This window comes from Mangifera indica, chromosome 9 (assembly GCF_011075055.1).
Source record: "Mangifera indica cultivar Alphonso chromosome 9, CATAS_Mindica_2.1, whole genome shotgun sequence".
In the NCBI taxonomy this organism is placed as follows: Eukaryota; Viridiplantae; Streptophyta; class Magnoliopsida; order Sapindales; family Anacardiaceae; genus Mangifera; species Mangifera indica.
This window is the reverse complement of record NC_058145.1, coordinates 1852166-2078760: the sequence shown is the minus strand read 5'-3', so window position 1 is coordinate 2078760 and position 226595 is coordinate 1852166. Positions and strand designations below refer to the sequence as shown.

General features: G+C 31.0%; 24 protein-coding genes, 2 long non-coding RNA genes, 1 other non-coding gene and 2 pseudogenes across 37 annotated transcripts; 15 read left to right on the top strand and 14 right to left on the bottom strand.

Annotated features, from left to right (window-relative positions):
- Positions 1–6154: 6154 nt before the first annotated feature.
- Positions 6155–8009, top strand: LOC123225154 (protein DETOXIFICATION 49-like). The gene has a single exon (XM_044649025.1). It carries the CDS (start codon positions 6200–6202, stop codon positions 7832–7834), a length of 1635 nt encoding a protein of 544 aa, XP_044504960.1. The 5' UTR covers positions 6155–6199; the 3' UTR covers positions 7835–8009.
- A 22847-nt stretch (positions 8010–30856) lies between these two features.
- On the bottom strand, positions 30857–33115 carry LOC123226197 (BAG family molecular chaperone regulator 1). The gene is made up of 5 exons (XM_044650721.1): positions 32774–33115; positions 32300–32655; positions 31956–32212; positions 31719–31865; positions 30857–31643 (listed from the first exon to the last, which is right to left on the bottom strand). Exons 2-5 carry the CDS (start codon positions 32541–32543, stop codon positions 31251–31253), a joined length of 1041 nt encoding a protein of 346 aa, XP_044506656.1. The 5' UTR covers positions 32544–32655; positions 32774–33115; the 3' UTR covers positions 30857–31250.
- Positions 33116–38650: 5535 nt separating this feature from the next.
- LOC123225367 lies at positions 38651–43198 on the top strand. The gene is made up of 2 exons (XR_006504122.1): positions 38651–38766; positions 42149–43198. It is a non-coding gene; the product is annotated as an uncharacterized LOC123225367 (long non-coding RNA).
- Positions 43199–43649: 451 nt separating this feature from the next.
- LOC123225659 lies at positions 43650–46301 on the bottom strand (annotated as a pseudogene).
- A 3806-nt stretch (positions 46302–50107) lies between these two features.
- On the top strand, positions 50108–57575 carry LOC123225540 (probable transcriptional regulator SLK2). 2 transcript variants are annotated; one of them, XM_044649543.1, is made up of 10 exons: positions 50108–50249; positions 50908–52188; positions 52430–52561; positions 52855–52903; positions 53341–53555; positions 53641–53709; positions 55125–55225; positions 55571–55664; positions 55771–55840; positions 56528–57575. In XM_044649543.1, the coding sequence occupies exons 2-10, from the start codon at positions 51250–51252 to the stop codon at positions 57451–57453; spliced, it is 2595 nt and encodes an 864-aa protein (XP_044505478.1). In that variant the 5' UTR covers positions 50108–50249; positions 50908–51249; the 3' UTR covers positions 57454–57575. The 2 variants fall into 2 exon arrangements, with proteins under 2 accessions (XP_044505478.1, XP_044505479.1); XM_044649544.1 differs by lacking the exon at positions 50108–50249 and having other exon boundaries at positions 50294–52188.
- A 1574-nt stretch (positions 57576–59149) lies between these two features.
- LOC123226590 (F-box protein PP2-A13-like) lies at positions 59150–63296 on the bottom strand. Its single transcript, XM_044651136.1, has 3 exons — positions 62738–63296; positions 62479–62597; positions 59150–59874 (listed from the first exon to the last, which is right to left on the bottom strand). Exons 1-3 carry the CDS (start codon positions 63044–63046, stop codon positions 59454–59456), a joined length of 849 nt encoding a protein of 282 aa, XP_044507071.1. The 5' UTR covers positions 63047–63296; the 3' UTR covers positions 59150–59453.
- Positions 63297–72810: 9514 nt separating this feature from the next.
- On the bottom strand, positions 72811–74964 carry LOC123225281 (probable (S)-N-methylcoclaurine 3'-hydroxylase isozyme 2). The gene is made up of 2 exons (XM_044649205.1): positions 74037–74964; positions 72811–73520 (listed from the first exon to the last, which is right to left on the bottom strand). The coding sequence occupies exons 1-2, from the start codon at positions 74919–74921 to the stop codon at positions 72915–72917; spliced, it is 1491 nt and encodes a 496-aa protein (XP_044505140.1). The 5' UTR covers positions 74922–74964; the 3' UTR covers positions 72811–72914.
- A 3097-nt stretch (positions 74965–78061) lies between these two features.
- Positions 78062–81951, top strand: LOC123225658 (probable methyltransferase PMT16). The gene is made up of 6 exons (XM_044649766.1): positions 78062–78775; positions 79793–80003; positions 80092–80389; positions 80482–80874; positions 81425–81502; positions 81585–81951. The coding sequence occupies exons 1-6, from the start codon at positions 78062–78064 to the stop codon at positions 81826–81828; spliced, it is 1938 nt and encodes a 645-aa protein (XP_044505701.1). The 3' UTR covers positions 81829–81951.
- An 831-nt stretch (positions 81952–82782) lies between these two features.
- On the top strand, positions 82783–83281 carry LOC123226196 (stamen-specific protein FIL1-like). Its single transcript, XM_044650720.1, has 2 exons — positions 82783–83113; positions 83214–83281. The coding sequence occupies exon 1, from the start codon at positions 82818–82820 to the stop codon at positions 83109–83111; it is 294 nt and encodes a 97-aa protein (XP_044506655.1). The 5' UTR covers positions 82783–82817; the 3' UTR covers positions 83112–83113; positions 83214–83281.
- Positions 83282–88676: 5395 nt separating this feature from the next.
- On the top strand, positions 88677–93462 carry LOC123224910 (protein IQ-DOMAIN 23). The gene is made up of 4 exons (XM_044648678.1): positions 88677–89162; positions 91162–91362; positions 92092–92169; positions 92541–93462. Exons 1-4 carry the CDS (start codon positions 88794–88796, stop codon positions 93288–93290), a joined length of 1398 nt encoding a protein of 465 aa, XP_044504613.1. The 5' UTR covers positions 88677–88793; the 3' UTR covers positions 93291–93462.
- An 889-nt stretch (positions 93463–94351) lies between these two features.
- LOC123226493 (putative non-specific lipid-transfer protein 14) lies at positions 94352–95296 on the bottom strand. The gene is made up of 2 exons (XM_044651021.1): positions 94834–95296; positions 94352–94573 (listed from the first exon to the last, which is right to left on the bottom strand). Exons 1-2 carry the CDS (start codon positions 95229–95231, stop codon positions 94564–94566), a joined length of 408 nt encoding a protein of 135 aa, XP_044506956.1. The 5' UTR covers positions 95232–95296; the 3' UTR covers positions 94352–94563.
- A 964-nt stretch (positions 95297–96260) lies between these two features.
- TRNAV-AAC lies at positions 96261–96334 on the top strand. The gene has a single exon. It is a non-coding gene; the product is annotated as a tRNA-Val (tRNA).
- Positions 96335–96378: 44 nt separating this feature from the next.
- On the bottom strand, positions 96379–98376 carry LOC123225060 (RHOMBOID-like protein 2). Its single transcript, XM_044648906.1, has 5 exons — positions 97949–98376; positions 97431–97594; positions 97111–97274; positions 96737–96987; positions 96379–96622 (listed from the first exon to the last, which is right to left on the bottom strand). The coding sequence occupies exons 1-5, from the start codon at positions 98239–98241 to the stop codon at positions 96508–96510; spliced, it is 987 nt and encodes a 328-aa protein (XP_044504841.1). The 5' UTR covers positions 98242–98376; the 3' UTR covers positions 96379–96507.
- A 3809-nt stretch (positions 98377–102185) lies between these two features.
- Positions 102186–102957, bottom strand: LOC123226494. The gene is made up of 2 exons (XR_006504334.1): positions 102591–102957; positions 102186–102502 (listed from the first exon to the last, which is right to left on the bottom strand). It is a non-coding gene; the product is annotated as an uncharacterized LOC123226494 (long non-coding RNA).
- Positions 102958–113562: 10605 nt separating this feature from the next.
- Positions 113563–119921, top strand: LOC123225089 (homeobox-leucine zipper protein ANTHOCYANINLESS 2-like). 3 transcript variants are annotated; one of them, XM_044648949.1, is made up of 9 exons: positions 113563–113661; positions 114898–115121; positions 115224–115341; positions 115437–116108; positions 116220–116321; positions 116401–116613; positions 118488–118662; positions 118746–119113; positions 119213–119921. In XM_044648949.1, exons 2-9 carry the CDS (start codon positions 114907–114909, stop codon positions 119540–119542), a joined length of 2193 nt encoding a protein of 730 aa, XP_044504884.1. In that variant the 5' UTR covers positions 113563–113661; positions 114898–114906; the 3' UTR covers positions 119543–119921. The 3 variants fall into 3 exon arrangements, with proteins under 3 accessions (XP_044504884.1, XP_044504883.1, XP_044504885.1); XM_044648948.1 differs by lacking the exon at positions 113563–113661 and adding an exon at positions 113942–114807; XM_044648950.1 differs by lacking the exon at positions 113563–113661 and adding an exon at positions 113943–114750.
- A 605-nt stretch (positions 119922–120526) lies between these two features.
- LOC123225657 lies at positions 120527–122105 on the top strand (annotated as a pseudogene).
- A 9479-nt stretch (positions 122106–131584) lies between these two features.
- On the top strand, positions 131585–137011 carry LOC123225829 (E3 ubiquitin-protein ligase XBAT33-like). 2 transcript variants are annotated; one of them, XM_044650109.1, is made up of 11 exons: positions 131585–131752; positions 131911–132148; positions 132241–132300; positions 132667–132738; positions 132893–133077; positions 133456–133616; positions 133706–133764; positions 133853–133899; positions 134011–134154; positions 134729–134820; positions 136145–137011. In XM_044650109.1, exons 2-11 carry the CDS (start codon positions 131972–131974, stop codon positions 136684–136686), a joined length of 1539 nt encoding a protein of 512 aa, XP_044506044.1. In that variant the 5' UTR covers positions 131585–131752; positions 131911–131971; the 3' UTR covers positions 136687–137011. The 2 variants fall into 2 exon arrangements, with proteins under 2 accessions (XP_044506044.1, XP_044506043.1); XM_044650108.1 differs by lacking the exon at positions 131585–131752 and having other exon boundaries at positions 131783–132148.
- A 90-nt stretch (positions 137012–137101) lies between these two features.
- Positions 137102–138808, bottom strand: LOC123225830 (CEN-like protein 1). Of its 2 annotated transcripts, none has more exons than XM_044650110.1 (4): positions 138407–138808; positions 138066–138127; positions 137609–137649; positions 137102–137510 (listed from the first exon to the last, which is right to left on the bottom strand). In XM_044650110.1, exons 1-4 carry the CDS (start codon positions 138596–138598, stop codon positions 137290–137292), a joined length of 516 nt encoding a protein of 171 aa, XP_044506045.1. In that variant the 5' UTR covers positions 138599–138808; the 3' UTR covers positions 137102–137289. The 2 variants fall into 2 exon arrangements, with proteins under 2 accessions (XP_044506045.1, XP_044506047.1); XM_044650112.1 differs by having other exon boundaries at positions 137102–137507; positions 138407–138740.
- Positions 138809–148774: 9966 nt separating this feature from the next.
- Positions 148775–153188, top strand: LOC123225240 (leucine-rich repeat receptor protein kinase EMS1). Its single transcript, XM_044649152.1, has one exon. The coding sequence runs from the start codon at positions 148983–148985 to the stop codon at positions 152868–152870; it is 3888 nt and encodes a 1295-aa protein (XP_044505087.1). The 5' UTR covers positions 148775–148982; the 3' UTR covers positions 152871–153188.
- Positions 153189–156041: 2853 nt separating this feature from the next.
- Positions 156042–157496, bottom strand: LOC123226383 (heat stress transcription factor B-2a). Its single transcript, XM_044650894.1, has 2 exons — positions 157045–157496; positions 156042–156944 (listed from the first exon to the last, which is right to left on the bottom strand). The coding sequence occupies exons 1-2, from the start codon at positions 157297–157299 to the stop codon at positions 156276–156278; spliced, it is 924 nt and encodes a 307-aa protein (XP_044506829.1). The 5' UTR covers positions 157300–157496; the 3' UTR covers positions 156042–156275.
- Positions 157497–164386: 6890 nt separating this feature from the next.
- LOC123226406 lies at positions 164387–166094 on the bottom strand. Its single transcript, XM_044650923.1, has one exon. It carries the CDS (start codon positions 165919–165921, stop codon positions 164512–164514), a length of 1410 nt encoding a protein of 469 aa, XP_044506858.1. The 5' UTR covers positions 165922–166094; the 3' UTR covers positions 164387–164511.
- Positions 166095–172086: 5992 nt separating this feature from the next.
- On the bottom strand, positions 172087–173789 carry LOC123225174. Its single transcript, XM_044649056.1, has 3 exons — positions 173460–173789; positions 172455–172543; positions 172087–172305 (listed from the first exon to the last, which is right to left on the bottom strand). Exons 1-3 carry the CDS (start codon positions 173671–173673, stop codon positions 172204–172206), a joined length of 405 nt encoding a protein of 134 aa, XP_044504991.1. The 5' UTR covers positions 173674–173789; the 3' UTR covers positions 172087–172203.
- A 2889-nt stretch (positions 173790–176678) lies between these two features.
- On the bottom strand, positions 176679–180554 carry LOC123226016 (protein phosphatase inhibitor 2-like). Of its 2 annotated transcripts, none has more exons than XM_044650449.1 (5): positions 180406–180554; positions 179209–179272; positions 178084–178199; positions 177563–177745; positions 176679–177042 (listed from the first exon to the last, which is right to left on the bottom strand). In XM_044650449.1, the coding sequence occupies exons 2-5, from the start codon at positions 179211–179213 to the stop codon at positions 176786–176788; spliced, it is 561 nt and encodes a 186-aa protein (XP_044506384.1). In that variant the 5' UTR covers positions 179214–179272; positions 180406–180554; the 3' UTR covers positions 176679–176785. The 2 variants fall into 2 exon arrangements, with proteins under 2 accessions (XP_044506384.1, XP_044506385.1); XM_044650450.1 differs by lacking the exon at positions 180406–180554 and adding an exon at positions 180253–180387.
- A 1065-nt stretch (positions 180555–181619) lies between these two features.
- Positions 181620–184361, top strand: LOC123226599 (ADP-ribosylation factor-related protein 1-like). 2 transcript variants are annotated; one of them, XM_044651150.1, is made up of 8 exons: positions 181620–181752; positions 182417–182615; positions 182778–182918; positions 183133–183195; positions 183323–183431; positions 183539–183600; positions 183712–183815; positions 184016–184361. In XM_044651150.1, the coding sequence occupies exons 2-8, from the start codon at positions 182523–182525 to the stop codon at positions 184119–184121; spliced, it is 678 nt and encodes a 225-aa protein (XP_044507085.1). In that variant the 5' UTR covers positions 181620–181752; positions 182417–182522; the 3' UTR covers positions 184122–184361. The 2 variants fall into 2 exon arrangements, with proteins under 2 accessions (XP_044507085.1, XP_044507086.1); XM_044651151.1 differs by lacking the exons at positions 181620–181752; positions 183133–183195.
- Positions 184362–184428: 67 nt separating this feature from the next.
- Positions 184429–186399, bottom strand: LOC123226600 (chromosome transmission fidelity protein 8 homolog). Its single transcript, XM_044651152.1, has 3 exons — positions 186022–186399; positions 185712–185916; positions 184429–184626 (listed from the first exon to the last, which is right to left on the bottom strand). Exons 1-3 carry the CDS (start codon positions 186169–186171, stop codon positions 184568–184570), a joined length of 414 nt encoding a protein of 137 aa, XP_044507087.1. The 5' UTR covers positions 186172–186399; the 3' UTR covers positions 184429–184567.
- Positions 186400–187284: 885 nt separating this feature from the next.
- LOC123225902 (methyl-CpG-binding domain-containing protein 13-like) lies at positions 187285–194568 on the bottom strand. Of its 4 annotated transcripts, none has more exons than XM_044650257.1 (5): positions 194229–194567; positions 192954–193049; positions 192597–192755; positions 189386–189728; positions 187285–188865 (listed from the first exon to the last, which is right to left on the bottom strand). In XM_044650257.1, exons 1-5 carry the CDS (start codon positions 194307–194309, stop codon positions 187775–187777), a joined length of 1770 nt encoding a protein of 589 aa, XP_044506192.1. In that variant the 5' UTR covers positions 194310–194567; the 3' UTR covers positions 187285–187774. The 4 variants fall into 4 exon arrangements, with proteins under 4 accessions (XP_044506192.1, XP_044506194.1, XP_044506193.1 ...); XM_044650259.1 differs by having other exon boundaries at positions 194212–194566; XM_044650258.1 differs by lacking the exon at positions 192954–193049 and having other exon boundaries at positions 194229–194568.
- A 12574-nt stretch (positions 194569–207142) lies between these two features.
- LOC123226123 (membrane steroid-binding protein 2-like) lies at positions 207143–208725 on the top strand. The gene is made up of 2 exons (XM_044650608.1): positions 207143–207604; positions 207947–208725. Exons 1-2 carry the CDS (start codon positions 207294–207296, stop codon positions 208290–208292), a joined length of 657 nt encoding a protein of 218 aa, XP_044506543.1. The 5' UTR covers positions 207143–207293; the 3' UTR covers positions 208293–208725.
- A 5747-nt stretch (positions 208726–214472) lies between these two features.
- Positions 214473–215943, top strand: LOC123225434 (WD repeat-containing protein RUP2-like). Its single transcript, XM_044649377.1, has one exon. The coding sequence runs from the start codon at positions 214566–214568 to the stop codon at positions 215757–215759; it is 1194 nt and encodes a 397-aa protein (XP_044505312.1). The 5' UTR covers positions 214473–214565; the 3' UTR covers positions 215760–215943.
- A 4559-nt stretch (positions 215944–220502) lies between these two features.
- LOC123224857 (pre-mRNA cleavage factor Im 25 kDa subunit 2-like) lies at positions 220503–224973 on the top strand. Its single transcript, XM_044648594.1, has 7 exons — positions 220503–220702; positions 221179–221224; positions 223004–223097; positions 223227–223300; positions 223569–223655; positions 223783–223893; positions 224298–224973. Exons 1-7 carry the CDS (start codon positions 220584–220586, stop codon positions 224367–224369), a joined length of 603 nt encoding a protein of 200 aa, XP_044504529.1. The 5' UTR covers positions 220503–220583; the 3' UTR covers positions 224370–224973.
- Positions 224974–226595: the final 1622 nt, after the last annotated feature.

The following is a 226595-nucleotide window of genomic DNA, read 5'->3' as shown; positions in this document are numbered from 1 at the left end:
TTAATTAAATATTAATATTTAAGTAAATAATAATATATTATTTATATATTTTATTAAATAATTATTTTTATTTAATAAAATATACAGAGAGTGGATACAAATAATAGATAATTAAATATTTTGACTAGTATTTTTTTTTTAATACTTACTACCTATCCACTAAAAAAAGAATACCAATTAAAATATTTAATTATCCATTGTCTATATCGACTATCAATCTATTTTGATAATATTAGAGGGTTTTTTTTTTTCAAGGGAAACTTTAATGAAGTCAAACTACTATTTCAATGTTGAACCGAACATATTAAATATGTAAAACTTTGAGTCTAATAACTAATCGTTCATAATTATTGTATCAAATAAATTAAAGAGTTTGATCTTGAAACTTTAAGATAATTCTATCAAGATAATATCCTCAAACTTTTACCTAATTTGGAGATAAAGATGAATCCCTGTCTTGACTGCAACAAGATTAAGATGGGATCTTTCTTCGTTTTTATATGTAAAGTAATATGAAGAAAGATTATGATATGACTCATGATCCATGCTTGCTTCCTTAAGCTTATCAATGGAGAAATCAACTGATAGTTAAAAGCAGTTTAAACATTAACTTCCTTTGTAGACCACTAAGCAATTCAAAGCTCTGTGCTTGTGGGGTTGCCTTTCTTTTGCAATCTTTCGGCTATCTGGTCTGGATTGAGATCTTCACATTAATTATTCTTTGCTTTTTGTTGTATCAATCTTCACTTCGTTCTTCTGGTTATTCATCAACCTCCAGAAGTAAAAAAATAAAATAAAATAAATTTTGTTAAGTTGAATTTGAATCCACCATAGTGTAAACACATAAATAAGATTATGGAAATATAAACACAGCTTTTTTGTCTTTAGACCTTGACAATCATGATAATCAAGTGTGAGTGAAACTGATAAACTCATTTTTTCTTTGTTGAGAGATGAATCAAAATGATCAAAATTTATTGCGTAAAGGATCTTCAATGACGCTGCTTTGATTTGTCGAAGAAGAAAAGGGAAGGAATGAAACCTTGGGGAGTGGGTAAATAACTTTTCAATTTTTTTGGATGGAAAAAATTATTAGTTTTTAAACTAAAGAGAGAAATGAGATAAAATTTTAATTTTTTAATATTATTATTTAAATAATTGTTTTATCCTTATAATTAACAAGAAGTTGGCAAGTGAATTTTTAAAATTTCATTAATGAAAATTTTGAAATAGACCAAACCTTAGTAGGAATGAGTCTTTCATCCTAAAATAAAATAAATGTTTGTAAAGTTGAATTTGAATTCAACGTAATGTAAACACATAAAGGAAGATTATGGAAGTATAAACATAGCCGTTTTGTCTTTAGACCTTGACAATCACGATAATCAGGTATGAGTGAACTTGATAAAGTCATTTTTCCCTTGTTGAAAAATGAATTAAAGTGGTCAAAATATGTTGTGTGAAGAATATTTGACAACGCTGCTTTGAGTTGTCACCTTCATGACTATGTCTTCATCCTAGAGGTGGATGGAATGTCGACAAATGAGAGGTGGGGTGGAAAACGATTGTCAAAGAAGAAAAGGAAAGGAATGAAACCTTTGGGGGGGGGGGGGGGGGAGTAATTTTTCAAACTTTTTGAATGAGAAAATTACTAATTTTTTAAACTAAAAATAGAAATAAGATAAAATTTCAGTTTTTTTAATATTATTAGTTAGATAATGTTTTTGTTCTTATAATTAACAACAAGTTGACGAGTAAATTTTTAAAATTTCATTGATAAAAATTTAGAAATAGACCAAACCTTAGCGAAAATAATCTTTTGGCCTAAAATAAAATAAATGTTTGTTAAGTTGAATTTGAATCCACCGTAATGTAAACACAAAGAAGATTATGAAAGTATAAACACAACCTTTTTGTTTTTAGACTTTGATAATCACAATAATCATGTGTGAATGAGTTTGATAAAATGATTTTTCCCTTGTTGAGAAACAAATTAAAGTGGTCAAAATCTGTTGTGTGAAGGATCTTTGACGACACCACTTCGAGTTGTTGTCTTCATTCTAGAAGCAAGAGGGAATGTTGACAAATGAGAGGTTGATTAGAAAATTGTTGTAGAAGAAGAAAACAGAAGGAATAAAACCTTAGGGGGGAAATGTAACTTTTTAAAACTTTTTGGGTAGAGAAAAATATTAATTTTTTAAACTATAAACAGAAATGAGATAAAATTTTAGTTTTTTAATATTATCAGTTAGATAACATTTTTATCATTATAATTAATAACAAACTAATGAGTGAATTTTTTAAATTTTATTGATAAAAATTTAGAAATAGACCGAAACCTTAATGGAAATAACTTTTGGCCTAGAAAAAATAAATCTTTGTTAAATTGAATTCGGATCCACCCTAATGTAAACATATAAAAGAAGGTTACGAAAGTATAAACACATACGTTTTATTTTTAGACCTTAATTAATAATCAGGATAATTTGAACTCTCTTTTTTAGGTGTCATGGTGCTATCAATATCTTCTTTAATTGTCCCGCAAACAGCGGTAATATACATACATCACTATGACAACGAGGAGCTTTTTGATCCACTCATTGGAGACCCATCGCATGTGAAACTTTGAATCCCGTGGCTAGCTGTACAATTATAACCCAATCCAAATTAAGCCGGTTTAGGTTTAATTCAAATTAAGATATTGGGTTCATTTTAAAACTTAATCAAACTCAAGTTAAAGATAGTTTGATTTGGTTTAAGTTGTAAGTTAGATAAATGGCTTTAATTAACTTATATTTTAAAACCATAAATTCGAGTCTTAGATTTGAATAATAAATTTGAACCAAACTATTTTTTATTTGAACTGAACTCTAACTAAAGAATGTTCATATTCAATTCGATTCATATTTACTCTATTTACAACTATTATATCAAATAAATTACCTATAAATTTGATCACAAAGGAGTTTCAAACACATGTCCTATTGTGTAAACACCTATTACATGTGCTACTCAAACTATCCCTTTGAGCACGGGTGACACTGCTTGGCCGACCCAAACCATTAATTTTCCATTGGCTTCATTGGGGCGACAGTGATGCTTTGGACACGTAGTCTTCCCTTTGACCTTAGATTGCACTGTCAATTATTGAGAACTGTACACAAGTGTCAAGAGGGGTGAAAAGCGTGGCTTACATTTGTATTTGCAACAACAATATCTCCATTCTTGATTTCAAACAGGACAAGACATTCAAATCTAATTTCATGCTTCAGATTCAGTCGGCCAGTCATCACCATCATTGCTTTTGCTTCCTTTGGTTTTTCTTACAAAGCTTGTTTTATATATGAAAATAATTGTTTCATCACATTCATGATTCCCTCAATAGAAAAATGAAAACCAAAGTCATTTTAAACGAGCCTATGGGCATTGACGCAGCCATTACGTCCACCGTTTTTGTCTTCCTTCTAATTATTCTCGATCGCTTATAAATAATACAATTAAATAAAAATATATAATTAATATTTTTTATTAATAATTTAAATTGTTTAATCATATAATAATATATCATCTATATATTTAATTATATATTTAAAATTATTTTTACATAATTTTGTTGTTTAATACCCTGTTTTGTATCGAAGGAATCACCGAAAGTTGGATTATAATAAGCATTCAAGCAAATCCTTATAAGTACTACAAAATATGGTGGTGGGACTAGTCTTGTTTGGCATCTCTTACAACTTGTTTTGCAAGAAAATTTTATTCCAAAAAGATTAAATGGGAACTCATATTTTTAGTGTCAAGCAAATAAATTAGAATTAGGTGCCTTAATCAAGCAAACTTTTATTCCCCTTAGATTGTGTTTTCTTTTTTGTGCAAAAAGTTTCCCAAAAGATTTTTTTTTTTTTTTTTAACAATGGTATGCTTAAAAAGATAGTAAAATGCTTTTGAAAAAGGTCAAATGACTATTTCTCAGTCAAACTTTACTGAAACAAGATCTTCCCACCGTTAAAGCTTAAAAAATCTATTTTCCATCTGTGTTGAAATTAAAAATTATTTTTAACAATTAAAGGGTATTTTTGTTATTTTGTATAATATATAATAAAATTAATATTGCTTACTCTTTTGACGGAATAAAAAATTATTTTTTTATTTTAATTATTTTTTTTTTTATTTTAACCTTTTTTTTCATTTTTCTGTTATCAATAAACACGGATGAGGAAGCTAGTGGATGTGACAGTTGACCAGTTATCATATGATCTAAACTCAACCTAAAAATGAATGGAGAATTGGTTTCTTTTATGATTAAGAGTTGAATTTTTTTTGTATTTGCATTTTGTGAGGAGAGAATGTCGATACTAATTTCGATCATAGTATGTCAAAACAGAAATAATAATAAAGCAATACTATTTATACAATTTTTTTTACATAATTTAAATATACGGATCAAATATTATAATATAATTAAATATTATTTAATAATATATTATTTATATATTTAAATTATATATAAAAAATATAATCTTTCTTGAACAAGAAACAAATTGCCCATGTGCATGTATCTAACCTCGGTTAAACCAGGCAGCCTGTAGGGGACTGTTGGTAAAATTTTCTACACGTAGTTCTTATGGAAGCCAATGCTGTGGGCTGAAGAACATCCCACTTAAAGCTTTGTCTGCAAGCACCACCGCCACCCATTTGTCGTTGTTTCAGTTGATAATAAACTACTCAATTACACTAGTAATGTAACACTAGGGACCTTCCATTTTGAAGTCTCCAAAGGCCACTGAGTCTTACTTTGCTTTTTGAGAGCCATCCAAATGTATCCTGTAATTGACCCAACCTTCAATTTTTTTCCCCTTGCCGTCAAAAACTACTGCCTCCTAGTTAACAACCTTGTTGAGTTAGTATTCAATCGAATATTTAGATAACATTATATTATTTAAATGTTATATTAAATATTTAAAATTAGATATACATAGTTTTATTGAATATAAATAAATATATGTAGATTCCCGTATCATAACATTCACATCTCAAGATAATGGGATGATAAACGAAAATGGGTATGAAAATTGAGGCTCTTGTGGAGGTATTCTTGGACTAAAGGATGTCATGTTATGACCCCTATAGACTTTGTAAAAATTTATAAGTTTTTAAATAAATCTTAGTAAATCAGGTACAAAAAGACTAAATTAGCCCCTACACCTTCAACCATAACTTTTAAACTTTGGATAAAAATGTCATTTTACAATTCCCACAAACATGATAAAAGTAAAAATTTTGCATGAGTTCCCAACTCTTCTTTACTGTAATTGTTTCTACTTATAAATTGTATAGTCAAACTCTTAGCTCCGTCTTTGCTTGTGATGAAACAGAAGGTGTCACGACCTAAGACAGATTCTTTGGAGCAATCATACTTTATATACAAGAGTGTACTAATGTTAACAAAAAAAAAAAATTCCCAGGTGCTGCAGCTCTTAGTTCTCTAGCCACACAGAAGACAATTTTAGGGTGGCAATGGCTGTATTTTGATCTCTATTTAATCATATGCATCTAAAATTCCAAGAGCCATGGCAGCTTTCATGGGTCCTAAATATGGGCTTCTTGGTTCATAGTAACCAAGTCCAAATACAGTTTTTTTGTCATTGCTTGTAGTTTTTTTCTCAAGCCCTTTAAACACCACTTTGACTAGCTTTATCATAATGCAAACAGTTTCTCTAGGTCTATACGGAGAATTTGTTCAAGTCTGAAGATAAAATTTCTGTTGAAAAGAAATAGTGGTTGTTGAATCTCCAATCTTAGTGAACAAAGTTTGATTTTTCGTTTTCATTTTCTGTTGCTCTGTGGCTGGTACAAAAGAAGGATAAAGTGCTTCTGATAAATATAGAGAGAAAAAGTTTTTAACGTGTCTTACCTCATCAAAATAGTTTAAGTGACAAAAATGAGATAATATAAATTCGAAATCTAAATATCTGAATCAAACTTTTAACTTATATTTGATATAATGAGTATAAAATCGATTATTGTATTTAAAATTCTATTTACTTAATACGGTAAATTAAACCTAAAAAGACAAAAAAACTTAAATAAGATTTTTTAAATTTACCAAAAAAGGTCCGCCGACCTTGTAGAACCTCTATAAAACCCCTGCACTAGCACTTTCAAAATTCCCCCTTCAAGGCCACAACAAGAAAGAATGTGCCAACTTCCATCGTCGTCTCCTGTCTCTCCCAAGGCCAAATGTTCTTCAAATCATCATCCTTTCCTCCACTCTATCAAAGACTCCATGGAGCCTAACATGTCTGCTTCGCTGATCGAGAAAAGCCCACAACAAGTATACCCTAAACCACAGAAGAGCCACCTTTCCCTTGCTATACTAGAAGCCATTTCCATTGCTAAAATAGCTTTGCCCATGATATTAACTAGCCTTTTGCTTTACTCTCGATCAATGATCTCCATGGTTTTCCTCGGTCGGCTCGGTGAACTTGCCTTAGCTGGTGGTTCACTTGCAGTTGGCTTTGCAAACATTACTGGTTACTCTATTCTTTCTGGTCTTGCTATGGGAATGGAACCCATTTGTGGCCAAGCTTTTGGAGCCAAAAAACACACCCTTCTCGGCCTCACCTTGCAAAGAACTGTACTTTTGCTTATATTAACTTCACTGCCCATATCACTTCTATGGCTAAACATGAAGCGGATTCTACTCTTTTGTGGCCAAGATGTTGATATAGCCACAGAAGCTCAAGCATATCTTCTTTATTCTATCCCTGATCTCTTAGCTCAGTCTCTTTTGCACCCTTTAAGAACATACCTTAGAACTCAATCAATAAATTTACCTCTAACGTTTTGTGCTACAATAGCAATTCTTTTACACATCCCCATAAATTACCTTCTTGTTGTTCACCTTAAATTAGGCATCAAAGGCGTTGCTCTTAGTGGGATATGGACAAATTTCAACCTTGTAGGCGCTTTAATCATCTATATACTTATCTCCGGTGTCCATAAGAAAACATGGGGAGGATTTTCCATGGATTGCTTCAGAGAATGGAAATCTCTCTTGAATTTAGCCATCCCCAGCTGCATTTCAGTGTGCCTTGAATGGTGGTGGTATGAGATCATGATTTTACTATGTGGCCTATTGCTAAATCCAAAAGCAACAGTTGCTTCCATGGGGATTCTGATACAAACCACATCACTAATCTACATCTTCCCATCATCTCTAAGCTTCAGTGTATCAACAAGAGTTGGCAACGAATTAGGTGCAAACCAGCCATCCAAAGCACGATTAGCCGCAATCGTTGGCCTTTGCGGCAGCTTCATGCTCGGCTTTTCAGCCCTAGTTTTTGCCGTAACAGTGAGGAACATCTGGGCTAGCATGTTCACTCAAGATAAACAGATCATCGCATTAACAAAACTTGTTTTGCCCATAATTGGCCTCTGCGAACTGGGAAACTGCCCACAAACGACAGGTTGTGGGGTTTTAAGAGGAACAGCTCGGCCGAAAGTTGGAGCAAACATAAACTTGGGCTGTTTTTACCTTGTTGGAACCCCGGTGGCAGTGTGGTTAGCATTTTTTGCAGGGTTCGATTTTGAGGGGCTATGGTTAGGTCTATTGTTTGCACAGGGCTCATGTGTGGTGACCATGTTGATGGTTTTGACTAGAACCGACTGGGATTATGAGGCACAAAGAGCCAAAGAGCTGACCGGAGCTGTGATGGTTGATGACAGCAAGGAGGTTGAAGAACAGAAGCCAACCAAAACTGAAAACAAGGAAGATTCTTTACATTTGTTTGGTGATTTAGATGAATCCAATCATGATTGCCCTGTTTAATTTTTTTCCCCCTTTGTATAGGTTAAAAAATTGCATACCTTATTAGATTCATACACAACAAAAAGAAGCAGAGGATTTTTGTGTCATAGTCTAAAATGTCTTGATTTGTATGACCAAGAGGCAGTGGAACATTTTATTAGCATGTGTATTTAGTTTGAGTATCTCATTCAGTATATACATGATGTATAATTATTATATAATTAATTAATTTTAAATTAAGAATAAATTAATACGTAGTCATATGATAACATATTATTTAAATACTTAATTAGAAACTTAAAATTATATGCAGATTGCACAATTCTTTTATTATCAATGGCATTGAGTACAATTTAAATTCCAAATTCCCAAAAATCTTTCAACACTCACAAGTTAATACTTATTTAAGAAAGAATTATATTTTGCACATTCAGTTTTGATCACTCAATTATATAATAAATGATATATCATTATATAATTAAGTGTTACTTACGAGTGTGCATAATCCAGTTTGGTGTGGTTTGAGAGTTTTTTCAAATCAAACTGAAAAAAAACAGTTTTAAAAATTTATAAATCAAACCAAACCATTTTAATTTTCAAATCATACCAAACTGAAAAAATACGGTTTGAACCAATTAAAATCTTCTAAATATATATTATTTAATAAAATTAATTGATTTATTGGTTTTTAAAACATAATATAAATATGTAAAATAAAAATATAAAATATATATATTTAAAAAAGATGATAAAATAAATATAAAAAAATAAACTGTAAACCTAGTTGTATATTGAAATATATATGTATGTATGTATCAAAAAAATTACAGTTTATGATTTAGTTTGGTTTGAAAACCCTCCAAACTGCAACCAAACTATTATTTTTAAGCGGTTTTATCCGATTTTACAGTTTAAACCGAATTATGCACATTCCTATAGTATTTTATCATTAATTTAAAACTATCAAATTATATAAGGACACAACATTTAAATATTTAATTTGATATTTAAAATTAGGTATATATAATTATATTGTTTAAAAAATAAGTGTGTTGGGCGGTTTATTTGAGAAATTAATCATGTAATTATTCAAAATTAAGGCAAATTTAAAATTTCAACTGGGTATTATTAATTCTAAATCCCATTGAAATACCGAAAGTGCCAACTAAACAATCTTTCTTGATAACAAAAAGTACGAGGACATCATAAAATAAAACATAACTTTAAAAATAAGTCAAAGGTAAATCATTTATATTTAAGCTTAAATTTCCCTAATCAAAGGATAAAATTCTATGTCGGCTGTTAATTAAACTCATAATTTTAGTCTGCATGTCGGTTGTTTAGGCCCTAATCAAAGTGACGTGTCACCATGGTCGACCGCCGGCCTGGTAAAACGACCCAGTCTCCGCCGTCTCCTTATTTCACTTTCCAGCTTGAAGCTTCCTCTGTGTTCTCATTACTGCTAGATTTGTGTTCCGATACACTTAATTAATTAAAGTTTGAAATCTGATTTAACCCATTAAACCAACAAATTAAGCACACGTTAAAATCGCCAAGTGGGAATGCAAGTTGGAAAGTCTCCATTAATGGAAGTCAAAAATAAATTAAAATCGTGTAACCTTGAAGACTCCTTAAAGAAAGTGAGAGTCTTCTCACCTTGGAATACGAGGATACGTTGCATTCGATTCTAAGATTTTATGCAATTATACCTTATCAATAAAACTGAGGATGAACACGAACAAGGTTGACTGGGATTTAAAAATTAATTTGATTTAATTTAATTTAACTCAATTTTAAAACTTAAGTTTAAAAAATTTAATTTAACATTATTCATAAGTTGAGTGAACAGCTCAATACAATTTAATTTTGATTCATAATTTAATTTAAATTATATTAAAAAAATTTTAAAGCATTGTCGTTTTGTCCTGTATTCTCTGGCAGTCAACTGGAACTTTTTCTGATTTTGTGCCAACTATACCGTGTCAATCATACTACTCAAATACGTGTCTTGGAAAGTAGTAGTAATTCCATCCTTTTTGATCTTTTCCTCTTTTTCCTTCGCAGCCTGGCAAAAAGTTTTCCCCAGTCTGTTTCGTGCAAAATCTAGATCAAAATGAGATTGTTTTGTTCACAAATTCAAATTATAAATTATATCTATAAATTTAAATTATAAATTTAAATTAAATTCAAATTAAATTGGAGATAAGTTATTTTTTAAATCAAACTCAAATCATTGTTAATTTTCACTCGGTAAATTTAAAATAAATTATTTTTCAATTAAAAAGTATTCAAATTTGACCTGATTCAATTCGTATCCAAACCCTAAATAAAACTATGTTATCTAGCTTTAAATATTTAATTAAATAATCATAGAATATATTATCATTTAGTTAAATAATTTTAAATTAAAAATAAAATAATATATCTTTATTTTATAAGATATTATTTAAATATCTGTTTCAATACTCATAACTAAATGCACGTACCCATTAATCATATTTTAGTTAAATTTCATATGAGAGGAGAATAAAAGTTGACCAAGTTAGATAATGTTAGATAATAGGTTAATGTCAATCACGATTAATGAAATTTTAATTAACTATTTATAACAAATATTTTTTTATCCTGTTTCATTTTTGTTTTATATGTAAGCAATTATAACCCTTTTAGAATTTTTATAATGAATATACTAAAAGAAGAGACTATTAATTAGGATGATATATCATTATATTATTGTAGAATTTTGAATTAAAAATAAAATAATATTAATTATATAATAATGTATTATCTAAATATTAAAATAGATATTCATAACTGAATACACATATCACTGATCATACCTTTATTAAATTTCATGTGAAAAGATAATAAGAGTTGATAGAGGTAGATTATGGTTTAATGTCAACTGCAATTAATGATACTTAGTTAACTACTTATAACAAATTTTCTTTTGTCTTTTTTTATTAGTTGGAATGTTACGTTATTTTGCGATCGTAGGATTTTAAATTAAAAATAAAATAATATTTAATTATATAATGATGTGAAAAGAGAATAAGAGTTGGTAGAGGTAGATTATGGGTTAATGTCAACCACAATTAATGACATTTAGTTAACTACTTATAACAAATTTTCTTTTGTCTTTTTTCATTAGTTGGGATGTTATATTATTTTGCGATCGTAGGGTTTTAAATTAAAAATAAAATAATATTTAATTAGATAATGATGTATCATCTAACTATCAAAATAGATATTCGCAACTGAATGCACGAATCACTAGTCATATCTTTATTAAATTTCATGTGAGAAAAGAATAAGAGTTGGTAGAGGTAGATTATTGTTTAATGTCAACCACAATTAATGAAATTTGAATTAGCTACATATAAAAATTTCCTTTTGCCTTTTTTTTTTTCTTCTATAACGAGAAACCTCGCTCAAACCGGATCACCTCTTCAAAGTGGAATCACCCATACCGAGCAGGTCAAACCCTGAGTTCAGTGATCATGTCTTTCTTCATTTTTGTTCTATACGTAAGCAGCTAGAATCCTTTTACAATTTTTATAATTAATATACAAGGAAGAAGAGAGTACTAGTTAGGATGATACGTAAATATGTGATTGTAAGATTTTAAATTAAAAATAAAATAACACTTAATCATATAATGATACATTATCTAAATACCAAAATAGATATTTGTAATTGAATTCGCGTATCACTAATCATATATTTATTAAATTTCATGTGAGAATAAAATAAGAGTTGGTAGAGGTAGATTACGACTTAATGTCAACCACAATTAATGAAATTTGAATTAGCTACTTATAACAAATTTCCTTTTGTCTTTTTTTTGTAATGAGAAACCCCAACCTAACTGAATCACCTTTTCAAAGTAGAATCGCCTATACCAAGTAGGTCAAACCCTGAGTTTAGTGATTGTGTCCTTTTTCATTTTTGTTTTACATATAAGCAGCTAGAACCCTTTTACAATTTTTATAATTAATATACAAGGAAGAAGAGAATATTAGTTAGGAGGATACGTTAACGTGTGATTGTAGGATTTTAAATTAAAAATAAAATAACATCTAATAATATAATAATGTGTCATTTAAATACCAAAAAAGATATTCGTAACTGAATGCATGTATCACTAATAATATAGTTAATAAATTTCATATGAGAATAGAATAAGTGTTGGTAAAGGTAGATTATGGTTTAATGTCAACCACAATTAATGAAATTTTGATAAATTACTTATAACAAATTTTCTTTTGTCCTTTTTCATTTTTGGTTAATACGTAAGTGGTTATAACCTTTTTACAATTTTTATAATTAAAATACAAGAAGAAGAGGCTATTAGTTAGGACGATACGTTATTTTATAATTGTAGATTTTTGAATTAATTATAAAATAATATTTAATTATATAATGATGTATCATTTAAATACCAAAATAAATATTTGTAATTGATTACATATATTACTAATTATATCTTTATTAAATTTAAATGAGGAAAGAGTAAAAATTGAGTGAGATAGATTATGGTTTAATGTCAACCACAATTAATGAAATTTTAATTGACCACTTACAATAAATTGTCTTCTGTCCTTTTTCATTTTTGTTTTACACTAAAATACCTACAACCCTTCTACAATTTTTTATAATTAATATATGATAAAATTATACATATATATTCTTAGTATACATACATACATACATACATACATACATACATACATACATATATACATACATATATATATATATATATATATATATATATATATATATATATATATATATATATATATATAATGTTGTTGCAAAGAATTATTTTGGATTGATATTTTTATTTCAAAGAGGATGGAGCATGACGTTTTCGTGATGTAATAAGAAAGAAAAACAAAATGTTGGGTAATGTATGTGCCGACCTCCCTTATTCAATGTACAAGTTTTGTATTATTTTATTAATGAGATAAACAAGTTTTGGGGAATCTTAAGATGTTACAAATTACAAAACTAATAGTAAAACTTTATAGTTAAAATATCATATACTATAATAATAAAATTATATATATAAATAAATTATATAAATTTTTATATATACTTTGAGATGAAAGACCCTGATTAAGTAATGCGATTCTTTACTTTTTTTTTTCTTTTTAAAATTACTCAATTAAATATTAACACATTAGATTATAAATAAAAGATTATATAATTTGTTTGTATATATAGTATTACACCGTATAAAAAATAAATTCATGAAAAATATGGCATAAGGTATATGCATGGATTGTTTTGCTTAGTTTGTGTTTGTGTGTGTTGTATTTAATTACAAAGATTTTCTTTAGGGACAAAAAAAAAGGAAAGGTCAAATTACTATTTCTTACCCAGAGTTTGATAAAATTACAATTTTCACCCTTTAAGTTTGGAAAAGTAAAATTTCCACCCATCTTTTTAATTTTTTGTAAAATTGTTGAAAAGATAAAAAGGATAAAACACTCAAACTTACTAATATTTTTCTTCTAAGAGTTTGTTGAATAATTTTACCTTAATTTTTATTAATTTTAATTGAAAATAACTAAAAATTTACTAATACAAAAATAAATAAAGGTGTCAATGATGTATAATTATATGTTTGAGAATAAGCAATTTTAAAAATATTAGAGTGTTAATAAAATTTTTAAGGGTTTTTTAGAATTTAAATAAATAGAGGTGTTTTTGATGTTTTTAAAATTTCAATGTGTCTATCAGTAGTTTCAAAAATAACAATTACACCCCAAATAATTGAATAAAATACAAAAAAATATGAATACAAAATTCACATAACAAAATATTAAGGTTATAGTATATTTCAAAATATCCAAGGATTAATATAATAATTTTTTAAACAAGATAAGAAAAACATCCATTTGCACCAACAAGTTTTAAAAATGACATTAACATATCATAATATTGTTAATAGTTCATTCCAATAAGAATGATAAAGACACATTTTGACCGTTAAAATTATACTTTAACAAATGAATGAAAATTTAACTTTTTAAAACTTACCTGACAAGAATATATGATTTCATCGTAGCTTGGCTTGGAAATAGTCATTTGGGCAAAAAGAAATCCTTAAACCTACCACCATAATGATAATGAATAAAAATATACATTTATAAATTAACATTTTCAAATTCATTAAGTTATAAAGTGTTTGAATTAAAATTTAAAAATCAATAAAAAAATGTGTATACATTTTTAAATATATAATTAAATATATAAATAATATATTATCATATAATTTGATAATATTGAATTAATGATAAAATAATATCCAATTATATAATAACACATCACAAAAAAAATATTTACACATAACATTACTAGAAATTTATAAATATTAAGTTTTAGTATTATATAAAGTTGGCCAAAGGACTTATTCCCACCCAAAGTTCACTCTTTTTCCAATTTCTCACTAATTAATTTTAAAAAACTTAAACACTAACCTATTTGTTAATTTTGGTTATTATTATCAGAGATAAAATCGTTATTTTAAAATTTTATTTAAAAAAAGAATACTTTATCCCTATTTCCCATTATAATTTTGAAAAAATAATAATTTTTCCTTTAATTTAATTTTAAAAAATAATTTTTAAAATTAAGTTTGAGGAAATTTATAAATTTTTAAAATCTATGGTGGGAAATAAAGATAAATTATTTATTTTTTAAATAATATTTTTAAATGATAATTTTATTCTTAATAGTAATAACTAAAATTAATAAATATTTAAAATTTTAAAATTAATAAGTAAAAACTTGGAAAAAGAATAAACTTTATACAGGAATAAATTTTTTGGCCTATAAAGTCTTATATTATACTAATAGACTGCCGCTGCCCCATTGTTCTTAAAGGTCGTGACAGGGACACAAATAATAGTACTGTGCAGTTGACTATAGTTTCCCTTTTATTATTTTATTTTTCACCAACTTAAAATTTTATTTTAAAAAAAAATTGTCAAATAAATAATGAAGGATATAAAATATTCCATAATTTTTTTTTTTGGGTTTCTAATGTTGTCAAATAAATAATGTAGACGAGCCTGCTGGCGCCATTCATGGATCAAGATGGTTGACCTGTTTTTATTTTAAGTGATAAAAATTAAAAATTAAAAATTATTATTAAATAAGTAAATAAAGATATAAATTAAAAAAGTTAGATATTGTAATCTAAACTTTGGCATTTGAGACAGGAACAAAAATTTTCAACTGTTGGCTCCTGACTCTACAGTATAATGATTGGCAAAGAATTGTCTCTTAAAGAGTTTAATATTTGCCAAATCATCAATTCATGATTCGGTGAAAAGGAGATATATGGTTTTTTGGTTTCAATTTCTATCTAAAATTAACTTGTCTGATTAGGTATGTATAATTCGATTTAAATTATAAAATTAGATTAAATTATTTAAAATTACGGTTTAGTTTGTAAAATAGTTTGGTTTAAGGTGATAAATTAAAAAAATAATTTTTAATTTAAGTTATTATTTGAATGATTTTTAAACCGAGCCAAATTTATATAACTATATTTGATAAAATTTTTTAATAAATAATTAGATCTATAACTTATTTATTTCATATTTATTTAGAAGTAAATGAGTTTAATATATTCAAAATATAATATAAACCAGATTAAACCATATTTTTTTTATTTTGGTTTGAAACCTAAAATGGTTTGGTTTAAAAAAATTTCAAACTTTTTTTTTCAGCTTGGTTTAAGAAAGCTCCAAACCATACCAAATCAAATTATGCACACCTATAGGTACTTATTAGGGTTAGATTTGAATTCAGTCAACTCATCCCAATTTGGCATTCAGCTTAATTTGAACTAAATTCAAAACTAGAGTTTCAGTTTGGTAGTCTAATTCAAGTTCGACCCAAATCCTCCTTTGATTGTAATGTACAATCTACTAATGATATAATTCATCATATTGATGACACTAATTAGTCTATTCGTGACCTCTGAAAACACCTCTAATTAGTCAAGCTTGTCATTTATGATGCAAGTTGAATTTGAATAATCTCATATTCAAACTCGGTTAGATTCAAATCTAACCTTAGTTCAAATTCAATGTTTGTGGAACTATATAGTTCTCATTTCAGTTTCATCTCTCTAGGGTTTTGAAACCAATCCAAGATAAAATCGAAAACTAAGTGATGGATATCAAACACCAATTCGATATTCATTTAAAAAAAATATAACAAAACTAAGTCGTTTTGTTTCAATTGTTAAAAAAAAAAAAAAAAAAAAGCTACCAACCTAAAATCCAATTCGATGATTCTCGCTCCATTCTCACCGGTCTACCCTAGTTTGTAATGAATCCATTTCCATATCTTTATAATTCCACACAACCACATTTAACTGTTTGATCATCTTCATTTTATTTCTTAATATGTTGTTTTGTTTGTTGAATGATTTTGTCCGAGATAGAAATGGTTTTAGAAATTTTTTTCTACTTTAAATAAAAATATAATAAGAATAATGAGTGAAAACTGTGAAATGCATTGGACCGGATCCATGGTTTGCAATAATTTTTCTTAGACATTAGGGCTCCTTAGCCTTTACCTCACCTATAATTAATTAATAATAGTTTTTGGGAATAAAAACAGAAGTGGGTGTCATAGTTTCATAGGCCAATAACATTTGTCTGTCTCAAAAATGTTTCTTCAAAGGCCGATAACAAAGGGGCCAAAGGGCTTGTTCCCACCCAAAGTTACTTTTCTTTTTTTTTTTTCTAAATTTTTTTTTACCATCTTTTAAAAATCTAAATGTTTATTTATAAACAGTTAAAATTAATTAAATTTATTGATTTTAAATTTTTATCTCGTTTTCCATTTTAAACTATAAAAACTAACAATTTTTCTCATACTAAAGTTTTGAAAAGTTACGTTTTCCCATAGAATTTTAATTTTTTGGTAAGTTTTTCTGATAAACAACCGACTTATTTGATAATCTCCTAGCAAACTCTCTCCCTCTATAGTGTCGTCTCTCTTTCTCAACCATCCCACGACACATCGCTCACCATCATTTAGAGACAAATCATCTTCGTTTGGACGATTCATCATTGTCCAGACGAACATGAAGCTGTAATTGACTTCATCTTTGTCTGGACGATAGCAAATAGTCCAAACAAAGACGATTCATTAGATGAACGACGATGAGCAATATGTTCAAGGATTGTCAGGAAAGAGAGACAATGCTGGAGAGGGAGAAACTTTGCCAGGAGAGCACCGAAGAAGGTGGTCATTTGCTGGAAAAACTAACTAAAAATTTGAAACCCTAAGGAGAAAATATAATTTTTTAAAACTTTAGCTTGTGAGAAAATTGTTAATTATAAAGGTTTAGAAGGAAAAATAAGATAAAATTTTATTTTTTTAATATAACTGGTTAAACGATAATTTTATTTTTGAAACTAATAAATTTGAATAACTTTAACAACTATAGATGAGTATTTAGGTTTTTAAAAAATAATGAGTGGGAACTTGGAAAATAGCAAATTTTGGGTGGGCATAGGTCCTTTGGCCTAACAAATAATTAATTTTGATTAAGGTCCCATCAAGCAGGGATTTGTATAAGAAAGACAGAGAATTGTATGTTGTTACACACTTAAATTATAAGCATGATTGAAGGGAAATGATCTCTTTTGAAATTGGAAAGAGACAATGAGACCTTAAGAGATAAGATAAGAGCATAAAATTACGGAGATTTTGGCGTATGAAGAGGCAAAAGTAGATGAGCAATATTACGTGTATTTACTTTAACTATACAAATAAGTATATATTTATATGTGTCATCACATGATTAGATATTATTTTATTTTTAATTCACAATCACTCAATCATATGATGATACATATAAGTATATATCTATTTATATAATCAAAACGGAAACGCATCCTTTTATTAAAAGTGAATTATCAGCCATTAGTCTTAAGATTTACTTTATTTAAGTGCAATAAATTCAATAAAGTCATAATATTTCTACTAAACTTCAAAGCTAATCAATCATTGGCAAGGTGGGAATGGTTATCTATTATTTCTCCATTGATCTACAAAGTTTATGGCGGATAATTAATTTGTAATAAAATAAACCCATGCCTTAGATTAAGCTTGATCAGCGGAGCTTTTAGTGCAGCCAATTTGTTGGTGGTAAGACTAAAATATAATGGGAATGCTAAAAGATATGGAATTTCAACCAAGAAAATGAAATGACACAAAAAGATCAAGAAACAATTGAGATTTTTTTTAAGTTGTTCGTCTGAAAGCTAATAATCTTCATCCACGATAGTGATATTAGTTGATTAATTCAAAGAGAAGACTGAAATTATAATGCTTGACATTAGTAAGATGTTAGATTTGTTCCGTTTTTAGAGTTTTCACTTTCCTAAATTCATACTAGTAGAGATTAGAATTATGTATACAATTGATTAAAGAGTAATATTATATGTATAAATAATTATATGTCAGCGGAGCTTTTAGTGCAGCCAATTTGTTGGTGGTGAGACTAAAATATAACGGGGAATGCTAAAAGATATGGAATTTCAACCAAGAAAATGACACGACACAAAAAGATCAAGAAACAATTGAGAATTTTTTTAAGTTGTCCGTCTGAAAGCTAATAATCTTCTTCCACGATAGTGATATTAGTTGATTAATTCAAAGAGAAGACTGAAATTATAATGTTTGACATTAGTAAGACATTAGATTTATTCCGTTTTTAGAGTTTTCATTTTCCTGAATTCAGACTAGTAGAGATTAGAATTATGGATACAATTGATTAAAGATAATATTATATACATAAATAATGATATATCATCATGTGATTAAGTATTAGTATAGTTTTAATTTAAAATATTCAATTATACGACGATATATTATTATTTGTTTTATTATTGTTTAAGTATAGAGTTATGTGACTTAATGGGTATCATTATGATCTTGATATAGTTGAAGAGTGAAAGTACTTTGATTGAAAGTGGTTCCTTAATAATAGGAAATTTGTTATTTAATGTTGGGGAAATCGCAAGAATTATAGTAGATAATGTCTCTTGTTTTTTGATTACTTTGAATGGGGTAATGCATGTGTTCACGCGATTTTCCAACTTATAAGTTAGGGTCTGTTATCTATCCGCTAATTTTTGATCGTTTTTTTAGATGTCATATTCATGAGTTTGACTGAAGAGAAGTTTTAACTGCATAATATTTCTAAACCGTATATTTTTCAATTATATTAATATATATAAATAATATGTATATTATTATTATTCATTGTGCATGCAATTAGATTTTCTATAGGTTAATAATTTATGTACTTGAATAATATTTTATTGATTATAGAATTTGGTTAATTATTTTGCTTAATATATTTTTTTCCAATTTTTTATAAAACAAAATAAAATATAAATGACAAATAAAAAGTCAACCTTATTATTCTTAATTCTTGCCAACTCTGATGGACAAAGCATTACATTATTTTAGTTAGGCCAAAGGATTATTTCCCACCCAAGGTTTAGTAAAATCACAAATTGTCACCAATTAACTTTAAAAAACTCGAATACTCATCTATCTATTAAAATTCATTATTAAGATTAGAGGTAAAAATATTATTCAATAAAAATATCTTAAAAAACTAAAAAATTATCATATTTTTTCATGTTTAAAAACTAATAATTTACCTCATATCCAAGGTTTAAAAAGTGATCGAATCTCCCCTAGATTTTTTTTTCCTTTCTCCAGCAACCATCTTTGATAGCCGACCTTCCCAAACTCTTCTTCTCCCGTTGAAGCATATTGATCTTTAGCCGAAATTGTTAGATAAAGATGAATCGTCTTCATCCGATGAAAATGTTTGTCATCGTCTAATCTCCGATGGGAGAGGAGATATAATGAAAGTAAGTTATCAATTGGGATCGAGGTGGTTGTAGGAGAAGAGAAAAGAAAACCCTATGGGGTATTTGGTCACTTTTCAAACTTTGGATTGAGAAAAATTATTAAAATTTTAAACTTATGGGAAAATATGATAACTTTTAATTTTTTAAATAGTTTTACTAAATAACATTTTTACCTATAATTTTAATTGTGAATTTTAATAGATAGGTGAGTATTTAGATTTTTTAAAATTAATGGATAACAATCATTCCACTAGACCTTGGGTGGGAAATAGTCATTTGGCCATTTAGTTAATTAATTATAAAGGAGATAAAAATCATTTTAAATTATTTTAATGGCGAAAATATATATTTTATTTTTATATTTATTTCTTTATTTAATTTCACATGTATCAGAAGTCAGAAGAACGAATGACGAAACTCAAAAGACGGCACAGATTTAATCAATCAACTAATTTCATAATCAGCTACCCCCGGCATGCAGCATGCATGTATGACTGTTACATTATGAGAACAATTAGGTAATTAAGCATGCATCAGGTAACAGTTGACCTTTTTCTTCGGCTTATCTGTGGCTGTGATGAAGATACAAAGCATGCACATGGGTGCCAATACATACATAAGCTTGCATGCTTTAGTAATACACATTATCCGAAATGACTATTTCCTACCCAAGGTTCAATGAAACGACAATTCTCACCTTCCAAATTTTAAAAAATTAAATTGTCATTTGTCATCTCCGTTTATTAGTTATTATGTTAGTTTTTCTTAAAATAATTGTTTTATTATTTTTTATTACAATTACAAAATTATTTTTAATACTTAATATATATATATATATATATAATTATGAATATATTCTTGTTAATTTAAAATTTTATCATTTAGACTTTTAGAAATATATTAAAACTCTAATTAATTTTGAAATATTATATTTTAGTCAATTTTTTAATAGTGTAATTATCATTTTTGAAACTACTGAGTAACATATTGAAATTTTAATTTTTCAAAAAAACTTTTAATTTTTTGAAATTCCAAGAACCTCTTGAAAATTTCTTAACACCTTTAATAGTTTTAAAAATTTTAGTTTGTCTCTTAAAGTTTAGAAAAGGAAAAATAAATAAATAAATAAATAAGGGGAAAAAAGAAAATAGAAAATTTTATATAAAATGGCATTCTTACCTTTTTATTTAATGAAATTCACTAATAAATGGGAATAATGGATGAAAATTTGGGTTTTGAAGCTTAAAGTGTACGAATTTATCATTTCAACAAATTTTGGATGGAAAATAGTGTTTTGGCCTAAGAATACGTATGCATAGAATAGAAAACTTATCTAATAAAGATTTATGATGTGTACCTATTATAAGTATACAAATAAATATATACTTATATGTATCATAATATGATTGAGTATTACTTTATTCTTAATTTAAAATCATTCGATCATATAATAACACATATCAAATATATATTTATCTATATTTCTAAAATAAATACGCATAACTTTATTATGTATACGATTACTCACACATAATACCTACCTTTTTAGCTAGAATAATATTTTTAATACAATAAAATTATATATATTTACTTTTAACATATAAATAAATATATATTTAATATATATTATTAAATTATTAAATAATTTAAAATTAAAAATAAAATAATTTTTAATTATATGATAGGTGACGTAACAGTAGTCTTCAAAATAACGCATGCAGCTAGCAGGTTGGAAGCGTCATGTTCTGGCAGTCTTCGTACAAGTGTCTCACTTATATTTATCACCATGTCAAACCTTCTCAGCAACAAGATTCACGCTTGCTTACTTCAGCAAGAGAAAAAGAGATATTTTATAATACGGTATAATATAATATAATTTAGATAAAAAATAATATATATTATCAGAAATATTAAATTAATATAATATAATAAATATATTATATAATAAGATATATATTATCGATATGAATTGATATATATTTTTAAAGAAAATAATATTGTTATAGGGATATATATAAAAAATTTTGAATTTCAAGGGTAATTATAATATTTTTTGAAAATAATGATGCATCAATTATAATTTTTAATATTTTATTTTTAAAAAATTATATTATCCATACAATACGATACACGATACAAAAAACTAAATTTTTGATACACGATACAATACTTAATTTGATTATCATGACACAAACACTTTAGTTAAAAGAGGCATAAGTAAGAGTGTTCAAAATTATTCAATAACCGACCTAAACCGATAATCAAAATGAAAAATAAACTATTTAAAAAACTAGTTTAAATATTGATTTAAAATTATAGAAAAATCGATTTTTTAATCAAGTTATCATTTTATCTAATTTTTTAAACTAGTTTTTAAAAAATTAATAAAATATTAAACATATTTTTAAAAAATAAAATAAGATAATTCTTTGAAATTCAATTTAAAACCAATTAATAAAAAATTTAATTTAATTAATTAATATTTTCAATTTAATTCAATATTGGATAATTTTTTAATTGATTGGATTTTAAATTTATAATTTTTCTCAAACAAAAAATTTGATTCCCTGATTCGAATCTGGTTTAAAGACCCTTTGGCACAAAGCAAAAGGCGAAATTTCAACTTTGAATTCAAAAAGGGCCTTCTAGTATGAACGAAAAGACAAGAATCGAATCAGTCAACTTGTTCTAGAAAAGGCCAAAGTGAACCAGGAGCCATAGCCAAGCATCTTGGTAGGTATAATTTCAGAGTGAACATGAGCACAAGCTTTTCGGTCCAATTCCTCAAAAATTTCACAATTACTCTTTAAGATTCTTGTCTAGTTCTTCATATTTCAACTGCGTAATTATTTGGGGAACAAAGTTGGACAGGAATTTTCAAGAAAACGAAGTGTGTGTTGCTCAGGAGAAATGAAAAAGTTACACCCTAACTTCTAAATAGTTGACTTGCTTTTAGATATTTTGATGGATGCATATGTTTGTGGCCTACACTCCACACAAGGCATGTCCGGGAACATGAAGCTTAATCCCTTGTTTGGAAGTCATGATTGTGCTTAATGTTAAAAAATGTGCAGGCGTAACATTAATTATAATTTTTATTTAACAAAATAAAATAATTAAATAATTCAATGACAGTTTATAAATTATTTATCAATAATGATAAATCTAATACATTTAAAAATTATTATTAGAGTATATAATATTAGTACGAGATTTAAAGTTTATTAAAGTTATAATAATAAATTATCAATGTCTTATTATATATTCGTTAGATCTTCTCTTCGAAACCAACATATAAAACCATTTTACTCATTATGAGAAGTTTCAAGGGAGAAAGACATGTTACTCCAATGTAGGTATTTTCAATAGTATTATAGATATAAATTGTATAATGTTCTATGTATTTTTATACCCATAGTAGTTGAATCGCGTATTATATTATGTATTGAGCATTGTATCGTATAATATAACTTTTAAAAAATAAAATAATAAAATAATCTAATTACTACGTTATCATTTTGAAAAATCTCATAAACACTTTTATAAATTTAAGATTTTTCATATACATTCATACTACATAATTATTTATTTTAAAAAGTATATCGATCTATATTGATAATATGTATCGTATTGTAAAATATATATCATATCTTATATTGTTTATACTGTATCATATTAATTCAATATACTTTATGATATATATTATTTTTTATATGTATCATATCATATATGTCAAGATACTGATAATTATACTTATAATTTGATTTTAATTCAGTTTTTTTATAACCTATGCGTATTATTTTATAATAATATTGGGCCCTAACTTGCACGCTTATCCTTACCCATTGGCATGTGGTTATGTGATGTTTGAAGTTTGAACTCACGGGGGTTGGCTTAGTGAAAGTCGCCATCGATCAACTAGACTCTCACATGTTCCAGGCAAAACACCACATGCTATGCAACTGGCTTTGGACCGATTCCACCTTCGTCACTTTCATCCTTTCTGTCCACCTTACCGAAGAATGATCAGCAAAATCAGCTTGCCCCATTAAGCAATCAAAGTCCTTCCTTACAATAAATTTGTAAGAAATTGAATTAAGGTAATTAACATCGGAGCAATGTCATGTGCACGCTGTTTTAGGTATCCAATTAGATATTTAAATGATGTGTTATTATGTGATTAAATATTATTTTATCTTTAATTAAAAATTATTTAATTATATGATAATATATCATTTGAATACTTAATTAGATACTTAAAACTAATATATAATATGTCTGTACTCTATTGTATGCCCAATGAAAAACCTTTGACCTTACTTTTAATCAATAGAATAGGGTAAGAAGTATCCAATATGCCTTACTAATCTTTGATAGCACTCTTGATCATACAATTAGAAGGAATCTTCATTCCAATATTTACTTTTCAGTCGGCTAAAAAAATTTAGTCTTATCCTATAAAAGTTGAAATTTTGCTATGACCAATAAAATTATAGGGAGAAGCCAATTTGATATCCTATATAATGTATTATTTTAAATTAAAAATAAAATAATATCTAATTATATGATAAATATTATTTAAATATTTAAATACTTTTCTTGTGATCTCGAGAGTGTAAAAAAAAAAGCATTTTGCGCTTTGTTTATGATAAAAGGAAGTAGCTAAAGCAGTAGTCAAATGGAGAGACGTGTCAATGTCAAAGGAGTCGGCAGTGAGTAGTAGACAGGAAGAGAAATCACAAATGGTGGCACCCTCTGGAGGAGACAGGCGGCACACGGCACAGAACCCGTAGGCTTGGAGGAATAATAAACACCAAAATAAACGCTTGTTAGGTCTTGGTCGAATCAAAGGACTGCTTTGCTTTTGCCCAGTACATGGCCCCGGCCCCGGCCCCTTAACACAAATTCAACTGAAAATCAATAAAAAAACAAATGATATCTAGTGGGGGTTCTAGCTGGACCGAATTGGCGTAATTGCGTGTCAACTTAGGGCCTCCTGGTGCCACTGAAAAACCAACGTCAAGCTTTATCACAATCCCGTCATCAATTAAATAAAATCATATAAGATATAAAATATTGAAACATCATGCGTTATAAATATATAAAGTTAGCTCACAAAATTATCTGTATTGAAATAATTTGTCTTTCATTTCTGAAACCTCAATAGGTATATCAGTTTTGAAGGGGATATTTAACTAATATATAATAAAGTATTTGATTTCATCAAATATATATTATCGGCTCAGATTATAATTTTTAAATTTATTTTTATTGAGCATTAAGTTTATATATAAATTATCATTTGACTATTCAACTGTATGATTTTATTAAACTAAATTTATACCTTAACCCACAACTGAAAATTTTGGTGACAACTACTCATGCCCAGAGGCAGGCTCTTTATGTCTAAGTTTATATAACATTAATATATATATACACACGTGCATACCGAGAATACGTCATGAGTATATGTATACGAGGTGGAAGAACGTGCATGAATGAGGAGGAGGAGGAGAAAATTCTTTCAATTTTCAAAGTTAGAATTTGAAGAAGTTGGGTTGATAAAGATCGACTTGATCAGCCTCAGCCACCCAGATTTTCTTCAGAACTTTCTGGTTAACGTGCAGACTTTGTATACCATTCAAACTCTATTTGTTTTTTTAATGGTTATGGAGAATCGAATTCTACAATTGTCTGCTCATCGTCATCGCTTGTAGTGGTTCCGTTAAAGACACTTGTTTCAAATAGAAAATTAAGAAAATATTTATATAGATTTTGTAAAGTGGGATATCTTAAATGAAGATAAGGATACTTCCATTATAAAACAAATACATTTTGATGGGGGTATAATTGATGTTTTATTAATAATCATATAAGATTGGTGACATGATTTGGCGTCTCTGAGAGTACGGAAAAAACTTAGATCTTTTATATGAGATCTTGTCAAAGAAGGCTTAAATCTCATATTTTCTTATATATAAAATCTTTTTTTTATTACTTAAATTACGAGTTGCATAAATGGGTACTAAACTACATTATTTGATTTCTCTGTGATTGATTACTTGCCCTAATTTTAATAATATATACTTACAATGAAAAGAGATTATTAAAATCTGTTATGATCTTGATGTTGATCTTAATCTTAGAAGTGATAAGTAGGAATCCTGCAACCAATTTTATGGGTGCTGGCTGCACAGAAGCACAAATTATATTCGGTGGGGAAGTGAAGTCACAATCAAAAGGCAAATAATATTATGGGAATAATGGCAACAGCTGAGTCAGTAGCACCCTGTAATGGAGACATGTCGCCATCCAAAGGCCAGCCAATCAGCCAGATGCCCACTTCCTATGGGGCGACGTCAGCTTTAATTCTCAGCAGCCAGCCAGCCACGGCCGACGATTCCGTGTCAAAGAAAATACAAAGGGCCGAAACTGAAACAAGCACCTTGTTTTTGTTCCAACAAATTCTTCCAACTTTGACCAATTCCTTGTTTGTTGTTGTCAGTTTATGGGAATTTTTATCACAACGTGCCTTGATTCTGTTCATGTGAGAAAATTTTGATGCTACCGAAATTGAGAAAGTGGGTTGTATTCAACTTGAACATGTATGAAGGACACGGGGCATCTTGTTTAGAGGCTCTAATTCATCCCTTTTGAAACATTTTCAAGAGGTGGAAAACCTAATATTCTCAAAGTCTATCCAAGTACACCCGCCCACCCACCTACCCACCCCCTGCTATTACTCAATTCAATTAATTTCACTATTTGCCTTTTCGTATTTGTTTGAATTCAAACGTACTTATCTGACACATATGAAAGTGTTGAATTAACCTTTTTTCACATCGATATGATCGAATCGATTAAATAAATCAAGTTTTTAAATTTTTTTATCGAATATATCAAACTTTGACTATACTTTCATTATTTTTCATTGAAAGTATCAGACTAAATCATATTACTTATAAATAAACAATAATAAATTTACTTGTTCGATATCTTTGATAAGAAAATACTATTAATTTAATTCTTTTCATAAAAAAATATGAACATTCAGCTCTTTTAATAGAAAAATTCGGGCGTTATATCCTTTCTATAAACAAATTTGAGAATTTAATTTATTTGATAAAAAAAATAACTTTGATCTTTTCAATAAAAATTGATAATTCAGTATGCTCCTTGTGTTGATATCCCGTTCAAGTACTCTTTTGTCAATCACATAATCAAGACTTTTGCATGCAATTACAAAGTGGGCTTCCACCTCCAAGTTATAAGCCTTTTTCAAAGATACTTTGGGATCCCACATGAGCCGTGGGTCGTAGTGCACGATTGCCCCAGGAAATACAACCCATGTGGTCCAAAATTTGGGTATTTGATGTCTCTATTTATTTGTTATTGGAAAGTTTCTTATGCCAAATTTAATAATAATAATAATAATAATAACAATAATACACTTAATTAATTAAGTTGTTTGGTACAATTTTAAAAACCACATCTTATCGATCAATCTAATAGGTGTTTGATTTGGTTGGACCGTTATCTATAAGCAAAAATTATTTCAATTCATTTAAAAATTATATTTAAAGTTAGACCTAATTAGATTCAACCATTTGAACAATTAAATCAAGTAAAACTCTAGGAATTTCCTGATCCATATAGAAAAATCAATAATTTTTAAATTTATTATGATAATTTGATCGTAAAATCTTATTTATCAAATTTAATATTTATATCTTTAAATTAAGTTTATTTTAATGTTAAAATAATTTAGATAATATATTTAATAATAAATTATACAAAAAATAACACTAAGTATATAAATAATAATAACATATCACCATTTGATTGGATGTTATTTTATATTTAATTTAAAATTACTCTATTAAATAATGATATATCATCGTTTATACATAGATTTATATTTATTGTTATATACAATTATTTCAATATTATTTTTTAAAGGTAACCCATCTAACCCTCAGTTGGATTAGACCGTTCTCTTTGTCAAATTGACATTTAATCCAATTTGGAAAAATTGGTTTGATAATAAGAAACATGAACAAATTACTGGAAGAAATTACAAGATCTGAAGAGTTACAATGAAGAAGCTCAATTATTCGTAAATTTTGTGGAAGTCCTCCATTATAGAGCCAGGAAAAAAAAAAACACTCACTTTTTCTTGGGGCAAGACAGAGTTTAAGAAGTGGACCTGTTTCACAATTCTTGCCTGCTGTGGCCACAAAAGAACACTGGACTGGACAGGACAGACAGGACAGGACTGGACTGGGTTAGATTCTCATTCAAATTTCAATATTACAAGATAAATTTCTTCATAAAAGTAGTGGGTGGTGGTGGTGGTGGTACCACTACTTTTTGTTATTGCTCTCCAGTCTCTCTGTTTCCTTTTGGAAATCGATTTACATGATAAAAATATTTCAGCAATCTGATTTTCTTCATTTCTCAGTAGCAACAAGAATATGACCACTGTGTTTGATTTTTCTTATTACTTTTATTTAAAGGTTACTAATCATTGATGTCTCAAACACGACATGAAATTTATTAGATTCTGAGTCAAATCTATGTTGACATATTTTAGATAATAAGTGGGTTGTGTTTAAAATGTGTGTATTTTTTTTTCTTTGATTTGTACAGAGCCCTGCCGAAAGTACTAAACTGTTTGATCAAATGCTTCACTCAGCTAACTTTCTCAAATGGAAAAGGAGTCCAAGATCTTTTATTTTTTTTTTTAAGGAAATTGGATCAGTGAGTGGATTTATAACTATTGCACCAGACAAGTTAAGGTTTGATAAACGTGACAGAGACTTGAATTTTAGATTTTCATCTTGAAAGTTATAATAGTTCACCAGTTTTGTTAACTCTTGGATTCTGAGTCCAAAATCTTGTTTCAATATAAATTTATTCTCTCTTTTGACCTTTCAAAGGCAAAACTGTGAGACTAACAAAGTCCAAAGTTGACAATACCTCAGAGTCTTGACCTATTATATGTGGATTGAGACAACATATCAACTGTTCTCCTTAAATCGGTAAAATGACCTACTATACATGAATCGAGCAACATGTGAAGTGCTCGAATTTTACACACAATTGATAGACTAGAGGTTGTTGTTATGCGAAAATCACATATGAAATAGAAGTCAAAAATCTTAAGTCAATATAAACTCATTATTTTGTTTTGCTCGGTGTCTTCTAAAATGTGTGTAATTAATTATTTTATTTTTAAGGAGGCCGGCCAAAAGTACTAAATGATCTATCAAATGCTTCAATCAGCTCGCTTGTGTTTCATCAGTAATGGAAGGTAACTGCCGCAATCTAAAAAGTGGAAAGCAGAAGTTGCCAATGTTAGATAGAGAATATATTGCATCATATGATGCAGCTTCAACTTTTATTAAAACAACACGTTTTCTTACATCAAAATGATGCTTTCTTTGCCCTGAAAGGATAGCTTGAGTAGCAAAAGTAAGGGATTGGAAACCCACCAGTAACATATTAAGATCAAACTCTAGTAAAAAGGAAAAATGATGTTTTCCTTGCTTGTGAGTTCACAAATGTTTTTCAGCTGGTGAATGATAACAGGTTCATCTTACGTTTGCTTGGATCAGATGCCTGCAGACAAATTTGGTGAAGCATTTTAGACCTTTACTTGGCTTCATTATTCCAATTTTCTTTAAAGTTGTGCATAAAATCCAACTGGGTATGGTTGAAATAAAGTTAAATGTTAAATAAAAACCAGTGCTTTTGGCCTTCCATTGATATTCCATATCAGTAAAGTTGCCTGCTGCCTCCAATCAACCTTTTCAAAGTGTTGATTTAGGATGGTTTAACTTAAATTATATGCATTTTTGGGCTATTATTGTTGTTGAGTGCCTCACTATCATTATTGTATCCCAATATTTCTTTTTGGCAACTTTTCCACACTCAGCTCTCATTGGTTTACAAAAAATCAGCAATCTTCTTTTTCACTTTGAAGCTTTTGGCAATTAAGCTGCATGATTTTGGTCCCTAAATGGAAGAATAAGTTTGGAGTACAAGAACAGCAATGTACCATTTTTGTTCATCTAGCCACACCTAATAATATCATTCTAGAATTCTACAACCATGGATGCCTTTACCAACTACTTTGAACGACCGATGAAGTTACCAAAATTTTACAGTTCTTAAAGGGTTTCCTGGAAAAAGAAGCATACTGTCATTTTACTTGCCATCAATCAGAGAGTTTGGTATAGATGAAGAGCTGAGTCATCTAGTCATAACTTGGAAGTCTTGAAGCTTCAAATGAGGGGGAAGTGCCCTGAGGAAGCAGGAACAATTGAATCCTATTTTTTTCTTTTTGTAATAATGAGCCCTTGAGTCAGACTATCCCTTTTATGTCTAATTGGAAGTTACCTTTTCAATGTAATCAAATCTAAATCGATCACACCAAATAGGAAAAAACCAAAGTCTAGTAGTCAATAATTTGATTTTAATATGTTGCCAACAAATTTCAAACTTAGGTGCCCTTCTTATTATTATTATTATTTTTTTGTTATGAAAAACCTTTATTCAAATCGATCATGATTGAACAACTATATCAAACAAATAAAATTCAGATCTAATGATTAATTTCATAATTACTACATCAAATAAATCAAGAATTTGATTTTAAAATATTGTTGATGTAACTTGATTACTTGTTATCGTATTCGAAAACTCTCTTTCTTTGTCACCCAAATCACTTTGAAACCAAAAGCTATTCTTCTCGGTCTCTCAATCGGGTGATATCTATTCTATTTTCTTCACTGAAATAGGCATCATAGCCTCCTACATTTACTAGAAGCTTTAAAAGTGGAAGTTTCCCTTAAATAGAAATTTTGACTGACAAAAAAAAATCATATCAAAGAACACTAATTACAATATTTGACAGGTACTTAAACTAATCCAACTTTTATCATTTCATCTCCTCTACTTTAATCAAAGTATTCAGACTTGTGGATTTATAATTGGATAGGTTACCAACTTGATTACCAAAATCTTCTCCATTTTAAGGCCTTTTTTGTCACTTTGTAGCCCCTGCAGGAAGCAAGGTATTGCAGAATAATAAATTAATAATCACACAACAACCTAAAACCATGATTGAAATTTGTTTATTCAGAGTGACAGAGAAAGAAGATGCTGCATCATTTTACATCTGGGATTACTGGATTCCAAATTACACCTCTCCTTCATCTGAACAAGTTTCAATCCTAACATAAAGATCTTCAGCAAGACAACTGAACCATACAAATGGATCGAAAGACAGACGATGAAGCCGAAAAATAATGGAATAGAGTAATATTTTCATACTAATCACTATTGTAGCAACCCCATTTATTTCTAGTGAACTGAGAAACAGATTAAAGGGGGTGCTAATAGAATCTAGATACAGAAAAGAATGAAGAACAGATGCAAACCAACATGAGTAACAAACCCGAAGCACATCGACACGCAAAAAAACAAATACAAGGCATAGGCCGGCCTTAGTCAAAGAATTCCCAGGGGAATTTAGGTTGGGCTGAATTATTATTGATGACGGGAGTGGCAGATCTGGATGTTGAGGGAACTGGCAGCAATGCGGGGCTAGAATCAAAGGTCTCCCATTTCGTGGTAACGACAACTGATCCTGCTGTTGAATGCCTTGATTGTTGATGTTGTTGTTGCTGATGTTGCTCATGTATTGATAAATGCTCAAAAGAATGCCTAGCTTGCTGCTCTTGAATTGGCTCTAGTCTATGCCCATTGGAAAGCCTTGGTTGGCCATTTAAATGCCTTTGTTGATTCTGCAATGATCTTTGAACTCCATTGCTATTTGGCATAGAGTTTTCCATCTTCAACATATCCAGAGTTTCAACATACTTTTGCACTCTTTTCACCTTCATCCACAAAACTAATTAGACCGTACAATTTTAACAATTCAGAACCAATACATAAATTAAACCCAGAATTACCTGCATTTTCCTCTTCAATTTTACATCTCCATCAGCCATAATTCCATCCAATTTAAGCAGTTGATTCATCAACAACTCAGTTAGACCAAGAACATCTTTTTCTGTCACTTTCCCTCCTCTAGTGATGATAGATTCAAGAGCAGACACCTACCAAATTTCAATGAAACATCAAATTCACTACACAATTCTTCATTTATAAATCTTTCAAAGGCCTGAAATTCAGGTAGAAATATTCACCTGGCCTCCGAGCTGGTCAACTTCCAGGCTAATTTGGGAGATGGATTTCGAAGCCTTCTCCATTTTGGCATTCTTTCTCATCTCAAGTAAACGTTTCTCTTGACTAATTGGGTCCTCAACAAGCACAATTTTTGATCGGTCCTTCACACCCGCCATGTCAAGAAAAGTCTTTGAATCTCTCTCTTTATCTTTATAAATCAGCTTTTGATCCTCATGGTGCAACCCCGTTGGTCCACTCAACATCTTCTTCAACTCCCCTGCAATCAAAGTAAAACAAAACCACACATATTTATAAACAAAATTTCAAAAAACAAAACAGAAATCAAGAAAGATTTCGAATTTACCAAATGTAGCTTGAGAACTGATATGCATTTCATGGTAAACAGACCCGTATTTGACCCGAACTCTAATTGTCGGTGGTGGAGCAGAGGTCCGATCAGTATCCGGGTTTCGTTTCTGTACAAGCATTCCACCTGGTCTTAGTTCCCAATCATAAGCCAGAGGCTCAGGCGGAGCTCCACCAGCTGAGCTACCATTCATCATCGGGGAAGGTGACAGCCCTGTGGTTTTAGTCTTCATCTTCATCATCTTCAAAACTCTTACTTTTTAAAAAATTTTATTTTTCTTGTTCCGTTACAGAAATGAGTTTGACTCGCAGAGAAGAGTCTTTAGATCTTCTACAATAGTGATTCCAGGCGATCTGCAACGAAAATCATAGACACCCAGTTGAGAAAAAGCTCGAAAGAATCGTAAGACCCCAGCAGCATTACACGAGTCCAAGTCCTCAAGCCACGCGTAAACAGAGAGAGAAAAACAACCTGTAAAAACAGAGTCTTCCTTCCCTTGTTCTTTAACCTTCTTCGCGGCACCAAATGGCGTCTTGTGAAAAGAAAAAAACCATCTTTGAATAGTATTCACTAAGAAAACCCAGACAAGATCGCCCACAGAACTTGCTAAAGCCAAAAACCGATCAAAAGAATATTTCAGATCCCTTCAATGAATGCGGTCAACGTAATAAACCCACAAGAAAAATTGAATGAAACAATGTGAACCAGTGATTTTACACAAGAGAATAAAAATCTCCCCCTTTTCTCTCACTTGCTTGCAGTTCTGGAAATCTCCTGGAAGAAGAGAATAAGAGAGGAAAATGAATATAAAACGAGTGGACAGCTAACAGAGTCAGTGGTAGAGAGCTGAAAACGATACATTTACCTGATTTTTCTATCTAAATTTCATTATTTTAATATTATAATTAATTAATTAATTATCAATATTTTATTACAAAAAGAAGGACAAAAGCCGCCAAAGCTTCTGTTCAAAGGTAAAAAACCAAAGGGGAAACTCTGGTCAGGTCCATCACCAAACTGGTGGGCAGATCCAGTACATGCAGTTCTATTTTACGAGTCACTTCTCGGTGAATTGCTGGCTTACACGCTTATGGTTATAGGGTTATTTTTGGTAATAAAAATAATCCAATCATTGTCTCGTTAATGATAAAGGGTTATTTACTTTAAGAATGATCGTAAATTTGAGACGTGTCGTCGCTTAGTGGCTTGTGCGGTGGTGTCTATGTCACGTATAGTTTTAGTCCGCCGGCACCTTCTTTGAGAAACCATAATCCGGTGACGTTTCGTTGTCCGACTCCACACACGCTTCTCTTTCACTCCAGCGCAAAGTTGGCACGTGTGTCACTTTCTTGTTTTAATTAGAAATAAATGCACATGAACTAAATTATTAATTTTGATGTAGCCATAAATTAAAATTTATATTATTCCAACTTCTCAATTTAATGTATAATGCCGTCCAAATTGCTCAAAATCCTTAATTAATACCTTACCTCCAAACTTTCAATCTTGTTCGATAAAGTCTATGTTCAAAATTGAACGTATTAGATTCTCACTGAATTATTGAGAAGAAGAAGTCACATGCAACACAATATAAAATAAGGTCAAACATTAGTCGGGTGTTCAATTTAGATGAGGTTAAAGCTGATTCGAAAATGAGAATACTAATTATCAAAATTTGTTATTTCGATAACAAAATAAAGAAGTTTAAAGTGCACACTTACCTTTCAATCTTTTGATATTGTATTATTTATTTTTTTCAAAATTTGACATTTTTTTTTTAAAGTTTTCACTAATTGATAACAAACAATAGGGGAGCCATAGAGGGGCCCATTTATCAAAAATCAAAGATCCGTCATTGTCAATTGATGTATGTAATTTAAAACTTTTACACAAAATAGGTCATAATAGCGAGAATGAGGATCAAACAATTAATCGTGTTATCCACTACGATGAGATAAATTAAATATAATCAAGATTAGACACAAAAAGGTTTAAACATAATTTATCTTAATAGTTGGATAACTACATCAATGATCATATTATTAATTATCATAGATATAATAAGATATATTTTGTCGTATATACAATAAGATATGTCTTGAGTATACCTTGATTTTAAACAAGGTTCTAAAGATGATAGTTAGCTTTTTACGAGGGTTATCTCATCTATTTAAAGTATAATTATAATGCATAACTCAACTCAATTTTGCTTTCATTAATCATTTATATTTACGTAACGAAGTGAAACAGTTATATTCAAATAATATGTCTAACCAATCATAATTCAAATATAATTTTTAATATATATTTTTATTGTAATTAAACTAAAATAGAATAATTACATTAATAATATAATCATTTTAGATAAAAAATAATAATTTTTTTAATAAACAGAAGAACAATAAAAAAAGACTCTTGTAGTTATCGGAAATATATAATAAAATTATGTATGCTTAATTTTGAATATTTAATTAAATATTTATAATATATATTATTATATAATTATTTTTATTATTTCAAAATAAGAGGTTTTCCGCATTAATTAATAATTGACATATAAAAGACATATTAATTATTATTTTTATGATTTGTTATTAATCATAATCTATTTATTAGATGCCGTATATACAAATTAGGACAAGGAAAAGTTTTACGATATAATAATTTTAAAGTACAATTGTACCCTCAGTTGATTGTGTGGTGTATCAACGAGAAATGCAGAAAGATAAATGAAGATAATGATGTAGATGTAGCGAAGAAGACAAATGTAAAAGTTTTTTAAAGTACGTCTTTTCCAAAAAATTTCAATCAGTGAAGGACAAAATAGTCATTACACTTCATTAAAAAAGTCATAGTAAAATAAATTCCAAAGCGACGTCAAAGTCTCCGTTAAAACCATTTGAAACGCAACACACCGTACGTCATATCAATGTACATAAAGCTGCATCGATAACACCGTCAAAGAAGGAACAGAAAGTCTAGTTCCCGTCCCGTCAGTGTCTTTTCACTTTGTTGGCCTTTCACTTCCCGACTAGGCAGCCACCGACACTTCCACACGTGCTAATCACACGTGAATGTTTTATAACACGTGGCGCACTTCCGGCCGTCCATATCATGATAGAGTTTTGTGGTAGGATTCCGTGCAAGCGCAGTTCGATAAGGACGGTCCAAGTTGTAAGGCCGGCGGTCGTCATATTGACTAATAGACAATTTTATAATAATTGAGATTGTGATTAATTATTAAGTAAAATTAGGGTTTAGAAAAGTTGGGCATTACAATTACAAGTGTATCCAAAATTAATATATATATATATATATATATATATATATATATATATAGAACAATGCTATATGTACCTATTTTTGATACATAATTTATATACACAGTGATGTATCATCATATAATTAGATGATTTTAAAACATATATTACTATATAATAAAGAAATATTTAATCACATGATGATACATCATCTGTGTATACAAATTGTGTACTAAAAATAGGTACACATAATTTTATTTATATATATATATATATATATATATATATATATATATATATATATATATATATATATATAGAGGATGATATAATATATAGATACATCTAAATAATTTTTTTGATGCTAATACGAGAACGAATGAATTTTTAAAATATTAAAACTTTGAAATTGTTTGTAATATTCTTGGAAAATAATTATATAAAAATAAAAAAATAATTATTTTTTAATACACCATAGAAAAATGTTTGAATTTTAAATCAATAAAATGCATTCCTGAAAGATAGTTAGAGATAAAATTAGATTCAAATTTAATTAAACTCAAATAGGATAAAACTCATTTTTGGATTGTTTTCAAAAGAGTTCAGCTTGGGCTCCCTCAACTTGTATTTGACTCATTTCATAAATTAAGAGTTCATAATCTATTGGGGTTTATGTAGACAAACCGAACTTGACTTAAATTTGTCAAACTCGTGTATTTAAATATATTTTACTTTGAATTCGTATATATCAAACTTGAATTCGGATTTATGATTAATTTTCAAATATAATTTAGTTCAGTTTCAAACTCGAATTTACATATATCAAACTTAGATTCAGATTTATTTAAACAAAACTCATATCAAACTTGAACAAATTCGTTTTAAATTCGATCCTAATTTGAAATCCCCAAAAATGAGGTCTTAGTTTCAAGAATCAACAAATGTATATTAACATCAAACTTTAATTTATGTATTATCATTTAATTACGGGTAGTCAAGTCTAAACACATTTATTCAATACTATTCGGCGACATTGTGCCGACCGAATGGGGTGGGATAACAACTTGTGGGTGTGTGATTTGATTGTCTGCCAATCACTGTGAGATCGGCATCTGCAACTCATGTGACCAAATTATATTTAAAAGAATAATGAAAGAAGCAATTGCCTTTCAAATGTTCAATAATGATCAAACTAATCGTGGATAAAGAGAAGTCACCCAAAATATATATATATATATATATATATATATATATATATATATATAGCCACAGCCAGATATGTACTTTCAGTGTAATTAAAATAAATAAATACTTAAAATTTTGAAATATTAATTAAAATAACCCTATATATATATATATAATTATCTTTATTATACAAATATAATCATTTTTAATTTAATTTTATCTCTAAACAAAGATTTTAAGTTTAAATTGATTGGCCGAATAGATTAATTAGTCAGTTATAGTCAGATAAATTGGCCAACCGATCATGATTAGGTAGATTAATCTACAGTCAAATATATTATTTTCTATTTTTATTAAATAAGTTTTGACTAAATAAATAAAAAACTTAATAATATTTTAAATATTTTAGATTATGAGTTATATATATAAAATAAAAAAAATTATTATATATATATAAAAAAATGATTATTTTAATTAATTTTCTCGAAATTTCATTATAATTTTGCATTAAAAGATGGCGCCATCAGAGAGGAATACAACAGTATTAGATCACGTTTAAAGTAGTTGATTAAAAAACAAAAGAGTGATGAAGCATGCTAATTTCCAAAGATTTGTGCTGTTCTCTATATTCCCACCGACAAAACTTTTTTTCTGGAGAAGCCACCAGAGGTAACAGTAAGTAACAGTATGTACATTAACATATGAATAGATTTCTCTCGGCATAAGAACGTAATCTATCAGTTAAGAATTCGTTTTGTGCCGACAATAAAATTTTAGTATCTTACAATATCTAATATATATTTTATAATATAATATAATATAAAATAATATATATCATAAAAGATATTAAATTAATATAATATAATTCATATATCATATAATATATTATATATTATTAATATGAATCAATTTATTTTCAAAAAAAATATGAGAAATTTAACACCTTTAAAAGTGTTTTTAATTTTCTTTTAAATAATAATATGTCGATTAAATTTTTTTTAATATTTTATTTTTAAAAAATCATATCATATGATATATAATTAAACTATTATAGATATTAACTCCGATCACTATCATATCTTTTAGATGTAACAAATCAATAAATTATTTTGTGAATTTAAATATACATATAATTGATAAGATTGTAATCCATTTTTAAGAAGAAAAAAGAAAAAGTGAAAATGCATAGAAACATAGAGTAAATTTTCGAACAACAAACTAAGCGGCATTAAAAAAAACTGCTATGTATATATATAAAATTTTATTTATAAATATCAAAATTAATTATCTAATCTTTGCCGTGACTGCTCTAAGCTATGTTTCGTAAAGACAAAAAATCTCATCACCAATATGAAAAAAGTGATACATCAATTTTGGTAAGCTGTAAGTGATAATGAAAGTAGCAACATGTTCACCAATGTTAGCCATGCATTCTAACTCTGATATTAAAAGTAAAACTTTGTAGATGTAGACTCTGCTAGAAACAAAATGTACGAGATATGAAGATAAGAGTTTCCTTCTCATACGAAAAATAAACCACACAAAAAAAAAAAAAAAACAAAACAAAACAAAAAGCGAGAGGGAGACATATTTCAGTAGCATTTAAAGGCCAAGATAATGATGGAACAGGAAATGAATGCCATTGCTTCATATGTTTTTTTAATTAGATAAGTCGCAACTCACAAGCAAACCTGTATTATTTCCCTGAAAATTCGGCTTCGGCCTGTTCTTTTCACAATTTCACACCTCTCAGCTTCATATTTTTTTTATTTTTTAATTAGACTCATAATTATTAAACTAAAAAATTAAGATTTTATAAACTTAATAAAGACTCAAATTCAAATTTTCTCCCTTTAAATTTTAATGCTATGCTAGTTGTACTAACCTCTAGAGTCAACTTTCAGCTTCATTTTGACACCCACTTCATCTACTATTTCTGTCAACTTAAAACTTGTGCTCTATGATTTAGTTTTATAATGGGTTTTGCGAATAAGCCGAGATGGCAGGAGACGAGATTAGGTATGTAAACTGTATTAATTTGTATTTATCATTGATTATTGTAGATTAGGATATAAATAAATAATGGAAATTTGGGTTGTATGCATCTCACCCACATAACTGTACCACCCATTAAGTTCGGAAAATCCATCTCCCACCCACTTGTCGATTGTGTTAATTAAATCTATTAACCTTAAAATAAAGTTGGTAAAAACATAAAAAGAAAAAAATTGTGCGAAATGTGTTTACTCCCCACAAATTTTATAAAGTTTTTATCTACCTCTATTTAATAACAATAAAATTCTAAAAATTATAAAAAAGTTTTTAGTAGGATCATTCTAGTTTCTTTATCACCACCTTTGCATCGCCACCAACCAGTCATTAATATATCTATCACTTCTTATTAAGATTTATTGTTAACAAATTCTATTTTTATTAGATCTGATTGATTCTATTAACTTCAAGATGTTTTGTTGTCTACACAAACTTAAACACATCTACATTTGTTGGCTCCCCCTTGAGTGTTTTTGGATAGCCAAGAAACGAAAAGAAGGAAAAGCGAAAAAGACCAAGAGAAAAAAGAAAATTAAGCCAAGTATGATTTTGATGGACGAACAGAAAAATAAACTTTTGAAATTTAAAGGATGTACGTATTTCATCAAAGTTGGGGTGGGCTATAGTGATTTGGGTATGTTATAATTACAAGTGGGATTGGTTGTGTGCGCTGTCTCATGTTTTTAACACTTGGTTTTCGCCTACTTCTTTGGCCGTAAGATGGCTATTATTGGTTCCTTCCTTGTATAATTTTCCTCAATTACGTAGCTTGCCAGCTGATCATCAACTGGAATCATTTTAATTTGGGTTGGGTCATCAAGTCAAGTCAATTAATTGGGATGATCTGCACTGCACTGCAGTCTGAAACATCCAGCGTTTTAAAGAGGGTGATAATGACAGGAGTAACCATTCAACCCAATTCTAATGATTGATACAAGATTTACTTTGATTAGTTGGCTATACTTGCCGACTCATAAATTTCTAGATGAAACAGGGCCAACAGGCCATTTCCCCACTGCTCAAATAATAAATTTTCACTGTTTCAATTTTAAAAAAATTAAATTTTTATTCTGACTCTACTTCTATTAATGAATTCTATGCTTTCACTCAATCAGGAGAGAGAGAGGTCGTTTTACGTACTTTTTTCTTTTATAATCTCTCTATTTTTTTTTATTTGTTTTGTTTTTTCTTTTCAAAACATTAGAACATAATGCTTTTTTTTTTATGTTAAAAAAGTTAATGAAAATTTTAAAGGTTTTTGAAAAAAGATATGTTATTAAAAATATTAATATATCTATTAATAATTTAAAAAATAATAATTATACCTATAAAGAATTTATCAAATACAATATTTTAAAATTTATTAAAGTTTTGAAATATTTTAAAGAGTTTAAGTGGTAAATTTTTAAAGGTAAAAGACTTGTTTCTTTTCAAGGTATAATAAAATCTTAAAATTTTACTTTTTAACTATTAAAAACTCATCCATGAGATAATTTCTATTAAAAATTCAGTTAGAATTAAAAGTAAAATCATCGTTTAACAAAAAATATAAAAAATTAAACTTTTATTACATTTTCTTCCCTCAATTTGAAAACCTCACAATTTCCTCCCAAAATTTTCTTTAGAGTTTGAAAAGTATCAATTTTTTCTTTTTTTTCCTCTTTACTAAAAACCATAAGGAAAAATTATCATTTTTCAAATTTTTGAAAAATTATAAGATTTTTAAACCAAGGGAAGGAAAATGTAATAAAATTTAATTTTTAAAATTTTTTTAATTAATAATTATTTTACCTCTAACTTTAACTAAGATTTTTTATATAAATTATCTCATAAATAAATATGTGAGTTTTTAAAAGTTAAAGGGTAAAACTTTAAAATTTCACTAAGAAACAAGTCTTTTAGTCAAATTTTAAACTAGTAATGATATATCGGTAATGACATTTATATTAAGTGTTAATAGAAATTTTATAATTTTAATAAAAAAGTAAAACAATTATTTTCAAAAAATTTAACAGATTCACTAATAAAAATAAATAATGTGTAGAAATTTGACTTTTTGAAACTTAAAGAAAAGAAAAGAAATTTCTCGTTTTATCAAACCTTGAGTGGGAAATAGTCATTTGGCCTCGAAATAATAGTACATTTTCCATTACAAACTATGTTTATTTTTTTGAACATTAGATCTTAAAGTTGCTTTAATTTAATTATTGGACTGCTAGGCATGACAAAAGTTATGAACAAGTAAATTGACAGATCAATCTAAGACTTATTTGGATATTGGCCATGATACTATTTCTATTGATTCTGCCTCCTATTGCACATACTGACACGAAAGTCTCTATCACAAAATTCTCTTCATAGTAATTTATATACTAATAATGACGTGATGGAGAGTATTTAATATGCATATTTTATTTCATCTTTCTAAGTAAGTGTCTTCCATTGAAGAGCCTCTACAGAAATACCTATTATGAATGATCTTACAATGGTATTAGATTCCATATCTCTGGTAGAATCATCACATTCTGATCTACATTTCTCAAACTGTTCTGTAACTCACATTTCTCAGATGAACTGTTCACTGAATTCTAGTAGTCAAAAGCAAGAGGACTGGTTCTCGACTTCACCAATCCTACTACAGTTTATGACAATGGGAAACAAGTTTGATTTCTGCGAAACATATTTTTATTAAGGTTTCTAATTCTATTAACAGACAGATAACTGAGAATTAGTATTCCTAACTTGCAACTTATGAACATTGGCATTTTGTTAGTTTAAGCACTAGTAATCAAAGCTCTCCTCGTGATTTCTATCAATCACTAGGCAACAGCATTTGGCAACATCCCATACAAGAGCTCCCAAGTTTCTAAACCAAAGCTTTAACAGTTTAACGCCTTATAGATTATTCTCAAGCTACAACTGCATACTTGAAATCAATTATTACTTTTCTTGGCAAAGATCATGAAGTTGCCCTCAGGCTCTCCACATAGTCTTCAGGATTTAGAGGGAACATAAATCTTATAATATTAATAAAAGTTATGTTTTTATGACACAAAGATTACAAAAGGAAGAGGAGTTAGCAATTTAATTTAAGGTTCCTGAAGGGATGTCTATTATATGTCAAAATGAGAAAAAGAATGAAAATTTAATCACCTCGTCTAGACTCCCAAGTGTCGCTCTTTATTCCTTTTTCTTTTTCTTTTTTCTATTTACTGTATTTTACTTATCTCTATCACAATCAACACTTAAATGTTCAGCACATTGGACAGACAAATTGCCAAGTTTTCTTGTATCAGAGAAAAGTATTTGATTGTGAAAATTAAGTTTCTGTTTCTCCAATTTTCCGCAGGCCATGATGTAGACATTAAACTCAAGATTTAGAAAACTGACCTTGTGCATGAAGAATTGGAGATGATAAAATTGCTTTTGATGCACAGGATTTTCCATCAACAGATGCCAACCAAATTGCCAACAATCTCTCCAACATAGGTCAATTCTACAACACAAGATATTTCAACAGATGTCAAGGTATTATATTACCACATTAAAACTTCCCAGGTCCAGTGCATCAAATGTCAATCATATATAAAGTTTTTTTCAAAAAAAAAACTTCATATGTACCATTTAAAATATGATAATGTCTCCCTTCATTTCCTTTATTCAATAAATTCTCCTCATACCGCTAAGGTTATCCATTATCCATTCTATCCATAAGGCAAGGGGTCATATCCTAGGAGGAGAAGATGGTGTTCGTGTGTATAGTATGGTCCTTCCAGTACAACTGTGTACTTCTCTCGCCCAGGAGGGGTTGTTTCTTTTCGCTTTTCATCTTTTTCAATTATGTTCCTACGTCTGACAGACATGATGCCGGTTGCAGTTTACTCTGTCAAACATGATATCACAGATGTTCAGCCCCTCATGCCAAGCTTAATTTTGGCTATTAGAGAGGTTGTAAATCTTAAGGTAACCAATCTCACACTATTTCAACTCTTTCTTCAGTCATTCTGTTTCAGTCAGACAAAAAAAAAACCAATTACCTCTTATTTTGGCAGAATCTGGTGTATGGTTTGTTGAATTTTTATAGGTACTAAAATTATTCAATCTCCTGGGTTCATAACTAAATCTCAGTGTTAATTCACTGGACAATCAACATCACCATGCAATCAGCAGAATCAGTTCGTGGCAAGAGGAAATTTTTTGCAGGAACTTAAATGTTCTTTGATCTCCTCAGTGAAGATCCACAGCATCCTGTAGACAGATATATGACCAAATAAGCTTGAGCAAAGTGTGAGAGAAGAGCATAGTTAATCATTTTCATTCACTTGAAATGTAGCTTCATTAATTTTATGAGTTCAATGGTTGGAGTTTTAAAATAAAACCAAAAGCAATCACATGAGGAGGGCTGTTTTCCAGACATTACAGAACCCTTCATATATTCAATAAAATGGTATAAATGTGCCTGCCAATATTAATATATGGTAAGTGGGTTCACAAGATTGTGAAGAACTCATTATATAAGCAGAAATGGAGGAATCTGAAAACTTAGTGCTCCAACCCAGCATACACACCATCATCTTAGCAGTTGCATTTTGGGTCTATGATTTTACGAAAGCTATCACTTGAGCATAATATCATTCACTAGCAGTTTCATATTTAAAACATACACTTAATATTGAAATTTTTTTAGGATCCCACATCTTTTTAGCAATCACTTATTTCTCTTATTCCTTTAGAAAGAAATGATATGAGAAGAAACAAATTGAAAAATATAGAAAAACAATGCCATAAAGATGTGAACTAGTCGGAAGAGGTTTAAATTTAAAAAATAAACACATAACTATAAACTGCATTCACAAAACCTGAGTTGACAATTGTGTATTCAGAGAAATGAAAGAATTGTAGAAGGCTTCAAAGTATGTTTAGTAAAATTAGAAAAACAGGAAAGAAATTGAGTTCCTAAACTCATTTCAAATTTTTACATAGGCTTTACCTCTAATTTTTTGGCAATTGCTCTTATTCAGGCTCTGTCTTTATAACTATTCACATACCAAATGCTAGAACTCAGTAGGACAAAACCCTTCAATCTTTCCCACCTCATTGGCAATAGGATTTGGAGCTTGTATAAATGGTTGTAAGAAGAGAGAACAAGTCTCCTTGGGAAGCATCTCCCAAAGTTCAGAATCTGCAAAATTGGTCAAACTTTCATGTTGCTGCAAAATTAGAATAAATAGATAAATAGCTATACAAGTGACAAACAATCAACTAAAGTACTGAGGCAAAAAGCACCATTATTATGAGAAAATAATGTGCAAATGTAGAAAAGAGATATCCTACTGAAAACATGCCACTTGATCAGAATAAGTCACTTATATGTTGGTTTAAACCAAACAAGCTACAAACTTGCAGTTAATTAATTAGCTTGGCAAGATGGGCACTCATATCTCGAAAACACAAAGAAAGTTAGAGGGCAACAATGAGCCTTATGTGAGCATAATGAAGCTGAGGTTCTTGGCTTATCATTTTCCACAAGAACAGATGCAACCAAAAATAACCACATAAATAAATCACTTTATGAAAGGAATGGTTTAGAGAAAACTAAAGGAGTCATAGGTAGTATCAATTAATTGGCCTTGTGTTGCTAGGGATCACAGGCATAAAGCCATGGCTTCATCCAAGAAATAAACCAAAATAACTGATACATAACCAAGAGACATTATTAAATCTGATAAAGTAATTTTAACGACGAATAACTCTCCTAATAAGAATAGTTGAGACAGAGCACAAAATGCCTCATATCATGACTTCCACATAATTATCAAATATTCATGGCTCTAAGATTGACCAAGAGGTTCTGTTTGCTCGCCTTAAATTGAGTACAAATAGGAGGGAATCCTTTTGATTGATAAATCAACTAATTTTTTAATGTCCTGTTTTTTTAGCTCATACAGGGACAGAATTTATAATATCTCTGCATGTAGTAAGAAGTTACTTTTATGCTATATTTTTTTAATATTCCTATTTATCACTGATGCATGTAATTTAAAAGAATGAGAATACTTCAACTGACAAGGTTACTTGTTTCTAAAGCAAAGGCCAACTTTACCAGCACTTTGAGGAAAATAGAGGCTCTCCTTCAAGTCAGACAAGCCAGCCTTCTCAATTCGTCTCTCAAACCATTCAACTAGTTGAGTTTTTGATACACCATCTGGGGTGTTCCAATAGCCACGAATGGCTTACTCACCTCAAAATGATATCAACTGAAAATTTGCAACAATAAGCATTTAACTAGAGTTTATAATTAATGTTATGAGTAAAAATGGAGCACCAGCATCCATATCCCATGAAAGGTTGCTGCTGAAAATACCACAGATATGGAGTTTGCATTGCGCAATAAAACATGGGTAGCCCAAGCCATATCCACGTTCAAAGCATCCTAGATATTTTGTGACATGACAAAAATTTGCTCAGTATTTTCAGGAAGAATTTTCTGATCCACTGGAGTAGCACCCTGCACGATTTCCCACGATGTTGAAAAGCCAAAGAATGGAAAACCACTAATTATTCTTTATTGGTTTCTACTCAATAGGTTCGGGATTCAATTTCTTGATAAAATTTTTAAAATTAAAAATTGAGTATACTACTACAATCAAAATTGGTTACAATAATTTACCAAAAAAAAAAAAAAAGGTTACAATAGCCAACCTAATTTATCAGTAATTTTACTAGCACATATGTTTTCAAGATTAATAAAAAATCTTGAAATTCATAGTGTATCTAGTGTATGAAACTCATATCAGACCATAAATTTCAGGTTCTAAAGCCAACAAAATGAAAAGAAACAACATTAAAAAGTTCAAATTCATGAAACCAGTGAAAAATTTCAAACATAAACAACAAAATGGAAATATATAAACATAAATATGTAAATTACCTTGATAAATTTACCGAGGTAAGGAAATACAATAGAAAACGCAGCCAAAGAAAGCTCGGACCTCTGTAAACAACGAAAATTTCTGAAAAAAGTAATCCAAATTCAAATTCAAATTAAACCAGCACGAAAATTACAGATTTAGATAACCAGCTGCGCTATGGTGAATGAATTGGAGAATACGAAGTGATTCAAAATCAGGAGCGAGCCGAAGCCGTAGCCGATCCATCTCGGTAGATACGACTCGTTGAATCCTGGTATACCTGTAACCAAACAGAAGCGTTCAAGCTTTCAAAGTATAAATTGAAAAGAAAGTGTGTAAGCAATACATTTGATGTGAATTACCGAATGTAAAGCGAAGAACGGAGAGCCTGAGTCGTTGCTCAGGCTGTTGTGAATAGTTAAGGCGGGCGGAGATTGATATTGATTTAATTTTGGTTTTGGCGCAGGATTTGATTTGAATTTTAAACTGAAATAACGGGTCGGTTAAGAGCATGCTTATTTTTCTATTTTCTCCGCTTGGGATAGAATGTGTGAGAAAAGAGTGGATTTTAGTTTTTTTTTTTTTTTATAAGTAATACTATGTGTATACGTCAGAGAGGAGAATTTCATTCTGATTTTAAGTAGCTTGACCTTTTCTAACTCTAACAAAGTGAGGATTTTCTAATAAAAATAGGGAAAGGAACTAGGACAAAGACGAAAAAAACCCGCAATCAAGAACAAGTCGAGGTTGGAGATATATGTATTTTCTTCTTGCCCAGCCAAACTCTCATCTCTATCTCTTTATATTAGTATATTTGCTTAATTATTAACATATCTTTATAGTTTTAGAATATTTATATTTTTTAAATTTATTTAGGTTTGTGTTATGTATATTAAAGTGGTTAATATATTATATTTGTGATATTTGAAATAGTGAATCGATTTTAATTTTACTTAATTTTATTATTTAATATATTTATATTACGTTTAGAGGGTATAGAGAAGAGTTTTCTCTACAGGTACAAAAAAAGAGTTTTTTTTTTTTTTACAGAAATAGGGAGGAGATTTTTCCTCATGGGGAGGGGATATAGAATCATTTTCATCCTTCGGCTAAGAGCAACATTAATATCTCTTATAGGGATGGTGATTGGGATCGAGATCTTCTCCCCCACTCGTCCCTATTGTTATCCCTATTACTCATTTTGAACACACTTATATGTATCATCACATTATTAAGTAATATTTTTATTATTAATTAAAAATTATTCAATCATATGATAATACATATAAGTATATATATTTATATACCTAAAATAAATACATATAATTTTATTATTATTTTTTTTAGTGAGAGCATATATAAACAGAGAAAATGAGTCTATCAAAGGGCTCGAAAATGCCTAAACTCATCCTGCCTTGTGATTGATGTAATTATACATTCAAAAGTGTTTGCATTTGATCGGGGCACCACCGTAGAACCACTCTATCAGACGCCATAGAGTGTTGTAACTTTATAAGCTAACTGACCGCCCTTACCATGCAGCTTTAATCCCGCAACAAGTGAGGTGGGTCTGCGCAAAGACCCACCTTTAAATTTAAAAAAACAAATAAATAATAAAAATATGCTTTTATCTTCATTTTTAATTATAAACAGGTTTGGAGGAAAGTTTTGAAAATATATTACTAAGCTCACCCTGAAGTAAATAATAAAAATAAATAAATTGAATTGAATTAATTTATCATCAAATATCACATAAAAATAAATTTAGATTTATAAACATATAAATTTAATTTAATTATCTTAAATACCTCAAACTATAATAAATTTAAACTTAAATAAATACGGCAAAAGAGGAAAACTAGACATATCACTCATTTTATTTAAATTACTTATTATAATTTCATATTCTCTATTTTTATTTTACGTTCTCTTTCCCTTACAATTATATTGTTAGTATCATATTTAAGGTTAGATTCGAACTGAACCTGTTCGAACTTAAACTCGATTCGAATAAGCTCAAAACGAGCTAACCCTAATCGAGCTCGAGCTATTCGTCAGATTTTCTAATTAAAAATTTTGATATAAAACGATATCCTTTTAATACATATTAGTCAAAATGATATCTATACGTAAACTGAGCCTCGAACCCAACCCTAATCATATTCTCGAACTTACACTCTCAACACTTCTCTTCTCTTTTTTGCGCTCTCTTTTGATACAAAGTAGGTTTTGTTAAACACATTTCTCTGCATTTCTTTCATATGAGGTGTAATTCCATTAGGGTTTTTTAGTTTTTGATTTTTAATTGTTAGATTGCCTCTATTTATTTGATAAACATGTCCCATTTTCACTAGATCCGGTGGTTTCCTTTGAATTTATTTTACTGTTTCTATAATGTTTTTTTCATCTCTAGTACGATAATCTATTTTTAGTACTAATTTCTATTTCGATTTTGTTGTTTTATTTGTTTTTCTTCCTTCTATGATTTGGTGCTCAATTTGGTGGACTTAGTAACATATCTCCAAATTTTGTGTTTAAGCTATTTACAAATGAGGATGAGTAATATTATATATACATATTTTTAGTATACAAAATAAATATATATATATAATATATCATTATATAATCAAATATTACTTTATACTTTATTCAAAATCATTCAATCATATGATAACACATTATCTGTATATCTATTTTATATAATAAAAATGTGTATATATAATTTTATTTATTAAGTATTAATTTAATAATTTTTTTTAATTTAAGGGTGAGTTTGAGTCCACCATCACAGAAACTCAAGTTTGCCCTCATCGACAATTCACATTTATATTTTCCCTATTTAAACAAGTGTGTTCGCTTCAATTTCGATTTTTTTTAATGGTGGTAAAATCATGAAGTCATCGTAAGTAATAAAATATTCTAGTAATCTTTTATTACTAATAATGATGTGACAAGTAATCTAATTATCACTTTTATCTTAAGTATTAAAAGATTATTAAAGTAATTTTGATTTTATTATGATATATAATTTATTTATTATTTTTTAAAGACAAAATAATTATATTTTTAATTAATATAACAAATAACATAAAAAATATTTTAGAATAATTATATTTAAAGGTATTTAAGTAAAATAATATATTAGTATTTTTTTATTATCTCTAATCAAATACAATAATTATTTATATTTATCTATTTTTATCGTATATAATAATAATAATTTATATCCAATAATTTTTAAAATAATATATCTTTAAAATAATTTTTTAATTTTAATAATAAAATATTCTCATAACTAAATGCCTCCTAAATATATATTGTCGAGTACCGAAGATGTTGTAAGAGCAATACTATGTGTATCCATTTTCGGTACATAATCCATATACACAGTGATGTATTATCATATAATTAGGTAATTTTAAAACATATGTCATTATATGATAACGAAATATTCAATCATATGATAATACCTTATCTGTGTATATAATTTATGTATCAAAAATATATATACATAGTTTTATTGAAGTTGTAAATGTCGTGGGTTGTTTTGCTTCTATTTTCATGCTTAGGAAACATAATTAACCTAAACATTTTTAAGTGTGCGGGTGGAATCTTACTAAACGATGATATTTGTGTTGAATCTATCAGCAAATAACGTTTTTAAAGAGTACAGTTTATTCGAATTTGTGATTACAGCCAGTTAATATCATACTTTAGACAAAAATAATAATATCATTATGATTTATTCATTAATTGTTATACATCTATTAATTTAAAAGGATATTAAATCAGTCCAACGGTATATCAATAAAATAATTGATTTAATTATATGTATTTTTTTAATTATATAAATAAATATATATTATTATATAATTAGATAATCTTAAATTAATAATAAAATAATATTTAATTATATTATAATAAAATTATATATATATAATTATATATATAAATAATAATATATTTTATATTATTAAATATTATCTTATAATTAATTTTTAATTATTTAATTATATAATAATATGTAATTATTCATAAAAAAAAATTATGCTAGTCATATTATTCACCGTATTACAACATACTTGTAACGTGTATTTCACACGTGATTAGTAAATTCTAAGAAATAATCATATACAGTCGCCTTTATTTCAATGCCATAATTACGCCTATTATTTTACAAATGATTCTCTATATCCTGCAAATCGACACGTGTCAATGTTATTAAACAACAGGTCAGTAGTTGTGACTTACCAGATACTATCTCCTGATACCCAACCCATGCAATCTACAGATCAACAAATAATATCACGCCATGTGGATACCAAACCGAGCGTCGCCACCACGTGATTAAACAGAGACCAGAATTTCACTTAATATTGCCGGTTACTTACCAGTGCAGCCGGTCACTCCCTCCCTGCAATTCCCGCTAGGCATATAGCAGGCTTCTGGAACACTCTCTCTCTCTCTCTCTACGAATCTTCAGTTTCTAAATTAAACAAGCTAAAAGTAACGTTTGCTTTTCCAGCTCGCGATTTTCAGGTTAGTGTTTTCTTTAATAATTTGTTTATATTTTTATGAATATATATATTGGTTTATAAATTTTGATTAACTTTATGCAATAGAGTTCATTGTTTTATATGTTGATCGATCTCATGAACTGTAAAAGTTAAGTTTGCTTTCGAAATTAGTGTTTGCAACCTTTATTGCTTAGCTGTTTCGTGATCTCCTTGTTTAAGAGTTCAGTTAAGGCTAATCGGTTAATTTTACCGACCTTTGAAGTTTGAAGGATTTTCTTTATTGTATTCGATTTGAGCTCGATCACATGCGTGGTCCTCGACACTTTTTGATTGGTTCGAGGTCAAAATTCAGTGGGAGTTTAATTTTGTAACTTCCAGGATTAATTTACTAATACGCGTTCTTAATCCTAGTAATTTTTTTAGTCTTGGTCTGTATTGGTTGTATTCTATTAGCTAGCTGAGTAGCAATTAGGGTTTTGGTTATAGTATAAAAAATTTAGCTGTTTTGCTTATTAAGGATTAATTTGGGTATAATTGCTTATCTCTTCATAGCTTGTAGTTTTGTTTAGTTTATCTAGGGGAGATGCTGTCAATTTTTGTAGCTTTTTTTTTTTTTGGTTCAACTTATTTTATTCTATTGCTAACTTTGTTGTTTGCCTTTTCTATTGAACCTTGTTTAGATCCGTACAACAAATTTGTCGAAAGCTCAAAGATATCATAAACATTGCACTTATATGGTCACGCAAGAGGTTGTAGATTTGTGATAACATTGAGTTAGTTGATGTCAGTAGTGAATCAGGGGTTCAGATTTCGTTTCTCCTTGGTTGGTGTTGTGTAAAAACTTATATAATTCTGTTGTAACTGTGATCTGTTTTTTGGGCTTTTTTTCTTTTATTTGCATGGTTTTTATATTTTTTTATGATATTGAGGGAGTTGAGGAACAAAATTATTATTGAGAGTAATAGTCAGGCGTGGCTCTGGAGAGCTATTTTGACTCTAGCCACCGGCAGGTGGTGCCCCCTATGACACCATCTCGGGTGACTGGAGGGTTGACCCAGTCTTCCTCAAGTTCTGGAATTTTCTTCCAAGGAGATGGGAAATCCCAGGCTGTAGCTAACTCTCACTTGAGCACATCATATGGGAACTCATCTAATTCTATTCCTGGGACTGGAAATCCCAATTTGGGTTCGGCTTCTGGGGATATGAATAATGCGGTATTGAACAGTGTGGCAAACTCTGGACCAAGTGTTGGGGCGAGTTCTTTGGTCACAGATGCAAACTCAGCTCTTTCAGGAGGCCCCCATTTGCAGAGAAGTGTGAGCATTAATGGAGAATCCTATATGCGCTTACCTGCATCACCCATGTCGTTTTCGTCTAATAATATTAGTATTTCGGGTTCATCAGTTGTTGATGGGTCCTCTGTAGTGCAGCAGGGCTCTCATCGAGACCTGAGTGCCCAGCAAGTGCTGCAGAGTCAGCAGCAAGGGGCATCAAGTGCTACATCTTTGCCCACATCACAAACTGGCCAAGTTTCTCTTCCCATGGGTTCTTGGGTACCTGGATCCTTCGTTCAGGACCCTAATAACCTATCCCAGGTGCAGAAGAAACCACGATTGGATATCAAGCAAGAGGACAATGTGCAGCAGCAGGTGTTTCAGCAGCTGCTGCAGAGACAGGATTCCATGCAGTTACAAGGTCGTAACCAGCAGTTACAGGCTTTTCTGCAGCAGCAGCAGCAGCAGCAGAGGCTGAGGCAACAGCAGCAGATTCTACAGTCTATGCCACCTTTGCAAAGGGCCCAATTGCAGCAGCAGCAGCAGCAGCAGCAGCAGATGCAGTTTAGGCAGCAAATGCTGCAACAGGGAATGCAATCTTTAAATGCAATGAAGCTCCCTTATGATAGTGGTGTATGTGCTCGTCGGCTAATGCAATACTTATATCATCAGCGACAACGGCCTTCTGTGAGTTCACTTATTAGTTGATTGCTTGTGGTACCACCTATTTATTTAAACCTTTTTATTTTTTACACTTCATGCAATATATTGCAAATATTACCCTCATGCAACTTCTCATTTGCTGAGTTAATATGTGATTTGTGCCCATGCGTTTTCTATCATTGTGTGTTTACATGCATAATATAAAGTATGTCTTGCAATTTACCTAAATTTCTGAAGCTCATTGGTTTTACATCAATCTTTGTAGGAAAATACTATTGCATACTGGAGGAAGTTTGTGACAGAGTACTATTCGCCTCGTGCAAAGAAAAGGTGGTGCTTGTCATTGTATGATAATGTTGGACATCATTCACTTGGTGTCTTTCCCCAAGCAGCTATGGTCAGTTTTTGTGATATTTCTGATTTAGGAACCCTCATATTTTTTCCCGTGCCTTTTTTTTTTTTAAGTTAATAAGTGAAAATTTCATCTAATATATATATATATAGATTTCCCATTATCCTATGATGATCTCTGGAGAAAGCTTCTATCACCGAGGATAGTGAATAGAAAAAAATTTAAAAATGCAGTAATTTTATATTGTGTTGATAGTTATTCGACTTAACAAATCCCTTTATTTTATTATTATTATGATTATTTTATATCTTATGTTTGTGTTTTATTTTCTTTTCCAGGATGCATGGAAGTGCGACATATGTGGATCAAAATCTGGGAGGGGATCTGGTAAGGGATTTGAGAAGTTTTACAGGTTCTACTTGGAATCTTTTACTCTTAAAGTAGGATTTTGGTAATGTTTTTACATGAAAATTCAGCCTTGAAAATTGGTCAAGCTGAGTCTCTGAAAAAATGCATGCCAAATAGAAGAAAGATTTCTCAAATTTCATATGAGTCAGATAATTCTCTATTCAGCTGATTATCTCTTTCTTAATGATCTAGTTGTAAATCATTGTTGAATCTTCTTATCTGGTCACCACTAGAATTGAAGAGGCTGAACATGTGTTTTGCATGATAAACTCTTCTTATTAGTTGTAATAAAGGAGTTAGTTTGCAAAATATTAATGTTCAATGCAAAACTTTCTTATTATATATGTTAGTTTCCGTGTTTTGATATGTTGATTCAAATGAGACCTAACTATAATTTCTATGGCTCTTGCTTGCAGAGGCAACTTTTGAAGTGCTACCTAGGCTGAATGAAATTAAATTTAGCAGTGGTGTCATTGATGAGCTTATGTTTTTGGACTTGCCACGCGAGTGTCGATTTCCTTCTGGAATAATGATGTTGGAGTATGGAAAAGCAGTTCAAGAGAGTGTGTATGAGCAGCTTCGTGTTGTTCGTGAGGGTCAGCTTCGTATTATATTCACCCATGACCTCAAGGTAAAAAGGTGAAAAGATGCTATTTCACTTTCAGAGTTATTGGCTTATGTGGACTGACTAACTGGTGGGTACCTATTTTTTCTAGATATTGTCATGGGAATTTTGTGCTCGCCGGCATGAAGAACTTCTTCCTCGAAGATTGGTTGTGCCACAGGTACAGATTTTTCATACCTTATTATCTATTTTTTTTATTTAGTTTATCTTGAATTTCTATGATGTAGTCATGCAAAAACAACTAAAAAATTTGATGTTGCTGTTAATATTTATTCTTTGCCATTTCCCTTCCTCTCCCTCCCCTTAAAAGAACTGGGAAATTTGTTAGATGGATGGAATATGTACCAGTAAACAATATGGATTTTGCCACTGAAATAGTTGAAGGCTGGTGTGGGAGTGCTAACTTGTAAGTTCACCAGGATTAAAGAATAGTCCAATTATCAACAGAAACAAATGATCTGGATTTCCAAGGTGATGGACAAAAGGAATTAGGGAATCAGAAATTGGTTTTTTAATATATATATATATATATATATATATATATATATATATATATATATATATATATAAATTGTATGGTCATATAAGTTTATACTTTTTGATGTGGGATCCAAGTTCTATACCTTGCAGTTGAGATCCTAACAATCTTCAAGGCAATGGCTAAAAGGATTTAGGGAATCAAACATTTTTTTTTAATATATATTTTACAAGATTAATAGAAATCAGGTGTAACAAAATGATGTTCTCCTTTGTTTTGGAGAGAAATTTTCATTGTTTATTTAAAGGAACTCCCAATAAATGGGCTTTATCTAGGGACTGATATACTGGCAATTGTGGGCACGGGGGAATATATGAAAAGAAGGATAGAGGAAAAGAAAAGAAAAGAGGAGATGCAAGTAGAAAGAAAGAGACAGCATTGCCTGTTGTTTCTCAAGTTGGAATCTGGAAACTGACATGGTGGGGCCAGTGGCTGTTGAGAAACTTGAGGCAATGTCTCAATTGGACTGGCAAGCAGTTCTCATATGTTAATGCTATATATCGAGTGTGCTATACTAAGAAAGCTCCCAATTGTCCTATGTTTGTGTCATGTTTAGCGTCTTTTATATCATTTTAGTGTCCTCTTATTTCAAAGGATGAGCTTTGAGATTCTTGGTCCTGTGATTGAAAATCAGGAGAAGTGACTTTCTACATGGAACAAACATGTTAGGATGAAAAGTCTGCTAAGTAAGAGTTTGAGGTAGGGGTGGGGGTTTTTGTATATTAATTTTTTTCCTGAAATGGCTGATCTCTTTACAAGGAGATTCTTAGTTCAATAGCACATTTATTACTGGGGCAATTGCAATTCATTTCTTGCAATTTTCTCTAACTATTTAAGTTTCTGCCTTGAATATGTGCTTATTTTATTTGATTCTTTTGTCTATAAGTACAATCTCTTGTCTTGGTGAATGTGTGTAACTTTGGACAGTCTTCTTAAAGGTAAACATATTTTATTTCTTTAGATTATGAAGGTCAGGATAGTCATATATTTCTGTATGTATTTGTAACATGTACTCCTTATCATATGTCTTTCTGCAGGTCAGCCAATTGGTTCAAGTTGCCCAAAAATGTCAGAGCACAATTTCTGAAGGTGGAGCTGATGGGATATCTCAGCAGGACTTGCAAACAAACAGCAATATGTGAGTTAATTGAGCCAATAGATGCCATTTGTTCCTTTTTTCTTATGATTCTGTCCTGTATTGTTGAGGGGAATTAGTAATCTGGAAGAGCCTTTACAATGATTAATTGCTTAAATGTATCGCAAGTTCTTAGTGGGGTTGCTGGTGAGCTGATTTTGTGGTAATTAGGACATGTGTTTAGTTGCAATTTGCTATTTAATTCTGCATGTTATTGCTCTAATTTGAGACTGGTTTTATTGTATATAACAAGATATTTTGAATCATGCTTAATTAGGTGTGATTAGGAATGAATGCAAACGCCTAATGTAGAGAATGTACTTACGCTTGTCCTTTGTTCTAATTCAGGGTCCTGACAGCTGGGCGTCAGCTTGCAAAGAGCTTGGAGCTCCAGTCCTTGAATGACTTGGGATTTTCTAAAAGATATGTGAGGTGTTTGCAGGTAAAAATTTAGTTGTTTCAGATTTTCAATTCTAGTATTAAGTAATGTAATGCGTGTTTGTATAGACTTTGAGTTTTCTTATAATAACTGGCATCAATTATTTCAGATCTCTGAGGTTGTCAGCAGCATGAAAGATTTGATAGATTTCTGTCATGAGCAAAAATTTGGGCCAATTGGTAACTTTCTGTTGCTTGTTTTTCATGTCATTCATTCCTCTATGTTGACCTTTGTAGATAGTTATCTTTGTTTAATGTCTCCTAGATTGTATGAAATATGCAAGTTACATTGATAACTCCTCTTAACTGGTGATACTACTATATGTATGCTTGCTGCTGAAATTGTTCATATTTTGATAGAATGTACTTCTGTATGACATGGAGATTATTTCATCTTAAATTAATACTGAATTGGAGCAATCCCTCTTTGAGATTGGGCCTTTCCTTGCTTCTATTCTGCTCTTTTAGCTGCCATTTCCTCTACATACAAATGGATGTTTTATGTTTATTATGTAAGTACTATTGTAAGTGTGGCAGATTTATGTTGTCTTTTCATGTTCAAGTCTTTAAGTTTTTGGTTGAATTTAAGTGTTCAACCCACTGTAAACTCAGTTTCTTTACAATGGGAAGCTTCTTTTATTTTTTTCTCCAATTTGAAAAGTATAATTGTTGTTTGGGAATTGTTATTCCTCCTCCCCACCCCCCAATATTTTTGAACTCTGTTATCCAATTTTGCTTTGTAATTTCAGTTATGTGTTATTTTGTCACGTGGCCTGAGAACATAGTTATCAGCGGTTACTGCTTTTGTTATTTATTTTTCTCTGGATTATATGCTTGCTTTGATCTCATACCAATCCTCAACTGCAGAGGGCTTGAAAAATTATCCTCGGCATGCATCTATGTCTAAGATCCAGATGCAAAAGATGCAGGAAGTGGAGCAACTGGCAAGTGCTCAGGGTTTGCCAGCAGACAGAAACAGCCTCAATAAGTTGTTGGCATTGCAGCCTGGAATAAACAACAGTATGAGCAATAACCATCACATGGTTGGTCGAGGAGCTTTAAGTGGTTCAGCACAGGCTGCTTTGGCACTTACTAAATACCAGAATCTCCTCATCAGGCAGAACTCAATAAATTCAAACTCTAACTTGCATCAACAGGAGCCATCTTCTTCATTTCATATTTCTAACCAGAGTCCGTCTTCAAGCTTCCAAGGGCCTTCTCCATACATGCAGGACTCCCTGCAGAACTTACCTGTTAGTGGCTTTTCTAGTCCCCATCTACCTCCACAACAGCCACATCAGCTGCAGCAACGTTCACTGAGTTCAAATAACATACTGCAACAGAACCATTCACAGCCCTCTCAAGGTAACCCGGCCTTACAGTTACAGCAGCAGCAGCAGATGATCCAGCAATATCTGCAGGAGATGTCTAACAACTGTGGGACCGGACTGCCTCCGCAATCTCATACTGGGCAGGCAAATGGGATAATGGGAAGGAGTGGATTAGGATTCAGAGGCAGCTCTCCAGCAGCAACTGCAGCCACCTCCAATGTGTCAGGAGGTGTTGCAGGGCCTCCAAGCCGGAGCGACAGTTTCAAAGGTGCTTCAAACAGTGAGTCATCAGCAGCCGGTGGCGGTGGTGGGAATAACGGAATTAATCAGAGAGCACAGGATTTGCCTCAGAATCTTCATTTGCAGGATAATATAGTTGATGATATAGCCCGAGAATTCACAGAAAATGAGTTTTTTAATAATGAGCTTGACGAAACTATGGGTTATGGATGGAAGGCATGACTAACCAAAACCCTAGCTCAATTATTGGCTTCTGTGTTGGGCATATATCATTGTAGTTTGTACAGAATATTTGGACATCATGCGCTTGTGCTCCATTAGATTATTTAGTGATTTTTTTTTCATTTTTCCTTCCTTTTAGGTTTCCCTGTCTCTTATTTCAAAGATATTCTAAGCAGAGATCATTATATTAAGAAACTTTGGTATGAGAATTCTTTCGTTGAAACCATACACCAACTAACAGAAGGGTAAGAATCAGGTCTTAATCAGAAATTGCACGCCGATAATGTCTGAAATCTTACATTTGCAGTTAGGGATGGATTTGAAAGTCAGTTTGGTTTGATTCAAAGAAGTTTTAATTTGACAGTTTAATTCTCATTTAATGCCCTGTCATTAACCTTCAATTTCAATCAATTTGAATTCGATTGGAATTCAATTTGAACCAGTTATAATTTATTTGAACCAAACTTACCTTATGTTTGTTTCGGTTTAATTCGAATTTAATTTAATTTACAATTATACCCATATCAAACTAATAAGCTGATGCCAACTTAAAAAATTGGAATTTAAATTGGGCATCACAATCAAAGGTGGTTGCCTTTAGTCCTATCGAATATCAATGATTCAAAACTTGACTCCACAAACAATGAAATAATTAAGCTTTTGTAATTATATTACAAGTTTGGTTCTTTTCTTGGCGTCAAGTCAATGTCACTTCCACCCAAATACTACCAATTAAATTACAAAGGCAGGCCCTATCTCTCCATAATTCTCCTTATATTACAATTTCTTTTTGTTTGCTCTCATCCTCTTGGATAAGGCTTCCAAGCTGGCAACTCACCATTTTTTATTTCAATAAAAAATTACGACCATCCAATACTGAATGCGTAATTAAATATAGGGATAATTTATTATTATATAATTAACTAATTTTAAATTTTAAAAAATAATATTAAATTATGTGATAATATATTATTTAAATAATAAAATTATGTATATCTATTTGAAATACATAATATTTATATATATCATCATATAAATAGATAATTTTAAATTTAAGATAAATAACATTTAATCATATAATAATACATATAAGTATGTATATATTTATATATTAAAAATAAATAAATATAATATTGATAGTATTTAAATATCTAATTAAATATTCAAATTATAAACAGGCAATATTTCTTTTTATTATTTTTAATTTATCTTTTTCATATGCTGTTTTTTAGTAGAAAGAACGAAGCTTTGGTCTTTGACAGAAGCCTAAACATGCCCACCAAGCCTAAACATACCTCAGGTAGTCCCATCTCTACTCATTGTGAAGCAAAGTTCTCCTGAGCCTTCTGATGAGGGGGTTAATTGCTGAACAATTCTAACAAGAACAATAGGAATCGGAGTTTGAGAGGCAGTTAAAAATCATTATTTCTTACATAATAAAATTATGTATAACTATTTTAGATATATAAATAAGTATATATTAATATATGTTATCATATAATTAAATAATTTTAAATTAAAAATAAAATAATATTTAATTATATAATAATACATATTGTATCCGGTCGGTTACCAACCAAACCCCTTAACTTGCTTTTTATAAAGTTATAAAATAAAGTTTATAGATTACGAAAAAACTTTAGCTCTAAGTAATGCTGAGATTCAAGACTTTAGTAATACTCAGTAGACATACACATATCACATGCGGTATCTTTGTTGTAGCATCTCTCAATATGGCTAAAAAAGAGAATCTCAAAATATTGATACAAAAGCAACCAACAAACAACTAAATAATTAAACAATTTACATGTACATTATTCTGCTGCGACTGCAAATCTCAGTGGACCTCTAAAAAACTCCAAATAAAACTATGTATACTTAGTTTTCGATCACTTAATTATATAATAATATATTATTTGAACACCTAATTGGGTTTTCAAAACTGAGTGTATATAAAATTACACAAAAAGTACTACCAAAGAGTTGCCCAAACTTAGAACTTATTTTAATCTTTCCCTAAATTCCTTTGGATATATCAGCACAGAGTCTAAACATAACCCTCCTTTTGTATGTGTACAATCGATCTGCATCATTGAAAATTTGATCCTAGTGAGCAAGCCATGAGAGTTGTTGTCAATGGAAAAGTCACCAACATGGTAGAGAACCCAGTTCCCTTGTTCGTATAAGCAACATTCAGAAATGGCTTGTTGTCCATTTGAAGTTGATAACTGAAACCTCACAGGTTTAATATCCCACCCATGAACTTGTTCCAAGTTACAAACCCTTCTGCCAAATCTTCTTGAAGGTTTTCCGAGCTGCAATCTAAAAAACAAACTGTAGCTCCCTGAAGGAAACTCAAACTCCAATTCTCCTATCACTTCAAACCACCATATTTGTTTAAGATAGGCCACTGTGTGAAACCTGCAAATAAAAAAGGAAACACTTCAGTTATCTTGTAACTTAAATATACATTTCCACAATGCTTTCAAAAAAAAAAAAAAAACTATGTATATCCAGTTTTGAGTATCTAATTGAGTATTACTTTATCCTTAATACAAAATCACTCAATCACATGAGTACACATTATCTAAGTGGCAATCGCAATTTGGTCTTTTAAACCGAGTCTCTAGCCTATTCCTCCTTAAACAGAGATGAAATTCTCCGATAGAAACGGGGATGGGTATATATATATCTCTAATCTATTCTCTTTCGATTCGTTCTTTTCCTATATATCTCCTAAACCTTTTAATATTGAATTATCCTTATAAGTATAAATTATTGTAAGTATATCCTCACTTAATAAATATTATATTATTTTTATAATAGGGATGAAAAAAGAGAGAAATTTCCCACGGGGATGGGAAGGGAAAGAGGTGTGAAATTTTCCCTGCAAGAAGAGGATAAGGATTCTCTGTTATCCCTGTGTAAAAGACAGGAAAAGGTTTTTTCTACGAGGACAAGGATGAGGATTAGAATATTCGTCCTTTATCTAACTCGTTGTTATCCCTACATCTGAATACTTAATTAAAAACTTAAAATTGAGTATACATAACATTACTTAAAAAATTAAGGCATCTCTAAGAATTTGTCAACACTCAGTAATAAGAAAAATCTTCAATTACTTTCAACACGTCTTTCACTTCAATAAAAAATGCTTTCAACTATTCAACAACTTGTCGAAGATTTTAAAGAGAAAGCGATATAAATTATATAACAATTTCAACAACTTGTCAAAGAAAATTTACTAATTGGCCACGATAGATCAGGATGCAGTCTTTACAGGAAGCAACTAGCAATGGAGAAATGGTTTAAAATTAGCTAGCGCTTTGTGAACAAGGCATGTAATCAACTTTAAGCATAATATTGTTTGTCTTCAAAGATTGCCAACTTGACTAATGGCGACAAGTCCTTTTCCTTTGTGACAAGTTGCAAAGGGTTACTGGTGCACCTTTTTCAAATGGGTTACTGGTGAACCTTTTTCAGAATGGCCACTAATATCACTTAATTGAGTATTTAGATGACGTGTTATCATGTAATTAAATATTATTTTACTCTTAATTCAAAATAAATAAATCACATAATAACAAATCCTCATGATACCTAACTAAATACTCAAAACTAGTATATATAATTTTACAATAAAACTACATATACCTATTTTTGATAGATAATTTGTGTACACAGATAATATGTTATCATGTGATTGAATATTTTTTTATCATATGATGACACATGTTTTAAAATCAGCTAATTACGTGATGACACATCACTGTGTACATAAATTGTGTACCAAAAATGGGTACAGATAGCATTGCTCATAATTTTATTGCATATAACATTGTTTAGTTGGGAGCCAGCAATAAGATTTAAATATAAATATTTTGACAACTATTTCCTTAAAAAATAAATACTTTTAGAAATGCTTCCATTGTTTGAATTTTGAAATGCTGATTCCATCACTAAAGTTTGTAAAAAGAGGCTAATTATAAAGTCTTATCCTTTCCATCGGTTGCTTTTGGAAATTAAAGTTTCTAGCTTATTATTAATCAAATATTAGGAATTTTCAAAAAGTGAAATTAGGGTTTGCTACTTAGTATAGTCTGCCAACATCAAAAGTAATTGACTTTAGGGGTGGATTTGATCTAAATCAATTTATGCCTGTAGCTAGTTTGAGATTGGATTGAAATTATTACACTTAATTCGAGCTTAAATTCAAGTTTGTTCAAATTGGTATACAATATGATTAAAGGGTCACTAATGAAATAAATAATATAGTTAGAAAGATAAATAATATTGTTGATTGGATAAATCATATCACTGGATAAAGAAATGAGTTGATCTCAAACCGAACAACCAAACTGAAAACAATTTTTTTCGAAATCGATTCAATCAAACTGAACTAGTTTAAATCAAATCCACCGCCACTGATTTTAAGAGTTATGATCTGCTTTAATGAAACAGAAAAAAAAGATTTATGAATTATAATAGTGAACTACAATAATACAAAGCATACTGGGGGAAAAAAAGACAAAAGTTGAAACAAAGAAGACCAGCCAATTGAGGACAATATCATAGCATATGCCCCTTGCCATAGCCCCACAAGGACGATCATAAACATAATTCCAATATAAATGCCGCAATATTTGTGGTTTTTATTCATTCTCCAATGAAAACGAACCTTTTTCCATCCCATTGAAATCAAAACAATATTATAAAGAAAAATGGAAAAAATCAAATGGGAATGGGGTGAATCCAAACAAGTCAATTTCAAACAAAAAGTTTCAAATTGATAATTTAGTTTAAAATTGATTTATTTATTTATTTATTGATATTATTTATCTTATCTGCGGTATTATTCATAACACAATTTATTTTGTTGAGACTCTCTGATAAAACTATTTACAGTTCAAACAAGATCAAATTAGGCATAACAGGTTCTATCTAAGTTTAAGGTAGCCTCAAATTTAATTCGATTTAGATCATATCCTCCAAAAAATGGGAATATAGTAATAAATCTTTAATTACCTGGATTCCTCTGTTGGAATGTAACTCCAATATCTTCTATCATCGATCCCTGTGATTTTCATTGCCTTTGCAGAAATGGACACACAAATTTTCCCACTACTCTTATTCAACCAAGCTTCCTGCAGATGAAAACAAAACCATTTATGTCCACATTTATTAGGGTTTTCATCTATAAGAACTTTCCTCTTCAAAGAACACGAATTTGAATGAGATTCATTAGAAAATACTTAATTAGGTACTTAAAATTATCTCAACATACCTTAGTGCCATCATCAAAGCGATTAGGAAGGCACAACCTTGCGTAAATTTCTTTCTTGCTGATATTTTCTCGATTCTCATTAAGAATTTTCTCGACAAGAAACTTATAATTGGATGGCAACTTTGTCTCCCACACAAAATCAGCCAAAGAAGCACCGTAAAAAGTCCTGTTCAACAGTGCCAACTTACAAATCTTCGGAGGGTCAAAGTGCATAAGAATAGAAGATATACAGTTTTCAGGTATATCCCCCAGACCAGGAGACCTTGAAAATGGAGTCTCAGCTGCAAGATCAGACACTGCAACCCCCATAAATGAAAACAAAAAGAAATTAAACAACAAGCTAAACCCTTCCAACTAGATGTTTACAGATAAAGGAGAAGGTAATAGAAGAGCTGAGAAATGGCAGGAGAGATTGAAGAAAGCTTCAACATTCTCTGGATCATGTGGGTGTAGGGGATGATAGAGAGAGATATTAAGTGGCCTTTCAGGCAAGAAGAAAGAAAGAAAGAAAGTGTAAGAAAGGGAAATTCTGAAATCTCAAGTCCCCACTTTGAATTTAAGAAAATAAATAGAAAAAATTATGAACATATTCAATTCCAAAAGAGTCGTGCACATAAGTGTGCATGGAATTAATCTTTGTGGGTGAATATACTTGCGTAATTCGAACGATTATATAAATATTATATATATTTAATTTTAAATATTTAAATAATATATTATTATATTAAATATTATTTTATTTTTAATTCAAAATTATTTAATTAAATAATGACCGACAGATTGAGTCTTTCAAATTAAGTGTACGAAAATTTATTACACCTATACACTCTTTGTGGTAGCTTGTTGGAAGAACTGGCGATTTTTCTACTATTTAAAACTGGAATAATGAATATTTAAACTAATTAAGCTAAGAATTAATTCTTGACTTTGCTTTTTTGACATTATGAAATTATTTTATTTTTATTTTAATTGAATATTTGACATCTATTATTTGATATTTATAAAGTTAGAGAATTGAATAAACATTTCTTTGGTGATATTTAATTTTTTTTTTAATCAAATGGTTTTGATTGTTCCACACGCTTTGTTTAAAAACTAGTCAAACCTAAATTTTAATTTTTTTTTCTTTTTCTTTTTCATTAAAAATGAACAATGAACATAGTAATAAAATCATGAGCTTGATAGGAAATTAAAATTAGCTCAATTTGCTTCAATCAGGGGTGGATTCAAGTCTAATTGAATTTGAATAAAGGTTAATTTAAACTTGATCTGAATCTATAATATGTAATTTGAGTTAATGAATAGTGTTATTGAAAAGTTATCGATAGATAAATAATACCATCGATGATATAAATAGTATTATCAGAATAGTAAATCATATATATATATATATATACACTTATATTTTTTATAATAAGGAATTTCATTCAAACTGAACTACAATATTGAATAAGAATCAATCACATCGAATAAAATAAACTTTAAGTCTAATAACTGATTTCATAATTAATGAATCAGATAAGTCGAGAGTTTCATAAAAGTGAATAAGTCAAACTCAAACTAAATTGTCAAATTGAAATTTTAACTTAAATTCGATTAATTTGAACTAAATATAGATTTAAACCTAGCAGACCCAATTGGAAGCTACACTTGGTATCATCTTTCTTTTGGCATTGGTGATTTGTTTTATTGAAAATCTTACTAAATAGATTACTAATAATTAATAGTAACTTAATTAGTAAAACTATTAATTATATCCATTCAAACTGATCTAATATTACAATACAATAATATTTAGGGTAACTGACATTTTCCCACCTAAGGTTTGATGCAAAAACCTCTTACACCCGTAGTTAGTATTAATAACATTTTCCCACCCATGCTTTAACTCCGTTAACGGAAAAATTAAATTAAAAGGGTAATTATGTAATTTTGCTTCAATAAAAAAATTGCATTAACTACGACGTTGGGCTCCGTTAACTACGACGGTTAAAAGGGAAATTGAATGTTTTTAGTCTTTTAACGGGCATGTTTTCCAAATTTTCTCTTCCTTCAAAGCTGTATCTTTCTTTTCCTTTCCAAGCCCCTCATAGGTTTTCTTCTTGCTCAATTTGTGAGAGCAAAATTTAATGTTTTTGTCTTCTAGTGATACTTTTTCAAAGTGATATTCGACCATACACCAACCTTTTAAACATATATATATATATATATATATATATATATCATCAATTTTATACTTTAAATAAAAATATCATAAATATTTTTTTTTCAAAATACTTAAGTTGGCTCTATCCATATAAAGGGGTTCTCTCCTTTTCTCTAAAATTTTAAAAAGAATCTCTGTATCTTGTATTAATAAAAAATAATAAGAAATTTTCAAAAATAATTGAAGCAACATGTCATTATAAAAGATTTTGAGAAATTGAAAATTTGAAACACTAAAGAAAGAGACACTCATGAGCCACGATCACTAGCAATCTTCATCAATCACCGACGACAATGAAACATAATTAAACGAGAGCAGAATACTACATGACAGGATGATATATAATATTTTCTAATTTTAGTTGTTGAATATTAGATGAAATAAAAAAAAAGTTCTGAAAAAAGTATGAAGGCGTTGTTGGAATTGCTTGGTGTTAATGCCAAGCAGTTTTTTTTTTCAAATTATGAATTTGTGTATTTTTTTTAAATTATGTTTATATGTTAATGTAATAACCATTAGACATTTACAATAACCTAATCTTCGATCTTATATGGTAATTTAATAACCATTAGACATTTACAATAACCGTTAGAAATATTTTGATCTTATATGTAAGATCTTATATGGTTAATTCAATACCCATTAATGTATTTTCCAGACATTTGCAATAATTTACATTTATTGGAATTTTTCTCACGGGTTTTATTTTATCAATCATGGGTGTTTGCTTTAATTATTTTTCAGAGTTGAAGAATCGTCTTTCTTCAGATTTTTTTATATTGTAGAAATTTCTTTCCTTGTTAGAAGAGTGACGAAAAAAGACAGAAAATCTCTCTGTATAATTCGCGTAAATGGAGGTATTTTAGATAAATTAATTACTCTTATACTATTTTTGTTTAGAGTTTGAAATGAATTATATATATGTATACACAGTTTAAAATAAGAGAAAAAAGTTGAACATCCCTTTTCCAAACTATCTCTCCTTTCCTATTTTTTTTTTTTTTGTTTTTCATAGATTAAACTTCTTCATTTCATCCTTTCGCTTATTCATACTTATGCGAAATCTGGATGATAAATCAAATCCTGAAGATGAATTGACATTGAGTATTTTTACATCTACACAGTGGAGTCTCCTCTCTCAGTCTCAAACAAATCATCAAAAAGTTTCTTTGCAGGAGTCATTTCGCCAAACTTCGCACACCCAAAAATGAGAGCTATCCATGACACTAAACTTCTCTCAGTCATTTCATCAAATACTTTTCTGGCCCAGCCTATTTTCCCATACTTACATATCAACCAATGCAGAGCAAAATCCAATTTTCAAAACATGATTTCGCCAAATCCCCATTCTCAAACTACAAGATTTTGCCAATGTAGTAACCGTAAAATTTTCGGGAACAAAACCAGCGTACCTCCTAAATTGTTCATAAAGAGTGAAAAATTCAGCGATTTGGCACATAACCACATGTGCTTTGATCATAGAATTGCAAAGTAAAGTGTCGTGTCTATGAAGCCTAAGATCGAACACGTGCCGTGCCTAAAGGATACCAGTGAGTTGAAGATAAAATAGAAAGAATCTTGTTATTACCGTGTCCGGCTCTTAATTTTATCAAACTAACTACACAATTTACAAGGGTATTTAAATAATTTCGTATAAATAAAAATATAAAATCAATTCAACGGGGTATTTTGGTAACTGTGTATATTATTTTACTGTTTCCGTTAATACTATTTGAGGGTGAAAAACTCTAATATTTAATTATCCCTAGAGAGTGCAACTATTTCAAGCAACCCCTAGAGGGTCAGAAAACTTGCACATGCAGCCACCTTAAAATTTGTAGTCAACTCTAACACGTTGTTGACTCAAATATATTTTCTTTTTCTTGCTTTGGTCTGTCTCTCATGTGACTCCTAACATGAGATTAATTAGCAATTTATTCGTCCATGGATTGGCTTAATTATGTAAAGACAAATGATTTCTCCGCCGACGATTTTTTTTTATTAATTGTAGGCCAAAGGACTATTGCCCACCTAAGGTTTGGTGAAAAGGTAAATTTTTATCTATTAATTATAAAAAATTAAATATTTATTTATATATTAAAATTAAAAATAAAATTATTATTTAATAAAAATTTTATCATCTTTTTTTTTGTTTCAAAATTAATAATTTTATTTAACTAAAATTTAAAAAACGATCATTTTTCTCGAGTTTATAATTTTTTTCTTTATTGTTTCTTTGGTGATCAAAGGCAATCAACCGGTGGTCTCTCATCTTATTGTTAATTTAATTATAAATGATATATTATTTAAATATTTAAAATTATATACACATAATTTTATTTAATAAAATTATATATATTTATTTTAAATATATAAATAAATAAATATTTAATATAAATAGTCAAATAATTATATAATTTTAAATTAAAAATAAAATAATATCTTATTATATAATAATATATTTTATATATAGTTATTTTATATTTAAAAATACGTTAATTTCTTTTTTCAAAATCTAGGAGCAAGTAGAGTAGGACAGACAAGTATAAGGTTTCCGAATTTGGAAATAAATTTTATAAGTTTATATTATTTCAACCAAATTTTTGTAACCACATAAATTGAATATAAAATCTACGAGTAGACGTGGGGGTGGGGCTATGTCGGCCAACTTTCAAATGAGCCACCCATTATATTGATATCTATCTCCTCCAATAGTATGCCTTCTGTGAGCAACAGCTCAGACTAAGACGTTTATGTTTAACGTGTAGTGCTTTTTTTTTTTTTTTTTTCAATAATCTTCTGACTAAATTATTAATGCAAATATGAAGGGAATTATATCGTAAAAATTAGTTATTAAAATTAGATATCAGACGAATATTACTATATCACCATTTATATCATATGATTATAATTAAGAGATATAATGATGATTTTGATATTAAATAATATAAATATTAAGAGAATCATATCTTAAAAATTAATTATTAAAATTAGAAAATCTAAGTTATATAAATTTTATATAAAAAAATTTATATTTTTTAATATAAAATATATATTTTATATTTTATATTTAAGATCTTAATTTTTACTGTAAAAAATTGTCGAGAAAATTTGATTGGAGTAGGTTCAGAAGTAATTTCTGTTGAATGGAACCTAAGAAGTTCAACGGGCATAAACTTAATTTATGGCGTGATCTGTGAATAGAAATGGTGGGGATTGACCCTTCATAGCTCCTAGCTAGGTTGGTGACTGAAGTCTGGAAAATGGTTCTCTTTGTAAATTTTACCGGCAGCACCATTGATGTACCTTCCACTGACGCTTGAAGATCTTATTTTGAAATCGGCGTCTATCTGCTCTCATGTTAAGTAATGTTGATTGTCGGTGAGTTGATTCTTCTTGTAAATTAATTGAAATAGTTGACCGGTGGTTGCCGTTGCTTTGCCCCTTTGGTCTTTTTTAAGCCACAAATTAAACTCTACTGGTGCACTCATTGCGAGGTTACGGTTGAATAGATAATTCGGTTCAAACAAAGTTTCTTTATTATAAAAATAATAATACTAATAATAAATAATTTCAAAAATTACTAAAAAATTGTCATCCAATAAGATTATTGAAATTGTCATAAATTTTCTTGCAATTTTGTTGGAGACTCATATGACATAACATGTCCTGCACTCTTGCTCTTAAAGATAACCACAAATAATAAGTGAATAATATTTATTTTTTTTATAAGTTATATATATATATATATATATATATATATATATATAGAGTAAATTACATCTTCACATCTAAAATTAAAATTTGTTAAAAAATTAATGATACGAGGACAAAATAGTATTTGCATTATTCATGAATTTTGAAAGAAAAAAAATTATTTTATAAATTAGATCAAAATATTTTAAACATGACAATTAAGCTCCTTGACAATATTGAAAATATGTTATTCAATCTCTATAAAAATTTAGAAATCCTAACCCTTGTCCCCAGTGACGAAATATCACTATATAGAGTCAACTCCTTATCGTAATGACCCATTATCCACCTCATTGAAAATATGGACTCCTTGTAAGTCTCTAAGCATTGTGATATTCATATACCAAGCAAACTATGGCTTCCATACTAGCCCTGAATGAACACTGTAATATTGGCTTTACCATCTGTATCACACGATTGTAATTGAAAAATGTGGTAATAACTCTTATATTAAATGATATGAACTTTAAGAGAATCACATGTTAAAATCTAATTATTAAAATTGAAGAGTCTAAAATCATATAAACCTCACATTAAAAGTTTATACTTTTCAATATAAAGTCTAAATCTCATATCTTATACTTGGAATCTTAACAACCTTCGTACTAAAAAAAGAGAAGTGTAGTTTTGCTCAAAGGGAAGTAAAGTACTTAGGGCATATAACTTCTAGTAATGGTGTTGTTGTTGATCCAAACAAGTTGCTGCTATCCAAAATTGGCCCAAACCTCACACTATCAAATCAAGCAATTGCAAGGGTTTTTGGGCTTGACCACATAATACTGCAAATTTATTGAGAATTGTGGAAGACTGGCAGCACCACTAACCCGACTTTTGAAAAAGGGAAAATTCCAATGGAATTCAAATGCAGATGAAGCCTTTGAGTTACTCAAGAAGGTCATGATGCAAGCACTAGTATTGGCTCTTCCTAATCTCAGTCAACCATTTGTGGTGGAATGTGATGCATCCAAATCTGGAGTAGATGGAGTCCTTATGCAAAATGAGAGGCCAATTGCTTTCTATAGTCATGCCTTGCACGGAAAAAACTTGCATTTGTTAGACTCTAATCCTTGTAGTAAAAAAATAGAGACCGTATTTGATGGGAAGGCAATTCATAGTGCATACTAACTAGGGTTAGACTCAAACCGAGTCTGTTTGAATTCGAGCTCGAGTTTGATTCGAACAAGCCTAAAATGAGTCAACTCTATATGAGCTCGATCTAGCTAGAGCTACTCGTCAAATTTTTCAATTAAAAATTTTAATGCAAAATGACATCGTTTTGACTAATATATATTAAAATAACGTCGTTTTAATAACGAAAAACGAATCGAGCCAAGTTCGAGCTTAGCTTTTACAAGCTCAATGAGCTCGAACTCGAATTCGAGTTCAGTTATATATAAATTAAACTAAGCTTGAACTTAACCCGATTCGAATCTAACCGTAATACTAACCAAAGAAGTCTAAAGCATTTGTGGGAGCAACAAATCACTACCCTAGCTCAAGAGAAACGGTTAGCTAAATTAATGAGACTTGACTTCATCACTGAGTACCAGAGAGGCAAGGAAACTTGCCCAACTGATGCATTGCCTAAAGCCTTTTTGGGTTATTGGGTATTATTAGCCCAAAAAATAAATGAAAAGAAATTAAATATGTCAAAACATTTGTGTTTTCTATTGCTTTTATGGTTATCAAATTATTTATTGTATCGTATAATAAAAATTTAATTTTTTATATTATATATCATATTATATCATAAGATAATTTCTATAATAATAATAATAATAAATAAAAAATTTCAAATAACATATTGTTATATTTAAAAATATCATAAACACTTTTTAAAATTTTAATATATCTCATAAACGCTTTTATCATATTATCAATTTTTCAAAAAGGTATATTAATTTATATCGATAATATATATTATTTTTTTTTATACATTTATTGTATCAATAAAAGAAAGTTTGAATGACTATTTTCCATCCAAGTTTTGATTTTCCATCCAGACTTTGATGAAATAACAATTTTTTATCTTTAAGTTTGTAGAGTCTGTCAAAGTCAAAGGTTAATTTTAAAGTTTTCTAATTATTTTTTTCAAAAATCAATAATTTTAAAATATTAATCAATAAATGGGAACGTATGATTTAATTTTTTTTCTTGTTTTTCCCTTTTTACTCTAATTTATTCTAATTTTTCATTTTTAATATGTTTTTATAAAAATGGTTGACAAACCCTACTTTCTGGCCAAAATCACCCCCAACTTGGCCATAATCTTACATCTTGGTGCGATTTTGTCATTTTTATATAATATCTTAACTTCCATACTTTTATATAACATAACTCAACCGTCTATTGCAAAATATGAAAGACGAAACATCAAATGGGTTTGAAGAAAACAAATATGCTAACACCATCATCAAAATGATAACCATCTTGATGATTCAAACTCTCTTCAACATTTGATAAAGTGATCTTAACTAAAACAACACAAGACCCATCAGTCCTTTTAGGCATGAGAATCCTTTTGTTTTCCTCTATTTTTTCGAATAAATTTTACATCTACATTTTTACGAACATAGACACAATCGTTGACGTTGTCCACTTCGCCTACTACAATTCCTATTATGTTGTGATGATATTCTTCTTGCTTGGTCATGAACCGGGGAAGATTTAATTCTTTCACCACTACATAGTTAAATTCATTAATAACAACAAAACAGGAAAAAGAGATCTCATAATTAGACTAATTGAGTTACAAATGAAAACGACACCACCACCACCACCACATTTTTTTGCGTGCTTAAAAACCCAACTGCATTTATTTTTGTTAAAGTTATAGACTACTAACAAAATTGGAAAATAGGTAAGAAATTGTCATTTTTATCAAATTTGAATAGAAGAAATTGTCTAAGTTTGTTCAGTGTGTTAGAATAAATAAAAAAATAAATTATTTTTGTTATATATCATTTTCCTCCTATAAATGGAGAGAGTGAGATACCAACCTTTAAGGTAACTTACCTTCAAATCGGTAAACTTCATAATCAGATCAGATTCGGCCTCAGTAAATTGAATAAAGATAATTATTCTTTTTAACATGCATGGAAAAACATATAAAAAGAAATAATACTAATTTATGAATGTTTATTTAGTGTGTGCTAGAAGAAATTAAAAAAATTTGTTAAATATCATTTTCGGATATACCGACATTCACGGTAATTTGCCCCTAAATCCATCAATCAACTACTCTAATAACGTAAGAACGAATGAAATTGATGTAAATTTTACATTATAAAAAAAAAAAAATTAGCATTAACAAGAAAAAAACGAAGGATAATATTAAGATATTATAAGTATTTTTTTTCATAATTTTAGTAATCAATTATTTATACTTTCCTTAAAATTAAATAAATTTATAATTTTAACAAAAAAATAATAGTTATTGAAAAATTTTCTTTAATCATTAAAAAATTTTAACAACCAGAAAAGTCTTATCATGAAATAAAAAATTTCTTCCATTATTAAAGCCTTTTTTTTAGTGTTATTTGTTTCAGACTTTTAATACATGATTATTATATTAAATGTGTGATTTTATAAATTTCAAATATTTAATTAATATTGTTATGATTTCTCACCACTAATTGATATATATTATTTCAAACTTTGTCAAAAATACACTATGATAATGATAATTATAATTGGTTAAATAACTTTGTTATCTATTATAATGAAACTGATGAAAAAGTATACGTGGATCAAATGCGATGAAGATTTTAAAGTAGTTCGGTTGTTATTCCAAAGTCTATGTCCACTATTATGTTAATGAAGACTTTGAAATTTTTTTTCAGCAAGGCCTAAATGAAGTATTATAAAGTTTATGCCCGAAGAAAGACTAGATTTTAAAAATTATCTAAGGAGTATAGGTAGATTTCTTTAATAGGCACCTCATCTATCTTAGATGAAAACTTGTAAAGTTATTATAATCTATTGATGGAAAATTGAATGTTAGAAGTGAAACCTTTGATAACAACAATACCTTATGTAATAATAATTATTATTATATGTTCAGATATGAACTTATATAAATAAATAATTTAAAATTTAAAATAAAATAATATTTAATAATATAATAAGTTAGGATTATACTTTTTTTATTCGGTAACATGAGCAAAGGAAATTATTATCATGGTTATTTTGCACCAGGTTGAGAACCTGGCTGAATCATTTCCTTGCTTTCGGAATTACAACAAGAGGATTCAGCTTTAACAATGTCACACCAAATTTTTCATTCATGTCGATCTCTTCAGGTTTCACTGTATCTGGAAGACACCACTCGAATTTATGAACTAAAGATGCCAAAGTCATTTGAACTTGCCTTATGGCCATCGGCATGCCTGCACAAATCTTCCTTCCACTGCCAAACGGCAGGTACTGAAAATCATTTCCTTTGTAACTTACGTTAGAATTAAGGAACCTCTCTGGTTTAAAGCTCAAAGGCGTTTCCCAAATGGTTGGGTCTCTTGCGATTGCCCATACGTTCACAAAAACTTGAGTGTCTTTTGGGATTGTATACTGCATCACCTTGCAGTCTTCGATGGCTCTATGTGGAAGCAGAAGCGGCGCTGGAGGGTGTAATCTCAGAGTTTCCTTGACGCATGCATACAAGTAAGGAAGCTTCACCAAATCTTCCTCTCTTACGAAGTCTTCAGCGATCTGTTGTTCAAGTTCTTCGCGAATCTTATTCATGGCTCCAGGGTTCTTCAAGAGTTCCGTCATTGCCCATTCCACTGTTGAGGCGGTACCATCAGACACTGCAGCCAAGAGTTCCTGTATGACCCCATCAAAATAAGATCAATTGCCACTCGGTCTGGGAAGTTGGTTTGGTTTAAATTTATTTAATTTAAATTTAAGCTAAAAAATTTCACAAGTTTTTAAAATTGAGTCTAATTTCAGTTAAAAGGTGTTTAGTTTGAATTAGATTAAATTTGGTTTGATTAAATAGTTCAAATTTTTGACTCAGTTTGATTTGAATTTATAATTCAGTTTAACTTAAATTTATAACTCAAATTGGTAATTCAAATTCGTTGTTTGGTTTAACTTCATATTATTTAAATAAAATAATATTATTTTATCTATAAATTACAAACTTAAGTTAAGAATTTAATCTATAAATTTAAACTATTAATTTAAACTATTAATTTAAATCAAATTGAATTATCGATTTGAATTATAAATTTTGAGTTAAAGTCAAATTATCCTTGATTCGAAAAACGCGATAAACTTCGTATCCATCCGGAATGAAAGGTCCCACGTGAACAAAAAAAAAAAGACAGTACAACATACCACGAATAGTAAACTGATTTGCTCATCGGAAAATCCGCTTTCAAGCAAAACGTCCAAGAAATCTCTATGGTTACTCTGATGGCGTCCTCTTCTCTCTTTTATAGCGCTGTCCCAAATGGCACACATTTTCTTAACGCATTCATCGGCCATCTTCCTCAGACCCTGAAGATCCAACCCACTCAATATTGGAAAGAAATCTGAAATATTCGGTGCTGTCCAAAGCTCCATCATGTCCCTTACAAGCCTGCTCATTCTTCTACTTTCTCCTCCTCCGAAAGCTAGAAAATCTTTTGATAAGTGAATGTTTGAAAAGGAGTTAAACGTGGTAACAAACAAGACTTCTCGAATTTGCACCGATTCTCCCAGCTTTGAACCCAGAAACTCCACCAGTTCACCAATCTTTTCTTCTCTTATACGGAACTGGCTATCAACGATTTTCGACCCGAAAAGTTCAGTTCTCATGAGATTTCGGGAATTCTTCCACTGTTCAGTGCACTCGAAGGTCCAAGCAATTGAGTCCCTATTGTACATAGGTTCTCTTGCGAATGAAACATATGGCACGTGCCTGCCTGAGAGTTCCCTGTCGTGGGTTTTGAGTATGGCTTCTGCAGCGGCCGGGGAGGAGCCGACAACGACAAGTTGAGTTCCAAGACGGACAGAAATGAGGGGACCATGAGTTTTGGAAATTTGGGCGAATGAGACGTGAGGGTTGTCGCCAATAAGAGGTAGGTTTCCTATGATAGGCCAGGGTTTAGGACCTGGTGGGAGTCTAATTCTGACTGGATTTTTGGAGAATTTGTGCTTCAAGACGAAGAGAAAGAGAGGAAGTAGGAGCAAGAAAGGAAGAGAATGATAAGTTTCTACTGGTGTGAGTATGGAGGCCATAGCTTGCTTGGTCTATGAATACTGCAGTGCTTAGAGATTTGCAGGGAGTCAATATATATAGAAAATATCTTGCAATGAAAAAATAAAATTAATTTTTTTTTTTTTGGACTAAGAAATAATCAAATAGGCCATGCAGTCTTTCCCCACTATTGTTTTTTTTAAATTAAGAAATTTTATAAGATGAAAATATGGCACAAAAATAGGAGGATACACCCCAAGAAGGTATGCTAAAAATCAACTTGGGAAGATATCATAAAAGATTAAAAAAATAAAATAAATTTTTTTATCATAACTGGCAATATTATTTTATTTTTTTAAATTTTTTATTATTTTATTATTTTTAGCTATATTAGGTTGGCTTGGGCCTTACCCACTCCGCTCTCAGCCGAATACCCCTAACTCGCGAACTTGTGCAGCCCATGAAATAATAATGGATTATGCCAACATGCGTCATGTCATTCCAAAGGGTTCAGACCGACCCAACCCCTTTACGGCTTTAATCATAATCATATAGAGGAAATCTTAAAAAAATCTAAATTCAAATAAAAAAAATTATTTGCTAAATGAATTACTTAAAAACAAATGAAAATGCTATGTGATAACTCCAGCATAAGTTAGGGCTAGATTCAAACCGAGTCAAGCTCGAGTTCGAGCTCGAGCTTGTGAAAGTCAAACTCGAACTCGATTCGAATTCGAATCGATTTATTTTTTGTTATTAAAATGACGTCGTTTTAATACAAATTGATCAAAACGATATCATTTTATATCAAAATTTTTAATTAAAAATCTGACAAATAGCTCGAGCTCAACCGAGCTTGGTTAGGGTTGGTTTGTTTTGGACTCGTTTAAACCGAGTTCGAGCTCAAATTCGAACTAGCTCAGTTCGAGTCTAATCCTAGTATAAGGTATGAAATTTATATCCTATATTAGAAAGAATGAATTTCTGATAAAAAATTTACATTACTTTAAATTCTCAAATCTCATCGTTTTACAGTGTGAAAGCCACATTCTGTCACCAAATTTGCAGTATTAAGGAGCCACTTTACTCAATTAAAAGAGAAACATAAGAAACAAAGTAAGAGCGGAAATACATAAACTTTACAATATGGCATTAATTTGTCACAATTTATAAATTATTAATACTATTTATTGTTAAAATAGATAATAAAAAATAGATAATTTTGTGTATTATAATTACTGATGCAATAAAATACATAAATTAAAGGAAAATAACTTCATCAATTTATCACCTTATTTATATAAATTAAAGGAAAATTTACAACTTAATCCTTGTAAAAATTTAGAAACCCTAACCCTTGTCGCTGATGACCAAAATATCATCACACAATCAACTCACCACTTTCACCACCCATCGTACACCTCACAAGAAGCCAACAAGATGGTGGCAAAGCTTTAAGAGGGGCTTAAGTTGCTGATTTTGTCGTAGCTTCTAGCCAATGTATGTCAAGAAGGTGAATGGGTGGTGGTGGTTGGGTTAAGGAAGAAGGGAGGAAAGTGATTATTGATGAATAATTCAATATTCATTTCTATTAATTGTTTCAATAATCAATAAAAACTAATATAAAAAGACTTTTCAGCATTACCAGTTACCACCACCACGTGAGTTAGAACTGGGATTGTCATTTTCCATCAGTCAACATATAATACACTGTGGAAGAATCCCTCTGTATCGGCAATTACAAGAATCAATCTTGGAGAACTAAGAATAAAACGGTATCATATGTGAAAAAAAAAAAATTAAATAATTTATGTAAAATGAGATGACACCAACTATAACATAATGCAACGACTTATATTTTTTTCTTTCGTGCATGTAGCATTGTCCTTCAATCAAAGACATGTTATCTATCTCTATAATTCAATTATTTTTAGATGTAGTAATCAGTATCCTATAGTATATAATGTGTATTATATAATATAATATAAAAAATAATATATATTATAAGATATATCAAATTAATACGATATGATATATATTATATAATATGATATATATCTTATAATAAATTATATAAAAATTTAAGTTTTTAATACATAATCCGATGCGTTAAGCGGTTCACTTTCCATGCTTTTAAGAGCTTAACTGGACGGGATTAACCAGCCCACACCTTCCAACCAAATCTCACTTTAATTTTCAATATCTTATGACCAACCATGCATATTTTAAACCCTCGATCTCTATCTCCCACTGGCTTTCCCCGGTTCTTTCCATCTTCCTCCTTCATGTTGTCTACTTTCCCTTTTATTATATATTTGTTTCAACTCTACCTGATGTCATGTACTTTTTTTGAGGTTTTATGAAAGGTTAAAGCACTAGTTCCCGCCCAATGTTTGATGAGATGGCCGATTTCCATCCTTTTAATTTTGAAAAACTAAATTCTCATCCATTATTTAATTCTGAAAATAACTAAATGTTTTTGGAAATAACTATTTTAATCTTTTATTGAAATTATAAAATTGTTATTAACACTTAATATATATGTCAAATTGACAATTTATCATTATTGATAATAAAATTTATCTCTAAAACTCTTAAAAAATATAAAAACTCAAACAAATTTTAATTTTGTATTTTGATAAATTCTTTAGAGGGGCAATATTATTTTTTGAAATATTGGGAGGTATATTGAAATTTTAAAAAATTTCAAAAACATCCTTATATTTTTTCCAAAATTTTAAAAACTCCCAACAAATTTTATTAACACCTCTGATGTTTTAAAAAATTATAATTTGCCCTAACTTGTGAAAATACGGAAAATAGATTCAAAATAAGGGAGAAAAGAAGAATGAAAAAGTAAGGAAAAAAGAAAAAATAGAAAGAATAAGAGAATAAATTCTTGAAAAATAATCTTTTTGCCTTTTCACTTAATGGGTTTTAGTAATGGAAGTTGATAATGGGTGAGAATTTAGTTTTTTTAAAACTAGAAGTGCGTGAATTGTAATTGTAGTAAACCCTCGGTGCGACATAGTGTATCGGCCTTTTATGAAATATTATTATATGTCTTTACGCATGCCCCAGATGGCTAACTTCATCGTCAACCTTTGTCTCCACAAACTCAGAACCATAAATACTTCACAGAACCAGCTGCCTTTACTCTTGTTTAACTTAAGCAAAAGCCATGGCAGGTCCTCCAAACCAACCATACAACCCCATCTCTAAACCTTCAAAAAGCTTCTCTATAGTCACAACACGTTACGTCAAGAAGTTTACCAAACTCTTCTACTTTGCACTAGTTTTCCTTCTTTGCCTTCTCTCTTATCTCTTAGGTTACTGGCAACACAGTAATCCTGCTGCATCAACCCTCTCCTATTCTTCTAACTCTATCGATTTTGCTTGCGCCTCCAATAAAAGCAACCCCATCAACGCCAAAGCCCTAGATTTCTCATCTCACCATGTCGCTAAAGATTTTGTTTCCGAGTCAACCAAGGTCAAAGCCTACCCCCCGTGCAACATCTCGTACAGTGAGTATACGCCATGTGAGGACGCGAAAAGATCGCTGAAATTTGACAGAGACAGGTTGATATATAGAGAAAGACACTGTCCTGAGAAGAAAGAGTTATTAAAATGCCGAGTACCTGCACCGTACGGTTACAAGAACCCGTTTTCGTGGCCGGCGAGTAGGGATCTGGTATGGTATGCTAATGTGCCACACAAAGAATTGACAGTGGAGAAGGCGGTGCAAAATTGGATCAGACATGAAGGTGATCGATTCAGATTCCCCGGAGGAGGAACGATGTTCCCTAATGGAGCCAATGCGTATATTGACGATATTGGGAGGCTGATTAATCTGAAAGATGGCTCCATACGTACGGCCATTGACACTGGCTGTGGAGTACGTGCTTCTTCTCTTATTTTAATTTTTTATCATGTACTATTCTAGGACTGGATACGTATTTTAAAAGTAATATGTTGGTAAACGAACCTGTTCGATCATTGTAAAGGCCTTCTTTATTTTAATAGATGCTACTTTCGTTAGTAGAACTAGGTCTTTGACCCTTTTTCTTTTAATTAAAAAAATTTTAATAAAATTATAGGGTTAATTTTAGATATAAATAATAATATATTATTATATGATTATATATTATTTTATTTTTAATTTTTAATTATTTAATATGTGATAACATATCACAATTTTTGCATATAGTACACTCAAAAAAATTCTCATAAAATTGAAGATGAAAACATAGATTAAAATGAATTAAATTTCTATAAAATTAGTAGTACGTATGGATAAAAGAAATATATTTTTATCGAGACCTCTCTCTGAACAGGCTTTATGTTACGTGTTTACTAAATATAAATAGTTATTAAAAGTTTTTGAATTACTGTAAATATGTCTTAAAATTTATAAATTTTTTCTTTTCGGATGCCCGGAGAAAAAGTGATATAGAAGGGGAAGGAGGGAGAAATTTCCCCATGTAATGAAAGAGAAAGAAGAGAGAAATTTTTTTAACGAAAAAGGGATATCGTGAACAGGGTGATGATTGATAAAGTTTTCCAATGCCAAAATGAGATAGGGAACAAGGTATTCGGAGAGCCGAATACCGTCTCTAATTATTTTGATTGATCCGGAGTCTGGAGTTTTCAGTTCTTGTGAAACTTGAGTCTGTTGGCCAGGATTTGTACAGAAAAATTTTACTAATTATTTACATAACTATTCCAGATGAAGAAATCTCCTTAAACTCTCCTTGCATGCTTGGAAAATACACAGTATTCAGGGTCTTGAATCATATTTTGAAGTGATTAACCAAATGTTTTCTAATCGGGAATCGGGATTTTCCTTTTGCATTCTATAATCCAAATGTTTCGCCATGAAAATTTGTTCATCTACTGAAATGTGAGCTCGCAGGTTGCCAGTTGGGGGGCGTATCTTCTGTCACGCAACATTCTAACGATGTCGTTTGCCCCAAGAGACACCCACGAGGCACAAGTTCAATTTGCTCTCGAGCGGGGGGTTCCTGCTTTGATCGGAGTTCTTGCTTCAAAGAGACTTCCTTATCCCTCCAGAGCTTTTGACATGGCTCACTGCTCTCGCTGCCTCATTCCATGGAACCAGTATGGTAATTAATTACTTACCTTAACAAAATTTTGTACCATTACTGTGTTCATATTGGCTTTGATATGAAGATTTTCATGGTGGGTTTACAGGTGGAATTTATTTGATTGAAGTTGATCGAGTTCTACGGCCAGGAGGGTACTGGATTCTGTCTGGTCCGCCAATCAATTGGAAGAAATATTGGAAAGGCTGGGAAAGAACAAAGGAGGATTTGAGTGCTGAACAAACTTCTATTGAAAATGTAGCTAATAGCCTTTGCTGGAAAAAGTTATTTGACAAAGATGATATTGCTATATGGCAAAAACCTGTCAATCATTTGAATTGTAAAGCAAACCGCAAACTTAGCCAGAACCCACCCTTCTGCCCCGCTCAGGATCCTGACAAAGCCTGGTTTGTGCTTTTGCATTTCTAGTCTTTCCATTTTAATAGCCTGTTTCTTCCATAAACTGTTTGATAACCCTCATCTTTATTACATTTCTCAGGTATACAGATATGGAGACTTGTTTGATTCGGTTGCCCGAGGTTTCAAGCAATCAAGAGATTGCTGGTGGGGAGCTTGCGAAATGGCCTGGGAGACTAAACGCAATTCCACCAAGGATTGGTAGAGGAACCCTGAAAGGAGTAACGCCTGAAAGTTTCAGAGAAAATTCAGAACTATGGAAGAGGAGGGTGTCTTATTATAAACAAGTGAACAAACAATTGGCACAAGCGGGGAGATATCGAAATCTGCTAGACATGAATGCCAACTTAGGTGGATTTGCAGCTGCTCTCATTGATCTGCCAGTTTGGGTGATGAATGTGGTTCCTGTTGAGGCCAAGCTCAATGCTCTTGGAGTCATATATGAGAGGGGATTAATAGGAACATATCAGAACTGGTAAAGCTCACAAACTTTTTAGTTTTGATTACATATATTCATGATACCCTCTTTAAATATATAAATAGATATATATTTAGTATGTGTTATCATTTGATTAAATAATTTTTAATTAAAAATAAAGTAATACCTAATCACATAATAATATGCATAAGTTAATATTCATTTGCATTCTCAAAACAGTTACACATAATATTACTTATTTATATTTATATATGCAATATTGAGTGTTTGATATTAAACTTAATTTTGATCAATCATAACTATGTATAACATATAGAATATCAAAATACAAAATCGAAATTAAAGATATAGAAAAACTTGTATGAGTTATAGCTTTAAATAGGCCCTTCTATTGAAGGTTCAAAACTTCAAAAGTCTAACTAAATCTTCTACCCACTATGTGTAGCGTTTTTGTTTATTAATCATATCAGTTTATCTATAAATTAAAATTTGCCTATTAAATCACCTGAATTTATTAAACACAAATTATAATTAATGTCAGCCATATCAGAAAATTTTCTAATATCTTATACATTCTTTGTTGCAGGTGTGAGGCAATGTCTACTTATCCTAGAACTTATGACCTTATTCATGCAGACTCAGTGTTTAGTCTCTACAAAAACAGGTAATTTGTATACTTATAAGGGCAAATCCAGGGATAAATCTATGAACCCTTCAGTGTTTTAATATAAGCTTTTGTGTTTCAGATGTGAAATGGAAGACATTTTGCTAGAGATGGATCGAATTCTAAGACCCGAAGGAAGTGTAATCTTTCGTGATGATGTCGATATTCTAGTGAAGATAAAGAAGATTGCAGATACCATGAATTGGGATAGCCAAATGGTTGATCATGAAGATGGGCCTCGTCAGAGGGAGAAGCTTCTTTTTGCGGTGAAGTTGTACTGGACTGCTGATGCTCCCACTGATCATACTGGACTGAAATCTTCATGAAGTTTTTGTTCTCTTAGTGATTCTTTCAGATTAGTACCTTTCCTGTCAGTGCCACTCCTAAGATCTCCTAGATGAATCTCAACTAGATTGTTTGTTCTTTTTAAAATCCAAAGCAGAATTATTTACGGCCTCGGTCATTACATAAAGGATAGCTTCTATTTATATCCTATATTGTATCTTATAACTCCTTCCCTATAATTCAACACCTTCCATTTTTTAAACACCCTAAAACTGATATGAAATATTTTGAAGGTATTTCAGAAATATAAAAAAAAAAACCTGAAATGTGTTTTCTTTTTACTCATCTAAAAATAAATTTTATGTTTCACTCTTCTTCACAATTTTAAACTCTGATTCTGATTTCATCTCATCACCTTTCTGGCATCTGAAGTTTCTCTCCTCTCCAATGTGTTAAAACTTATCTCCTTTCAATTTTCAATTTCTCTAATCATCGGCGAACACTCAAAAAATCAGTTTCATCAAGTTTGACAAATACTATTTATTTAATTGTCGGTTGATAGACCAAGTTGGTTTAATGTATACATTATTATAGCTAAAAAGTTATATATTTCACCTCTTTCTTAAGAAATATAGGTTGTTATATTTTCTAGCAATCTTATATGCACATCAACCAATCACATGATGACACATTATCATTTATACAAAAAGTTATGTATCTAGTATTATTATATATTTTTTATAAAATTGATATTCATACAAAAAAAATATTTTCCTATTTATGTTTTTCCATGTTTTTATTTCTTAAATTTTTTTAAAAATACATATAAAAAATTTTTGTTTTTGCATTTCCACTATTCCAATTCTGTTCTACATAGTTCAACACCATTGCGATGAGCTCAGAACCTTTAGTCAGTTAACTCATGCAAAAACACTTCTCGTACTATCTCCAAAACCAGTATAAATATAAGTGAAACCTGAGAAACTTAGCCATCAAGATCTCAGAAGAAAAACAGTTTTTGTAGCTAAACATGGCAGGTCTCAAGTCTCTGGTGTATCTGAGCTCGCAAGCTGCATTGCTTGTCTTGCTCATAGCAGTTGCCGCGCAGACCCAGATGGCCACCTCACAGAGCTGCGCCTCCGAGCTCAACAACCTCAACGTGTGCGCCCCGTTTGTGGTGCCTGGTACTAATAGCGCCAGCCCTAGTGCCGAGTGCTGCAATGCTCTCCAGTCTGTGGACCACGGCTGTTTTTGCAACACCATTAGGATTTCAGCTCGCTTGCCTTCACAGTGCAATCTCCCACCTCTGGACTGTGCTAATTGATCGTATGCATACTTGATTAATGCCATTAACTAAGTATATTCCTGCATTTGGAAGCTTGATCTGTAATACAGTACTGATTATTTTTGTCATTTGTATGTGCAGATAAGGAATCAATGCAGCAAGTCCAGGGGAGGGAAGTGAATAATAAAATTATGTCAGAAGTTTACCCCCAAAAAAAAAAAATCCCTTTCTAAATGTGTATTTTGATCTGTGGCCGAGTCCTACAGAAGATGTTGTGAAAGTGAACTTGGCTTTATGAAATAAAATAATAATAATTTCCCTTTTGGAAATTAAGTTTTTCATGGGTTGTTCGCAATATTATTCATTATTCCAACGACATAGTTTTATCTCACTGTTAACCCTTCCATCATTCTGTGCACCAGTTCAAATGAATTCAAAATTGAACTGAGCATTGTAAATTTAATCCCAAGTTGAGTTGGCCTCCGGTTTGGTTTGATTTTGTTTGAATCAATCCCTAATAACCATTACACAAAGACCAAAGGACTATTTCCCACCTAAGTTTAAATATGTTCTCAAAGTCATACTCATGAAGTTTGAAAAACCTGAAGTTTCACCCATAATGTAACTATTGTTAAAATTTTCAATTAGGGTAAAATCATCATTTTATTAATAATATTAAAATATATAAAATTTATTTATTTTTCCTTCTAAATTTTAAAAACTAACAACTTCACCCCTAACTAAAGTTTTCTAACTTTGAAAAGTCACATTTTTCCCCCAAATTTTTTCTTCACCTCTCCAGCCACCATCTCCGGAGTCGATGACCTCCACTCTCTACCCTAAACCGTTGGTCGATGCACATATACAAATCTGGAATGGATCTTTTCGTCAAAGACGAAGAGATCAACAAGATCTGGGCAAAGAGATCTAGATCTTTTTATCAATAAAGGGTCCAGATCTCCTCATCGACAAAGAGATCTAGAATCTCTTCACCCAGATCTCTTCGTTCTTTGCCGACGAAGAGATCCAGATCTCTTCGTTGGTGAACAAGCTTCATTGTCGTCTTTTCCAAATCGTCGGAGAAAGTGGTTGGAGGGAAAGAAAAAAATTCAAAGGTTTTGGGGGGGGGGGGGGGGGAGGAATGTGATTTTTCAAAGTTTAAAAACTTTTGAAGGGGTGAAATGTTAGTTTTTAAAACTTAGAAGAGAAAAATGTAATAAATTTTATATTTTTTTTAATATTATTAGTAAAATGACGATTTTATCTTTATATTTAATTGAAAATTTTAACTTCAATTGATCAATAAGTGGGATTTCAGATTTTTTAAATCTCATAGGTATGACTTTGAAATCGCATCTAAACTTGGGTGGGAAATAGTGTTTTGTCTTTACACAAATTAGAATAAATTATATGTAGGAAACAAATTCAAGGCCATTGGGCTCTACCGGCTGATATTCAGAAGAAGCTAGACAACTCTAAAGGCAAGAATAACATTAGGGATTAGTAAAATTAACAGAGTATTAAAATTTTCATAAAGAAGACTTGGATTCGAGACTTTTGGAAATTAAGTTTTTCATGAGTTATCGACAGTATTACTCATCCTTCCAACAATATAATTTACTCAGCATTAGCCCTTTAATGATACTCTGCACCATTTTAAATGAATTCAAAATTCAATTGAGCATTGAAGATTTAATCTTAAGTCAAAATGGTCTTTAGTTTGATTCGATTTTGTTTAAATTCATCCCTAATACCCATTCCACAAATTAGAATAAATGATACGTAGGAAACAAATTCAAGGCCATTGGGCTTTACAGGCTGATATGTATAAGAAGCCCAAGAAATGACTTAAAAAAATATAAACAACTTTAAAGCCAAGACAAATATTAAAAAATAGTAAAATTAATGGGATATCAAATCTTTCATGAAGGATATTTGGGTTTGAACCTTTAAATGATTAGCAAAAGGACAGCCATTATATAGCGCAGATTTCTCACTAAATTTTCTTAGCATCCAAACACCAATTCTAGAAAACCAAATAACCCCGTCCTTCCTTTGACAATTAAATTTGAAAGTAGTTATAATTATAATGGACTGAGATAAGGTGAAATGGAATCTGATTTATTTACAAACTTAAAATAATAAAAATGATAAATAAAAGACAATTAGCATCATCACATAACCTAATAGAATTTGACTCAGTTAAACAAGCAACCGGCCAAGACCCACCAGTACCAGACAATAAGCGCATCCTCCAGTCCAGTTGATATATGAGGAACGAAAAAAAATAATACCAGAATTATATAAATATAATATAATAAATAGTGAAAACTATATTTATAAAAAAAGTTATAAATTTATATATAGAATATGTATATACGGGTTTAATATAAGACATTGTTAATAATATATTTTTAAAAATACGATAATAGTAATAATAATTTTAACACTTTTTATAAGTTTTTAAGTTAATAATTTAAATATAAATTATTTAATTAATTATTAAATCTAATATAATATAATATATAATTCACATTCAATTATTATAAAAAATTATTGAAAGAAATTCGGAATTTAGATAATAGAAAATTAAGATTTTTGTTTTATATAGTTGTAATATTATGAGAATTAATTAAACATATAAAAGATATTTTTGTATTATAAAAAATTTATAAAATATAAAAAAGTATAATAATATTTATTTAATATTAAAAAATATAAAATATATATTTAATATGTCTTGAATACAAAAATTCGCAAGAGAATATTTAAAATGTGAATTAAAAAAATATAAATTAAACAAAAATAATTTGTGCTTTACCAACTGGGCGTGTGAGTTGTCCCGATCCCGATCCGGTGTGCAAGTGAAGAATGCAAGCGCACTAGATTTTAGGGCAGAAAAAGTGTCCCTGGGGGTCTCAGTCAAGTCACGGGACCGCCCAAAGGGGCTGAATTATTTATTGATAGTTGTTGATATATATGGAAATATAATTTAATTTAATGCTGTGTAGCGTCAGTTGAAGGTTGATTTTATTTTGCTTAGTCAACTTCTGATGTGAGCACGTCGATTAGGTATCAGACTGAAGGCAGGGGAAGCTTTTCTTTTCGAATTTAAATGCGTAGGACCCTTCCTCCCTCCAACTGCACCTAACGGATGCCGTCACCAGGGTGAGAGCTTCTGCTGCTCCTCACACTCCAACTTTAGGGTTACAGTTAGGCTGGACTCAAATCGAGAATTCAGCTTAAATGAGTCAAAAACGAGTAAAAAACGAGTCAATTCTATATGAACTTAATTGAACTCGAATTTAAGCTATTTACTAAATTTTTTGATTAAAAATTTTGATACAAAACAATATTATTCTGATCCATATATATTAAAATGACGTCATTTTAATAATGAAAAATGAGTTGAGCCAAGTTAGAGCTTGACTTTCACGAGCTCGAGCTCAAACTCAAGTTCAACTATATATAAACCGAGCTAAATCCAACCCTAGTTACAATTATTGCATTTCTAACCTTCTTTTTTTTTTTTAATTTGATCACGAGACTTATTCCTATCCAAGATTTAGTATATTCTCAAACTTTTATTCAAAAGATTTTACAAGTTGTAAATATTTACTATTTTATTAAAAAAATTATTATAATTAAAAATAAACTCATCATTTAATAAAAAATTTATCTTATTTTTCTTTTTTAGTTTAAAATTTTTTATTATAATTAAGAAAACTTATCTATTATCTTTTTCTTCATCTTTGTCACTCAAGCAAAAATCGGATTCATCTTTTTCTCCTAAAGCTTTCTTTCCCTCCATATTAACATCTCAAAAAGAGAAGATGTTGAAGTAATAATTGATTTGATCGTTAAGACAACAACATAGTTTTAGTAAGGCTCTAGTTGTCGATGATTTGCTTATAGCTTCCAACCATAGTAACTTCGTGACAGTGAGGAGATGGACAGGCCAAGAAGAGAGTAAAAGTGAAAGAGATATGAAAAGAATATCACGTTGTAAAAATTAAATATTTAAAAAGTTCCTTTTAATTTTTTTTCAATTTTTTAGTGATATAATAATTTTAGAAAATGAAATTATTAAGAATAATATTATAATTTAACTTTATAACATTGTCTTAGAATACATTTAGGGGGTGTTTGGTTTGGGAAATATTTTATTATTAAAATAGAAAGATTACCTTGAAGATAGATTACTTAGAAGATTACTGGATATAAATGATTACTATGTTTGATAAAATTTGATAAGTATAAATAATTATTGTGTTTGGTTAAAGATAATAAAATATTACTAGTAAATTATTTTACTTAAATGCCCTTGAATATAATTATTTTTAAATATTTTTTATATTATTTGTCATATTAATTAAAAATAAATTTATTTTTTTCTCACAAAATTAATAAATAATAATATAATTATAATAAACTCAAGATTACCTCAATAATCTTTAAATACCTAAGGTGAAAGTGGTAATCAGATTACCACCTATATTACCTGTCACGTCAGCATTGGTAATAGAAGATTACTATAATTTTTTATTACTGACAAACCAAACAAGGGAATAAAAGATAGATTACCAAGGTAATCATAAAATTCTTCAACCAAACGCACTCTTATGTTAACAAACTTAGATTTTGGGTGAAAAAATATAATTTTTGTCATTAAAAGGTAAAAATGTTTTCAATGAAACATTAGGTGGAAAAAATGTGATTTACTTTTTTTCAAAGGCCAAACTACTTATTTTCACCCACGATTTAATGAAAATTTCATATCCGTTAATATTCATTGTCAGAGATTAGAAGTAAAAATGTATTTAGTTAAAAATATTAAAGTATCTAAAATTTTATCACATATTCCCCTTCTTAGTTTACAAAACTAATCTTTACCCCTATCCAAAGTTTAAAAAATGATCATTTTTCTCTAGGGTTTTTCTTTCCCTTCTCTAGCGACAACCACGGTTCAGGTCGATGAATGACAGATGCTATAATCTTCCTCTCTCTCTAATCTGCTTGCATCACCATCCATTTTTGTCAGACAAAGATAAATTCATCTTTATCTGAAAAGGAGACGAAGACAAATCATTTTCGTCGATTTGAAGTGATGAAGACTCATCTCCTTATCAAACAAAGATAAATCTGTGTTCGTCCAACGACGTAGGCAAATCAACAGAAGAGGAAAATTATGGCGTCCGTCAATCAGAACCATGGTTGTCACCAAAGAAGAGACTATAAAACCCTAGAGAGAAATTATTATTTTTCTAACTTTAGATTAAAAAAATATTATATTTTTAAATCGACGAGGGAAAATATAATAAATTTTTAATTTTTAATTTTTTATTAAATAATAATTTTATTTTTAATTTTGATTAAAATTTTTAACAAAATTTTATTCGTAAATAAAATTTTGAATTTTTTAAAATTGAGAAGTATGAATTTGGGATTAACCATAACCTTGGGTGAGAACAAGTCTTTCAGCCTAATTGAAAATATTAAGCCATGAAAACGCAAGCATATGTGGCGCGTGTTAAACGAACGCCTCAAGTACGCGTCGACCTGCAATGCAATGCTCCATTATTCTCTACGATATTTCAACATCTTTTCGGTTAGTCACCAGGCAACACTCTTCTTCTTCTTCTCTATTTGTTTCTCCTCTTAAATCCTCTCTCTAACCCTTCCAAAGGCCGCGTTTCGTTGAGCCATTTCCGGCAATGAACCATGGGCTTTTTTCGCCGACTTTTTGGCGCCAAGAAGCCCAGTAACTCTCCCACTCCTAAAGAGAAGAGAAGATGGAGCTTCACTAGATCCTCCAATTCCGTACCCTCACACTCCTCCACCAAGCGGGACGCTTCGCTGACTTCACTCGATGCTAATTTGGATGCTAACAAGCATGCAATAGCTGTTGCCGCCGCCACTGCGGCCGTCGCCGAGGCGGCTCTTGCCGCGGCTCATGCGGCGGCGGAGGTTGTCAGATTGACGGGAGCTGGTGGTCTTAGCGGCGTTTCTGCCTCCCCTCATATTAGCCACCAACGCTGGGCCGCGGAACTCGCCGCCGTCAAAATACAAGCCGCGTTTCGAGGCTATTTGGTAAGTAATTTTCAAAAATCATTTTCTTCCTTTTATATTTTGGTAAATATTTTAATTGGTTAAAATAGAGCATTGTTTGTTATGAATTTGTTTTAAAGTTGGAAGCGAAAATGATCCCAAAAATAGAAAGAAACAGAAGAAGGAACAAGACAATACAAACGACAAGTTTGATAGACAGTCAACAAGGTCTACCCACTCACTGGTGAGTGGCGTGCGAGTCGGGAATTCGCCGTTACTCCAAAAGGAGAAAAAAAAGAGCTGATTCCCTGTTTTCCATGGCGTCTTATTGTGTTTATCTGCACTTCTTTTATTTCAAAATTCTTCACTTTTTGCATCTCACGTGCTCGCACGTGTCTTCTCTTAAATTAAGGAGATCGAGTGTCCTCAAGTATCTCAACACAGGCACTCATACTCCCACTGTCTCTGAGTCTGCGCACTCGCATGCAAAGCTATGTTAGAGGGTGTTTAACTTTTTGTTTATTAGGACTTGGTTATTAGGACCAGTGGGTTATTAGTCAAAAATCAAAGTGACGTGGCTGATATGATGGAGTATCAGTGACGGCATGTTACTCAATACAGAATCCTCTTAGACTGAGTTTGGTTAATAATTTTTAAGAGTACCTTAGTAATCTATTTTTTATTCCCTTATTTAGTTTGTCAGTAATAAAAAGTTACAGTAATCTTCTAATACTAATGTTGACGTGGTAAGTGGTAATCTGATTACCACCTTCACCTTAGGTATTTAAAGATTACTGGAGTAATCTTGAGTTTATTATAGAGAAATTATTATTTATTAATTTTTTGAAATAAAAATAAATTTATTTTTAATTAATATGATAAATAATATAAAAAATATTTAAAAATAATTATATTCAAGCACATTTAAGTAAAATAATTTACTAGTAATCTTTTATTATCTTTAACCAAACACAATAATTATTTATACCTATCAAATTTTATCAAACATAATAATCATTTATACCCAGTAATCTTCTAAGTAATCTATCTTTAAGGGAATATTTCTATTTTAGTAATCGAACATTACCTAAACCAAACGCCCCCTTAGTTTTTTTTCTATTTTAGGTGTTCTCGGGTATTTGGGTTTATATCTGTCTTCAACTCAGTGTCTGTACAAAACAGGAAGAGCACTGTTCACTTGGTATAATTTTTTTATTAATTTAAAAACAAGTTAGATATAAACTTAGTGGACCATGGTGGTAAAAGGTTACATTCAGGCTGATGGACCAACCTCCTTAGTAGTTGAGCTGGCTGATTGGCTTTATCTACAAGAATAACAATAAGCCCTTTTACTGGGTTTGCCTTTTGATGTCTGCTTTGTCAGCTGACTTTCCATTTTTGCCTAAATTAAGCTTTTGTAGCAACTATCAAAGTTCTTCTTGAGATGGATTCTTGTGCCTTTTCTAAGGTCACAAGAAAATCCTGATTTTGATGTTTGAATTGAGTTTTTAGAAGAGTTAAGTTCTTTATGGATTCTCAAAGTTTTAACATTGTGGTTAATGTGCAAAAGAGATAGCTTAACGCTTGTCTTTCTGGTTTGACTTTGTTCTACATTGTATAAGCCCGCTTTCCAACTTACATTTTCAATGATTATTTAAAAGTATGATTAGGCTAGAGTTCATTTTTCACTCTTTTTCCTACACTCGATTTTGTTAGGTATGTCAGAGAGAGAATGATTACACCCATGTTTCTCTCCCTTGTGAATTGCATGCTAGTCTGGCGCAATTTGTTTTTAAATTCTGGGCTACTGTACCACCCCAACTTTTAGAATTAAATATGTTTTTTTTTCTCTATATGAATTAAAAAATTGCAATTTTTGTTGTAAGTTACAGTATAGCACTCAACTACCTAATTAATAATCTTCCTGATATAAACATATACATATATATGTGTGTGTATATGCATACATAAATTGGATGGTTAATTCATCTGAAATGGAGACAAGCATCTGATTTATTTATGTTTGGTGTTAATTCTGAAGGCAAGGAGGGCACTGAAGGCACTAAAAGCATTAGTGAAGCTTCAAGCACTGGTCAGAGGTCACATTGTGAGGAAGCAAACATCAGATATGCTCAAGCGCATGCAAACATTAGTAAAAGTGCAGGCAAGAGCCCGTGCTAGTCGCATTCACGGGTCAGAATCTTTGTGGTCTAGCAGCAAGTCCTCTCGTTCTCATAATCCCGTAAGGAGAACTATTTACTTACTTTATTGTGCTTTCCAGCTGGGCTTAGTTGTTGATATCTCTGCTCATAAACATTTAATAATAATTTGAGTTAGGCTGCAGGTTTGGCTCTTTATATGGTAAACATGTGCATATTAAACTTTTTAAGGACCACATGCTAAATTAACCTAGGTAATTCAAGTTTCAGATATAATTATATAGGATAAATACACTCTCTTCGCAAATTGTATTAAATAAGAGGCATGGGACATGGTAAAAAGTCCATGTCAATTTTAAAAGCATTTGAAGTGCTTCATGCTAAATTAACCTAGTTAAATTCAAGATTCAAAGATTATTGTTTCTGGCATTTGCATTTAGGAAAAGAGTGGACTAAAGAGAATGCTTTCTTTACTATACAAGGGCAACTTTACTTTTAGGCTTATTCTATGGGAATGTCAGACACCCAAATGTTTTATATGCTACTTCAAAGGCAATAAGTGGGATTGGTTAGGTTTTATGTTACCTAGTATTAGTAAAGTTTTGAATTTTATTAACATGTGATTCTAGAACTTAGGGGATAAGTAACTTCTGCAAAATTGGTCAACTCAAATTTGAATGTGCTGTCAATTCCGTAATTTGGCTTCAGCAAAATTCATTATATAATTGTATCATATAACTATGTACTAAAGGGTCATGTTAATTTAACAAAATTTGAGAGAATTCTTGAAGTGAACGGTCTTTCACTTGCAGCCACCACCAAGTCCTGACAAAGCAGAACATCAACGTCGTGCTCATAGTACTAAGTTTGATGGGCCCTCAATCTTGAAGGTACCACTTGATTTTCATATTTCATGCTTTATATGATGCTTTCAGAATTTCTTTTTCCTTTTTTTATATGTTTAAATTCTTTTATAAGATAAAAAGTTGAAAGTGCTTCTTCAAGGCCCCGACCTTTTAACCGGCAGAATGGTTTTAACTATGTATTCTTCATTTTGCATTCAAATGAAGCTTGACTTTGAGAATCTTATAAGAGAGATATATAACAGATATGGATATTGTGCAATGATTAAAAAAAACGGGTCTCACTTATCAAATTTTAGTGATTTCGTAATTTGGTTCTGGATAATTTTCTACTGTCATCAAAATGTTATAATGCACCATGTAACTTTAACTTCATTCTTCTGTTTCATTGAATACAGAGATGTGGTTCTAATTCAAACTTGAGGGATATCATCGACCTAGAGAAAGCACGATTGGGTTCAAACTGGTTAGATCATTGGATGGAAGAAAGTTTAACACACAACCACAGAGTCAATTCACTTAGAAATGGACATGTAGATGATGAGAAGAGTGACAAGATTTTGGAAGTAGATACTTGGAAGCCTCACTTGAGCCCCCAACAACACAGTAGAACCTTAAGGAACACACAGCATGGGTCCACTCGGGATTACAACAATCACAGTTTTATGACAATAGACTCTCCATCCAAATTATCGACAAAAACAGTGAACCCAGTCCCAAGCTTAACTTATGGTGATGTTTTATCAAACTCTGTAAAGTTTCCAGTCGGAAAAAGTGAAGCAACTTTGAGAACTGCTGAGAACAGCCCACATGCATCTTCTGCATCAAATAGACCAGGAAGTAGTGCAAGAAGAGGTCCTTTCACCCCCACTAGGAGTGAATGCTCCTGGGGCTTCTTTGGTGGATACTCAGGTTTCCCTAATTATATGGCTAACACACAATCATCGCGGGCTAAGGTTAGGTCACAGAGTGCCCCAAGGCAGAGGCTTGAATTTGAGAGATATGGTTCCACCAGAAGGCCAGTTCAGGGGTTTTGGGAAGGGGGGGCTAATTCAGAAAGGGATTTTCCTCAACAAGCTGACTTCAGGAATAAAGCTTACTTGTCAACTGATCGCTTGAATAGACTTGGTAATGCATATTTTCGTTGATGATTTATCCCTGTATGTTTTTTATTTGAATTTCCTTTTTATGTTGTTTTTTCATTGCTTTTTGAGTGCATGACTGGCAGGTTGCGTGTGTTGTAATTATAACTCGTGTTTTAGTCCTTACACGACTGAATTTAATGTTATCAATGTTGAAAATAGACATGGTTTTTTGAAATAATGATCTTCAGTAACTCCAATTATGTTGAAATAATAATTAATGACTGTGCTCATGTGTTCATGACATCTTGATGTAATAGGAATAGAGCAAAGTTGTTACCTTAATCAAACTTTAGGAACAAAAGTTTTGCACGGTTAGATGCTTGAAAAGTAAGCCTGTAGGGCAGTGGCTCAATTATGATGGATTAATAAATCATGAACCTCTTGTTTATATATATTAATATACATCAAAGCCCTGTGGATTCACGCAGGGTAGATCCTCGATCTCCCCAGTCCCCAGTGGTGGTGGCCCTGTGTTCCATCAATGTTTTGTCTGAAGTGGCTACAAAACAAAGTGGGATTAAAGAGAATAGTTATTTTTAGCACTAACAAGAAAACAAAACCAACTTTGGATACCCACAACTGTGTTTAAAGAACATTTGATGACAAAATAGGACCAAGAACACTGATCAAGGATGAGAGACAAATTGTGATTTGTAAGATTTGTAAGTGAAAATGAAAATCCAACTGAGATTGGGGAACTTCTATAATGAGAAACATGATATCATGGAGTGATTGCATAATTGTCGTCTTCTTGATTTGGCTAGTTTGGAATCCAATATTGCATTTACATTAACATAGGGAGTTTGCATGCATGGTGGACGGTCCTCCTGGCCCACAAATGTAGTGATTGTAGCATGTGATATCAAATCTCCTGAGAATTTATTAATGAATATGGCATCCAAAGTCCCAACTTGTGTGTATTTGTTTCACCATTTTATGACTTTCCTGCATTTGACATCCGTAAGTTATAGCTCCTTACGAAGGTTAAGCCATTCAAACTGGTTCTATCTTTTATTTTTGTAATCTCTTATCACAGTTCCTACATTTTTACACCTTGAAGAAAGTAGACGGAATTGATAAGCTCATAGATTTAATATGATCAGGTTCATGATTCATACAAGCATCACCTAGAACTAAAGGAATAGCAACAAAACTAGCATAATAATGGCACATAATGGCTAGCTCTTCTTCTTCTTCTTCTCTGTCATCAAAAGACCTAAATTTGAGCTTCATTTTTGTAATCTGAGAAGTTAACTCCATGTCTTGTAATTTCCAGTCATGTGATGCTGCATCATCAATCTAGCATAGTTAGTGTCAATTTGGAATCATCGTTAAAAAAATTTTAGTTTAATACATTTAAACTATCAATATTAACCTCTAAAATTTTACATTGACCCCTTTAGATTTTACAGTTTTTTATTGATTTTCTTTATTTTATTGTTGTTCAACTTTGACCTTCCTAAATTTTATTTTGGATCTATCGCGGCATGATTAGATAGAATAAGTGAACCATTAAAGTAAGATAAAGAGAGATCTATAGAAATACTAGTTGCAGTCAGTGTTGGGATCGATGGTGAAGCCCAAATAGACGCCACAGAAGCCAGGCAAAGTAGCTATAGCTGTGGCATTACGGTTGTTAGTGGTGATAAGGCTCATCAAACATTTACAAACCAATGGCCTATTATTCGGAGAATCGGCTATTAAGTTGAGGCTGCCCATTGCATCACAGCACGGCGAGCTGGGAAAGGGGTCAGGTGAGCCATACTTGATGAAGGTGGAGCAAGAAGAGATCAATGCCGATACCGTCTCGCAGTCTGTGATTGATGATACTGATGACAGCCAAGTTAGCATCAAGAGTACTAGTACTCCGATCATTCTTTTATGAGACTGCATGTTACCGATTAACAGCAATCTGCAGTTTGTATTTGCATTGAGATAGTCCATGCTTGTGCTAATTTCTCAGTGGTATGGGGCAATTTTATAGTGTTGATTTGTGTTGGGTTGGTGGGCAATGAAGAATGTGTGCTCTTCATTAAGGTTGAATGAGTCGTAACCATGCAATTTATGGTACTTGAAGGATGGGGATTTATTATCTAGACCCCCCGAGAATAGTAATATATAAATATATAGAGTAGTGTTATGAATATAATTTTACATATAAATAATTATATTAATTTATATAATTGAATAATTAAAAATTAAAGATAAAATAATACACAATATATAATGATATATCATTATTTGTACATTAAAATTATACATATAATTTTATTTAAATACGTATCTATAATTTTTTTAATAGTATCATATACAATTCTTTTTTTAAATGTTTTCATATTTGGATTAAACATTAATCTAATAAAGAGGTCTAATCAACTATTAATTGGAATAATTTAATATTAAATTTAAGCTAATAATGATAAAATTAAAAAAAAATTCTCACGTAAAATATATTTAAAAATAATTAAAATATATATTAACAATAAAATTATATATATATAAATAATATATATAATTTTATGTATAAATATTAATATATTATTATGTAATTAAATATTATTTTATTTTTAATTTAAAATTATTTAATTATATAATAATATATTACTATTAGTATATTCAACACTTCCTGTGTATTAAATATGAAAATTCAGTTGGACAATAGACCCCCAAATTTTTTATTGGTAACGTTAACAAATGGGTTTGACTGGGGTAACCAATCGTTAAATTGCGAATTAGATGGTTCTAACAATTTGATTGCGGTTCACCTCGACCTGATGGCGTAAATCAGTTTTGGACCGAGCTTCCCTTAGGTTCCAACCAGACCAGTCTGCTCTGGCTGGTTTGATCCAAAATTTGAACCGTTTCTTTTTCTGGAGGGGTCAACGACAATTTTATGGAACTGTACCATAGTGGTGCATCCATTGCGTATAATTTCATAATTTTATTTGTAACGTTCGGACGTTGAGTCAACGAGGTGTCGTGGTGTAGTTGGTTATCACGTCAGTCTAACACACTGAAGGTCTCCGGTTCGAGTCCGGGCGACGCCAATTATTTTTAAGTTTTTGCTTAAGCAACTATCGAAGGCAGGCTGTTTAGTAAACATACCAACAAGAACCAATTGTATTAATAATAGGTAGAAAGCAAAGACAAAAAAGGCACAATATATACATGAAAAGCCATCCAGTTTCTAAGCTTTCTATGCATTTACATGGGAAAACTACTAGTTTTCGTTGCAGTTCCATCGTGAGGTTGGAACACAGCTCACGTATCGACACCAATGGCACCGATGGTAAACATTCTCTCCCCGGAACAGCATCACCAGCCCAACTGTGAATCTGCAATCAACCATACCAACAAAATTCACATTACTAAAGCTTCACTTATCAAACACTTCTAATTCAACATGACTTCTATCTTCCTTCTCAGATTGATCATTGAAAGTAACTCACCCTGCAACTAGTAGAACCAGGGAAATCAGCCATAGAACATATTGATAAACGTTGTATTTTGATCTGACAGGAGTGTCGGCAGGAAGATTCGCGCGATTAAGCCACCCAAACTGCGGACGAGGCAGCAGAATGAAGCCGAGGAAGAGGCCAGTAAGAAACCCACCAATGTTAGCAAAATTTCCCACATAGGGCAAAATTCCTATTGCAAGATTAATGGCAATGATCACCACAAGAGTTACCAGTGCTGCAGCCTAAAAAACCAACTAACAGAAGAGTTAGCATGAAAAGTCTCTCGAATTCGATTTCGTATCGATTCTTAACCAACTTCTTGCAGTCGAGCAATAGAAAGATTTACAACAAAAAGAATTGCTCACCTTGTTGGTATAAAGAGACCAGTTTGTAATTAATTCAGAAAGCATTGATCCAAGAAGTCCAAAAAGTGCACCAGAAGCACCAACAGAGACGTGGTTGCGGATAAACAGGAGGGTAAGAACACTCCCTCCGAAACCAGCCACCAGGTAGACTATCCCAATTCGCACTGATAAACGGTGAAAAAAATTCATCAAATGAGTTATGAGCAATATTACGTGTATCCAGTTTTGAATGCCTAATTAAGTGTTTTGTTCTTAGTTCAAAATTATTTCATCATATGATAGATATATAATTTGGATATCCAATTGAAAGAGCAACATACCAAATCCAAATTGCTGTTCAAGGCGAATACCAATGAAAACAAGGCACAGCATATTTACGAGAAGATGAATAAGACCAGCATGAAGCCAGATGCAAGTGACAAGTCTCCATCCTTGATGTTCATGGACCACTTTGTTCCACTCAAGTGCCCCCAATTTCTTCAATCTTCCAAAGCAATTAACAGATTTTCAAATTTCTACTATTAGATAATATTCAATTTCATGATTTGTGCAGAAATCAGTGCTACAGAAAGCTATTCAATTCGATGATTTATGCAGAAATCAGCCATATGATCATGGAGAATATTGTCTAACATCTACCTTTAAAAGAAACAACAAAACAACTGAAATTTCCAATTTTCACCAACTTCCACACCCAACTTCAGTCCCAAAATATCAAATTAATGAAAAAGACCACAGGAAATAAACCACCTAGTATCTGATAAGTTCCAAAATCTGGCAAAAACAACAGCAATTAGAAGATAAAAACGAGATGGGGTAAGAGAGTGTCAGAGATTACGTGTTTGAAGAAGGGCCAAAGAGAGGATTTTCCCTCAAAGGCTGAAACGAGAACCTTCTCAGAAACCTGGCCACGCACTTGCCGTCATCAGAGGGCAGCGGATTTCTATGTTTAGGGCAGTCGTTGATGTACAGGACAACAATGAAAACTGCAACATTAGCCAGCACGATCACTGGAACCAACCAAGAAGTCCACCGAGGCTCCATGTCTGATGTTGCATAATTGTTGTTGTTGCTGCTGCTATTACCAGTCCTGCTCTTGTTCACTGCTCTCTCCATGTCTTCCCCCGACATGTTTGGTGTCTGGTTTTTTTCTCACTCTGACACCAACCTCGAACTTTCTTATGTTTCGATGATGGAGAAGGGCAGTTGAGAGAGAGCTTTTGAGGTTTCGTTCCAGTTCTAACCGTGACAGTAGGCGCCACAGAAATCTCCACTTGGATTTTCTAGATTTCGTAAATGTTTCGGCGCTGAACGAGCCAATATTCACGTGACACGTTTTCAAATTTTATGGCTGCAGATGACGTGTTATAAGGGATATTTCTTTATTCTGACATGGCGAATTTTCATTGGGTGAAATTGTGAAAAATGTGTGTGATTGGAGCAGGGGATTTTTATCTTGTACTTTGATTTGTTCTCCACCAACTGATCTGAACTCCCCAAGTTTTTACGCTTTCGCGGTTGGTAAACTGGCGGTGCATTTTTAAAACATAATTTAAGAAATTATTTTGTTAAAATTGAAATAATAATAGAAGAATTATAATTGATAAGTTATTATTTAAAAAAATATCGTGAACACCTTTAAAAAATTAAAATACATCTTTGTTATATTATTATTAATTTTTTAAAATATATCAATAAAATATAACGTATCATAAAATAAGTATCATATCGTATAATTTATCTACTGTATTATATTAATTCGATATATTTTGATATAACTATTATTTTTTTTATATATCGTATCGTATGATAAGTATAGTGTATCATAAAATACTAATAACTATAATTGAAATCAGAGTAAGTTCACCCTAAATTGGATTTTAAGTTTTTTTTTTTAAATTTTGAAGCCTCTCATGAGTAAAAGTATTTTTTGTGTATAATTAGAAGATACTTTTTTTATTACTCCGATTTGAACTACTTATATCAAATAAGTGAAAACTTTAGATTTAGTGATTAATTTTATAAATATTATACAAGTTAAGAATTTAATCTTGATATAATTGATTAATTTTGAACTCATACATTCTTATTAAATTTTTTTATAAAATTATTGATTAGTTTATGAAAGAGTATTATTATGTACATAATTTTATATATAAATAATAATGTATTATTATATAATTTGATAATCAAAATTAAATATAAAATAATATTTAATTATATAATAATATATTATTATTTAGGTATAAAATATATATATATAATTTTATTGTTTGCAGATAAATTTGTTTAGAACTCCTTAGAGGAAGGAAAAAGAAGCCTATCATGAAATCTGTAAGAAGAGAAAGAGAAATTTCTTATTAATTAAAGGCCAAAGGACTATTCCTTCCACAACCACACCCCCCCCCCCCCCCCCCCCCAAACCAAATTTAAAAAATTCAAATACTCATTTGTGTATTAATTTTTGTTAAATTTTTTTGTTTGAGATAAAATAAAATTATTACTTTACCACTAAACCCTAAACCCTACCAAATTTATATAATTTGTCTTTTTTGATTGTAAAAATTAATAATTTCTTATTAGGTTAAATTTTAAAAAATTGTATTTTTCTTTTAGAGTTTCTCTTTTTTCTTCTCCATATCTAGAAATTGGGTTTTGATCGTGCCTTATTGTCTCTTGTCGCTGATGTTTTCTTCTCATGGATCTTTTGTAAACAACAATGAAGATGTCTTCGTCTAAAAAGATCTAGAATCTCTTCATCGAAGAAACGAAGAGATTTCATATCTCTTTTGATGAAAACCTCATCTTCGTCATCATTTACCAAGGATCCAATAGAAGAAAACATCGGTGATAGGAGACAGAGTCGCACAACAAAATTTCGGTCACTAGAGATGGAGAAGAAGAAAAGATAAACTGTAAAGGTAAAATGTGATTTTTGAAAGTTTAATTTAGATGAGAAATTATTAGTTTTTTAAACTTAGAAAAAAAATAATATAAATGTGATAGTATTTAGTAATAAAATGACGATTTTATTTTTGCCTCTAACAAAAAAAAATTAATAGAAGTTAGTTTATAGGTAAATATTTAGATTTTTCAAATCTCATGGGGTGTATTGTAATTTTATTAAAATTTGGGTGGCACTTAGTGCTTTGGCCTTAATTAAATTCTTTTTCTAGCGTATGCTGAGGATAATATTATTCGCTGGTCAAATCTAAAAAGAAAGAAAGTGAAAGGCATTATTATTTGACAAATACGCTTACGTAGACGCGCCCACCGTGTACGTCAATCATTTGATTTTTTAATTTTGCGTATTCAACTGATATTGAGTTAAAATTAATCATATTTTTTTAACCAAAAAACTAATTTCGTTAATGAAAATTCTACAATAAAGGGGTAATATCATCCCTTTTATACCCTTTAAAAAAAATATAAGACTAACAAAAAAGAATTTCAAATGTTTCGATTTCCATATTCTCGTTGTCTTTAATATTGTTGTTGATAATAGAGTCAACATCATATCAATATTACAATATTTAATCGTTTTATTATTTTGATCCAATTACTATTGGTTTCTATGACACTCTAACTAAAGGTATGTTCATTTTGTCATTAATAGGCATCAATGGTCCTAATGAAATGTCAACCACTAATCGTGCTCCATGGCTCAGAACCACCAGAGTTGGCACAACTAATTTGGTTAATCGTGGCTTAACCACCATTGCCCAAGCGTCGAACCTGTGAATCATGCCATAGGCTATGGCTCTCCAACTAGGATTCGAAGACATATCCAACAATGGTAGCTTGATAACAAGGGTAATCGATAGTGTTAACTTTCATAATAATATATTATTTAAATATTCAATTGAATACTCAAAACTAAATATACATAATTTTAATTTATCTTCTCTTTAGGTGTATGCGTAATTCGATTCAAACCGTAAAATCGAACTAAACTATTTAAAAATTACAGTTTGGTTTAGTTTTGGTTAAAAAATTTCTAACCCATTTTTTTAATTTAGATTGTAATTTGAACGATTTTCAAACCGTAAACCATATTTTTTAAAATATATATATATATATATATATATATATATATATATATATAACTATATTTGATAATTTTTTAATAAATAATTAGATGTATATTTTTTTATATTTATTTTATCATTTTCTTTACATATATATTGTATATATATTTCACGTTTATTTTACAAATTTATAATATATTTTAGAAAATTATATTTTAATTAATTTTATTAAATAATATATATTTAAAATAAATAATTTTAATCAATTCAAACCAGACCATATTATATTTTTTCAGTTTAATTTGAAGTTTAAAATTGTTTGATTTAATTTAAAAAAATTTTGAATTATTTTTTCTAATTTGATTTTAAAAAACCCTTAAACCGGACCGGATTCACTCTTATTTCTCTTTACTTACCGCCACCATTATTGTCGTGGGTACTAGCTGGTGGATACAGTTGAAGTGTTGTTGTTACTTACAAAGGACTCTTGCATGTTGGTCCCCTTGCTTCATAGCCACAACTTCTTCTTGTTATCTTTTAGGCATCGTTTTTCATTGGCTTACATCATTTCCCATTCGCAAAACCTATATGATGTGATGTAAAGGCATTTGCCTAGGAAGTTCTCTGCAGTTTACTTCAGTTAAAAGTGTCAAATGGACCAAGCTGTTCCACGCCCTAGACCAAAACACAAGAAAATAGCCAATCCGTCGCTGTAACAAACCTAACTTTTGGGTCTAGACCGGACCCATTACTATTTTCATAATTATTTAAAAAGTAATTAATTAAATAATAATTATAACATAAAATATTATTTTTTATAAAAATCAATAAATTGACCCATTACTAGTAAGCACAGAGTGACCAATTACAAGAAAACTCAACTTAACTCTATATATAAGACCAAACCATAGGTCTCATATTTTTTATAAATCAATCCAATCTGTAAGACCTGTTACAATATAGGTCTTAGACCCCACCAGGTATAACCTAGGCAATTCCCACTTTTAGGTACAACTGAAGACTTATGTTGTATCCAATGGTAATGTCTTAGAAGTCGAGAATATCTTTTTCAACACTGCAATCATAGTTTCAGAAACAATATCAAAATCATACAGTGAAACAATTGAAATATCAAATGCGAGACCAGATTTATAATGATCACCAAATGTTTAAGGGAAGAAAATCAATAATGTTAGGAAAAAGAAATTCAGCGCTTTCCTCCTTCGCCCCCAAGCTTTAGGCCCCTCGATGTGCCACCCCTAGGTAGATTAGCCTTGCTCTGAGTCTTTTGTGTCTTGGCCATTACCTCTGCCTTTCTGGCCTTCTTCTCATCCTTGGGTTTCTTAATTCTCTCCTTAATTTCACTGCATAGAAGTTCATGAATATCAGGGAAAAGATTTATCCTCATGGCAATAACCTAATTTTTAATTTTAAACAGAAAGGAAGATATACCGCAGAGCAGCCTCCCTAGCAGCATCTCGAACTCCAGCTTTTTCACTTCTTCTCTTCTTTATAGCCACTATAGTAGCACCAACTATTGACCTTTAGTAAGGTTTTTTGGTGGTGCGACCTCTTCTTAACAGTTTCGGCAGCTATGTCCTTTTAAGTGTAGAGTAGAGGTGTTAATAGATCAGGTCGAGCTCGAGAGCCATATTGTAATGGACCTTCGGATCAGGCCAGCTTATTGATATGTGAAAACCCAAAACCTAACCCATATAATAATAGACTTTAATTGGATCGGGTTAGACTGACCTATTTAAACAATATTTTTAAAAAAAAATTTAATTAAAATTTTTAAATACAAATTATTTTTTAATTATTAAAACCAATGATAGGACCCCGAATATTTTATTTATAATCTCTCACTTGTAACGGAAGAATATCAGAGTTATATGATGAAAAATATTATAAATTGATAACATAATACAAATAAATTAATTTACATTTTATATAAATTACAAAATATAAATAAAATATATCGTTTATCTACTCATCTTCAACATCTAAATCTCTGAATTCTTTGAAGATATATTCTGTCACACGATTATGTATTTTGAAACCAGCTTTGACCCAATCTTTCATACACATTATCGTTTGTCCCATATTTGGTTATAAATTAGATCGTTTATCATCCAGCACGCATCTATATGCACTAAAAGCGGATTTTGATATTACAGTTGACACCAAAGGTGTTAATAGATCTTGGGCTACGACAACAAACATAGAAAAAGTTTCTGCCTTGTCTTTCCACTATGTCAAAACATCCAGTTTTTCAGTATTATATCTTTGAACAATTTCTAGATAATGATCAATATCTATATAATTATAAAATTGATTATAATTTATATTTTGACTGACAGGTTGTTTACCTTTATGCAAAAGAGACTATATGTCTGACTTTTTTTTTGTGTGAACTATCATAATTTACCTCTGGTACAGAATTTTGTCCAGTCTTTCTATATTTTGTTTCATAAACACTATACATATCAAATAAAAAATCTTGAATATATTCAACATAATTAACATTGCTATTAATTGACAAATTTTTATTAATAACATCAAATAAATTTTGTGATCCATTAGTTTTTATCCTATGATCTAAAACAATAGCTGCAGAATAAAGTAAAAGAATTTCACTCCAATATTTTTTAAATTTTTGTTCCATTTGCATACATATATTCTAGAAAATATGATAAGAATGATGATACTTATGTTCTTTAAAAATATCATTTATTTTTATCATACTACACCCCTGAACAATGATCCATAACTGTCTTCAATGACTCTAATATTAGAGTCATAACTTTTTTTCAATCTTGATCTATAAAAAAAAAGATTCATCGAATCTTTTGGTTGGGTATTGAAATATCGTATTATAGAAACTTTATACCCTTCGCATGTTTTCAACATGCGGTATGTTGAATTTCATCTAGTTTTAGTATTTACTTTTAATTTTTTTCTTCTCAATCTCATTGATCTATATAATTGATGATATGCGTGTACCAGTGATGAAGATTATGAAATGTATACAATGACATGTCTAATTACTTCTAAATGTATTTTAGTCAAGCTCAAACCTTTTTAAGCTATTAAATTAATAATATGACATGCACACCTAATATGAAATAATTTTTCATTAAACGGAAGAGATAAATGATTATACATATATTCAATAATTTTATCATTATTTTTGACATTGTCAAAAGTAATTAAAAAAATAAAATTATTAATTTTATAATTCTAAAAAATATTTGCTAATTCACAAAAATTATAAGACCATCATACAAATATTCTAAATTACTAAATGCAATAATTGTTTTACATAACTATCAATCATAATTAATATAATAGACAATTGTACAAAGATATCCTATATGTTAATTTATAATAGTCTATAAATCAGAAGTTATTGAAATAACAATATTAAAATTACTTAATTCTCCAATAATTTTTAATTTCATTATTTCATAATTTCTCAATATCTTCGACCTAAGAGTTGACCTAGAAATTTTTTTAAATACTGGTTGAATACTATTTTGCATATTTCATTCTAAAATTTCATCTTCCGCATAACTAAAAGGTTAATCAGAAGCAACTACGTATTTGACCATATAGTTTCGCATTTTTATTTAATCGTATGTAAAAGTTGACATTTCTCTCATGAATTTGAAACCGCTTGGATCTCCTGTTGAACTGGCACCTAGACCAACGGATCGTAATCGAATGAATGTAATTTGTTTTTGTCCTTTAAGCTCACATGGAATTTGTTTACAATAATCAATTACATATTGACGAAGATGTTTCATTCCACTTGTACTTACACATGTTAAACAAGAACCGCAATGTTTACTTAATGCTCAACGAATTAATTTTCCTTCCGTTGTTTTCTCTATTCGATCGAAGTGCTCCCACATCATTAACGTTTGCTTTGTTTTTCTCTCCATCGAATAATATGAACCAGTACTTGTACCACTTTTGCCTGTCGGTGCTCCACCTATTTTATTTTGTGCATCATCAATAATATCATTAATAATATCATCAACACCGATATGATAATATTCAAATGGATTGAATCCATTTGATATTGGATCTATTTATAATATTTTGTAATGATAAAATTGAAATAAAAATGAAATTATAAATATAAAGAATTATTATTAACGAATTCAGATAATTTTCGAAAGAGAGTTGATGAGAGAAAATGAGATTGAAAATATAATAAAAGAATTGAGATTGAGAGATTTGTAAATGAAATTGAAAATATAGAAAATTGAATTGGTTTATATAAAATAAATTAATTATTTAAAAATTTTAACAATGGCCTCTACTTTGCCTTAGGAAACTTGTGGCAGAAAAAAAAATATTTTTTATACAATGTCGGATCGAATTGAGCTGACTCATGGTTTTAATACTAAAACCTCAAACCCGGCTCGATAGGCCCATAAGGTTGGCTCGATATACTACAATGTCTAATTGGGTCTTTTCATATTGGGTTTTATTTTCATGTTTTGGAGATCTGACTCAATTGACATGTTTACCCAGGTAAACATATCAGATTTGTTCATTTTGATTCCCAAGCAAGGCCTAACAATAGTGTCATTCTGTCTTGTTTGGAGTGCATGTTGCAATATTATTTTGGGCTCCATGTGGCACTTGCCTCACCAACTTATTGGCTGAAAAAAAATTTTGTTTATATACCAAGGTTTTCCTCTTAGCCAATTCTAAATGCTAGAGGTACTTCCATAACCGATTGAAGCAATCTAAACTTACCTGGACATCCATGTACAGAAAACAACATAAGAAGGTGATTATTGCCCTATTCCAATATTAGTGTTTTTTGGGCAATGAAGGGATAGAAGGCAACTCGTTTAAACAGCTCTACACATTTACCGTTTATAAATTTCTATCTTTCTACACTAGACACTTCAATGTGTGGGGCCCTAAAACACAAAAATAAAACCCGGTACAAAAAGCCCTTGACATTGCAACATGCTGGGCTAGACCTATGGATTTATCATATCAGATTTGAAGCTTTAATATTAAACCTATGAATTAGTCCGACCCAACCTAATACTGTGTAAAAAATAAAAATAAAAATAAATATTTTTTTCTTCTGCCACAAGTTTCCCAAGGCATAAGCCATTGCTTTTGCCAAGTGGTAGAAGCCGTTGTTAATTTTTTTTAATTTTTTAATTTATTTATTTTTTTATATAAATCAATTCAATTTTCTTCATTTTCAATTTCATTTACAAATATCTCAATCTTAATTTTTTATTATATTTTCAATCTTATTTTCTCTCGTCAACTCTCTTTCGAAAATTATCTAAATTTATAAATAATAATTTTTTATATTTATAATTTCATTTTTATTTCAATTTTATCATTACAAAATATTATAAATAGATCCAATATCAAATAAATTTAATTTATTTGAATATTATCATGCTAGTAATGATGATATTATTGATAATATACAAAGTGGAATAGATAAAACACCAACACGTGAAAGTGGTACAGGTACAGATTCGCATTATTCAACGGAGAAAAAAAGAAAACAAATGTCAATGGTATAAGAGCATTTCGATCAAATAAAGGAAACAATAGAAAGAAAATTAATTTGTCGAGTAGTATATAAACATCGCGATTCTTATTTAACATGTGTAAGTACAAGTGGGATTGAACATCTTTGCCGACGTGTTATTGATTATTGTAAAAAAAATTCACGTAAGTTTAGAGGACAAAAACAAATGGCATTTACCCAATTGCGATCTGTTGGTCCAAGTGTCAGTTCAGCAGAAGATCTATGCAGTTTCAGACTCATGGGAGAAATGTCGACTTTTACATATGATCAAATAAAGATGCGAGACTATACAGTCTGATATGTAGTTGTTTTTTATCAATCTTTTAGTTATGCAAAAAATGAAATTTTAGAATGAATGATGCAAAATAGTATTCAACCAGCATTTAGAAGTTTTTAGGTCAACTCTTAGGTCAGATATTTTGAGAAATGATGAATTAATGAAATTAAAAATTATTGGAGAATTACATTATTTTAATAGTGTTATTTCAATAACTTTTGATTTATAGAGTACTACAAATCAACATATAGGGTATTTTTGAGCAACTGCCCATTATATTAATTTTGATTGACAGTTATGAAAAAAAACGATTGCATTTAAAAATTTAAAATATCTGCATAATAATCTTACAATTTATCGCACATTAGCAAATATTTTTTAGGAATATAAAATTAATAATTTTATTTTTTCAATTACTTTTGATAATTCCAAAAATAATGATAAAATTATTGAATATATATATAATCATTTATTTCCTCCATTTAATAGAAAATTATTTCATATTAGGTGTGCATATCATATTATTAATTTAATAGCTAAAAAACGCTTGAGCTTAGCTAAAAAATATTTAGAAGTAATTAGACACGTCATTACATATATTTCATCATCTCCATCACGGGTACAAGCATAACATCAATTATGTAGATCAAAGGGGTTGAAAAGAAAAAAATTAAAAATAGATACTAAAACTAGGTGAAATTCAACATACCTCATGTTGAAAGTATGCAAAAGGTACAAAGTTCTTATAACACGATATTTTAATACTTAACCAAAAGATTTGACGGATTTTTTTTTTTTTACAGATCAAGATTGGGAAATAGTTATGACTCTAATGAATATATTAAAGTCATTGAAGACAATCACAGATCATTGTTTAAGGGCGTAGTATAGTAGAAATAAATAATATTTTTAAAGAACATAGGTATTATCACTCTCATCATACTTTACAGAATATATGATGCAAATGGACCAAAAATTTTAAAAATATTAGAGTAAAATTCTTTTACTTTATTCTGAAACTACTGTTTTAGATCCTAGGGTAAAAAACTAATATATTACAAAATTTATTTGATGTTATTAATGAAAATTTGTCAATTAATAGCAATGTTAATTCTGTTGAATATGTTCAAGATTTTTTATTTGATATGTATAGTATTTATGAACCAAAATATGAAAGGACTAGACAAAATTTTTATACCAAAGGTAAATTTCGGTAGTTCATACAAAAAAAAGTCACATATATGATCTCTTTTACGCAAAAGTAAACAACCTGTCAGTCAAAGTACAAATTATAGTCAATTTTATAATTATATTAACATTGACCATTATCCAGAAATTGTTCAAATACATAATGCTGAAAAACTAGATGTTTTGACATAGAAAAACAAGGTAAAAACTTTTCCTATGATTGTTGTCATAACCTGAGATCTACTAACACCTCTAGTGTTACCTGTAACATCAAAATCCGTTTTTAGTGGGGTGGATGTGTGCTAGATGATAGGAAATCTAATTTACACCTAAATACGGTTGAAACAATAATTTGTATGAAGGATTTGGTCAAAATTGATTTTCAAATACAAAATTATGTGGCAGAAGATATTTTTGAAGATGAATAGATAAATTATATATAGTTTATATATTTTATTTATGTTTTGTAAATTATATAGTATGTAAATTAATTTATTTATACTATGTTATCAATTTATATTATTTTTTATCATATAATTATAATATTTTTTTGCTACAAGTGAGAGATTATAAATAAAATATTCGAGATATTATCTTCGATTTTAATAATTAAAAAATAGTTTATGTTTAAAATTTTTAATTAATTTTTTTTTTAAATATTGTTTAAATGGGCCGGTCTAACCCAATTAAAATCTATTATTATATGAGTGGGGCTTTAGGCTTTCACATATCAATGTATTGATCCGATCTGAAGATCCATTACTATATGGGCCTCTAGCCTCGCCCCACCCATTCACACCTCTGTACCTAGGTATATCTTTGCCCCACTAAAGCGGCATAGTCAGTTCTGAAATCACCAAATTCAAACAATAATTATAAGAGTCTCCCAAATGAAACTGCAATTTTGCATTGAATTTAAACAATATAGAGTGTTATTCAACTGAAACTGGAATGTAACCTAGTATCTTAAAAACGTTGAGATGCTTCATTTCCCCAAAATTCCAGGAAATGATAATATGACATAGTTCATTCATCTATACTAAAAGAACCTCCTATAATAATTAAAATATCATGATAGCGGCAGATTTACAGTTTCCATCAAGCCATGATATCTCGCCATGACATCAACTATGCTCTTGCGTGTAATTTCAGAAACCAAAGCTAGTTTAATCCTATATTATATCTTCATAAACAAGCACAAGTTTGAAGTTATCACCATAGAAACAACTCAAAAAAGCTGCATGACAAAAGTTTACTCAAAGATTGTCATAACACTGTTGAAAGAGTCAATTATTGGCCCTAATGTAATTTCAGAAACCAAAGCTATTTTAATCCTATATTATATCTCCATTAAAAAGCACAAGTTTGAAGTTATCACCATAGAAACATCTCAAAAAGGCTGCATTACGAAAGTTTACTCAAAGATTGTCATAACACTGTTGAAAGAGTCAATTATTGGCCCTAACAAGACTTCTTCTACTGCTAAACCCAGCAGGAAACAGACCTAAATGGGCTGTCAAGATTGCTAAAGTCAGTCATCCAGAAGCACTTAACCACTCATGTAGACTGACTTCACTAATGTGGTGAAAAATACTTAGATTAAAAATTCCGCAACTAAAATCAAGTTCTCCATCGACGAAAAGTAAAATGGCATCATAATCGCATACAAAAATCATCAATTCGGTCAAAGTAAATAGCTTTCACCAAAAAAAAAAAAAAAGAGAGACAAACAAAATGAATACTCTTCAGATAGGCAGAATTCTAAATTTTAAAAGCTGAAAAATTATAAATATACATATATAATGTAATATAGAAGAACTAGTGAGGGGGCATACTTGAGAACCGTGGCAGCAGCTGCTTCCCTTCCTGTGGATCCTTCAAGGCTGCAAGAGAGAGGACAAAACCCTAAAATCTTATTCTAGTTTCTTATAAAGTGTTACATGTGCTATCTTTTCAAGTTTTTATGGCCCATTACAGGCCCACATTCGTTGGGTGAAAATTGTTTTAATAAAATGTGCGTACCGTCTGTTTAGTGTCTGATTAAATATCCAATCACTTAATCACATATTATTTAAATATTTAATTACCAATAAAAAAAATATAATATATATTTATATACACTTAATGATATATCATTATATGATTAGATATCATTTTATTTTTATTTTTAAATTATTTAATTATATGATAATATATTATCAATTGTTAATAAAACTTTATACATTATTTATATACATAAGATTACTCTTCAATTATATAATTAAAACCAAGTGTACATACCATTGTAAAAATTATTTTAAACAAATTAAAATGGGAGAAGATATTTCCCACCTATTTTTTCACAATTGCTTTTGAACCCTCAAACAATATTTTTTTACTTTTTGTTAAAATTCAATCATTAGTATTAACCGGGTATTTTTGTGAATTTATAAAATATAAAAATATTATAAAATTAATATCACTTATACCTTTAAAATGTAAACAAATTACATTTTTTTTTACCAATTTAAATATATATTATTTAAAAAAATCAAAACACTAAAATATAAATTTAAAAAATTAAAATAATTGTTAGCGGTGAATGTAGATCGATAGAATCACATTAGAAAGGTAGAATTTCAAATGAATCATACCAATTCCAACAATTGTTGGTGACTATTTTAACCTTTTATTTTATTTTTAATAATTGTTAATCTTAAATTTGATATAAACAAGAGGTAAACATATGTTTTATAAATTTTTTTATCTTTTCAGTTTGTGTATTTAAAATATTAACGAATTTTACTAATAGAATCAGATGAAATATGAGAGTGTTGGTGTTGGAAATAATTAAACATGTCAGGATCAAATTCTATGAATTTTATAAACAAGGATTTGAGTACTTGAAGTAATTTTCGATGAAACTTCTTCATATACAATACAAGGTATCGACGTTAATTTGTCCACGTACTGATTTTCATTTGGGAGACAAGATCTATGCATTTGTTTTGTTGGAGAGGAGAGAGGAGAGGAGCTTTTTTCTGAAAAATAACGTATATTTTTTATAGGAAAGCAGTTTGGATAATTTATATATGTCCAACTACCTCTTCTAATTGCCCTTGACAGTTATATTAAACTGGATCAGATTGATCCATCATAGATGAACCCGGATCTAATAGTTAGTTTTTAAAATTCGACGATGGAAGGTCCCATTAGAAAAATAAAAAAAAAAGGGAGGGGATACTTATTAAAATGATACCAAAATTCATGTCATGCTTTGTATAGACTATGCAAATATTATAAGTCTGATATGAAATCAATGCCAATCAGTAAGTTACTTTGGATAATTTATATTATGTAATTAATTAGCTTCATAACTCATATGATCACCTTAAATTCTTAATGAATAGTTAAAATTGTAAATTATTTACTTGTATTTATAATTCTAAAAATAAAGCTCAAATGACTATTTTTCACTCATAGTCCAATGAAACAACATATTCTAATTATTTAAGTTTTAAAAAATCAAATTTTCATCCGTCATCTATTTTTGTTAATAAATCTATTTTGGTTTTCTAAAAAATGATTATTTTGTTTTTTTTAATTATAAAATTGTTATTACCACTTAATATAAATATCAAATTATTGATATATTCTTATGTGTTTATAAATTTATCACTTAAATCAGAGATATATTTAATTCGATTCAAACCATAAAATTAAATCGAATCACTTAAAAATTATAATTTAATTTATAAAATAATTTAATTTAAATTAAAAAATTTTAAATTAATTTTTAATTTAAATTATGGTTTTGATAATTTTTAAATCGAATTAACCGTAAACCTTCCATCCTTATGCATACATGTATTGCTGGCGGAGGAGCATTTTAACTTTATTCTTTGTAACTTTTGTTTTCTTATCGCTAAGGTTACCAATAAATAACATGTAAATTATATTGTAACCTTAATTTTTTAAAAAATTACAGGGAGCCCCTGGTACCGACTTGCCATAAAACAGTATTCATATTAGTCTCTATAGTAATTATGATGCCAAAAAAAAGATGATATTGTTAAGATTTTAAGAAACTTCCATATACGCACCAGAAATTCCAAACCAAAACAGGAAAAGATACGCGCCGGATACGCGCCAAATAAACTTTGTGAAAGTGAATTAACCCATATTTTCAATTTCTCTTTTAGATTATTTGCCCTCAACACATCTTTTGTTAGAAGTCACAATGCTCATAACTATGTTGATTGAATTGTTGGGGATTAAAATGAAAAAAAAGGAAACTAGTGTACTCCAAAGTACGCTTATCCAAGCTGATTCGATTCGATTTAACTTAGCTTAAATTTGTTTAATTCAAATTTGAACCAAACTCGAATAGAAAGATTTGATTTGTTTTTTTAATACTAATCGAACTAGAGTTAAGAGTTGTTCAGCTCGAATCAATAATTCAAATTTATGGTTCAATTTGGCTTAAATCAACTCGAATTTAATAGTTTAAATAGACAGTTTAAATTTATGACTCAGTTTGGTTTGAATTCATGACTCCAATTAGAAAATTTAATATTATTTAAGTAAAACGATTTTATTTTGTAAATACATCACGAACTTGAACCATAAATTCAAACTATACATTTGAATATCAATTCGAACTATTAATTCAAATCAAACCAAACTATAAATTCAAACCATTGATTCGAATTACAAAATCGATCTAAACTCGAATCAAATTGAGTTAAGTCATTTTTCATCTGAATTAAACTTGAACCGAACTTAATTTTGATTTGATGAATTCAAGTCAAACTCAAATAGAATTATTTTCTATTTGAATCAAATTCAAGCCAAGGAGTGTTAGACTTAAACTGATTCGAATCCACCCCTACCGCAAAGTAATATTTTTTGTGTGCTTGTATTTTTTAAAAGAAGACCTCATATTTTATTACATGTAACATGTACAATGTAATGGTTGAACACGTGCGAGGAATGCACGAAATTAGGATTCAAGAGTCAACTCACAAACTTCAAATTACCTTTTTAACCCTGATTTCCTTTGAAGAAAATTTATTTGTGAAATTGTTTCTGAAAAATAATAAAAATGATTCTTTTCATGTTAAATATAATTTTAGTAGTTTAATTTATGAAATTGTTTCTAAAAAATAAAATAAATTACCAAAAATAAGTAGAGTTCTATTATTGTACTTTTTGGCAATAACATCAGAGCATAACAAACTCAAATTATAAGGAAACAACACGCGCCATTACTAGCGTGGGCGGACATCACGAACCTTGTCCTAGCCAGCTTAGGACAGAAAGTGGACCCCACACATACAAAATTATTTTTATTTCTCTCTATAAATACATTTCAGTAAAAACCCAAAAAAAAGAAAAAGAAAAATCATATAGTTCTTTGGATGGTGCATGCGGGGGAGATTTAGAAGAAGAAGAAGAACGCCATTGAAGAAGAACTGAGATCATTTTCATTGCCGAAGGTTTATTTTTTATTTTTCCAGTTTTAAGAAACAAGAACCCATTTGATATTTGAAGTCCGCTTCAGAAAAAAACCATATTTTTATTTAAGTTTTTATTTGTTTATATTTTCATCACTCACATTTATTGATGATAATAATATTATATTTTCTGTCCCTTACTCTTCTGTACAGTGAGAGAAGATCTTAAATCTGTTTCGTGTGTATCTAAATCTGTGTACCGTATATAGAGAAAGGAAAGACTTTTGCTTTCTTCTGTCGAGATTTTAAACGTACAGCTTTTTCTCCGTACTGGTTTTGGTTTCCTTTGATTGTTACTATCCAACTTTCTTTCTTCTCTCCATTCTCCTCTAAAGGGAAAGTGAAAGTGAGAGTAGGAGAGAGAAAGAGAGGGGAGAGGTCAACTGGGTCTGTTTTTGCTGATTTGGCTGGTGTTTTTCTCTTTTAAAAGTCTTAAAGTGCACAGTGTGAATGGGAGAAAGAGAGAGAGTGACGGAGAAGTTTCAACTTTTCGTTTGTTTGTTTGGTTTGCTTTTTCCATGCGTCTTTTTTAAGCCCTTTTCGTCTGCTCCTTTTTGGGTTTTATTTTTTAATCAAAACTGATTCGGTTGATGGAAGATTAGGGTTTTTTCTTATTCAGTGTTTAAAAGTTTTTTTTATCTCTTACTGGGTTGAGAAAGAGATGTATGAGCTGTGAATTGAAAAAAGGCTATTTCTTGACAAGTCTCCTCATACTTTTCTCTGTGTCTGAAACTGATTTTCAAGAGTCGGATAGAGTTTTCTAGAGTGAGACTGTGTTCAGTTGTGCATGGGCGTTGACAATGAGACAGTTTTTTCACTTTTCGCTGTTAAAAAAAAAACAAAATCCATATGGAGTTTTATTCTTTGCGCAATCTCGGAAGAACTTAAGGTCAAAACTTGCTACACCAAAAAGAGCAACAAAATCTAATCGTTTTTTCGTTATAATGTGAAAGTGATAGGGGCTAACTTCAAAGAACCTAGAGCAAGCAACCTTTCAGGGGGAGATAAAAAAGTTGTAATCCATCTTTTCCATTTTCATGAGTTTTGGGGATTTAATCAACAGTCCTAGAGGTAGTTTTGATGATATGGTTGCAAAGACCGTGGCTGCCATTGCTCAGTTTCTCCATTGTATGCGTGCTTTCTAAAGTTCAAATGAGGTTATTACTTGTGGGTTTTTTCTTTTAACATATCTTTTGTTTTTTTATGGGTTTGGTGCAGAAAAATAAGATGGATGGTGTTGGTGATTCGGATCTGATAGGCGAGCATTTTGACCCTAGTATACTGGGAAGGATTAGGGATGATGAATATGAGAGCAGGTCTGGAAGTGATAATATTGAAGGTGGTGGTGCCTCTGGTGAGGATCAAGAAGACAATGGAGAAGGGCCGCCAAGGAAGAAAAAGTATCACAGGCACACACCGAATCAAATACAAGAGCTTGAAGCGTATGCCTTGTTTATATTTTCTGTATATTTTGCATTCTCTTTTTGTTGGGTTAATTTTATAATTCGAATTCAAATTCGATCTCTCTTTTATTTGTGTTTCAGTTTCTTTAAGGAGTGTCCTCACCCCGATGAGAAACAACGGTTGGATCTCGGTAGGAGGCTTAACTTAGAGGCCAAGCAAATCAAGTTTTGGTTTCAGAATAGGAGAACCCAGATGAAGGTAAAATAGATGACGTTTCACTGTTTGATATTTTATTTTACCTTTTTCATCATAAGTTGATAATTATCATTATTGATTTTTTTCCCTTAAATCAGACCCAAATGGAAAGGCATGAGAATGTCATTCTTCGGCAAGAACATGATAAGCTTAGAGCTGAAAATGAAATGTTGAAGGAAGCCATGAAAAGTCCAGTATGCAACAATTGTGGTGGTGTGGCTGTGCCAGCTAATGCGTCCAATATTGAGATTCAGCAACTTAGGATTGAGAATGCTCGATTACGGGACGAATTGGGTCGGATTTGCATCTTGGCTAACAAATTCCTGGGCAGGCCTCTTACATCCTCAGCCAATACTGCCCCTCAATTCTTCAACTCTGGTTTGGATCTTAACATGGGAAGAAATGTTTTAGGTGGGATGCCAAATATTCCAGGTTCCCCGATGTTTACAGGACATGAGTTTGTTGAAGGGCCTTTTATGAAACAACCCATGGCAGGTGCGATGGGAAATGATATGCCTTATGATAGAAATGCGCTTGTTGATCTTGCATTGGCTGCTATGGATGAATTGATTAAGATGGCTCAGGCAGATAGTCCTATTTGGGTCAAAAGTGGGGACGGAGGAAGGGATGTCCTGAACCAGGAGGAGTATATGAGAACATTTTCATCTAGTTTGGGCCCCAAACCAAATGGCTTTGTGACCGACGCATCAAGGGAAACTGGTATGGTAATTGTCAATAGCGTGGCTCTTGTAGAGACTTTAATGGATGGGGTATGCTATCAAAACCCTTTAAACCATTGTATTGTTTCTATTTGTTAATATGTTGTGTTTAGCTCGAAGTGATATAGATGATTGATTGATTGATCTCTTTTCTTTTGGTAGAATCGATGGATAGAAATGTTCCCATGCATGATTTCTGGTGCCGCCACTATTGATATGATCTCCAGCGGTGTGGCTGGAACCAAAAATGGTGCTCTGCAAGTGGTTTGTTCCTACACTATCTTTTCCGTTTGTTCAGCTCTAATTTTCATGAACCTAAGGATGAAAATTTCTTTATTTGTAGATGCTTGCTGAGTTCCAAGTACTCTCACCTCTTGTTCCTGTTCGCCAAATAAAGTTTGTGCGGTTCTGCAAGCAGCATGCTGAGGGTATGTGGGCTGTGGTCGATGTGTCTATCAACACAAACCGCGATGGTCCAATTGGGGACCCATATTCGACCTGCCGAAGGCTTCCTTCTGGCTGTGTTGTGCAGGATATGCCAAATAATTATTCCAAGGTAATGGCTACTTTGAATGCTTTAGTGTTTAGGTAATTTATTTAGACCATAATCATATGATATAATTTGCTTACGCTATAAACAATTTCTTTAAGACGATTTCTCTTGCGAAAATATAGTAAGACTTTATGTAAGAATTCGAAGCTTTATTATTATTATTTTACTGAAGAAGATGCTTCCTTGATTTACATATTAGATAGTCTTCAGTGTCAACATCAAGGTTGCTTTTTGTCTATCTATTTACATATTTTATATTCTTAGAGATGAGTGAATCAAGGGTAATCGATTTTGAAATGAGCATAAATCTACAGGTGTTCTTGCATTCTGAATGTACTATTTGCATAATCTTATATGAAATTACCTTTGGAATTCTCAAATCTTTTGTGAATATTTTATGTAGTTGATCCTTCTATTCCTATCTTGTCTTTTGAAATTAAGCTTTCTTTATTGCCACCGATACTTAATGATTTGGATGCAGTCATTATGTTGTAACTCTTTTAACCTTATTCTTAGGTGTGGTTGAGTTGAGCCGGCGGAGGTTTAAATCCATGTTCAACTCGAACAAACCAAGTTAGAGCTCTGAACTCAAGCTGGAGCTCTGGCTTGGCTAGATTTCAAGGATTCTCCAATGACATTGTTTATCCCTCTAATGATATTATTCATTAGCTTGAATCCACCCTAACCTACGTTGTGTGGTTCTTCATTTATTTTTAAGTGTCACCCTTTTTATACATCTTAAAATTGTTTAAAATATTCTTTTCAAATCTTAAAAATGACTCTACTTTATATCTTGTTAACCTGAACTCCCTGATTTTTTACTTCACTTTGGTTCCCTTCCATGGAATAATATTTTGTAAAATATTTTAAGAGAATGCTTCTATTTCACTATTGTGTGCATCAATAGTTCTCTTCTATCTTGCTAGCATGGAACTTTGATACTTTGCATTTTGTCCCTTTCTTAGACCTTAGTGTAGCAATACTAATTTACAAGAGTAATTCTAGTGCACCTAGTTTTCAGTATCCAATTGGATACTCAGATGATGTATCATCATGTGATTAAGTGTTATCATGTCTTTGATTTAAAATCATTTAATCATATGATAACACGTTATTTGGATGCCAACAATATAATTTTATTGAATCTACAATGGTGTTGGTTTTATGTGATTGTTAAGTTAAAACTCTTTAATAAGTAGCACAAATTTGATTCAAGTTTTGTAGTTAGTTTTATATTCTTCCATTCATGTTTCTCATGGTTGTGTTGGTGCTTTCGGTTGTTCATACTTTTTGCTTACCCAAACTGATGTGGTAGCATCACCCAATCACATGCTACCACATCAGTTTGTATGAATAAGTTAATTAGAAATGTTTGTATATGTAGTTTTGTTTATTAAAAAGATTAGTTATTCTCAAATTCATATGAATGATGCTGTGGTGACCTTTCAATTTGCATGATTGCATTGTAGGTGATATATAGGAAAAGGAGGAGGCAGAAATAGAGGTAGAGAAAAATATGAACAAGATCGAAACTAGGGAGACCCTAAACCCTAAAAAACCTAAACTTTAAGTCTTAAAACCTAAATCCTAAAGGTTGGAAGGAAACATTCAATTAGCGGTTTCCCTTCTTTATCTTATAATATATATATATATATATATATATATATGTCCTCCAGCTTTTAAGCATAAAACCTAGTTATAGTGGCGAAATTCAACACAAGATGGAAATTCGAACTTGGTTTTAAGTACATTGAAAGAAAACCGAAACTCACAATAGTGTTATGCTAAGTATCCTAAGGTAGGTTGGTTGGATGTTTCTTCTTTTATTGTTTATTTTAAACAAAATGGTGGCTTGAGCTTGTTATGCGGTGATGTAGGTTACTTGGATCGAGCATATTGAATATGATGAGAGTAACATTCACACTCTATGCCGGCCATTGCTTTCTTCTGGCATGGGCTTTGGTGCACAAAGGTGGCTTGCGACCCTACAAAGGCAATGTGAGGGCGTTGCAATTCTCACATCGCATACCTTACCTGGCCAAGATCATTCAGGTCCATTTTAAGGCTAAGCCATTTTCGATTATCCAGCAACTGTGGTAAATTTCAGTTTTCTCATATATACCAATGTTCCACAGTGATAAGTTCAACTGGAAGGAAGAGCATACTGAAGCTGGCGCATCGCATGACATATAACTTTTGTTCTGGAATTTGTGCTTCAAGTGTACGCCGCTGGGACAGGCTTCGTGTTGGAAATGTCGGTGAGGACGTGAGGGTATTGACCCGGAAAAATATCAATGATCCTGGTGAGCCACCTGGTGTTGTGTTGTGTGCTGCCACTTCTATTTGGATTCCGGTTACCAGGCAGAGATTGTTCGATTTTATGCGCGATGAGCGAATCAGGAGTGAGTGGGACATTTTATCCACTGGAGGGCCAATGCAAGAGATGGTCCATATTGCCAGGGGTCTGGGACCTGGCAACTGCATTTCTCTCCTTCGTTCTAGCGTGAGTAAACAGTTATCACATTACTCTATTTGAATTCGATTAAACCTTTTTCTCGTCTCGCTCTGATGACATTTTTTTTTTTCAAATTTGGCTTTTCAGTCTGTGACTGCTAATGACAGCATGCTGATACTGCAAGAGACATGGAACGATGCCTCAGGCTCACTTATAGTGTATGCACCAGTTGACGTGCAATCAATGGGCACGGTGATGAACGGTGGGGATTCTGCAGGCGTCGCCCTGCTGCCATCGGGATTTGCCATTCTTCCGGACGGTCGATCTGGAACTGGCGGATCTCTACTTACAGTCGGTTTTCAGATTCTGGTGAACAGCCTTCCAACTGCCAAACTCACAGTAGAGTCAGTCGAGACAGTTAACAATCTAATCTCCTGCACAATTCAAAAGATCAGAGCTGCCCTACAAGAAATATAAACATCTGGGTGGAAACAGGTAACTCTTTTTTTTGTTTAACAAAATTATATCTGTTGAAAGTATAGGAAGATATAGAATGAATGAAAACTGAAAGAGCTTGAGTTTGCACAAGAGAGGGTTTTAGAGTCAAGAACGAACCGCATGTGGTGGTGGGAAAGTTTTTCCCAGACTCTGCATGGTGAGTGGTTCGGGTATTGACTCGGTGGACTAGCGAGTTGCTCAGCTCGCAATGGTGTTAGTTGATAAGTGTTACAGTGGGAAGAAGACATTTAACCTTTTGGAACTTTTTTTGGTGTTTTGTTGCGTCTGAACTTTTATCATAATGTTATCTTGAACTTTCAATAATAAAATGCATGCCCTCTCTTGTGGGTTTTTTTCATATTCACAAGTTACCGAGTTATATACATATCTTACAATACGATACGATATAAGTGAAAAACGATTTATATTTTAAAGTTTACATAAAATTATATGATATGATTGATGTCTTGTGATATGATGGATATATCGTATAATATAATACATATTATTGATATAAATTGATATACATTTTGATGAGCATCAAACCCTACCCTACGACATGCTTTAAGTATCGATGTGTGCTTACACAATCCATTATTAAACAAATAAGTATGTTTAGGGTTGGATGTGATCCAAGCAGATTCTATATTTGATTCAAATGACTCATCGAGTTATTAGAGAGTTATAAATGAATTTTTTTTTTAAATGATTTTTTTATTATTTTTTATCTATATTTGACGGCTTTTTTTATTTTTTATTGATACTTGAAATTAAGAAAATCAATTTATTTTTTATTTTTAAAATAATTTTCTATTATAAATGAAATTTGAATATTTAATTTATTTTTAATTATCGAATTAAATTTTATTTGAATATTTAGTAAATAGTGTTTGGGCTGACGGAGTCAAGCAAAGCGGCCCAATAATAAGCAATTGAATACCTCTAATATCATAAAGACACCAAATGTTTTACTCAATCCTAAGGCAGCACCGTTTAATCAAATCTACCGATTTCTCCAATCAAACATGCTCTTCCTTCTTCTCTCCGATAAATAAACAATCACTTCAAATTCATTGCAAAACCCTAAACTCAGTTCAACGAATTTTGTATTGTCGTTCAAGGCGAAAAGCTATTCTCCAAATTGAACAAGAATGACAACCTTTGAATACCCAAATAACTAATTCTGTGACCCGTTTTAGGAAGCTTCTTATGGTGTCCAATATGGGTCGGTTACGGCTTGAACATATTCGAATTGCCAGGTCTGTATTTGGGCTGCTTGAGGATTTTGAGTACTCGGTAATTCTTAAGAACCTAAAGGATTTTAGATTGTTTGATGTTGATGAAACTAGAAATAAATACTTAGAGCTTGTTGAGAGAGATAAAAGTTTAGCTGTTTATGCTTTTGAGAAGGTTAGAGAAAAAGATTATAGAGAGAAAGGTATTGATGCTGAAGATGTTAGGTTTTCATTTATTGTGAATTTTCCGCCCGGATTTAATTGCAGTGTGAACATGGTAACGTCTTCCTTATTGGGCCCCCTATGAGGATGTGTCGGGATATGACTTGAGATCACTTGAGGCACAAAAGAGAATGGAGAAGAGGGCTGTGGCAACCGTACACGAAATGCTGTAGTTGACTATGGAGAGGTTTGCACATTGTAGGTTGGCAATGAACTTGCCAAAGAAGTTCAAGGAGTTGTGCTTCGGCATCAGGGGGTATTTTATATGTCAACAAGGGGGAATCATGGGAAACTTCATACACTGTTTCTTAGAGAGGATGATAGGAAAGGAGAGTTGATAGAGCTAAATGATCTGTATTTTGCAAGGAGGAAGTTGGTGAGCTCGGTTTTGTTGAGTCCGAAGAAAAAGATGGATATGAAGTTGGTTAGCTATAGGCATTGTAGAGATGATGACAGGATAGGCCATGCTTGAAGTTATGAAGGGAGTAATATTGACAAATTTGGGTTGGCGAAAATGTTTGAGAAGTTGGAAATGGAGAGGATGTTTTGAATTCAGATTTGGGTTCTGATTTTGAGTCAGATAGCATTGATTGATGGCGATGATCATTGTGATAAAATCACTGGTGAAGAGCAGGGTGCCTGTGTAAGGGAGTGATTTGGAACTTTATATCCATTGGACACTCATGGACGTAAACATCTAAGACATCATTAAACAATCAGAATTTGTGAATTGAGAATGATGAGTGACTGGCATGGGAGATAGATTTCTAACCAAGGTTGAAGAAACACCTCATATTGGAATTCAGTTTTTGAAGAAACTTACATTTGAGAGGTAACATTCTATATAGGAAGTGCACTTCTGTAATTTTCTTCCCCAAAGTGGAGAGCTTCAACTTTGAAGTAAGGCAAACTTTTTGAGCCCTGGAGAATCAGAATTCTGGGATTACTGGTTGAGGCTTTGATACTGTTGAGTGTTATCAGAAATATTTCTAGTAAGTTCAAGCAATGAAATAGATTTTGCCTTGATGTATATACACACAATGGATTGAAGTAAATAAAGGTTTAGCGAATCCTGATGTCTTTTATGTAGTAAATTTCCTTTGTCTTCCTGAGCTATAAGCTTGTGTTATGCGGGTAGGATTTACCTCTCTATAATTGGGCCTTCGGTAGCACCAATTGTCAAGCGATAGGTTCTTGATATGCACCTAGCAGCTCAATGACTTAATGTTTTGACACAGATGTGTATAACACTCAAGCTCAACGACTTAATGCCTTGACACAAACATGTAAACCCTCGCACTCACCAATTTAATGTCTTGACATCGATGTGCAAATACTCATACTAAAAGCGTGTAGATAACTCATGTCGTCTAGATGAGTGTATCATATAGCGCAAGTACATATTTTCTGAGCAAGAGAATGTTCAAGCTAATCAATTATGATCATGTGTTTACATTAAGCAAGATATTTAAATTGTCAGAATGGGTAATTGAGTATAATTATCACCTTGTCGGCCAAAATAATTGTACCACATATAAAGTAAAGAAAAAGTATTTGTTTTGATGACACATTAAATACAAAGTAATTGAGTTGGTTAGATAATACGCATTATATTTAATGAAAAAAAGTGGTGTTGCACCTAATCTTCTGTAACATAGAACGATTTTGATGGTACATGTATTATCTTATTTGAGTAGACAAGCAAACTTCATAATATCTCTAGACACCATGTGTCCTTATGTGACGACAACATCTTCTTATTTTAAATACCAAATATATGAACTAAGGAAAGAGCAAATAAGAGGGAATTGGGGATCATTTGACTTTCACTCTTAAGATTTCTCGTTCTCATCTTCATAGCAATATAATAAATGTAGGTTTTATTTAGACAATCGAATCACCAAAAAATCTCTTTCATCTTCTTTGATTAATTTATTGTTTTTATTGCTTACACTGATACTTTCTATAATACTGAAGTCATAACTCTCATATAATATCTTTGGAGAATCAAAATATCCTCCTCCACGGGAGTTAGTATTTCTAATCTTTTTAAAGCTTCTGTGGTGAACTTAGTTGTTTATACCAGAAAGCTCAAGGGTGCATTTGTGCACTTGGTTACAAATTTCACAATCAAAGAGAACCGGTAGACTCCTAAGCCATATGCCTAAGACTGGAAATGGGTTTCCTTTGGTCTAATCAAATTCTTAGTTTATCAAAAATATGGGGGCCTTGGTCACAGGGCTTGTCCATGTTCATGGGCTACAAGCATTGCTTCTTGGCCATGAGTTTTTGGTTGGATATTTCTAAATGTTCAAAGGTGTTAGTCGGTTTAAGTTAGGTGGGGTTAACATCAAACTTGACCAAATATATAAGATTTATGTCCACATCCAAAACAAAGTTGTTCCATTGATGATTCATTTTAAACGTTGCATAGACCCAAGTTGTATCCACTAACCACTGAAAACAACACAACCCACTTTAGGCTTTATAAAATATTTCACTCTCTTCTAAATATGTTATTGCATTACTCAAAGTTGTGAACAATCACATTTAGACATATTATATGGGTATTTATCTAATTAGATACATAAAACTAGATATATATAGTTTTATTGAATCATTATTTATTTATTATAGTAGTCTCATTTTTATATTATTAATCTATCTAAGGTTAGATTTGAACTCGAACATGACTGACTCAAGTTTGACTTGAATTCATAATAGTCATTCTGAGTTTAAGCTCATTCAACTAGTTGTAGATTTTATTGAGCAGTCGTCAGTAAGATAAATAATGTCGCTAATGAGATAAATAGTATTGTCTATGAAATAAATAATATTGTTAAAAGGAGATTCAAATCAAACTCAAATTGAGCTGAATCTTTAACTTGAATTGAACTGAATATTGAGTCAAGCAAAAGTAATTTGATTTGAATTCAATCTAACTAAAGATATTGTTGAGGAGTTGTCAATGAGATAAATAATATTATTGAAAGAATATTCGAATCAAATTTAAACTAAGTTGAATCTCCAACTTGAATTGAGTGAAATCAAACTAGTTTGGTTTCATTCCAATCCTAATCATATCAAATTTGAAACAAAATATGAATTCATCCCCAAACCCCATTCCCTGTAATTGATTTTAAGTTCAAGAGTTAATAGAAGTTAAACATATTTAGTATTGCAAGTACGATGGTTTCAGGTATGAAGAGACAAGGGAAAACCGATTTTTAGGTATAATAATCGAACCATTGTCCTAAATATTTGTCAACTATATCGTTCTTGATATAATTTAATTAAGTAAAAGCAAAGAAAATAGACACTAAATAATAAGAATTTCATAAGAATCTTAGATCTTCTATTATTATATTGAAGTTTTACGCCGTAGTCTTGTTTTTTATAAAATTGGTATCAAATAAATAATATTATGTGTATCTAATTTTGAATATTTAATTAAATATTCATATGATCTGTTATTATGTTATTGAATATTATTTTATCTTTAATTTAAAATTATTAGATTATAATATTAGAAATTTTCTAATGTAAGTTAACATTAATTATATTTTCGATTTAATATGACTGGATAATTGATTAGTTCAATATCAGTTTGCAAATTGATTTAAATTATCAATAAAAATAAGCATAATACACTTAAAAATTATTATCTGGGTAGACAACATAAATATGAGTCTTGAGGTTTATTAGATTTTAATGCGGTCAATTACCTTACCATATATCGGTTAAGTCTTAATTTCAAAACTTAATATTGATACTGTATAACTTACCCTACTATGATCACGTCGAGAGGTACTCTTGACAAATAATTTTGACAACTTCACGGATTCACATTATATAGTGATCCAGATAATTCTATAACCCTAAAGAGTTTAATTTAATATTTTATAATTCATGCGTAAATCTTGTGAATTTAGGATTGTATGATTGTATTAAGTTTATGTATAATAAACTCGTAAACATATATTCAAATTGAATGCATGTAATTATATTGTATCAAATAATAGTGATGACCTGATTACATAAATAAATATTGAGTGATGTATCCATGCAGCCAAATCTATACTTGTGGACAAAGCTAATTTGTCTAAGTGTTTTAACGTATTAGAGCCTATGGCAATTTTATAACGCAACTACCATAATATAAGCTTTCAAAATTTGTTTTTATTCCTTGTCACAAACCAAACTTTGCAACTCATTATAAATAAATATAACCCTAAGTTTTTTATATGATATTATTATATCAACAAGTGACAATATTTTTCTCATTCATTAATATTTGCAATCTTCTTGTTAGAAGCAAGCTCCGAAAATTTTCTAGGCCAATCTTGCCTAAACAATATTATATATATCTATTTTAAGTATATAAATAAGTACACACTTATATCTGTTGAATGTTGTTTTATTTTTAATTCAAAATCATCCAATTATGGGATGACACATATAAGTTTGTACCAATATATACCGAAAATGAGTATATATAGTTTTATATATAGTGAAATAAATTGAATACACACTTATATCTGTTATCATATAAAATAACTTCTAGGTCAATCTTACTCAATGAAATAAATTGAGATTTTTTTTTAAAATTTGATATATAATGATCGAACTTATAATTACTATATCAAGTTAATATTTTATAAATATGACAAATACTCGAACTTAAATCTTCTCTTTGAAAATTTTAATACTCGTTTTTTCAACTCTTAGGATCTACCCATTTCTCTAAAAAAGAAATTAAGGGTTTTAAGGTAATTGAACATTTGTGAATAAATATAATTCTTTCATAGAAATTGGTTGAGAGAAGTCGGAAGTAGAGTGCAATTTAAGGTACGAGAATTGAAATTGGCAAATTGTCTACTAGTAATATCAACCAATGGACGTTTGTATTGGGTTAATTCTAATTGACTTACCTGCACATGACTTGAACCACAAAAAATCTCATGTAACAGCATCAAGTCTACGTCTGCCTGAAAATAGTAATATTATATATATTCAGTTTAAATATTTAATTAAATATAATATATTATTATATAATTTAATATAATTTTATTTTTTATTTAAAATTATTAAATCATATGATGATATAATATTTAAATACTTAAAATTAGATATATATAGTTTTACTGATATTGATATAAAAATAAATAAATTTAAACTAAATCAAATTCAAATAAAAATTTGTTTAAACTTAGTTTAGATCTAAATAGTATAATTCAAGCTTGAGCAAACAATAATTTAAGTAGATAAGTCATCAAAAATTGTCAAAAAAAAAATGATTGAGGATGAAAAAAAAGAATGGCTGGAAAAAAGAAAGTTATCAAAAAAATTAAAAAATTGTAATAAAAAATTAAATATTATCAAAAAAGATAAATCTTCTTATGAATTTCTAAAGACTCACTTTATTTAAACTAATTCGACACAAATTTAAATTAATTTAATTTTAATTTAACTTATTTAAATTAAATATTAAATTAAATTTAAATTAACTCAAATTGGCTCATGTTTTACTAGCTTAGCAACCAAAAGAGTGCCACTATCATTTTCGTACATGCCAATTTGGTCATTAGAATATAATCTACCCAAAGTTGATAGCAATCTCATCAATCAAGAAAAGAACCTCTTTTTTTCCATCTTTTCACGAAAATTGTATTTGCACTCAAGGAATCTTTAACCTTGCGCTGGTATAGGTCAAATGTCTTGCTTCATTCAAAAATATAAGTTTGATTCAAACGAATTCGAATTTGAAAATTTAAGTTTTTTGAGTTTAAACTTGACCTTTAAGAGTGTTGGACTCATAAGTTCGTAAACTTAAAAAATTTAATACAAATCGATTAAAATGATATTATTTTTATTAATATATATTAAAACGACGTCGTTTTAGTATCAGAATGAGTTCAAAACTTGATTTGAACTCAACTCCTCTCAAATGAGGGAGTTTGAATACTTTTAAAATGAGTTTAAACTTTAGTTTGATTTTACTAAACTGAGCTTAAAGTCTAATGTAAATGAGTTCAAACTCAATTCGATTTAAATCTAATTTTAGCGTGGCGCTGCTTTCAGGCATTAGAAATCTACGGCCCACATTCCCCGACCAAACTAACCTAATCCATGGCGTATATCCCGAGGTGAAACTGCTCATGAAAATAATCTGTCTGACGGTTCACACCTTTGCACGTGAACCACTGACTCAATTATCATCTTCAACCGTCCGATTAACGATCATTCTACAGATTTCACACTGGAACAAGTGTCGAGTCAGTCATGTTTTATGTTTGATCTGCATTTTTATTGTGATGCGTGTAGCACCTGATATTTGTCTTTCTTACAGACAGCCAGGCACGGAGCGGGCACGCGTTTTGACTACCGCTTAATGTAGCTCTGCCAAGTGGGCCTATCAGGAGCTGTCCAGATAGTCTAATCGTGCGGTTTGTCCTTGAAAGTTTTCTCTACGGTTGCCAATAGAGTTATGACACGTCAGCTACAAATCTGTCCATGACCCAATTCCAAACCAATAATATATATACATACATATATATAGATTGAAGTTATTTATAATTAATTAATAATTATTGACCATCAATAATTAATAATATACAGAAGAATAAGGTAATAAAAATTCATCAATTTTCATTCATACATTGGTTCCTTTAATATTTTCTTACTCGGACGATAGACATTGATCCAATCGAAAAGTTAATCTATAAGTTAATTGGTAAGTTAAACTAATGATATTAATATAATATAATTAAAATTTTAAAACAAGTTTTACTCATATAATATCAGTATATTGGTTAGACAGTTTGATTTAACAATTGAATCACAGTTTGATGCTATTAATCTAATTAATCTTTAAATTAATTTGATCTAATAACTAATATGAGTTTTCACTTGAACTTAATTTGACATTGATTTTCATTAGTTTAAGCTTTAAAATAGTATATTTCATATACATTTTATCAAGACTCATTAACTTTGTTTAGGGCAGTGAGTTGTCCCATCACAACTATAGAATTCTAAGCGTAACAACTTATTTTGTTGTGTCAAACCCACAAGTAACCCAAATGCCAGCTTAACTTCTAAACAAAAGATATTTAAAAGGAAACCTTTAGAATTTATTACTAGTATGATATAATGTTAAAAAGTGCACTAATATAGACATTTCCAAGATTTTTATTGGGGGTAAATGTCTAGAACTTTTCTATAACCTTATTAACCTAATTCAACCTTAAATCAATTTGATTCAATAACTAAATCAAGTTTTGACCTAGACTATATTTGACATTGATTCTCATCAATTTGAGTTTTAAAATAATACCTTTCATATGCATTTATCATGATCTGTTAATTTTGTGTAAAACAATGGATTGTCCCATCACAATTCACACACAATTTAAGAGCAATAGCTGATTTTGTAATGTCCAAACCACATTGTGTGAGAATAAGAAGCAACCCAAATGTTAGCTTAACCTTTAGACAAAGAGATATTTGAGAGGAAACTTCTAGAAATTGTTGGCTAGCTTGATATTTTGTTGCACAGTGCACTAATCTAGACTTTTCCAAGATTTTTATTAGGGGGTAAGTATTTAGAACTTTTCTATAATACCATTTATGTAATTCAACTTTAAATCAGTTCGATATAATAACTAAATCGAGTTTTAACCTGGACCATATTTGACACCAACTCTCATCAGTCCAAGTTTTAAAATAGTTCCTTCCAAGAAATAAGCCTAAAATAATGAATTTAGAGCCAAAAGCAATTTACAGTGTTGCACTAGGAGTGATAGTTTATCTTGGTCAATAGTCATGCAAACTGAATTTTTCAGTTATGGCTTTGAACGATTACCCAATAGTGCTTAGAATGGAGTTCATAAACAAAGTCAAGTTGGTACCAATCCCTTTTGTGACACAACATGCTTCTTGGATGAGGAAAACATGTGCATGGTACCATAATCATGAGTGGCAACACTTTATACTAAGACAATCTCAACTATGACACTATTTGATACCTAAAGTGTGCATAACCAACTTTTGTGGCAATGTTAAAAAAGGGGCATTTGCGTGTGCCAAGGGATGTGCCAAACAATACTTTTAAGACACATGTGACAAACTAAAAGATATAGTGCTAGTCGAGTTGCTAAGGAAGTTGTCACCAAAGCGGAAAAGAGATCACTATATTAAGCCAAAGTTAATGATCAAGTTGCATGATGTCCTACCATGCAAGACAACGCCTCTTGAGTTGGGGACATCAATGAAGCAATGAAGGAATTTGAGAGAAGTGTTGGATGCGAGGTGCATCCAACCTAGCAATGACCTATGGAGAGTTAGTGTCACGTTGGGAGAAACAAGTCATATAAACTATGCACAAATTATTGAGTACTCCATAGCAACAATATTCAAGGAAAAATTTGGGCATTTACGTGGGTGATGCATCACAAGCCTAATGAGGTCAAAAGGAGGAGGAAATGGGTAAATAAGAAGATGACAACTTTTGATAAGGCTCACAACAACGAAATGAGAGCATCATGTAATTGGTAGGGGAGAATATCATGACCCGCCAATTTCATGCATGACAATAGGCTATCCTAACACAATCTACATGCACAATCTAGGTGCAATAACTTATTTTGTAGTGTCCAACCCACATTGTGATAGTAAGAAACAATCCAAATGCCGACACAACTTTTAGGCTTTTTCATGATTTTTATTAAGGGCAAGTGTCTATAACTTTTTAAGATATTTTTTAGGGCTTCTGTTCAGTTTTTGTCCAACAAGACATTCTAAGGGTCATATGTATGTCAAGGGCTCTAGTGTATAAATTTTAAACACATGTAACAAGCAATCAAACTTATATTTCTAACACTCTCTAACAATTTGTTGCTCATTTTTGTGTTCTTTAGGTATACTTTTCCACACCTCTTTTACTTTAAGGGGTCGTTTGGTTTCAGTTAAGATAGATTATCAAGGTAATATATCTTTTATTTCTTTGTTTGGTTTGTCAGTAATAAAAGATTATAGTAATTTTTATTGTCAATGTTGACGTGACAGGTAATATAGATGATAATCTGATTACCACTTTCACTTTAGGTATTTAAATATTACCAAGATAATCTTGATTATAGTATAATTATATTATTATTTATTAGTTTTTTAAGACAAAAATAAATTTATTTTTAATTAATATGACAAATAATATAAAAAATATTTAAAAATAATTATATTCAAGGGATTTAAGTAAAATAATTTATTAGTAATATTTTATAATCTTTAACCAAACATAATAATTATTTATATCTATTAAATTTTATCAAATATAGTAATAATTTATACCTAATAATCTTCTAAGTAATCTATCTTCAAGGTAATTTTTCTATTTTAATAATAAAACATTACTTAAATCAAACACCCCATAAATATTATCTTTATCACTTATGTTGCAAAGTTAAGATTAGAGTTGTAATTTTTAACACAACTCATTAATCTGACACAACACGATACAACATTAAAAAATTTGATTAAGATTAAATTTTTTTACACTAAATTTATTTCAGATCAATCTAATACGACTTAAAGTTAAAATAAGATAATTTTAGAGTTGACATGAAAATAACCTAAACTGACTTGAATTTTTAGATAAATGTTATTTTAGTAGAATTTGTTGGAATAAATTATAGAAATATTGAAAGTTAATATTGATAACAATTGAAATTCTTATAGATTGCATATAGTTAAATTTTTATGTAGTTTTTATTACTGATTTATTTTATTATTTGGTAGTGAAAATATGATTTGATTAATAAGAGTATTAACGTGTTTTAAAGCTCTTGATATATGCTTTTTAGACCATTTGTAAAAAAAGATAAAATTTTATATTATGCGCTTTATTAATAGCATATTGAGATAATTTGGTGAAAAAATTAAAATACTAAAAACATTTATAATAGTAAAAACAATAAATAATTTCAAAATAACCCAAATATTAAAGAGTTATGTTAGGGTTGAAAAATCTCAATACGATTATAATTCAAACTGAGTTAGAGTTAAAAGTTTTTAACTAAAAAGTCAAACTAACATAACACAAATACGATCTAATAACACAAGTTGTCAATTCTACATGAGACGAAAAAGTTGACTTAACTTCAAGTTTTAGCTACGAGTAATATTATGTGTACCTATTTTAGATACATAAATACATATATATTTATATGTATCATCATATAATTAGTATTATTTTATCATTAATTAAAAAATAAGGTAATATAATTTTATTGTTTAGCTACCGCACATTAATGATGTAGGAGCAATAAATATGTGACAATTCTCAATCAAATCTTCAATGGATTTTACCCATCAACGACAACTGTCTACTACCTTCTCTTACTTTAGAAATAACTATTAGCAATAAATAACAGCAATATATCCTGTAATGGCAATCATCTTGTATGTAGAAAAGTCTGATGTCCTCATAAATGGTGAAAATTTTAGGTGAGAAAGAAAGGAAATACTATGATGGAAAAATGAACAAAATGTATGGAATGAAACTATAATCAAACCCATGGTGGCAAAATGAAACACATATAGAGACTAAAGTATGAGGTGAGAGAAGTGATATTGTAATACTGTTGCCTTGCCTTGACCCGAAAAGGCCAACACCAGTCCGCTGTCAACGCCATCTGTCTCTAAAAGCAAAAGCTCAACAACATATATATTTACAGTAATGGCCACGTTACCCATTTTATATTCTTAGAGCTCTCCCTTTTTTTTTGGTTGGGTTGGGGTTATTTCCTTATATTATGTTCCATTTGACATCTCTAATTTATTAATTTCTGTAATCTTTTTTTGGGTATATGATATGGATTTCTTCTACGACAGTTGACCTATTATTCATATCTATTGAAAACACACGGAGTCACGCGGAGGAAAAGGGAAAAAAATGGGGAATTCTTTTGGGTGTTCAGCTTCTGGGGAAAGATTAGTATCGGCTGCGAGAGATGGTGATTTGGTTGAAGCCAAGATGCTGTTAGATTGTAACCCATGTCTCGCTAAATACTCCACGTTTGGTGGCTTAAATTCGCCTCTTCATTTCGCTGCTGCTAAAGGCCACAATGAGGTTGGTTACAGCTTATCTTTTTTCATTTATTGTAATGGGTATTTTCTTCTTTTTCAACCTTCTTGGGTTTTATTTTGGTTGGTTGTTGCTAGATTGTTGCCTTGTTGCTTGAAAATGGAGCCGATGTTAATTCCCGGAATTATTGTGGTCAGGTATGAGATTTATTGCATTTATTCTTCTTCTGAATTTCGTTTGGGTGATGGGTCCTGTTATGTTTTGTTTTATATAGAGATATTTGTATCTAGTTTTTTTTTTTTTTAATTTTTATTTCCATGGTATGGAATTGGAAGTTTCTGCAAGATCGGGACAGCATTTTGATTCTCTGGTTCCAGCCGACTCTGAAAAAAGATTCTTTTTGTGCAAGATATGAATAATTTTGTTCTCATATATTGTTAAAAACAAGCATGATCTGCTTTTTAATTAGCATAGCTAGAAGTCTACTCTCTTAATAAGCAACAAGCTCATGGATCGGTTTTGAAACTTACGGCTGAGTTAAATTTCGTTATTTATGTTTGAAGACTGCATTGATGCAAGCGTGTAGATATGGGCACTGGGAAGTTGTACTAACTCTTCTGCTCTTCAGATGCAATGTAAGTTCAATTTCCAGTTATCTGTGTTTTTTTTTTTCCTACCTTCAAATTATAGAAAATTCAATTATTAAAATCTCTCTTTGATGAAGAGGCAGTTTGATGCTTCTATATCATTGTTTTGCCTTCAGTTATCATATCTATTTTCTTCTTATAGGTCATAAGAGCCGATTACCTCAGTGGGAGGACAGCTTTACATTTTGCAGCTGTAAGTGGACATGTTAGATGTATTAGATTAGTTGTAGCTGATTTTGTTCCTAATGCCCCTTTTGAGGTTACGAATACCAATGCTGAAGGTGATAGAGGGGACAGCTCCAGTTTGAAGAACAAGTATGATCAAAGGTCTGGAATTTGTTTATGTTGCTTGTGTGTATTCACTTTCTCAATTAACACTTATGTTGCTGGCTGGGAATTCAGTGGGAACGGAGACATATTAAGGTCTCAGATTAGTCAATACACTTATTTTATTGTTTCTAAAGAACAAATTGCAATATGTTTTGTTTGACAAAAATGTTGATTGCAAACTGTGGCTCTTTGTATCTCTTTGGGGTGGCATTATCTCAATATTCCTGATAGACTTTTACTTTAAAGGAGATGTTTCTACAAGGTTTATCACATGATCTGATGATGTCCAATGCATAAGAATCATTTTATATTTATATGCCAAAGATATCAAGCATTGTTTTTCTTGTTGTTTATCTAGCTAATTCTCTAATGCAGTGCCCTGTCCAAGTTTGTAAATAAGGCAGCTGATGGCGGGATCACTGCTCTTCATATGGCTGCGTTGCATGGATATTTTGATTGTTTACAGCTTTTGCTTGATCTTCATGCAAATGTATCTGCAGTGACATTTCATTATGGAACATCAATGGACTTAATAGGTTTGCTCTTGTATTTGATTCATGATCCTTCTTGTGGATAATCGTTATGTTAGCCTTGCTTGAGGTAACATATGCATAATTATTTCTAGGAGCTGGAAGCACCCCTTTGCATTATGCTGCTTGTGGAGGAAATTTAAAATGCTGTCAGGTAACAATTCTAATTTCCTTTAAAGATTGTCATAAATGATGTTTAGTTCCCTTTAACTTTTGAGATGACAATTTTACTATTTCTGCAGATCCTCCTTGCTAGAGGTGCTAGTCGGATGTCTTTGAACTGCAATGGGTAATTAGTTGACTCTAGTTTCTCTTGCCATGTTCATTCTTTGGCTTGTTGGTATGATTACATTTGGGGCCTGTATATCACATGGCTAAAAGAAGTTCATGTATTCTTCAGGTGGCTGCCTCTTGATGTTGCTAGAATGTGGGGGCGTCATTGGCTTGAACCTTTGCTGACACCCAATTCTGACTCTGTTATGCCAAGATTTCCTCCTTCCAATTACTTATCTTTGCCTCTTCTGAGTGTACTTAATGTAGCAAGGTAATTTTTTGACCACTATATGAATAGATGAGTATTTTGCCATCGTCAAACTACTAGCAGATACTAATCAGATTAGTACTTCTGCATGGCATCTTTGTCACATATATGAGGTATATGTGATGCTTTAATACTGGTTTGGACTTGGAATGAAAGGTTTGTCATGACAGACAAAGTTGCAAGGTTAAAACTGAATTTCTTGATATAGCTTAGGAGAAATTATAATTCAAATCATGAAATTAAAACTGAGGGAAACTGATCAGGAAGCTAGAGAAGGGCAAATGATGTGAAAGATGAAACAATATTAGAATCTTCTTTGTGAATAATTATGCAGTCAATTATGGTTGGAGCAATTTGAATTTTTATAGCAATAACTTTTTCAGTCATGTGTCACTGACTGTGATCTCTTTCAATGAGCAAATGGAGGTCATAAATTGGGGGAGGGGATGTATGCTGTGTAGAATTTGAAAAATTGGTTATGCCTGTTGATTTTGTTGATGATTTGGAGGTCATAATTAACATATTCCTGTTTGTGCAATTAAAACCAAATATGACAAATCACATCTAATCTTTGCAGGGAGTGTGGGTTGCAATCCCCAACAATCTCCTCAGAGGATGCTGATACTTGTGCTGTTTGCCTGGAGAGAGCATGCTCTGTAGCTGCTGAAGGTTTGTTCTTTCTTGGACTGTTTTAAATTTTTTACTTTTTCAAATGTTGTTTGACTTTGATCTCTGTATTATCTAAATAAGATATCTTTATTAGGTTGTGATGGAGTAGCTTTAAAACAAGGAATATTACTTCCATAGTTAATTCCTTCATAGTTGTTAGTACCAGCATCCTTTCTGTTCATTGTGTCTAGTATTCTGTGCTGTTTTCTTCAAGAATAATTTTGTGAAAAACTCTAAATTGGGATCTTAAAAAAAAATTGTAGACAACATAACATAGGGGAGCGATAAACTTTTATGTACCTATCTTGTCTTTAACTGACAATCAGGCAGGTATTTCAATCACTTAAAGCGCAGTTGGCTGGTGCTAAAATTAAAGAAAATGAAGAGAATTTGATCTGGATGTTAGGGTTTTTTTTTTTTTTTTGCATGTTGGAAAGCTTTAATCAGAGAAGGCATATGCAAACAATTTATGTGTCGGTTACACTGCTTGTTTTTGTGTTTGCCTTTTTTTTAACAGCCAACTTATCAGATTAATGATTAGTACTTTTTACATGATAGTCAGAATGTTCTCTTCAACTCTGTACTTATCTGCTGGAGTTTCATCCTTTCAGTGATAAAGGACACATTCTTATTACAAAATCTCAAGGTAGAAAATGTAGGTGAATTTAGGTGACAACCCTGAGTATGTAATATTATTTTGGGGAGGAAAAGGAATTAGTAGATTCTATGCATGAAGCTGCTTGTAAACTGTTGATAGAACCTATCAATAATATTGAGTTTCATCTTTTGTTAGCTATGAAAGCAATATCTTCAGCTATGTGGATGCTTTTTGTATTCTATAATTAAGGTCAAATCTTTGTTGTAAGTTTCCATGCTCAGCACCCCCTGGTTTTTGTTTCTTATGACCACACTTCTTGGTCATCTTGTCCTCAATCCATTCTTCTGTACCGTTATAGGAAGTTCTATACTTACTCTTTCGGTTCATTTTCTGTAATCTTCTTCACATCCTTAATACAGCTACTCTCATCTGATGGGCATTGTCATTTGCATCAGTTTATCAGCCTTATAAACTTTGTACTTGCAAATTCTTTTTTTAAAATAACATGTGCAGGCTAACACGTTTATACATGTCCCGAGTGACCATTTTGTCGTTTAATCAAGTTCATCTCTTTTAAGTTTATTCCATCATAATATTAAGCTATCAAGAAATTTCTGTAGCAAACATCTAGTTTGTTATCAATCTATTGTTATTTATGGATTGTCATTTTCATGCTCAAATAATGCTTAGACTTCACTTATCAGAATTGCTTTATACCTTTTTTAGGGTGTCGGCATGAACTTTGTGTAAGATGTGCACTCTATCTTTGCTCCACCAGTAATATCCCTTCAGAGATGGTAGGTCCTGCTGGCTCCATTCCATGTCCTCTCTGTAGACATGGAATTGTCTCATTTGTCAAATTGCCTGGTTCCCCTGTAAGAGAAATTAAACAAACCCTATCCCTTGGCCTTTGTACCTCATGCATGCTTCACCCTCGTGATGCTGAGCGCCGATCACCTGCTCATGCCCTGGAGATTCGGAAGAATCGTGTAGCTTCAGTTTCCTCAGATATGCTCTGTCCAGTCACTTGTAGCCCATTTCCTTCTGTTGCCATTCCTTTATGCACCTGCAATGATGGACCATGCCCATCTTTCGAATCTAGAGAGGTAGAAGCACAAGATGAATCCCCCCAACGTCCCCAAGGAACATCAATCGAACAGGATAAAATGGAAGGGCCAAGACTCGGGAGAACAAGCTGTTCGAGCATGTTTTGGGGCAGAAGAAGCTGCAGTAGAGAGCATCAGTGCAATTCAGAGATAAATGCTTGATTGGCAATTGTTGGTTCATAATGGGTCATTGAAACAGAATTTTTGCTGATTCCAACTTCAAATCAATGAGAGTCTGCAAGCCCATGTTTGCTTCGGCTCTTTCTTCAGCTGGCTGCATGGTAATGAATCTGGGTATGGAATCATGACAATTTGATTAGCTTCTAGATTGGTTTTGAAAAAATATATATAAAGGGGATGTAAAGTTTGTATGTGGGATAAAAGGAAAGAAATTGATTGAAATCTATAATTGCTCATTTATGAACAATTCCTTTGTCTTATTTACCATTCTGGTATGATTGTTAAGGATAGCCAAAATTCTGTGTTCTTTGCTTCTAACAGATGGTTTTGTAGATTGTTGCTTCGGGTATATTTATGATGCTATGACGTATATGATCCTGTTCATAGAAGAAGCTAATTTTACGGTAAATCAGAACATGTTAATAATAAACTAATCAAACGCATCAAGCAGAGGAAAATAGTGCTTCTACAAACAGACATTTGAACCCAAGACCCTAAAACAAGAACTAGAGCTGCCAAATTCAAGTTGAAGTTGGCAGTTTTATTTATTTCGCCTGAAGCAGTATTGAACTCTTTCTTTTTTCTTCATCTTCTTCTTGCAGCAGTTTCTCTCTGGGCATTAAAGTAGACCGCAGCCACAGGCAGGCCAAGGCCGTTGTCCTGTGCAAACTGTCTTGTGTTGAAATGGTCCCTTGAAGTTGGTGCCTTCACAGTCTGTCTTCCTCTTTGTTTGAACAATATGAATACGTATCTATGGATGCCCACCACGGGCTTTGGAATCTCATAACCCACCGCTTCTTTTCCTGCTTTACATTACCATTCAAATTAAAACAACCCAGTTAAGTTCTTCAAATGATCTCTTAAATTCAAACGGAGTGTATTATTTTCAAGCTCCAAAACTAACCAAAGGAAACATCAGTTGTTCCAGGAATGTCTGTAACCATCCTGAAAGTGAAAAAGTTCTGTGAGACAATTTGATTGCTATGCAACAAATTAATGTACAATGAAATGTTAAATAACAAGGTACTATCAGAGCTAACAGCTTAAGCTTTCATGCTTTACTTAGCCCTTGATGCCTCGTATGTCCTTAGAACCAATCAGGTAGGTGGTATCTCTCATGTTGGTTGTCCCATGTGAGAAGTCGCTACAATCTTTGATGGGACTTGAACCCTAGTGGCTCTGAAACCACATGTGCACAAGGTTCTATCAGAGTAAAAATCTTATGCTGGTAGCTAGAGGAATCCTTTACTACCTTATACATTCTCAGAACTAATCAAATAACGTCTCTCATATTATTTGTCCCATGTGAAGGTTAAACATGAGTCTTTGTATATATATATATATATATATTATATACTAACGAGTGGAGATGTTCTCTCATGCATGGATCACTAGGGCTTGGAGCATCAGGGTCAGTCATGATCTACTCAACAAAGAGATGACACGCAAAAAAAAAAAGCAGATAGTTGTTAGTACTGGACTTAGCATTATAATTATAGTAAAATTATATGTATACAATTTTAAGAACTTAATTGAATATTCATATGTCTTATCATTCTAATTATATAATGACACGTTATTTAAATATCTAATTGGGTACTCAAAATTGGATGCACATAACATTATTTTTATTATTGCGTGTTCAAATTATGATACATATATATAGATATACACACACACATATATGAAAGTTTATATTTACCAATGTGTAGGCAGCTCTCAAGTCCTCGCCACCAATCTCAACCCGAGGTTTAGCAGCAGTGGCAGCAGGCATAAGCTCATAACCATTAGCGACTTGCTTATTGGAGCTATAAGTCACAGTCATCTTCACACTCGGGCTGAAATTGTCCACAACATCACCCACCACTCTCCCTACAGCCAGGGGCTCCGCCATTCATCAACTCTCAAGGAAAGCTTAAGAGGAAGCTAGATTGATTAATTTGTGTTAGAGAAAGTGAGATGATGATCAACTGTGTGTGACAATGAAGAGCTTTTATAGACACAAAAAAGGAAACTCGAGAGCTTGGTTTAGAAGCTCAAAGATTCCAAAGTTCTTCACATACCTATTTATGGAAAGGACATTTGTGACACGTCTTAAAACCCACTTGTCTTTTTTCCAAATCTAAATGTTGAAAGAAAGCACTAGAGAAGATGGTGTGTTCATGCTCATGCTCAAGGCATTATAAAATGCATAAATCTAGTTTTAAAATGATAGTTTAAGTGGTAAAGATGTAAGTGTTCAAGTATGAGAGACTGAATCTTGAATCCCATAAAACTTTTAATTTAGTCGTGATTGTGAGATCTTATACTTAATTCGGGTCTCACCTGTTTGAAAATTAGAATATTAGAGTGTTTAGTATCATTGATTCAACTCTAAATAAATGATCAAGGATTTCATTTACTTGGTATGACAGTTATTTAGTGTGATTCAAAGTTTTACATGTTTGTTATGGTTGATTATTTAATATGATCAATTCAACTTTAAATAAATTATCTGATTTAAGTAAAATTTCTTTTTTAAAAAATATACACAAATTTCTGTATAATCCAACCCGTCTTTAACATTATTGGCAGAATGAGAATGAAGAATACAACTTTTTCTGCTTTTTTATAATATCTTTGGACAAATGGAATTCACCTTTTAAGGTGCTTCTCTCCATTCCTGAGCATGCTTTCTTGCATTTGAAAAGGAAAAATTATAAATAAAAAATCTTATCACTGAGTTTGGAAATTTGTGGTTTATTAATTCCTGATGAGAGGCAAAAAGGAGTCGCCAAGCATATTTTCCAAAGTCTTTCCATTCGTTTTATTTTTGTCAATTAGCCCAACCTCTCCCTAGAGGCTAAGCCTGTATATGATCTGAGCCAAATCAATTCGATTCAGCTTGGTTTAAGTTTGTTTGATTTAAATTTAAATAAAAAGATTTAACGTATTTTTTAAACCAAACCAAACTCGAACTGGGGGGTATTCTATTTGGTTCAACTTTCAGTTTGAGTCAATTCAAATTCATAGTTTAAATTAGTAGTTTAAATCTTTGACTTGGTTCGGTTCGAATAAATAATTTTGAATATTCTTTGAATAAAATGACGTCGTTTTATCGATGAATCACAAATTTAAACCACAAATCTGAATCATAAATTCGAATTATGAATTCAAGCCGAACACCAACTGAACGAAATTGAACTATTTTTTATTCAAGCTTAACTCGAGTCAGACCTAATTTTGGCTCAATAAACTTGAGTTGAATTAGAACCGGATCATTTTTTATTCGAACCAAACTCAAACCATGGGGTGTTCGGGCCCAACCCGGTTTGTATCCACCCCGACTTAATGTAATTAAATCACGTGGTCATAATTGGGGTATCCAAACGATGTATTATTATATGATTGAATTTTATTTTATATTTAATTTAAAAATTTGTAATTATATGATGACGTATTATCTAAGTATTTATTTAGAAACTCATAATTGGGTATATAATAGAGTATTATTAAGTACTTAAAAATAGATACACATAATCTTATTATAATAAAGCATTGCAATTTCAAACACGTGCCACAAATTAGTTAATCTTATTCTTCAATGTTTGTTTCCGATTATTTTTTATTACTAATATGATGTGACAGGTAATGTGAAATCTAATTACCATATTTCCCTTATGTGCACACTTCTGATTTTGGATTTTCAAGATCGACATCGAGGGTGAGGGAGCAACTCAACTATGAAATTTGGCATCCTATCATTGTTTACCAATTTAAGAACGATATTTCTCTATGTTTGAATTTTGCCTATATCTCATTGAAATCAATAATTTTGAAACTTTAGTCCAAAATTATGATACTATATCAGATAAATTAAAATTTTTAAATAATATATCATCAACAAAGATAGATAGTATATGAATTTTTCACTAATTTTATAAAAAAAAAACTTTTAAATAAGTTTTAACAGAGAAAAAATAAACTTTTTAAATAGATATTAGAAAAATGTTATTTCATCAAAGTTTGAGGGGGAAACTGACAATCAATCTAAAAAAAATTAATGAACAAATATTCTCCAACGAACCTTAACATATACTAAAGGTACGTTGACCTTCTTGGGGGAATCATTGGCTGCCAAATAAATTATGAAAAACTTTAGCATCCAGTTGATATTGGTCTGAATTTTAGGTATACTTTTTGAAGCACGAAAGTGAAGAACAAGAGGAATTTCAACAAAAATAGCCAGTTAGTGAAAGAACCCATTCTGAATTTGACACGTTTTGATAGAGAAACAATAAAATATCTTGATGAAATAAACCTAGTTAAATACAGTCAGAAACTGTTTTCTCTTTCCTAATGCTCTTTGACTCATGCAACTCAATTTTCTTCCACCCTGAGCTTAATTAGGGCAAACATGACACGTCTAGTTTGAAACCTAATGATATATTAAAATTAAAATTTTGATTTATTTTATTATATTTTTATTAAGTATTTATCAAGTATTTAAACATGATCATACTTAAGATTGTATTCAAATCAAATCAAGTTTGAACTCAATTTGATTTGCATGAAACTTAGTTTGAGCTTGAATCGAATTTTTAGCTTAACACATTATTAAAATGATGTTATTTTAATGTATACTAATCAAAATAATGTCATTTTATATCAACTTTTTTAAGTTTACTGGTTTTTTTAACTCAAAAATATTGAGTTTCTAGACTTAAATTTGAACTTAAATTTATTTGAGCACTCGTTTGAACTAAATTTAAAGTCAAATATGCTCGATTTAAACCCAATCCTAACCATAGTTGTGCCAATTCAAAATAATATTTCCATGTGCTATACTCTAAAGTTTAGTTCAAGAACTCAGAAACAATTAACTTTGTGGGTCAAGAATTCCTTTTGAGGAGACCATGGCCCAACCCAACATTGCTTTCATGACATGATGCATTGGGTAAAAGCCCAGAAGAGCCTCTGTTCAGTGTTCACCATTAACAAGGCCATGGCAAATTTCCAACGAAAGCAGGGATTGCAATTCGGCCTTTTAAACCGAGTCTTCCGCCATCTCTTCTCAAACGGAGAGAGGAGATAGAAATAGTCGAAATCTCTATAATTAAATATAAGATAAAAATAAAAATAAATATATTTCTTATATGTCATCTTTTTATCTATTTTTTTATAAATATTTTAAACTATTAAATATTAATTATTTTAAAAGTTTTAAATTATTATAAATATTTTTTAACCGTTTATAAATATTTTATTATTTTTAAACAACGAATAAAAAGAAAAAGGTGAGGGAAATTTTCCCGGAGAGAACAAAGAGGAAGAAAAAAAAAATTGTCCTGTGAAGAGGTGACAGGGTTTCCCTCTCATTATTTCTGTATTAGGACGGGATTGAAATGAGAAAAGGGTTTTTTTTTTTTGAAGATAGATACGAGAATTAAATTATTATCCCTTACCTATCCTTTGCCATCCAGATTTGGAATCATATATTTTCTAATTCTATGGGTAAATATTTGAATAAGAAATCTTACGGCAGCTTCATTTTGCAGATCCAAATGAACCTGAAAGAGCAGACACAGAAGTTAAGTCTTACCTGAGACAGAGAATTAAATAAACACCCAGCTGCTCCAAGCAACTAATAAAGACAAAAGCAACCAAAATAACCCTCTTTTCTCTTAACCCAAAGCACTTTCAGTTCCGCCATTAAAGAGAAAACCCATCACAAATCCCCATCATTTTCCACTACCAGTTTCAGGTTGCACTTAAGAGAGAAGGAAGCAGCAGTTTCAGCAGGGGAGCCATAAAAAATGATGCCAAATTTTACAAGTAAATTTGGGATCAGTTTCTCTTCAGTCAGGCAATGGCAAAGTCACATCACAATCAATCTCAATTCTCTAATTTTACCAATCGTTTAGAGTTTCAATACTTTGATGATAATAAGTTAAACATTTTCCCTGTTCTGAACATTGAAAGCGTGCACGCATAACCCTCAGTTAATGCATTTTTCGCTTGAAAACTGATGCCCTAAACTGAACCCACAAAAATTTGAGTTTGTAGGCGTTCGTAGGAGTGACAAAAGTGGTATGCCGAAACCCTAGAGTATTGGTCCGAAATTTATCAATAATATATTAAAATTAAATTTTTAGTTAATATATATAAATAAAAAAATATATATATAAATTATGCAGTTATAATATGACAAATTGAAACAAATACATTTATAAAAAAACAGTTATAAAATTCGAATATAAAAAAGATACGAAACGTATATATATGTTTAAAATGATATATTATCAATAATACATTTTTTAAAATACGATGATATTAATAATAATTTTAATACTTTTCATAATTTTTTCAGTTAACAGTTTAAATGTAAAGTATCTAATTGAGTATTAAATATAATATATAAACAAGATTTAATCATTATCAAAAATTATCATGAGAAGTTAGGGATTTGTTAACAAAAAATTGAGTTTTTGGTTTTATATAATTAGAACATTATGATAATTAATTGAAAATATAAGAGATATTTTTGTATTTAAAAAATTCATAAAAAATGGAAAACAAAAAAAAAGATAAAAATATGTATTTAATACATGAAACGTATAAAATGCACTTTTAATACGTTCTGAATTCAAAAATTTGAAACGACATGTTTATAATACAAATAATTCACGTTGGGCCTTAAATTTTACTTGTTTAGTATGATCGATTTAGTTTTGAATGAATGTACTGATTGAAGTAATGTTTCTTTGAAAAATATCAATAAAATTATGTGCATCCAATTTTTGAGTACTTAATTGGGTACGCATATAATGTGTTGTTATATAATACAATAATTTTGAATTAAAGATAAAATGATACTCAGTTATATGATAATAATGTATAGTGTTCCTCATAAAATTTCTTGAATTGATTGTGCAATTGAACCTCCAATTTCAAATAGACTTAGAAATTGAGTCAAAATCATGGGTTGGTTCTTGTTTAACTTGGATGCATAATAGGATGACTCAAGCTCGGCTTAATGAACAAGAGTCAAGATTTAGGGAAGTTTAAATTCGATTAGGGGTGGAAGGTTAAAGCTCAAAACTCAACTTATTTTTGTGGGTTGTTGTTGTGGTTCGACTTTATGGTTTGTTTGTGTGGTTTTGATTCATAGTTTGTTTTAATAATAATTAAAAGGCCAAAAGACTTATTCCCACCTAAGGTAAAGTAAATTTTCAAATTCCTACTATCAACTTTCAAAAACCTAAATACCCACTCATGGTTTAGAAAACTAACACCTATCCTCCAAAATTAAGTTAAGATTAAGGGCAAAATCATCATTTAGCAATAATATTTAATATTTATATCATTTTACCTATTAATTTAAAAAACTAACAATTTCATCCAAAATTAAACTTTGAAAAGTGACATTTTCTCCCCTACCTAGGGTTTCCAATTTCACTAACAAATTTTTGGCCAACGATGGCTGATCTCTCTCCCTCCTGGTGTCATCTCTCCCTTTGGTGTTCAATATTGGGTCGATGACGTTTGTATTTAACGAAATCTATGAATCTTAAGTTTTTAAAAGCTGATGGGTGAGAATCTAAAAATTCACTATACCTTAGGTGGGAATAAGTCTTTTGACCTAATTAGAATAATGTCTTTTAAATATTGATTGAATTCTGTTCGATTCTAATTCACTCTTAACTCAAATAGAATTGAGCCAAACGATTGGTTTACGAATTAGACTAAACCAAACTTCTCTCAATATGAGTTTGATCTAGTTTTTAAATGAGCCAAGAATCCTAACTTGCATTTAACTCAAAGTCAACCCATATGAATGCAAACTGACTCAACCCAGCAAATGTCCAACCCTAATTTCGACTAGTACTTGTATCAATACAATGAGTAAACCCTAGACCTAAACCACTTTTACATTTTTCTAAAATAAATTCAGAATCAAAATAAAAATTCAAAACTGTGAAAGTCTGAAATGGGCACATGGTGCGATAATGAAGCTTTTACTGAGGAGGATTCAGTTGAGCATAATAATACTGTAACAAAATAAGGCATCTGCCGTACTCTTTCTTCACAGAGATGCTGTGCCCAATGGGACAACAAACCAAGATTTTTCTCAAGAACAATCAGTTGCAGCCTTGAATTATGTTTATATATATATATATATATATATAAAGTCTCACTTTAATTTTGAAAGCTGCCAAATTCTTTTCTTTTATATATATATATATATATATATATATATATATATATATATATATATATATATATATATATATATATATATATATTATATGTATCTATTTTTTATATATAATTTATATATATAATGATATATCATCATATAATTAGTTGATTTTAAAACATATGTTATTATATAATAAATAAAAACATCTAATCACGTAATAACACGTCATTTTTATATATAAATTATATATTAAAAATAAATATACATAATTTTATTGATATATATATATATATATATATATATATATATATATATATATATAGAGGTGTATAAATTTAAGTCTCCTATAATAATATATAATGTTTAATGATTAATTCTAATTTAATATAATAATTTAATTTGGATGTGATTTTTTGTTAAAATAAATAAATAAATATCTAAAGTAATCTCATTTTTAAGCATAGATAAAGACTTCATTGGTCAATAGCTAGAAACCCTAAAAATTAGGGGTGGATTTGATCCTAGCAGATTTAAGATCAGTTTGAACTCATATTGAATCTATGTTCTCAAATTTAAATTTATTCGAATTGATATATAATATTATCAGAACTATAAAAGAGGTAAATAATATCATCTAAGAAGTGAACTCTAACTTGAAATTAGCTCATTTGAGTCTAAACACACTCTTATTCAACTTCAGTTCGAATAAAAAATAGTTTAATTCGAGTTTGACTTAAGTTCTTTGAACCAAAATTTAGTGAGGTTGAAACTTTATTCTAATAATTTGGTTCAGATCGAATTCATGATTTGAATTTGTCATTTGAATTTATAATTCATTAACGAAATGATGTTTTTTTATCTAATTATAAGTCAAATGATATTGTTTTGTAAATGAGTCACGAATCTAAATCACATATTTGAATAATGAATTTTAGTTAAACTCAATTTTTGAATTTAAATTATAAATTTGAGTTATACTTGGAATGAACCAGATATAATGCCCACTTTTTTGAATTCGATTTAATTTAAAAAATAAATCATATCTTTTAATTTAAATTCGATTTAAATTTAAGTTAAATAAATTTATACCAGATTTAGCCAAGTAAAGTTTTCGAAATCAGACAGAATAAAAATCTACCCCTACCAAAATGAATATTGGGAAGATTTAGAATTTGAAATGAAGGCCAAAATAGAAATGACAAGTCAAAGCAAAAGCCAGCTCGGCGGGAAGAAGGACCACCACAAGGAGAAGAAATTCTTGATATGCTGCTTTGGATGAGACAGCTCATTTCCTTACATGCCCAGTCAAAACAAAATTACTAAATCAACCCTTTTAAAATCAAGCCATGCTGTTTCTTTTAAGTTCAATCCTGTTTCTAGGCTAGGGGTAGTATTGGGAATTTGGAATTTATGATGTTGGACTCCAGCAAATTGAGCTGACTAGCTGACTAGTCCCTTGTGTTCCATAAATTCCTGAACCCCAATAATACGTGGACCTGAGCGGCCTCAGCCAGGATGCACTGGCATACCTACTTCTTTTGTGGGCCCCCCGTTTTTATGGGACCACTTATTCTGTTACATTACAGGTTAAATTCTGTGATTTTGTAGGCCCTAGCCCCTATCTCGTATTTGCACTTGTCAGCTTTGAATTGTTCCTTTTTTTAATTGCCCTCTCATATTGGAACTTCAACAAGAAAAGGGGTTGAATTAAAAAAACAATAACTAAATTTTTTTACATATAAGAATAATAAATATGTGTAATATTATATATATAAATAATAAATATAAATTTATATATAAATAATAATATATTATTATATAATTAAATATTATTTATTTATACATAAATTTATATTTATTATGTATACAGATAATTTTATTAAATAGCTATTTAAGTTTACAATTTTATATTATATTAGGTTATATTAGGCATGGCTCGTTAAACTCATGAATTGTGTTGTATCATGGCCCAAGAAAGGGCAGACTACATTGCCTTAGACATGACAATGTTAAGGGTACAACCCAAGGCTCTTAGGCATGTCTCCTTAGGCCTTTAGTGACCTGCAATATATATATATATATATATATATATATATATATATGTATATATTAGACAAATCAAATTGGACCCTAAGACCCTTGGCACGACCCATAAATTTGTGGGTCATGTTTTTTCGTCAAATTGGCTCTTGGATATGTCTAATACCGGTATTAATATCAGTCTTGAGTTATGTTTGATGTTTTTTGGTCATATACACCATTCATCATTGTGTTTTTTTTCGTTTTTTTATCACATGTATATGCACAGACACTCGCATCCACATGTTGAGTTGTTCACAAATGGTTGGTGACTTGACGTATATCAAATTGAGCTCGATTCAATTATTGTCTACTTGAGTTTGAATTTAAAATATTAAAATATTTTAATCTTGGTTTGGGTTTACTTAGTATTCCCCTTTTTTTTAATTTAATTTTATATACATATATATGTATATATTATAAAGTTGGGCATCATGTGTCACATCTCCTTCTCAACAAACAAGCCACTGTCCTATAAAGCAAAATTGAGCTCTTTTAAGAAATGATAAAATAGAAGAAGACAAATAAATAATGCGAGAGACAAGAACCGGATTCTGAGAAGTGCGGTTTGCTTTTCTAAATATTAAATAAAATTAGTCCCGTCCCTTGTTATTCACAATACGAAATAGTACAGTCCCTTTATTTAGGGATTTGTTTGTAGCCTACAGGGCTGGATCAAAACTTTTGAGGATTCTCCATCATAGTTATTAGTCTCTACCACAAACAACAAATATTAAATAGATATAAAATAATAAATATTATCCAATATATTAAATTAATAAAATAAAATATTTATATAAATATAAATTGATATATTTTTAAAAATATTCATATAATAAATATATAAATAAAATTTTAAAATTTTTATGATATTTTTTAAAAGAATGGTATAATAATTAAATATTTTTATTATTTTATTTGTTAAAAATTATATTATATGATATGATATGATATGATACTTATACATGATACAAAAATTTAAATTTTTGATACACAATATAATACGTGATTCAATTATGATGTTCTTTATGAATCGTTTGAGTGGTTTAATACTTAGAATCCTCGAGTAAAAACACTTAGAATCAAGATAAAACTAACTCTTCACTTATTTAGTATAGTGATTGTAAAATTGTCAATAGGCTCGAGGTTTAACCTGTTTAATATAGTCAACTCAATTCTTGAAGAATAGTCTCATTCAAATAAAGTTTTCTCATTATCAGACTAAATTAGAATATCAATGAATTGGCTCGGTCTCAAGAACCAATTCGGTTTGATTTAATTTTATATGAATTTATTTAATTTAAATTTAAACCAAATTCGAATTGGGAGAATCAATGTGTTTATAAAAGTGAGTAGAATTTGAGTTAGAAGTTTGACTTTATTTGACTCAAATTCAATGTTCAAAATTGTGACTTAGTTTGTGTAGCATTCGTGACTTAAATTAATAGATCATTAACAAAATGATGTCATTTCATCCATTATTAAGTAAAATGATATTGTTTTTGTCAATTCATCGTGAATACGAGTTACAAATCTAAATAGTAAATTTGAGTTATGAATTTAAATTAAACTCGAATTAGAGTAAGTTAAACTATTTTTTATTTAAATTAAACTTAAAATATTCTTAATTTCGGTTTAATAAACACAAGCTAACCTATATCTTATATGAATTAAACTCAAATCAAAAGATTTTCGAATTCGTTCGCTTCGCATTGACCCCTTTCCTTCAAACTTTAAGACGAATATTATATATTCGCGGCTATGATGGAATCTACCCCTATAGGGAAGGAAGAACAATTGGCATGGCGTTACAGTAAGGTAAAAAGTTGATGAAGCCACGTGAGTTGCGTGCTCCGTTCTGACACTAAACAAACTTCAATTGCCACCCTCTCTTTCTTACATGCGATAGCTTCATAGCTATGGCGCTTAAACTTCTTCTTCTACTTTCTTTACCTGTAAATGTGATTTCTTTTTCATTTCCTGCTGTTAAGTTTTCCTCTTTCTCTCTGTAACGAAAATGGCGTCTGTTTTGGTAATGTTGCTTGTGTTGTTTTGTGCTGCTTTTGCAACTTGCAATGTTATTGCCGAGGTAAACCCAGAAAGAGAAGCTCTGGTTTCTTTCAAAAACTCTCTTGAAAATCCTCGAGTGCTTTACTCATGGAATGAAACGACCCCGCATTGCAACTGGGTTGGAGTAACTTGCGAACTCGATCGAGTCGTCTCACTCTCTCTTTCTGCTCTTCTGCTTGAAGGTCGTCTCTCTCCTTCGCTCTTCGCGTTAACCAGTCTGACGGTTCTTGACCTCTCTTCGAACTGTTTCTATGAAAAAATCCCTCCACGGATATCGAGCCTAAAGCGGCTTAAACAGCTGTCGCTCGGTGAAAATCAATTGTCAGGTTCTGTCCCCAGTGAACTTGGTGAGTTGAATCAGCTTGAAACCCTTGAACTCGGCCTAAATTATTTTTCCGGGAAAATCCCACCTGAGCTTGGGAAACTGAAACGGCTAAAAACCCTCGATTTGTCCACAAATGCATTGACTGGGAACATACCGAGTCAACTCGGCGAGTTGACTCAACTGCAGTTTTTGGACTTGGGTAATAATCTTCTCTCAGGTTCTCTCCCTGTAACTCTCTTAAAAAATTTACAGTCTTTGGTTTCTCTAGATGTTTCAAATAACTCCCTGTCTGGTTATATTCCTCCTGAAATTGGGAACTTGAAAAACCTCACTGATCTTTACCTTGGTGTAAACCTTTTTACTGGACAGTTACCAGCAGAAATTGGCCAACTTTCACTTCTTGAAACCCTTTTTTCACCTTCTTGTTCAATAACAGGACCTTTACCCGAAGAGCTGTCCAGGTTGAAGTCTTTAAGTAAACTTGATCTTTCATACAACCCATTGAAATGTCAAATCCCAAAATCTATTGGGAAATTGCAGAATTTGAGTATACTTAACCTTGTTTATACTGAGCTGAATGGTTCTATACCAGTCGAGCTTGGCAACTGCAAGAATTTGAAGACTTTGATGCTTTCTTTTAATTCATTAACCGGGTATTTGCCTGAGGAGCTTTCAGAGCTTCCGATCTTAACATTTTCTGCTGAAAAAAATGAGCTTTCTGGGCTATTGCCTTCTTGGCTTGGGAAGTGGAAGGAAGTGGATTCTCTTTTGCTCTCCAGCAATCGGCTTATAGGCAAAATCCCACCTGAGCTTGGAAATTGTTCCATGTTGAAGCACCTCAGTTTAAGCAATAACTTTCTGACTGGTTCAATACCGAGAGAATTGTGTAATTCAGAGTCCCTTGTGGAAATTGATCTGGATGGGAATTTTCTTTCAGGGACGATTGAAGATGTTTTTGTCAGGTGTACTAACCTCACCCAGTTGGTTTTGGTTAGTAATAAAATTAAGGGTTCCATACCTGAATATCTATCTAAGCTTCCATTGATGGTTCTTGATCTTGATTCTAACAATTTCACTGGCGTTTTACCGGTGAGTCTGTGGAATTCAATGAGTTTGATGGAGTTTTCTGCAGCAAATAATATGTTAGAGGGTTCTCTTCCTGCCGAGATTGGTAATGCAGTTACATTGGAGAGGCTTGTTCTTAGTAACAACATGTTGAAGGGGCTTATACCAAAGGAGATCAGAAATCTCACAGGTCTTTCTTTTCTGAATTTGAACTCGAATTTCTTTGAAGGGAGCATTCCTGATGAGCTTGGGGACTGCATTGCACTTACCACATTGGATCTGGGAAACAATAATTTCAGTGGTTCTATTCCTGAACGGATTGCAGACTTGGCCCAGTTACAGTGCTTGGTTCTTGCGCACAATAGTCTATCCGGCTCAATTCCTTCAAAGGTGTCTTCATATTTTCGTCAGACTAGCATGCCTGATTTAAGCTTCATCCAGCACCATGGAGTATTTGACTTGTCGAATAATAGGTTGTCTGGTTTAATTCCTGAAGAGCTTGGGAATTGCATTGTGGTGGTGGATCTTTTGCTCAATAATAATATGCTCTCTGGTGAGATTCCAGGATCACTTTCTCGACTAACAAATCTTACAACCTTGGATTTGTCTGGGAATCTTTTAACAGGTTCCATTCCACCTGAATTTGGTGACTCCCTTAAGCTGCAAGGGTTGTATTTGGCGAATAACCAGCTTACAGGCTCCATCCCTGGTAGCTTAGGTCGTTTGGGTAGTTTGGTAAAACTAAATTTGACTGGCAATAAGTTGTCCGGTTCAATTCCAACTGGATTTGGTAACTTGACAGGGCTTACTCACTTGGATTTAAGTTACAACAAACTTGATGGTGAGCTCCCTGCATCACTGCCACAGATGCAGAACCTTGTGGGGCTTTATGTTCAGCAGAATAGTCTTTCTGGCCCGCTTGATGGGCTCTTCTCGAATTCAATAATGGCTTGGAGGATTGAAACAATGAACTTGAGTAATAATTTCTTTGATGGCACCCTGCCACGGTCTGTGGGCAACCTTTCCTACCTAATGAATTTGGATCTTCATGAAAATAAGTTTACAGGAGAGATTCCTCCGGAGCTTGGTAACCTGATGCAACTGGAATACTTTGATGTTTCAAGGAACAAGCTATCCGGGCAGATTCCGGAGAAGATGTGCCATTTGCTTAATCTGCAATACCTGAATTTAGCAGACAATAGATTGGAAGGGATGGTTCCTAGAAGTGGTATTTGCCAAAACCTATCAAAAATTGCTCTTGCTGGGAACAAAGATCTTTGCGGGAGTGTCATAGGTTTAGATTGCAAGATCAAAACCCTTGATAAATCAGCGCTATTAAATGCTTGGGGACTTGCTGGAATTGTGGTCGGAAGTGCATTGATCATTTTAACTGTAGTATATGCTCTGCGGAAATGGATTAGAAGAAACTGCAGGCAAAATGATCCTGAGGATATTGAGGAAAGCAAGCTAAATTGTTTCATAGATCAAGATCTCTATTTGTTGAGTAGCAGTAGATCCAAGGAGCCTTTGAGCATCAATATTGCTACATTTGAGCAGCCTCTTCTGAAATTAACTTTGGTTGATATTCTTGAAGCCACGAACAACTTCTGCAAGACAAACATAATTGGAGACGGTGGTTTTGGAACCGTATACAAAGCCACTTTGCCCGATGAGAAAAATGTTGCAGTTAAGAAGTTAAGCCAGGCTAAAACACAGGGTAACCGAGAATTCGTTGCTGAAATGGAAACCTTGGGCAAAGTGAAACACCAAAATCTTGTGCCATTGCTAGGATACTGCTCATATGGTGAGGAGAAGGTCCTTGTTTATGAATACATGGTAAATGGGAGCTTGGATCTTTGGCTAAGGAACCGGACTGGAGCTCTAGAAGTACTCGATTGGCCGAAACGTTACAAAATCGCATGCGGTGCTGCTCAAGGGCTAGCTTTTCTTCACCATGGTTTCATCCCCCACATCATCCACCGGGATATTAAAGCCAGCAACATCTTGCTTAATGAAGACTTTGAGGCAAAAGTTGCTGACTTTGGGCTAGCAAGATTGATAAGTGCTTGTGAAACCCATGTCAGCACCGACATTGCTGGAACATTTGGTTACATTCCTCCCGAGTATGGACAGAGTGGAAGATCAACAACACGAGGAGATGTTTATAGCTTTGGAGTGATACTGCTTGAGTTGGTGACTGGGAAAGAGCCAACTGGGCCTGACTTCAAAGAGAAAGAAGGCGGCAATTTGGTCGGATGGGTGCTTCAGAAGATGAAGAAAGGGCAGGCTGCTGATGTTCTGGATCCTACCATCCTCAATGCAGATTCAAAGCCAATGATGCTTCAAGTGCTGCAGATTGCTGCTGTATGCCTCTCTGAGAATCCTGCTAATAGGCCAACCATGCTTCAAGCATTGAAGTTCCTGAAAGCAATCAAAGATGACTGAGTAGAGTTTGTTTGTGTTATTGGGATTTGGAGATTAACAGAATTATAATGTTATAATGACTGTAAAGCTTTTAGTTAAGTGTTCCTCCTTGCTAATCTAAATCACAATTTAGCCTAAAATTCATGTTTATTTTCTAGTTTCGTGATTGCCCTCTTAGTAAGCTTGAACTTTGTGTTCAGCTTGTTTAAGGCTTTAGAGATCCATCGGTGATCAAAATTGCTAGAGGAAAGCCTTCCAAGTGCAATGTTTCTTAGAATGAGATTGGGCCTTGACCCGGACCGGGGGCTGTTATAATATTATAGTTAGAGTTGAATCGAACCGAGTTTAATTTGAATAAAATCAAATTCAAATTTAAATTTAATTCATTTGGAAGGAATTGAGTTTTAGTTTGATTTGGTATTAAAATGGTGCTAAAAAAGGCATCCCTGTAACCGTTATTTTAGTTTATTTATAAAAAAAAATTTTTAAATATTTTTACAAATATTAAATAATAAATAAGATTTTGAGTTTTCCACCCTATAAATATGGGTTTTACACAGGACTGAATGGAACCCTCACCAGAATGACCCTAAATCCAGATCGCAGCCGCAAATCTTGACCTCTAATCTAGCGCAATTTCCTTTAAGCAAGGCAACTTCCAGCTTCGCAATGATGAGCGACCAGTTGCTCAAATACGTCATCACCAACGTCACTTTAAAAGTAAGGTTAAAATATCCAATCTTATATCATATCTTTTTTTAAAAATTTAATTTTTATATTATATATTATATATTAAATATCATTTTATATAATATAATATTATTTTTAAATAATAAAATAATTAAAAATTTTAATTAACATATTATTATTTTTTAAAATATTTTAAACACTTTTATTATTGTTTTGTATATATATATATATATATATACACCGACAATTGCCTAATTTTAATTTTCTCTTTATCCTTTTGGCCGAAAGAATGGACTAGTCTAACATAATCCCCCTTGGCCAAGAGCTTAGAAATTTCCAGGGCGGAGAGTTCCACACTCCACACTATCTTCTAGGCAATCATTGAGTTTGTATTGGACTGTATTGTATTGTATTATTTTATTTTTTTTAACCCAACTCACATTTAAAATGAGATAATTCCCATATGACGGATAGGTCCAAGTTGGATCCTATTCCTTGACAATCCCTTAAATTTCTCAGACATTTTTTCAGAGTTTAATTCCTTCCAAAATATTAACTCCCAACTTTCTTCTATTGTCGCGTCATATTTGGATAAATAATTTAATTATAATTTAAAAAACCCATTGAAATAAAAGAAAATTATATAGAAAAAAAGAGTAAATTACTTTCTCACCCAAGATTTGGCTTAAAATCTCGTTTTTACCTGATAAAAATAATATTTTCTTATCTAAAATAAACTCTATTGAAGAAATTAAATTATAGTTTTATTCCTGTTTCTTATGTAATCCCAGTTTCATAAAAATTTAATTAAAACTTTAAATATTAAATTATATTAAAACTTTTTGTCACCTATTATATTCCGAATATAAACTAAAAAGTTACAATCTATCATCCATCATATTCAGAATACATACAATTTTATTTTTACAACAAATATTTTTTTCATATTATAAGAAGACAATACAATATGTATTATTGAAATTAAAGGTGGAAACATTAAAAGAGACAAAATCAAATATATGTTATCGAAGTTTTTTACACTCATGAGCTCTATTAGAGCTCAAAGATTGATGTCAAACAAATAAGATTGAGTGAGAATTTTACAAATTTGCTCACTAAAACATTACTGACAATAACATTTGAAAAGTTAGTATATAACATCAGTATATAACGACTCAAAAGGTAACCAAATTAATCATACTAAAAACAGGGAGAACATTTATCAGAGAGAGTAAATTTTGTAAGTTTATCACATTTTAGACAAAATGGACAATGCAATCTTTTTTTCCTTCATTAGGTTGTCTCATTGGGTTTTTCTAGTAGAGTTTTTAATAAGACAGTTTTAATACGTCCAATCCCACTTTATAAGACATTAAGTAATTATGTTCTTTTGTTTTGATTTTTATTTCACTGGTTTTTTCTTGGTAATATTAATATAATTATTGATAGGTGGTAAAAATCTAAAGGGGAATGTTACATATAAGATGACTTTCCACCAAATGTGAAAATAATAAATGATAGGAGACTTGTGATTAAATGTGTTGATTTATTAGACACAAATATATTTCGTTAGAAACAAAATCAATTAATGTGTTGTACGAACGTATTTAAGGCAAAGGGTGTTAGTCAATTTTTTGCGCTATAACGGTGGCATAGAAGTGTCATATAAATCCCTTCCATCACTTGTATTTTAGATAATAATACACACAATATTTTCTCCTCAATTAACGCATAATCACTCTCCTAATTACTTTTCCAGATTTCTGTTTCTGTCTTTTAATTCTCCTTCCTTTTACTTCAATTTTTGTCTTTTTAATTTTATTCCTCTATTTACAATTATCATTATTATTTTATTTAATTCCTTCCAATATATCAACTCCCCACTTTCTTCTATTATCACGTTATATTTGGATAAATAATTTAATTATAATTTGAAAAACCCATTAAAAGAAAAAAATCACAATGATATATTAAAAAAGAGTAAATTACATTTCTCACCCAAGATTTGGCTAAAAATCAAGTTTTTACCTGATAAAAATAATATTTTATTTTCTAACATTAACTCTATTTAAGAAATTAAATTATAGTTTTATTCCTATTTCTTATGTAATCCCGATTTCATACAAATTTAATTAAAATTTTAAATATTAAATTATGTTAAAACTTTCACTCTTATTTTCTTTCATCTTCACATTCAATTGCAAACCGGTGACAATCTTTTCCAAACATTAATTTAATTTTCCGACGCACAAAAGATATCGATCTCTATTTCTGATTCATTGGCTCGATATCTCTTCGTTGAATCTCTTACTCCAAAACGTAGCTTTATCAACAGTAACAATGACAATGAGATCCAATAGATGCTAGGGATTCAAAAATATAAATGCAAGTTTTCATGTTGAAAAAAAGCTACCAAATAAAAATCTCTAGGTTTAAATGTAAAATATTTTATATGAAAGGGGTGAAAAGGTTATTCGGAAAAACTTTAGACGGGAGTATTAATTTACTCAAAATAAGAATGATTTTCATTCCATTGTTAGAACACAATGTGAATCAAGTTTGAGTTTTTCCCTTAAATACTTTACCTAGAATGCAAATATTAAAAAAAAGAAAAATAAATTCTAGCTACTTCACAAATCACGTGACACGGCAATCACGTGCCTATTCCTCTACAGGCAGGCACCGCATTACACTGTTAGTGATCACCGGATCAGCGTGTTATGCGACTAAAGATTATCAGTTACAGACCCTCTGATTAGGTCGGTGACTTTGCCGGAGCCACGGCGTGTCTTGATGATTACGGTGATCATCACCGCTTCTCTGGCAATCCAACGGTTCAGATTTCACTGCCTGAGCCTCCGGCAGTCGCAACTTCAACAGCGTCTCGTCCTCCTCCGTTCCCGCACCTTCGCCTACCTTCGCGCGTTTTACACCGATCGGCACACCGAACAACCTCGGACTCACCTCCTCCTCGCCGGATAACCGTTTCATCGGCAACAGATCAAGCGCCTGATAACCGGTGTACGATTGAGCACTGGCGTAATTCGACATCATTGTGAATATATTATTGCAGAGATTCTTCATCTCCGTCAGCTGTTTATTTAACTGTACATTTTCCTTCTTCAATTTCTTATTTTCTTCCATTATTTCAGCATAGGCTTGTTCACAAGGATGAGCGGTTCGCCGCACTGGAGATGAGTTGGACGAAGTGACTTGTTCTTCCGCAGAATTCGACGGCGACACCATCGGTTTCGCCACTGGAACTGCCGTTACTCTACCTGGTGACGATGTCGTCGCAACTGTTGAAATCTTTCGTCGCTGAATTTCACGTAAAAGCTGTTTCTCGCCTCTGCGAAAGCATTCGTTCGTAAACTCCCACCGATCAGGTACCACTTTTTTGAATCCCTATCAATCGGAAACAAACAAACAGATAAACAAATAATAATAATTTAAAAAAAAAAAACTTCATGAATCAAACGAAAACAAAATATTTAATGTAACATACGTAGGTGTTGAGCTGACGAACGAAACTGGAAAAATTGTTATGTTTAAAATACTTCGGTAGCAAATCTCTGGCAAAAACGGTGGGGTTCCAAACGACAAAGGTGGATCCGTCGTCGTTCCAAGAAATAACATCATCAATGGTGTGATCATCAACTAATTGATAGGTTTTCGTCAAAAACGGCGTCGGAATAGATCTTTGAGAGTCTCCAACAGTAGGCGTGGTCTCACCATTTTGCTCCACCGGTGGGGAAGCCATAGCATTAACTGCTATCCAACAAAAATGGGAGATATTTTGATGCACGGAAGGATTTGGTTGGGTTGGGGTTGTGGTTATAATTATAATAATTCTAGAAAGTTCCTAATGGAGAATTCCTTATGGAAGAGGGAAGATAAGAGAAGGAGACTGAGAAGGAAAAGACGAAGAAAACGAAGCAGTTTTGGAATGGGAATGGAAGTAGCGAGAAACTACGCTACGTCTTTTCGAGAAACTTCATAGTTTTTAAGTTGATAACTTTTTTCATTTTTTTATTTACTAATATTAGCAATAGAGAAATTAATTAAAATATTTTTTAATTAAATTTAAAAAACTAATATTTGTTTCATCTTTATCTCTAACATCAACAATTTAAGATCTTTAAACACAATTTTATCCATATTTTCATTTAAAAATTAATTTAAAATCAAAAAATTTTTACATTAAAATCATTTTAATTTAAATAAAGAAATTTTAATCCATATTTTCATCTTAAAATCAATTCAGAATTAAAAAAATATATATTAAAATCATCTTAATCTAACTAAGTAAGTATCCCGTTAAAATTTTTTTTTAGTATTCTGTTATTCATAATTCTTTTTTTTTTATGATTTATAATTCTTTTAGACGAAAAAATAATTTATTTGCTTCAAATATAAGTAAAATAATAAATTGATTAAATTTATAAGTTATAATTTATGAAAAATATAATTGAAACAAAATTACCTTAGTTTTATAGAAATAATAGGCAATAGAAGTGGGTAATTTTGATAAAGCATATATTTTTTAATTATATATGTAGAATACACAAAAATTGATTAAAATTGTTTAAAAAATTAAAAATAAGTTAATATTTTTTATTTTCCAAAATACTTCAATAATATATATTTTTTTAATTTTCTACTTTTGCATTAATTTTTTTTTGAAATTAAAAGAAATAAGAGGATGGAGCTTTTAGGAGTCAAGTCTGCCAAATACAAATTTATACCAGTGGGTTATCTTTATTCACCAAAATGGGTGAAAAATGGGGCAGGCTGCAGCCTGACTAGTGGGACTTTTTTGGTTTCTTGTAAAATTTCATTAACACAGGATGATGATGTTGAATAATTTACATTTGGGGGGCATTTTCTCAGTAGTATATCCTTAGGCATTTGGTTTTCTTCATGACTTCTAAATGAGGCCAATATATCCCCGCCACATTATGGTCAAAGAATAGATTTTCAGTCGTCTAAGTTTTACAAAGTCTAATTATCTGTCTGCTGTCCATTTTGATTTTTAAATTTTGTTTTCAAAAAGGTAGAATAGTCATTTGATGATGGATGATACAAAATAGAATTAATGGCATGAGTATGTACATGTAAAGCTGTACAGATGATTCAAATAGTCCAAAAAGACAAAAAAGTTGTCAAAACATATAGCCCTAAGGTGTTGACGTCTGGATGGGTGAGAATCTACCCGGGTTGATATTAAATAAAATGCCAAATGAGTATTCACTAGCCCAAGGTTATGTGAAAAAGTATTTTGTTCATTAAGTACTAAAAATTTAAATGTTCATAATCTTGTTAAATTTTATTATTATTATTAAGAATAAAAATATTTTAAAAAACTATAAATTCATCACCTCTCCCCTCCCAAAGATTTAAAAACTAATAATTTACTTCACATCCTCTTACCCAAAATTTGATAAACTTACATTTTCCCTTAGTTTTTTTGCAGCAACTATCAATGGCCAGAGGCTTTGGCGACAACGGCATTTTTCCTCCTTCTTGACTTATCTCTCAACTGCTACCCATTTTTGACCATCATCGATTGTCCTCTCCTCACACCGACTAGTGCATTAAGTCTTTTTGTCTCATAATAAAGAGATCTTAGTCTCTTTGTCGCTTCGTCGTGTAATGAAGAGACCGAGATCTCTTCGTTGTGCAACAAAGAGACTTAGATCTTGATCTCGTTGTGTGTTGGCTGGTGAGGGAGTAGACGACTGAAAATGGAGCACCGCTGAGAGAGAAGTTGGGAGGGAGGAAGAACACTACCGGTAGCTGCTGCAAAAGCCCTAGGGGGGAATGTAAGTTTTTCAAACTTTGGGTGGGGGACTTTGTCAGTTTTTAAACCTGAGAGGTGGAAATATGATAAATTTTTAGTTTTTAAAATATTTTTGTTAAATAACAATTTTACTTTTGACAGTAATAGTGAAATTTAATAAAAATGAGGGTATTTAGATTTTCAATAATTAACAGGTGGAAAGTTGGGTTGGCACTAAACCTTAGGTGGGAAATAGTCATTTGGCCTAAATAAAATAAACTTGTAAATTTTTAAAAATTTGATGGGTGGTATAATAAAACAATAAAATATGTATAATCATTTTGTATACACAAATAGATATATATTTTATGTGTATTATTAAATGATTGAGTAATTTTGAATTAATAATAAAGTAACATCGAATTATATAATGATACATCATGTGTGTATTTATTTATGTATCAAAAATGGATACGTATAATATTACTCATAATAAAATGTTATTATATAAATGGGCGAGAATTTGTACCAGTATTGACAATAAAAAAATCATTCGAGTAACGAAAAATTTGAAAACTTGTTATGGTTAAAGGGTGGGATTATCATTTTTTGTGGATTTAAAAAAACAACAATAAAAAATGATGCATTTCAAATGCTTAACAAACTAAAAAGTGACTTATAACAAGGTAGTTAACTCAATGAAGGAAAACAATACTAGAAATTTTTAATGTAGATTTAAAAAGAACCCAAATTTAAAGAAAACACGAAAAGTCACTGTTTGAAGAGTTATAAGTTGAAAAGGAAGGATTATATTACAATGACAAATGAATAAAGATTAAAACGTTAAGTGTTTATAGACGTAATTTGTTTAAGTTGAACATGAATGTTGGACGACACTAAATGTTACAATGATGGTATTGTTTTTAGAGTTTAGTTTAAGTTAATGACGTGTTTATTAATTTGATAGTTAGCTGTAAAATAGATGTTACATGGATCTGAGATAAATATATTAATATATCAATGGGAAACCTAAGAGTCCAACATTAGTGGTGCAAATGAATGTCATTATTATTTATTGTAATTCAATTTTTTGTGGTGGTGTATCTATTATCATTAACTTATGATGAGAAGGCTCTGGAAGAGGGTGATGTAGAAGATTAATAAGGTTGATGAAAACAACATTTTGGGAAGTGATGAGAGATTGTCAAAAGGTGATGAAAGGGTTGAGGGATAAGGCATTGATGAAGATGATAATAGTGAATTGTTGTCTATTCATGAGTCAAATAGTGAGGATGTGAAAATGGTTCAAGATCCACTAGGGATGATGCTGTTGTAAGCAGATAGAATAGGTATATGAAGGATAAGCTTTTTAATTATGAGCACTTTGAGGTAAGGTGGGTGTTTTAAAGGATGAAGCATTTTAGAAAAATTATGAAGTATTATACAAATCAAAGCGGTTTTGTCTTAATGAAAGTGTATATTGAGAAAAGAACAATTGAAGTGGTTTGTAAAAAAACTATAAAATAAAAACAAGTTGCATATTTCATATTTATGCAACCTACAACCCTAATGATAGATTAATAATTTTACCCATTTTGATAGGTTAATAAAAACAAGGACAACCTATCGAGAACAATGAGGACTTGAGAATAATCTATACTCTTCCTTCTCTATGAAAAGAACAACTCAAGATACAAGTTAAAGCTTCCATAATAAGAATTAAGATAAAACTAATATAATCTCTTCTTGAAGATTTATCAAAGTTCTTTTAATGATCGGAATCAGGAGGAGAATCAAATAAAACTTTTCATCATTTAATTTTACAAGTATAAGTCTTATTTTTTTAAATCTATTATAAGGGTTGCAGCTTGGATTGTTTATAAACCCTAAAATAACCTGGTTTTAACACATTTTGTGGCTCAGTTCAATGCATAAACCCTAAAAACAATTTATAGATGAAAAAAATTAAAAACGTAAAAGTACATATAGTAACCATTCTTTTATAGCGATATCGTTATAATAACAAACACTTCGTTATACTAAACATAGTTACCAAAAGACTAAACCTTAATTGCACGTAACACAGTTGCAAGCATTGTCATCGAAAAACACTTCAAAAATCTATAAGTCGACAACATCAACTTATACAACTTTGAAAATAACACTGTTACTATAACCTATAGTTTTGTCCAACAATCTCATGTCCAGTTTATGCAAACTACATCTTTATACGCTTAATGCTTCAACCTTCGTTCACCCGTCATGTAAAAATTCACCAACACTATAACCTCTCCTTTCAAACTTGCCACTCGTAACCCTTCAAACACTGAATTTTTGCCTTTTTAACTTTTTATTCATTTTAGATCTGCAGAAAAAAGTAGTTCTTTTGTTTTCCTTCTTCATGTCATCTACCCCATCACATGTTATCTTATCACCAAGCATCCAAAAAAAAAAAATTATTCACTAATTTTTTTATATATAGTATAAAATAACAATCCTAACCTTTAATGTGTTAACATAACATGGGCTTGTTATATCTAAAAATTCCTTGACCGTCGATTTTTGATGAAAACTTGGGCCTCCATGTACCAACAATTCAATATACACGTGTCAATCACCCACTAGATCACTTATTAAATTTTTTTTTTACTACCCATGGGCTATGTGTTCACAATTTTTGTCGATTTCTTCTGTCAATGTTAAGTGACCATTGTAGCCTTAATGTTATCAACTTACCATTCCATTGATTCTATTTTCTAATACTTACCACAACATCAATTTTTACATGCGTAATTGTTCCTTTAAACTTAACATGTGAGAATCTTTCCTTACACAAAACAATGGGTGGAAAATAGACATTTGGCCTTTAAATAAAGTTATCACTAAATTCTAGTTCGTGGAATGTTCACCAGAGAATAATCTGAAAAATGACACCCCAGACTGAAAATTCACAAACTTTATAATATATATATAATGTTAGATTGGCCAGCTAACAGTTGAACACGATTTGTTTGGACATTCCCCTGATTAGAGAGAACGGTCCTTGCAAGGAAATGGTATTTTCAAGCCATCTCTGCTTTGACTTTCCCACCGATCAAAGAGCCTTATCATCCGGGGCACAGGGGACACGACAAAAAATGAGGTTTGATTCTATACCCACTAAACTATAGTTTTATTTTATTTTATGTTTTTAAGTAACTGTCCTTCAGTTGGGTCCAAATTTGCCTTACAGTAGCCAGAGATTTTGATAGTTTTTTTTACAACATACATATATTCCAGCTAAAGAAAACGACCATTTTATCTTGTTATGATTTGTCTTCTTAATTGTATAAACGTTGTCGTTCATGAACAAACTGCCAATTCTCTTTGACCCCATTGATTCTTTCATTCAAAAATAATTTTAAGAACTTTAAATTGTATTTCAAAGTGAAAATCTGATTTCCTTTCAGTCTTACAAAAGACTTTACTTGTATTAGGGATGGATTCAGTATAAACCAACTCTAAGATCAACTCAAGCTTGAGCTGTGTGTAGTGTCAGTAGAGAGATATTGATAGATATATAATATCAACAAAAGAGTGAATAATATCATTGATAGAAAACATACTGATCTCAAATTGAGCTGAAACTCTAATTCGTAATTTGCTCATTCAAGCGAAGTTGTGGTTTCGAGTTGGGCCACCCTAGATTGGATCCACCTCCACTTTTACAGTGGTAAAGAGTTATAACTTTACATCAAATTTTACAAATAAAAAATAACATCATTTGCAGCAACATTTTGAAAGAATACAATTTACTGGATTTATCAGAACTGAAAAAACATATGGATTCACAGCAATAGAACTTTGGTGAAAAACTAGTTTAACTGTTACAATCCAACTTACGACTACATGAAGATGGAAAATCTAGTAATTGGCTCTCTTGCTAATTAAGAAAGAAGATCTTTCATTGTGCAATAATGCAAAAGCTATATCATTTATACTTCACAACCATTCATGATCGGTCTACAGCAACCACACAAACATAATCACTCAACACTTTGAAAATTTATGATGCAAAAGCTCAGTTATGTCTTATGTGGAGGCTTTCAGTCTTTAGTAAATTCTTGTTGAAGATGCATTAAAGAATCTTAAAAGGATAATGTCAAAACTCATGTCATTTGGAATCACAAATTCATTGGTTTGAATGAAAATGGTTTTGGGATCCACTAGAATGAAACTACTTCTCTGAGAAAACTGGATAGAAAGTAAGAATCTGGTGGCAGATTGTAAACTGAATTATGATCTTACACCAAAGGAGAGAGAACATTGCTATATGTACACACTTTAAATACACAAAATGAGTATATAGATGATATATTTTCATGTAATTGGGTGTTACTTTATTCTTAATTTAAAATCACTCAATCACATAATGACATATTATCTGTATATTCATTATATGTACTCAAAATATGTACAAATAGTTTAATTGGAGATGAAATGGAGGAACCCGCATCAAACTTAAAATGGATGGGGAGATGAGGAGATTTCATTTTGTTCTATGACATGAGTTGTCTCTGAAGTGAATTCTTCTTAGAAACCAAAGAGTGGAAATTAGACTTGTTGGAACAAGAAGTCCAAACATATAGAGAAAAATGACTAATAGTCTAAGGTGAAAGCAAGAGTAATGGTTGAGGTAGCCTGCAGACACTAGAGAAACAATGATGAGATTCTTAATGTTAATTGACAAACCCTTTTTCTACTCTGATGAATAACAACATTCATTTGGCAATCAAGCAGGGATAGAATTACAACAAAAATGAAAAAAAAAAAAAAATCAGCACCAAGATAATTGAAGATAAATTAGAACCCCGTCATGGAAAAGTGGCGAATGACCACATTCAAACAAGATCGACTAACAAAACTCTAACAAGCTCCTAAGTGTAGTACCTGGAGAGCAACAACTCTTTATTCTGTAATTGTGAACTTGTCCAAAGCCTCATCATGGCTGCACAAGATTTCACAGAATATATATCCTGCAAATCATGTTAACTCTTCCTGGCAGAAAACAAGGACTTACACCATGAGATAATTCAACACGCTTTTAAAAATATAATAATCCATTAGAATTTAGAAGCAAAAACAAGCTTCGTCAAAATATAAATATAAATTACAATGGCCAAATATATCGACAATTACAAATAGTCAAATTCTTTAAGAAACATATAAAATGCCACGACGATACAACAGAAGGCTTATTGAAGTGTAAATAGCCCAAACAAAGATAACCCACCAAGCCATAAATAGACTTACTTCTTTAACAAATGCAGAGCATGAAATTAAATCACAAACCCACATGAAATTTCCTAATGAGCTACCATCAATTTGGGACATGCCAAAAAAGATAAGTACCAGGATTGCTGGTGCAAAAAACTGCAGGACCACAAGACACAAGTAGTGATTGTGAAGGAAAACCTTAGCCCTACTGAAATCCAAATCTGGGACCTTGCTAGCATGCAATCTTTGGTACCAAGACAAAACTGCTTCATTCAAATACATCTGCAAGTTGGGACGTAAAGCCACAATTTGAATGATACCCGAAAGCAACAACAACCAATTCCTAAACCTGTTAAAATCTTCCTGAGAAAACCCTACATTCCCAACCAATTTCCGCACATCTCCAACACAACTATTTTCTCCTTTACAATCATTAATCCTCTTCTTGACAAGAATTTCTGTTAATGGATTAATCCAAAGCAAAGCCGCAGAAACAATCAACATATAATTAGCATATAGAATCATTCTAGCAAACCATCCACAATAAATTATAGGCAAATTGCATCGAAGCTGATCAGTTCCAAGCCAAAATGACCTGGCACTCTTTCCTGCAGGCATATAAAGGACACCTGCAATGCAGCCCATTAAAACAGCAAAAAAGATCTTCCCAAACCCATCGATTGCACCAAAATCAAAGTCCAAAACTTTAGGAACAATCCCAGAACAAATCATGAGACCTAAAATAAACCCCAGAAATCCAACAATCAAACTCAGTTGCCTCTCTGACTTCTTTGATGCAGATTTCTCAAACGACAACTTTACTAACGACATAAAGACTTTGGAGAAACTAACAAACCCCAGAAAGATAACAACTAAAACCCCATTAGCCAAAACCCCAGAATCTCGATTTCCATCCAAATATAAGTTCAGCAACAAACAAGATAATCCAATAAATGAGTAAATAAACGAATCATTATACTCCTTAAAATAAATCCGAGTTTGCAGATGACCTTCATCGAGTTTCAATCTAAAGATCTGAGCATTATTCTCATCAAATTCAAACTTCTCTTTGGCTTTACTCCTCTTCTTGAGCTCAGGATTCGTTTTAGACGATAAAGTCTGGTACCCATCAAGGCCAGAACCTGAATCGGAGCTTGAGGGTCTTCGAATGGCAGCTCGAACACCCTGTTGAGAATTGTTGTTGCCAACATTCTCAGGGTGAACATAAGTGAAAAGACCTTGCAAGAAAAGAACAGGGATTTTGAGGTAAGTGAGAAGTAAAGTAAGCGATAGAGAAAGCGTTGCTTGTAGAATTAAAATCTTGTAAGATTGAAAGATTGTGAGCATGTTTCTGTGAGTGCCTGTAACGTGTTTGTGTAAATGTTGGTTTTTTAGTTAGAGAGAGTGGTAGCGTCTGAGAATCTTGACCTTAATGTTTTGCGGGTTTTGGCACAGAGAAGCCACACCTAAAGTACAAAGTGAGAATGGCTTTAGGTTACTAAAACAATGATTACTGGGGCCTTTTCTTGGAGTGTTGAACACTTCTCCTTAGGGCCGCTCGCCTGAATCAAAAGTATTAAGTTTTATTCAATCTCACTCAAGACAGTAAACAGTATCATTAGAAAATCATTAATAGTGTGAATAATATTATCGAAAAGATAAATAGTATTATCGATAAGATAAATAAATAGTATTATCGATAAGATAAATAGTATCATCAAATAGGTTAATTTTTAATCGAGATATAAAGTTAGAGCTTTAGCTCAAAATTGACTTATTTAAATCAAGTTTAGATCGGATGCACATCCATACTTCTATAATTATGATTATAGTTAAATTTGATTTGCATCGAATCTAAACAATACTAAACTCATGATCAGTTTAAATCCAAAATAGTCGATTCAAAATTGACAAATTGAAATTCAAACTCAGTTCAAAACAATTTAACTTGTTTACGAAAATGGGTTTAATCCTTAATTTAAACTCGACTTATTTGATCTAAGATTAAGTAGCTCAGATAGAATGTTGCAGTAGCTAGGGTTATGTCAAATACATCAAAATGTTATTACTATAAATCTTATTCAATCAAATTTTGGGGAGTTTCGGCTTATAATCTAGCAGGAAAATGAAAATGAAAATATTTTGTGTTTTAATTCTATGATTAGATCAATAATTTTGGTATTTTAAGTTTAGGACAAGTTAAAATTTGACCCTAATTAATAATCAATAATACATTGCAAATGAGTGGTTTTCAGATGACAATAAATAAATAAATAACTATCTTCAATTTCCAAAATTTAAGTCTACTAGATTACCTTTGGATTAATAATTAGTATTCCAAATTAAATTTAAAATTTAACTTGTCTTCCAAGTAAAGGATAATATCATTTAGAGAGTAGTTGATTAAACTTTGAGGTGTTTATAGGCCAAGTCATGGTAGTTCCAACACAGTCCATCAGGCCCATGGGTTGGGTTGACCCGAAGGCTTGCTATAGTAGTAAGCTTTCGAACCGAGCTGACCCATGGGATGAATAAGACCCACTACCCACCTAATATATATGGAATAGACTCGTGATTTTTAATAAAAAATTAATTTTTAATATTATAAATATTAATTAATTTATTATTTTGTGAGCAATATTCGACTAACCCATAGACCTTATGTCTAGTATTGGGCAATTGACATTTTTAACCTAGCTAAATAAAGATTATCTCCAATAATCTTCTAATATCAGGTAGTAATCTTATTATTATCTCTTTATTAAAAGATTATCAATATAATTTTGATTTTATTATAATTATATTTTTATTTATTAATTTTTAAAGATAAAAATAATTTTATTTTCAATTAATATAACAAATAACATAACAAATATTTTAGAACAATTATATCCAAGGTATTTAAATAAAATAATATATTAATATTCTATTATTACCTCCAATTAAACAAAATAATTATTTATACTTATTAAATTTTATCAATTATAGTAATAATTTATACCAGTAATCTTCTAGGTAATTTATTTTTAAAATAATTTTTTAATTTTAATAATAAAATATTAATGATATCAAACGCACTCTTAAAAGAAATGAGTACTATAAATAATAGTCAAGGGAAACTTAGTATTTAACTATATAATTATAAAATGATACATATACCCCTAAATATAAAAATTAAATATTAATAAGCAAATAACTTAATTTTATTAAAACAATCAACAAAAATATTAAAATAAAAAATTGTGGTTTTTATTTTTTTACTTTTATAATTTATTAAATTTTCTATCGATTAAAATACATCAACAACCATTTTACAAATAAGTTTTATTATCTATAAAAATGGATACGAGCCAAATTGAACTTGCATAGGGGTCATTTTGTGCTCAATTTTAATTCAGAATAGTCAACTCAAACTCAAGTTTAACTTACAGTAAACTATAACACCAAAGAAGATAAACAATCAAATCAAAACAATAGAAAAATTGTTAAAAAAGAAAAAAATTTTAATGAGACGAGCTTCAATATCAAAATCAATAACAAGCCAAACTCAATCTTAATGAGCTAAAATTGCCAAAGTTTAGTTTGTTTGAGCTGAACTATGAGTTGTGCCCAAATTGGTTCTACTTGAATCCACTCATAATTATTAACCATTGTCTTGTATTTGTGGCTCTTTGAACTTGTATCCTTTAAGTGTAAGATTAAAAAATATGCATCACCGGATAACGATTTAGCACAACTTGAATATAATATCCAATGGTTGAATTTATTAATAGAGAGGGTTTTGGTTGGGTCAGGTTATATGGGTAGAAGGAGCTAGCTTAGCCCAAAACTATTTGTGTACTTGAGCTACTTATTGGACTTACATAGATCTTTCCACGCGTCGAGTTGGATCAGTGCATGTCTAATTTGGTATAATTCATCGAAAAATACAACCCTAAACATGATCAACAGTCTTTTGAGTCATGTTTCTATGGGTATTTCTTAGTCAATTTATGCATTTTTTAGGTTAATCTGACAAAAATTATTTGTTTTTATTTTTTTAACGTTTAACATTTTGCGGGTTGTGTCAAGCTAGTCCACATGTCTTTCCAATAAATATCAAACAAGACACCCTTAAAAATAGACCTTAACATAACTTGTAATTTTGTGAGTCGTGCCCCTTAAACTATAAATTTATACATTATATCTTTCGAGTCAGACATTTTTAGTTTTGGGTTATATCAGTTTGACCCATTGACAGGTCTAAACTTACATATATTTTGTTTCTTTAATTCAATGAGAAAGATAATTAATGGATAGTCAATTTTCAAAAGTTTCACCTAAATTGAAAGACAAAAATGTTGTCTACTCTAGATGGTGACAATTTATCTAATATCTATATACAAATCAATTGCATGGTGAGTTTTAAATTTTCATTCATTTATCTCACTCCTATCCTATTCATATAAATACAATACTTTTTTTATTTTATAGACATCTAGAAATGACACTTATTAACTGTATATATCATATGTAGATTAATATTTCATGCATCAAATATTAATGAAAACTATATATCAACATAAGACAATGGCCAAATGGATATTTCCCATCGAAGGTTTGATAAAACGACAAATTCTCATGTTTTAAGTTTCAGAAAACTTAATTTTCCCTTGTTATTCATTTCTATTAGTAAATTTGTTAAATTTTCTTAAAAATAATTGTTTTGTCATTTTATTAAAATTACAAAACTACAATTAATACTGAATATAAATATTAAATTATCAATATATCCTTATTAGTGTAAAAATTTATCACGTAAATTTATTGAAAATATCAAAATTCAAACTAACTTTAAAATGCTAATTTTGTTACAGATCCGGATGGCTTTCCACCAAATGAAGTCAAGAAAAAGGGGTGAGAAATCATTTATTATGACAAACACATGGAGGAAGAAATTGGAAAGGCTGACACAGAAAAATGAAAAGTTTGGGTGTGAATGCATTAAATTGATGGTGAGCTACATCATTGCCTTGGTGGAAATTTGCCTTGTGTTCAGCCATTTTCACAGATTATTCGATCAAGTCAATACGACTAGATAATGTTGATGAATTTACATCCAAAATATTTGATGGTATTGCATGTCTATAGGAATTGAGGTTGAACATCTAGTCCCGCATGTCTACACATATAATGAATTAGCTGAGTCTCTTATCAAACGATTTCAGGTAATTACACGTACTTTATTATTAAAAAGTCAATTACCTACTTCTATGTGGGGATATGCTATATTACATACTGCAGCGTTAATTCGCTTGCGACTTTCTTCTTATCATCAATATTCTCCCCTACAATTGATCTTTGGTTACCAACCTGATGTATCTTATTTGAGAATATTTGGTTGTGCTGTATATCTCCTTATTGCATCTCCTCAATGTACAAAAATGGAACCCCAACGTCGTTTGGGAATATATGTTGGATATAATTCACCATCCATTATTAAGTACCTGAAACCATTAACAAGTGATTTTTTTACTGCACGATTTACAGATTGTCACTTTGATGAGACAACTTTCCCCTCTTTAGAGGAAAAGAAAATGCCTCATAAAGTTAGGCATGAACTTACTTGGTATGTACCTACCATGTCTCATTTAGATCCTCGCACATCCCAAAGTGAAACTGAAGTACAGAGAATAGTGCGTTTACAAATTATTGCCAACCAAATGTCTGATGCATTTGTAGATACAACAAAAGTGATAAGATCATATGTTCCAGCTGCTAATGCACCAACAAGAATTAATGTGACTGTTGAACAGTCCATTCGAGCCGTGACTGATCAATCTACTATTGGATCGAAGGACACTGTTCATCGAAAAAGAAAGACAAATAATCAAACAAATATCAATCATGATGATCCTAAGATAATTAAAAAAATCTACACTCTCAAATATTCCTCCAGAAGAGGTTATGGTCCCTAAAGAGACTCAAGCCCCTGAAGTGGCACAAACCTCTGAATTGGTACAAAATCTTGAAGAACAAGAAAATGAAAATATTGAAATATCTTTAAATTATGTTTATACACAAAAGATGTGGAATCGTGAAACAATTATAATTAATTATATATTCTCATTTGCAGTAGCTACTGAAATTTTGAATGATGATGATTTTGAACCACGTACTGTGGCTAAGTGTAAACAAAGACATGATTGCCCTAAATGGGAACAAGCAATTCAAACAGAATTAGTTTCTCTAGTAAAACATCAACTTATAAGACATTTAATAATTATGTTCTTTTACTTTGATTTTTATCTCACAGGGTTTTTCCTTAATAAAGTTAATATAATTATTTATAAGTGGTAAAAATCTAAAGAGGAGTGTTACAAATTTAGGTGGCTTCCACCAAATGAAGTCAAGAAAAAGGGGTGAGAAAGCATTTATTATGGCAAGCACATGTAGGAAGAAATTGGGAAGGCTGACGCAGAAAAATAAAAATTTGCCTTGTCTCCAGCACCCCCACCACCCCCCCCCCCCCCCCCCCCCCCCCCCCCCCCCCCCCCCCCCCACTCTTCTCTTCATTTAGTGAATGTGAGACGCTCTCTTTATCTGGAAAAATCAATCTCTCACTTCATTTTGCTTTCATTTCTTGTTTTATTATAAATCTCTCTCAAAACTTTTTTCTTTTCATTTATTTGGTTATATTTATAACAAATTTCATTTAGTTATTTGAGGGTGTAATTATCATTTTTAAAATGTCAAAAACACCCTCAAACTTTTTTTAAATTTTCAAAACCCTTTGAAATTGTTTTATTAACACTCCTAATATTTTTAAAAATTATAGTTTATCTCCAAAAATTTTAAAAAATATAAAGAAAAAAATAGAAAAATATATGTAGAATAACTTTTCTAGTCTTTCACATAATAAAATTTACTAATAGAAAAAAATAACAAACTAAAATTTGACTTTTTAAAAGTTAAAATGTAGAAATTTGTAATTTCAACAATCTTTGGGTGGGAAGTAGTCTTTTTTTTTTTTTTTAAAATAAAGAATCCCACCTAAACTGGATTTTCACTTTTATGAGACTGAATTAATCATATTGAATAAAACAAATTCTAGATTTAATAATCAATCCTACAACCACTGATATATCATAAAAGAAGACGTAAACTCATACTCTTTTATATACAGAATTTTCTTTTTTACTACTCAAACTTATATTGAAAATTGACAAATAATCTTTTGGCCTCTGAAATACATGCATGCATGATCCCCATCCATGAAATTTTATCAAGAAAAGATAATTAATCTTTATATATATATATATATCAACTCTTATCTTATTATAAAAAACGATAAGGTTTGGTCACGGATCTTTTTTTGTCACTGTCTCCAGCACCAACCCATCCATTTACTCTTTATATATATAAAAATTATCCCCATCCCTGTCCCAATCCCATCATCTGTTCTTCTATCATCTTTCATTTCAACAATTAATGGCATAAAATATCTCGAAACGCATCTTCTCATGGCCATAATTCACAACAACCCAATTCATAATTCATAATACAACTACAGCATACACTGCACCATAACCACACTTAACATAACACAAAACCAGAAGAACAAAGAAGTCGAACATCCATGATCCATCATCAGAACCCTAAATATCTTCCTGAGCTTGAAGGCGCCATGTGTACATTAGAGGACCAATTCTGGTCTGTGTCATCTCTTCTGTTTCCAAGCTGTGGGACTACCTGAGGAAACACATCTTTTTAAGTAGCTGAGATTCAATAAAACCAGCTGTACCTTTATGACTTAATAATTTTAAATTATGAATAAAATAATTTATTATGAATATTATTATAAAAATTAATGCAGAATATTATTTAGTCAGTATCCCAACCTGATCCTGTGAAGAAGTGTGAGGGTGATATGAGTTTCTCCTTCTGCTGTTCGATCCTGCTGCTCTTGGACCAACTTTATTATCGTCCACTGACACGAAGCAAAACACATCTTATAAAAAAAAAGTATAATAATATAATGAAAACGGTAAACAGTAGAGTGAAGTTAGGATGACACCGAAATGAACGATAAAGTGAAGACACCTTTTACAAATATCTCATGGCAGATAACAAATATCTCACGGCAGATTTGACATTCCATATTTAGCTAAAATCCCAATAAAATTATTAATACAGTTGTGAGAATCTATCTAGATTAGATTATCATTTGTCTACTTCAAATTAATAATAAAATAATATTTAATTTAATAATATTATTTAATTTTATTATTTAATTAAATAAATAAAACTATATACACATTTAAATAAACAAATTTTTTTAGAAAATATTATATAAATATCTAATTTTATTTATCTGACATAGATAAAATTACTTATATTTAGATAACATATAATGAATGTCAAAATAAAATTTGATTATTCAATTTTGAGAATTTAATTGAATATCTAAATAATATATTAATTTTAAATTAATAATAAAATAATATTAATTATAAAATTATACATTTTTTTAATATTTAATTAAATAAATAAAACTGGATATACATTTAATCAAATAACTCTTATTTGAAAATAATTATATATATACAATTTTAGATATTTAATTAAATATTTAAATAATGTATTAATTTTGATAATACAGTTAATTAATATTTAATTAGATGCTAAAAATGGACAGCAAGTCTTACCATCTGCGATCGAAAAGAATGCTGCTTTTTAAGCATGACAAATTGAAGTATGGCAAGAGTGATTAGTTAACAGCTTGAAAATGAAGAGCTTTCATGGCGATCGATCAAAATCTAGATTTGATTATGTATTCATATGGGAGTTGTGAAGTTAAAAGCAGACACATTTGGGAAGAGGAGAGATGAAACTGTGAGCATTACCTGTTGTGGCTTTCTTTTTTCTCCGATGGGTTTTCAAATCTACGGTTGATTCTGAGGTGTCCGGCAAGTACCGGTCGAGGGGGAGAAAATGAGTGTTATTTTCAAGCATTGTGCGAACGAAAGAAGCCTCCATTGAGTTCAAGAAGTTGACGTGTTTCTCATTCGTCCACCGCCCAGAATGGCTGCTATCACTTGGCACGGTCGTTTTGTCCATACCGCCGAGAATACGGATGCGTGCGGTTGCCGGAAAACAGCTGGGGCAGGGTTATTTATAGGTTTAAGCGCGTTTCTCGTTTTATTTCTGGTTTGGTGTTTTATCATTTATGATATTCTAGGGTTTTCCTTTATAGATTTGTTACAACATGACGTAATTTCTCATGTGAGGTACATTTTTGACATACTCGCTTGTGTTCTTTGCCACGTGGAATAGAAATATTTTATTAATATAATTAAAAATTAAAAAAAAATATTTAATCATATTATAATGTGTTATTATTTATACATAAAAATTATACGTATAGTTAATTGTTTCTATTTATTGATTTAGAATATAACACACAAACCCACTAAATAAACTTACCCTTGCTATTTCAATCAGGATAACCAATTCGTGTTTGAATAAAGGTTAATTTGAGTTTAATTCAAATTTAAATTTATATATTTGGATTTATACTCAAATTAACTAAAACTTTGACCTGTGATGTTGGGAAGAAAGAGAGTTTAAAAAAAAAAATTATTGAATATAAAGAACTTTGACATAACGATGTTGGTGAGCTGTCAAACTCGAATGGAGTTAAAACTTAAACTTATAATTAACTTATTTAATACAAATATAAATCTTAAATGTAGACTAATTTAATTTGAATTCATTCTTAATGTCAACGTGGGGATATTTATATTATTAAATTAAAAGGAAAACTTAAAAGATTGAAAAGGGAAAAAAAATATTATTTTTAACATTTAAAATGTTATATTTTTTAAATTTAAATATATAAAATATAATTTTAAATTATCATTCTAAATATTATTTTATTTGTTTTTTTGATATTATATACTAATAATTTTAAGTATTTAATTAGATATTTAAATAATATAATAAATTTAATTAACTGTTAATCATTTAGCTAATTAAATCTCTGGTTTTTTAAAATAAGCACGTAATATTAAACTATAATAAGAAAAAATTTATTTAATATAAGTAAATAAATGTCCTGTCTTCCTTACACGTGGCCGCATTAGGATGAAGGAATCCATGGTCCAACAACACTTTTTTGATTGCATCGTATTTGTAGGCACGCTTCTGTCACATCGCCCATCAGCGAGTAGATATATTACTGTATACTCGCGCGAGTATCGATTCTGGATAAAGCAGATGAAAATATCTGAGTTCTTACAAACCAAAATTTGAAGATCTGGTCTGGAAGATATTTTTGGGATCTCAGAATAATAGATGCTCCTTTTTGGATAAATAATTATATATTAATTTTAAATACAAAAAAATCTGACCAAGATTTATGAGATGCTGACTACAGGTTTGATTTTTTTTTAAATTGGTGAATTGAAATTACCTTTTTGTCCAGGTCATTTTCAGACTGTGCTTTATTGGGTAATTTGGATAAGCTTACCCTTAAGAATTTGAGACAGGAGAGGCTTAGAGTAATGGTATCCTTGAAGTTTGACAAAATCATACAGTGGACCCTTAAGTATTGAAAAGTAAACTCTATGCTGAAATCTTTTGAAATGATGACTATTACACCCCTAAAGCAAATTGCCTTCTCTCCAAATTGGTCATGGGAGGTAAAGTTGCCATTTTACCCTATAAATCAACTAAATCGATTCTCTCTCTTAAAATCCATAGGTAAAAAAAAAAAAAATTCATAATTTTATGACACGAGTATTGAATTATAAATGTATTTCAATCATATATAAAATAAATTCAAATTAAATTTGAACTTAAATCTATTTGAGTTCAATTTGATATAAATGGAGTCAAGCTTGAGTCTAGATTCAAGCTTGATGATTTTTGAAGGATTTGAACTTAAACTTAGCTTGATATGATGGATGGTGCTTGAGTTTGACTTGCATGGGTTTAATAGCTTGAGCTTGATTAACTCAAAGCAAGTGACATCATTTTGACTCTGACTTACACCGCAAAACCATTTTGCATTGCTTACATCATATAACACTAATGCAAACAATTATGTTTCATTATTTTGATTGGGTCAAAATAATATTATTTTATCTATTTACACAAATTATTTATGAACTTATCAAATCGAACACTCTCATCCCTAGGGCCCTATAACATCACTTGTCTATAACTTGAGTTTAAGTCAACTCAGTTTAAATTCACCATACTAATATGGTAATAGTACTATCGGAAAGTTGTATTACAACAAACTCCAATGAGACTCTCTCATGGCATAGGTGTTTATATGCAAAACAAAATTTTGAACAAGGTTGATTTTATGAGCAATGCTATTGTTACCATGTGCACCCAAATTTGACAACTTACTTGATATGTCACCATATATTAGATATTATTTTATTCTTAGTTCAAATAATCAAATAATTTGATAACACATTATTTATATATTCAATTGAATATTTAAAATTGGTTACACATAATTATATTGTAACTCTTGTATGGTAGAATGCTTCGTTTTCATTTCAAAATTTTCCTTTTTTTTTTTTAATCCCTGTTTTCTCTGAATCAAACGCTATTGACTACACTGTTTCATTTTCAGCTATGGCCTATGGGTTATTGGTTTGGTAATTTGGGTTCATACTACAGAGGACTTTAGAGAAAGGCAGAGGGACCCACGTGGGCAAAGCGCATGCACAGTGCCTTCCGCATTAGGCCTTCACGGCCACCCCATTGAAGAAGACGCAGCCGTTTTGGGTGGCTATGATGGTAAGCTCGGCCACCAGGACATCCAGGGGTGGATGTGGGCTTGTGGGGTTGGAGAAAATTGAAGCTATTCGGTTGCATGTATGGGAGACTATAGCCGACATTGTCACACTGATATGTTTTGTGTGGACATTTGTAGACTTTCCTTCTACTCAGAAGTTTCTGGCATTTAGGCAATCAGAAATCAAGAAGCAACAACTTAATATTACATTTGTTTATTTGGTAAGAAGCTGAATGCAGCCACTGTCCGGTGGAGGAATTTGCCGCGTCCCTGCAATAACATTAAAACACTATTTCCGAGCAAAATATAAGGAAACAAGAGTCACTTACATCATTGTTTGTTAACATACACAAGGATATATTGTAAAGAAAGATGCCAGAAAAGTCAGCTTTACATCTCACATTGACCACATGGCTAAGAAGCTCTGTTAGCTGGTGGTGCTGAAGATTGTTGGGTCAAATTTGCGGTCTCCCCATCAATGTCTATACGCTTCACACTGGCACTTAATGATGAAGTTGAAGCAGATCTTCCCTCATTTTGTTTTTCACCCTCATCCTCGTCTTCATCATCAAGCACAGAACCATTTCGTAGGAGTTCTTTTACTTTCAGAAATTCATCATAGTGTGCTTTTCTGTGCTCTTTAAAACTCAAGCTCCTACTGATTTCAGAATCTAACACAGCAGGGGAAAAAAAAAGTCTGTAAGGCATAATTTTTTGAACCAAGTTGCCGAGGACAGTTGAAATAACAAAGCACACTTTGAAAGCCTGTACAAATTGCCATTTAAAATTTAATGGCAGATTCCAACTTAAAAGCCAATCACAGAACTTTCAAACAAACTATATTTTAAAGAAAATTTTACGAAAAATAACTTTATTAGTCGCTTGTTAAAAACATTCATAAATGTCGAACACTAGATGTGTACCAAACAGATAAGTATAGGCACTTAACCAAATTTACTTTTTTCCAGCAGTATATAATAATATAATTTCTCCCCTAAAACAACTATCTCAGCTCACCGCCAATTTTTATATAACTTGAACATGGAATTTACTTCTAAAACAAACTAAAACACAAGACAGCACTAAATGTAATGATATCATCCCAAATATTTACCTAATGCTATCAAGATCAATGTTCAATAAGCTAAAGAAGATGGTTAACTTGAAATGCAACAATGAAAGTGTAAAAACCTTCATCCTCTTGTTCCATAGGGTCTGCCTCATCCTCTGATGATGACCAACCAGACAGGACAGTGGTCTGTTTACTAGAAGAAGCAACATTATTCAAAGCAGTCCGTAATTCTTCAGCATCCATTGCATCAGAAACATAATCAACACATTCATCAAAGCTGGCTCGTGTTGGTGGTAGAGAACCTATAATATTAAACAAAATTTTGATATCTGGTGACAAGTACCACCCACTTTTCATAATGACATTCAATAAATTCGGCCAAACAATAAACCATCAAAACAAAAGAAATTAAGTGAGAGGAATTACCCAATAACAAGTATGATGACAATTAATTTTCGTACCGACCTTTGGAAGGTTATCAATGTAACATAGGTGACAACTCCCTTCTCAATCAATATGCATTTTAGCAAGTAATAATAAGTAAACAAAAAAACTTCACTTTTAAATATTACAAATGCAGACAATTATACTGGCTTCTGCAAAATAAAATAATAAATAAATAAAAACAGAACTGTCATACCATCATCATTAATCCTGGGGTGATATGGTGTCTTGGGTTCAGTAATTTTCTGCCTTACAGGTTTATTCGCTTCAATTTCCCCCAGATTAGCCTCATCCCATCTCACACGACCACCCCTGTTAACCCAATAAACTTCAGATATTAACCACATTAAGTCATATGACTGTTTGCTTAATTGATTCACCAAGAAACATTAATAAAAGTAAAGTGAGAAATATAAAGAAATTTCAGAGCAGTCTTTATATAAGATCCTACGGTATCTAAAACCTTCTTTTCACAGGAAAAAAATAAAATGCTTGCAGCTGTTCCTTGATGGGGTATAACTATTATTTGCATACTTTTGACTTTTCCTCATAAGGTGTCATTTAAAAATAAGACTGTATAGTTTAACACCAGTGCTGTACAAGTTACAATATAAATGCACCTGTCAAAAAGGGGAAGAGAAGAGAGTCTCACTCGATTCATTTATGGACATTAGGATTGTTTTCTGCAAAGCTTTTTTCTAGGACACAGGACTGAAATTGAGTGATCTAATTTAAAAATGGACCAAAATACCTTCAAAACATTGAACAATTTATTTATGAAATACATTAAAGATTATATTAAAAGAAATAAAGATACTAAAAACTTAACTGGAGGCCTGTTAGAACATAAAAAAATGTATCACTGAAGGACACCAAAAACAATAAAGGTCATACACCAAAAAATCTGCGCCACACTCCAGTCCCAAAATAACTTCAAAAGTACAACCCCAAAAAATTAGCTAAGACGCACCCAATTCAAGTTGATGAAGAAGAAATTAGAAAATAATCAAACCATTTGATTTTTCAGCAACAATGACCAATTTAAGTTGCTTAAGAATGCAAAGTTCTCTTTACCAATCTCCTAATGTCTAAAATCAACTAACCATGCTAATTCTTAGTCCATGTAATTTCTTCCAGGGAAGGCCACAAAGTAACATACATGTAAAAAACATAAGGTAAGTTGATCCTGGACAGGCTTATTGCATTACTATATTAACTATTAATAGTAAGATACTCAGATAAATAAATAACGAAAGCTAAAAATGAAGAACATAGAACAAAGAAAGAAAAAATAATATTTATAGAATTTTCAGCAGATTACTTCATTCTGTGAAATGGTTATTTCCTTGAAGACCAACAGCACACCAGGAAGCCACTTAATTAACCTGATATCAAGGAAACATCAGAAAAACCACTTCTTAGTGTTTATATGCTGAAAAAAAAGAAACCTAATGCTTTGTGATAGAAATGATAATAGTAGTGCAACAAATTTAACATGAGCCATTATCAGGACAGTCTTTAAAACTGTGGATTCGGAGATGAGAGAGGTAAGTGCAAAATGAAAGTGTATTATAAAAACTAGGATATAGTGAATGCCAGATTAGACAACAACAAGGAGCATAGCAAAGGAGTCATCTACAGTCTAGAATAGAAAAGGAAACACACATAAAGGAATAAATGACAATAAGGCATCCTGTAGTAAAGATAAGGGAGAAACTACTCCTTTAAAAATGTTATGTGGACAAGAATGCTTTATTTTCAAGGGAGTATATTTATCAGCAGGTCTAACCACCATTGTCAAGATCAAGCTCTCAACACTCAATCAACAAGTCTTAGACATACATAACTTAATGCCCACCAATATTTGACAATTAAGGCTACCTGGTATGCACAAAACAAAGAGATTCAATAGTACACAATGCATAGAATTGTCAAACTAGAGTTATAGCTATTAAACAAATCCCCATACATAAAACGAACGGTTGCATCTGGATGTCTGAATACAGATATAAATTTTCTAGAATTTTAAAGAAAACCAAACTCAAATACAAGTATTATATAATCATAACAAAAACTCACAAACACAACCCAACTCAATAACAAAGAAGAACCCAGCTCTTAAAAAAATTCAATGCAACACAAATTAAGTGCCCCGAGCCACAGCCGAAGCATACGTACAATACTACGATTTCAGTTAAAAGTTGTTTGAAGAACAAATGACAAACGATGGCGCAACATCCAGCCATAGAAGTTTTAAAGAAATTATATATAAAAAAAATAAAAAAATCAATGTCATCCATATAAGACTTATAATAACAACTTAAATCTGAGAAAAAAACAAAAATCACAAGAAAATATTCTATACCTAGATGACGATTTTTAACCAAAAAAATATATAAAATCGTCAAAAGACGAACAGATCAAGAGTTGCAGAGAACATGCAAAAAAGTAAAGGAAGAAATTTGAAAAACTTAGATGGAGGATTCGAAAAATAATTTAAAGAAATTAAAAAATTGACCTTTCGACCGCAATCGCTCTTCTTGCCTGCAAATTCTTCCAAACGTTTTCCACGTTCGCTCCTTGTTTTGATTTTGCTTGCCGACTTTTTTTTTTTATTTTCAACTCTGCCCTCGTATTAATATGATTTTAAAGTTGAACCCAAGCATTCAGTCTGATTTAGTATCACATGCAGATGGGACAGCCAGCGTTTTGAAAACCGTATCGGACGTCGATATGTTGGAGAGGCAGTCCGGTTCAATTGGTCCAGTTCAACCGATAATCAAATTAGTTAGCACTTTAAAAATAATATTTAAAATAATTTTATATAATTTATTTATAAATATATAAAAATATTTTAATATCAAGATAAAATAAGCTTTATTACATAAGTGCATAAAAATGATATAAATGGGATCTTGAGTCGAAATTCCAATAATAAAGTTAATATAAATAATTTTTTATATCAATGGGTCAAGCTCGATATTTTGTTCGAATTAACCATTTAAACTATCCAATCCAGTCTCATGTAACTCTAGAAATAAGTTTAAAGTAAGCTAGAACCTTTTTGGCTAGCAGGTGATAATCTAATTGATTGTTCAATCGATCTGATTTGATTTTTGAAACTATGAAGATAACTATTTCACTTGTTCGGCTTCCCTTAGTTTGTGATGTTAGACATAGCTAGATTGCCAATGTGGCCTTCGAGTACATCTTTCCACTCAACACTCTGTTGGTAGGGTTATTGATTTTGTTTTACTTTAGACTTATTGACTACTTTACACAAAAATGACCAAATACCTTCTTCAATGTGTCATATGGCTCTGTCCTTGCACTCATGACTCTCGAAGCAACTTTCCACTCTTGATCTCACCGCAAAACCAATAATTTTGAGTTAAATTGAGTTTAAATAAGACCGAATTCTAGTTTGATTCAAATATAAATTATTTAGTTTATACTTGAATTAATAAATAATAATATTAACGAGATAAACAATATCACGAAACGAATAGTAACACTAAATATATAAATAGTAATGTTGTAGAAGTAAACCCTCATACTTGAGATAAGTTGAAACTTCAATTCAAATTTAACTTATTTAAATCTTATATAAATTCGAGATGAAATTAGTTTGGCTTGAATCTAGCCGTGGAATCCAAGGACAAAATCGGCAATTCAAAATTCGAAGTCTACAACTCTCGTGCAGAATAATAGATCACCTAAAAAATAAATAATAAATAAACTAATCAGATTAAAAAAAAAAAAAAAAAAACACCGCGTTAGCTTCTAGGAGTCACAAATTCTAATTTACAAGGAACAAGCAGAGGGCCGCTGGACAGCGGCGAGGCCTTTCTTCATTCTGTCGACAGTACGTATCTCTTGTCAAATTGCTACGAATTCAAGCTATCGCTGACACTCTTTAACAATTTATGCACTTGGATAGAAATTTTTCACCTCAGTTCGTAACGACTATTTAGGATCTGATTTTTTGTTGGTTTTAGTTTTCATTATTGGAAGTGTTATTGGGTTGTTTTGAATTTTCGATTTTGAGTTTTAAAATTTTTTTTTTTTCTGCTGCCATCTTGAGTTTTTAAAATTGTATGGAATTTGTTCCTGATTGTTAGATCTGATTTGTGTATTCTTTTGATCTTAGATTTGGGTATCATTGTGAGGCGGAAATAGAAGAGATTTTCATTTGTGTATGATAATTTGTTAATTGGATATGGATGTTTCATTGATGGGTTAATTTGATATGGATGGTTTTTGATTGGGATTTTTTTTTTTTTTTTTGCATTACTTCTACTTATGTAAATTGAATAACTAAATCTTTAATGCACTGTAGGCTAAACTTAGCGTAAATATCCGGATCTTGTAGAGATGTTATAATCCTATCTTAATATAAAGGCATTCAATGAAATGGGAAACGCTAGAATGAGCTTACATGAATTTGAATTTTCTTTTTTCTGGATTTTTGCCAGTTGTATCTTTCGTTTGAGTTGTAATTTTGTTCCTTTCATGCTTTTTTTTTTCAGGACTTTCAGTGAGTTGCATGATAGTGTAAAGTTTATGAAGTCCAAGTCTTCTTGTCTTTGAAGATTAGAGAGAATAAATAAGAGATTTAGGTTAAACAAGTCAGAGATGTTCTCACTTTTTTATGGACTTTGGAAGTATATGTTTAGTAAGACAGAGTTTCATGTACTCATTCTTGGAATCGACAAGGCTGGGAAAACGGTAATGCTTTAGGTTAATTCTTATTTCAACCATTGAATTCTTATGTGGTTTTTGCACATAAGAACACTGTATGCAGTTAATGACTTTTCTCTTATCAATGGCCAATGCTGGATGCGGCTGCCAAATTTATTTTCTTATAATCTTCTTTCCTTTTATTTGTAGACTTTGTTGGAGAAGTTGAAATCTCTATACTCAAATGTGGAAGGGCTTCCACCCGATCGAATTGTTCCAACCGTGGGACTCAATATTGGACGTATTGAAGTGTCAAATTCAAAGCTTGTGTTCTGGGATTTGGGTGGTCAGGTGTGTGAAATGTATGTATAACAAATAATCAAACATGGGATCTTGGATGTTCACAACTGTCTCAGAAATGCTACTTTTAGTTTTTTTCTGGCTTCCTGAGCTGGAATCCTCTGAAAGTAGTGACAGTTTTCTGGCCAGTTGGGCATTAATTTTTTTATTTACAAAGAATAAAATTGGAATACAGAAACCTGAAAAATTGGTTTGGATTAGGTAGAATTTATTCTTCCTCTGTAGAGGCAAGTTGCTTATGTTGGCCTTCTGTGATGGACTAGATGAGGTAAATCAGCAACATCTAAGTTGTTGTGTTCTTAATGTGTTATTTTTGTGAATGTGATCCATAAGACTGCAATATCTCCTGCAAACTTTAAGTTTGGTTGTTGATGTAAGATTTTTTTCTTTTTTAGCCTGGTCTTCGTTCGATTTGGGAGAAATATTATGAAGAGGCACATGCTGTGGTATATGTAATCGATGCTGCTTGTGCATCACGATTTGAAGACTCAAAATCTGCACTAGGTGAGTTTAACTGTTTAATTGTGTGGAATTGCAATGTTTAGATCATTGCAAGGAAATTTGAAACTGGCAATATCATGATGCAATGGCATCTGAAATTTTTTTATCAGAAAAAGTTCTTCGGCATGAAGACCTGCAAGGAGCACCCCTTTTGATATTAGCAAACAAGCAGGTAAGATTGATTGTTCATTCTTTCTTAGTGTTCCAATTCATTTTCTTTTTTGTTTTTATGAACTTGATTCTACTATGTTGTACTTAATTGTGGTATTGTTTTAATTGGCAGGATCTTCCTGATGCTGTGTCAGCAGAAGAACTTGCTCGATATCTAGATCTCAAGAAGTTAGATGAAAGGGTTTACATGGTTGAAGCTGTGTCAGGTTATGACGGGTAAGTTGGACAGTTCACGAGTGTTACAAGCTTTTGCCAATTTTTTGACTTTGAAGTTTATGCCCCATTACTTTCCATATGAGCTGAGGTATTAACAAATAAATTAGGTAATCTGGTAACTAAGTTGTAAAAAGATGGTAGTTCAATACTTGAATCATATCCAATTTATGGATCACCTGATTTTGAAATTTCGACTGCAGCAAGGGAATCAAAGAAAGTGTTGATTGGCTGGTAGATGTAATGGAAAGAAGCAAGAGAACTGAAATGTTGAGAGCTCGTGCTCGTGCTGCCCCTGTTTCTGCTTAGAAGAAACTCCATACAATCACACCTATTCTCCTATGATTTTTGTAGCTTTGTAAATAAATCAGGGTTGACATTGAAAATTCTTAACGTTTAAAAGTTGATTCCACCCATTGGTGCTTTTTGATTGTTTTCAACTGGTGTGAAATTCCAATGGTTAAATACTCCTCAAAGAAGGAAATATAGGGGAACTGCTTTTCTTGATTTGTACCAATTTTTGATAGTGGATAATTTGCATTCAAACAAGTTCAATTTATTCATTACCTTCTCATTAAATTTGGGTTCCAAATCTTAAAAAACATGCACTTAAGTATGGCGTAAGGAATTCCTCGCATTATGATACTGATTAGGAGAGTTACAACATAACAATTAAAAAAGCTAAACTATAAAAAATGAAAATCACTTGACACTCAAGTCTGTCCCCATTTGCAGATGCAAATTGATTTCTCTTTCTAGGTTTGCACGGAAGAACCTGCAGATGTGGCTCTCTCCTTCACTACCTGCGGTGGTTCTGGATCAAAATAACCAAGTTAAAATAAAAAAAAAAGGTCGGAAAGAGGAGTTTTATGAATCAGCAATATAAAATAAATTGATTTCTGATTTCTCAGAAAGATCAGTCTTTAATAGATTTCATCCAACAAAGGTTGAAATTGAACTAAATTAAACCAAAACATAGGTTGGTTTGAGTTTGACTCAAATCCTCAATGGTTAATTTAAACATAAATTTGTACTCATTCAAATTAATCATAAATGTTATTGAAGGCCATTGGTGGAATAAATAGTATCACTGATATAATAAACAATGTTGACAAAGGGCGCTTAGAGCCGAACTCAAACAAAGTTATCAAACTAAAACTCTAATTTGAATTTGGTTTGAATCAATCTGAACACCAAGCCAAAACAAACTGGCTCAGTTTAAATCCATCCCTAAGTCCAAGCCAACCCACACCTGTATCATCTGTGTGAAACGCTACTCTTAAAATAACATAATTTACATCTCAAACGGAAGGTATCAACAACAGCCATTGAAGTAGCATAACTCTAAAACTTAAACCAAATCCTGTTAGGTACACTCTCAGAAACCTGAATGAGATGGAAGCTGTTTTTCATGCACCCCGCACACCCACACGGAGAGTGAATAAGCAAGGGGAGAAGAGATTTGGGGAAGATTCTACTTCCTCAAATTAGACAGAAAGCAGCCTTCAAGGATGTATACTAGAACCGCAGCAGTCCAGAAAGATGAACATAATTAAGAGGGTGTCTCTATAAGCTTTGTTTATCCCTAAAACAGATGTTCTCATAATCACATACATAAAGGAAAACTGCAATGGTGTTCATCTTCAACAACTCACAACCTGACATGCCATGCACATTCAACGGCAATCATTTCACTTAAAAGACTTCACCTTTATCATGAAGCCTCGATTTTCGCTTGAACCCAGAAAATTAAAAAAAAAAAACCATTCTTATGTTGATATCAATATTAACTGGAAATTGAATCTACAAGTCCTTCCCAGAGGGAAAATCCAAACAAGTTTCCATATCTGTAAGTGAAATTAGATAGAAGTAACAGAAGTTAAATAAAGTATAGCTTACTGGATATAAGGGCCTTCGGTCTGGTCTTGAACAAAATTCGATGCCGAATGATTCCAACAACCTCCAATTCAGTTCCAGGAGATTGATTTTCACCGCTTTGATCAATATCCATACGCTTTACTTTCTTTAACACCAACATTGGCTTCTTCAAAGCCACTTTTGACCCTGTTAGTTCATGGTACCCAATTGTAAAAGTATAATTCTCCTGGAAAAACAAAAGAAGAAGAAAACCCAGAAACAAATATCTTAGAATATTTGTTCAAAGGTTGCATTTATGAGCAAAAAAATTAAATCTATTAGAATCTGAAACCTGAGAAGAAGGTCGGCAGAGTTGACCGATTTCGAGGTTTTGAAGACGATCTTGAAAGGAGGGTTGCACTTCAACCACCCCTTGCAGTTCAATAATCGCCCATTCTGGACAGCTTCCTTCTCCACAGCTACACTTTATTCGAATCTGCATTTTTTTTTCCCTCTGCAAATGAATCAGCTTCCTCTCTCTCTTTTTTCTTGAGCAAAATCAACCAGCGAAAATGAAAGGGAAAATGAGAATGGTAAAACTATAACAAAAATTGATTGAGATTTTTTTTAGAGGATATGTTGATCTGGAAATTTGGCGGCAAAGTTTATGGCTTTGGCGCCTCGCTGTTGTGGGTCTTTCTAATGGAGTTGATTTAGGGCTATTTTCCAAAACAATTAAATTATACTGTGCTCATTTTGAGACTTCAAGGATATAAATAGATATATAACTAATGTGTATCATAAAATAATTAAGTAATTTTAAATTAAAAATAAATTAACATAATCATAGGATAATATATCATTTGTGTATTTAAAAATAAATACATGTTACATTACTCTTTTTAATATTCGGTCAATAACCAAATTGTTAGAGCTCCCATTTGACTAATTAGATAATATTTCATCTTATAATTGAATATTACTTTATCTTTAATTTAAAATAATTGAATTATATTATAACACATTATTTAATAAATAATTAACTGCTCGAAACTGAACGCATATAGTTTTATTATTTCTCATTAACCTACTTGGAATGATAATTGCTGTTAGAATTGGTTGAACAATTTGTCATTCATGAATAATAAAAATTGTGGGTAGATGGAAAAATTAATTTTTTTAACATGATTTTATCTATTGCTCAAAACCCTATATCTAGGGTTACTTATTGATAATTCTAAAAAAAGTATTCCATCAAAAAATGAATAAAGTTTTACAAAATATGTGAATTAGTTAATTTTTTTCTTTAAAAACCATATAGTGTATCTTAGGATAAAATTTATCTAACTATATATTGGATGATAATTATATGAATTAACGTTGATTATACTCTCTAGTAGATTTCATTTTTCGAACGAGGAATATCTACCCATATTTTGAATTGCTAGTCATTATATCTACAACTAATTACCTTTATGAGTATGATTTTGTTAATTCGGTCAATAAAAAGTTTTACCGTATAACACAATCCTGTGGTATTAAATTGCTAATTTTCCTTCACATTGACATATTCATAACGTAAAACATTATATTTTATTTACTTAAGACCTGCCTATGTCATAATCGCAGAGTTTATTGGATTAACCCACTGAATAATTATCATCAACAAGTCTGTGATTTGTGTTCTCTGATAAAAATCAACACCACAGCCAATACAAATAATATAGTAAAGCAGGATATATTTCTTCAGTCCAGGATGAAGTTTTGTTGGTGAGCATCAGCACGCCCAACTTCAAACTATCTGACTGATTACAAATTGGACTGCCAAGCTAAAACCACTGAGCTCACTATGGAAAGTCATTCTGAGAAGTGCCAAGGTCCAACATGAGAATTTTTGATAAACAACCGTGGGAAACAGCAAGCAATAGGTTAGAAGCACTGTTCTACAGAAGCCTTATATCTATACAATGGAAGTTAGAACAGGAAAATAGCCCATCAGTGACATTTGTTATAACACTTTTGGCCATGTTGGTGCAGGCCCTTTACACCTGAGCTTTGTATCGTTATGTTTCCAGTACGAGCTTGCTCTCTTGACACGGTCTTCTTTAGGATGTTGTATTGTTGGCATAAGAACTCGGTTTGGCAGAAGTTATTGCTTGCTTGGGCTTGTGATGTGTTAAGTTGCTGTGGAAGTAGTCTTGTATATCCAGATCACAGCCAACTGGGTTTGAACTGGTAAGAGTTTTTATTGCAAATTCGATGCATGGGTCTCTCCAGATTTCTGCAAAAGGCAAATCAAAGGGAGGTCCTGGCTTCTCATCAGTTTCATGGCTGCTTTCAGCCTTTACTGCTGGTCCTTTTGGAACAGTGAGGTTGTCCTGCTTCTCAAGTCCCTCATTTTCTCTCTTTATCCTTCCAGATTGCTCTTCTGAAGTATTCAAGCCCTCAAATACGCTATTGTTTGATCCCAGTGACACTTCAGTGGTGTTTGAAGCGTCGAAAGTTGCTCCAGTGAGAGTTTGAATTGCAAAAGCAATGCAAGGGTCTGACAATAATTCTCCAAATGGCAAGTCGACATGGGGACCTGGCTTTGCATCAGCCTGACTGCTAGTTTCAGCTTTATCGCTGTTCCTCTTAGGCAAAACAATGTCACATCCTTGCTTCTTGTCATTCTTATAGTCTGTTTCTGTCTTCCCAGCTTGTTCATTTGAATCCTGAGACAGATGCCTCCACTTACTTGATTTGATTGAACCTCCTGAGCTTTTTGTAGTGTCAGAGACATGATCTGATTTAGGCTTCGCCACAAGCCCATTCGGTTGTTGGGATGCCTGAGGAGCCATACTATCAGAGCAAGAACCCTCAGCTGCAGAGGCCACTTTCTCATCTGACTGTTTATGACGACCTCTGGTAACAGGTTTCAGTTCTGGGGTTGGATCAAGTGCAACACCAGCAAGTCGTTTTGATGCCCGACGTGGCAAGTTATCCACTTCTTTTTTCCTGGATCCACGCTTTCCAGGTCCAGTCTTCTTATTTTCATTCCTTGTGTCCACATCTTCAGATGTTGGCCTATGTGGGCACACCTCAACCGCAGAGGTTGAAAGGGATGCACTTTTATCAGAATCTTTCTCCCCATCCATTTTATTGGAATCCTTGGCTTCTTGAAGGTTTGAACTGCCCAATACAATGCCTGGCCCATCTGAAATATCCAGTAAATTCACATAAATACAAAATCTCATTTTGGTCAGATATTGAAAGAACCAATGGAATAAAAAATTGATTCCTAATATCCGTTGTTTTTGTATATCAACTAAAGTTCGCTTTTCTTTATTTATTTTTTTGGATTAACTCAGACATTTATTGAAAAGGAAAGAAAGAAGATAAGATCACATAGATGAGTGAACATGATGAGTCTTTCCTATTAAAAGAAAATCCTGAAATAGTAGACAGAAGCATTGAGAAACAACAAATTTGCGGAATCAAATTCGAAACAACAAACTCATGGTAAATGCTACAATCTTGTAAGAAGCAAAAAATAGGAGGAGTTCAGACATACAGAAAGATTTAATGGCCTTTTTTTTCTTATTAATTTTCTATCATTTATTAGTCCATAAACATTAATTTTCCAAAGTCCTCACTACCTATATAACATCAAATGGGGAAGTAGAAGAGAGGAAGAGAATAAGAAAATATTAATGTTTAAAGTTAGAGTGAAGTACCCTGATAAGAAGCATGCTCAGTGAGGCATATGCGTTCTCTGGTATTGGACGAATTTAGTGCATTTTCATTCACTGTGTGTTCTCCAGTACCGGCTGAATTTAGTGCATTTTTATTCACTATGTGTTCTCCCATTCCGGCTGCATTTAGTGCATCTTCAATCTCTGTTTGTTCTCCTGTACCAGCTGAATTAAGTGCATCTTCAATCTCAGTTTGTTCTCCTGTACCAGCTGAATTGAGTGCATCTTCATTCTGTGCTATCTCACTTGTTTTTGGGCAACTATCTACAATCGCTGCTTCTGTACCAGGGGTTTCTAACTTCTGTTTCTTGGCCGCAGTAGGTGACTAACAGAATACACAAAAGAAAAATTACAAAAAAAAAAAAAAGAAAGAAAGAAAAGACAATGATTGATAATTTTTAACCAAACAAAAATTTCTCCTCGTATCACATAGGACAATAGGAATTATCTCAAGGTAATAACTATATGAATGCTGACAAAAGTACGGATGTTCTGAATGATCAAGCCATCTACATGTTAGTTCAAATCATACATATAATATGTATTATGCGTGGACTACCAACTTACAACTTAGGAGGTAGAATATATTAATAAACTACACGTTCATAAGAATTTACTTGTTTGAGTGGAACAAACATAAGGACCAAAAGATACAAAAGCATCTAATCATGCTATAATGTATGTCACATACATCGTTGGTGCCATAAATGCACCTAGAGTTAGTAGTTCTGTCAACATTCTTGAAAATCAGCCCTGTATTCTAATAAAACTTCATAAAAGGGTCAATTCATTTATTATTCATGCAGTTGTAAGTAACATTTAGCTGCACATGGTAACATAATCTTCTCAAGCCTGATATATATTAATGTCAGTTTTACAACTCACACAACTTAAATGAAGCATTTTGGATGATATATGCAAAGTAAATGTGCATGATAAATCAGTAAAATAAAGATCCAAGTTATAATCACTTCTGACCTTGTTGAGTGCGGATCTAGAGAAGCCCGGTGCTCTTAGATAATTTAAGAAAGTAGTTTAGTCCTTTCCTAGTTTGAGTGTCTCAATTCTTAGTAATCTAGTATATCACAAATGAAACATAAAGTCTCTACATTGTCATAAGACTATATAGTCATCAAAAGACAGTTTGTACAACAAGAATTCTAATGGTGTCTGGGCAAGCACTAGGAGAAAATTTCTTAGGCCACCCATAACAAGCGTACACCAGATGAGATTCAAGGGTACAAATAAGAAATTGCAGCTAATAAATCTACTACAGCTAGCAAGCCACCAATCATCACACCAACAATGCATCAGTACAACTACCAAATCAAAGCAACAAGGCAATCTAGGCAGCATAAAAAGGTAGGCAATAGGAGGAGAAGAGCAGAATTGATTTAGTTGAATTAAGAGGGGAAGCGTGAACCTATGGGGATTTGTTACCCTTGTTACCAGTTATTTTCTACATTTGTTTGTTATTTTTGCTTTCCAGTTGTGCAAGGTATTGAACAATAAAGCTTTGGTGATTGATCATAATAAATAATAGTTAATTATTGTATTGGTGGCTGTGTTAGGACTGTTTTCACGTCGTTTACAATTCGATTGACAGTATCTAACAAAATGCATCATTGTAGTCAACTCCAAATTGTTAAATATATCCTTTTGCCGATTAGCCTTGCTTTGCACTTTTGCATTGACCAGTCAGTGTTGAGGTTACTCCCATTGAGATATTTGAATCCATTGATCTCTTTATATTGTCAATAATCCACCAAACACTAGATATTATTTTGCTTTCTATATTTTGGATAATCCACCAACCACATGGTATTATTTTGCTCACTCATTATAATCTATTCTTGCATTGCCTTTATCCAAACCTCTTGCTTTAAAGTTGTTTTTGTAACCGTTTGGTTCTAACATTGTAAAGTCGCAAGTCTGATATATCTCAATAGACACCACACTTTCCTAGTAGTGTCTCAAAAAGAAACCTCATGTTGAGATGAACCTTCATGTTGAGAAGTAAGAGTGTTGGCAGGAGTCCTTGGATCAGTTTTATTCTTCCACTGCCTATTAAGTCTTGATTCGGAGTTGTTGCTTTTGTTGGATGTCTGTTTTGCAAGACAGATTACAATGTCTAATCTTCTACCTAAAATGCATTTGCTACAACATTTTCTTTTAGTACTGTCCTTCACAATTTTTATCCCTTTTTTTATTCAGTTCCTCTTCAGAAGCATTCCCAATAATTAGTAGGTGTTCAACTCCTTCATCTTTGAACTTCTCAAATTGTCTAGCGTTGTATTTTTTTCCAAGACCAATAAGTAAAATTATAACACATGATACAAATCCTAACTCTGCTTAGTTATCAAATCTACAACCTGCATGCTGAATGTTGTTTCAAGACACATTCCCACTTCCAGTGGCATGTTAACTAAACAGGTGCAACCAACGCTTCAGCCAATAAGAAGCAAATATTGATTACGGTGTGCACCCTTTTTATAGCTAGAAATAGCTATGTAAATTCCATGTGTTTCAGCCAATGAAACACCTTGAGCCAACTCATTCAACCAATCAAAACTGAAATGTCATGCAAACTGTTTGAAAATCATTTTTCTTTTATATATTGCATGAACTGCCTCTGCGCAATTATTAATAGGCTTTATACCATGCAAAGACTTAAGATATTGAGAAGCTCTAACAATTACTAACGAGAAAATTAGCTCCATGTATTTTTTAAGAACATTAGTAAAATTTTCTATTTTCTATATTCTGGTCTACTTGAAATTCTAGATAGCGAATAAGATTAAACTTCCTTCAGCCTTCTTTATGGTGCTTGATGTAGGGTCCAATTCTCATGGTAAAAATTATTAGCTCAAAGGAACAGGGACGTTGTTTGCTCATGGGTGCTACATGTGTTAAGGATTTTTAAGGAGGAAATATCCTTAAGTTGCTTTTAGCGCTGCTCTTGGGACACTTTTCTCAAGGCTTTGCTTGCCATCAATATTTTCAGATTCTATTTCCTAACGGGAATCTATTGATGTTCTACATTTACCAGAAGACTTCATTTGCTGTACGATGCTTGTGTATTAAGGACTCCACTTTCACCTCTTATGGTGTCCAAAATTGATTCACTTGGCACTTTTAATACTTGAAGAAAAAAAACTATTAAATTAGAGAATTAAATCATGACCAGACTTACATTGCATTTTTCATTTCCCAATTCCTCATCATGCCCACCATTGTTGCCGCCTTTGTCCTTCGGTTTGTAAGCCAACCTTCCTATCTCACCAGTTTCAAGATAGCGTGATGCATCCCTCATAGAGCGGAAAAAATATCCACTTACAGGATCAATGTAAACCTGCAGAATTTAACTATCAATTAGCTGAGCTGTTAGATTAACTCATTAATTCTAAAACCGCCAAGCAAACCTATAGTGTCGAAAGGATCAAAAAGAAGATGAAGGATGGACTACAGATAGAAAAGGACCAAGAGAATGAAACTACTAGAAAGCATGTGAAATAAAAAATGTTAAAAGAAGGAAGTGGTTGTTGATTACCGGATCTCTTCTAACTTTATTGGCTGACTTTGTTATCCTAATTTCCTTCATCCATCCTGGAGGTAGTCCTTCTGCTTCAACCTTCTCAATATAGACCTAAATTGCTCAAATAATTAAAACTTTCCCCTCGAAAGATAAAAATGAAAGCATATTGGGCAGATTCTGTAAAGACACCTTTTATTTTTCACTTGTTTGAAAGGTACCTCTAACCATCTCTTGGGATCTATATCGAGATATCAAAATAACCCTACCATGGAATTGAAGTCCATTTGAGGGAGCAAAGTAATACAACAATGAGTCTAATGCTCGTAAAATTTCCAAACTTGTTTATCCAAAGGTTAGCCATAAAACTTAATAGCTTTTAAAGCAGTGGTCAAGAAAGTTATCCAAAGAATGGCTTGCATTAATCTCAAAAGCTCCTTAACTTTTCCATCAAGTAAAATGATCTATATCTTGGTTGCCAAAAAGACTAAACATTAAAAGATTTTCTCCCCACTCGAAGATGAATTTCAACCTGAGATCAAAAGAAAGGAAGAACAAAAGAAACATTTTCTCTTAAACCAACCCCTCCTCAAAACCCCTCAAGGTAGCATTTCTGAAGAAAACACATTCTTTTCTTAGAACTATCACTGAAAGTACAAACTTTCCTTCCATGTATCCTCTAGATCCAAAGAATCGTTTTTGGAAATTTCTCTGCTAATCTAAAGGATTACACTCACCACATTCAACACCCAACAGATTTTATTTATCAAGAAAGACACAAATACAGTCTTAGTCTCTAATATCTCAATAATCAAAATACCGAAAAACAAGTTAAGTAATTACATGCAAACCATAATTTTTTCTCACAGAAAATCATGCTCTAATAGTTCACAAATGCTAACTAAAATTAACAAACATGAATAAATTGTTTCCAAAAGCAAAAATACTAATACTATTAATATTAATTTATTACCAAATCTAGTTACAACAGCAACTACACCAAACCGAAAAATCAAGTTAAAAAGTCAATTCCAACACTGAAAACACAAGTAAAATGAAAACATTCACAAAGATCTCACCTTTCTAAACCTATTAACCATAAGATAAGCTACCAATATCAGAAACCACAAACTATAAAAATAAAGAAAATTTAAACACAACCCATCAACAGAAATTAAGTAACGATCTTTAATACATTCATGAAGCTAACAGTAACAGATAATTTTTTTCTTAAAAAGCAACAAAGAACAAAATAAATAAGACCCGCAAAAATTACCTAACAAATTAAATTACCTTATCCTTTTTACCATTCTTTCTGATTCTCATCTCCACCCTCCACCCATCAGGTAAAACCTCATTTTCCTGCTCTTCCATTCACGCAAATCTCAAGCTCTCCCTTTCCAAAAAGATTTTCCCAGAAAGTTTACAAGAAAATTAACAAGAAAAACTGTTTTTTTCTTTTCTCCGAGAAGAGTCAAGACCTTGAAGATGGAGAGTGTTCGGACAAAACAAAAGTGGGGCTCTCTTCAGAAACCACGTGCTGCCAAATTTCCCCAGTTGCCGTCAAAACGTGCACTGTTGCTACTTCTCATAAATGTACCCTCTGAGGTCCTCCTTTTGCACAGTTCTTCAGGCGTGCTATTATAGCTTGTGTCTTATGGACAAAACTACCCATTTCATTTATCTTATTTCCTGATTTACCCTTACGTCCAACTCTTGAATTAAAGATTATGGATAACGGGCCCACACAGGTTAATTTCGATTTGAAAATTTTTTAAATATTTATTTATTTTTTTGCAGTCGCCGAGTTTATGGAGATTCCACTGTTGCTGCGACGAGTCAAGAGATAACCCGGAAGGAACGATAGGCTCAAGGAAGGTGCAGGGAAATTAGTGTACAGTGCCCACTACTGGTGGCTGACAAATAAAAAAAATTATCGTGTGTACTATGACTTCGTACTGCATAAGATTTTTTCTCTCATGTTGCTTGCGACCGTTGACGCTTAGATTATGATTCTGATGCTGTACCTCTCGCCATGCCTTTGTAATGAGCCGTTGGGCCAATGGAACGACTAATTGGGCCAAACTAAGAAATTGGCCCATTGCGACTAAATTCAAACTAAGCCAATTAGATTTGGTTTAGTTTGATATTCAGTTTAATTCAAATTGAAGTTTTAATTTGATAGCTTAATTAAAGTTCAATTTGAATTATATTTTGATGATATTATTTATCTGATTGATAAAACTATTTATCCTGTTGATAATATTATTTATTCTACCACTGACCTCTAAGACATTTTCGATCAATTTAAATGAATTCTATATGCAACCGAATTTGAGTATTTAGATTATATCTTATTATTTAATTAAATGATTTTAAATTAAATAATAATATATTATTTAAATATTTAATTACGGTATTTAAAATTAAATATATATAATATTATTCGTAAATAATACACACTTATAACCTTGAATTGTACTAACTCGAAGCTTGAAAGTTCAGCTCAAAGAAAATGCATTGGATGAAACTTAATTCAAATTTGAATTAGGTTTGAACTCTTCAATTGTTCGAAATTTTATTCGAGCTCGGATTTAAACTACAATGCTGAAGTTCGAGTGGATCCAAAATAAAGTTTCCCATTCCGCTAATTACCACTTCACTAGGCCTATTTTTGCATTGTGTGAGTCAACAGTTGAACCGGAAATACAAAGCAATAAAAACACCGATCGAAAGAGGAGCTGCAGGCATGGAAGCCCATTTCAAAGAGGTAGGGACCAGAAGAAGCTTAGAACGATCAACTACAGATTTCAAAATGATGCATATTTAAGTGTACAAGGTTATCAGTATCTTATAATATATAATATGTATTATAAAATATATCAAATTTATATATTATAGTTAATGTATTATATAATATAATACATATTTTATGATACAATACATATCTTATGATACAATATATATTATCGATACGAATCAATACACTTTTTAAAGATAATAACAATTTATAAAGGTGAAATGAGAAATTTTAAATTTTTAACAAAGATTATAATATTTTTCAAGATGATGATATGTTAATTAGATTTTTTTATTATTTTATTAATATTTTATTATTTTATATTTTAAAACTCATATCGTATTATATAATATGAGATTTGATATATAATATGATACTTGATTCGACCACTTTAGTATTAACTTATTCTTTCATTTTCAAAGTATAAAGGATGAATAAATTATTCAATATTCCATGTAAATATATAAATAATCAAAATAACCCATTTAATGAATTTGTTAAGATTTAATTTCTCAACAAATTAATATGATATATATTTAAAGTTATTTTTTAATCATTTTTTATATTTAAACATAAAAATTATGAGTTGAGAAAATGTGTGAAGTCTTAAGGGTTTTTTTAACCGTGTTTTGAAAATCAAATTGGATTGATCGATTCAACCAATTCAACTAAGAATTAATGTATAATTTAGTTCAATTTTTATGTAATTATTGACTAATTAAAAAATTCGTCAAACCTAATGAAAAACCGATTATATGAGTAATATAGAAACTTTTTTTAAATGCAGAAAAGTTTGTGCTATTAAAATTTAGAGTCCTAGTGAATCAAACGTGTGAATTATTTGTACTCTAATATTGTGTATTATATTATTAGTACAAATAAACAGTTTTAAAGTCGTACCAATAATTTATAATAGTAAATTTGGAAATGTTTGATGAATAACACTCATTAATTAATTGAATAATTGTATATTATTATGAATTATTAATTCAATTCTTAATGATTATTTATTTAATTATAATAACTTAGATTAAAATTGACTTGTTAAACTGATTAAATTATGAATCAGTGAAATATTCGATTTGATTATTAGTCCAGTTTTAAAAACATTATTATAATAATACCATTTTTCACCCGTATGTAGTTACACTAAGGGGGTGTTTGGTTGGAAGTTTTTAAGATTACCTTGGTAATCTATCTTTTATTCTCTTATTTGGTTTGTTAATAATAAAATATTACAGTAATCTTCTATTACCAATGTTGATGTGACAGATAATATAAGTGGTAATCTGATTACCACCTTCACCTTAGGTATTTAAAGATTATTGAGGTAATCTTGAGTTTATTATAATTATATTATTATTTATTAATTTTTTGAGATAAAAATAAATTTATTTTTAATTAATATGACAAATAATATAAAATTTATTTAAAAATAATTATATTTAAGGGCATTTAAATAAAATAATTTACTAGTAATTTTTTATTACCTTTAACCAAACACAATAATTATTTATACTTACCAAATTTTATTAAACATAATAATCATTTATACCCAGTAATTTTCTAAGTAATCTATCTTCAAGGTAAACTTTCTATTTTGATAATAAAACATTACCCAAACCAAACGCACCCTAATAGCCATGGTTGTGATAGGGACAAATTTGTTTTCCTTTTAATTTTTCATTTTCCTACTAAACAAACACACTCATGATTTGAATTATTTAAGAGCACAACACTTTACTGGCATCTTCAAACTGGATGTAATAACAATATATCAACAGCATATATTGTTAGAAAAATGTCATGTTACAGTTTTCTACAAACAATCATTGTGAAGAGGGTTTGGTCCGGTAGGCACCTTCCTATTGCCTGATTCAACGGAGCTGCTCATGGCGGAGAAGCTTCTCTGAAACAAGGCAGTGTAGCTGCTTCTTAAGCTATGGCCGGTTTGTTGAGTGGCGATCGCTGGCTTTAAGTCCCGGGCAGTTGTAAGATGAAGTACTGCTAGCAGAACAATGAGAGAAAGAAACAGATGGAGAGAGCTTTGGGGTCTCATTATGAAGATTATGGTTGAGAAGACAGGGCTGAGAAAATGAGATGTGGGAAGATCTTACAGGCTCAGGGTTTTTGATAAATTGTTGGGGAGAGTAACGTAATTACATAATTGAAAGTAAATATTTAAGTAACATTGAATGCAAATATTTAAGTAACATTGAATGCAAATATTTAAGTAGAATTTATTTCATTAAAACAGGAGTTATAGATAGAAAATTAATTAATTAAGACTTAGCATTTTATAAATTGTTGCTGGTAAGTTTTGGCTAAAGGACAATAATGTAATTACACAATTGAAAGTAAATATCTTTGTAAGTTTAAATAGAATTTATAACATAATTGAAAGTAAATATATCAATAAAACTATGTAAATTTCTTTTGAATCTATAAATAGATATTTATTTGATATTTATAATAGTAAGATTATATAATTTTAAATTAAAAATAAAGTAACACTTAATTATATAATTACATATATAAATATATACTTATTTATTTACTTAAAGTGGATATATATTTATGTATCCAAAATAGGAATACATAATTTTATTTTATATATATATATATATATATATATATATATATATATATATATATAAGTATACAAATAAGTACACACTTATATGTAATAGTTGAGTATTGTTTTATCTTTAATTGAAAATCATTCAATCATATGATAACATATAATAAATGTTTACTCATTTGTACATTCAAAGAGATACATATAATTCTATTATTTGATCATTGACTTTATGCATAACGGCTTCAACTTTTTGTCAATGACATGAATTTGCCGCTTTTCTCAAGTGTTAAGAAAATTGATAGAATATTAAAATTTTTAAGATAAAGTTTTAGGTTTAAATTTTTATTATATTTTTAAAATTTTAATTTATTTAATATAATAATTATAAATTAAATACTGTATCTTAAATATATTTATCTAATAAATACAAATGAGGTTTCGTTATAAAGAAAAAGGACGGATGTTTAATCAATGAACAGAATCAGTTCTTCTTTTTTTTTTTTTTTTGGGTTGTTTCTGAATTTGACCTCTCCCTGTTATACATTTATTGACAATCAGCCTTCTTGATGATGTTGTCTTTAAGCATTGATGGAAACTCCTCATCTCCCCACATGTTTGAATAGAGGAAAAGGAAGATAGAGAAATGTTCTTATATAACTGCAAAATAATAAAAGCTGGTATGGATTCAAGTTTTGCAGTAAATTTATATCTTCTGCCATGAATAGTACAACCCAGTTCAACATCATCGAATCCTATCTGGGATTGCTGAATATTTTCATGACTCTCACTTGGTTACATTTAAACTAGGGATGACAACGAATCCTATCTGGGATTGCTGAATATTTTCATGATTCTCACTTGGTTACATTTAAACTAGGGATGGCAATGAAAAGGGATAGGAAATGAATTGATATCCTTGTTTTCATTCTTGTAAAGGATATCAGTTTTCATCCCTAGTTCATCTTCATTACAAGAATGACAATAATTCTCCGTTCTCTTTCTGGAAAAAAAAATTTTCTTTCCAGCTTTTTTCTATTTTCATAAAAAAAAATCTCCGTTTTGTATATTTAAATATAACATAAATATATTAAATAATAAAATTAAATAAAAATAAAACTAATCTATTATTTCAAATGTCACAAATCTTATATATTAATCATCTTAATATACATAAAAAAAATATAAATAAATTTGAAAGATATAAATAATCTAAAATTATAAAGATATATTAGTATTTTAAATAAAAATATTAATATATAAGGGCAGAGATAGGGATGTAGATAGGAATGGAGGCGGGGCAAAGAAAGGAGGAGACATATGTATCCCCGTCCCCTTCCTTTTCCCTTTTCTCTTTCCTATTTCTATTGTAAAATCTTCTCTTGTTAGATTGGAGGCTTTAAATTCGGGCCAAAATTATCATCTCTAATTTAAATCATGTCTTATCTTAAACTGGCTTTAGGCTCCAAACATTCATCCCTATTGAGGTTCCAATAAACCGATCTATTATCAAAATATTGTCTATTTGAACATATAGTTGATTGTAGCTTTGCACCCAAAATGGATCTTGATAGATTAAGTAGATTATTGACTATTTAACTACTCTTATCTTAATGTATATAAAACCAACATCTCTTTTGTGTTTTATCAACATGGAATTCATCTAGACGTATCACAGTTCCATTGTTTGTTCTAAGCTTTGTTTTCAAACGAGTAGCAAGTTTTTCCATGAATAATCGAAATATATGGAAGCCTGGAGAACAGGTTACAAGTCCTTGAACAATACAATATAGTTAGCTTCATAATAATGCATTGAGAACATTACAGCATGATCTAGTTAACAATCTAAACCATTTGGTTTGCAGAAAAAATCTGGAAAATAAGGGAACTGTGTATATTTCTGCCTTTCAACTGTCAAGACTTTCTGAGAGAAGCCAATCCAATTAGTTGTGAAGTGGGTTTGGTCCAGCAGGCACAGCTTTATCTGAAACATCATATGTTGGCTTGACCCTTCTGGCTGCAAGTTCCACAGAACGACAAATGGAGAGAAACCGATGTGAAAATGGAAGAGGAGACCTGGTTTTAATTGATAATTTTGTTTCTTCTTGAATCTCCCACCTGGGATGCTGACAGTAGCAGAGATGGAGCATAGCCAACATTGAGAAAATCAGAAAAGGAAGCAAAGGATTATGAATTCTCATGGTAGAAAATGCATATGTGGCCTCTCTATCTGGTGGTTTCTAGTATATTTATAGGGGGAATCAAGTGACTTCTGGTACAGAAGAAAGAGCAAAAACTCAATCAAATACCTGTCCTGCCTTATTTTATTCATAAATTGATTGAAAGAAGGCCGAAAGACTTCCCCCCAATGGTTTGGCCCATTTTCAAACTTTGGGTTATTAATTAAAATAACACAAAATTTTGTGTATAAACTTTTTAAGATAAACTTTTAATGAATATATTATTTAAGTAAATTTAATATTTATTTCAATAATATCTCTTTTTGGTAATTATCTTTTTTCAGTTGTATTTTTTTCAACGGTGTTTTTATCGATGATATACTTCAGTATCATCACATTGATTGTAAGTTTGATAACTTATGAATCAAAACATTCATAAATTTGTTCAAAAATAGACGATTTTTAGTTTAATTGTTGATATGTCAGATCAGAATGAAAAATAGAATAGATAAGAGTGCGAAGAGTGCAAAAAATGTGAGAAATGCTCTATTTATTATATAAATATATTTTAACATGAGTCAATCCCCTCACACTCATGTGTATATACATATATATATATATATATATATATATATATATATATATATATATATATATATATATATATATATATATATTGGTATATATATTTTATATAAATATTTACATTTTTTATTATATAAAAATATTTTTATTATATAATTAAAAATAATAAAAATATTTATATATAAATGAGTGCGAGAAGTCTCTCACACTTTTCGTACTCGCATTCTTCACACTCACACTTATATCTGTTCTATTTTTAGTTGCGATCTAGATGTATCAACAATCAAACAAAAAATTGATTTATTTTCAAACAAGTTTATGAATATTTTGATTCATAAGTTATTAAATTTACAATCAATGTGATGATATTGGAATATGCTACTGACAAAAATGTTGTTGAAGAAAAAAACATGATTGCAGAAAGATAATTATCAAAGAGGGGTATTATTGAAATGAATATTGAGTTTGCTTAAAAATGTAAATTTATTTAAAGTTAGTCTAAAAAGATTTAGACACAAAATTTTGTATCTATTTCAATTAATATCCCCTCAAATTTCCATTTGCAAAGTTTTAAAAACTCAAATACCCATCATTTTGTTAAAATTCTCTGTTAGGGTTAATGATAAATCTGTTATTTAACAAAAAAATATGTAAAAAAACTAAAATTTTATCTCGTTTCTTTCTTTAGTTTAAAAATTTAACAATTCCTTTCATTTAAAGTTTGAAAAGTTACATTTTTTTCTTAGGGTTTTTTACTTTTCTCTGGCCATCTCCTCCATTTTGGTTGACAACTGACCCTTTCTACCCATCTTCTTCTCCCTTCAGGGGATGTCGTCAGCAATTGTTTTTTGTATAGTTTTGAATTTATAGGATAAGGTTAGGATTACATTTGTAATTAAATATAAAAATAGTAATACAATTAGTTATGATATCAGTGTCCAAATGTATTTTGAAAATACAAGAAGATTTTCAATATCCTATAATACGATAAAATACAGATAAAAAATGATACATATTTTGAAAATATACAATAGTCTAATGCGTCTGACTACCATCTTCCACCTGTATATTATATATTCAAAATAATATGCAGGTGGAACATGCTACACTATATGAAAACATCGAAATACGCATCAGACATCAGCCATCAAAATGGGGGTGTATAAGAAAAACTATAATAATGACGGATCATACTACCATGCTCCAGATGACTTCAGGCATTGCTCAAGTTCATGGCGTTTGGCTTGCTGTGATCCTCTGCCATGGAGAACTCTTGATTCGTCAATGGATGGACGTTCCGATAAGACAATGAGCCGTGTGTTCAAGATTTCCCCAGCTCAGGCGACTTGTTATGGCAGCTTGGAGCAGAATAAAGAAAACTGGAATTTGCAAAGCTATTCGTACATGAAGATGTCTTGAATCCTTGACGATGCCCAGCATAGCCCAAAATTTCAAGAACTACTGAGAACTCAAGGTCATGGGACCTTTTGACTTTCTCTTTTTTGGGCCTGAGATGGTCAATGATAGTTATGGATGCCATGATGCTTATACTGAAGTCTTAAACATATCACTTGAGGTTCCTCTCTCAAAGAAAACAAATCTTGGGCTGACTAGTTTGGACTTTAATAACTCTCTGTTTAGCCGACGAAGCAATTGTAGGTCTAGTTATTTGCCACAACTTCTGTGGCCGAAAGTAGGTGTAATAAGAATTGGGGGCTTGATTTTTTAACTACAATGTTAGAGCCCAATTGGGTTAGAAATAAATTATTTTTTCCTGTTATCTGATTTTCCGCCTATCAAATTTATTGGGAGCATGTTTTGTGCCTCCTCCACTTTGGTAAGCGTATTTATTGGCCATTAGAGGGATTAACACCAAACCAGTCCTAACAATCTCAACTATAATTCAATTCCTTAATTGTGGGATATATGTGTCTTAAACTGTATATTTAGGGGCAGTTATGTAACTTTGTAATTAGGGGCAGTTAGGTCATTCTCTGTGTATGGTTGTTTTGTCATTTTCAAGTAAAGATTTTTTGTAACCCTAGGTAGAAAATCCCAAAGTTATTCCAATCGGTTATAATGATGGTAGTCAAATCATGCATTAAAAATCTAAATTTTTATATTATATATCGAGTATTATATCATATTATGTTGTCTGATACAACTTTTAAAAAATAAAATAATAAATAATCTAATTAACATATCATTATTTTAAAGGATATTATAAACACTATTACAAATTTAATATTTTTTATATAAATTCCTATTATAATATTATTTTATTTAAAAAGTATATTGATTTATATCGATAATATGTATCATATCGTATGATATATTTATTGTATCATATTAATTTGATACATCTTATGATACAGATCATTTTCACTAGTATCATATCATATCATATGATACTGATAACTATAATTATAATATTGATTGAACATTTTTCAAAGTTTGGATATTTTGCTATGCTAGAGTTTCTGAAATCTCTCTAGTTCTTTGTTCTTGGTTGAATTTAGTGAGAAATATTGTAATCCTTTTAAGTTTTCATTGCTTCTGTCCATTTACTTTAATTGTCGGTAAAGATTGAAGGGATATTCAATTACAAGATCTACTCTATCTTAGATGTAGGATTTCTTTTATGAAATTTAAATCAAGTACACGGATTCACATGTTTTCTTATATTCTTGCTTATTCTTATATTATAATATGTAAAATCGGTTAGAAATCTACAACATTAATAAGCAATTAGACTAATAATATCTAGAATTGATAATTCGGATCATGTCTAATAACAAAATATATCAAAAATTGTCTCCTTTTATACCTATTTTGAATATACTTATAATTACATATTTATGTTCATCGTTTTGTGATTGAATATTACTTTATCTTTAATTTAAAATTATTCAATTATATGATAACTCACATTAAATATGTATTTATTTGTATATTTAAAATGAATATATATAATTTTATCACAACTAAATATATGGAAAGACTTTATTAGTAAAAAAATATGTAATAAACAGAGATAATATCAGTAATATCCCAAGTAAATAGATGCTGAAGTAGGGTCTGATTCAAAATGAGTTTGTTTGAGCTTGATACGAGCTTTACTTGAATGAACCTGAACTTGAACCTAACATATATGAACTCAAATCTGAATCCGAACTGAAATATTTTTTTAAAACCGATTATGAACCCAAACTCGAACTTGACATATACGAGTTCAAGCTTAAATATATTGAAAAAATTTTTAAACAATGTCGCACAAGCCACAAGGGCCAAATTCGAGTGAATGAGTTTGGCAAGCCCGAGTCAAATTCGGCTTGTTTATATGAATTTGAGCCAAACACAAACTTTTGATGCATAAAACGAGCTACACTTAAATTCAAATTGAATCAGAGTCGAGTCCCCCTGAAAACAAGTTTCACCTTATTTGGGCTCGGTTAGACCCCGAATCCAACCTTATGTTGTAGACATGAAAGTTTTATTTTAGTAATTATCAGTCATATTAAAGATTTTGTGTGCTTTCTTTCAATTTCAATTCAATAAGAAATCTCCTTGCATCGCCTTGATATTGTCATCTACCTCTACCTACTCTAACAAGCTCAAATGACCATGTTAACCCTCTCACCATCACACAAACTTACTCATACGCTAATTTTCAAAATTAATAATATAAGTTTAAAAGGCAAAATAAGTATTAAAACTTACTTCAACATCTAGATGGTCCACCAACTAGGGACAATCATGTAATTTCAAAATCATAAGCAAGAAGACAAGAAAAATAAAAAATAAATGTCTCTTTATAAGTGGTGTGATGCATGAGGAATCTCTAAATATAGTTGAAAATTCAAGAAATTAAGGAATAAGAATTTGAGAAAAATCAAGTATATCTAACTAAGACAATTAGCAATAATGTGGTAAACGTAAGTAAATATATATTTCCATGATTTGTTTATTGTTCTTTGTCATCGTGCACCATCGGTCAACGTTTTCTTCAGTTTTGTTCTTTGTTTTGAAGATTTTTTTTTCCATTTATTTCTTTCAAAGATTTCTCTTATGTCTATTCATAGTCTAGAAATTTTGAGGTTATTTTAACTTTACAAAACGGAAAAAAAAGTTAATTGTAATTGTTTCTTCGCTATATTATATAAAATTTATGATAAATGTTTGTGTTAATACAATTATTTAAGGTTTTATGAAAAAGTTAGGGTTTTAGGTTTATAGGTAGAATTTGATGAATTTCACTATTATTTGGGTGATTGAGTTGTGAATGTTATTGAGATTGAATGAAGTAGAATTATGTTAGCATAGACATTCTATCTAATCGAAATTGATCCTAAGAAAGTGTCCACCCACTCTCGACATTCAGTTATAGATAAAGATATTTTCGTGGGTTCAAGTCCTGACGAGATGAAATATAATTACCTCTTTACTCATGGAGCCTCTCTTGAGTTGCATTAAATTACTAGCATGAAGATGTTTAGGTAAAAGTAGCCAACTTGTGTTAAATACAACCAAAACCCTTCGTACTTAAATCCAGTGTCACATTACTACAAAAGAAAAGTAAGTTTAATATTGGACCATAGTAAAAAAACAACGCAACACAATGTCCAATAAAAAATTATATGAATCTAACTGAATCATAATGTTCTTTTTGGAATAGCTTATTAAGCCCATCCAATCTTTCTTTTCCCTAATGAAAGCATACAAAACTTCGTAATTATGTCATATGCTTAGAGTTGTTGATGATCTTATACATCATAGTAAATTGGGTTATGTTGGGCACATTCTTGTATTTCAAGCTTGAGACCAATTGCTTTGTATAAAAAACCATTCATGCAAGTTGGGTGATAGAGCTCAAGTGTCATTGCTCATGGAGCATCATTGAACTTGCATGAACAAAATTTTTGCACAAAGCAGTTGCTTTTAGGTGCATATTTGTCTGAAATACAAAAATGTGTCCAACATGACCCAATTTATTATGATATAGAGAACAATCACTAACTCTAGGCAAAAGGTACAATTAAAAAGTTCTAGGACTATTTTTCAAACAAGTTATCTAAATATGTAGTTTCAACTAGACTCGACCAATATATTTTAAATACAACTAGCTTATTTGACCAAAATAATATAAAATGTTCAATGAATCTTGGAAAAAAAGGTTGGTGTGCTCTGAACCCTAATCACGTAAAGTTTAGGGCCATATTGGGAATTGAGTAAAAATATGTAAGAATAAGTTAAATTTCCTTTGCGAAGAGAGGGTATTTATATTTTTCCTTCTCCATGAATGTTTACACTTACCCTAGTATATCCAATAAAAAGTTCAATAACCCCCATCTTTGCAAAGAATGCTGACACTAACCCTTTTATATAAGCAAACTCAAGCCGATACCTCGAGATTTTGCGTGAATCGCATATAAGTTAATAAACTAGACCCCATTATACATATGGAAAATTATATAACCCTTCTCTTCGTGTAGAATATTTACACTTATCTCGGAGTTATTTTCCAATTTTTGTAAATATTTATATGAATTGTGTAAAAGACGTAAATTGTTAAAATCTAATCGATAGTTCTTGTTTATTGTTTCACATTAAATTACGCTAATCCCATGCAAATAAATTTATACTCTTCTCAATTTCAATAATATTCGTAACTTAATAACCAAAACAACAATGAAAACTATTAAATTCAAACTACAATATGAAAAACCCTAATTTTGTTAGAAAACGTAACAACTTAAATAATTACATTAACACAAACATTTAATGTAAAATTTGTTCAATGTAAAGAAAGAAACAACCATAATTAATATTTTTTTCCCATTTTGTAGTTTCAAAATCATTTCGAATTTAAATACTTAAAAAAAAGCAGAGAGCCTCGATTAACAGTGAATAAAGATTATTTATAGTAGAAAAAAAAATCTTGATTTCCAAATAAGATTGATCTTAATATCTATATGTAATAATTTCTTTTGGTTGATTTCATATTTTGCAAACGACATATTATAAATAAGAAATTGATAAAGTTCGGCTTGGATTAGGGTTTTGTTTTTTTAAATAACGTGAAAAAATAGAGAATCGTGTGTTAGACCGGGGATACAGTCGAGTAGATAAATCACAACAAAACATCGTCCTCCCTTCTCGGCCTCTCTCCAGTGTCCTCTTTATCTCTCATCAGTTGAAAAAGAAGACAATCAAATATGGCGTTTCAGCTATGGGAGAATTTGAAGGAGGCAATCACAGTGTACACTGGGCTCTCGCCGGCCGCTTTTTTTACGGTTCTTGCTTTACTATGGGCTGTATACTATGTGTTATCGGGCCTTTTCGGCCCCTCTAATACTCATCACCAACGGCGATCCAGAGAATTTCAGGAGCAGATGCAGCCTCTGCCGCCTCCCGTTCAGCTCGGAGAAGTCACCGAGGAAGAGCTCAAACAATACGATGGCTCCGATCCCCAGAAGCCTATTCTCATGGCCATCAAGGGCCAGATCTACGATGTCTCCCAAAGCAGGTGTTGTTTCTTTTATTTTCCTTTTCCTTCATCTGGGTCAACCGATGTTTAGCATTTATTTCATCAAGTTCAATTTTTTTAGAGGCTTTTGATGAATAAAGTGACTTTATAGTTTTAGATGATCTAGCTCATACAATTGGTTGATTTGACATAGAAAGTTCTTAACTTAAGAATTTATTGCTGCCTCCTTGTATGATTTTATGAACTCTTTGAATTTGAACTTTTGGTGGGTTTATTCTGATTCTGTGAGATAAAAATTTTGATTAAAGGCTGCAGTTTTTAAGGAAAAAATGAATCTGGGTTGAAGCTTCTGATTGTTGATTAATTGATAACTTTTTGCAGAACGTTTTATGGACCCAATGGACCATATGCACTGTTTGCTGGGAAAGATGCAAGCAGAGCACTTGCAAAGATGTCTTTTGAGGAGAAAGATTTAACTGGTGATATTTCTGGTCTTGGTCCTTTTGAACTGGAGACTTTGCAAGACTGGGAATTCAATTTCATGAGCAAGTATGTTAAGGTGGGAACCATCAAGAGCACTGTTCCGGTTGCCAATGAAACCTCCGCCGGTGAATCAGCAGAAACTAAAGAAGGCGAAGCAGCTATTCCTGTTGAAGATGGTCTATCAGAAAGTGCCGCTGTTAAAGCCGAGGAATCCCCATCTGGTATTGATGCTGTGAAGGATTAAAGCTGGTTCAACACTCAAAAAAGGATACAATTTCTAATGAAAGTGGAAAAAGGGTAACTAATCTGGCTGTATGTTTGTTGTTAAGTTTACTCCACATATAAGTTTACTTTGCTAGTCTAGGAAACTTATGCTGCAGACTTACTTTCATGTTTGTATCATGAAGAAAATAAATTGGGCAAATCGTACTTTCAGTAATCAGACTGGGATCTCTGTAAGTTCAGGTTTTTAAGGTACTCTATGTGATAAATCAGCGGTTGTCTTATGAAAATGTTTGGTATTGTTTTCTCTTTTCCCTTTTTGGAGTCAAAATGGGTGCTAAATGGTACGTAGGATTTCATTTAATCAGATGATGTTATGTTGTCCAATAGTACCCGGTTGTATCCATTTTGTTAGTATATGAAGGATTATTGAAATTATGTAGATATTGAACAAATGGTCATTTGTTTTTCTTCTACTCCTTTCTTGCATCTTTTACTGGCAATTGGAGAAACGCCTGATTTCCAAAACCATTGCTTCTAGGCAAGCCAGTCTTCATCTTCTGCATATCTTAGTCAGTATGAAACTAAGGGGGGCGCATGTTGGGGTAAACTTTGATTAGCTTGGTAATATATTTTTTATTAATAAAAGATTTTGGTATTACTAATAATAATGTAACAGATCATATAAAAAGTAATTAAATTACGAAAGATTATTAAAATAATATTAATTTTATTACTATTTTATCCTTATTAAATTTACAGAGTAAATTTTTTTTAAATTTTCAATTAAAATAATCAATAACATAGAAAATATTATTATACCGATTAATCTTTTTGATAATAAATAAAACAACATATTAATATTTTTTAATTTAAATATTCAAATTTATTTGAATTTGATTTATTTTATAAAAATGAATTCAATCATTGATTTGAATTTATCCGATGCATCTATCATGAACTACAATTTGCGCATTCCAAGCTGCCTAAGATAAAAGGTAATTAAAGAATCTAATTTCTCTTTGCCAATTGAACAGCTTTTCGGCCTTGGCATTCTGATGTGACGTTCATATGGGTTTGAACTCTCTAATCTCAACCAGTGGATTCGTATTACAAGTAGAAAAAAAGGTGAAATGCAGAAGATACATCTCCCACAAAGTGCAAACTCTTGCAAACTGGCCATTAGAGGTGATAAGTCAGTTTGGTCGATCCCCTTATCAGCAGCTTCGCCAATTACAGAGGCTGCTGAAGCAATCAAAATTATTATTATTCTAATGGAAGGAACTAACAGAGCACAGACTCATTGATAGAACCGATGTGAAGTCGTTGAAGTTGTTTTCCAGCATATAAAATAGCTTGGATAACTGCAAGGACAAATCATTTAAAATCTGTCAGCAAATTGCAGGGGAGAGGAAGCAACTGGCTCTTTCTCTTGGGCTTCCCCCTAAGGTGAGTTCAGGCCATTCCTGGAGTAAAGGAATCGAGGCCTTTCTCAATTGGGCCTCTTGGAACGGACTAAGTTAGAGCTAACGCGCCTTAGTAAAGCAACCTTTCGCATGCAGCTATTTCTATCGAGAAAGCCTCGCTTATTCAAAGGGCTGATTGTTTATAAGCCCTTTTGCTCGTTAAGTACGCGTGGGTAGAAGCAGTCGAATGATGATGAAATCAATGAAAAGGAAAACCTTGTCATGTCTATGGGCTGATATGACCCACAAAAACCTGCCAATTGATAGGCCATGGCACAACGGGCCACACCAAATTTAACCTGACATGACCCGCTGTTGTGTCTCCCAACACTAAATAACCCAACTATAAACGCAATAAAAAACTCTGCCTGATAGGTGAGAAAGGGCATGCAGTGCTCCTAAATCGCAGACAAAGTCACAGGGTGCATGAGAGTGGGAGCAGTGGGATGAGATCACAAAAGCCACACACATTAAGAACAAACGCCAGAAAAGGTGTACAATCCTTTGATTGGGTTCCTAATATTGTCCATACAAAGAACTAACTATGAAATTTTAGATAAAATTAACAGTTTAAGTGATAAAAAGAGTACCAAAAAAAGAGCATAGAATTTTAACCCATTTGTTACGTATCAAAATTAACTCAAGTTTAACATATTTAATATAATAATTATTAGATCGATCATCCGAAGTTTTATTCGCTTTAAAACTAAATTGATTGTAATGATTTATTTGGATAACAAAATGATAGTTGACTTAGAATTGATTGGTTAGATTACAATAATTCCTCTTAAATTGACTAGTTGAGTTATAATGATTTTATCGAAATTGGTTGAACATCATCTCTATTATCAGCTTTCTTAAGAGATTTTGGAGTTCATTTTATACATTCTTTCGTTGAATTTTCTTCATCTCTTGTTCTTGGATTGTAGAGCTCATTACAAACATATATATACACAACATAAGAAATGAATTAAGCTATAAGAAATAACAATAAAATTATGTATATATAATTTTAATATATAAATAATATATTATCATATAATTAGATGATTTTAAATAAAAATTAAAATATTAGTCAATCACATAATAATATTTTATTTATATATAAAAAATATATACACAAAACATTATTAGATAAATACTCTGCCTTGAACTCAAAAGTTGGTCTAATTGTGGAATGGGCCCTGCTCGGGCAACTTGACAGAATAAGTAGTGGGAAGCATTTTCATATACATATATACATACATACATATATATACATGCATACATACACACACATATATATATATTTCAACAGATTTTTATAATGAGATAGGCATTTCTGTCTTTTCATCCATTAATTACAAATAATACCCACAAGCTTGAAAAGTAGGCCGGCGCTCAACAGTTTCAAACAAAATTAAAAGAGGAAGTTGTCCCTATATACCTTGTTTGTGATTCTGGTTCTGGGTACCCTTTTAAATACCTGACGAAGATGGACCATTTAATATAGCCTAACCAAACCAGAGAAAATTAAAAATATCAACTAGTCAATTCCCATCTTGTCTCATCTCTCATAAGACAAACTAACAATACTTGAATTATCATAATTTTTCTATTGAAAATATTAAAATTTTAAAATTTCTTATTAAAAGAATTAAATTTTTAAAATTTTTTATTAAAAAAACTAATTTTTTACTATTTTTCATCGAAGATATCAAATTAATTATATTGCTTTCAAAATAAAATAAGGGCTAAAGGACTATTTTCCACCCAAATTTTAATGTAAAAATAAATATACACTTATGGGGTTTCTATGAGCTAATTTTCGTTAAAATTTTCTATTATGTGTAAAGATAAAATTATTATTTTAACAATAATATTAAAAAATATATAATTTTATCTCATTTCTTTTTCAAGATTTTAGAAACTAATAATTTTACCCATACCTAAACATTTTCAGCTTTGAAAAGTGCATGTTTTCACCCACCCCTGTTTTTTTTTCTTCCCTCTCTAGCCTAAACATTTTCAGCTTTGAAAAGTGTCTATTTCCACCCACCCCTAGTTTTTTTTTCTCCCCTCTCTAGTCTAAACATTTCTAGCTTTGAAAAGTGCCTATTTCCCCCCACCCCTAGTTTTTTTCTCCCCTCTTTGGCCATCACTCATCGTCGATGACTCCTCCTTTTTCCTTCATTCAACCGGCCGTCTCTCACCAATGAAATGGTTGGCTGGCGATGAAGAGACACAGGTAGAGATCTCTTTGTCTAACAAAGAGATATTTGAGACAGTACGTTGCATCATTATTGGAGGGTAGCTCTAGTGTTGGAGAGAAACAAAGGTCAATGTTGGCTAGGTCAACAGAGAGAAAGGTCACTAAAGTAATCTGAAGTTGAAGAGGACGGTTAAATTGAAGTTTTCAAAAGTTTGGGGGCAATTGAAATAAAAAAAATGGAAACCCTAGGTTCGAGGGGGAGGATATTACTTTTTAAAGTTAGAAAACTTTACACAAAGGTGAAGTTGTTAGTTTTTAAAACATAGAGTGAAAAATTTAATAAATTATATATTTTTTAATATTATTATTAAAATAAAGATTTTATCCTTCAATATAACTAAAAATTCTAACGAAAATTAGTTTTTAAAACCTCACAAAGTGTGTATTTATCTTTATATTAAAATTTATGTGAAAAATAATCCTTTAACCTAAAACAAAATAAATAAGTTTACTTGTGTTTAGTTGGTAATTTCTAATAAAAAATATTAAAAATTTGATCATTTTATAAGAAAATGCAAAATTCCTCATCCAATAAGAAAACCTAAGTGTTCAATTGAATATAATAAAGGATAATAGTTGGATACCTCATTTGGGTCCCTAGTTTTGAGTACTCACGTGTTGCCTGCGTGCCATTATTCCAAAAATTTTTCGAACCAGTGCGTACGATCAATTAGATATCCTATTTTCTATTTGACAAAATGTTTCCATTTTTAGTTTGCTGATGGTAGATTTTTATACAGTTGTAGAAAGATACGGATACTTGAGTAGTTGGATAGATTTTGGGATACGATGGCAACACAAAACGTGAACTTAATTTTTAAAATTTAATTAAATATTTAGATAATATATTATTATTTAAATTATAAATTAAAAATAAAATAATATTTTATTATATGATAATATATTTTTTAATATTTAATTAAATATTTAAAATTAAATATACATAATATATATAGGGATGTAAGGTATTTACGTGGAGAGTAAAGCCTGATTTACATAATGAGATTGGCATTTACGTCTTTTCATCCATTAATTGCAAATAATATCCACAAGCTTCAGAAATAGAGCGGTCCTCATCACTTCAAAACGATATTAAAAGAACGTGTTGTCCATATATGTTGTTTGTGTTCACCATTAAAGACCGGACGATGATGACAATTCAATATAGCCTATCAAACCAGAGAAAATTTTAAAAAATCTACTAGTCAATTTTCATATTTTGAGCCCCCAATGGGTAGTTTCGGGGGTAAAAAGGTAAATTTTTGATGATATATCAAAATAAAATTCTTGATATATTTGATTTAATAGTTATAAGATTGATCACTAGATTTGAAGTTTAATTAAATGATCTAACTTAAGTGGGGTTTTTCATTATCAAAAATAAAGTCTCATATTGTATCATCAAACTCTATTAAAACTATACAATTTTGGTAAAAAGGTAAACTTTAAACATAAAGAATTTAAGTTTAAATTCTTCCGATAATTTAATCTGTTCGATGTGATTGATTTGATTATAAAAGAATGATATAATTTAAGTGGGGTTTTTTGTTATAAAAAATAAAATCTCATATTGTGTCATCAAACTCTATTAAAACTATACAATTTTGGAATATAATCTATCACTAATTAAGATTAGACATTGAAAATAACCAATTTATATTCCTGTTAAAGTTGGGTTATAAGTATAATTATTCGTTATTGAATTTAATCTAGTTGTTTGGTGGGCAGAAAATTCAAGTGCCTAGGAGGAAGGGAAAAGGATTGTGATGTGACATACTCATGTGATTATTTAAGTGTAGAGGCAATGGTGAGGCAGGAAAGTTGAGGAGACAAAAGGCTAAACTTAAACCACGTAATAGGAAAATGGACAACAACCCATATCCACAACATCCCATACATAAAATTGAGGTACAAAAGCAACCACCACTTACGTTTTGATTCCATCCTATTCAAATCATTATTTGCATTCAATGGTGAGACCAAACCCGCAACAAGATCTAAGAGTCCAAAAATACAAAAATTTTATATTAAAAACTCATTTTTAAAAATAAAATTCTATTCTTATAACTTGTATTTGGGATTCTAACTTGCTAATACATTCCGCAATGTTGGTGTTCATGTGGGCTGCTATGCATTAGTTCCTGCTAGTCCTAGGCAAATAATGTTGAGATTAGAAAGTCGAAACCCATATACCTATAATTTTCGATGAAACAATTTTATATATATTCAGTATTAAATGTTATTTTATTTTTATTTTAAAATCACTAAATCATATGATGATATATTATTTAAGTATATAGTTAGATATTTAAAATTGAGTATAAATAGTTTTATTGTTTTTGATATGAGATTTAAATTTCAAGCCTCACAGTTTGAATAATAGATAAATTCAATATTACGAAAGAAATAATATGAAAATAATAATTTAAAGGATTTTCAGAATGACATTTTATATTTATCTATATATATCCAACTTCATGGAGAGCTGAGGTTAGGTTTACAGGGAGCTCTTTCGCTTGATGCAAAACCCAAAACCAGAAACCTCCATAGTTACGTCTCGACTTCATATGAATGGGAAATGAAAAACTTTTCCTCAGCATTCAACCTTCCACTGCAACAACAAGAGGTCCAAAAACAAGAAAGAGAAGACAAAGGAAAAAGAAACATAGAAGACGATAAACCAACAGCTGAAACAGAAGAGCCACAAGAAAAAGAAAAAGCGAAAAGTGAATGGGATTTTCATCTCTGCACCATTGTTTCTTCAAACACCACAGCAGCAGTATCAGACTTCCTCGGCGTCGTCGAATTCGACCCCTCTGATTCCGTTGTCGCCACCGGAGGAATCGCAAGAAAGATTAGACTTTATAATATAAAATCTCTCTTGCCGGAGGAAAATAATTTCCAAGAAGTTAAAATTTTGGACCATTCGAATGCATCTGAGTATTATATTTGTACACCAGCTAAACTCGGCAGCCTGCGGTGGAAACCCGGGTCAAGCGGACGGGTCTTGGGGTCCGGAGACTACGATGGAGTCGTCATGGAGTATGACCTAGAGAGAAAAGTCCCAATTTTCGAACGCGACGAGCATGGCGGAAGACGGGTTAGGAGCGTGGACTATACTCAATGGGATCCGGTTTTAGGAGCCTCCGGATCCGACGATGGCACAATGCAAATGTGGGACCCACGTTGCGACGGCGGAAAATGTATAGGCAAAGTGCAACCCAGTGTAGAAAAAAGGCCGGTTTGCAGCGTTGAGTTTCATCCGCTTGGCGGAGCATTGGTGGCCGTCGGATGCGTGGACAAGCAAGCTTATTTGTACGATATCCGCAACATGGCGGCGCCGGTGGTCATTTTTTCCGGGCACAGAAGAGCGGTGACATACGTTCGGTTTATGGATGGAAGTACAGTCGTATCAGCAGGTACAGATGGATGTTTAAAGCTGTGGGATATAAATGATTCGAGAATAATTAAAAGCTATAGAGGACATGTGAACAAGAGGAGTTTTGTTGGGTTATCAGTGTGGAGGAGTGGAGGATTATTGGGTTGTGGCTCAGAGACGAATCAAGTGTTTGTGTATGACAGGAGGTGGGGCGAACCCATTTGGGCGCATGGCTTCAAGCCAGGGGGTGCTGGTGGAGCCGAGAGTGGGTTCGTGAGCAGTGTGTGTTGGAGACAAGTGGGTGAAGAGGAGTGCACGCTTGTTGCAGGAGGGTCAAACGGGGCTCTGCAAGTTTTTATGGGCAAAAAGAAGGCATCTTCATCTTCATCATAATAGAATTTGCACTTTTTTAGAGCAAACGGTAAGGTCATTTATGCCTGCAAAGTAGTTTGAGTTCCAAACACAAGAGAGCAAAGGTTGAATTATTTCTTTATGATTAAACTGTTAATGTATATGGTGCAGTTGTTAAACTCTTGAGTTACAATTTCTTTATAAACTCTCTTTATTTTTATTTATACTGAATCGACTCCGTTGGGTCTGCTCACAGCTTTCTGCTGTCACCTTCTTGCTGCAAAGTCTTGCTTTATACAGAATCTGTCTTACATGAGCGGAATAAAACATTCAATCCTAATTTCGCTGGATCTGCGCATGTATTATAAAATCCAGAAATTAAAACTTTAGGGTCAAAGGAATATCTAGAATTTCATCATACAATATAAATATGTAGAGATCCTATAATTATTTGTATTAGAATGACTGATACTATATTTCTGAAATCTCTTTGATTGGTAACTTTTAATACATAAAATTATACTGTATAACTTTCAAAGAGGAGACAGTAGATTGATAAACCTCTATCAAATGTTTAATAAATCTTAAGTTTCATACTAATGTTAGACTTATATTTATTAATCACTTAAATTATCATTGGAGTATTCAATTTTAAGTTTTATTGAATCAAAATCATAATTGATGTTAATTCTCTGGCATATTAAATTGCTGCATTATCTGTAGTTACTTTTTCCAGAAATTATTTTCCGAGCTATGAGTAGTAATTTTCATGACAGCAAGAATCAAAGATGAAACGTTAGATTTGGGTGGTACAAGAATTTATTTCTTCAAGCCTCTTGTACTACTCGCTCCTTTACATTTATCAACAGCATACACTGTTGCAGAACCACTATATATATATATATGTATGTATATTTTGTTGCCTTTATTAATTAGTTTGTTGGTGGGCAAAGCTACGAGCACCCGATTGCTAAACTGGATACTCAAATAATATATCATTATATAATATTTTATTTTTAATTTAAAATCACTTAATTACACAATGAAATACTATTTAGATATCAAATTAAATATTTATAGTTAGGTGTATGTTGTTTTATTATTGTTTATGTACTTGAAACTACTACATATGCATACCACTCTTTTGATCAAGTAATTAAATTAAAAATATTGAGCAAAATATGGTCCTAATTAGAGTTGGATTCAAATCGAGCTTATTTGAACTCGAAATGAGTCTGAATACGAATATGAGATAACGAGCCCTAGCCCAAGTACAAGTGTGGGAGTACGAACGAAAACGAGCCCAAGCCTGAATCTGAATAAGTGCCAGCTGAGCACAACTCGATTTTGTTAATAAATAAACTTTAAAACAACTTTGTACAATCGAACCTGTCAAGCCTAAGATACGAATCCAAACTCAATCACCATGAACCCAAGCCAGAACATACAAACCTGAGCTAAGTGCGAGCTAATCATAAACATTAAGATTATGAAGTGAGCCAAATATAGTTCAACGAGCCCAAACCTCAATTCACTGAAAAGGAGTCGAACTCTATTGAGGCTCAGCTTGTATGTAACCCTAATCTTGGTTGTGCTTCTAGTGGTAGACTTAAGAGGTGTTCAAAATTAATTAACCAAGTCGGTTTCTTGTTTTTTCCACTGAATTAAAATTTTGGTTAAGACAATATGTCAAATTGAACTAGAGTCAATTTGAGTTGACCTAATTTTGAATCGAGCTGAATAAACTAGATAACTATACCAAATTTTTTAATATTTGGTTTTAAACCATATTTTAAAATTTTGAGTCAAATTAACGCATTAATCTTTTACTTCAATGAATAACATTACATAATTCATTCTGAAATTGAAAAAAGTCGTATCTCTTTGTTCTTAGATTCAATATATAAATATCAAACAGTGAAGCAACAATATATATCATTAAAGAAAGATGTAACACTTGATACAAGATAGTAACTTGCATAAAGTTTGATAAATTTGTCAGAGGTGTAGCTAATCATAGTAAATTTCTACTTCTACATTAGGAAAAACTTTTCTAAATGATTTTCAATTTGGCCGAAAACTAATTGACACAATAATATTCGATTAGATCCTGCCAAAATTGATTTTCACATTTAAGTTAAAAAAGTTGGTCGAAATTGATTAACACTTTAACTTTTTTGATGTAATGATTTTGGAGCCGATCACTAGATCTTGGTTTTCAACTGTTTGATATTATTAAGTTTGTCATAAAAGAATGTTCGACTTAAATAAGATTTTCTTATTACAAAATAATAATAATAATAATAATAATAAGTGGCCAACACCAAATTGCAAAGGTGTAGTGCAATGACATAGAGGGCTCCTCATTGCCACCACTTCTTCATTAATAAATTGGTCAGCTCCAAATCAGCCATGTTTACTTATAGACCCTGCAGATGTTTCGTGTAAGTGGGTGGAGCTTCCCTTGGGGTGATGTGGGTGAAACACAGCTTCGAAGCATTCGCAAAGCAGGCTTATTTGTTAGGGCATATATGTTTCACGTAAATGGACGGTGCTTCCCTTAATGGAGCCCTTTCAGGAAACATGTCGCTGAAGGCTTCATTGTTGGTGTTGATGGTGGTGGTCGATTGTGTTGCTGGTGATCAGTTTGGTGATGGTTAATTAGTAAGAGCAGTTTCTCGTTATGACTGAGAGAAAGAGATGGAGGAGATGAGATTAAGGTGTCTGTTTTAATGGAAAGGGTGGACATGTGATAACTTTTCAAATTGATATCCACAACTTTATGCATAAATAATGACATGTTACTATATAATTAAATTATTTTGAATTATAGATAAAATAATATACAACCATATAGTAACAAATCATTATTTATGTATAAAATCAAATCAGTTTAGTTTGGGTAATCAGCTTTTCAATAATAGAAAAGCGAAAAACTTTTTTTCCATTATTTGTAATTGGCATTTGATCCGATTCTTCAGATAATCAACTTTTTTAATTTGGATTGAGTATTGGTTAAATCATAACACTCTTAGATGGGTTGATTAGAGATAACAAATAAAGTTCATGACTGTTTTTATTGTGTATGGTTTTAACCGTAGAGTTGTGGGTTATTTATCGTAACCTTAAGTTTGTTTGAGCCCATCGGTTTTTTAGTATTCAAATAGAGTCTATTCTAAGTTATTACATCTATCTTATTACTATCACTCGAAGCGTGTTTTCTTTGCATTGAGATGTACGCATTGTACATTCTAACTATGACACAAACCATACAATATATTGGATTGTTAAAAAAAGTTTTATCTACAATGATGTTTTCTTTATGTTCTTGGAGATTACCCAAACTTTAGGAGATGTCAAACATGATTTTAGAAGAGCCCTAGAGTACCTTGACCTTTTTTTCTCCTTTTATTTTTGGGCTTTATCCTAACTTTTTTTCTTCTTTTTATTCTGAAGGTTAATATTTACATGAAAAATTTAAAGGATTCAAAAAAATTGTCATTTGGCAGATTCATTAAAAATAAAAGGTTATCAGAAAGATAAATTGTTTTAGAGATTATTGAATATAAATTATTATTATATTTGTTAAAAATAAACAGACATAAATATATATAAATAATTATTGTATTTAGTTGAATGTAATAAAAAAACTAATATATTATTTTATTTAAATATAATTATTATAATATATTTTTCATGTTAATTGTTATATTAATTTAAAGTAAGAGTATTTCAGTCCTAAAAAATTAATAAATAATAATATAATTATAACAAAATAAAAATTATTTTGATAATCTTTTAATACATAAGATGAAGATGGTAATCAAATTACTGTTTATATTACTCGTCATATTATCATTGATAATAGAAGATTATCAAAATTTTTTATTACTTGTAAACTAAATAAAATAATATAAACTATAAAAAATAGATCATCAAAATAATATTTGATTATTGGTAATCAAAGGTCCCTTAAGACAACTCTCTATTGAGATTATTATACCTTGGATCCAAACTCACTGTCATTGAAAAATATTCGTGCATACCCGACACGTAACATGAAAAATAATTATAAGAGAAGTTTACAATATCAATTAGGCCTCTTAGGTAGAGTAGAAATTTGAGTAATGACTCATTTAGGTGGTTTGAAGATAAATCTAAGTGAGTTATGTGTTTAAGAGTTTTAATTTTGTCAAGGATTGGACCAAAGAAAAGGTTTTGAGAGAGATTGAGATAAAAAGGCCTCTGACTTTAAAAGAGATTGATTTGTATTGGTTTTCCGAAATTGTTGTGAGCAAGATTGAGTCGATTTAGTGAGTTTAAAAAGTCGAGTTTAGAGGGCATATGGTCCGTGAAACTTTTGTTGGATAGATAAACTTTTGTCAACCTAATGACATGGGTTTAAGTCTAAGTCAGAGTGAGTCAAGGAAACATATTGGATAAGTTGAAATGACAGTATTGTACATGGTTTTCTTATTATTTATATTAATATTTTGCCTTTTTCATGTAAAATAATTTTGATACTATTTTAATTAGCGATTTTTATTAACGAAAATAGATGGCCTTTCCAGAGATCATAGTACTTTGTATGTTTGACATTATCGGTATTATGATTGGTTGACTAAATTTATACTGACTTTTCTTACGTCGGTTAATTTAATTAATTAATTTTTTTATCCAAAATGTTTTTTAAAAAGTTATTAAAAACATTTTTAGGGATAAAAAGTAAAAAATATTAAATAATATATATATATATATATATATATGTAAAAATCATACCAAGAGTATATTCATAAGGGGTGTCTTTGAAAGAGAACAGAGGGTGAGGAGTGTCTGATACAAAATTTTAATCAGGAGAAAGGAAAGATGGTGACGTCACCGGTAGTCAACACGTATCCACTGTCGAGCTACACATTTGGGACGAAGGAGCCGAAGATGGAGAAGGACACCTCCGTCGCTGATCGTCTCGCTCGCATGAAAGTCAAGTATGATTTTTTATTTTTTAAACCTTACCTCTGCTCAACTTAATTTCCTTATTTTATAATCGATTCCTGCTTTGCTTAAATTAGCCATAGTTTAAATGGTTAATGGATGGGTGGCTATCTCCGCGTCAACTGTTGGCTCAGTGAAAGGATCTAAGATTTTGAAATAAAACCACAGTTTAAGCACATCGTTCATCTTTTAGAGAAAATAATCATGCTTGTTCTTCCAGAGAGATTTTGGAATTTTTGCCAAAAAATTGTTCTTTTTTGACATATTGTGGTTATACTTTATACTGTAAAACTTAAAATGCTAAATACTTTTTGAAAATTGATTGAGCTGTGTCCTTATGGTTTTAATTGGGGAAAAATAAAGCAAGTTAGGTTCTGACTCTGAGAGTTTGTTTAATTGTATGGTTTGAATTGTTTTTTTGGTGTACTGCCCCTACAATATGATAATTGCTCTGTAACGTGGGTTGCAGTTACATGAAAGGGGGCATGAGGACAAGTGTCGATGCAATTTTATTGGTATGTTTGTTTGAGTTACATTTAACAACTTTGTGCTGTAATTCCATCGCAAGAAGTCTCTTTATGATGGTTAAGTTTTGTTAGTCATGGTGAGAATTTGTATTATGTGTTTTCTAGATTTTACTTTGGTCTATAAGAGTTTTCATCAGTTTTAAGATGTCAAAATCAATTAAGATATCGGTTAAAAGGTACTTGAACCCTCTTTATTATAATCTGTCACTTTACCTGTTCATTTTTAGCTACGAAATGCATTATGTTATAAATCTTATTGATTGACCTCAATTTTCATCATGGTTGCTTTCGTACTCTCTATTATTCTTTTTTAGTTATCATGTAGGTAGCCTTCCAGAGGTGAGGTAACTATTTTTGTTTGTATCATCTGCATATCTTTCTGTAATTCCTTATATAAGTCGTTATCACAATGTGCAATAATTTTGCTTGTTCTTGAACATGCCATGTAATTCTAGTGAAAGAAAATATAGACTGTGGACTACATATGAATCATCTATATGAGAAAATAGAAGTCTGTACTACCTGCAATTTTTTCTGTGGTTACAGTCTTGGTGTTCTACTAGGTATTGATTGATGTGGTCTCATCTTAGAGCCATTCTTAAAGGGGAGAAATTGGCACTACTAAGTGGTGTAGGTTCTTTTAGGGAGGAATTCTGTCATCTTCTCCTTGTTCTACATGCTTTTCTCCTGTATGGTCTCTTATTCATGTCAAGATATGTATTTTCAAAGTTTTTGAAAGTTATCAAGGTAGCTGGACATTGTTTCACTTGCTAATAATGGTTTCACTGTGTAAACTGTCTAAATTTCCCTTTCTTGTGTAAGTTGGATCCACAATACCTGGACTGAAAGTATGAGCATCAGTATTCATTTTGGCATTTACATCTTGGTTGGTTTACTTTGCCAATTGTTTACCTTTCTGATTAATTTTATAGTTGCAAAGAGTTTTAGATTTAAAAACATCTTATTATGGTTTAAACATGGTTTTGACTACCTGTTTATCCTTAAATTTACTGTACATGCAGTAAATAATTTTGAAAATTTCATTTACTAATTTAGATTGAATGGCTGTTTCCTTGGTAGCAAAAGCTTGATATGATAGGCATTAGGTCTAATTTTTTTAGGCCTCAGGATTGGTTCACCTTTATTATACTAAAGTGAGTAGGGTGGGCTTACTTTTAAGTGGTCAAGTTCGTTTGATCAGCATGATAGAATTTGCAATTTGTGGTTTATGGAAATTACTCTCCCAAAAATTCAGCCTTTTGCAGATATTTTGATTTTATTATTGCATCTCCTAGAGCTGTTGCAATATCTCACAAGCTTAAACTTGCTGAGTTTTCTGCAAAAAATTAGATGCTTTTTTTCTTTATCTTCTTAGTTATTTCTTCTCTAAATAAGGGTTTGAGTTAGGTATAATTTGTTTATTAAGTGGAACTTGCTCTATATAGGAACATTAATTTGGCCTGCAAGGAGCCATCTGTAGTAAGTCTTTTCACTGCATCCCACTTTAGTGGAATGGAAAATATGTGCTCTTGATTGTTGTTATGTTTATCAGTTAAAAATTTGAAGTCTGCACTTGGAAATTTGTGTTGCTATATATGATTGCTGTTATGTCTATCAGTTAAAATTGTTGTTGTCTTGCCCTACTATAGTTGATGTATCTCCATTCCATCTGTTGCTTTTGATAAAAATTGCCTTATGATAGCATCTTTACTGACATGTCAACAAGCTTCCTTCTTACGAGACTTACCATGCTGTTGTATCACACAGGTTCAGGAGCATAATCATCCTCACATACTTCTTCTTCAGATTGGAAACACATTCTGCAAACTTCCTGGTGGGCGTCTGAAGCCAGGAGAGAATGGTATAGACATTTACTTTTTATTGATCATAGTGATCTTGTGTATCTCTATCATGTGCTTGAGAGTTCTTTTTGTATTTGTATGCTCAAAAATTCTCTTGCTGTTGTCTATACCTTCACTTTTTTTGTCAGAAATTGAGGGGTTGAAAAGAAAGCTGACCAGCAAGCTTGGTGCCAATTCATCTGCCCTTGTGCCAGACTGGCAGGTATTATATCCTATTTTTGATTGATTAGTGGAGCATAGACCCAAGACAGTTTAGAATTTTGATCAATTTTAAGCGTAAAGTCTAAGGAAATATCACTTGGATGAGTATGGTATTGCCAAAAGGCATATAGAACATGTTAATTTCAACTAGGAAGTAGGAATGTTGTGGCTGTAATTATAAAGCTCTCTCTAAGGTTGGCAGGATAATTTTGAAATTTGGAATCTTATTTTCAAGAATCCTTATCCTTTTTGTTTGCTTCTTGTTGCAGATTGGTGAATGTGTAGCGATCTGGTGGAGGCCAAACTTTGAAACTATAATGTATCCATATTGCCCTCCCCACATTACCAAACCCAAGGTAATTTTTGGTTGGAGTGACTTGATTTTACCTGTTGCAGGCATCTTGAGTTATTTTTCATCTTATTTTTTTCTTCTCGTTGCTGATTCTGTGGATTAGGCTTGACTCCCCTTTTTTGTTAATGCAGGAGTGTAAGAAGCTTTTCCTTGTTCACTTGTCTGAGAGAGAGTACTTTGCAGTCCCCAAAAATTTGAAACTTCTTGCTGTACCATTGTTTGAACTCTATGATAATGTCCAGGTATGGAGATATATGACCATTCATCTGTTTACCAGATTAATGTTATGTTGGCAATTTATTCAATTGATATAATCTTTTAGTGTATAACTTCAGATTGCTTGTCCTACTTTGTATGAGTGTTTTTGTTAAAATGTCTGTTGTATTGAAGATTCACCGATCAGATGAATGGAAAGTACTGGACGCACAAGATGGGATTTTCATAGGCAAATATTGGAATCTGTTTTGAAATACCTCTAGTGCATCTTCTTAGCTTCTTAAATTATTTACTAACTGTAATTTCTTGGATTTGAATGGCACAAATATTTTCTTCCTACGCGTGTTGCTTTCAGTATTTATGAAATGAAATATTCATTTCATTACTACCTGTAGTTTTTTAACAAGTCATTGCACTTATTTTGTTGCAGAGATATGGGCCAGTTATATCAACCATTCCTCAGCAGCTTTCTAGATTCCAGTTCAATATGATCACCACATGACTTAAGCATATGGATATGAAGAGCTCTCACCTGCATGGTGCTGCTTAGATTCTGAGAGCTATGAATCCATGAATTCCAAGAGCTAAACCTGGAATTCCTAAGTTATCCTGACGACAGAAGATTAACATTATAACGAACTCTATCATCTATATTTGGTAACTTGGTATAATTTTATTTTCTATGTTATTTTATTGAGCTTAGGTTCTTGGGTAATTCTTGGCTTGATTTCTAGTTTTAGAGCCACATTTTATAAATTGTTTGATTGTATTAATGGTAAAATGTCACGAAGAATCACTGTTGCGGATTTGATGAGCTGCGGAGTCATGTTCCCTTTGCAAAATTTTCTGGGCAGTGCCGATTATGCTGCCGTTGTAACATAACTGTAGTTTACATGTTGCAGTTTTAACATGAGTGTATTAGTGAATTGAGAATGATCGGTTATGCCTATTCATTCGTGGCTATGTTCTTCGAAACATAGATTTTGGTAAATAGTTAGCTTATGAGTATGAGATGTGTCCGGTGTTGTATAACCACAAAATTGTTGAACAGTGAGATACGAGTCATTTAAAAATAGTTAGCTTATAGAAATTGCCTTATTTATAAAGTTCTGATCTCATTGTTTGCACATATGTAGAAAGGGTTGGATGATATTCTCTATAGTCTAAACCATTACAGGAAAATTATTTATCGTCAAGTTATCAATCTGTCAGTTGAAGGTTGACAAATTGAAGTATCTTTTGTATGCCTAGTTTTGTATATCGAGTGACAGTAATAGTAAAAAGTTTGATTTGTTCATGCGACTAACGGTATTTTCAGAGTCATTGTGTAGCCATACACGTATATTTCTGTAACTATAAATTATACTGTCATATTCACATACGATTGATTGCTTTGAAAAGAGTATTTGATTTTTGTTGATAGTGGCTGTTGCCATATAATAATATTATCAGAAATCAGCCGACATCCCAAGTTTCTGTATTGCTTGACCTTAAATTTTTATATATTGGTGTCACCAATAATTAGGGTTTTCGTGTTTTCTGTTAAGATATAATTTTGGGTCAATTGTGAGAAACGTGCAGCTTAATAAAAAAAAATTTCTCTGGTTCTGGTATTAATTTTTTAAGGGGCAACATGAATTTAATACCACACTCAGATTTTAGTATCTAATTACAGTTTTGGCTAAAAGACTTTTTTCCACTTAAGATACATCTCTTCTGTGGTAGACAAAAAGATGGATTTCATCTCTTCATCTATAGACGGAGAGAGAAAGAGAGCTGACCAAGCATTTGGGTTGGAAGAGGGGATCGCCAGGGAGGGAGATAGTGGACAGAGAAGGGAGAAAAAAAATCCCTAGGTAATGGAAAAGAAAGGAAGAGGCGGGTGGGTGGGGGTTGGGAAAGGGGGAGGGGAAATTTTTAATACTACTATTAAAATGACAATTTTACGTTTACATCTAATAGATAATTTTAACAAAAGTTATATGACAAGTCGGGGAGAGAGGGGTATTTTTAATATAATTATTAAAATGACGGTTTTATGTTTATATCTAATAGATAATTTTAATAAAAGTTAAATGATTATAGATATTTAAGTTTTTTAAACTTTGTAAGTGACAGTTTGAGAATAGATTAAACCTTGGGTAAGAATAAGTCTTTTGGCCTATGATTTTTAATAGTTAATTAAATATTTAAATGATATATTCATCTTAAATAATATGTTGCACCAACAACTCAAAAGTCAGTTAACTCTCTCGATTTAAAAAAATTATTAATTTAATACATATAAAATATTAATATATTCTTATAAATTTTACTTTACCACTTTTATATTTCATTATTTTCATTCAAACATGATTTTTCTATGTTTTATTTATGAGTCTATCACTTACTATTGAAACACCTATTTTACTATTTTAACCTGAAACGTTTATTTCAAAACTCATATCATTACATTTAACATCTTTTGTATTTATAATCTTTCGTATTCATAAATTAACTTTAGTTGCGGACAATTTTTTAGTTAAAAGAGATGGTTCCGAATTGCATCAACATTCTTACGTAGTTTGCTCATTTACTAATAAGACTTATAGTTAAACATTTACCAAATTTATCTCCATCATATGGCGTGCATATTGTGTCACGGTTTTGTTTCAATCACGAATTTGACTAAGTTCATGAAACCAAATCAATTTCAGACGCATATCAAAATTCGATTGGGCAGACGGCT

What these genes read in the sequence shown, in the direction of transcription:
- LOC123226599 (XM_044651150.1), top strand. Translation starts at nt 182,523, where the DNA reads ATGTTCTCACTTTTTTATGGACTTTGGAAGTATATGTTTAGTAAGACA. An exon ending in TCGACAAGGCTGGGAAAACG is followed by an intron (nt 182,616 to 182,777) that starts GTAATGCTTTAG and finishes TTTTATTTGTAG; the next exon opens with ACTTTGTTGGAGAAGTTGAA. An exon ending in AGACTCAAAATCTGCACTAG is followed by an intron (nt 183,432 to 183,538) that starts GTGAGTTTAACT and finishes TTTTTTTATCAG; the next exon opens with AAAAAGTTCTTCGGCATGAA.
- LOC123226406 (XM_044650923.1), bottom strand. Translation starts at nt 165,921, where the DNA reads ATGCTCACAATCTTTCAATCTTACAAGATTTTAATTCTACAAGCAACG.
- LOC123225434 (XM_044649377.1), top strand. Translation starts at nt 214,566, where the DNA reads ATGAAAAACTTTTCCTCAGCATTCAACCTTCCACTGCAACAACAAGAG.
- LOC123226590 (XM_044651136.1), bottom strand. Translation starts at nt 63,046, where the DNA reads ATGGGGGTTGCAGTGTCTGATCTTGCAGCTGAGACTCCATTTTCAAGG. An exon ending in GCTTTGATGATGGCACTAAG is followed by an intron (nt 62,598 to 62,737) that starts GTATGTTGAGAT and finishes TTTCATCTGCAG; the next exon opens with GAAGCTTGGTTGAATAAGAG. An exon ending in ATTCCAACAGAGGAATCCAG is followed by an intron (nt 59,875 to 62,478) that starts GTAATTAAAGAT and finishes TTTTATTTGCAG; the next exon opens with GTTTCACACAGTGGCCTATC.
- LOC123226600 (XM_044651152.1), bottom strand. Translation starts at nt 186,171, where the DNA reads ATGCAGATTCGAATAAAGTGTAGCTGTGGAGAAGGAAGCTGTCCAGAA. An exon ending in TCTGCCGACCTTCTTCTCAG is followed by an intron (nt 185,917 to 186,021) that starts GTTTCAGATTCT and finishes TTGTTTTTCCAG; the next exon opens with GAGAATTATACTTTTACAAT. An exon ending in ACCGAAGGCCCTTATATCCA is followed by an intron (nt 184,627 to 185,711) that starts GTAAGCTATACT and finishes ATTTTGATCCAG; the next exon opens with AACCACCGCAGGTAGTGAAG.
- LOC123224857 (XM_044648594.1), top strand. Translation starts at nt 220,584, where the DNA reads ATGGTGACGTCACCGGTAGTCAACACGTATCCACTGTCGAGCTACACA. An exon ending in CTCGCTCGCATGAAAGTCAA is followed by an intron (nt 220,703 to 221,178) that starts GTATGATTTTTT and finishes CGTGGGTTGCAG; the next exon opens with TTACATGAAAGGGGGCATGA. An exon ending in CCCTTGTGCCAGACTGGCAG is followed by an intron (nt 223,301 to 223,568) that starts GTATTATATCCT and finishes TTCTTGTTGCAG; the next exon opens with ATTGGTGAATGTGTAGCGAT.
- LOC123225060 (XM_044648906.1), bottom strand. Translation starts at nt 98,241, where the DNA reads ATGTCGGGGGAAGACATGGAGAGAGCAGTGAACAAGAGCAGGACTGGT. An exon ending in TTTGGCCCTTCTTCAAACAC is followed by an intron (nt 97,595 to 97,948) that starts GTAATCTCTGAC and finishes TTGCTTTGGAAG; the next exon opens with ATTGAAGAAATTGGGGGCAC. An exon ending in CTGGTTCTACTAGTTGCAGG is followed by an intron (nt 96,623 to 96,736) that starts GTGAGTTACTTT and finishes GGTTGATTGCAG; the next exon opens with ATTCACAGTTGGGCTGGTGA.
- LOC123225830 (XM_044650110.1), bottom strand. Translation starts at nt 138,598, where the DNA reads ATGGCGGAGCCCCTGGCTGTAGGGAGAGTGGTGGGTGATGTTGTGGAC. An exon ending in ATGAGAGAACATCTCCACTC is followed by an intron (nt 137,650 to 138,065) that starts GTTAGTATATAA and finishes TTTCACTTTCAG; the next exon opens with GATGGTTACAGACATTCCTG. An exon ending in AACAACTGATGTTTCCTTTG is followed by an intron (nt 137,511 to 137,608) that starts GTTAGTTTTGGA and finishes GGTAATGTAAAG; the next exon opens with CAGGAAAAGAAGCGGTGGGT.
- LOC123225902 (XM_044650257.1), bottom strand. Translation starts at nt 194,309, where the DNA reads ATGGAAGAGCAGGAAAATGAGGTTTTACCTGATGGGTGGAGGGTGGAG. An exon ending in AGAATGGTAAAAAGGATAAG is followed by an intron (nt 193,050 to 194,228) that starts GTAATTTAATTT and finishes TGAGCAATTTAG; the next exon opens with GTCTATATTGAGAAGGTTGA. An exon ending in ATAAAGTTAGAAGAGATCCG is followed by an intron (nt 192,756 to 192,953) that starts GTAATCAACAAC and finishes TAAATTCTGCAG; the next exon opens with GTTTACATTGATCCTGTAAG.
- LOC123225829 (XM_044650109.1), top strand. Translation starts at nt 131,972, where the DNA reads ATGGGGAATTCTTTTGGGTGTTCAGCTTCTGGGGAAAGATTAGTATCG. An exon ending in TTCTGCTCTTCAGATGCAAT is followed by an intron (nt 132,739 to 132,892) that starts GTAAGTTCAATT and finishes TTCTTCTTATAG; the next exon opens with GTCATAAGAGCCGATTACCT. An exon ending in ATGCTCTGTAGCTGCTGAAG is followed by an intron (nt 134,821 to 136,144) that starts GTTTGTTCTTTC and finishes TACCTTTTTTAG; the next exon opens with GGTGTCGGCATGAACTTTGT.
- LOC123226383 (XM_044650894.1), bottom strand. Translation starts at nt 157,299, where the DNA reads ATGGCTTCCCCACCGGTGGAGCAAAATGGTGAGACCACGCCTACTGTT. An exon ending in TTCGTCAGCTCAACACCTAC is followed by an intron (nt 156,945 to 157,044) that starts GTATGTTACATT and finishes TCCGATTGATAG; the next exon opens with GGATTCAAAAAAGTGGTACC.
- LOC123225658 (XM_044649766.1), top strand. Translation starts at nt 78,062, where the DNA reads ATGGCAGGTCCTCCAAACCAACCATACAACCCCATCTCTAAACCTTCA. An exon ending in CATTCCATGGAACCAGTATG is followed by an intron (nt 80,004 to 80,091) that starts GTAATTAATTAC and finishes GTGGGTTTACAG; the next exon opens with GTGGAATTTATTTGATTGAA. An exon ending in TTTAGTCTCTACAAAAACAG is followed by an intron (nt 81,503 to 81,584) that starts GTAATTTGTATA and finishes TTTGTGTTTCAG; the next exon opens with ATGTGAAATGGAAGACATTT.
- LOC123226493 (XM_044651021.1), bottom strand. Translation starts at nt 95,231, where the DNA reads ATGGACTATCTCAATGCAAATACAAACTGCAGATTGCTGTTAATCGGT.
- LOC123225089 (XM_044648948.1), top strand. Translation starts at nt 114,760, where the DNA reads ATGATATGGTTGCAAAGACCGTGGCTGCCATTGCTCAGTTTCTCCATT. An exon ending in CATTGCTCAGTTTCTCCATT is followed by an intron (nt 114,808 to 114,897) that starts GTATGCGTGCTT and finishes GGTTTGGTGCAG; the next exon opens with AAAAATAAGATGGATGGTGT. An exon ending in CAAATACAAGAGCTTGAAGC is followed by an intron (nt 115,122 to 115,223) that starts GTATGCCTTGTT and finishes TTTGTGTTTCAG; the next exon opens with TTTCTTTAAGGAGTGTCCTC.
- LOC123224910 (XM_044648678.1), top strand. Translation starts at nt 88,794, where the DNA reads ATGGGCTTTTTTCGCCGACTTTTTGGCGCCAAGAAGCCCAGTAACTCT. An exon ending in CCGCGTTTCGAGGCTATTTG is followed by an intron (nt 89,163 to 91,161) that starts GTAAGTAATTTT and finishes TTAATTCTGAAG; the next exon opens with GCAAGGAGGGCACTGAAGGC. An exon ending in ATGGGCCCTCAATCTTGAAG is followed by an intron (nt 92,170 to 92,540) that starts GTACCACTTGAT and finishes CATTGAATACAG; the next exon opens with AGATGTGGTTCTAATTCAAA.
- LOC123226197 (XM_044650721.1), bottom strand. Translation starts at nt 32,543, where the DNA reads ATGATGAAGATGAAGACTAAAACCACAGGGCTGTCACCTTCCCCGATG. An exon ending in TTGACCAGCTCGGAGGCCAG is followed by an intron (nt 31,866 to 31,955) that starts GTGAATATTTCT and finishes GAAATTTGGTAG; the next exon opens with GTGTCTGCTCTTGAATCTAT. An exon ending in AATTGAAGAGGAAAATGCAG is followed by an intron (nt 31,644 to 31,718) that starts GTAATTCTGGGT and finishes TTGTGGATGAAG; the next exon opens with GTGAAAAGAGTGCAAAAGTA.
- LOC123226016 (XM_044650449.1), bottom strand. An exon ending in CCCCAGGATTAATGATGATG is followed by an intron (nt 177,746 to 178,083) that starts GTATGACAGTTC and finishes TTAATATTATAG; the next exon opens with GTTCTCTACCACCAACACGA. An exon ending in TATGGAACAAGAGGATGAAG is followed by an intron (nt 177,043 to 177,562) that starts GTTTTTACACTT and finishes CTGCTGTGTTAG; the next exon opens with ATTCTGAAATCAGTAGGAGC.
- LOC123225174 (XM_044649056.1), bottom strand. Translation starts at nt 173,673, where the DNA reads ATGGACAAAACGACCGTGCCAAGTGATAGCAGCCATTCTGGGCGGTGG. An exon ending in AAAAAAGAAAGCCACAACAG is followed by an intron (nt 172,544 to 173,459) that starts GTAATGCTCACA and finishes GCTTCGTGTCAG; the next exon opens with TGGACGATAATAAAGTTGGT. An exon ending in ACACTTCTTCACAGGATCAG is followed by an intron (nt 172,306 to 172,454) that starts GTTGGGATACTG and finishes GTGTTTCCTCAG; the next exon opens with GTAGTCCCACAGCTTGGAAA.
- LOC123226123 (XM_044650608.1), top strand. Translation starts at nt 207,294, where the DNA reads ATGGCGTTTCAGCTATGGGAGAATTTGAAGGAGGCAATCACAGTGTAC. An exon ending in TACGATGTCTCCCAAAGCAG is followed by an intron (nt 207,605 to 207,946) that starts GTGTTGTTTCTT and finishes AACTTTTTGCAG; the next exon opens with AACGTTTTATGGACCCAATG.
- LOC123225154 (XM_044649025.1), top strand. Translation starts at nt 6,200, where the DNA reads ATGTGCCAACTTCCATCGTCGTCTCCTGTCTCTCCCAAGGCCAAATGT.
- LOC123225281 (XM_044649205.1), bottom strand. Translation starts at nt 74,921, where the DNA reads ATGGCCTCCATACTCACACCAGTAGAAACTTATCATTCTCTTCCTTTC. An exon ending in AAATCAGTTTACTATTCGTG is followed by an intron (nt 73,521 to 74,036) that starts GTATGTTGTACT and finishes GGGGTCATACAG; the next exon opens with GAACTCTTGGCTGCAGTGTC.
- LOC123226196 (XM_044650720.1), top strand. Translation starts at nt 82,818, where the DNA reads ATGGCAGGTCTCAAGTCTCTGGTGTATCTGAGCTCGCAAGCTGCATTG.
- LOC123225540 (XM_044649543.1), top strand. Translation starts at nt 51,250, where the DNA reads ATGACACCATCTCGGGTGACTGGAGGGTTGACCCAGTCTTCCTCAAGT. An exon ending in TCTTTCCCCAAGCAGCTATG is followed by an intron (nt 52,562 to 52,854) that starts GTCAGTTTTTGT and finishes TTTCTTTTCCAG; the next exon opens with GATGCATGGAAGTGCGACAT. An exon ending in TTGCAAACAAACAGCAATAT is followed by an intron (nt 55,226 to 55,570) that starts GTGAGTTAATTG and finishes GTTCTAATTCAG; the next exon opens with GGTCCTGACAGCTGGGCGTC.
- LOC123225240 (XM_044649152.1), top strand. Translation starts at nt 148,983, where the DNA reads ATGGCGTCTGTTTTGGTAATGTTGCTTGTGTTGTTTTGTGCTGCTTTT.